Source organism: Alligator mississippiensis, chromosome 2 (assembly GCF_030867095.1).
Source record: "Alligator mississippiensis isolate rAllMis1 chromosome 2, rAllMis1, whole genome shotgun sequence".
Classification (NCBI taxonomy): domain Eukaryota; kingdom Metazoa; phylum Chordata; order Crocodylia; family Alligatoridae; genus Alligator; species Alligator mississippiensis.
In genome coordinates, this window is record NC_081825.1 from 140,472,159 (window position 1) to 140,717,812 (window position 245,654).

The 245,654-nt window shown below is 45.4% G+C and overlaps 8 protein-coding genes and 1 long non-coding RNA gene across 14 annotated transcripts; 5 read left to right on the forward strand and 4 right to left on the reverse strand.

The window, feature by feature from the left end:
- Positions 1 to 13,899: 13,899 nt before the first annotated feature.
- Positions 13,900 to 53,405, forward strand: IGFBP7 (insulin like growth factor binding protein 7). Its single transcript, XM_059722213.1, has 5 exons — positions 13,900 to 14,374; positions 46,585 to 46,694; positions 49,546 to 49,662; positions 51,502 to 51,628; positions 53,218 to 53,405. Exons 1-5 carry the CDS (start codon positions 13,915 to 13,917, stop codon positions 53,235 to 53,237), a joined length of 834 nt encoding a protein of 277 aa, XP_059578196.1. The 5' UTR covers positions 13,900 to 13,914; the 3' UTR covers positions 53,238 to 53,405.
- On the reverse strand, positions 53,402 to 77,563 carry POLR2B (RNA polymerase II subunit B). Its single transcript, XM_006264106.4, has 25 exons — positions 77,433 to 77,563; positions 76,514 to 76,586; positions 75,853 to 76,003; positions 71,079 to 71,191; positions 70,282 to 70,501; positions 68,751 to 68,909; positions 66,999 to 67,163; positions 65,626 to 65,822; positions 64,799 to 64,918; positions 63,717 to 63,903; positions 63,234 to 63,377; positions 61,974 to 62,113; positions 61,778 to 61,889; positions 61,278 to 61,432; positions 60,780 to 60,978; positions 60,441 to 60,609; positions 59,909 to 60,005; positions 57,644 to 57,738; positions 57,056 to 57,306; positions 56,871 to 56,960; positions 56,518 to 56,625; positions 55,841 to 55,954; positions 55,568 to 55,728; positions 54,890 to 55,085; positions 53,402 to 53,685 (listed from the first exon to the last, which is right to left on the reverse strand). Exons 1-25 carry the CDS (start codon positions 77,449 to 77,451, stop codon positions 53,596 to 53,598), a joined length of 3,525 nt encoding a protein of 1,174 aa, XP_006264168.1. The 5' UTR covers positions 77,452 to 77,563; the 3' UTR covers positions 53,402 to 53,595.
- A 336-nt stretch (positions 77,564 to 77,899) lies between these two features.
- Positions 77,900 to 100,925, forward strand: NOA1 (nitric oxide associated 1). The gene is made up of 7 exons (XM_059722212.1): positions 77,900 to 79,332; positions 83,582 to 83,746; positions 84,963 to 85,159; positions 93,641 to 93,772; positions 96,655 to 96,771; positions 98,869 to 98,986; positions 99,441 to 100,925. The coding sequence occupies exons 1-7, from the start codon at positions 78,309 to 78,311 to the stop codon at positions 99,665 to 99,667; spliced, it is 1,980 nt and encodes a 659-aa protein (XP_059578195.1). The 5' UTR covers positions 77,900 to 78,308; the 3' UTR covers positions 99,668 to 100,925.
- A 15,538-nt stretch (positions 100,926 to 116,463) lies between these two features.
- Positions 116,464 to 138,346, reverse strand: REST (RE1 silencing transcription factor). 4 transcript variants are annotated; one of them, XM_059722211.1, is made up of 4 exons: positions 138,256 to 138,346; positions 135,459 to 136,369; positions 129,211 to 129,294; positions 116,464 to 122,061 (listed from the first exon to the last, which is right to left on the reverse strand). In XM_059722211.1, exons 1-4 carry the CDS (start codon positions 138,303 to 138,305, stop codon positions 120,362 to 120,364), a joined length of 2,745 nt encoding a protein of 914 aa, XP_059578194.1. In that variant the 5' UTR covers positions 138,306 to 138,346; the 3' UTR covers positions 116,464 to 120,361. The 4 variants fall into 4 exon arrangements, with proteins under 4 accessions (XP_059578194.1, XP_014458161.1, XP_019353706.1 ...); XM_014602675.3 differs by lacking the exon at positions 138,256 to 138,346 and adding an exon at positions 137,976 to 138,066; XM_019498161.2 differs by lacking the exon at positions 138,256 to 138,346 and adding an exon at positions 137,734 to 137,817.
- A 23,618-nt stretch (positions 138,347 to 161,964) lies between these two features.
- SARAF (store-operated calcium entry associated regulatory factor) lies at positions 161,965 to 175,007 on the reverse strand. The gene is made up of 6 exons (XM_019498185.2): positions 174,838 to 175,007; positions 171,032 to 171,207; positions 168,895 to 169,300; positions 166,954 to 167,062; positions 163,272 to 163,396; positions 161,965 to 162,167 (listed from the first exon to the last, which is right to left on the reverse strand). The coding sequence occupies exons 1-6, from the start codon at positions 174,923 to 174,925 to the stop codon at positions 162,142 to 162,144; spliced, it is 930 nt and encodes a 309-aa protein (XP_019353730.1). The 5' UTR covers positions 174,926 to 175,007; the 3' UTR covers positions 161,965 to 162,141.
- Positions 175,008 to 179,201: 4,194 nt separating this feature from the next.
- On the reverse strand, positions 179,202 to 188,496 carry LOC132248599 (uncharacterized). 2 transcript variants are annotated; one of them, XR_009459883.1, is made up of 2 exons: positions 188,078 to 188,496; positions 179,202 to 181,517 (listed from the first exon to the last, which is right to left on the reverse strand). It is a non-coding gene; the product is annotated as an uncharacterized LOC132248599 (long non-coding RNA). The 2 variants fall into 2 exon arrangements; XR_009459884.1 differs by having other exon boundaries at positions 179,202 to 181,520.
- Positions 181,032 to 191,923, forward strand: LEPROTL1 (leptin receptor overlapping transcript like 1). Its single transcript, XM_006270074.4, has 4 exons — positions 181,032 to 181,116; positions 185,157 to 185,232; positions 188,462 to 188,648; positions 189,524 to 191,923. Exons 1-4 carry the CDS (start codon positions 181,101 to 181,103, stop codon positions 189,638 to 189,640), a joined length of 396 nt encoding a protein of 131 aa, XP_006270136.1. The 5' UTR covers positions 181,032 to 181,100; the 3' UTR covers positions 189,641 to 191,923.
- A 3,397-nt stretch (positions 191,924 to 195,320) lies between these two features.
- Positions 195,321 to 220,465, forward strand: SRP72 (signal recognition particle 72). The gene is made up of 19 exons (XM_006270069.4): positions 195,321 to 195,486; positions 197,276 to 197,396; positions 199,125 to 199,248; positions 200,069 to 200,212; positions 201,522 to 201,633; positions 202,173 to 202,204; positions 202,839 to 202,963; positions 203,049 to 203,106; positions 205,649 to 205,780; positions 207,752 to 207,880; positions 209,045 to 209,117; positions 210,383 to 210,447; positions 211,934 to 212,029; positions 213,626 to 213,729; positions 214,564 to 214,641; positions 215,370 to 215,507; positions 216,165 to 216,202; positions 217,766 to 217,925; positions 219,835 to 220,465. The coding sequence occupies exons 1-19, from the start codon at positions 195,360 to 195,362 to the stop codon at positions 220,013 to 220,015; spliced, it is 2,037 nt and encodes a 678-aa protein (XP_006270131.1). The 5' UTR covers positions 195,321 to 195,359; the 3' UTR covers positions 220,016 to 220,465.
- Positions 220,466 to 225,131: 4,666 nt separating this feature from the next.
- ARL9 (ADP ribosylation factor like GTPase 9) lies at positions 225,132 to 240,267 on the forward strand. Of its 2 annotated transcripts, XM_019498165.2 has the most exons (4): positions 225,152 to 225,350; positions 233,760 to 233,928; positions 237,157 to 237,332; positions 238,801 to 240,267. In XM_019498165.2, the coding sequence occupies exons 1-4, from the start codon at positions 225,198 to 225,200 to the stop codon at positions 238,978 to 238,980; spliced, it is 678 nt and encodes a 225-aa protein (XP_019353710.1). In that variant the 5' UTR covers positions 225,152 to 225,197; the 3' UTR covers positions 238,981 to 240,267. The 2 variants fall into 2 exon arrangements, with proteins under 2 accessions (XP_059578197.1, XP_019353710.1); XM_059722214.1 differs by lacking the exon at positions 233,760 to 233,928 and having other exon boundaries at positions 225,132 to 225,350.
- Positions 240,268 to 245,654: the final 5,387 nt, after the last annotated feature.

A 245,654-nucleotide genomic window follows, 5' to 3' on the forward strand; every position in this document is an offset into this window, starting at 1 on the left:
GCCCATAGAGCCCCTGAAAGGAGCGTGTTGAGTCCAGTGGTGGATTAAGATTTATTGGGGCCCTGGGCAAAAAGAAAATTGGGGGCTCCCCACCAGGCAAGGGCAGGTTCCCTCTGTTCCTGGCAGGGGGCTGCAGCTGGGCCCACCTGGCCTCCTTGGCACATCCAAGGCGAGCCAGGGGATGCGAATTTTGCTGAGGTGAAGGTGGCTCCAGTCCTGGCCTGGTCCCTTTGCCCAGTGGGTGTCATGCAGCTGGGGCTGCAGTCACCCAGCACCATGGGACAAGCCAGGGCTGGGGCCAGCGGGGACGGGGGCTGGCATGGGCTCTGTGCCATCCCCACCTGCCCGCCCGTGCCTCTGCCAGCCCCTGCTAGGAGGGGCTGACCCATCCTGTCGTGTCCCAGCGGTGCTGGTGCCAGCAGCCACCCGCAGACAGTGGGGAGTGGAAGCAGGACCACCCATGAGGCCTCCTGGCAGCAGACAGCCCTGGGAAGCTGCCACCACCCACAGGGAGCCCCACTCTTGCCCCTGGCCTTGGCCTGGCCAGAGGGGAGGAGGCGCACGCTGCCTGCCCTGGATGCCCACAGCTGGGAAGCCCACCTGGGCTGTGCTACCCCTGGTGCCTCAAGGCGCCCCTGAATGGCAGGAACTCCTGGGCCCAGCCCCTGCATTAATCCAGCCCTGGTTGAGTCACTCTGTATGGGCACTGCTTATACATATTCCAGCCGTGTATGGAAGCTGGGGGCAGTGGAGCATGCTCAGTGCATGTGGAGAATTCAGATGCAAGTCCAACAAGTCTTTATTGAGCATGTCCTAACAGAGCACATTTGGAAGTTTTTACTTTGGCCAATTTTGTATGTTCATTGTCTTAAAAGACATCCATGGCATCTGGCAAAACCCTGTTGAATTTTGAGCACTTCCTCCAAAATGCAGTGGTACCAGAATTTCCTAGCAGAATAATTATTTTAAACATAAGCAAAACAGGTTGGGTTTTTATTTTGTGTATGTGTTTTTTTGGTTTGGTTCTCATATCCCTTGGAAATGGCTGTGGTGCTTGAAACGTTCAGAAGTATTCAGTCAGAGATTGACATCTAGCATGGAAAAAATCAACCTAATAGTAAAGGTTTGGTCAAGCTAAAAAGCACAGTGATGTAACAGGGAGCAATTAACAACCAGAGATGGAGGCATTACCACATGTACCATATGTAATCATCAATTCCTGACATGTGCTGGAGGATATAGAAGGAGTTCATCTTCTTCAGAAGCATTGGGTGTTGGCTGCAGCCAAGGCTGAGGATTTTTAGTTGGGTGTGCTGGTGCTTCTGCTGGGACTAAAATCCAGAGGTTTCTAGCTACAGCGTTTTGCCCCTCTGCTCAGGTATCAAGGACTCTTACCAGGCAGACCAACCAGAGCTGAATACTTCGGCAGCCACACCTGCAGCAAGCCTCAGCTAATAAATGCTTCCCCAATTTAGGAACAGTGAGCATCTTGGTTGGCTACTGGGAATGCTGCCTACCCATCCAACACCAGCTGGGGCCCTGGGTTGGCATGCCAATCAACAGTGCTGCTGTGGTAAGCCTTCTCCTGGTTCCTGCACTTTGGTTGCCCCGGTTTTGCCTTATTTCTGGACTTTGGCTTTGGATTTCCCTGTGGATCTGTTTCCTGGGTCCTGACCCTGGTTTGGCTCTGCAGTTGCACCTTGTCCTATGAATTATCATTTGGACTGGTACATGGCATCTGATTTTCTGAGTCCTGACCCTGGGCTGTGTTGCAGACTGTGCCCCTAGATTTCCCTCTGGTTTTGGTAATATGGCTCCCACCCTCTGAGCCAGCCCCAGGCCCCTGCTTTCCGTCAGTGATCTAACCATTAGGCAAGACCATCTATACCCCCAGTCCCTTATATCAGAGTCGCACCAATTTGCTGTATTTGGGGTCAAGAAGGAATTTTACCTCATGGTACAGACTGGGGGGTTTTGCCTTCTTCTGTAGCATGGGGAGTGAGCCTCTTCATTGGATCCTGAGTGTATTTTAACAATCCTTGCAGTGGCAGGATGCTGGCTGTCATTGTCTTCCTGCCTTACATGTGGCAGGTTAGGGCATTATGCCCTGTGCTTGTGTGACATGGTTGACTGTGTAGTTTTAGTAACAGGTTAGACAAGGATTTGTAGACAGCAGTTTGGATAGGGATAAACCCAACTAAGCAGGGGGTTAGTCCAAATCAGTGATTCTAAAACTTCTCTGTACTAGGACTCATTTGTAAACATGAATGGGCAGTCCTGACCCAGTGCCCCTCACTCTTGACCTGCTGCCTCCCACCCACCAGTGTGTGGGGCAGGGGGTGGGGGGGTGGGGCTTAGGGGAGCTCCAAGCAGCCCTCTCAGGCTGGAACTCTGCCAGCCTGCAAAGAAAAGCCACCATTTCCCACATTTTTCTCCTTTTAAAGGAGAATCTATTTTTAAAGTTTGTTCATGACCCTTTCGTGTATTCGTGTGACCCACTTTTGGTTCGCGACCCACAGGTTGAGAAACACTGGTCTAGATAATCTCCAGAGGTCCCTTCCAACCCTACTATTTGATACTTCTCTGATCATCTTGCTACCATGAGATCTTAAATGAGGTCTAGTGGCTATATTTTGTGGAAGCTTCTCTGGGCTGCCTGCAGGCTGCAGACCAGACGGAGTCTACTGTATTTCTTGGCACTGCACTACTGCTCATCTTGTCTCCCGCAGACTTCTATTGGGGACTGCGATAGGCCTGTTCAGCTGCTGCACCATTTTCCCTTGGCCAGTGCAGCTTCTTTACAGAAGGGATAGAATCAACGTGGAATTTCCAAGGTGCAATAGCTTGTGAATATGAAATGTTTAATGATAGTGGCCTGGGGGGGGGGGGTCACTTTCAAATAGGTCAGTAACTATGGAGTACAGTTGTTTCACTTTTAATCCTAGCACCATTTTTACATTAACTCAATGCAATGTTGTGTAGAGTGTGCTGAGCAAGAGCCAAATCCTGCTGCTCTTGCTGCCTGTTTTAGCAATCCTCAGGCAGGCAAGTCAATCCATTGACTTGGGTGGAAATACTGGAGAAAGCACTTTGCTTCCGATGAAAGGCTCACAGGTGGTTTTCAACAGTTATACAAATACTCTGGATTTCTTGTTTGCCCATCACTTTGGACGTACAGTATTCCTTCTAGCAGTATTCCTTCTCATGACAGGTGTACTGCCAGCAGCCTTCCCACACTGACGACAATCAAGCACCACTGGTGCAGAAATAAATTCATAGATTCATAGATGCTAGGGTCAGAAGGGACCTCAACAGATCATCAAGTCCAACCCCCTGCATAGGCAGGAAAAAGTGCTGGGGTCAGATGACCCCAGCCAGATGCCTATCCAGCCTTCTTTTAAAGACCCCCAAGGTAGGGGAGAGCGCCACCTCCCTTGGAAACCCATTCCACGTGTGAGAAAAATCTGACTAAGAGATATGAAACTGAAAACCCGAGGTCAATTAATAGAATCTGAGAAGACACTAGAGGGCCTTCTGTCCAAAGCTATGGTCTGACCTACTGTCCATATGGAAGAGCAGTAACAACAGTCAAGAGAAAAAAATGCCCTCGCTTCCTGTTTTACATGAAACTAAAGAAGGGGGGGAAGCTCAGGAGAAAAAGACAAGCTACTCTTTTGCCTTTCCCCATTTTGAAGCTAGGATTTGAATTGCATTTAACTTCCCCTCCATAACAAACATGGATTTGGTGAGTAAATCACTGTGTTACCCCAACATTGAGTTCCTGTCCGAAGGCTTCATTTTAATAAGCCACAGCAGTTTTATTGAGTGTACTGCTGCGGTCAGTTCTACAGGAAAGGGAAGGAATATTGATATCCTAGCTGAACGGCTGCTGGGAAAATTTAAGAGATGTCATAAACTTAGACAGTGATGCTTGCGTATTGGCATGGAACTGAGAGAGGAAAAAGTGAACTGTGCAAAGTGATTTTTAATAGATAGCTTCAAAAAAATCAAAGGGCTTCTTACACATCAGAATCTGCCCTAGGTGGAAAAGATGCCAAAGCAGCCCTCTCCTCTGCTGCAATAGCAGCACTGATGACTGGTTTCTCCTCTAGAATTTCCACTGAATTGCACAGGAAGGGGAAGTTTGTTCTCATTGTCCTGACAAGAGACTGATGGATAACTGGATGGAACATGGGTTGCCCATATCTTGTCTGGCACCATGAGTAATTTACTCATCCTGATGGCATTATTTTTAATATACTATTTGTTTTCAGAATGTTTCCACACTGTATGATTAAAACGATCCCCATCTTTACTGTCAGCTATAAACAACGCAATGAGTTTAGGGACAGAGACGGGGCAGGGTGTTGCCTGAACTGCTTGCAGACAAGCTACTTCCTGGGCTTAGCATGGGGTACTAGAAATACGGGGATTGGAGGAAGGAGAGGTAGAACCAGTTCCACCTGCTTCCAGAAACACAGTTCCTGCCTGCCCCCAGTTCAGAGGGTCCAGAATATCCCTTCCCCACCATCCCTCCCAAAATGTAATTTAGCCCTTCCTTCCCCAATGCCAGAAGTTTAGGCCCTAGCCTTACACGACTGAGCCAGCTCTTCGTGTTTACATCTACGCCATCTCCCTGTCCCTCAATTCCACACTCCCCTTGGTGTAGTACAGTTCATTTGCCCCCAGCACAATTCAGTGAAGCTAGGTCCAGCCCTGTCTCTCTGAAGGGCAAACGGGGCTCCTGCAGCACTCTTTCCTAGCTCTGAGCTGGCACTGAGTTCCCAGGTGTGGGGTTGGAGGATGCTGGCTGGTATATGCCTTTTGGACGGGGAGGACCAGAGTGTCCCAGGCTGTGAAGAGTTCAGCAACTCAAGGCCTTCTCTGCTCCCCACTGGAAAATTATGCAGAACATCTTTTTTTAAAGGAAAAAAAGGCTAGATGTTTTGCAAAGTCCTAAACCTGTCTCCTCCTCATTTCCAATGAAAGCAAGCAACTCTCCATGATGCTCCTATAACAATGAAAACAAAGAAATACAGTGAAATGCTGGAGCAGCCATATAAAAATCATCAATACTAGCCCTTCTTCTCAACTCCTTTTTGGGTGCCAAAATAACTGCCCACATTACTCCAAAAGCTTCACCTCTTGGAGACTGAACTCAGGAGGGAACTCTAGCTATAAGTGTGACAATGGAGGGCAGAGGCAGCAAGACACTCAGGAGAATCTAAGATTTCTTGGAGAGTTGAGCTCTTTCCTCCTCTCCTTCCCACTATCTACTTCTCCCCTCCCACAGCCATCTTTCTGTTCCTCCCTGATGCCTTTTCTCCCTTCCTTTTCCCACTCAAATTCTCCCTTTGTGGTCCCAACAGTGTGAGAGCAGCAGATTTCTCATACCCAAGACTCCACTTCTCAAGCACTTCTTTATAAACAAGCTCTGCTCTTGCATTGCAACTGTGTCACTTGGTGAGGGCCCACAGATCAGAGGCAGCTGAGAGAGAGCACTGCTGCAGTGGACCTTTGTGATCAGACTCCCACGCTATCAACAGCAGTATCAATGGGATGACCACCCCTGTGGAACCAGCTCTGGAGTCTGGGAAACTTCCTGCATCCCCAGATGGTGCTTAGCCCTATAGAACGGATAGAAAATGATCTTTCTCTGTCTAGACAAAATCCAGTCCAGAAACATTGCTAGACACAATAGCACGTATCAAGGAACATATAAGTTATGTAGATAGATGGACAAACCTAGAGGCAGTTTATGAATTATTTTACACTTAGATTTCATGGGTTATATTGCCACAAAAGGAAGTGAACTTCTAAGGAAAGCTTGAAAAGTGCTGAAAGAATATGTTTGGTGAATCTTAGTTTACCAAACATCTATACTTTATATTGGACCAGCAGGTAAGTTTTAACTTGCAGATTTTCAGATTGAACATTTTCCACTTTCAGGTGTGAGACCATAATATAGAGTACATAACTGACCATATTACATATCATATTACATTACAGTACATACAGAGTACATAAACTATTCATCATGTTTTGCATTGATACAATGCAGAGTTCTGTATTGCATGACAAATCTGAGGAGCATCTCAAAGGAGGTCAGGTAGACCTCGCCTGTAGTAATCTGAGGTATGTAATGATGGTGGAGTGAGGCCACAAAGATGTTTTTCATATTTTATTTTGCATCACCAGCAAGAGGGTGTTTTTGTTTCATAGTTTCATAGTCGGTAGGTTTGGAAGGGACCTGAGCAGATCATCCAGTCTGACCCCTTGCCATGGGCAGGAATGAACGCTGGAATCATATGACCCCAGCTAGGTGATTATCCAGCCTCCTTTTGAAGACCCTCAGGGTAGAAGCAAGCACCACTTCCCTTGGAAGTTGGTTCCAGATCCTAGCCGCCCTGACTGTGAAGTAGTGCCTCCTGATATCTAGCCTGAATCTACTCTCAGTCAACTTATGGCCATTATTCCTTGTTACTCCCGGTAGTGCTCGGGGGAACAGGGACTCTCCCACTATCTGCTGGTCCCCCTTGGCCAGTTTATAGATAGCCACCAGATCCTCTCTCAGCCTTCTCTTGTGGAGGCTGAACAGGTTCAGGTCCCGTAGCCTCCCCTCGTAGGGCCTGCCCTGCTGTCCCTGGATCATGTGGGTGGCCCTCCTCTGGACCCTCTCGATGCTGTCCACATCCCTCCTGAAGTGCGGCACCCAGAACTGGACACAGTACTCCAACTGTGGCCTGACCAGTGTCGCATAGAGGGGCAGGATCACCTCCTTGGACCTGCTTGTGATGCATCTGTGGATGCATGACAAGGTGTGGTTAGCTTTCCTGATTGTGTCCTCACATTGGCAGCCCACATCCATTTTGGAATTGATAATGACTCCAAGATCCTTTTCTGCCTCTGTGCTGATGAGAAGGGAGTTCCCCAGCCTGTAGGTATGCTGCTGGTTCTTCCTCCCCAGGTGCAATACCTTGCACTTGTCAGTGTTGAAACCCATCCTGTTCTCATCCACTCACCCCTGTAACCGGTCCAGATCTAGTTGCAGCCTGTCCCTCTCCTCTAGCATACCCACTTCTCCTCACATCTTAGTGTCATCCGCAAATTTGAGCAAGGTATTTTTCACCCCCTTGTCCAAATCGCTGATGAAGATGTTGAACAGTGAGGGCCCAAGGACCGAGCCCTGGGGGACCCCACTGCCCACATCCCTCCAGGTTGAAAATGACCCGTCCACCACCACTCTCTGGGTGCGGCCCTCCAGCCAATTTGCAACCCATCTGACTGTGTATGCATTGACACCACAGTCACCTAATTTTTTAATGAGAATGGGGTGAGATACAGTGCTGAAAACCCTCCTAAAGTTCAGAAAGACTACATCCACCGTGACACCTGCGTCCAAGGATTTTGTGATCTGGTCATAGAAGGCCACCAGGTTGGTCTGACAGGACCTGTCTTGAGTGAACTCATGTTGGTTGCCCCTAAGCATAATCTCCCCTGCTGGTCCTTCACAGATGTGCTCCTGGATAATTTTTTCAAAAAGCTTCCCCAGAACCCAGGTAAGACTAACGGGCCTATAGTTCCCTGGGTCCTCCTTTCTCCCTTTTTTGAAACTGGTCCACATTGGCCCTTTTCCAGTCCTCTGGCACCTCGCCAGAGCACCACCAGTGCTTGTAAAGCTGTGCCAGGGATCCTGCAATGACCTCTGCTAATTCCCTCAGCACTCTGGGGTGGAGATCATCAGGACCTGCTGATTTGAATACGTCCAGTCCCTTCAGAAATTCCCTGACTAGATCCTCACTGACCCTGGGCCTGGCTGCGCCTCCCCTGGGTCTGTCTGGGATCCTGGTGTGGGGGATAACCCAGTCCCTGCTTAGAAAAATGAAGGCAAAGAAATAGTTAAAGAGATTAGCTTTGACGTCTGGTGCAACCACTAGATTTCCTAGTGAGTCCTGCAGAGGCCCCACCTTGCCCGGTACCTTCTTTTTACCCACTATGTATTTAAAAAAGGACTTCTTGTTATCTTTGATCCGGGTTGCTAGTCCCAGTTCCATCTCCGCCTTAGCCTTCCTAACAGCCCCCCTACAATCTCGGGCAATGGAGCAACAATCCTTTTTGGTGATGGCCCCTCCCTTCCATTGGCTGTACACCTCCTTTTTGGCTTTGAGACATTCCTGGATGCTTTTGGTGAGCCATGGGGGCTTTTGAGCACTCTTGCCCCCTTTGATCCACATTGGGATTGTCACTCTTTGGGCTTGGAGGATCATCTTCTTAAGGAACGAATATCTTCCTGGACTCCCAACTCCCCTCCCCTCCGGGACCTTAGTGCCTCCCTGACTAGTCTCCTTACCTCATTGAAATCAGCCCTCCTAAAGTCCAGGGCTGACCCCTGGATATATTGTAATGTCTGTGACCATTATAGGTCCAAAGACTGTAAGATCAGAAGGGCCATTTTCATTGCACAGTCTGACCCCCGGCCATGGAAATACCCTGAATTAATTCCTGTTTGATTGAGAATGTATCTTATGAAAACATCCCCTCTTGATTAAAAACCACTGCCAGACATTACTCACCCCAACAGAGGCAGCCTCTGCTTATGAGAGGCATTACGAGAGGCTGGAAATCTTTATCCAGTAGTGACCGTATTTCCTCATGCCAAATGCTATTTCACTTTTATGTGCATTGGGCTTCTTCACACACTGAGATCAGGGCTGCAGGGTGAGTCCCACAGATTAGGAGAGAGACGAGGGGTGTGAAAAAAACATTAAAAAGACATGGTAAGATTAAATAAAAACAGTTTTAAGTTATCTAGCAATCTTCCTAAAATTCTTAGACCAGTGGTTCTCAAACTTTTTAAATGCAAGGCACCCCTTATTAGATTCAAGGCACCCCTCAGAAAATGCCAGCTCTTAGCTTTCACTCATTTGTTGACTACAGAAAAATAATAGAGTAATTCTTCTGTTGCAAAGATCTCAGAAAGAGGACAACAAAGCAGAATGTTTTTGATACTATGGATTGCTATTTGAAATCTCTGGCCGTGTCCAGACAAGTGCAGACGTTTGATTCCCTGGGGACAAGTAGCAGCTGTGTACCTTGCACCACAGATACTTGTCCCCGGAGAACACCCGTACCACACATGCTTTAGCATGTGGCAAGTTACCCCAGGGGTGGTAGGGGATGCTGAGGCCAGCACTGTGCTGGCCCCAGCAGCTTTACCTTCCAGGGCTGCAGTAGCAGCGATCCTGCAGAGCAGTCTGGCTGACACAGCACAACTTCAAGTGGCCCAGCTCTGCTTTTCAACAGCACTTGCTGCCCATACATGTGCTGCTCTGTTTTTTTGACAGCATACCTGTGCAGTGTGAAGAACACTTGATTGTGCAGTATGTGGCACTTCAGACATGTCTGCAGCACCACATGCCACACGGCCATGCTCGTCGTCTGGACGCACCCTCTGTGTTTATCTTGTGAATCATGGGTAGCTGCTTTCACACCTACCTCACAGCTACCTAACCACACACCTAACAGTGCTAATATTGTGCAGCTCCCTGGGGCAGCTTTAAAAGGATCTTGTAGCAGCCCAAGGTACCCTACCACCCTGGATGAGTCACTGGCTCAGACCTACAAGACTGGAATAGCGAGAGGAGCATTTACAACTAGACTGAAAAATATACTTGTCAATAACAGCCTTGTCCTTAGTCCAAGAACAGGACTTTTCCATCACTAGTATCTGCTTTTCTGAAGCTCTGACCACTTATCTGTTTCTTTGTTGGTTCATTTTGGGTCAGTTTTCAAAGAGCTTGGTAAAGCATTTATTAAAAGACCTTGTTTCCTCCACAAGCCAGAATGAACACGATATACAGTATATGGAAGAAAAGGCAGATCCTTTTTTTCCTCTCCTGTTTTTACCATATTTTAAAGATGGTTTTTAACTAAAACAAACCAGCTGAAATAGCAAGAAGCCTAGCAGCAGTTCAGGATACGGTGTGAGTTATGCCCCCTCACTGATTAAAAGCACTGTGAGATGTTTCCCCTCAGTTTGCTGTGAAGGGCGATGCCCATTATGAAGCTCTGAGCTGCTAGGCTGGTGCTTCCTACTAGGATATGCACTTAACACAACCTAGCCTCCACTTGGGGAGTTACCTGGTTAAGCAGAACAGCCAGTGACTGATGCTTGGAACTGGGGTGAAAGCAAATGCATTCCCCACCCGATGGCTCTATATAGGATCTGTACAGAAGGATTTGTGTGGCTCTATATAGGGCTGTTTATGAAGTGAACTACAGATGCTCCTTGACATGCCACTGAAACTGTGGGTCTGGGATAGTTTACCAGAGGCTGGGGGGGGGTGCGCAGGGGACAGCAGAGGCTTTGAAGCTGCTGCTTCCCCACTTACCACTTGGAGCCAGTTTCTCCACTTTGAGGCTCCTGAATATGCCAAGAGGCAGCCTAAAAAATATCTAGAGATACAGCATTCAGATTTAAAAATACAAGGGAAGGGTAAAAAACCCTTGAAGTTTATTGACTAAGCAGGGTGTTATTGAAGCACAAAAAGCGACTGCCTTTCCCACATGCGGGTGGTGGCTGCATCCTGTTCCCTCCAGGAGCCCTTGTACACTGCAGCCACCACTTTCTGGGACACCCCTGTGCAGCTTGGACCTGTGTGAGGCCCAGGCTACGGAGTCACCACCGACTGAGGAAGCAAGACTGTGCAATTGCTGTGGCTAGGTGGGAGGCTGGATGAAAGCTGGAGCTCTGGCCAGTTCTACTTCTAACCCAGAAAACCCCCCTTGAGCAGTGAGTCTCAGCCTTTTTAGATTTAAGGGCCCCCTTGGAAAATGCTAGTTCATCTCGCTTATTTTTTGGCTACAGAAATCAGGGCTGTCAAACTCATCTGGCCCTGCAAGCTGGGTGAGTGGTGCAAGGCTAGTCCATTAGCTGGATCAGACCTACAGACCCCTCTTCCCTCTCTGCATGCCAGGTCCAGCACATGCAGCGTGCGCTCCAGGCTCTGTACTGCATGTGGCACCTGCCCTGGCTACTCCAGGATCTGTCACATATGGAGCCTGCCCTCCTGCCTCCCTGCCGCTGGTCTGGGATGTGCTCCAGCTGGTCCAGGACCCACACCACATGCAGCACGCCAGACTGGCTGGTACAGATGCTGTAGGCAGCACACACTCCAAACCAGGCAGAGGGCGGGGGGTGCCATGTGCTGTACAGATCCCAGATGGGCCAGGATGAGGGCTACATGCAGCACAGATCCTGGGCTAGCTGGAGTAGGCACACCATATGCTGCACAACCCAGACTCTGCATGCAGGGCTGGTCCAGTCCCTGCAGTGTGTGGGTCAACTCAGACCATGGGCTGATACAGGGTTTTGAAAAAGGGGTGTGGACGGTAAGGTAAGTCTGCATAAGACTACTGTCAACCCTGATGCAACAGACCTAACACCTTCACCTGCTACAGGTAAAGCAGGGGAACCACAGAAGCATAATACAGCATAAACTGTATATGGGCCTGTTTACACAATAATTTCAGGTGGCTCTTAGCCCCTGCATTGTTCACACATTAACACCTGGAAAGTAGTTTTAAGTGCACTTTAGGCATCTCAAAGTTATGCCATTCCAGGGCAGGCTTATCTCTGATCCGTGTTGCCCAGTTCCTGTTCCATTAATGTGTGGCCACCCTCCACAGATGAGCCACCCAAGCTGCAGTCCTCTTCCCCCATCCCCCTGTTCTGTGTGGAAAAATTTTCCATGCCCTGAACTCTACTGGGAGGGGGGGATGTTTTGGCACCAAGCCATCTCCCTGTCCCGCCCCCAGGATTGCGAACTTCCCACCCCCAGGTGGTCAACCATTGTTGATGTGTAAGTGTTGATGGGCAGGGGGGATGACACATACAACTCCATGCCACTACCCCTGCTGCTGCCAAGTGCTAGCTCTGGCCAGGCTGTAGCCCTGCACCCTGCCAGCAGCGCAGAAATGTGTGGGGAGGCATGTGCCCCCCATGCCCTATGCATGCAAACAGCCTGCGGAGGACATGCCAGCTAGCCAGATCGCAGGGCGCTAATGGGTCTGGAGTGGGATCTAGAGGGGGTGAGGAAAAACAAGGTAGGGGGCCAGATTGGGTCCCCATGAGCTGGGGCTTCCTTTCCTGGGGCAGGCCTGGTTAAGCTGGCCAGATACCTGGCCAGGTAGGAGGCTCTGGTCAGAAAAGTCCCCGGGGACTGTGGGGCTACTTTCCTTGACCTAGTTTGTTCCCATATTTGGGTAGAATATCACTGGGCAGTGTCTGCTGGCTCCTTGGACTCAGATGGCCAGTGGGCGCTGTCCAGTATGCTTTGCTTGGTGTCCCCCGCATTATGAACCTTTGACCAGCACTCCCATCAATGGCCAGTCCTGACTCAGTGCCCCTCACTCCCAATCCATTGCTCCCCACCCCCAGTCCCCCAGTGTGTGTGGGGGAGGACCCAAGCAGACCCTCGCAGGCTGGAACTCTGCCAATGTGCAAGCAAAATGGTTCTCACATTTTTCTTCTTTAAAGCAGAATCCATTTTTAAAGTTGTTTGACCCATGTTAAAAGTTTGTTCATGATCCTCTCACATATTCTTGTGACCCCTCTTTTGGGTCATGGCCCACGGGTTGAGAAATGATGACCCGGAGGACAAGCAAGTGCCCCTCACAACAGGCAGACAAGATTCTTTGGGTAGATGGGATCTCTTTAGACCAACTAAATCTATTTAATAAAAGACATCAACTATTTAGTTGGTCTAAGAAAAGAGATCCCATCTGCCCAAAGAACTTTGTCTGCCCAGGCCTGGATTAACACATAGGCAAACTAGGCACATGCCTAGGGCCCTAAGTGAAGAAGGGGCCCAGTTGTGCTTATTTTGCATATCATAATTATTGAGTGAAAACAACGTAATATAAAAGTTTCATCTTCGGTTGGGGGCTGATGAGTTTGTTTGCTTAGGGCCCACAAAAAGGTTAATCCAGTCCTGTGTCTGCCTGCATCCTTAGCCCAACACAGCTACCACCCCTCACAGCAGACAGATGGGCTCTCGTTTCTTAGACCAACTAAACAGTTGATGTCTTTTATTAAATAGACTGAGCTGGCCTGAGACAGGAGTGCCCTGCTACCTGAAGAGCCTCGCCTGCCCGCGCCCTCCCTGGGCTGCCCTGACCTGTTGTGAGGGGCGTTGGTGGTAGCTGTCTAAGGGCATCGAAAGGCAAGGTTTTTTGGGTGAAGGGCTCTCTTTTCTTAGAGCAACTGAATAGGGTTTTTAAGAGAATTTTTTATGTCCCAATCCAAATGAATTCCAAATGCATGTCAGTCAAGAACCATAACTGGCCCTGCTACTGGCAAGCATCCCCCACCACACCTGTGGTTTCAGGTGTTTCCAAATCCTTTGGCAGCATGGGCGACTGGTGCCTCCTGAGTCTGGGGGGGGCACCCCATCGCTGGCAGGGGGTCTCCCAGTGGCTTCATGGCTGGCGCTTCCAGGGTGTGCACAGCTGATCTCAGGGGATGCACGTGCACCCCTTACGTGTCACCCATGTTTGGCAGGATCCTTGATCTCTTTTATTGTAGATTTAGTTGCTCTGAGAAAAGAGAGCCCTTCTACCTAAAGACCCTCGTCTGCCCGCTATGAGGGGTGTTGGTGGTAGCCGTCTCGGGACATGGAAAGGCAAGGCTGTTTGGGTGACTGGCTCTCTTTTCTTACACCAACTGAATAGTCGATGTCTTTTATGAAACAGACTGAGCTGAGACAGGAGCGCCGCGCTAGCCGCCGGCGCGCGCCCTCCCTGGGCTGCCCTGACCGCGGCGGGACGGCCCTGCCCTGCCCGCGCGGGGTGTGGCCCGGCCGGGAGCCGCTTTAAGGCGGGCGGCGGGCGGCGCGGCGCGGCAGCACCAGCACCATGCTGCTGCGCCTGCTGCTGGCGGCCGCGTGCGCGGGGCTGGCGCCGGGCTGGGCCGAGGCCCCGGCGGGTGCCGCGTGCGGGCGCTGCGAGGCGGGGCAGTGCCCGGCGCTGCCCGCCCGCGGCTGCCCGCTGGGCCGGGTGCGGGACGCGTGCGGCTGCTGCTGGCAGTGCGGGCGCGGCGAGGGCGAGGCGTGCGGCGGCGCCTGGGGCCGCTGCGCCGCGGGGCTGGAGTGCGCCCGCAGCCGCCCGCGCCGCAAGGGCCGCAGCCCGTCCCCCCCGCCGCCCGCAGCCGCCGCCGCCGCCAGCGGCGTGTGCGTGTGCAAGAGCCGCTACCCGGTGTGCGGCAGCGACGGGCTCACCTACGCCAGCGCCTGCCAGCTGCGCGCCGCCAGCCTGCGCGCCCAGAGCCGCGGCCAGCGCGCCCTCGCCCAGCGCAGCAAGGGGCCCTGCGAGCAAGGTGCGCGGCGCGGCGCGGCGCGGCGCGGGGCTGGGCGGGGCGGGCGCGGGGCCTCTGCCTCCGGGGCAGCGCTTCCCAACCCACAGTGGTCGCGAGAAGATGGGCAAGGGTCGGGAGCAAACTTGGACAACGGGTTTTTAAAAGTGGATTCTCCTTGAAGGGTGAAAAGAAGACGGCAGAGTCTTCTTCCCTTGCTGGCGGAAGCCTGCCAGGGGCTGCTCGGGCCCCTCATACCCCCGCCCGCCTCGCACACCCACCCCTTGCCCCACACACTGGGGGCACTGGGTGGGGACTGGCACTCCAAGTTTACAGATGGGTCCTGCTACAAACGAGGGTGGGAAGCACTGCTCCAGGGCTCGCACAAGCTCCTGCCTCCTGGCTCTTAAGAGCTGCTTGTGCTCTAGGGCAGCGGTTCTCAACCCGTAGGTCTGGAACCAAAAGTGCAAGAATATATGGAAGGGTTGCAAACAAACTTTAAAATTGGATTCACCTTTAAAGGAGAAAAATGTGGGAAACAATGGCTTTTCCCTTGCAGGCTGGCAGAGTGCCAGCTTGCTTGGTGCCTCCCATGCCCCACACTCACCCTTTGCCCTGCACACTGTGGGGCCAGGCCTGGGGGCATCAGGTAGGGAGCGAGAGGCACTGGGTAGGGACTGGCCACTGATGTTTACAAATGGGTCCTGGTACAAAAAAGGTTGAGAACTGCTGCTCTACATGTTCCTTAATGCTCAGTAGTTACTGTATCCAGAACTCTTGATAGAGATGATATCTATTATTAGACCAAGTAAATAGTTGCAGAAAAAATTCTTTATTTGTAAGCTTTCAGGCTCATGCACCTTTCCTCAAGCAAAGGAGAATGCACATATTGTAATATTTCTCCCAGGTAGAAATGAAACTTCATATCGTACGGGAGATTAGAAAGATGTTATAGGTTCCCCTGGGTGGAAAAGTTCCTTGTAGTTACTGCATGTTTCACATAGTACTTAACAGGTGTATCTGCATGTGTGCATTTACTTGCACTAACCGGAATTACTGCACTTTGCGGGCACACATCTACACACGCACACCCATACTGTGCAGTAGATATGGCGACTTATGCTGATTTGGGCATAAATTTGATACCTGCATTATGCAGGCATCAAATTTGTGCTTGGGTCGTTATTGCGCACTAATGCATGTGTAGATGCCTTACTGTGCAGTAACACTCTGTGTGTGTTAGTTCCAAGTCAGGCCGCACACAGCATTAATGCACTTTAATACCTACATGTGTAGATGCCAGCCTGTTCCTGTTTACTGTGCAGTAAATTTAAGCTGGCATAAATGCACGTGTAGACATGCCCAATGAAGTACGAACTAAATGTGCAGTAACTCACACTACTGCGCAGTAGCTCCGGTGCATGGGTTTTTTTGTGATGCTAACTGTGCAATAGCCTAATAACACTGCGCAGTAGCATATTAGCATGGTTTTTGACTGGCATGCTGCTACGTAGTGTTATTAGGCTACTGCACAGATAGCATCTTGTGTAGATGTGCTCAGGGGCTCGCAGAAGCTCATGCTGTGTGGCTGGTGGAAGCCCGCATGTCCTGTGGCTTGCTGAAGCCCATTGAAGTTCATGCTTCATGGCCTTACAGAAGCCTGTGCTGTAGGGCAGCATTTCTGTACCCAAAAGTGGGTAGCAAGAAATGGTTGTGATGAAACTTTAAAAATGAAAGGGTTGCAAACAAACTTTAAAAACAGATTCTCCTTTAACAGTGGGAAACCATGGCTTTTCCCTTGCAGGCTGTCAGAGTTCCAGCTTGCAAAGAGCTGCTTGGAGCTCTGCATTCCCCACACGCACCCCACCCCACACACTGAGGGGCTGGGGCCTGGGAACAAGGGGCAGTGGGTCGGGAGTGAGGGGCACTCGGTTGGGACTGGCCATCAATGTTTAAATTGGGTCCTGGTACAACAAAAACTGAAGCTCATACTTCAGGGGCTCACGGAAGCCCGTGCTCTAGGGCTCAAGGACCTCATGACTTGTGGCTCTTGAAAGCCTATGCTACATGGGCGTGGAAGGTCATGATCTGTGCCTTATGGAAGCCCATGCACTAGGTTCATGGGAGCTCCTGCTCACAGTCTATACCTCTTGAAAGCTTGTGCTTTAGTCTAGGGCTCAACAAAGCTTATGGTTCGTGGCTGGTGGGAGCTGTGGCCCGTGAAAGCTCCTGCTCTAGGGCCCACAGGAGCCCATGCACTGTGGTTCATAGAAGCCCATACTCTGCCTTGCAGAAGCTCATGCTCTGTGGTTTGTGGGAACCCATACCCTGTGGTTCAAGGAAGATCATGCTCTGTGGCTCTTGAAAGCTTGTGCTCTGACTAGTGGGAGCCCTTGTGCTGTGGCTTATGGAAGCTCCTGCTCTAGGGCCTTGGAAGCTCATGCTCCATGGCCTGCAGGAGCCTATTTGCTGGGGCCTGCAGGAGCCTGTGCTCTCAGGCTCTGATTCGGGTAGTTGGTAAAGTACAAGTCTTCCCTGCCTCGTACCTGACAGGGAGACAGTAGTTCACCCTGTGAGTGTCAAGTCAAGCAGAAGGCAGGGTAGATTCACATCTCAGACCAGTGGTACCCCATGTTTTGGTCCTGCGGGCTGAGTGAGTGGTGCAGGGCCAGGCCGTGGGCCAGATTGAATGTGTCCCAGAATCCAGCTGGGATCCTGCAGTGGGACAGGTGACACCTGGTGAAGCAGGAGCCACATTGTAATCGAGCACAAGGTTCAAGCTGCATGTCCCAGGACTTGTGTCCTCTCTGGGTGGCTTTCAGTGCAGCATTTTTCAGGCCTGGGGCTAACTCATTGCTAGAACATTGGTAGTGTCTGCAAAGATTCCTGTGTGCCCAATTCACCCCCTGGACAGCTCCACCTGTGGTACCCTAGCCAGGGTCCTTGTCTACAACTACTTGAACCCACCAGAGACCTATCTACAGCATTTCTGATGGCAGAGCACACCAAGGGAGGCCCCTTTTTCTAACAAAACACACTTGCAGCTGAGCAGAGCCATGCAGTACATGGCCCCATGCTGCCCCATGGACCACGGTGATGTGCAGCATCCCCTGGTGGTGTGTAATGGAAACTGCCTTGGAGATGGTGGGGGTGTGCAGGGAGGTTCAGATGAAAAGAAACTGGGGACACAATGTTGAATCAGCCTGTGTTTTGTGCACGTTCTATGTTACCTAGCTGTTCCTCTGGCAAGGGGAAATTGTTCATGAAAGTCATGGTTGGAGGAAGACTGAGATGAAAATATTCCATGTAACACCAGGGTCCAAACAATTTAATTTCAACTATACATTCCTGGACATAAATCTTCATTATTTTTATGTGCCTGAAAATTGATCCCTGTATAATCATTAGTTTAAAAAATGAAGGAGGCATCGATACGCGCATCAGGATGTCTCTCCCCAAGGCAAGCTTGTTGTGGCAGGGTGGAGCACCCTCTCTGCAGTCTTTCAAGAGCGGGCAATTTTTCTTCAGTAACCTCAGTGATTCATGACTGTTCTCTGCCCATGAAGCCAGAGGGAAACACATTTTATTTCTCCTTCACGTTCATTTTTATAACTGTGGGTTATGGAATTTAATAATTTGATTGTCTGCTGCCTAATCTCCTTTTGTACTCAAACTGTCCCCTGACACCTTCTCTGGTGTGCAAATGGCAGGGACAGAGTTACAATTATTCAGCTAGCTCATCTCTCTGATCGTTCTATGTAACGAACTGTCAGTAACAAACGGAATGAAGTATTGCCACCTTAACAGTGGGACCTCCAGATGTCCAGAGAAGAACATAAATAATTAAACTAGGTCAGCTGTACCAACACTGCAAGTGGCATTTTTCTGAACTATTACAATGGCTTTAAGTGGAAAGCTAATCTCAGATCATTCATAGTTGAGGAGCAAAAAAAAAATTTAGCTAAGAGCAGTAAACCTTTTTTGAGGGAATTTATTGCTTTGAAATGTGATGTGTAGTCAACTGTGTAATGTAGCATCAACTGCAAAGTATATGCTAGTGTTCCTGATAAATATTTCAGATGGGGAATTTTTTTAAACAAGTTTGTTCAAAAAATCTGATGTTGCTAATATATCAAGGATTTAATGTCCCCAAATCAAAATCCAGAGATCAGCAGAGAAAATTGAAAAGTATCACATTGTAGCATGAATTATGTACTTTGTGGATGTCATCTAATTTCTCTTACTAACTTTATTAAAACAAATTGTGTGTTACATCCTGAAGTGCTCACAACTTAATCTAAAAAAAGAGAAAGTCATCTTCAAATCTTAGTTGCATATCACAAGAGCTAGAAGGAGAATTACACCTGCAGCTTGAAACCAGTCTCATCCCAAATCAGTGAAGAGAGGACTGTAGCATTGTAGATGTCCATTGATACTTCATATAATTGCATGTTCCTTGGACCCAGCCCAAAGCTCTTAGAAGTTAGATGGTGTCCATAGACTTTGGATCAAATCTAGTTGCTGGCAGAGTGGGATATATTCTCAAATGATAAAGCCTCATGCATTTATTTAACTTACTGAGTTGCTTATACATTAAGACCAAAATGTTTAAAAAAATGACATGATTTTGAGTACATGTATATTTGGAGCGTATAACCTGAGACACCGGAGCCTGATTTCTAGAGGTGCTGGGCACCTACAAATACAATGCGCCTGAAAGCCACTGGAATTCTGATCCAGCTTTATCTACAAACATAAATCCACCTGTTTAAATCTAAATGGGAGTATTTCAGTGAAATTATTTTGTACATTTTAAAAAATCCCTGGGAACAGAGAATGCAGCCCTGCATAACTAGTGTCTTTCTTGAAGTCCTGGAAACATGCCTTGTTTTGCATTTTTCAGTATTCCAAATCAGCCATAATAAGACCAGGGCTGCCCCTATAAAGTGCTTGAAGCTTTTGTTTTGAGGAAATGCTCTGAAAAAGGGATTGTCTTAACCATGCCATTGATAGAAATGCCAGTTACTAAGCTGCCCCCAGCTTCTATGATCAGTGGAGTGTTTCTGATAGGGGAAAAAATGTACCAGTAACACTGTGCAAGGCACGTCCCAAGGTCAGAACTGCAGCTCTAATCCCACAGTGCTGGAAAGATGTTTTTGTAAGCAAAGTGTGTGAGGGTCATCAGCCTCCACTTAGTCCTTCTCCTTCCCACAATCGAGGCCAAGAATCTCTTGCGAAACAGAATGTGTTTTTGGACTTGTGAATCCAGAAGAGAACAGGAAAGCAAGAGTAGCCATATGGTTATGCTGACTACTTTACTGTACTTGTATAGATTAGTAAAATGGTTCTTTGCAAACCATGTAGAAAAGACCAGGTCACTGCCATTGGAGAGCTTGCAGTCTATCCATCTTCCCCGTGATACTGAGCATTAATCCCTCCCTGCATGTCCCATCTCTCACCAACTTGCAGTCTTCATGTGGCCTTTCATAAGCACGCTGCTAAACATACAGATCTCAGGGCATTCAGGGTTGCATTGTGTGTCAAAGCTTTTTTCACTTGGGAGGCAGTGGATATTTGGTCTGCTGACCAGGCACCAAACTGGGGCAGACATGCCATCTTCCATTACAGAGGCAATACATCCTTATGCCACCACAGGGACAACAGCCTGCCCCTCTGCCATCAGGGATGTCCTAAATACATCCCTGCTGCAACCACGTCAGTAGCTGATGGGACAGCCTGCCAGCCTGTACGGGTTTCTTGGATGTTTTGCCATCAGCCCCAAGTAGGAGAGGACAAATCCAGGCAAATTCAACCTCAACCTGTGTCCAGACATTGCCCCCTCGTGTTGATAAAGACCTTTTACTCTTTTGTAGAATCAGAAGCTGGCTGTAGCAATTGGAGAAAACACCCTGCTCTTGTCCAGTGACCTGACAACTTGCATGAAGTGAATAGATGTGTTTGGAAGATGATACTGAGAATACATTTTCTCAGCAATTTGCAACAGGTGGTTACACTCCAGTGTGAAATTATTGTGTTCTTCTTTTTTACACTGGCTGAGCTCCTAAACAACAGATGCTGTTTGGAGCCAAAAAAGCCGGGCTTGCTGAGGTTTTTCTGGCTAGCTAAGTATGTCCAGGAAGTGCTCTGCCTCTGATGGTTCTAGGATGACACCCATCCCCCATGTCTGCAACATTTAAATGTCTTATCTCTGACATACTGACCGTCATGGTAACCTTGTGTGCATTATCCCTCCTTGCAAATCAGCAAGCAGGCAGTATGAAGGGCCTTACCTAGAAAGTCCTTAGACAGCTAAACTGAGTTTAGCCAGAATGTAAATTGCCAAATCACAAATATCAGCCCAGAAAACTCCTGCCCCACTGACCACAAAACCATCTAGATGCCTACATTTGTTCAGCACCTATGTTTTGATCTGTAATGTTCCTTAGATACTGAAATCTAGACTACTACATGTGGCAGGAACCACCCTGGTATGAGCGGCCCACTGCTCACTCCAGCCTAAATATTTCGCTCCTTAAGTTTTTTCAGCCCTGTAGGCATGCTTAGAGCACAGCAACCATGTCATTTTTGTTCAAAAAAGGAGTGGTGATTGGCGTTGCTTCCCAGCTTTATGGCACAGTCCAATGGTTAGACTTGGTATCTAGGCTTTCCTCAGCCTGGGGGGTTTCAAACCTACCTTTTCCATATCAGTTGTCTTGGGAAGAACTGAAAGCTGACCATAGCCTCTCCAGGGTGAAAGCTGTTTTCCTGCTGTCACCTCTGCTGCTGCTGCAGAGACAAAATCAGGAGTTGCCATGGAGAGATGAGCTGGGGAATCAGCTAAGGAGGAATAATGAAAGGCCAAAGATGACCCTTCAGGAAATGGCCCATGTTTGTAGAAAGGCAGACTCAGACATTTTTCTGCTGTTATGGAATGGGTGGCTTAAAAACTACATGGGAGCTTGTAGTGCTAATCAGTGCAACTGCTCTCTACTAGCCAGCTTACAGAAGAGCCTTTTATCTGGCATCCTAACTGCACTCTAAAGGAAGACTGCTAATAACCAAGCATTGTGGATGATGGGAGCAGGGGAGATGGCTGTTTTGCCAGCTGTGGTGCTGCAAGGAACTTTGCTTGGCTGTCCTTCAGCCAGATGAGCTTCCCATGGGATCATCACTCTCGCCAGGGAGTCCAGATGTTCACTTCTTTACAGCTCATGGTGGACGTCTGGCATGCTAGAGTTGGGGTGCATCATACACTTGCAGAACACTGAAGCATCTGCGGGTGTTTTGCCAGCTATTGGGATGGCCTGCATGCTGTCAAACTGGTGATGGGGTGGATAGGCTGCCCACAGCATCTCGGTGATGCAAGCAATGCTGGAGTAGCTAGAAGAGCTACTGTTCTATGATTTTCACATAAGAGACAGCCCTTGTCTATGTTCCTGTGCCCGCAAGGGAAGGAGACTTGTTTTTCCTGATTTTTTGATGGGTTGATGTCAATGGCAAAGGCAAAAGTATGATGAGGAATTGCCACAGCAGAGTTCCTGAGACTCCTATCACAGGTAAACTGGAGCAAACTCTTCCTGTTGAAGCAAGGTGGAAGACTGCATGCTACTGAGGAAACAGGCCAGACAAAACTCCTGCCTGGGATGTGATACAGTGACTTCTCACACCTTCAGGGTGGAGGCAGGCATTGCTGTGTATTTTCCACAGGAAGGGAGCAGTTGAAAAGTTCAGACATCATGATAGCACACTGAACCTCGTTGTGTTGGCTTTGTCCATTTGCTGAGATGTTGTTGCCATGTCACAGAGTTCCCAGAAGTGGGGCATCAACAGGCATCCCCTGAGTCTCAGAGTAGCACTCCAGAAAAGCATGTTTGCAGCAGAAAGGCTGGATTACAGTTATTGCTACATGCACAGTTTGAGATTTATTCTTTCTCTCTTGTTTATGTCAACATAGATAACATTTAAGAGCTAAAATAGGGGAAATAGAAGAGGAAATACAGGCTGTTGTCTTTGAAAAGGAGCTGATGTTGTCATTAAAGGGAACAGGCAGCTCTATAGATGTACTGGCTACACAGCATTGTTGGAGCCCCCAAAGCTTCATGTGTTATCTGGCAGGGGGACTTGCATTCTGAGGGTCTGATTCTTTTAGGGCCACAGTTTCCCTGATTCTCTGTGATTTCAGTGAAAGTTAGGACTGAGTGCAGCAGTTTGCAGGGTTTGTGCCGAGTGAGATTCTGCAGATGGAGAAGCTGTCTGAAAGGAGGAGGGGCTTTGCACGTGTCAGGGACACAAGGCTTTGCCTAGTGTGTTAACCAGTCACTTCCTGAGAGCATGCAGGTTTGTTCAGACCCTCTAATGGTTTAGATGTAGCTCCATGCCTGAACCAGCATTGCTGGGGCACTATCCACAATCACTGCGTTGTATGCATAGTTCGCTCATGGAGGCAAAGTGGGGACATAGGGCTCAGAAATTCCTATCCGGCAGTAAAGGAGAGCACAGAGTTGCTTGCAGGGGAAAGATACAAAGGCAGGATGAAAGTGAAAGACTCTGGTAGAGGGCAGATTGCAAGAGGGTAAGTGGCAAAGGCAAGAAGGGAGATCTAGACTGAGAGTTGTGGAAGCAGAGCCACAGTGGGGAGAAGTCTGTATCTGAGGAGCATGCCAAGGCTTCAGGAGCAGGCAGGAACACAGCTCTTCTGTGATAGTAGTAGAAAGGCTTGGGTTTCCAGAAGGAGCTGTTTATTGCTAAACAGCCAGCATGGGGTGAGATCAGTGGCGCGATGAGAGATGGATGAGAGAAGATGTGCTAGCGTGACTCGCTCCCAGTTGCCTTAGGCACGCATTTCCCATTCCCCCTGCCATTGGGCAGAGCCCACAGAGTTTCACTGAAACAGCCATTGTGTGCCCAAACCTAGCCTCGGGTATGATGTGGAAGGAAGGAGGTTTTCCATCCAGCCTTCCCCCCCTCCCCCCACCTTAAACAGCTTGTCCCCTCCCTCACTGCCTCCTGTCTTCAATTCTGCACCACCTCTGAAATATAGAAATTACCCCTGCAAGCAATCAGTGGCAGGGACCCTGCTTTTGTTTAACTGCAAAGGCATCTTGTGGACCCTCTAAATGCCCACAGGGTTACGTGGGGTGGGATACCCCTTTGCTTGCTGTGCAGGTTGAGGAAGGTTTAGTCTCAGTTGGCTTTACCTTGGGCAGCATGGCACTAACATGATAAGCAAATTAAATTACCTCCCCCACTCATACCACAGCAGGCACCATGTGGGTTGCATCCTCTACATTTTCCTGCTTTGGGGAGATGTTCAGTTCCCTTCTCACCAAAGTAAAAGAGAAAAGTCTTGTATATGTACTTGCATTTTTGCTACGTGGCCAATTTTTTTGGTGATAAAGATCAATTTGCACAGTAGTGTATATCAAAAGTAGTGATTGAAAGGCATAGGCAATGCCACTTGACTACTTATGTTGGATTTCACAAGAGATTATTTTCAGGCCTGGTAAAGCAGCCTGGAAACAAAGAGCTTATTATAGAGGGGGTTACATAAGATTTAACATGCAAAATACTTCTTAAAATCCACATATTTTTCATCGTGGATTTATTTCCAGGAGAATAGAAGTTCATTGAAATGCTATTTGGCAAAATACATGCCCGATTGAACTTTCCATATTCATCACCATGCATATTGCAGCTATAGGTGCACAGTTTTCCAAAGCTTTTGCTTACAAAGATATTGCTTTCCACTTGGGGATGACTTGAGCATCTCTTACTTATTAAACAACAAAACAAAGGAGCCCAGCTCCCAAGTCTGCATAATTTGTCCTGACCTTGTCCTTGGGACTGTCTTTGTGCAGCTGGTTTTCTAAAACCATCTAATCTGGATCTTGTATTCTCTATGCTCAAGTAACTAAACTGTGCAGAAAATGTATTTCCAGAGCAGCTGAAGTTTCCTGTTTTAAACAAAGGAAACTGGAAACTTTTGCGAGAAACAGGAGTGCTGAAGCTGTGCTAAGTCACTCTGGGCCGTATCATTCTTTCCTGGAATAAAACAGGCAAGCACAACACAAAGCTGAGGAATTAGGGTTCATTTTGCTGTGTTTCTACTTTGTTGAAGAGTTTGAGGGAACTGTGGGGGTCATAATTCACTGAATCTTTGGAGTGGGGGTGTGTGTAGAGAATTGTGTTCCTCATTCCAAATCCCCCCTCTGGACTACGTTAGAGCCTCTTGGAGAGGCGCTGTGTAATGATAGGTTAGGGTGGATCATGAAATTCAGAGATACACAAGCCAGTTGGCCTCAACACCCTACCTAGCTGGCACACAGGGACTAGTACAGCCTGGCTGTAGGCAGACACTGGAATTTACCCACATCCTGTCCCAGGGGAGTTGCTGCAAAGGGAGGTTTTATGCTGAGTATGTTCACAAGAGAAGGCTGAGAGGGGATCTGGTGACTGTCTATAAACTTACCAGGGGGGACTAGCGGGGAACAGGAGAGTCCCTGTTCCCCCAGGAACTACCAGGAGTAACTAGGAATAACAGTCACAAGTTGACTGAGAGTAGGTTCAGGCTAGACGTCGGTAAGCACTACTTCACTGTCAGGGTGGCCAGGATCTGGAACCAACTTCCAAGGGAAGTGGTGCTCGCTCCTACCCTGGGGATCTTCAAAAGGAAGCTGGATAATCACCTTGCTGGGTCATTTGACCCCAGCATTCTTTCCTGCCCGTGCTAGGGGGTCAGACTTGATGATCTGCTCAGGTCCCTTCCGACCCTACCAACTATAAAACAGGCACAGACCTGTTATCAGACTGGGAAGGGTGAGGGACCCACGCCCTGCTGCTTCCATTGGCTGTTTCACAGAGAAAGTATTGCTAGCACTAACCAGCATTGCTCTGTGTGGGCCAATCCTGGTCCCTTGTTCATGGGTCTGTCCAGGCCCAATGCTGAGTGTTGGGGTTGCAGGTCATTAGCTTCCCCTTCATGCGGGCAGTTGAGGGTTTGTTGACCTCTCTCTGTGCCATCGCTATGGCTGGATGCCAGAGGGCCTCAGCCTTGAGGACAGATGGGAACTAAGAACATGCACAAATCTGGACCCAATGGTAGGTGCTGAGTTTCGAATTCTGGGCCCGACCTGAGAAGGGCACTGCAAAGAACTAAGAAGTGATGATGAGAGGGGTGAAAGCCCAAGCAGCCAAGGGGTGGGGTGGGGATTTTTTTTCACCACATAGTTTAAATTACACTGCTCCTTCCTCACCTCCCCTTGAGACAGAGGAGATAGTAAAATGTAGTGCTGACTCTGGAAATCTGAGGTAATGTGCACCAATTCTTTTGGTTCATTCGAACAAACACTGTTTTACTGTATCTGAGTCGGTGCCATTTTCTAATAAACTAGGATAACTGGGAGAAAATATGCAAGCTGCGTGGGCCGTTTGGTTAACAGGAGACTTTGCCAGCTTTGCTTGCCAAGCAGTCAGCTGGAAATGTAATCCTTAGGGGTTCTCCTCTTGCTGTCTCTAAAACACTTATCAAATAATGGGCCTTTCTTGGCTGACAGCGCAGTGAACGTTTGCATTTCAGATTGGTGCTGCCCCACTGCTAGTACCCATGTGTCAGAGAACTTGCTTATGATGAGAGGCATGACTCTTGACCAGTGGAAACCCCAGCTCAGTACCTGTGTCCTTTGGCCCTGTGTTAATTGACATATGCCTGCACTTCCAAAAACCATTAAATAGCAAGGGGCTTTGTGAGCCCTCCCCCCCAACCCCATGTATTTCTGCTGATACAGCCATCCTGAGGTGTCTCATTCCCCACTGAAGTCACAAGGGCACTTCAAGGGATCAACCCCTCACTGGAGATACCCAGCACCTTGCAGGATTCTGCCCAGACAGTATTATTAATAAGGATGTGACTAATAGAGAAAATGACTTCAGGGCCTCTGCATTTAAGTTGCTCCTTGTAAATATTTGTACAGTGGTCACATTTGTTTTCTTTTGCAAAGGAGAAATATGCAGGGCCTGTGAAAGGGACACAGGTCAGTAATACAACCAAGCAGATGTTCCTTCCCTAACACAGGACCTGATTCTGACTTCATGGCCAGTAGGTTTACAGCTTTGTACCCACAACCGTCACTCCTGATTGACAGCACTGAGATCAGAATGAGGGCTCTGGTGCTACTTGCTTTCCTGTGCTGAGGCATACTTCTTTCCTCTCCAGAAGCAAGAGCTTTCTGGGAACGGATAGATCTTTGCAGGTGAGAGTTTTGTGTGTACAGCACCTAGTATACTGGGAGACCTACTCAGAGACTAGGAACTTTTCTGCCCTCCCCCAGGGCTGCTAACAAGTGGTACTACTACAGTACTGAAGTGTCCTCTGAAAAGGCAAGAGGATGTTGCAGTGTGTGGATATGGCTTTGTCACCCTATTACAAGTCTAGTCTTTGTGCTAGCAGGGCATGGATGTGTTTCAAACCTGCCTAGTACTAGGTGCTGATCTGAGTAGGAAAACACCTTTCCTCTTGGAAGCCCATGCAGAAGGAAACACTCTCTGTTTAAAAGCACTTCTTACCTCTCTGATATGACTAATCTCTCATTCAAGGTGTTCTAGTCCCAGTTCAGCAATGCACTTGATCAAGAACTGAGTTGTAAAGGTGCTGACATTTGCCTCTGTTAACCTAAAGCACGAGCTAAGTAGGCCTTTGGTGGGACTTAAACACATGCATATGTGCTTTGCCATCCCAGGCTTTTCTGCCAAGTTCATAGATTCTGCAGTGGGATGTGTATATCTATTTGTTCAGTGCCGGACTCACAGCCAGCTCCTAGTGACCAACTAGTGGCTATACTGGTTTGAGGAGAATCTTGTTTCATTGGGCTAATAGTTAGGCACTCCCCTGAATTCCTTCACTTCTGCTCCTGTTGGCAGTTAGGTTTGACTGTCACAAAGTGCTTGTCTCCACATTTCATAAGGCTGGTCCTGGAATGTAAGAAACCATCAGTTCCTATAGGTCAATTGAAAATTGGACATAAATGCATATTTGCCAGTGTATTCTCTCTAAATGCAGACACTGACAGTGCTTTGCCAAGGATTTTTTTTTACCCATCCCTTGTGTGAAACAAAGGCTGAGATTCATAGGCAAAGCCTCTGGTGGAGGCAGGCTTCTGCTAACACTCTTTTATGAGTCTGTGGCAAATATCAATGATGGATCTTTAAAACTCTGGAGGGTTTGGTTCACATCAGACTGAAGCTTGCACTCTCATTCTGAAGCTTGGACTCTCATTCTGGATGCATGTCCTTTTAATTAAAGATGTAGTTTTAAATTCCTTCAGCATTTTTTCTTCTCCCATCTTAATGCAGGAGGTTTAACATTGTCCCTCCCTCCCCCCATCTTAGAAAGTTTCTTTTTCCACTTTTTGCTTAAAAGCAAAGGATTAGGGCCTGCTTCAGTGTGTGGTCAGGAGGAAAGGACTGTATTTCTCCAGAACCTCCTGCCTTAGATCTTTACTTAAAAACAAAGCCAGCCTCACTGAGATCTGTGACAGCTGATGGATGCTCAGCACTTCTGAAAATCAGACTACTTTTTGCCACCTAAATACAGATTTAGCCAATTAAATATCTTGTACTCACAAAAGGGAATGTATATCTCAGGCACAAAGCTAACAATGGATGTACTGCACTGATCAATGTGTGCTTATATTTCCAGTATTAACATTAAATATATGCACTTGCTTGCATGCAGATAAGATTAAGAATCTGACCACCAAATTGAAACATACTGCTAGCCACCTCTTAGAGCCAGACTACTCTATTGCATGTATCTTATTTGTTCTTCTGTATCCATTTGGAGTAAAGACATTTCTTCTTTTGCTTGCCTACAGAATCTTCATGCTAATAATGGCTGTATACTGTGGACTAATCCTTTTGCCACAAAGGGGCATTCTGGTTTAACCGTGTCACCTGTATGTATGAATTCAGAGGCAGTTTGTTTCTTAAAATTGTCAGTTATACATCACTGCATCAATCTGTTATCATTACTCCAGTTCTTCTGTCTTTTACAACATAGGCTAAGGTATAATATCCAAGATCTCTTTCCTAGAAACAATTCCATACTTTTCCAATATATGTCAGGCATAGATAGCTTCAAGACCTGCAGTCATGCACTTGCTGCTTTTTGTTTTTCCACTGTTAAAAACTAGGTTCTTATCTCCCCTCATGGCCATGTAGTTGTTTTGAAACGTTTTGGTTCACTGAAGCTCAGTCTGATTCAGGTTTTTACGGTTACCTTACTAAAATCTCATTAGAGGGGCTGTTTAATGTGTTCCCAGGCATTTCAGAGTCCAGGATGTTTCTAGTTCATTACTCAGCATGGCTCCTCGATCCCAGAGTAATGGCCATTCCTTAGTGTACACTGACTGCTTACAGAGCATTGAGTCATTTCCACTAACAGCATCTCCTTTTTTTGTTTGTAACAATTTTCAGTAAGCCAGCTTTTAAAAAACATTATGGAATAAAAATGACTCTGGATTCAGGTAATTCCCCCAGTGCTTGTTATTCCTACTGCTGGAAAGTGTGTGCTGTGTTCAAGAATGTGTTTAATCCATTGTTGGGTGAAGGTTGGTTGAGGAACATACAAAACACAGATTACTGTGTAATGATTCTAATCAGGATGGACTTCTGAAAGCCACACTCATTTCACCATGAATAAATATGATCAGATCTCATTCCTGGTCTCCATGTTCCAGCCCTCAAACTGCAAGCTTTACAAATTCTTTAAAGGTTTAGGCCTCTTTGACAAAAGGGGTCTTAGAAGGGGGAGAGCTGATTAGCAAATGGCATCTGCCTGCTAGCAAAGCATTGCTATTTCTGCTGCAGTTTGCACAGTGCACAACAGGTGTATCAGCCTCAGAACCAGCAAAACAGAGTTCATTTGTTAGCTGGCTTTCAATGGCAGGCCTCCAGGCACACTCCTCAGCAGTCTTAATACAGACGGGTATTGTGGCTATCTCATCTCCTTCACCTTGCAAAGCCTTTCCGTAGCATCCAAGCTCTGTAAGCTGAAATGGTGTAGACCAGACAGGGTTTGCTTTCAAGTAGAAGCATCATTCCCCCTCAAACCTCACGGGAATTCAGAAGGCACATTAGTGCAACCTTTTCATAACCTTTCCTCCACCTGCCAAAACCCTTGCCCAGAAAAGGAGCAGTCCTAGATGTAGCAGATAGCAGGGAAGTCCTCCCTACCCTTCCAGCACATTTACTGACAGCCAAGGGGGCTTGAGGTGTTATTGGGAGCAACGTATATCGGCCACACTCATTTTGTGGGAGACTAGCAAGTCCTACCTGTGAGGCTAGAAGGAGACAGAAGCTGCTTAGAGCTCAGGCTCAGATGGGAGTAGCTGGTGTGGTGGAAACACACAACCTTTAGTGAGGAGTAAATCTGAGCCAAATGTGACAGGATGGACATGTTCCACCCCCTTCCTACAGCTTCCTGGAATTAGGCCATAGTCTATGATCTGCAGGCATTTCCTGTTCCATTTAAAATGACAATATTGAAGTGATAGATGGAATTAAACAATAGCCAAGACTACTAATGCTTGCAATATTGCAGATCATTTATGCTGAATGAGGCCAGCAGCCCATACCTCAGCCTGCAGATTCTGTGTACTGTGTAGGCAGCAACAGATTCTGGGTTAGAGCCTGCCAAAACTGAGATCCATTGCTGCAAACACTTTGCCAGGAGGCCTCCCTCTAACTTCTCTGAGAGTCCTTGGGTGTGGAAAGCCCAAGGTATCAGCCCTATCCACTGGAAGGCATGATCAAATTATTACCCATAGAACTAGCAGGTGCCCCACCAAGTTTCCCTTTAAGAAAAATTAAATGAAATTATGCCTGTAAATGAAGCGAATTTGAATTTGATTTTTTAATGATTTTCTGGAACCAATAGCCTAGTTACATTGCCCAGACAAGTGTTAACTTCAGCTGTCTGAAGCCTGGTTAACTCAAACTCTTTTACAGGAGTTGATTTTTATCAATAAACGTTGATTTCATGTTACACTCGCAGACTGGTGAAAACATATTTCCATTGTTAATAATCAAAATTTATAGAAAGGGGACATAAGAAAAATGATGGCTGATGGAGTGTGTGTGATGGCAGGAGGAGCAGTCCTACAGAACCGTGCTGACTGTAGTTTGGACTGCAGCTCCCAGAAACCCCAGAGGACTGGGAGCTAAGGGAAAGGAAGTATGCCAGGGTGTCCTTTGATGCTCCCAGAGGAGAGACTGTGGTACCTCCTGTCTCTAGAGGAGAGAAAGGAAGTATTTTTCAAACTTATGTGTTTTTTGACACTTGGCTGAAAGTTTCAACATTTAGATTTCTTTAAACACACATGCACACACAGAGACAGCACAATATTCTGCAGGGAAAAAATAAACTTTCAGTCAGGTCTGATTTCATTTCATCTAGTGCTCAGTCATTTCAGGGCCCCATTTTCCTAGATACTTAAGGTACATGGTACTGTAGGTAGTTGGACACAGCTTCTCATCTGTGCATGCTGCACACCAAAAGGATGCTGCGTACTTTTTGGTGTGCACCATGCAGATGATCGTTTTCAGTGTTTGGGCATGCACTTCTGACTACACACTTCTGCAAGTCGAACATATCTTCACATTGGTGCTCCCAAGCACTGACATGCTGCAGACAGTTGCACCAACAATCAGGAGCTAAGGATCTAAAACCCAGACAGAAGAGAAGGAGGCAAACCAAGGCACAGAAAGGAAAAAGGACTTGCTTATAGTTGCTCAGCAAGTAGTGGAAAATTAGGGCTATCTCTGGAACCCCTACTTTGGTGTAGAGCCTTCCCCAAGAGTTTGCAGGCAAGAGCCAGCTGAGATGCCATACACTGAAAGTGTAGGCTACAATATCATTTGTGAAAGTGCACACAATCAACCCCTGACAGTAAAGGGAATTGCTAGAAGTGCCAGGCATGAAGCTGTAATCTGTGATGCACGAACAACTTTGTACTTTGTTAATTGAAGTAAATTAAATTGATTAATCTTTTCCATCATGTAAAATAGTAACACTCTTCTGATAACTGTCCATTCTCACGTTTGTGGCACTTCACAAACGCTACTCAGCAAGACTGCTACACAGTTAGCCCCTGGCACTAGCCATCAAACCAAGATATATTGGCTGTATCTCTTCTAAACAGAATAATAGTTTAAGTATTGCGATTGTACGTGGAATGTGGTAAATGGAGCCTGATAATGATTCCTATGTATCCTGTGACAGTTTGACCCAGCTTGTCGCTGTGGCAGTTGTTTCCCTAAACACAGCGAAGAACAGAGGCTCAATATGATGTGTATAAAAAGGGCAGGAATCTGATGTTTCTTCAGTAGATGTAGTACATGGGTTGAGCTTTCAGTCTTTGTACAGCAACAGCAGGAGGAGGAATGAGAGATGGAAATAAGGGGTCCACGTTCATTGGCTGCTTAAGCTTTTTGGAGGGGACAAGTTTTGCCACGGTGTAGAGGCCCTGTACCAGGGCCATCTGTGCAATAGCTCAGCCTCACTTTCTCCTTTTAGAAGCCACGAGCAATACAAATGTCTGTTGCTGGCTGGTGACGATCAAGTTTCATTGCAAGATTGCAGTACTCCTGCCGAGCGTGCCCAGTAGATCTGACTGGGTGATTACTTCCAGGAAATTTTAAAACTGGGGTTAACCTGGAGGCCACAGCACCTGCTGTGGGATTCAGCTTGTGGAGCGCGGGCAGGATCACTTTGATGCTAATATTTTGCAATTCACACAAACTGCAGCCATGCATCTCTCCTCCATTAAGTGTTGCAGACACGTTTTGTTAGTTGTTGGGGATTTTGTTTTATTTTATTTTTTGAAACTCCATCTGCTCCTAAACGTAGTTTTGTTGCCCTCCTACAGAGATCCCCGGCTTACAGTTGTAAACAGTTATATCAAGATCTGTAAGCAAGCCCAAACGATTCTAATCAGTTCCAGGACTGCCTGCCAGGCTCATTATCCTCCCATGGAAATCAAAGCTGAAGACATGCAGGGATTGGGAGGGATTTTAGTATGGGGTTTTGTTCTTTGTGCAAAGTACTGGACGTGCTTTAAGCCCTGTTGGCAGCGTGATGTGTGTGTATATGTGTGAGCTGTGTTGCAGGGCAGCGGGAAACACCTGTGTCCTTCCCTTTGTCCAAGGGAGAGAAATAACTGCCCCAGTCTGTGCAGTCAGTCTCACAAGTCATTCTTACCAGGTCTTTTTCCATCTGCCCCCAGTGTCAGCAGACCTCATATTCCCATCTGCAGAATGAAATTGACAGAATGGAGTCTGCCCTCACCATCTCCCTCCAGCCTCACAAAATTAATTGGGATAAAAAGCCCTAAGTGTAAAAACAGATGCCATCAGAAGAAGCAGACCAAGCTGTGTGGGACATGTCCCACTACAACTGATTTGTTTTATTGAGAGAAACACGTCGCCAATTGTCCCACATCAGATAGGGTCTCAGTGCAGGACAACAAGCAATGCATTCCTGTTGCCCGTGAATTCCTTGCGTCCCTCTCTGCCCCACACCTCCTTGCCGGGACCTGGATCCCACACAGACCCGTGCCTATGCAGAGGCACAGGATGGCAAACCCTTGGCACCCCTTGCCTCCACACTGGGACCTGCACTGACTAATTCATCTGTGTGAATGAAGGTCCCAGGGAATTCCCAGTGCCCCATGCCTCCACACTTGTACCTGTGCCAGGTCCTGTGCTGACCCATGCTTCACACAGAAGCACAGGTCAGTGCGGGTCCTGGTGTGGAGGCTTAAGGAACCAGGGCTTCCCCCAGTCCTGTGCCACCCTATGCCTCTACCCCATCCCACACTGACACTTGCACCAACCTTTGCCTCTGTGAAACATAGGTTGGCACAAGTCCCAGTGTGGAGGCGTGAGGCACTGGGGATTCCCTGGGTCCTGTGCCTCCATGCCAGGATCCATGCGGGCTTTCCCCACTTAATGGAGACACACTCCTGGAGATCCTGGGGTGAGTTTCTGAAAGTGGGAAACCCCAATTTTACCCATCTACAGAGGGGCTCCCTGAGATTCCCTGGGACATGTCTCTATAGGAAGGGAAAGTTGGGCAGGTGCTCCTGGGCCTTGAGGGGCCTGATCCTGCATTGGAATTCCCAAGGTGCACATAATTGGCCCCCTCAACCTCACTAGAGACTTTTTGGCTTCCCTGAGCCCCCCCTTTCCCTGCCCCAGATTGGCCCCAGCAGCAGTAGCATCCACCCCAGCTGCTGCACTGTCAGCTCCTGTGCTGCAGACCAGGGTCCCAGCAGGACACAGTTGACTCCAGTGCCCAGTTCACCAGACTTCCCACTTCCCCATGGGAGCAGGTTGTCTGCCCCTCCCAGCCAGCTGCTGAGTGCTCTCTTACTTAAGTCTAGCACCCACCAATGCAATGGGCAGGGCAAGTGAAACAGAGCTGGCCAGATCGGGGCTAATCTTTAAAGGGCCAGGCTGCCCTGTTACAGCTGCCCATGTGATATAAGCCTGGGTGGAGATACACGACTGTGCTCTCTCTCTGTCAGGTACAACCAGGACAAAGGCAGTGCAGCATCTTCTCTAGCACACTGCTCTTTTGGAAAAAGCCTTTTTTGCCAGGCCTTCAGGTGCCTGATACAGCTCACTTATGGCCTGTAGCATCCCCAAATGCCTCCCTATGAATGCTCTTCTGCTTCTCAGCAGTTTGTCCATTGCTGCTGAAGGAAGTCCTGCCAGGGACAAGGTCAAAGCACCTCTCCCTCTATGCAGAGAGAGGATCCCATGTGCTGGCCTGTCATGGTCATGAAGATGCAAGCAAGCCCCCCTGGCAGCTGGCCTCTAGGACAACAGCAAGCTGCAGCTCATGCTTATACCAGGCTCCATTTAGCTGTGAGTGCTGTGCCGAGTGGGGCCAAGGAGCAGGCTGGAAGGCAGAAGGGGCTTGGGGTGCCAAAAGTGAGAGGGGTTCAGGGTCTATTACTGCACTCGGCACAGGACCCTGGGAATCCTACCTTTTTCCATGGCCCTCTTTCCACATGCAAAATCCCTGCTGGGGACAGTGGTGACCAGGCTGACCCTCAGCGTTCCCTCCCATCCCCAGGAGAAAGGTCAGCTATGTCCTATATTATAGACCCAAGGGCAGAGGAAAGCAGACAGGGTCGCCACAAAGGATCGTTGGCCATTTCCACAGTGTTCAATGGATGCAGCCGCCTTGGAAACTGCTGTCCTGTTTGAAGTTCCCAGCAGATGTTATCAGGGACCCCCCCACAGTGTTTGTACCTCAGGCCCCACAATGAGGGTGGCTGCCTGATGGGACTGAGCAGATTCTGCTCGCCTTGCTCCTTCTCCACTATGGGGCAGGAGTAAAGGTAGCCCATGCCTCGCCCTTCCCCAAGTGATGGCCTGTAGCTGCCCTGCTCTGCCATGACTCAAACGTAGCCTGGGTCCAGCCCCTTGCTGTGGGGGGAACAGCCTGCGCTAGTGCCCTTACCAGCAGTGGTGACATCCCCTGTATCCTATTCTCTTCCCTGGTGAGTCAGAGCTGAGCTCTGCACACTGTGTACCCACCCATCCACCTCTGTCAGAAGGGCAGGACAGCTTGGCTTTAGCTTCTCCTCCCTGCTTTCTCTGTAGAGGGAAGAGAGTAGGGGGCCTCCTCATACTACACATCTGCCTTCCAGCCCTCATCCCCCTGTCCTACCCCCAACGTGGTACACTGTAGAGCTTGCAATGCAGCTCAGTCCTGGTTGTGGAGGTCTTACATGGCAATGAGAGAGAGAAAATATCCTTGGAGATAAGGAAATGGGGTGGTAAAGCTTTCAATATAAGCAGGGGGGAGGAGGGCAGATGGACTCCAGGGGCAGGTCTGGAAACTACCTCACCCCACCTTTTTTAAGGCTGCCTGGGTTTGAGCTAATAGTGCTGCACTCCCTTGCTCTGAAGGGAAACAGTTGAATGCACATAAAATTAGCTGCCACTGTTTGCAAAAGATTCTCCTTCTCCATATAAAGTCATTTCCAAGTGAAAACAGCTTCTTGGCAGCTTGAGAAATATGAGAGTCTATTTTCAGATGCAGATTGTTGGGAGTGCACGAGTGCACACACAACCAGAGGAAAACAGAAACTGAATCCAGCCTGAGAACAAAGAAAATTCCCAGATTGCTTTTTTATTCCTTGATTTAATTTTAACTGATGCTGCCTGGAGCTGGGGAAGCTTGACTGGAGAGCAGGCTAAGGTCCCTGTGGCATTCAGTGTGTGGTAAATGATTTCCTCAGTCTCTAGGTGAAGAGTCCAGAGGAGTTATGCTGAACTGCAGATGTGCTCTACTTGCCTGCAGCTCCTGGAGTCCTTTACACACGTGCACAGTGGGTGTTACCAAACACAAATGTAGCATTTTATACCCATTTGGGGCTCACTTTGGAGAGCTAGAGAAGAACCCTTCAAGGTACAAGGCAGGAGACAATTGGGCCTGTTCAACCAGGGCAACCAGGGCTCACTGTTCAGAGTTATGCCATGGATGAATTTAGTCCAGAGGCCCAATTCTTCCCTCAGTTACGTGCTTACAATCCCACTGACTGCAGTAGCAAGCAGATGAATGTAAGATTTGCCTCTTCACATAAACAGATTTGTCTACATAAACAGTATACCTACAATATACAGGTGATGTAAAAATATAGCTTCCAGCTGCATTTTCTGTAGTCAGCTGTTTTCTTGACATGTTGTGTCTTTGCTTTCATCTAGCTTCTAATGGCATTGCTATTGATAGTGTTTTCATTCTTTTCAAACTCTGGGTTTAACCAGATACAGACTCAGCGTAGCAGATGGCATTCTTACTAGCTCACTATCAGGTTCAGAATGAACGGGGGAAAGGCAGGAGAGTTCAAGCAATAAACTCTACTAAGTGACTAAGTTGCATCCAAGTGCTATCCTTAAGGAAGCTAAGTGTCAAGCTGTTCATATCTTAGATGAACGCTAATCTGTGCAATCATCCAGTCTTTCAGGCATTACTTAGTGCTTGTTCAAATACTCTGTGTATTGCCAACTCTCAGGATTTCATCACATGCCTTCAAATACTTGATGAGTGTTTAGGCCCTAGCTCCTAGAGTCCTGTGATGACCTGAGAACCTCCATTTTTGTTTCTGTTGGTGCTTTTGTTTTTTGTTTCTCTTTTAAAGGGAGCTTCTAGCCCCCATTGCTACAGATAAAAAAATTATCCTATTCTTCCTGGTCAGAACCAGGAAGAATGGGATAATTTGGGCAGAAAATCGGGGTGGGGAGGTCCTAGCAACATGGAGAGGAAGTCTGGTTCACTGGATTGGGGAATGCAGGACATTTGAGTTCCATTCCAAGCTCTGCTTCCTGACCTGGGGCAAGTCCATCTCTTTTCTGTGTCCCCTCCCATCTTTGCTTAGGTTGTCAGCCCTTTGGGACAGGATCTCCATGTATGTGCAGTACTCTAATACAGGGATGCCCAACACACAGGGCAGGTCCAGCCCACAGAGCCATGCCATCTAGCCTGCAGGAGTCCCCAGGGGTCTGAAATTTGGTCGGGGGGGGAGTGGTAGCAGCAATTGCCACTTTCCTGATGCCAAATTTCTGGATCTGTGGGAAGCCCCACAGGCCAGTTAGCATACTGGCTCCATAAGCAAAGGTGGCCCAGGGCCTGATCTGGGGACATAGGGGCCAGCCCCAGGAGACAACATGGGGCTGAAGGAGGCAGCGTGGGGCCCTAGGAGGCAGCACAGAGCCTGTCCTGGCTTATGGGGCCTTAGCTGGCCCATGGACCAACTCTGAGCTGCTCATCCCGCCCGTATGAGCAAAACATTGAGCACCCTGCAAGAGGGCTGTAATGTAAATGTGTGGGAAGCACTCCCCCCAGGGTGAGTGGAAGGACCTCTTCTTGAGCTATTAAAAACCAGCACACTAGAGATATCCTGCTTCAGCAGGGGGATGAGCTAGGTGGCCTGTTAAGTGTTTTCCATCTATTACTTCCACCCTAATACAGCGTAGGCAGGTAGCTCTGGAGAAAGCTGAGCTCCAGGTGTCACCCAGGAAAGATGACCTCACCAGTGCCATCTGCTCTTCTCTCCTCACTACCAGCCCCACAAGGAACAAAGCTATCTGCAGTATGAAAAATCCAGTGCTGGTTTTAGAAAGAAATCTTTTCTAGGTGCCACGCTGCACTTTGTTGTGGAGAGCAACAAAAATGATTAGAGGCCCGGGAAACAAGACTTATGAGGAAAGGCTGAAAAAGCTAGGGTTATGTTATTTAGCAAAGAGAAGACAGGTGGGATTTGATACCAGCCTTCAAATACATGAAGGATGATTAGAGAGGATGCAGATGGGGTTTTCTCTGTGGCCATAGGTGACAGGACTAGGATCAATGACCTAGAGCCACTCTGAGAGCCACTAATTAAAGCACCACAGTGTCTCGTGTATCAGTGTCCCCGCACTTTAAAATGATGGTGAGGGCTCTTGAACTAAAGTTTGTTTGACAAGCTTTATTTCAAGCACCGCCATCACCATTTTTTAAGTGTGGAGACGCTGATACACAATATGCGAGAGGCTGCTGGAGCACAGTAATTACCACACTCCAGCGGACTTGTTTAATCATGTCTGCTAATGCGTATTTTCCTAGTATCTCACAATGGAGGTACTAGATTTAATATGCATTAACTAATGCGTGTTAATGTGTGTGTAGACACGTTTAACAGACAAGACAAGGCAACAATGAGGTGTGCTGTGCTCTTCTCTACATTGAACTTGCACTCTGCAGCCAGACCTGTCATTCGTTCTGTATGGCTCTTACACACCCCACGTTTTTGTATACAACACACAAGGCAGATCACCAGGATCCTTTCAATGAGGTCAGAAAGGGAGGGTCTGGGTCTTCTCTGCCCCAGGAATTAGAGTTTCTGAAGCATTGCTGTGCATTGTTAGCAAGCGGCTTGAATGACTCTTTGTCATGGGAGTGGCCTTAGGATCCAGACATTCACTAAGTGTGAGGGCAGGGTTGTGCTCACTGTTGTCCAGGGCCCACAGCCTGCCAGGCCTTGTGTATTGGAGTGACTTGACTCCAGTCCATAGTCATGTTGATGTCAGTGGGGCTTCTTCCCAGAATAGAGTGATTTGTGTACCTAAGTCTTCCCAGGATTGAACCTTCACTGCCAACTCCATTGTGACATGAAGGGATAAATCATAACTTCAGCTGTATCAAGGAGGGGGCTGGAGTAGATGTGGGGAGAAGAAGGGGAAGGGAAGGAGGGACACAAGGGGTATCCATAAGGGGTAGAGGGATGCGAGGGAATGGGGAAAAGGGGAAGAGACGTGATAGTGAGAAGGGTGCTATGAGGGGAAAGGGTATGGCTGTGGAAGGGGGCAGGCAAGGAGAGGAGATGCAGGTGTGTGGAAGCAGGATGCAAAATGGGTGGTAACTGGCTAGAGAGGCCAGCAGAGCTCCTTCTCTCAATGAAGTGGCAGGTGGTGCTTTGTGCGCATGTGCAAGATTGGAGTAAGGTTACCTCAAGGTTTCCTATGCTGGATAAAAATCAAGCCAGACCCAGTGTGACTCACTGTCTTGAACACACGGATTTTCAGGCCAGTCCTCAGTTTTTGGGGTAGGGATCTGACTCCCAAGTTCTGGGTCCCTGGGGCTGGCAGTGCTCTTGGAGCAAGAGACCCTGGGAAGTATAAATTTCTCTGGTGCAGAAGGGCTGATGCTTCTCACGCCATCTGTGAGTCTCCTGGGGATGCCCCCTCCACTCCCAGCTTCAGGACTGAAGTGAGTAACTGAGGATAAAGGGCAGTGACCTGCACAGATCCCATTCCCTAACCAGGCTTCCTAGCCAAGGGCAGATGCCTCCTGAGCACAGGCTTTCCTAGTAGACTAAACTCTGCATCGCAGCCGTAACGCCATTATATAAAACAAAGCGATGAGGGCACCTGCCTGCCGGGGCTGGGGCTGAGCACCTAGGTTTCACCATCAAGATTGTTTTACCCAGGGTGCTGCGGCCATGGGAGGAATGGGACATAGTCAAGGGGATCATGTTTTTCTCTGGGGAGGATTAAAACTGGAATTCTCTCCCACCCTCATTTTGCCAGAGAGTGATATCAAAAGCCCATGCTGGCCTTCTTGCAAAGTGATCATCACAGGCAGGAGTGTGGTGTCCTACTTGGCTGTCTGCCAGCATCAGGCTTGAAGGAGGCGGATGCTACAGGGGCAGGCAAGGCAGGAAGATCTTCCTTGCAAGCTACTGGCCTTCTGCCCCCACTAGGGGAGAGAAACAGGTTCCAGGTCCTCCTGTTTGCAAAGACCTTGGGTCTGTTTTTCTACTCCCTGACCACAGTATGAGTTCTCCACTTGCTGACCACCTTGTCAGCTTAGATTGGCTAGGCTGTCAGCAATGGAGTTACACTGATGTAACCACCAATATTGCCATGCCCGAGCTTTGAAAATCACAGGTTGGGCCCTGGTGAAATCATAATGCTGGCTTAAAAATCATGAGATCTTTATTATTTTCATTTGCCATTTGTATTTGCCTTTGGGTTTTTGACTTGTCAGGGACTCACCTTTGCAAGCTTTTCACCCCCCTCAGGAAAGTCCCTGCTTCAATTTTTTTATGGGCGCTGTAATTCCTAGGAACTGGCACTTTAAGAGGAACACCAAATATCATAAGACTTATGATCAAACTATGAGGAGCAGTGTCTGGGACATGAGAATCCAACAGGCTGTTGGCCTGAATATGAGCCAGGGCAGTGCTGGGATTGCAAAGAAGCTGAAAGACCAGACCGTTTTCACCCCAGTGGCACTCCCACTTTAGGCTGGTGTAAGACCAGTGACTGCCCTGGTGTACAGCTGGAGGAACACTGTGGGGAATCAGAGCTAAGAGCTCTGAAAGCCAAATAGCAACACCCCCACCGCTCCATGCACACACTTTGATCCCAAAAGCCTTGCCTACTCGTGGCTCTGGGTGGGGAGGCAGGACACTAATTTGGTATTTTGTGGAGTGGCAAGGACCGTGCAAGAGAGCTCTCACTGGATCTGGCCCTGCTCAGAGCCAAAGAGCTGGACTCCCACCAGGGAATGTGGGAGGAGGTTTAAGGCTAGGAGCAGGGAGGGGAAGTGGCCATTGCTCTGCTGAGGAAGGGGTCAGGAGTGTCACCTGGCAGGCAAGAGTGAAGATTTGTGCCTTGCAAGTAGGTCCTCTCCCTGAACTTGGAAATGCATGGGGTAAGAGCTGCTTAGACACTTCTGGGTCAGAGGAGGGGAGCTCCTGCAAGCCAGGTCCTCTCTGGTTACAGCCAAACCCATGGTGAAAAGCCCAGCACTTCTCTCTGAGAACAAGCCTTGTACCAAAGGGGAGCAGTGCCAAGAACTGTGTGTGACCAGGGGCCATGACCACGAGAGGGTGGTGACCAGAGATGCTAAACTTAGCACAGATGGAAAATTCCCATTGTGATGAGAGCCAGTTGCTGCAGGAGAGTCCTTCAGGGGACGTGCTGGGTGCCCTGTTGTTTGAGAGACCAAAGAACAATAGGAAATGGCCGTTTTCTGACCAGGAGCAGAACATACCACCCCATGGAGGATTTTCCAACCTCATTGCCCTGGGTCCACTCTGTGCAGCAGGTCAGGTCTGTGGGGGCCCCAAATATTTTTTTCAGCCGCTCTTGGGCAGTGCAGAGCCTTTGAGCAGCAAGCTGGGGGGAGGGGGCACTCTTCCCCCCCAAATAGGGGCTACTGCAAGCCATCTCCTGATTCTCCTCTGCTCTCTTGTGCTGTGTGTGTGTGTGTGTGTGTGTGTGTGTGTGTGTGTGTGTGTGTATGCATGCACACACATGTATGCATACACATGAATGCATGCATGCACTGCAGACTTGGCATTCTGTAGAGACCGATTCCAGCGGTTGCACAGCTACAGATGAGGTCACAAAGGCATGCCCCTCCCATGCTGGTGCTGAATTTGGGGTCCACACCATGCTGAAGTGAGGCAGATTATACTCATTTCACTTGCTGAAATGACTGGCCAGACAGCACATGCCATGTCACTGGTCCTGTCTAGGGTCACTGCTGTGTTTGCTCAGAAGGCAACTTTCACAGGCATCTCTTTTTTGAGACAGTCTGTAGTCAGAGAAAAAGGTGCAAATCCAGTTCAGTTTCTCTAGAGCTGCTCAGAGACACCTGGGGATTACTGGTGGCAAACACTTGCCACTGATGTTAACTATAAGGGAGTTCGAACACTGGAGCTCAGTGACCTGTTATTTAGGTAGGTCAGTGCGCACATACATACATGCCACCCTGCTGTAACTCCTGTTGTAAACCAAAGGTCCAGTCCTCCCTTTCCTACCCTGCAACTTCTGTGAGCATATATCTCTGCACAGAGTTGATACAAAAGAATCCCAGAGCAGAGTGGGGGCAGCTAACACTAATGTTGGAAAGCCACTGTGCTGGGGATCGTAGCAGGGACATTCAGACTGAAAGGACAGGCTGTGACAGCTTGAAGAGAAGCTCTGTACCAAGGACCAGAACAGACTGAAGCCTGCTGTGGATCAGCACAGAGAGAACCTGAGGCACTCCCTGCATCCCCTCATCCCTGCACTTCAGAGAATCAAAACATGTATGTGGACACAGCACCCAGCCCCACCTCATCTCCAGGCCTCTGCTTTGGCCATTCCATTAACATGTCCCGAGGATAAAGGACATCTGTGCCAGATCCTATGGTGGGGAGGAGAGAGGCCAGAGTGTGGGAAGAGAAGGAGAAAGACAAGAGACCCACTGTGGAGAAAGAACAGCTGAAGGGTGTTGGCACCCAGCAAAGCCATTGGAGCAGGAGAACTCCAGGCAGTCTGGTGATGACTTCAACAGCCCTTTCTGGCCCCATCCTTTGGGCATCATCCCAGCAGTGCATGACACACGCAGCCCATCCCTCTGCCACAGGGTAGCATTGTATCCACTGTAAGAGAGAGATGGAAAGATGGTGAAAAGAAACTTAGCCAGAGGCCTGGGTGTGACGCAGAAGACAATTGAGCTCATTGGCATGGGAGAAGAATCTCTGAAGGGAAGCAAGGATGTCTCATTTCTGGAACCATTAAAATGGTTCCAGACAGGAGCAGAGAGCAACCCTGGCCTGGCCTGGGAGGGATGGGCTAGCCCCACTCTGCCACTTCTCCCCACTGAAACAAGGGCCATCTAGGGGCAGCTATCACCAGTCATGGACTTCTGTGGGGCTCTGGCAGATGGCACTAGATGCAGACAGACTCCTGGATATTTAAGAGGGGGAAAAACAGTGAAGAAGTGTCTTCCTTCTTAGTCAGTGTGCATCCCTGATGTGTTCAGCATCCACTATCAGTGGGGAAGAATGGGATCCCAGAGATAATGAGACCTGGAGCTAGGGCTAGAAAAGCAAATGTGAAAAACCCACACAAGTGCTTTAGTGTGTCCCCTTGCTGCAAATGGGTGCAGCTCAGGGGACAGGCCAGTCTGCAGCTGCCAGCTACAACCCTTTCTCCTGAGGAGCATCTTGCACTGGCCACTGACAGGAGCAGGCGACTGGTCCCAGTCTGGCTCCTGCTTTCCTACCAGGAACAACAACATTTTATTTCAAGAAAATAAACATGACATTCTTATTGCTGTGCCTGCCTCTTACCAGGCACAGAAAGAAAAATCCTCTCAAGATGGAGCCTGTTAGTCTTGTCAGTGAACAGGAATGAACATGACACATTCATTTGGATTTCACTTTCTATTTTGAGATACTAATAGCTGGTTCACAGCACAGTCCCTCCTAAAAGGGAATGAGACAGAAAGACCTATTCTTCCCATTTCTGGGCACTGATTGTGCCTAAGACATTTCCAAGCCTGGGGGTAAGCACTGAAAGCCAGATTTTCAAAGCAGCTCAAGACCCACGCACAGGCTCCCAGATAGGCCCAGGGTAACATTTTCCAGAGGGCTCAAGCACCCAGCAGCTTCTACTGAGAGCCAACCGGGCACTTTTCTGCTGCCAACATGGGGGCCAAACTCTCACAGGAAGCCAGCCCTCCGCCCCTGGTCTGCTCTCAGAAGTGCACACTGCTGCCTCTCCCCTCCTCCCTTGCTCATTTACTGGTTTGGACCAAAGCAGCAGAGCAGATGCAGCAGGGCTCTGACCTGCCACAGGTCCTGTAGAGCTGAGAACACATTGTCTTGCAAGAGCCCAAAGACACCTGAAGAGCCAGCTGTGATCTCTAAATGTGCTGACTCAAATTCCCTCTTCCCCTCCAATTGCAGAGCAGAGGCTGTGGAGAAATCAGGCCCCAGTCTGCCTCACTGAGGTAAGCAGACAACCCAAACCCCCCCTGTGTTACCTGCCTGTGTGACTGGCTGGGCTATAACAATTCCACCGGGAGGGGGAACCTGCTTCTCTGGTCTCAGGTTCCCGCCCTTGCAGGTCATGTGGTTAGTCAACTCACCTGCTCAGTCTGATGTCATTTGGAAACACTGGTCAGCAGCCAGTGGCTTTACTTCTGGTGGGAACTTAGTGATGAGGTCACAACAGGTGTATAAAAAGCTCCTCCATGAGGAATGAAACACAGACATGTTTTGGAGCATAGCAGACATCTTTGGGAACAAGCAAATGGCCTCTGGAGCTCTTTTAGACTCTAGATGAAAATGTGAGTAACCTACCCGAGATGTAGCTAGTAACTTAGGATCAAGTGTTCTAGAAGTGTATCAAAAAGCTATCAAGCCACTTCCATTTGCTTAATGGTATTCTTTTGATATTACTCTGACTTATACCCCTCCCCATGCCTACCCTCTCTACCCAATAAAGCCATCCATTATAGCAAGCCTTGTTGTACATGCTTGAGGGGGATTAGGTAGGCCTTTTTGTGCCCTTTGCTCGGCAGACTAAGGGAGGCTACTTTCTATGCTTCTGGCTATAAGAAGCACCCAGATATATCCTAATAGGGCTAAGCAACCCCAAGGTCTGCAGGGCCTGTATACCCCAAGCAGCACAGGGCCCAACAGAGACCGGAGCTTGGGTGGTGGCAATAGTTACCCCAACTTTGTGGGTGTGCTCCAGGAAGAGGGTTGGCCATAAGTTGGCACCCCTGGGGAGGCATCCGCAGCTTGGTTTTGGTCAGATACAGTGAGCTGGGTGGGTTGGCGCAGGAGCACCCCCTACTGGCCTGCCGCAGAGCCCCTATCACATCACTGTAAGCCCAGAGTCCCAGCAGCCAGATCAGTAGCATCACTCCAGATTTACCATCCTAAAGCTAAGAGTCAAATCTGGCCTCAAGGAAGCTATGAGCCAACTGTCCAGCTGCAGTGAGTCAGATCAGCTGCTTTGAAGTCAAGAGAGACGATCTCCAGCTGGTGGTGGGTCTCAACACAGCTGTCTTGCAACTGCAGCTGATCTAGCCCTCCTGAACTCAGTGAGTTTGTGGGGTCTCTCTGGTCACATAAACATTGCACCCTGCAGAACAGAGGGGAGCAGGGCAGCACCCTCTAGGAATCAGCAGGATGGCAAGAAGAGGTGTATCAGGGCAGCTCTGTGGCAGCTATGCAGCTCCTGGGGCAGTGCAGGCTGCTGTGGTATGAATAGTAGCAGCTTAATCAGCTGCCATTGTGGTCACAGCTATTTTCGTGCACCCTTCTCCCCCAACAAAGGTGGCCCCTGAGGCTGCTGCCCCAGTCACCCCCAGTTACGCTACAGATTGTAAGCAAAGTTTTTTGCAAAACAACCAGAGCACCACAGACAAGGGTCAGATTTACTACAGCTTTATTGCACTTGGACATCCCTAGGATTTTGAAAAGGGAATTGCAGGTGGTGTGGTACATCAGCACATAACACAACACACGTTTTTTTTCCTAGTAAAAAAACCAAACTAGAATCTTTACTAACATGCCAGGGGCCTAGGACTGTATTATTCAGTTTAAGATTGAAGCAAAAACAAATGTCACTTTATTGGAACATGCATTAATTTGCTGCATTATATATTCAGTATAATTAAGCAAAAATAATCAGAAGGTTTTGTTTTGTTAATCCTGTAGTCATTAGAATGATATGTGCCTCTCTTATTCAGATTCATTAAAAAAATCTAACCTTCATAAGCATCTTGACAGTGCACCCCATATTTCACTGACAGTTATTACCACACCTGAGTTAATGTTTTTAGCTAGAGCTAAAACAGTCTGAAGGGCTGTGAAATAGGAAAACCTAGCAGACAGCAACATTTCAGAAGAAAGGATAGCTTGATTAGAAGAATGTCAGGGCCATTAAAAAGGAAAGAGAGGGTTGTTAATACTTGTGGAGTATAGAGACCTTAGCAGGAGTCAGGTAGGTTATAATGAACCGTGAAGTTAATTGACTCTCTCAGCACTGTGAATAGAAATGCCACTGCTGCTGGCACGGGGCAGTTGGTTTATACTTTGCGTGGAGCAGGAATCAAAGAAGGGATGCATCCACATAATTCCCCCCTCGCCCAATCCACTCGTGCGCTGTAATTCCATCGAAAACAATGATCGTATGTGAATGTGAAACCGGAGGAACATAGTGATGAATTAGACATATGTATGCAGTGTTACACATACAAAACAGGAAAGGAACATGGTGAAAGTTGCATAGTTGAGCACTCAGAAGCAGAGCTGACCCGAGCAGGGTCTGGGCCCCGGGGCAAATCAGCCCATGTGGGGCCCTGCCCCTGCTCCGATCCCATGGGCCCCAGATCCAAAGAAGCTGCCACCGCAGGGCGTGGGGGGTGGCGAGTGGCTGGATGTAGAACTGCTTCTCCACCCAGCTCCGTGCCTCTGCTGCTCTGCCCCGGTCCACGGGGGCCCCCCCAAACCGCAGGGCCTGGGGCAGTTGCCCCAATTTGCCCCCCACAGGGACGGTCCTGCTCAGAAGTACCAGAATTCATTCCCTGCTCATGCACTGTGACACAGTCTGTAGTTACCCGTCTCTGGTCCTAGGCTTTTTGCTCAGCCAGAGAAATAGCAAGAGGCATGTCCCTGACAGAGGTCACTCTGCTAACAAAGACAAAATGCCTGTTCCAGAGCATGGGGTGGAGGTGCTAGAGTGAAGACAAGTTGCCAGAACCCAAAGAAAGCATGATGCCTGCACTTGTTCCCAGAAAAATCTGCAAAGTTTTGGCTAACATTTTTTCCCTAGAAACAACCGGTTTCCCAGGTGCTAACAAGCATGAGGATATAACAGCTCTCTCCTTTCAGGACCCTCCATTGTGACTCCCCCCAAGGATATCTGGAATGTCACTGGAGCGCAGATTTACCTGAGCTGTGAAGTCCTGGGAATCCCAACCCCGGTGCTCATCTGGAATAAGGTAGAGCACAGTTAATGCCATGGTGACATATTCTAGACACCTTGGGGCAGGGAGGCAAGGAACAGAGAGAGCCAGTCACTAATACAGGAAGGAGTTCCATAAGCTCCTGGAGTGAGGAGGCCTGGCCTGGGAAACATACCTGCTGTGTTACCAAAGCCAGTTCCCTTTGGCCCTCAAGCAGTCCACGTGCAGAGATAAGGCATTCAGAGGCAGGTTGTGAAACAGCAGTTTGCAAGAGAAGATCTTGCAACAAACATTGCCTCTGACAAGCATGCCTTGGAGGAGTGCATTCTACCAGCACAAACACAGGTTGAGAAAAATCTCTTTTCCTCCCCCTCCCGCCCCCAAAACATCTGGCTTTGTTTAATTTTTCCTGCATAAATAATTTTTCTAAAGCTGATTTCCCCCCAGCGTTTTTTATGTTGTTTATTTTGATAAAAGAACTGCCGTTAGGCTGCTTACAGCGTGACAGGCTGGTATTCAGAGCCTCCAAAGAATGTTCCTCGGTTATTTGTTTCAACCTCTGGGCTGCAAGTAGCTTTGGAAACACTGGATGTGACCACACAGGTCACAGTCACGGTAGTCATGTACTGTTCTGTTTTGTCTTAGTAGCTTGGAGGCAGATGTTAGTGCTGCTTCTGAGCTGTGCAGTTAAAGAGTGTTGAAGTCCTGGGATTTTTTTTTGTGGCTCTTACGCTCATAAGAAAAGCACCTTCAGCTGCAGAGCCTTCATGAGAACCCAGCCGTAGTACCTGTGAGGAGCCTGGTACCTTAGCAGGGAGAGGCTGTTCTCTTTGACAGTACTGGGATCATCATCAGCCTTTGGGTGGATGTTCATTTCAGTGCCACTGTCTGCGCCTCATCAGGGCTTCCCAAGGTTTCTCAAGCCCAAGGGTATGTGGAGGTCTCTGAGGGTTTGCCCTCTTTTATGCAAATTCAAAACAGGCCTAAGAAAACAGGTAGCTTACCATAGCAATCCCTCTAAGACAACCTGGGGATTGGACAAGATGGGGATATTTTCCCATGACATACAAAGCCCTGGTGTTCCTCAGATGACTAAGCCTGTGGGTGTTTTATTGGGCAGATCTTCCATGGAACTTGAAAGCCCCAGTGTCACCAACTGCAGCCTGGCATGGAGAAGTGACACTGATTGCTTCCCAGAAGGCAACTGAGTCCCGTTCCGTCCCCCCGCATCTACCAGTACACCCAGACAATTCCCAGAGCCCAGCTTGGGAGCAACATGCAGGAAGGACAGACTCAAGCCTCAGTTTTCAGTAAACAAAATAATCATGATGGTCATAGCATTTATCAATGTAACCCCAGAGACACCAGCTGTGCAGCTGCTTAACACCAGTAGCTTAATGGGGCATCTGACTAATGGGGCAGATCTTCAGTCATCTTCCCCTCTCAGGGCTGGAAGAGCATGGACCACATTTAGTAACAAAAGCCCTTGGCTTTTTGGTCCCCGACACAATGTGCACCTTCTTGTAAGACCCCTGCTAGGCATGTAGGTAAAGGCATGCTGAAACCTGATGCACAATTCATACATTCACACTTCCTGCCATGCTACATGTGCCTGGCAGAAGGCCTGATTGTGGGATTGAGCATCAGATCCTATCATGCCTTACTGCTGGTGCAGGGGGCATCCAGGATCACGATCCCTGCACTGGCAAGTAGCAAGCTCCCATAGCTGGGAGTCCCCTCAGCTGATGGGGCTCCCAGCTCTGGGGGTGCACCATGTGCTTCCATGGCTGGGAGTCCCATCAGCTGAGCTGGGCTTCCAGCTGCAGGAGCACATGGAGTATCCCAGCAGCTAAGAGCCCAGATCAATTGACAGCACCCAGCCAGAGGGCTGCACCTGGCCACACATTCAATTAATGGCATGATAGGAATGGCCACAGAATTATTACTTTTTTTTTTGTAGAATAACTTTGTGGTTTATTCCTTGTTTTACAACTCCATTAATTGCTTCAGTGTGTGGCTGGGCTGTACCCCTGCCTAGAAAAATGCCACATTAGTCTTTGTCAAGGAAGCCCTTCCCTTGCCTACTCAGAGACCACTTTTTGAATGCAGCAGAAGCCCAAACAGCTGGGTTTTACTCTCCTGCTCCTTGCCCTCCCCCACACAGCCCTCTTGTTGGGAATGTCACCAGGCCTGGGCCCTGCTCTTGGAACAGCTTGTGCGCTGCAAGTCTTCTGCTGTTTCAGAGGCAGGTGGTTACATTTCCCAGAGGGCTCAGTACCTAGGGCAGCTCCCATGGAGAACAGTCTGTCCCCACTTTCCCGCTAAACCACCAATAAGGGCAGTGGGAGCTGTCCTGAATGGAAAAACCTGCCTCTTGCCTTTGGAATAGGAAACACTACTGCACTCTGAGCAGCAACAGCTGTGGGAGCCCTGGGGAGACCTTTCCCCTCTGCCCCTGGCACTGCCTCAAGCCTCCGGAGTAGGATTCTTTTTCAAAGTACTCAGCAGTAAACTGAGTCTTCCCATAGGAGTTTATGGGAGTTTTACCTCAGGAGGGAAAGGCTGGGATCACTGTTGAATGCCATGGGAAATCTCACCCTTAGCCTGGTCCACTCAGGAGAGTTGTACTGCTCTATCCCTTCCAGGAGAAAGAAATCAGTACCTCTCCTCAGTGTGGAGGCAGTTTTATCAGGGTGAAGGTGCTCAACAAGGGGCAGATAGTCTGGTAGGGGAAAAAGGATACCCTGTATCTATATATCAGTAGAACCATGTCCAGACTGTAGACAAGGCAGTGGTAGAACTTGCATGGGTAGATTAAATCTTTATGACTACAGTCCTGAAAACAACCCTCTGACCAAGCTGCTATCATTATCTTCTGCTGCCCCAGATAATACAGGGACAATACGGTGTCCAGCGGATGGAGCTCCTGCCTGGGGACCGTGAGAACTTGGCTATCCAGACCCGTGGTGGGCCTGAAAAGCATGAAGTGACTGGCTGGGTGCTGGTGAGTACTTGTGCAGAGATGAACATACGCTTCTGGCAACACAGAGGAAAGGCTTGAGAAATAAGACTGAAAAATCAAAATGGAGGCAAACTCAGTAGTTTTCCTGAAGTTGGAAAAAAAGTGAGCTCTGTGAACTTGAAGTGAAAGCAGTCGAAGTCCTGCATTTTACAGGATTAAATGCCTGCGTCAAGGCCTAGTCCTCAGCTACTATGTGTTTCCTGCAGTTGTATACACCTGCACAAAGTCTGTGGAAGAATAATGCAGAGGATAACCAGGTGCATACAAAGCCCAAGCTGTGAGAAACCCACACTTACATGGGAGACAACTCCTCCTGCATCATCCAAAGAATACTGCAGTCAGCAGGTAGAGCCCAGTCCAGCTGGTATCTCAGTAGGAGCTTGTCAGCCATGGGGACAAGGTGTCCTTAGAAGACAAGAGGACACACAGGAAAAGATCTTTTGAGATCGGGACCATGCTGTCCCACCTTATGAGGAGGCTATTGCAAAGGTGTTAGAAGTAGCTAGGCCTCAAAAGCAGCATTTCCACTTTGCATCTCTCCTGCTGGTTCATTCTCCCCAGCCAGACCAGCATACAGCTCTTAAGAAAGTGCCTCCTAGAACTGAGCCCTACATGACCTGGAGAGATGCTCTCCACCAAGAACTTGGAATTGTTAGTGAAAGTTAACTTCAGAGGAAGGGACCAGAGACCTTTATGTCCGATTAGTTCAGTGTCCCCCAGCTCAAAAACTCAGGACTCCTAGAATTAGAAGAAAGAGGGCTGGCAGGCACTGCAGGAAGTCATCCAGTCCAACCTCTCACTGAAGGCAGGAACATCCCATGCAACCATGCAAGACATCTGTCCTGGGTGTTGCAGAGGGTCTCCACTCTCTTCCTCTGGTGTGCACCTTCAAGAAATGTAATCTTTCAAGAACCATCCCCAAACATTTAGTCATTAAGATTTAAAGAAATCCTTGCCCTTGTTTCTTAAGTGGGAGTACACAAAAAATTTAGTCATCTGTAGAGACAAGAAGAAAGCAGCAGAGAGATCAGAGGAGAGGAGGTTACAACACATCAGGCAAGAAGATCCATTTTGACTTTCACGTAGATGATTTTTGTCAGTAACAGACCACACCAAGTGATTGCTTCAAGCTGCAGAATGAGGTGTGGACTAGGGAATGCAGCTCAAGGGCACTGCATGCCAAAACAGATAGAGACTTTGGAGAGGTGCCAGCAGACTGACAATACACTTTTATGGAAAGGAGCATTAGAACAAATGTGCTTTCTGCCTCCCTCAGTAATGGAAGGTTTTAACACATTCTGAAACCAGGCAAATACTAATGTCTGGCTAGCCAGGATAAAGCAACTTCTTACTGACATGTTGTAAAAGCCCTCATGGGAGGGAATGAGGCCAGGACTAGATTGGATGCACTCCAAGACAGGTGCTAAACAGAATCCTGTCAGTGTACAGGGTGTTTGGATCCAAGCTAAGTTAAGACAACCTACTGCTCACTTAAATCCGGCCAGTTTTGGCTCAGCTGGGATAAATCAGTGTTGTCTGTACTGCTTGCTAATAGCAAATGTGTTTTTTACATTAAAAGTCATTGTTATGCAGAACTTAAAACTGTACTACTCTGCAAGCATGAGCTTTTTTCCATACTGTTGAATATTCTTGATATGTGCTTCTTGACTGGTAGAGGTCAGTTATCACTCAAGTATTCATAATACCATTCCCATTAGGTCTGCTTAACATATAGTTTAATGCTATTACACAGTCCAACAATGATGCATTAACATGAAAAGTCCAAGCTAAACAAAGAATGTATTCTGATTGTTTTGACAGATCTCTCCTTTGAGTAAAGAAGATGCTGGGGAATATGAGTGTCATGCATCAAACTCAAAGGGAGAAGCTACAGCCTCTGCAAAAATCACTGTTGCTGATGCCCTACATGAAATACCTATAACAAAAGGTGGGTGTTGTTTGAAGGTGCAGCATTTCTTTTTGTTCTTATTGGGTATTTCTACACTTTTTTTGTCCTGCAACACACTGGAGATCTGCCACTTCAGAGCAGACTCAGGTTTGCTCCGCACCCGAGCTGGTGCACATTGCACTGCATTATATGCAGTTGTATAAATAGCAAAATGCACATCAGCGTGTAGAAAATAGCAGCAGTGCACTTTTGAACTTAAACAACTTCTGTGTGTTTTAGTTCAAAAGTGCACCACCATTTTCTCAGTGCTGACATGCATTTCACCCGAAGGGGCAGAGCATTTTCCAAGTGGGTTTAGTCCCTTTACAAAGTGAAAAGACACTGAAAAGGCTGCATTTATGTTTTCTGCAGGAATTTAGTATTACAAATAGCAGGAACATCAAATCCGGCCTTGCCCAGTTTCCATATAGGACTTTTTGCAGATCTTAATTGTTTAAGCTCTTATACTAGAGGCTGCAGTGGGGTTGAATCTTTAAGATAAGCGAGAGTGGAGCGGGGAGAGGAATACATTAGGTATTGGAAAGAAAGATTTAGAACGCAACTAAAAATACATTCCCTCCCCCAATAGCTTAATTTTGGGCTTTTTCTAACTAATTCCAGTGGTTCTCCAGTTAGCATGCTATCAGAGAAGACCTATAGTTTTGGGTTTTTTTCCCTTAGAATTGTATGAGAGGGCTTCAAAAACACTTTCAAGAACTGCACAATGCTGTTTTACCAATAGGTTTAATCCCAATAGCCTTGCTCCTCCTCTTTGCCAGGCCTTATCACTGTTGCACACACCAGTTATTCAGAAACTCAATGAAATCTCAGTTCACTCAAATGAAATGGCCCTGAGCAGCTGGAAGATGCATTAAAAAAAAGAGAAGTTCCCAGCAGTGGAACAAGAGCATAAAACAACTCCCAATGTCAATTATGTACTGAAGAGGTTCAAGTCAAATATTAACACAACTTACATACTTTGGCTAAACTTTCTGGTTTTTAGCCACAGTGTGTGTCCCCTGTTGTGAATGTTAAACACAAATGCTAAGGGCACGTGCACTCAATGTTTCACTCTTAAAGAAGTACAGAATTGCAAATACTTATGCAGGTCAAGGATGTGATAAGCATTTACTGCTTTTTGAGGGGAATGCTACTGCTAGATTATGGCATGGAACAGCCTTGATAATATGACCTCAAAGCAGGCACTAGGTATTTTAATTTCTCCTCACATAATATGCCAAAAATACTGCAACTCCTCACCTTGTAAGTAGGAAGAACTTAAAACGGGAGCAAAAATATTTCATTATGTTAGCAATAGGCTATGAGCTGACAATGTCTACAAATATTGGAAAGGAAGTAAATAAGGGCTATTGATTTTGACAGGGTATTTGACAGTTCATGACCAATAACACCCAAGTAGTCTAAATGACCAAATACTTAGCCATTGGGAAATGTTCTAATAATCTCAGCAATGAGTTACTTCCCCATTTAAGTCTATCAGAAAAGGCACTACTATTAATATTGGACTATCTGCAATGTTATTTTCTTGTAATTATGACACAGCATAACTATTGTTTCTCTTTTTGCAGATGATGGTGCAGAGCTGTGACACAGAGGACTATCATTCATGCACAGTTTAAGTTAGCAATTTGGAAAGCTGCAGTCACTAGGCTTTTCCAGCGCAATAATCAGTTCCCTGTCCCCATTCATTCAGCCTTCTAATATTGTTTTGCTTTCACACTTTGCAAACATACAAATAAACAGGATTCACAATGGACTACAAATCTTTTTATTTCTATTTACAAAAAGTAAAGCTCAACATCATTAAACAAGGCATTAGGAAATACAAACTAGGCTCTCACACAAAACATGCACCGTTTTAAAACATTTTGGATGCTGAACGGCAAGTACATTAGAACCACAGCTTCCACGTATGCAATGTCAATTAAAACAAAACCTTCTGAAGGCTAAACACTCATCATACGAGGTGCAATACTCATTGACATTAGCTCTTGGAAGAGGAGTTTACAGGCGTATGGCATTCGCACCAAGGAAATCTGGAAAGAAAATAAATAAGTTTACTATAAAGTAGTCAAGTGAAGACCAACCAACTGGGTAAATCACAATGCAGCGGGAACAATTTACAAATTATTGGTCCAGTGCTTCAAAGTTAAATTTGACCACTCTTCAGTGACAAATCTGAAACCTACAACTCGTCAAACTCCATGGCAAGAAGTAAAACACTCCTTTATTTAAGTGTCTACAGAGATCAGATTAATACAGGAACAGTGTTTGTAATTTATTTTTCAAGAGGTTAAAAATCTATAGAGTAAGAAATCTCCTATCTTACATTCTTGTTTAAGATAGTTTAATTCAGTATATTGACTGTATATTGCTAGAAAATTAAGCTCTGTTTAACAGCTGCAAGAAAACACTGAGGTAAGGTAAACAACTGTCTGAAATTTATGCTTAAGTACAAGATTTCATATTTAAAATTCAAAGCTTGTGATTATTTTTTAAGAACCACCATATTATAAAACTTAATTGTCTCCATAACCATTTAACAAGAAGGAAATATGAGTATACACAAATGTTGCCTTATCAACTGCATTAAAATGTAGTTAAGATTTTCTGCACGCAACTCATTAGTAGCAACAAAAGCAATAGCTTGCATTTCAGAAGTCAGCAGTACATACAAAAATAACTGCCTTCAATAATTTTACTCATCTGTTCCATCACTCCTTTAAGAAAATAGCTCTAAATAATAACAAAGCACATTAATTTAGATTTACAAGAGCAGTATGCAAGTAACTCCAACCAGAAATTAGCACCTTAAATATGACATTTATGTAAGTTATTTCCTTATAACCCAAACTTAATAGACTGCTCTGAATGATTATAGCAGAGTGGCCAACCAATGGAATTGATGTTCTTCCTGAGTTTTACTGTATCAGTTATTTTTTTTCAAGAAGCTGAGATTTAGTTCTCTTTTAGTTAAGTTATATGGAAACAACAACCCTGGCCTAGCGCAACATTGGCTGGAAATTTCATTTAAGGATTTTATAAACAGTCAGAACTCCCTAGGACAGAGGGAAGCATCCAAATCGACTCAAACTCATAGAATGCCCTATCATTATTTAAACAAGCTTGCATTTATTGCACGTTTAACCATTACTGTCTCTTCTACCCCACCAATCACCATTTAAAAAAAAAATATTTGCCTAACTGCTAGCAATCTTAGCAGATGAAATCCATACATACTTGTGTTTTATTACGACATCCCCTGCACTCATACGTATGTGTCCTGGTGTTGGCTATTGCCATTATTCCACAGAGATTGCAAACATGAACTTGGTATGGATCTGAAGCTTCAAACAACCTCTCTCTTAAAAACTGAGCTGCTCCATGAGCAATCTGACAATCACGCTCCATTTCTCCAAAACGAAGGCCACCATCACTGCGGGCGAAAAGTGATAGGATATTTTGCCATGAAGTTAAAAAGCAGAGCTTCCAGTTACAAATACAGCAACCATTCAGTAGATGAACATCTACAGTGTGATAGGCGGGGGGGAATGTACTCAGAAAGCTAGGCATAAATCACTTTCTCTCCAAGACTACTGGGGGGACATCAAGAGGCATTTATAACTGCTGAAGCCCCCAGTCACATGGCTAAAAAAAGCTTAAACAGATGTCAACAGTGCTCAGGCAATCATCAGCCAAAGCATAACTCTATATTGATATTCTGTTACAAATGACTTAAGTCATGCCATACTTGTCCAAACTCAAGTACACCAAAATCTGATTTACACAGACAGTTATTCAATAAGCCAATTAAGTCATAGGTGCACAGCTGATGCAGCCAATTTCTTCCCATCTGAGCAACACAGGCATGTGACTTTGTGGAAGCTAATCAAATCAAAAGCCAATAAATATTCTTACCGTGATCTACCTTCCATGGGCTGTCTGTTAAGGATCTGAATTGGCCCTCTGGCACGAGAATGGATTTTATCATCTACCATGTGTTTCAGCCGCTGGTAGTAAGTAGGACCAATGAAGATTTGTGACGTGATTTTGCGACCAGTGAAACCATTATAAAGAACCTGAAAGTAAGCACAAGCAGAACTAGTGAAGCATCAGTTTAACTATACATACTAAGAAAGAAATTTATCAAAAGGAATGAAAGATGCAGAATTGGCATTTTGAGCATTATACCTCATTTCCTCTCAGATGATAGCCATAATCTGATAACAAATTGGAAATCTTCTGCACATTGACAGCATCATTAAAAGGTGTAGCATCACCAATTTCTCCCTTGTTTGCTGATACCTATGGGAGGAAAAAACAGGAAACTTCACAGAGATCTTTGCTTGCAAGACTCATTTATGTGCACCCAAAGAAGTGATCAAACTAGACTCAAAACTACTTGAAAAGGCAAACTTTTCACTGTTGAAATACAATGACTCAATGCTCAGAACAGTATCTAACTTTAAAATTATGTATCTGTTTTTTTCAAAACTATCTGTAAACCTTTGTTTTTACATACACTCCCATTAACCAAACTGTTACCCATTTTTGTTTCATGGGTAAAGGAACATCTACAGGACTTCTTAGGGTTAGTTATGCTTGTAAAGTGGTTCTGTAAATAAAAGCCACAAAGAACTACTATAAAAAGCACACTGTATTTTCACCCACTGAACTTGTCTTCAGGAAACACCCTTGGTGGCTACTGTATTTTTGGTTTTCTACAGGCTCAGTAACTGGGAACTCAACTGGCATCCTTTATTGTGTTAACAAACAAACAACAAGGACTACAAGCTTTTCCAAGAGATAAAGGAAATTTAGTTGAGGTTCCTCCTATTTTACTTCATGAAGCAAATCATTCTCCTTACCTTCCCTTGAAGGCATTCGATCAAGTGACCAATTGTCATACGAGAAGGAATGGCATGGGGGTTGATGATGATGTCAGGTGTGATACCTTCACATGTGAAAGGCATATCCTAAAGTAAAAGAGAATGGTACTCAGTACCCCTAGTTTTTCAACAAAATGCCGTTTGGACTAAGATGTGTATTTAAGAAATGCATACAGGACTTGAAGGAGCGTGTGTTTGGAAGTGCATAAAATTCAAACTAAATTTTAAAGCTCTATGTTAAGGATAAGTAACCACAAGCAATTCACTCTTGCAAGGAGGTTCCAGTGTAAAATCAAAAATACAAGTACAGGAAGGAAAAAAAAAGTCACTACCTCTTGTCTATACTGGATACCACAGGTTCCTTTCTGACCATGTCTACTAGCAAATTTATCACCAATTTGCGGGATTCTAACAGAACGCACCTAGAGGTGACGAAAGACAGCAGATCAATAACAAAAAAAAAACTCCACAAGGAAAAAAAAAGTGTTAGCCAGAAGACACCCAGACCTGCACTTACCCTAATTTTGCAAAACTTGTATCCTTCCTGATTGAGAGTAACCATGACCTGATCTACAATACCAGTCTCGCTAGTTCGTAGGAAAGTGCTGCAGTCTCTTTTTGTGAAACGTCTGTTAGTGCTTTCCAGTTCATCTTCATTCTCTGGCAGAGTTACTGTTTTGCCTATGATGACATCATCTCCTGACACACGTACACCAGGTGCTATCAAACCATCATCATCTAATTTGTCATAGATGGCATGCCTCATACCTGAAGAAAGACAACTAAATTCAGATTGCAACACCCTTCAAAACAGTTCCACACAAGAGTAAGTATTGTGTTCTCAGACTAGCAGACTTCACATTTGTATTTTGTCCCAGACTCTAGTGTTATGAACTCATACCATGTTATCAACTGTAGACTTCAATATAGATGCTCTGGAGTACTCAAAACATACCAACTGATAGAATAAAATGGATGAAATTTCTCAGCATAGTTTTTTTTTTTCGTGCAATAAAGGGTCAAATAATGTTAACAAACAACTCTGCCTAGTGAAGTCTGAGTACTAATCACAGCCTTTTCTCTCCTATCTGTCAGCATGTCTTACCCTGGCAAGTTTCACGTGTAGGTTTTTCAAAAACTTCTTCTTGGTCAAAGCCTTTCTTGGACTCTTGTTCTTTGTATGACCGATAAAACACAGACCTGAAATAAAGTTTTATAAAGAATCTTGAGTACTGAGACCAGCACTGCTTTTTTAAGTTGTGTAATCTCAACTGCACCAGAACCACATGCAAATCTCACAAGACCATATAACCAAAGTTACCAATAATGATACACAAGCAAGAAAGAATACTTTGGTCCCAAGCATCAACTTGCTATTGATAAACCAGACCTCCCCAGAGATTACTGATAATGCAGAACACTACAATGACTTCTATAGTCTCTTCTCAGGTGGTGCCAAGCTGCCTATGAGTATGTGCTGGCCCCTGGGACCTCAGCATGCCCTATATACCTTTAAAAAAGCCCCTGTTATTCCTATAGATCAGAGATTTTCAACCTGTTATCATTTGCAGACCCCTAAAAAATTTCAAATGAAGGTATGGGCACCTTTGAATTGTAAGTGTGGGTATTCACATATTTGATGGATCGCAGTTATCTTTCGTGGACCCCTTAGTCTGCAGACCCTGAGGGGTCCGCATATCACAGGCTGAAAAACTACTGCAACAGATTACAACCACCTTGATAACAAGTCAAGGTGCATCTCTTTCCTTGCCTTTTACTTGCAAGTGTTCTTAGGGCATGGGCTATGCCTTTATTTGTATATTTCAGAGGCACCAAGCACACAAGTGCTATTGTAACAAGTGTACACTCCCAATCTTATCTTCAAAGATGTCACTCACATTTGGCAGGGGCTGGCAACCCCCAGCACACGTGCCAGAGCATGACACAAAGGCATTTTGCTTGGCATGTGCAGCTCAAGGCTGACAGTAGGGAAGAGGCTCAAGCTGCACTACGACATGGATCAGGCCCATCGCAGCTCTCCCACCATCTTCCTCCTCGCTCCTTCCTCCCTCCTACCTGCCCTATCACATTCCTGTTCCCGCTGGGGCACTGCATGGCTTCCCTTTTCCTCCCCCACTTCCCTGCCAGACTGCATCTGACCTTGGCACTAAACAATAACTAGTGAGATAACCAGTAATCATTGCACTTAAATTAATTTAACCAGGGGTGGTCAAAGTGCAGCCCATGGGCCAGATGTGGCCCACCAGGCCATTCTATCTGGCCCGTGGGGCCCCTAAAACATTTAGAAAATTAATATTTATCTGCCCCTGGCTGCCTGTCATGTGGCCCCCAATGGCTTGCCAAAACTCAGTAAGCGGCCCTCCGCCCAAAATAATTGCCCAACCCTGAGTTAAACGGTTAATTGTTTAATCTTTTACATCCCTAAAAGTTATGTCATTTTTAACCAGGTGGAAGAGTAGCCAGTCAAGAATGTGCATCAGTTATTACGATACAAGATGCATCTTCATGTACCCTTAGCAAAAGTGAGTTAAACAACTAACTTTAATGCTAAATGAAACAACATTAAAGCTACTATGATTTCACTGAAGAAGCATGCAGATGCAAGTTATAGCACAGAAAGCTTATACCCCTATCAATTGTTATATGCCTATAATTGATGTTGCTTGTCTGAAAATTTGGTTTAAACAATCCTCCATACAGGCTAGCGACTGAATTATACCATGAAGTCATAATGCCTAGAATCAAAGCAGTGAAATCCAAATCATCTTACATTTAAATGCACTTATAAGAAGATTCAAATTCAGTGAGTACATCTACACGAAACACTGCACAGTGGCCTAATTAACTGCGTAGTAGAGTGCTGGGCAAAACCAGTGCTAATAAGCTACATTAAGCTACTGCACAGTTACCATCTGAAAAACCCCATGTGCCAGTGCTACTGAACAGTAGTGCACGTTACTGCGCACTGATTTAGCAGCAACTACAGCACATTAATGAATGTGTAGACATACCCACAGAATAAGAGTAGGAAAAAAGCTGGTTGGGAAAGCATGTCATTGAAGAACATCCCTGTTTATTTACTGAAAAGGTTATTTCTGCATCTTGTGGTAGTTTTAACATTGGAAAAATCTTTTTAGGGAAAAAAGGCTTACTGTGCATTTTGAACAGGCTGTCACCCCTTCTTGGCAGTATGTCAAAAAGTACAACTCTGCCCCTTAACAGTAAACATTTGTCCAGAGGCTTTGGAAAGATATGCACGTCTGTTACACAGCTGAATAAAGACGGTGAAAGAACTGTCTTCAATTTAGTAAAATCAAATGAAGTAATTTTCTACAGTTCAAAGCTATACCTGAAAAACCCTCTATCAACAGCTGATCGATTCATAATGACCGAATCTTCTTGATTATATCCAGTATACGAGGCAATAGCCACGATGGAGTTGATACCTGTAAATACATTAGGACAATTAGGACAGGCAGACCATACAGGAATAATTTCTTCACTCAAGATTTACAATGCTCTGCCATTTATTAAGAAAAAGCTTCATGACAAACGCACAAAACAAGATTTGATATTGAATAAATGCAAACTTAAGTACACAGCAAACTAGAGCCTTCATCGATACAACAGTGACCCCTTGTGGATGATTTAGCAAATACCAATATGAAACATCCTTCCCAAGAGCTGATTGCTTCTGGTTTGATTTTGTTCAAGACTGTACACCTGGTCCTCAGCATCTATACTAATAGCTCAGTAGTACTGCCTTCAAGTTGATGGTCACTAAAGACAGTATGAATCACCGGAAGTTATACTGAAGCCTTTAAATAGTGTTATTTTTGTAAATTTTATGTTTTAGGTTTGCCTAACAATATACAACATACCTGCTGGCAGCTCTCTAAATCGCAAGTACTCCATAGAACGTGTAGTCACAAGTGGTTTTTGAGGATAATATAGTACATGGGCTAGCGTATCCATACGAACATGAAAATTTGTGATATAAACTCCCATTGCCTGTTTACCCATAGCAGACTGGTATGTGTTCCTAGGAGACTATAAGGACAAGAAAAGTAGAAGTAAAAACATACCCATTAAACTCTTCATGGACATACATGTCTGTGCACAATAGGTACCTTTAATTTCTATTTCTAGTATATTACACTAATTATATTTATTCTACTTAATTTCAAAACCAAGACAACCAAAAAAGTGGTGTTACTAACCTGGTTGTGATCTGGAAAAGGAATAATGGATGCACATACTCCTAGTATCATGGATGGGTGAATTTCACAGTGGGTGTAAGTTGAACAATATGCAACTCCTTTCTCTTGTAAATCATCCGGAGTCATTGCCAGCATCACAGTTTCTTCTTCTAGAGTATCAATGTATTCTACTACACCACTGGCCACAAGATCCTGCCAACTAAACAACCAAGTTACCTTAATGATCAATACCTTAAATCCCAAATACAGTGTAATACAGATTTCACTAGCACCATCAAAAAACAAGGACTTATTTGAAAACAGTTATTATATAAACCAAAGCAATAGTATAAATCACAGTGCCTTGCAAAAAGCAACATGCTGCAGAATACTTTGCAGAGTCCTCCAGTTTAACTCAAAGGAGGTTACAGCTTCAACTAGTTTCAAACAAACTCTGAGAAGTTTGAAAGCAAACTAGAGCTGCTTACCTCTCTTCTTGTATTTCTGGAGATTTCCTACCTGTAGTTGTTATACTCCCGTTCTTTCAGTTGGTCAATATGCCTCTTCTTCAACAGCAACTTTTGCTTTTCCACAATTAAAAGCGGCCGGCAGATTCTGCCAGCATCAGTATAGATACGAATTTCTCGCTCTCTAATATCCCGAATCATGGAGACCTATGGAAGCAAGATGCAAAACAATGGGTATACACAGTGGAGCCTTTCAATAAACTGTTGCGATGGGTAAGCGTCAAAAGCACATGCAAGTAGGATTTCTTACAAGAAGTTCTCTAAACTGGAAGCCTTTCAGTGTTTGTCAAGCAATGCAGTTTAAGGTCACGGTATCAGAGGTCCAACATGAAAAAGAGCATTTTTTTTAAGCTGATCCCTCCTTAAAATGTGCACTGGCTTCCCAATCACTAAGAATTTCTGATAAAGGTATTTGACACCTTCAAAGGGGTATCATGCCTATTACGCACCATTTTTGCAGCCAGAACTTCAAAATTAATGTGGAAAATTTACCTCTGACACAATGATGTCCATCTGACGACGTAGTTTTCTCAGTGTATTCATAAGCTGTTCTGGATCTTTGTGTATTCCTACCCAGCAGCCATTAACAAATATCTTGGTGGCACTGTGAAACAAAAAAGCCAAAGGATACTTAGAAAAGCTCTTTTTGGATGAAAAGTTTAATTTAGAAACCCAAATTCATACATACTCTGCAATGGCTGCTGGAGAGATTTCTTCCAGATTTTCCATACTCCATTCTTCTAAAAATTCCAGAATTGGGGATGGCTGAGACCCCACGGAAATGTAAGCCATAAGGGCTAAATTCTTCACAAGTCCTACTGCATGGCCCTAAACACAGAGAATGTTTTGTTTGTTTTTCAAACCAACATGTCTTCAAAAAAAGAAAAAGATCAGAGTTTCCAAAAACCTTATACAAGGAAGTTCTAGTGGACTTGTAAGTAGGAGTGCACCATTTTTTTGGCCAATACCAATGGCCAATTATTAACCAGTCATATCGACCAAAACCAATTTGACTGCCTGTATGCAGCTGCACAGCTCTGAGAGCAGCAGCCAGCTGTTAAGTTTTTTTTTTTTTTTGGGGGGGGGGGGGGGGGGGGGCGCAGATTGAGGCCCCCCCCCCCCCCCCACAGTGAGGGAGGGAGTAGGGCTGGGGCAGAGCCATAGGTGGCTCCCACCACTGCACACACCCCTGGGGGATGTGCGTCCCCTGGATCTGTACATGGGGTAAGGGTGGGCTGGCTACATCCACCCCAAAATTCACTGTAGCTCTCTTCCCACTGCTGCTGCCACCCACCCCAAGCACAGCCCCAGCCCAGACCTCCTGCCAAGAAGAGGCCAGCGCAGTCCTGGGCCCCAGCCCGCCCTCACCTCACACACAAATCCAGGGGGCACATGCTCCCCATGCCTCCCCTGGTGGTGTGCGCAGCAGCCAGGGCTTGTCCTCCCCTCTAAGCCCCCCATGCCCCTTGGACAAGCTGCCCGAAGCTCCATCCCACACCCCTGCCCCAGTCTCACTCCCTCCTTCACTGTGGGGGCTTTGATCTGCCCCCTGACCAAGCCCCTTCCCCCCCACAAACTTACTGGCCAGACACTGCTCTCCAAGCTGCCAGGCTACATTCCTGGACATGCACATGCTGCAGCTGCATACATGCATGCAGCATACATCAGTGACATTACTGGCCACATTGGCAATTGACTTGTTTTGGCCAATAATGTCAATTTTCCTTTCACTGGGGCCAATACAATATGAATCAATATATCAGTGCACCTCAACTTGTAACTACTTTATTACAAATTCTTATGACATCACTACAGATTATCGATGATATATGAAATCCTAGAAAACACTAAAAATAACTCAAGTGATCTATTGCAAGAAAACTAGCTATTAAATGACATACACAAATGAAAGCAAATATACTTTATATTAGTTTGAATGAATTGTTACCTCTGGTGTCTCAGCAGGGCAGACCATTCCCCACAGCGTGTTGTGTAGTTGCCTGGGCTTTGCTAATTTACCATCTCTACCAATAGGAGAATTCAAGCGCCGCAAGTGGGAAAGTGTGGATGCAAAGGTCAAGCGATTTAACACCTGCATACAATAGAGAGTTTTTAAATCATACACCCAAGCAATACTCTTCATCCCCAAACTCATTTCTAATCACTCTGCCTTATTTATTACTGAATGGCTATTGAAACGATGGGTTAACTACTATTTAAACTGACAGCCATCTTTATTTTTATGCCTTTCAAAGAAGAAATGAAAGACAGATGGCAAGTCTTTCAGGTCATCACACTCATTTCAGGTCAGTGTTTACACTTTTGCTGGTATTATTGCCTAGAAATCTGAGTTTTTACATTTTCATACCAGCACAAACCCTAGAGTATAGGAGTTACCCCAGCCTAGACAACACCTGCCTAACTACATTACCTGAGATACTCCTGCTCGGGCCTGGTGAGCTTTCTTTTGATCACCCCAATTTCCAGTTGCTAGCGAATACTTCAGACCATCTGAAATTATCCTGGTTTTAATTGCCAGTTCCAAGTTGAAATCTTTTCCTCTGTCAATAAATTTTTGTGCATATATCCGCACCTCTTTCAGTAAATTCTTAAACATTCTGTTAAAGAAACAACCAGAAAATATAATTGTAGCAACCAATACTACAGCAGTTCAATACCATATTTACTCAAATCCAAAACAAAGTTTTTTCCCCCCATTCAACATGGGGAGCCTCCTCTTGGATAAGTACAAGCTGGGGACATGCAGGTACCATGCAGGGGGGAGGGAGCAGGTGTCAGGACACAGGCACCAGGGGGCAAGGAGTAGGAGATTAAGCCACCTATATCCCCTGTTGCCTGCCTGCCTACCCCCTCCCCCAGCCAATCACCTGCCTTGCTGCAGCAGCAAGGGGAACAAATTTAAGATTACCTCCAAAAATTAGATTCTATACATGGAAAAATTTAACAAATTTATGTTTTCCATGTACAGAATCTCATTACTGAGGAGTCTTCTTAAATTCAAAGTCGTCTTGCATTCAAGTAAATACAGTATTATCAAAAAGTCAGTTTAGAAAAATGTTCTGTGGAGAATACCTCGAAATAGAATACAGGAAAACCAAGGCAAATCCCGCTTAGCCAGATTCTTAAAAAGGATTCAAGTTTTTTATATGGATAACAGATGCTGTCTGGTTACCATAGACAACATAAATAGAAATCTCAACCCTAATGTTTCGGGGCATATGGCAATCAAGATGTGCCTTCTGCTGAGATCTTTCTTATGCAAGGTTTACTCTGTAAGTGTCACTCCGAAGAAACATCTTGCACCTTCTGAGGAATTTGTTACCTTGCCTCAGACAATAGTTAGCATCTGCCTTGACAAACCAATGGTTTGCCTTAGTCTGGGCAATTTTTATGCTTCCAATAACTATTATATGAGATTAGAAAAACTCCACAAAAATGCTTTTTCTGTATTAGGATACTCTTAAATACAAAGAAGGAATTTGTTTTGTTTACCCTCTGAACAAAAAAGCTAACAAAGGCCCAGCAAGATCCAGTCTTTTGTTGCCGTAATGATCTCTGTCATCAAGTTCTCTTCTGCCCAGAGCTGCCAGTAATAATCTATGAACCATGTACCTAATAAAAATAAAAGATGTTTTAATTAGTCAGACATTCATCACCAAGAACAGTTGTTTTAATCAACACAAAAAAGACCATATCCTATAACTGTCAATTCCAGATCAAATGACCTACTACAGTTCTAAATTTAATAAACACAAGCCCTAGAAATCCAGTGCTAAGTTAGATGATTACAGCTAAAATTAGAATTAAAAAAAACCCTGCCCCACTTTGGGAGTGCACCTTGACTGAGAGAGCCAGTATACTGGCCCGAATAAACTGAACACAGCTGCACATGGGCACAGAATTAAAGTCTCTTGCGTCAGGGACTCCTCTTCCACATCAATATGCAGGGAACAAGATGGCAGCACCCAAATAGTTTTAAAATATTCAAATATACTACATGGCCTTTTGGCAATCCTCTGCATAGGTAGTACACTGTCAATCCAAAAAAAGTGAAGCATCTACCTCTTATATCACTAATACCACAAGCAGATTTTCACTACTTGTGTCATTTATTTTTTGCTCGCTTATTAGCTTGAAAGTGTAGTTGAACCAAAGGACACTTGGTAAGGATCTACTGCCACAAGTTTGGAACTGCAAATGTACAGGGGAATCTGTCAACTAGTTCTTGTATTTCATAAATAAGTAAACTAAACTTTGAACCAGAGTTGCCCGTGCTCCTTTCAGATGGGTGACAGAACATTTAAGACAAACTGACATACCCCAGAAAATAGGCCTTTTTCGTTTCACAAAAGTCACTGACGCCAACATGTGGAAGCATTTCTTTCTGTAAGACTTCTTTTGCATACTTAATTCTTTTCTCTTTAGTAACACCTGGCTTTGCACCTCTTGAGCCGATGAAGTTTAATGCAACATTCTGTTCCTGGATGACAAATGCTTCGTCCAAGGAAGGTTTGACCTAAAAGTACACAAATCAGCAAAACCATAAAGCATCCATTGATGGTTCAAGGTGTCAATTATGTAAGCACAGTTTGTGAATTCTATTCAGAGATTTCTAGCTCTGAAGCAAACTCAAATACAATTTCTAAATATTTTTCAGTGTTAACTATAGCATTGTGACACCTTTCTTTGGGGAGTGGGGACAGCAAGTTATTCATATATTCAAGAGTAAGACCTCAAAATACATTGGTATGTCCACAGAATAATTTTGGTCACAAGAAAAATTGGTATATTAAACCATCTCCCCTTTACCAGTGTTGTACTGGCTTAAATGAGGGGTGTGAAACTCTGTGGCCCCAGGCCAGATCCAGACTGCAGGATTCCTCATGGGCTGGACCCTGCAGCCACCCTGGGGGAAGTACAGCAGGCATCTTCAGGTCAGTTGGTCACTTGCCATGGCAGGAGCATACAAATAGTGGTGGGCCAGGCACGCACAGGGCAACTCAGGGCTGCTTTACACAGCTTGTGTGTGCTCCCTGCCACCAATTGCCATGTTCACTAGGTCCCCAGGGCTCTGAATTGTGCAGCAGGCCATACCCACCAACAGCCATGCCCCCAAAAGTTTCTGACGTGCCAATAGCTTGGCAAGCCAGATAAAGCAACTTCACAGGCCAGATCCAGCCCATTAGCTACCCTGACAAGAGTCACTACAAACATTAGCCTTTCTTATGATACTTCTAGCACAATCAACGATAGAACTTTAAAAGCCAAGTTTTCATTACTGAATTTAAGTATGGCTTTTCAGTCATCTTCATAACTGAAAGAGGCACATACATTATAGATTTTCACCTGTCACAAAGATCCCTAGACTACTCCATACTTCAAACACACATGGAGCTTGTAACTGTTTCACTGAAAGCAGGAGTTTAGTCACTGATTTCAGATTAAGTGAAGATAAGCCAGGTCTCTTCTAGTCTCCAACAATCGATTTGTTCACTTATATAAGCACCAAAATTGTTTTTGGCAGATAACTGATTTTACTCAATATAATAAAAGAAAAAAAAGTAAGATCCAAACAGTAAAAATCCAGGTGTGAACAAGGCATTGTTACCACAGTAAAAGGAATCACACTTCAGACAAACATACTTTAATGTTGAGTGATCACATATTTATTTCATTATGTAATGTACATTACCATTTCCATCATCTCAGGATCTTCAAAATCATAAATGATGTGCTCTAAAATGTCTCTGTCAGATACAAAACCTAATGCACGGAAAACAATGATAATGGGCACTTCCTGCTTGATATAGGGTAATGTTGCAACAATGCGCTGACCTATAGCACTCTTCTTGGCACCCTAAATGGTAGAAAAAAAAACAGATTAACCTTGAATGCATTTATCATTAAAAACTTGAAACTTTTTCTGTCATTTCAAATGATTCACTTATTCATGCTAGCCACAATTTTGAACCTTAAAATGATGCTGAGAATGCCTTCCCTTATGCCCATTGAACACTGGCTAGGGAACTCATTTGAGGTGAGGAAATTCCAGGCTTGTATCTCTTCTCCACCTGATCTAGTATGCAGGTTTGAACGGAGGTCTCTCCCACCTCCCAGGAACAGTGCCCTAACCACCAAGCTGGAGTATCAAAAGGAATACAGGACTGGAATAACCTCCTGGGTTCAAGTCAAGCTGCTTCTTATCACAGCTCCACCTAAGATCTAGCTTCCTTTTTTTGCCTCCTACTATTGAAAAGAAGTTCCAGAACTTCATTTCTCTGATAAAACCCTTCTAATTTCCAGCCTAAACTAAATTATGGCCTGTTTACACACACACGCACCCAGGCAAACATTTTTCTTTTGCCTCAGCAGCTGTTCTCCTTTATGCTGACCCATTATGCATTTACAAAAAACAATCATGTTTTCCCACCTCAACCTTCCTTTTGCTTCTTATTAGATAGGTTCTCAATTCCCTTGATCATCCTAGAAGAGCTTCTCTCTCCCTGCCCAATTTGTAACATACTTTGGTATTTGTTTGTGGGCGAGAGATACTCTACAGCATACTGATTAGGGCACCTTCCTGTCCTGAATTAGGACTCATCTCAGGTAGGCATGCCATTAACTAAGCTACAGGCACTGGGGCATCATCTCAGTTCTGCAAATGACACCCAAGTCCCCTTAGGAATCTAGTCATTATCTTTTTTTAAAAAAAGAAAGAAAAAAGAAAGCTTCCAAAACCCAAAATGTAGATTTGTTTGTGTACAAGCAAAGTGTCACTAGATTCTCCTGGAAAGAGAGAAAGAAGGGAAACTTACACAACACTTCCCAGAGACGAGCCTATTCCATTTCATCAACCTGCTGGATACTAGAGATCATGGACTAAACATAGACATTGAATTTTTGATACATTATAATCTGCCTGGCAACTGACTCCCCAGCCCAGCCCAGCCCCTGGCTTCTTTACTTTTCATTCCATCCAGGAAGAGCACACACCAGCTGCTGAAACTTCCTTAGCCTGATGAAGGGTTTTTGAACCCGAAAGCTTGCTTAATAACTATTCTCCAACCATTTGGGTTGGTCTAATAAAAGATATCAAATTCACCCAAGGAACCTTGTCTGACGAGATTCTCCACAAATTCCTGTTTCAGGAAACCTGAATTAATTCCCCCTCCAACTCACCATACCCTTCTTCCATCTATTTGGCAACTGAATTCAATATTTTTCCAACTGTTCCTAATGCAAAACCCATTAGTTTGAACATTTAGTAATATGTTCTCAGGTAAGGGTTGGTGGGTGGCAATATGTTACATCCAACACAATTTTTGCAAAAACCCAAATGTAAACAGCATGAGCTATTACACAGCAAAAATAACTCCTAAAAAATGTGAGAAAATATAAGCCCAAGCAACAAAAAAGTTGTTATTAAACTGTTGGTTACGCATACCTGCCCACCTCTGGCCAGCATGCTAACCCATATTGTACTTGTTGGTCGAGAAGAATTCTCTAGACAGGATCTACATTCTCCCGTGTAAGCATATTTTGAGTCTTTCTTTGCAAACACATACACTGTGTTTGTAGCCATTTTCTCTTGAGCAATCAGAACCTATATGGAAAACAAAATGCTAGTAAATAACCAAATAAAAATTATGCTTAATTACCAGCCCTAACGGTCAAATTAGATTATTTTTGTCATCACACCAGAAGAAAAGGTTCTGCAAACCAAAATTATATCCAAGACAACAGCTGTATGGTTTTAGGGTCTTCAGTGGATCTGCACAGGTGCAGAGAAAACAGAATTGACAATAACTGATGGGTGAGACGCAAAAAGGAACAGATCCTCCTGTAAGTCGGTTCTTCAGAACTGGAGCAAAAAACTTTTTCCATCACTAAAACAAATGCATAAAACTAACCAACAAGGAAGTTAGTTGGCCACCTTCCGAAGCAGACCCACCTCCAGTACCAAAAAGGGGGTGGGGAAAAAAAAGCACAAGGCCCGGATCCAGATGTGCAGGCACGTGCAGTATGTGGTGCCACAAGCTGCACGTTGCATGTTAATTGTGTGCAGTGCTGCTAATTTGCAGTGCCGGGGCAAAATTTGCACACCGGGATTTCCTGGTAGCAAAAAAATTTAAAAAAAAACCCCAGAAGAAAAGCGGTGTAAAGCTCGCCAAAGTGGCATGTGCTGGGACAAATGAAGAGATGGAGAAGCAGGTAGCTCATCTCTGCCTGCTGCAGAGCCCCTGTGCTGTGGCACTCTGTTCCCCAGCTGGCTGGGTTGCATTGTGCCTCAAGCCAGGAGATCAGACAGCCCTAGGCTGGCTCCTCTCGTCTTGAGGCACACTGCGCCCCAACCAGCTGTTCTGTGGCTGACTGGGGCGCAGGGTGCCTCAACATGGTGGCTCCACATGCCTCAGTGTGGGGCCTCTGCAGCAGAGCCCCCGTGCTGAGACACGCTGCACCCCAGCCAGCCAGGGAGCAGCCACCTGGAGCACAGGGTGGGACAGCACAGGAGCTCCACAGCATATAGGGACAAGAGAGCAGGCAGTCCTGAGTTGCCTGCTCCCCCATCTCCATATGTCACTCAGTGGCTGGCTGAGGCACAGGGTGCCTCAGCACGGTTGTGCACTGCAGCAAAAAGTAGCGGCATAAATTTGTGCCACTGTAAGCACACACCCCTGCTTGTGTGTGCGTGGCCAAGACATTCAGTAGTATTCCAGGTAAAACAGTTTCAAAACTGATGGCAGAGAGGAACAGGTGTCGTAGCAGACAAAAATGGTGGATCAGCAGGACTTCATGAGAGTCTATAGAAGTAAAATAAGTGCTCAGGGATTTTTACAGGAGAATAAGAACTCCACACTACTGCAGGAAAACACTGAGAGAAAAAATGTTCATGCCTAGAGCAGAAGCCCCTTCAGTGTACAATGCTAATTTTTTTTCCCCCACTCAAATTTTTCATGCAAAATATTATTCTTTACCTTTTCTGATCCATTAATAATGAAGTAGCCACCAGGGTCAAGAGGACATTCATTCAACTCACAAAGATCACGATCAGTCAAGCCATTCAATAAGCAGTATGTTGAACGCAACATAATAGGAATTTTTCCAATAAATGTTTTCTGATGCTGTGTCTGTAACTGGTCCTCTCCTTCTTTAATAACTGTTTTAGTTATGTCCACATACAAGGGGGCAGAATACCTATTGAAAAGAAAATTTTACAGTGTTTCCACACCAAGATTACATACTCTAGAGCAGTGGTTCTCAACCATTTTATACTCAAGGCACCCCTCCATAACTTTTCTGAATTTAGCAGCACACTGTTTCAAAAAAATAATTTCACTCAGGTTTCTGATTGCAGAAAAATAATCCAGCAATTTTTCTGTTGCAACCAACTCAGGAAGGCCACAACAGGACGGATTATATTTGACGCTTTGAACTGCTATTTGAAATTTCTGGTATTATCTCGTGAATTGTCTAGATGTTTACATATCCATCAGTGCTAATATTGCACAGCACTCCACAGCACCCAAGTGCTCTGTCAGCTCAGTTGAGAATGACTGCTCTAAAAAGGATTAAACAAGACACTGATAAAAAGTTATTCCAAATACTGCTAGTGTTATGTACTCTCATGAATTTGAAACATCTTTTGTATTTAAAAATATCTTGGGCTAGATTTTAGGTAAGACAGCAATTCCTAGATTTACAGAATATGCTTAAAATTCAAGAAAATAAGACAGACACAATATCTATCATGTGACTAGTCATTTTCTCTTACGTAAGGTTTCTCAGTCTGGCTTCATTGGGCATCATGGGTGAAGGTGCACCATCTCTTTCCCAGTGCGTAGGTTTGGAGAGGTAAATCTGTTCAAACTTCAGAAGATATCGTGGCTGAAAATAAAACAATCTGAATCAGTATGGTAAGCCACATTACAAGTGTGTGAGCTTAAGAGTTCATTTAATACACATACAATACAGAAGCACTTCACACACGGAAGAACTAGTTCTTCTAAATCACGATACGCGAAATTACAGTTTTAACAACTCCTTGACCTCAGTAACACAAAGATGTAGGGCACACTCATAGTTGGGATTAACGCAGAAGTCTGGACAGGTTTATTTATAGGGAAAGATTCAACACAGTTTGCCTTAAACATGATTCAGTTATTGGGAGGAAGGGAAATCCAGGTAAAAAGACATAACCACCAACAAATAACTGAAGAGTTAAAATAGTAAAAAGGAACCTGGCATGATAAAAGGTTATTTACTCAAACTAATAGAATAACACAGGGAAAGATTAGGAAGCCAAGGAAATGTTTTCTGACAATTTAATATATTTAAACATGCATTAGTGTCAGAACTGATGGGGGCATTAGTGATATTTATGAATGATAAACTGACAAATCACAGGAAAAACAGTGTAGGAAACAATCCTACGCTAGCTTGTGTTGAGAACACTAATGGGAGAAGCAGGCTAGGTGGCCTAAAAGTAGGGATGTGAAAGGTTAAACATTTAAACAAAAAGTATATTTATACCACTAATGCATTACCGGTTAATGTTTAGTGCAGGGTGCAGTCTGGCAGAGAAGGGAAGTGGTGCTTGGTGCCTCAGGAACAGGAAGGTGGCAGGACAGGCAGAGGGGAGGGAAATTAGTACCCAAAGCTAGTCTGCTCCCTCCCTTCCTGCATGCTGGGATAGATCCTGGCTTGCTGCTGCTGCCTGTGACTTCACATAGGCTGTGGTGTCTGGCAGGGATTACCTCCGCCTCCTCCCCTCCCTGTCAAAGGCCCTGGGGAGTGGCTCCCAGCAGCAGTTGTGTCCCTGCGCGACTCTAGACAGATGGCTGCAGCCCGATGGCAAGGTGGGGTGGCACAGGCACTGACCCAGGGCTCTGCACCCCACAGCCAGGACTAGGTATGTTATCGGTTAACCGTTTAAGCTATATCTTTAAAGGAGGTTAAAAAGTTATTTTTTTTAAATCAATATTTACATCCCTACCTTAGAGGTCATCCTCATCTCTAGATTCTGCTTATGGATAAGTATACATTTGCTAAATGATATATTTTACTGCCTGGTACTGTACAATGAAATCACATAATTAATTCTTGGAAACAAAATAATTTCCTAAAGAGTATCCACGTTTATTGGACCAGAAAGGAAACAAAGTTTAAAAATCTGAGCTGCAGCACACAGTATCGTGAATTCTACCACTGCTCGACCAGCTGCAAAAAATTCCAACTCAAAAGCAAAATTCCTGGGATTCCTCAACACCACAAAGCCAGTAATATTCTAATCATACTTGTATTCTTCTTCTAGGGCTTATCACTTCAGCATCTGAGGACACTACATACTGTCGAGTTTGGACAAAAATTTGAAACACCCTAACATCTTGCAGGCAAGGACAGCGACACATTAGGAGTGAGGTCAGAGTGACAAAACTCCAAGGGGTTTCCTCTATGCAGCAGCATCCTCTTCCAATTTCCTCTCCGTATAAAGCTCTCATATGAACTATCCTACCTATTTAATACTAAGATATAGCAGTTTCTTAGGAAGAGAAATAGGGGGGGGGGGGAACAGCTTTCAAAAAGGTGTAAGCTGTTCTTCATGCCTAAAGTAACAACTCTCCTTATTAGTTTGCCCATGCCAAAGTCAGATGTGTATTCAACTGACCTGGGAATACAGACAAGGCAGAAAGACGCTGTTCCAAATATGTTAAGTACTGTATTTAAAATCATGACCTTTCAGGTTTCACATTGTGACCATCCGTTTCAAAAATGATTTGACAGTTTCTAAGTCTGTTAAATGCAAATGTCTATTAAACAACAGAATGTAATGATTCTTTTAAACGTATATCTTGTTCACATTGATTTGCTATAGCTCAACAGTAGCAAATTTATGAATGAAAAAGATTTATATTCCAATTCTTACTAATTGATACAATTTTCCTTTTGGAAAAAGGTATCTGTATAATACACATCCCAATCATATTTAAAGGCTTTGCTTTCCACAGAAGTCTTTACCTGTTACTCTGAATGAAAGTATGAGAAAATACGTCTTTCAGCAATTAAAATTTTTCGAAAATCATTCTACTGTAGTTTTATTTTAAACCTCATAGAAATAAGATCCTGAAGCAATACATTCCTTTTACCTCAACTGAGAGTCATGTTTCTCAAATAAAGCTCCAGTTGTTCAAAGACAATATCATCAACCTCCACATTAAGTTAGGACAATTGTTGCTTGGATTAATTTATCTTTGATTAGTCAACTAATTCTTCGAGATGTTCTGTCTATATAGACCTCACTCATGGTGAACGTACAACTAGCCACAAGAAATTGTTAGATGCGACACATACTGCATGCCCTCAAGATCACCACTCTTCAGACACAAAGATTGGGCCAATAATCGCCACTCAGCTTCTTTCTAGATTAGAATGCAGAAGACAAGCTTTGGAGGATTTTCACGTATAAAACATCCCAAAGAATGAGTTACTGAAGAAAAAGTTGTTTCGTACAAGTGTCCATGTGGCCCCATTGCCAGACACACACTTTATTAATTACGCTAGGGGCAGCAGAAAGGGTTAAGTCAGGGTGCCAAAAACACCCACAACCTGGATTTACAAGATGTTGGCGTGCCGAAGCAGACAGCAGGGGAACCATGAAGGGCCTAATCCTTATTGTGGCAGTGCGGCCCCAGCTGATCTTCCCTGCCACCCATCCCGAGGCATGCATGCACCTGCCGCCTGCAACTAGCTGTGTCTGGCTCCACAGACCCTGATATAGCTGCTTACAGCCTCCAGGCTGCCTGCCAAAGCCAACCCAGGCTCTGGGGAGGCCCTTGCCACCTACCGTAGAGCCCCAGCTGCTTGCAGCAGATGGCAAGGAGGCTGCAAGCAGCTGCACAGGAGTCCACAGAGCCCTAGCCCAGCTTGGTGCTGGCAGTGGATGCATGTGTGCCTTGGGGCTGACAGCAGGGATGGGATTGGGGCTGCACTGCCACAACAAGGATTCGGCCTCTCATGGCTCCCCCACCATCCGCCCAGAGGTGTTCATGCCGACCAAAATGGCTTCACATGCCACACAATGGCACACATGCCAGGGGTTGCCTACCCCTGGTCTAAGTGGAGCATTTTGAAACTCAGTAATGATTTTCAGATGCCAGGAACTGAAGGCTGATGTACTTCCTGTGCAGTGGATTCACTGACATATGAAAATTGGTTATGCAAGTCAAGCATAACCAACACAAAGGATCACTGTGAGGAATCTGGTGAGATATGGTGAGCAATACTGGGCTAAGGTATAATCCCCCTGTCTTTTCTGGTAGCACACCCTAATTCCATTTTTAAAGTGGTATTGTATTTACATATGAATACACCCACTTAACTGTGGGTATTTTTTCCTGAGAAACAAAATTGCACTCCTTGGGTATCACTAGAACTTGCAGGGGGTTGGACCAGATGATCTCCTGAGGTTCCTTCCAACCCTAATTTTCTGATTCTATAACTTTTCTGTAGCAGTACGCAGGGCAAAATGTAAATGCAGAGGAGCCAAGCCACTTGCCTTTGGTAGCAAACCCAAAGGCTGTTTAGCTTCACAGGCTTAAAACTAGGACTGCCCCTCTACATAATATTACAGCTTACTCTGCTACACCAGAAAATGCTTTGGCAGCATTCTATGACAGATTTCCAATAGCTGAACTATTTAAGGCAGTTAACAGTGGCTCAATTTAAACGTCACTAACTAACCTCTGGTGTCAGCTTTCTAGGTCAAACGCTTAGCTTGATTTGCCAGTTCCAAAGTCTTTACTTAAATGAGCTTTTAGCTACCATGAGTGGGATCCACATGTACACATACAAAACCTCTTGCTATCTGTTTTAACATCCTTTGCAACATCTAACTCAAACTGACTTTGGCAATTTGTAATTTATCCCTATAGCACTTAACCTTTAAGAGAAAACCGTCTTTACTAATTAGATCTTGTTTCTGTTCCTCATAGGCTCTCTACTCACAGGGAAATTGAGACACACCTCACCTAAGAGGAAAAGGAAGTTTGATTGGCTTGCTCGATTTAGCAAAACAGCAGTCTGATTCCCATTCAGCCTTCATCTAACAATACTAACCTACAAGAACACACGGGTATAAATTATCCGTAAATAAGTGTAAGCTGTTAATTAGAAGGTTCCTAACCAACAGAATATTGAGATTCTGGACCAGCCTTTCAATCTTACGTTTGATTACTTGCTCATTCTAACTGTCCTCTGTCAATAACATATTTCCTTGCAATTGTATGACATCGCAGTAACTGAGAGCCTGCTGCTACAGCCATTTAACTGTATTCTTGGTCTTCTGATGAAAGAAAAAAAGAAGTAGCAGGACACAGTAACTTTCCAAGTGGCAGGAGACTTTATGCACTGCAGAAATACACAGTTAAAAGATGAAACAGAACTAGCATTTCCATTCTTGTGAAACAAGAGTAATATCAGCTGATTGAGGTAAATACTATTTTAGTCAGTACACCTGAAAAACAATGAGACTCTACAAGGTCTCCTCTTACCGGCTCTTCCACTTCTCCTGTAGCATGCTGAGCTTCAGCTTGTAGATCAATAGGCGGTGCATCTTCAACAATTCTCTGTACAGACATCTGGATGAACTCATCAAAAGAATCCAGCTGCTGTCGGACCAAGCCCTTCTCATCAAAGTAGGAGCTTAGGGGAAAAAACAATGTACATTCAGTTACTGAACAAGAATTTTTATTTTTTTTAAACAAAATATGATACTTTGGAAGCCATGTTTAAAAATCCACAAAATATGTACTGTCTCTTCAAAACCAATCACTGAAATATGAAATGAATTTGTTTATTTTCTTCTCCTAACAGAGTATTCAAATATGGCCCTTCCAAGAGGAATTGCCAGGACACAGAACAGGATCTAACATGTAAACTAAGTGTATCCTAAGGAAAAAAAACTGCACCGAGTTCCCACAACTATCTTCCCCATTAACCAGACACAGAATTGCAAAACAACTAATCTTTGGCAATTTACACATAAAGCAGCTGTGTACCGCTTTTCAGCTGGTCTTGTATTCTTAAAGTGACAGCATTTATGATTCTAGACGCAGTTCTGGAATTTCCATCTAATTCCAGATGAAATGTATCATATCAGAAGGTCAACCTCAACTACTACCAAAATGCCTTATTTAAGTTTCAGAAAGTTACCTAATAACAATCCAGCATGCTTCTTGCCACAAGTCAGGAGTGATTTCATCATCGTCTTCATCATATTGCATATCTGACAAGAACGCAAAACACTGAAATCAGACTAAGAATTATCATGTGTCCATACACTGGATATCCATTAGCAGAAAAAAAAACTTATTTACATACAGCTTTCCAATGAACTTAATACAACAGGCAAGGCTACATTGCCCTGTATTTCAAATTGAATACAGAAGTCTTTATTCGTCCATTGGTCCTTAATAGAAAGGAGGAAAAGGCAATGGTATGGTGAATACCAGTAAAAGGTGAATACCAGCAAGTCAGTCTGAACTCAATGCAAAGACTGAGGGAAGGGGCTGGAGGCTCCCTGCTTCTGATAGCTAGGATGCCCCTTCAGGGGCCCACATCCAAGAAAAACAATGCCCGCCCTGGCAACCCACTCAACATCACCAGCTCTCCACCTTTTGGCATTTCTTTCTTCCGATGCCACAGCCCCTCAGAAAACACTGGCTCCTCGCTGCCACTGATTCTTGACCAGGGGAAAAAACACTAGGCCAGTCCTGTGTGACCCCGACTTGCAGGAGCAACCCCATCCCCAGGCGGCTTTGGATGGTGGGGAGCCCCTATTGCATCTGGCACACTACATGTGGCAGCTCCCTGAAGCGAAGCAGTGTCAGCTCTGCTCTACTCCTGTTTGGCAGGCTGCCCTTTGAAAGCCTTGAAGGTGCACGAGTTCCAACCTCCCCCCAGAAGTCGCTGCGTTCTGCACAGGTTTGCGGGCGCACGATGCGCCAGGGGAGGGGAGGGGGGGCGCAGAGCAAACCCACGTTCTCTTCCCCGCCCCGGAACGGAACAGGCCTCCCCCCGACTGAGGCAAGAGTGGGCCCCGGTGCTCCCCCCGCCCGCGCGGCGCACTCACCCTCGTCCGCGTCGTACATGGCGGCGGTTGGGGCGAGGGGACAGCTCGGAACAAGACAAGCAAAGAAAGCAGCGGCGCGCCACCGGCTCCCCAGACAGCCGAGCAGGGAGTGCGCATGCGCTGGGAGCACTGCGGCTGCGCCAATTCCCCGGTCGCAGTTCCGCGGGCTACGTTACGTCCTTGCGTTACTTCCGGGTCGGTACTACGGCTGAGCAAGAAACCGAGCCTTTGAGCTCCGCCCACCAGAGAGAAACGGGAAGGGGAAAGCTTTGGTATGCGCGCATGCGCTGTGCTCACTTTCCGCGCCGATTAGCGCGTACCACTCTTTATGAAGGAGAAGGGGGGTGTAAATTTGGGCCGAGCCACCCGGAGTCCTGCAGGCAGAGCAGCCTCGGGTGGGGAGCTCCCCGAGGGTGCACTGTTGGGGCTCCTCTTGCCCCGCCTGCTGCTCCACTAGGTACGTCTGTCGGCGGGGGCTCCGCTGTGACTCCCTGCGAGCTCCTTCCGGCGTGTGCATCCCCCTGCATCTCTGGCTGCAGACCTGTGCGCTCTGCCTCTGCCAGCCGGGAGACACTCGGGATTCCCATCTGAAACCTGCGCCTTTGTCCCGAATGTTGGGGACACTCGGGATTCCAACTTGGAACCTCCACCTTTACTGTGTGCCAGGCAGGGCAGGCGGCGGGGAATCAGCGCCCCCAAAGGCGGCTTCAGCCGCTGCGGAACTTTCCCCCCGCGGGAGCTGGGCGCCCAGCCCAGCCCGGGGCACAGAGCCCGTGGCCCGCCCCCAAGCGGCTCCGCCCCGCCTCGCCCCGCCCCGCCCCGCCCCGCGCTGCGTGCTCCGGGCTCCCCACGCGGGTGGCAGCTACCGCCGCGGCCATGCACCGCCTTTGCCTGCGCCGCTTGCTGGTGGCTGGGGCCCAGGCCCGGGCCCGAGCTCTTGGCACCCCGTTCAAACTGCGGCCCGGGCTGCGCTGCCAGCCACTGCCTGCTGGGCTGGCCTCCGTGCCGTGGGACCTCCTGGGGCCTGGCAGCAACGAGGAGGAACTTTTCGTGTTCCCAGAGTACCTGCCGGAGGAACTGGAGAAGCCATGGGGCACTGAGGTGGTGCCGAAAAAGCCCCCCCGGGAGAGGCGGTGCCAGGAGCGGAGGCAGCACAGGCCAAAGGGGCAGCCAGATCCATCCATGCCAACCAGCAGTGTGAGCTGCTCGGGCTGCGGGGCAGAGCTGCACTGCCAGGACCCTGCCATGCCAGGCTACATGCCCAGTGAGAAATACCTCTCCCTGCTGGGGGAGCCTGAGGGCCAGGGAGGGCTGCGGGGTGCCGTGTGCCAGCGCTGCTGGCTCCTGGTACATCACCAGCAGGCACTGCGCCTGGAGGTGTCACGGGACCAGTACCGCAGCCTGGTGAGCACCGCCCTGCGCCAGCTGCCCCGCCACGGCCGTGCCCCACTGGTGCTCTACGTGGCCGATGTGCTGGACCTGCCTGACACGCTGCTGCCCGACCTACCCGAGCTGCTGGGCCCCACCATCAACATAATGGTCCTGGGCAACAAGGTAGACCTGCTGCCTCCAGACTCACATGATTACCTGAAGCGCTTTCGAAAGCAGCTGCTGCTTAACTGTGCCCAGGCGGGCATCCACCCTGTCACCAAAGGCATCAGGGGTTCAGCAGGCAGGCAGCACCTGGTGGACATTCACCTGATCAGCGCCAAGACGGGCTATGGGGTGGAGGAGCTGATCTCCAAGCTGCAGGGCTCCTGGAAGTGCAATGGGGATGTGTATCTTGTGGGTGCCACCAACTCGGGCAAGTCCACCCTCTTCAACACCCTGCTCCAGTCCGACTACTGCAAATCCAGAGCCTCAGAAGTGGTCAACAGAGCCACCGTCTCGCCCTGGCCAGGTCAGAGCTGGGGACTTGTGTCTGTTGTCCCATTGTGCTGCAAGCCCTTCTGGGCCAAGTTGTCTTTGGGTTTTATTTTCTATTTGTTTTGTTGTTACTTGCCTCCCTGAACCAATGGTGGATGTGTTGGAGGGTATGATGGGACAGGTCACTCTAGATATACCCTGTTCAGCTCTCTCCTAAAGCAGGGGTGTCAAACTTGTAGGGCCCCACAGGGTAGATGAGCATACCTGAGCTATTCTATGGGCCAGGCTGGGACCAACCCCCTGTGGAGTGGCTGTAGCACCAGATCCAGCCCCATACAACATGCGCTGGCCACTGGGGCTGAATTGTGGCACATGCTGAAGGAAGCATGGGAGGTTGGTTTGGGGTGCTGCACGCAGCCTGTGTCTCAGGCCCCCTGTGCTGCATGCAGTATTAGGTCCAGCCCACCTGCCATGGGCAGCACACACCCTATGCTAGCCCCAGGGCTGCATGCACAGCAAGCCTCAGGGCTACTATATGCTGCACACAGCACTGGACCAGCCATGAATGCTGTATGTAGCATGGGGTTGGTACAGGGAACACTCTCTATGTGATGTCCTGTTGACTGGCCTTGCATGCTGAGTCCAGGTCTAGAAGGGCGTTGTATGGAGTGCATCTCCCAAGCCGGCCCCCTGTGCCACGTGCAGCCTGCATGGCTGGTCCAACCCGGAGTGCCATATGCAACATGTGTTGGCCCTGGGACTTGTGCACAGGGCCCCCAGGACCAGCACATGGCACACGCTGTCTGCAGAGCACAGGCAGGATCCCAAGGGTCTGAGGCATGGGCTGCATGTAGTGCCATGGACTGACCCCCTGTGCTGCCCCCAGCACACATGGTATGGAGTCTAGCCTGCACACCACATGCAGCCTGCAGGGTTGGGGCCAGCACGTAGGATTGGTCCAGAGACCCAGTTTGTTCGACACAAGTGCTCTAAAGCATCCACTCCTGTCACTGTCAGAGATATGCTACTGGGTTAGATGGACCACTGGTCTGACCCAGTGTGCTAATAACTTATGTTGAAGGCCCAGTCACCTACCAGGACCCCATTGTGCAAGATGCTGCACAAACTCAGAACATAAAGAAAGCCCAATAATATGGCCCAGCTCATGGCCTGTCTTTTATCCTGACTCTCCTTAGGTTTGTCTCCTATTATGTGGTTTGTTTGTTTTTTGCAAATGGACCCCTTCCTTGTACAGTGCACAGGAAGGAAAACAGTGCTGCAAGGGTTGTGTAGTAGTGATGCAGGTGGCTGTGTGATTTCTGGGTCCCTTGTTTTAGAAATTGGAAGGTATCCAGTTAGTGAAACAGAAGAAAAGGAACGGCTTAGTGGTTCTGGCAGTTGAAAACTGGATCCCATCTAAAGACTTCCTCTGTGATACTAGTACTGATACTTAAACCAAAATGTACACTGTTGAACACTAATCATGCATCACTCCTGGTTGAGTTACCAGGACCTTGATATGCAGAACTGTTGGGCACTCACCTTAGTTAGCTATAACTTTGCATGGAAAGTGTTACATAATTCTACAAACTGAAAAAAGCTGGACCCATCTCAAAGTAGACATCCAGAGTATTAGACACTTGGTTACTTGTCCTTCATCTCTGCCTCAGATTCTGATCTGTAAATTGGAAATAATACTACTCTCTTTTTTTTTTTCACAGAGTTGTTGTGAAGATAGATTCACAAATGTTTGCAAACTACCTTTGGAAGTGCCCAAGAGAAAATGTGTAATTCTGTGTTCAGTGCAGGCTTTAGATGCTGTGTAATAAATAAAGGTTACAGCTGCACAAGTAACCAAAGAAACATACAGCTACCCATTCAGTGGGTATCATTTAACATGGACAGTGAATGAGGCAAGGGATCAATGCAAAAAACAGGATGTGATAGATAATTAAAGATTATGATGTACTGCATACACACTGGGGAATGAATTAAGGTTGCACAAGAAACCTTAATTCTGGCACTTCCTAATATTTTAGTGTTCCTGGCCTGTCATTCAGTATTTGATCTCTCCCTGTCCTGTCCCTTTTTACCTGTGTGCGTGTGTCTGACTTACACTGCTGAAGGCAGAGGGTGGAGATGCACCCTATAGACTTAACTAAATCAGAGATGTATAAGCTTTAGTAAGATGCCTGCGACTTATTACAGGAGTTTTTGCTGAAGAGCCTTGTCTGAGATTGGGTTACAGACTTACATGAAATGCTGCCTGCTTATGTGAAGCTTTCAGCTTCTCCAGAAATTCACAAGAAAAGATTCTGTACTTTGCAGCTCCCACGCCGAGCAGTCAGCACCTCCTGCATCTCCAGGAATTCTTCATATGCACTCCTCTCCCAGGCAGTGTCACCGGAGCCCCCATCTCCCTCATTCCAGGACTTCATGGGCAGCAGCACTTGAGGATCCATCACCACCACTTTTTCCTTTCCCAGGCCTGCTGTGGCATGGAAGGGTAGGGAGGGAAGAAGGATGACCTGTAGAGCTTTAGAAATGGAGTATTCTATTTAACTTTTAAGCCTGGTAGTTTTAAGTCAGGATAGAGACCCTTAAATGTATATCTGGTCCTTTAGTGATGTCGATTTGTTGGCATTGGCCTAGACTTGAGCATATTATATATAACTTTGCCAAACACATGATACTAAGTCTACTTGGGGGAAAGCAATATGTTTGCCTGCATTATCCAACAGTAAGCAGTGTGCTTTGAAACGGAGGTCCCCCACTTTTGATTTTGTTACAGAGTGGATTTGGCCCTTGTGAAGAAAAATATTCTGATGTCTTAGGTAGGGTGGGAGCTCAGGCACTTTATATAGGGTAAATGAGAGAGGCACAGACGTGACTCTGCAAACTCAGCAGTTTGTCTCATGTCTACTTATTCCTGGTGAGAAGATAGTTCTGTTCTTAGGCTCATTCAGACCTTTGCCTTCATGCTAAGAGCCTCATCAGTGATTTCAGAGACCAGACCTTGGCAGGGAATACTGTTTTCATTTCAGAGGCTACTGGTTTGCTATCCAACTGTCATATCTTGGTCAGTGTTATTTACCTTCAAAAATGTTGACCTACCCTCCCCCCCAGCTTTTTCCAAAATGTCACTTTGCAATTTTATTTTAATACGTGTTAATATATGTGACTGTCTACGCTGGGATTTTAAAATGTGTTGGCTAATGAATATAAAAAAAAAAAAATCAGTCTCAACAAAACTACAGTGCTTTACAGAAAAAAGTAACTGGAAGCAAAATGCGAGTTTCTTAAGTAATGTCACATTTTACTTTTTATAAACTTGATCCATTACTTATTCAAAAATCTTTATAAGCCATTTTGGAAAAATAAATACCCATAAATAATAATTATGATAATAGCAGGAGAAGTAAGCTTTTAATGGTGAAATAAACATCGTAGAATTCTGCCTTTTTTGGTTTTTTTTTGCATTTGTACCATGGTCCCACACACAGGCAATTCTTCCTGCTAAAATGTCAGGTTCTTGGGTGCTATCTCTGTATGACATGCACCAGAGTGCGAAAGGGTTCAAAACTAATCTGGAGTTCTAGGATTCCCTTTCTTCTAGTCCCACTAACACATTCCTGCACTAATAACAGAAGTCAACACAGAATTTGTTGAAGCCACAGTAGTTGTTGCAGAGAGATGTGTGTGCAACTCTCACCTGTCATTTTTCAATGAGATTTGTTTTATAGCCAGCTCTTCAACAGCTCTTGTCCCTAAAAATCCACAAGAGTTTTGGTTTGACTTAAAGTTTGGTTCGTAGTGGCCTTGTCTACACTACGCAAATTTATTATTTCTGAAGATGGCTTCTAGCAATCACATTAAGTGACTTGGTACTAAATATGTTTTGGCAGCATTTAATCATGGTGAGCTAATATGATGGTAACTGAAGAGCATCATCTGTCTGTGCTGTTTGCTAACAGTCCAACTAATATGATTGCTGAAAACTTCCTTCAAACACAGTGAAATTTCACTGAGCTGATCCTGGCCAGTGTGACTGGTCATTTCTGAGCACAGCTATTAGCTGTTCTGTTAGCTGACTTTAACTTTCTCATTGTATGCCTGTTCCTTTTTGTGCAGAAAATTGAAGCAGTTATATAACCTGCAAACATTTATGGTTAGGAAGCTTTTTTCCCTCTTTTTCAGGCGTAATATCAAAGTGTGTTTTTCTACTGAACTTGCGTTGTGTTAGTGTAGTCATACATTTGGATGGTGTGGATTTTGTTTTTTAGGAACGACCTTAAACCTCCTGAAGTTTCCACTTATCAACCCTACTTCTGACAGAATATTCAGAAGGAAGGAGAGACTGAAAGCAGAAGCAGAAAAAGATGAAGAACAACTTAGTAGAGATGAAAAAAAAACCTTGAATTACTTTAAAAAGCAAGGCTACTTAATAGGTGAGTATTATTTATGGGAAAAGTATTGATACTTGATCTCAGATGCAAATGATGCATTACTTCACTGTATAGTAGATTAGACAGGTGTTCTAATTTCTGGCATATGTAATACCTATGATCATGTTCTGTAACTCCGCTAATATTTGAAAGACTCCTAGTAAGACTGCTTGTGCAAGTAAAGGGAAATAAATGAGGCATAGCCTCAGAATATCATAGCTGCATAGCAGTCCTGAACTACAGACCACTTTTCCATAGAGAGAGTTCAGCGTAGAAAGCAGAATCTTTCTTGAAATCTCTTACAAACACATGTGGAGTTTGTAATAGCTGCAAAAAGAAGGCCTTGTTCTGCAAAGATGCACATCATCAAATACACATGAGCAGCTCTATCAAATACTTGTTTAGAAAGGCTCTAAATATTAAAAACAATCTGGATTACAAGTATTGGTACCATGCTGAGTGTAATGGAACTCGCATTGGCTCCCCTGTAGGTAGCTGTAACATACTGGGCAAATCTACATGAGACCTTTACTGCAGAGCTGACTAATTAGCTCCATAGTAAAATGTCACCATCTACACATGCAGTGCTTTTAGGATGGATTAAACTAATTAATTCCTCTGGAAAGTACTGCCAGATACAAGTACTATCCTACAGCGGAGTTATTTACTCCACCACAACACACATGTAGATACTAATGGAGCTGGCTGGGGCATGAGGGTGCTTCAGTGCAGGGGTTGCCTGCTGGCTAGCCCCACAATGAAGCACCCTTGTGCCCCAGCCAGGCCCACTGCAGCATATTAAGCCAGGCCAGAGCAGCCCTGGGCTGGCAACCTGAGCCCCAGGACTCCCTGCCAACTGGCACACCCGGGAACAATAAACTCAGCGCAAACTGTGCCAAGGTTTAGTCAGGCATGCTAATTGCACATGTAAACGCACTCAATATTGCCATAACTTGATTTTGGCAATAATGCTGTGGCAAAAATAATAATAATGTCTGTCTTTTTTTTTACTGAACAAGAAAAATATTAAAATGCAGAAATATAAAGTAACTTTTAAATATTCTGGCTTGGAAGTATTTAAAATTGTAACCATTAATCACATAATATTGAAATTACTTTCTTACATAGTATATAGTTATTCTGTAGGTCTGTAAGGAAGAAAGAATTTCAAGAATGCAAAGAAAGAAGCTTTTAAAATATATTTCTCCTTTTAATTTAGGAAGGATAGGGCGAACATTTCAACAACAGAAAGCTGAACCTGTCATTGACTTCGACCCCGATACACTCTCTTTTACCATGGAAGAGGAGCCTGTGGTTTCAATTTACAAGCCTAAAGAGAGAGAGGAATTTACATACAATGAAGTGAAAGATGCTCGCTGGTGTTTTGATACGCCAGGGATTGTAAAGGAAAACTGTGTAAGTGCTATGTTAACATTTGGGACGGTCTCTATTTGCAAGAGAGGAGTGCTGTCCTAGCCAACTTGGATTTCAAGAGATTTTTCATACTGTAACGAACTAAAATAGTCTTACTTTCAGATATTCATTTAGGGCATCTTCATACATGCTCCAGGGTGGGGGGGCCTTTTAATTAGAGCAGGTCTCGGGAATTGCTCTAATTCAAACACCCACAGTGTCTCGTGTATTCAGCGTCCCATGCTTCAAAATGGCAGTGGGGGCACTTTAAAAAAAGATTAATTTGCTGAGCTTTAGTTAAAGTACCTCGACTGCCATTTTGAAATGCAGGGTCACTGAATGCACATGACGCGGAGGCTGCTGGAGCATTCTAATTAGAACTCACTGGAGCAAGTGTCAGGCACATGTATTAGATGCCCTTAGTAGTGACAGTGTGTTATAATATGTATTGAAGTAAAGCAATAAGACCTGTTTACAGAAAATAAATAATCATACTGGCCATGCTCTAATAGTAGTGCCCTGAACATTTTACAAGGTTTGTTGTTCCTAATGTACATTTGGACTAGCCAGCATTTATAACCAATGTGTCTCAACTGGGCATAGCCCTGGCTTTCATAGATAAATTATAAATGTTCTCTTTTATTATACAGTTATATTCTAGGCCTGTGCAAAGCAGCTAGTAAGCTAGCTTCGGCCGATTCGGGGGACAGTGATTCGAATAACTATCCTGAATAGATTTGGCCAAATCTGATTTGGAAATTCGGCCGCTGCCAAATTGGCCAAATCGCTGAATTGGACAGGCCCCATCCCCCGCCTGCTGTCCCCCGGCAATGGCTGCCCTGCCTAGCCCCAGCCTCCCAGCTCTTTAAAAAAAAAAAAAGAAAGAAAGAAAAAGAAAGAAAAAAGCCCCCACTCACCAGCTGCTGCTAGATAGGGGGGCAATCCCCGCTGCCCCACGATGTGTGGGGGTCTTTGCCATGAGCCCCCAGAAGTCCTGACAGCCGCTGCAGCAGCCAGTGAGTGCAGGGGTTTTATTTTTAAAGAACCAGGAGCTGGGGCTGGGCGGAGCAGCTACTGACGGGGGGGGGGGCGCTCAATTCAGACCTTTTGATTGGACTCCTGATTCAATTTGGATTCAGAGATTCAGCTGCCAAATCGAGCTGAATCTCCTCCGAATTGAATCAACACCTGAAGCTTCGCACAGCCCTAGTATGTTCCTGTGTGCAGAATGAATGAGTTGGAGGATTGGTCATAGGTAGGGGTCTACCCAACTTAGAGGCAGCCATCCAATTTCACAAACAGATTGCGGGGCCAGCTGCCATTTTCAAGGATTTATAGCCAGGGCCCCCCACACCTCTGATTGGCTGAGAGGCCCCCAGTGGCCCCACCCCTCACAGCTGATTGTTTGAGAGCTCTGTCCATCATGTGGCCTGACCCCTTGCTGCAAAACCAGAAGTGTCGGCAGCTTCTCTGCACCTAGGGTCTTTCAAGGTGCCCCCAGGGGTATGTATACCCTCAGTTGACAACCCCTGAATTAAGCAATTAGCTACTCCTTCACAGATGCTCCATCGCTCCCCGTGCAAGGCTTCACCTGGGCTCTGCAGTCTGGCTGGGCTTGCAATACTTATATCCCTACTCCATGGAGACCCATGCAGGCAGGGTGCACTCAGGCAGATGGGATGGGGCAGCAATCAGGTGGGGAGCAGCATCCAGGAGTGGGATGGGTGGGCAGGGCCAGGACCAGAGCTGGGATCAAAATTGTGGGGCAGCGACAGCACAGGGCCAGGACCCAGGCCTGGCACAGAGGCACGATACACTGCCTGCACGTCTCTGTGACGGGCACTGGGTCTACAGGTAGGAGCGTGTGGAGATTGATTGGATTGCAGCTCTGCCCTGGGCTCTGGCCCTGCACTGTCACTGCCTCCCAGCCCTGGCCCTGCCCATCCCTCCTGCTCCCAGACACTGCTCTCTCCTGCCTGCAGCCCTATCCCATCTGTCTGGCCAAGTGTGCCCTGCCTGCATGGGTCTTGCAGGGCCTCTGGCAGCCATCTGTAGAGGCCATGGGATCACTGGGTTTTGATAGCATGGGACCAGGCCCTGGGCAGAGCCAGTCAGGGAGGTTTGGTGAGCTGTTGAGGGGGGTGCTGACTCAGCCTGCAATAGCTCACCAAAACTCCCTAAGTGGCCCTCTGGCCCAAATAATTGCCCACACCTGGAGTGACAGTTGGATCGGTAATGACAGCGAGTAAAGCTTTTGTATGTTTTAAAAAGCTGTATTGGTTTAACCAAATCACTTTAAAATATGTCTAGTTAAATCAGTGCAGACCCATTATGTAGATGTAGGTAAACCTGTTTAATTGGCTCATAGATTTCATAGACACTAGGGCTCGAAGGAACCTCGCAAGATCATCGGGTCCAGTCCCCTGCCCAAGGGGCAGGAAGTCAGCTAGGGTCAAAGGATCCCAGCAAGATAGGTATCCAACTGTTTCTTGAAAGTGTCCAGAATAGTTGGTTGTACTACATCTGGGGGGAGTCTATTCTAGGCTCTGGGAACTCTGACAGTAAAGAAATTTTTCCTTATGTCCAGCCTAAAATGGTCTTCCTGGAGTTTGTGACCATTGGACCTTGTCTTCTCATGGGGTGCCCTGGTGAACAGTTGTTCTCCCAGTTCCTGGCTCATTTGCATTTGTAAAGCTAATGCTAATTAACATGTCTACATTCAAATTTGCACAGGTCTAATTAGCATTTTTTAAAGATATTTAGGCTTTTAGCTGTGCGGGCCGGGAGCGGTCCGAGGCCCTTTTTTTCCGCGCGGCAGGCTGTGGCCAGCAGCCCGGACACGCTGGGTTGGGGAAGGCAGGCGGCACGCTAGAATTAGGCACGGACGCTTAATGGTTGTTTTAAGATTGTTTACTTACACTGTAGATGGTCGCGGTGCAGGCTGGAAAACTTCCAGGAAAACTTTGCTTAAGTCCCAGTTTAAGGACTCGGACAGAGCTCTGTATTCACTCACACGAAGTTTGCTAGGCTCCGTGGAACTTGTGCGCAGGGAAGGGTACGTCGAGGGATTAGGCGGCGACGGGGAGAGGCAAGAGGCTGATCAGACCCCTATAGCCTTCTTGAAATACATGCTGGGTCCAATAGGCTCTGCAGCACTTAGAGATCTTCACAAGACGTGAAGTCTCCTCCTCCTGATGTTTGTGGAGTCCTCCAACTTGGGCGGAAACCACTCAAGCCTCTTATACGGCTAGCAAGCCAATTGCTAGCCGCCACGTAGGAATAATTTAGAACTGACCAATAGTGGGGCACAAATTTGAATACGAATGGCGGGAACTCCTTGCAACGTGCATTTCTGTGTTGCAACGAAGAAATGCACCCTGCAAAGAAAGCTACAAGTGGCGGGAAATAATTCAGCAGTGCCGAAGCGCACACAAAACAAAAATCACACCCTTGGGTTGTGACATCAGCCACACACAACTTTTTTATTATTAGACAAAGTCTAGAAACTGGAGTATTTAGGATAACATGTTCCCATTTCAATTCAGCTAATCAAATCTCCAATTCAGAGTAGGCCGGGCATTAAAAATCTTGGACTCAATTTTTTAATTAAGACCTCAGGAAATTGTTTTCATGGAATTTATTCTTTCATTTTAATAAAAATGGTTTCCATTTGGAAGCCTATGGTGCCCACCCACAGATTTTGTACTGGCAGAAATGTTTGGCTTATCATTTCTTTTGTTTCCTGAAATAGTTATACCAGTACAGCCTGTTATGCAGATGCACTTGCCAATATTAAAATGCCTTGGGCTTCCTTGTACTACAGAGGATTGAAGCCTACAGAGCTGTGCTGGTAGACCTGTGCCAGAAATCTTCCTAGTGGAGACACCATCTACACCTGTTTGAAAAAAATAAGGACAATTATTATGCCTAGATTGGGCCTTATATAAGGATCACTCTTTCCTCAAAGGCTCAATGTGCTCCAGAAAGCAGCGTGGCTCTTGTTAAGAGAAAAAAAGATCATGTGGCTCTTCGGCAAAGCCCCTAGCATAGGTTCACTTAAGCTAGCAAAAAAGTCTTTAGGGGGTGTTAGCATGTGTCACTGGGGGAGCTGAAGTGAAAGTCTACTGTCAGAAAGTTATTTGACCAGCATAAGGTGCCTCTGCCAGAAGGGATGTAAGTTGCAGGTACACAGGCCCTTCTAAAGTATCTAAGCCTTAAATGTAGGTTAACAAGCTATGCTGCTATAAGTGCCTTTAGGCCAGTACCCCAGAGACCAGTCTAGGAAGTTTGCATGGCTTTAGCTCTACCCATATGGTATAAACACATGGGAGGAAACCCTTCCAAGTAACGTTAGTTGGAACAAACCAGAAACCCTTACAGATGTGGAAATGTGAGCAAGTTACCATGAGATGAAGGAGTGTGGCCCTTTACTACACATCAGCTGCTCTATGATAACTGTCCAGATGTACGCTCTTATGCTTTTGTAAGTGAAGGAATAATGTAAAAGCTATGCTGCCACAGCATAGCTTCCACTTACTATGGGGCAAGTATATACCCATAGGCAGGTGCCATGGAGCAACTAACATATGATTCCCCCTCTCTCCTTCACCCCGTGGTAACTTTTGTGCCTGTGTCCTCAAATAGATGTGAACTGCCACAGTCATGAATTGTTTCACTAACAAGTTATTGTTTCAGTTGGGCTCCAGTTCTACATAATAAGTGGGAATGAATGCCCTGCCACATTCAACTCAACAGGGATGAATAGTTTTGATGCCTCATGTTGACTTTCTATAACTCTCAGTATTAACTGTTTCACAGTTGATTGTGTCAGTCTGTATATGTAGGGGATGAAGACCATTTTGAGGTGGAATAAAAAATCCATAGGAAAGAATTTTGATTAAAAGGGTGAAATAAAAGTTATTGTATATAAGGCTACTAAATGTAATAACTCAGCAGCTCATTAGTGTAGAATGAAACTACTTTCTTTGCAAAAAAAATATGCTTCAGATTTTTTAAAAATTCTCTTAGGCTCTGTTAAGAAAAATTCTGAGCGAATTTTCAGTGGCCTGGGTAATGAGACTTCAAATAACTATTTGTGTCCTGTGTGAAAGGGATCATTGCCTTTGGGCTACCTCATAGTGAATAGCTAATGATTACATTTTGTACTTCTCCACCCCACCCCCCAGAAGTCTGCAGTAAGAGGCCAGGATGTGAATAGGCTTTTTTGTGTGCAGTAACTTTCTACAGCCATTTCTGCGTTTCATTACCCCTGCTATCCCTCTGGGACAGGGCAGGCATGACACATGCCAAGTTTCAGATAACATTGTCTCTTTACATTCACTGTTCCTTTTAGCTGCAGAAGAGGTCTGGTTGTCTGCACACCAGATATTTTTCTTTGGGAGAGGGAGAAATTCTGTTTTTACTACTTATGTACTTTTGTGCGGGGAGGTTTTGGCAGCCATGTTGCCAGCAGATTTCTTCTCAGAATTATTGATGATGATCAGGCTTTTCAAGATAACAAGAGAAAAGAGTTACATTTCTGCAAACTGTAGCAAAGGGTTAATAACTCTCAAATGTTGTACCATATATTGGCAGATACCGCAAAGTATCTGCAGAGCTTGCCTTCGTTAAGCTTTGACTTTTATGGAGGCTGTCAAGATCTTTCAAACTGAAGTTGGTCCCATCTGTACTAAAGAAGGAATACTTGGAAACCAAGCTTCACTCAAATAGTGGCTGGATCAAGTAAAAGATCCTTCAGTTCTTCAATACAGATTTGCAGGAAAACCAGGCATTAACCACATTGCCAAACCATACTGCAAGCGAGGGTCTTAGCAAGGTCGAGGTGCACTTTTAGAACTCATTTAGAAGTTTCATTCTTTCTATACAGCAGCCTCTAAGCCCATATAAGCAAGGGTCACAGCCAGCTTGAAATTCGGTTGGCTCTTTCACACTGGCAGTCACTTGGGGTTGCCCAGCTCAGTTCCTTCCATACAGCGATTTCTACCTTGAGTCATGGCCTGTCCAAGGAGCTCAGTGGGAGTCCATGGCTGCTAATTGTATTGAGCTAGGAATATAGCATGGATCCAAGCACTCTGTTCTGCTACCCCAGGGTGTCACACATATAGCCTGCAGGCTGGATATGACCCACACAGCCCCTCCTTCTGGCCCGTTGTGCAGGCCAAGGAATTTGGGAGCATGGCTAGCAAGGGGCAGAGCATGCAACAGACACCCGGGCCCCATTAGACATGGTACCAACACAGCCCTGCTCACCTTATAGATGCTTGCTGTGCTGTCACCACCAGTTGCCCGACCTCGGCCACAGCAAGTGGCTACTTGGCTACAGTTGCTTGCCCGACAACCTCCATTGCTGACTCCACTGCAATTGCTGACCCTGCTACCACTTCCACTGTGGATCTGGTCCACAGGGAGCACTGTGGTCCTGCTCTGGCCTGGGACACTGGGTGAGTTTGACACCCCTGTGCAAACCCAGCCACTGTACAGCTCAGGCAGTGTTTTGCAGTGCAGTGTGTCAGGAATCAGGATGCTCTGACTCAAGCTGTTTGAGCATCATTGATAATTTGTGGAAAATGGAATAAAGGGCTAGGCTGTACTAGTGAAATAAGTCAGATGTACTGATTGGAGCTCAGCATACACAGTAAGCACAGAATGTTTCTGTCAGTCAAAATCCTCCTTGCTCTTACAAGTAGAGTCAGGCGAAAATATTTGTTGAGAAACAGCAGATTCACACACTAATAAAAGAGTTTTGGGGTAACTTCAACTCCTCAGTAATTCACATTAACTTAGCACATAGTTTTTGCCAAAAAAATAATGGGGCCAACTGTTGAAACTTTGAAAAGTGTGAAGGTTACTTTCAGAAATGTCAATATGCTTCATTTCAAAATTTCCAAAACAGGTTTTGTGGGGTGGTTGTTTTTTTTGCTCCTTTGACTACATTTAAAAGTCTCCTTTAATGTTAAACAAAAGAGGTTAATCAAAAAAGCTAAAATAATCCAAAATTGAAGCAAACCAGTTAATTTTCCAGTCATACAAAATGTTTTAGGTGGACACAGGGTGATTTTTTTTTTTTTTAATTTTGTCAAAAAACAAAATGAAACACAAAGCTAAAGACAAGGATTTTTGTGGGTGATATGTTTGTAATGGATCGATTGCATGGTTGGAAGAGGTTTAGATACAAAACATCCTTCTTCAGGTCTTAGAAAAGGTTTAATTTTGACCTGAACCAATTTTTTTTTTCAATTTTTCAAATTGGACATTAGAATAATTAATCATCATTCATCCCATTCTAGATAATTGTAACAACAGAAAGTAAGCACATCTCTAAATGAGCTATGAGTTTTAAAAAGGAATATTGTCCCATGTGTGGGGGACTAGTGTCCTGAAAACAATCATTCTCTGTAGTTTACAAACACATGCTGATCAACTAGCTACGGTTATCATTTCAGAAAGGTTAATCCCAGGGTATGTTGTGATGAGGAATGGGTCAAGAGGCCCTTCAAGCTTTTAATCAGTTTTAAACTATTTTAAATGTTTGCATTCTGCAGTAGAAAGCCAGTTAGTACCTAAAATACCCTCCTCTAGCCCAGAATCAGCATAAGGCTGTTATCACTACTGATTTTTAATCTGAAATGTTATTTGATATACCTCCAGCTGCAGGCTCATCAAATTAACAAAGTTTGATGTGGTTGAGCAGGAAACATGGCAGATAATATTGGGCTCATCTAAACATGCTTTTTAATGTGCATTAGCCTGTTTTAATGCACATTAAAGCGTCACAAAAAACCCATATGTTTTCGCTAATGCACATTAAAATAAGCTAATGTGCCTTTTTCTGGTACCTCACAATGGAGGTACTAAATTTAATGCAGATTAGCAAAAGTGCATTAATGAATGTGTAGATGTACCCAGTGTCTTCATTATCCAAGAAATTAACAAAGATCCCTGGGAAGAGGCAGTGAGAGCTCTGAGCACTGTAACGTTTTACTCCTGAGATCTAACTGCCACTGCAGATTTTTTTTTTTACCAGCAATGGCATTTGTGTTGAAACATATTGGGGACCTTCCACTGTCCTTGGTATTAGACAAAGTCACAGCAACATGATTCCAGTAGCAGTACATACTTGATCTGAGCCAAAAGGCTGAAAAGCAATACAGTTGGTGCAAGACCAGTCCATTGACTACGAAGTTGTGACTGAACCATATTTTTAGTTTGTGCTGCCCATCTTGCAGACTGGCTATTATATCCTAGAGTGTGGGAATGTTTAAGAAAGATACAAGCTATGTTTTTGCCGTGGGTGAGCGGTATACTTAGTCCCACTTGTCTATAAACTTGTGAGAGATCATTTTGGCTGGACTGTCTGCATTCTGCTGTATTTGGTGTCCCCTCTTATCCATAAAGACAGTCTTGGTTTCATTGTTTTTGTGAAAACATCCAGCATGAGTAATGGCTGTACAATTTGCTTTGCAGGTTTTAAATCTTCTGACAGAGAAAGAAGTAAAGCTTGTTTTGCCATCAAAGGCCATTGTTCCAAGGACCTTTGTGCTTAAGCCTGGAATGGTTTTGTTTTTAGGTGCTTTGGGGCGCATAGATTACCTACAGGTAAGGAAAGAATGGGTTCTTTATGTTCTGTTAATAAGATCCTGTATATACTTTGTTAATATATATATAAAATAGCCTCATCAACAGGCTATTTTTGTAAGGCCTTCCGTGTTTCTTTGGTAATTTCTGCTCTTGGCTGTAAAAAATAAATTAAATTTCTCTCAGGATCCATTGTCCTGTTTTAAGTACCTTTGAAGTATATGAGATGCTATATGCTAACACTTCCTCCAGAGGGCTTCATTAACACTGTGTGTGTCTGTAAGTTAATTGCCAGGCATTCAAGTTAACAGTAAGTCATTCTAGGGAAGGGGTGGGCAATTATTTCTGCTGGCAGGCCGCTTAAGTTTTGGTGAGTTGTCAAGGGTCACACACACAAAATCTTTCAGAAGGTATCATTTTAAAAATTTTAGGTAAAAAAAAAATCAAAAAAAATCATATACTTAAAAAATCAAACCTACAGTAACATATTTTAATTTTTTTTTTTTAATTCTGTCCTGGTTTATGTGTTTTTGAGTAGTGTGTAAGCAATTGCATAATAGCTCAAAATAAAGTCTTACTCCTGTATATTGTGTGGAGTCACAGGGTGTGTATGGGGGGGGCTGCCCATGCACTAGGTCCCAGGATCCAGCCAGGGATGGTGGGAAAGAGGTGGAGGGGAGGGTGAAGCATGGGGTTGCATGCAATACAACTTGCTCAGACAGTGCAATTTGCTTCCTCTCCATGCCCCCCACCCCGGTTTTCAGCTCCCAGCTGCATTCCATCCTCTCTGGAACTGGAGCCCCATGCTCTGGGGCAGGAGCTGCGCAGCTGCAGCTTCCCTCCATGCCTGGCTGGGCATGTAATGGATGGCACGGGTCCCCATGGCTGCCACCTCCACTTCCCCGCATTACCTGCTGCCCGGAGCAGAGCAGCTGGAGGAAGGGGAGGCGGAGGAGCATCTGGAGGCAGGGGGAGCCAAGTACCTGGGCTGCCACAGCCGCACCAGGAGCAGCCCTGTGGGGAAGCTGTGTGTACTGGCTGGGGCCAGAGCTGTCGACAGGCACAGAGCAGGCTGCCTCAGGTAGAAGCAGGCGGGGCTTAGCTCCACCTGGAGTGCCACAAGGGCAGCTCCAGGTCAGATGCAATCAATTGGCAGGCCAAATCTGGCCCACAGGCCATATTTTGCCCACCCCTGTTTTAGGGGTAGCCTGTGAGATTGCATGCTTTTGCTTGCCACCTATTGGCAGAGGAGCAGTTATGTAGCTTGGAAGGGCTCTGTGTGTAGGTGGCTGTCACTCCTTGTCTGATCCAGGTCAAAACCCAGGATAATCAGAATCACCTCAAGTGAGACATCTGTTTGCAGCCCATAAGAGTACTAGCTCACTAGTGAAACATTTTAAAGAAAAGTGCCTTGGAGGAAAAAACGCACAGTAACCCAGAGCTAGGAACGTTGTCACCCCATATAGTACCTTTAATTGGTTTCATTCAGAGTAATCTTGAGTAAAACATCTTATGGAGAAATGTGATTATTATAGGTGGCTTCACTTAATTCTTCCTGGAGGATGGTTTTGTAGTGGCATTAAATATTCATGCTAATTCCCTTGCCACTACAATAATTTGCATCCTTTTGCAAAAAAAGGACCTAAGTATCGTAGAAATAGCAAACAGAAATAAATTTGGTTTAGAATTTCCTCAGATAAAGAAATAACTACTGGTTGGTGGCAACACAGGATGGGGTGGTGGTGTATGTTGCAGGAATACATTCTCCCCAAGTGTCTTAATGAAAATTTTTATTTATTCAGCTTTGTAAAAAAACAGTTGTCAGTGTTCTTATGGCATTGCACACTTATTCCAGAAATTAAACATGGCCATAAAAAGGATTTCCCATAATAAATACTATATTTACGTGCATTTTACATGTACCTTTCGCCAAAAATTAGCCACCCAAAATTGGCTTGTGTGTTTTAAGTGAGGGAACTGATTTCTGTGTTGGAATGGAGGCCTGAGGACTTGCTAATGGCTGCTGGGCGCTGTGCTTCTTGCCTTTTCCTTCCCAGCTACATGGAGGAGGGGCAGTCTGCTGCTCTATTCTCACTCTTCTTGCAAACTCTGCAGACCAAGCTTTAACCCCATCACAGCCACTTCTGGTTTTGGAGAAGTTGGGATCACACCTAGAGTTAAACCAAGTGTGAACTAGGGGGCCAGGAAGGAATTTTTCCCTGGGTCAGTGTGGCATGGACCAGTTTTTTTGCCACTATCTGAGGCACGGAGTAGGATTCGTCTCCTAAGATCATCTGAATATACCTTCACCTAACTCACTTTCTGCCACTGCTACAGTTGGCAAGGCTTGGTGATGCCCTTGACTCTCCTGCTTTTTGCTAGTGGCACACTGTAGGGTTTTTTAGCGGGAGCTTTGTGGCTGTGGTGTGCAAGAAGTGTTGAAATAAACCTTTTTGTTGACCCTTTTGGACAACTGGTTGCCTGCAAATGTGGGGAACTGGTCTCTAGCCCAGAAGCCTCCATTCAGCCCTATATACCTCCAGGTGTGGGAGATTTCTATGGGATCTGGAGATTGGTCTGAGAAAGTCAGCTAAATAAGAGATATGGGTCAGGCAAGCCATTAAATAAGAGTGCTGACTGCAGGAGCTCCAGGCAGAGGGCTCTTTTTAGCACTGAAGGCTCAGCTCCACCCTTTGCAAGGAAGCTGTGGTATGTTATAATAGTGTTACTGATGCATTTTAAAAGTGATGGCTCTGCCTGTGTACGTAGAGAGGAAAACCATGTTAGCATGGCAGGGTTTCAGCACAGTGAAGGAAAAAAGGTGCGGGAGAAGGGGAAAATATCTTGGAACTATCTTTACAGTATTCATTATAGTCAACAAGAGCCCCTCTATTACATTTTAGGGAGAACAATCTTCTTGGTTTTCTGTTATGGCTTCTCACCTGCTGCCAGTTCATGTTACTTTCCTGGAGAAAGCAGATGTCATCTATCAGAAGCATTCCGGTAACGATTTATTGAAGGTAAGAGGACATCTGTGTTGTGTCCAAGTATGCAGAGGGAGGTTTCCTCATGTGGTCTGTTCTGTAGTTTGACAGGCAGGCATTATGGGCTTCCTAGGCCTGGCACAACAGAGGCTTTGCCATGCCTTCCACCCACGTGGTCTATACATAGTCTGTTCAGTGATTCTTCCTATTTAACATTCTTCTGCTTCTGAGGGGGAATGAACTAGCACTTGCCTTATTTCTACTCTGACTCAGGGAGACAGGAGTGAAAACAAGAATCTTATGATTGGTCACAACACAGTATTTTTCCCCTTTAAAATTAAAATAATTCAGAACCTAGGGCTATTTGTGTTTATAGTCCCAGGCATGGCACGAGGAGTTGGGATACCTGGGGAACTTGAGAGTCGGTTCCCTGCTCTGCTGTCCCATGGCAGCCCATTGAAATACATTAGCCAGGTAGTCTTGCAGCTAGGGATTGAACAAATTCTACCGCTGTCATTGAGAAGTTTGCAAATTGTTGGGGAGCAGTGCCCCCCAAACAGAAAAGACATGGCAAATAGGATTTAGCCTACACTTGCCAAGGCATTGTATCACAGCTGAGAGAGTGAGACCCTTTCTCTAAAGCTCTGGTGAAGCACCTTGTGAAACACTGCATCCTGTGCTATGCAAATAGATATCAGAAAGGACTGATGAACTCAGACAGAACATCAGAGGCCAGAAGGAAAAACTGGGCACTCAGAGCTGTCTGTGAAGCACAATGGAAGAGGAATTTGCAGGGTGCAGGAGGGAGAGGGCTATAAATAGGAGCAATGGGATGGAATTGAGAGACAGGAAAAACTGGGGATAATGGCAGTCCCATTGTTTAAGCATTCCAGAACTAAACGGGGAGAGATCAGAAAAGATTGTATAATGCAATCCCATGCTGGTGGGGAGGAGGACTGGATGGCTGCATTGTTGTTTGTAGTTTTCTCTAAGATTTTTAATTAACACTGGATTCCCTACTCTTAACAAGTTTTAGCTGCATGTCTTTTAGAGAGAGAAAATTAACCTTTGATGAATTGCCTTTTAGTTCAGATGTGGAGTTTAAGAGTTGGATTCAGAGTTTGTTTTAATCAGATACGGTCTGGTGTGTGGTGTGAATAGGATTTTTTTTTTAAAGGATAATATCCTCCTGGCTTAGGCTTTCTCTGGAAAAGTATGGAGTTTGTCTGTGTTAGTCTTACCATGCTAATTGACACAATCTAGGCATCTGGCAGAGACAAGGCAGTGTCTGCTTTAGTACAGACATCTGCTCCTCACTTGGGTTTACCAGTTTCTAGAGCATACTACATTATAAAAGGTCCCCTTTCTTCCTCTGTGTATATGTGTTGCTGTTTTTTAGCTCATTTTATTGGTGTGTTACCACTAACGTTATAACAAATGCTCCAGAGAGTGAGTATTCAAGATCCCTTAATTACAACCATTTCTGCTTTCCTGAAAAATAGTTTCAGGTTGTCTTCTTCTAGCATTTAACTTTATTTGTGAATTGAAAGCAGGACTGTTAACTCATGCCAAACTCCTGAATTATCAGCTGGTTTCTGTAGAGAAAGCTTAGTTTTTGTTGCTGACCTCTGAGCTCTTCCAGTTGTCTTTGTGCTGCTGGTATTGACATATCTGACACAGTGCACAATGCCTTTGCCTTACCTCTATGAAAATATATGTCACTGTGGAGAATGACCACTAAACATAAACTTTAGTGCTCTTATAGAAATCAGTAACTTAAAGTATCTTTCTTGAGCTAGGGCAGAACTGAATCTTAACATCCAAATAAGACAGTTGCTGTTATTACTGTAATAACGATTTCTCGGGGTATGTAGGTCACATGTGATTTTGATATCCCACTGATACGTTTATTACTTTGACATCCATTTCTGGAGACTACAACCTTTAACTGTACAAGTGCCATTTTAACAAAAATTTTACTCGGGAGCCCTTATTCGTGTAACTTGTCCATTATGTAAGGAGATTGGAATGGGAAAGGACTAAACTGCTGTATTTTGCCTTGTTTCTGCTCAGAGGTCCTTAAGGAGCCTCTCTTTCCATTTTTAAACCCCTTCTGCTTTGTTTGAATATTAGGTTCCTATGGGAGGTGAAGAACGCATGAAAGAATTCCCACCACTTGTTCCTCAGGACATTATGCTGGAAGGAATTGGTGCTGATGAGGCAGTGGCTGACATAAAGCTTTCCTCTGCTGGTAACTTTACATTTCCTCCATAACATATACCTATACAAAGTATAGCCATGCACATTTGCCTAGAATGAAGACTTCTTTTGGGTGTAACTTGGCAATGGGTGCATCATATGACTTTGCACCTGAGAAAGGTCTTACGCCCCACCTGGCACAGTTGGTCTATTCTCAAAGTACCTGCTGCCTTGTAGTTATAAACGAGGCATTTGGGGGCAAAGATGTTCCAAGGGCCTTGCATTCAGTAGCTCCTATTATTCTTGGTTAGCTTTAATAGAAGCTGCTGGGTGCTTAACTCTCATGGGGGGGAAAAAGCCATCCTTTTACTTGTTTCAGCAAGCAGACATTTTTGGTGGGGATTGAGGATGGGGTGCTTGGGGTTTTTTAAGTTTCCTCTTAGTCAATTATCCCTTTGTTTCTCAGAGATGGTAACTCACTGCTGTTGGTCTCGGTGTCTGTCTAGGTTGGGTTGCAGTAACAGCTCAGTTGGAAGACAAAGTGCACCTGCGAGCTTATGTACCAGAAGGAACGGGGCTGACCGTGCGCAGGCCACCTCTTCTGCCCTATATAGTTCACATCAAAGGAAAACGCATCAAGGGAAGTGTGGCCTATAGAACTAAAAAGCTACCACCCTTAGTGGAAAACTTGAAGAGAACTAACCAGCAGAAGAAAAGGACATCTGATCTCTAAGCACAGAAGACAGGAAGCCCTTGGATGTTTTTGTTGCTCATTCATGTACATGAGCATTCATGTTGCTCATTCATGTACACTATGTATAGACTTTTCAAAAAAAAAAAAAAAAGGTTGGTTTTCAGACTGGCTCCTGAGGCACCTTTTCAAGACCTTGCACACAAGCTTGTAGTTTGCATAGGCCTATGTATAGTCCTACTCATAGTATTGCATGTTTTGCCATCTAAACTTCCCGTTGAGATATCCTGCCTTATTCAGACTGCTTACAGTTCTGTTTTCCACAGACAGGCCTGTGCCACTTGACCCTCCTGCTTGTTTCCCTAACTTGGGTGAAGGAAAGCTGGTGTCAGGATGGGAGGAATGACTATAGTGGCGGCAGCAGCAGGTTATTTGTGTCACTCTTTCCATGCTGTAGACAGATATTTGACTGGGAGATGTGTGGCATGTTAGGACTTGCAGCAAGAAATGAGTGACTAAGATAGATGCCTCATACCTGGAACCAATAACTATAACTGGAAGAAAGACTTTGAGCCTTCAACCAAGTTTCATTGAAAACTCTTTGGTTTTACTGGATCAATGAACCTTCAGGTGCCCTTGTAAAATGCTGTATTGAAATGGCGTCATTCATTCACTGTAGGGTCCTCCCTGCTGTCACATTACGTCCCCTGTAGTGCTACATAGTCAGCCCAAGAAAGGAAGAGAATGTGGCTCCTGTTTAAGAGAAGAAAGAGGCCATGGAAAGCTGTAGTCTGGGATCCTGGAGGACAGAAGGTTCTGTGGCACTTGAGTTGACTGGATGAAGAGGGCATTGTTGGGAAGATGATGTGGATGCCTTGTGGAAGGAGAGGAAGTGCCTGATTTAGACATAACCTCTACCAGATTAAACAGTAAGTCAGTCATCAGCAGTTTACGAAAACTCTAGGTGCTGAGTCAGTCAGGATGTACATGAGGCCTCCAGTCAAGAGAAAGGAACATCAGAAGTCACCAGTTAGTGTGTGATTAAAGTACAAGATGCTAGCCTGGCAGTTTAGTACCCAATGCCTCTGTGGCTACTTCAGCCTCGTGACTCATTAGCACCAGCCGTAGGTAAAAATGCAGTGAAACCACTATGGTGTTAAATAAGAAACAATAATGAAAACATGGTTGCCCTCAAACATGAAGAGTAGGTGCTAACCTTTGTGATTATGAATACTTTGATTCCTTTCCTATGCTTGATTTGTGAAAGTGTGTTCGCATAATAAAAATCTGGTTTCTAGGACTTTATTAGTTTCCTTTTGAAAATTCTGGTAAGAGATCTTATCCGTCTATCAATTAATACAATTACAGTATAAGACATCCCACCTGATAAATATATAAATAGGCCATCAGGTTGTCAGGGTTTGGAAAAATGCATATGGAAATCTTTAAAATACCTCATTCTAGGGTTCTAGTGCAGCTACACATTATGATTTCTAGTCTGCAGAAATATAGACATGCTACTTAGGAACTGACTCCTGGCTTTCACTTAACAGATGAGCTATTAGGCAAGCACACAATATTTTGGTCTTGCACTATAAGAAGAATTGGAATCAAGGTTTTGATAAAGCATTTGATCCACGGAGGGATTAATAAATAAAAGCTCTCAAAATAAGCAGACACTTCATAGTCATAGATGTAGGGTTGGAAGGGACCTAAGTAGATCATCAAGGCTGACCCCCTGCCCTGAGCTGGAGAGAATGCTGGGCTCATATGCCCCCAGCTAGGTAATTGTCAAGCCTCCTTTTGAAGACCCCCAGGGTAGGAGCCAGCACCACTTCCCTTGGAAGTTGGTTCCAGATCCTAGCTGCCCTGACTGTGAAGTAGTGTCTTCTAATGTCCAGCTTGAACCTACTCTCAAACAACTTATGGCCATTATTCCTTGTTACTCCAGGAGGTGCTTGGGTGAACAGGGTCTCTCCCATTCCCCGCTGGTCCCCCCTGGTAAGTTTGTAGACGGCCACCAGCTCCCCCCTCAGCCTTCTTTTGTGAAGGCTGAACAGGTTCAGGTCTCGTAGCCTCTCATAGGGTCTGCCCTGCTGTCCCTGGATCATGCGAGTGGCCCTCCTCTGGACCCTCTCGATGCTGGCCGCATCCCTCCTAAAGTACAGCACCCAGAACTGGACACAGTACTCCAACTATAGCCTGACCAGTGTTGCATAGAAGGGGAGGATCACCTCCTTGGCCCTGCTTGTGATGCATCTGTGGATGCATGACAAGGTGCAGTTGGCCTTACTGACTGCATCCTCACATTGGCAGCCCATGTTCATTTTGGAATCGATAATGACTCCCAAGATCTCCATATGCCACTGTACTTTCGAGAAGGGAGTTCCCCAGCCTATAGGTATGCTGCTGGTTCTTACTGTCCAAGTGCAGTACCCTGCATCCCCAGAAGCATCCACATGGCTGTTATGGCTCAGTAAACTTACCTAATATGGAAAACAGAAAAATGAGGTGGCAAGATCCTTCTGCTAGAACTAGTTTAATAAATGCAAAGCAGGCACCTTTTACATTTCTTAAAGGCCGCAAGTCTAGTAAAAATGTAATGATCCAAAGGGCACCTTCTCCATATGCTGGACTCATCATGGTGAGGCTTGCCTGGAACTTAATGTTGGCATTTGTCCCCACACTGCCCAGGATGTGTTTGCAGGTTTAAGTTGTCTCATATCAGATATGAGACTGTTTTGTGTAGCTGGTTTATTTCCTTCCAAAATACAGCCTTACTTTACAACCACCAGCACTGAAACAACATATTCAAAGGAAAAGAAAAGTCTTTCCATTCAGTAAGAAGGTATTCTACAGATTTTGAGTAACTTTGGTTCCTGGTCACTGAGTCCTGGAAAGGAAGTTACTGGGAGTAAGAAAAAATGAAACCTGATGGGTGTGTCTACACCTTCATTAATGCGCAGTAGTTACTGCACATTTAGTTTAGTACTTGCTTAATGAAGTACTAACTGAATGAGCAGTAACTACAGTTACTGGGCAGTAGTGCTGGCACACTTTTTTTGTGACATTTACTGCACAGTAGCCTAATAGCACTGTGCAGTAGCATATTAGCGTGGTTTTTGACCAGCACGCTACTGAACAGTGTTATTAGGCTACTGTATAGTAAGCATCTTGTGTAGACACGCCCAAATGTTGCTTAGAGTAGGTGGATTTTTCAGAAGCCCTTAAGTGCTACTGACTTTCAATAAGATGTAAGCTCTTCTCTAACTTGAAAAGTGGGACTTTAGGCATGTTAGAAAAATGTTAGCCATTGTGTACTGGCTCTGCAGGGCAAGAAATAATTCTCAGACTAGCTACCAGAATGTATTTTTATAATGCCATAGGATTTTTATTCTGGGTTATATCTGCATTTAAAAGCAGGGATCTTCCTGCTAGCATTGCACTGCAGTGTTCAAATATGTGTTTTATACAAGAAAAGCTATTACATTCCTAAATGTGTAAGTTAAAGGGGTTTACATTTGGCTATAATGGCGAAGCAATTATGCCTGGCAAAAATATGAAAGCATATTTTATGAGTCATGGTTGAATTAAACTAGGCTGGATACCTATTCTGAAATGCTTTTCATAGGATGGGTTTCATGACTGTTTTACCCTTGTGCCAGTAAGGCAAAATAATGTTTAACATCTTGGGAGATAATAGCTAGTTAATGATACTGTAAAAGCCAGCGGCATGCAGATAGGTTGAGGCAGTCTTCAGTAGGTCAAGATATGGGGTTCTGGCTCTCAGTGCCAAGTGCTTTTGAAAATACAGTCATACATATTCCTAGGACTTCTTTTCTTTCTAAGCTGTTGTTTATAGTTGCCCAAAAGACATCATGTGATGGCAGGTGAGAGGAAATGGATGGTTTATTAGATCCTGAGAGAGACCCACTTAAGTTGATAAATGATCTGCAGTATGAAAGAGGGAGAAGCCTTCTTACTGCAGAGCATTTTTCAACTCTAATGGACATCTTGGTTTGGAGAAGTCTTGTTCTAGAGCAGTGAGTCTGAACCTTTTCCAGACTCGAGGCACCCGTCATTAGACTCAGTGCACCCACTGGAAAATGTCAGCTCTTAGTTTTCCCCGTGTTTTTTGATTACAGAAAACCAACAGAAATTTTTCTGTTGCAGAGAACTCAGAAAGATCATAACAGGTTCAGAATGTTTCCCTATTTAAATGGAGTCCCAGCTGACATCTCTAGATTTATCTTATGAATCATTTGTGGGTGTTTGCACACCTAACAGGGCTAATATTGAGCAGCACCTAGTTGAGAATCACTGGTTTAGAGCAGTGGTGTCCAACATACAGCCTGCAGGCCAGATTTGGTCCATGAATCCATATGAACCAGTCTGTGGATCACTGGATTGACCCCCTGTGCTGCATTTCTCACTGCTAGCCACACTTTAATTAGCTTTGCTATTATTTCTTTTCATTCACTTTCATAAGAAAAAGCTTTAAAAAAGTAACCGTATGGGCAGAAAGGCAACTTGAAACATATCAATTGCCTGTCTATTACTCAGGATAGAGGGTAAAACCCAAGGAGTTACAGTTGAAATCCTGAGGTAGAAAAGATTAAAACAGGCCACCAGTGAAAGGCTTTCTCATTTTCGGTGTTACTGGTTCAGGTTACAATTTATCGAGAAAGGACTGTAAGAGAGAGAGCACCCATCAGCTTCTCTCACCCAGCTCCCCAAGGCCAGCAGGAGTTTGTGCAGTGTATTTTCTGTTACTACCTTAAATTGAGGGAAATACTTGCAGACTTCTAACTTTCCAAGTTACATTCTCTTGACCTTGCTCTCTATTCTTGTCTCTTCCTAAATATTACATTGGTAGCTTATTGCCTTGAATGAATGCTTTTCCCCCCTCTCTCCAAGCATAATTTTCAAGGAAATGTACTGCAATTCTATAACGTGTCTTTGCTTTTTATTTCAAATATCTAGATGTCAGTGTGATGAAAAATGACAGGTATTCTCATGGGTAGTTCTTTATGGTCCAAAAATACTTTCTTCTCTCCAGCAGCAGCTAAAGAGGCTAATTAGGAAGGGTGGTCCTGTGCATGAGTTGCATATTTGGAGAAGCTAAATAGCCTTCTCTGCTGTCCAGCAAATCAATGGTAATGGGGACTGTGTTCCACTCTATTTGGACTCTCAGCTTTCAGTGTTGCCAAGCATAAGCTGCACAGACCATGTTCATAAGGCTGGGGATGGGACATTGGCAGGGGAGTGGAACAAGGGCATTCTTTAGGAGAAGACTCAGGGCTTTACTCTGGGAGTCTCCATAGGGGTGCTTCTTAAGAAATCAGTTATTAGGAGCTATTGCAATGGGCTCTTGGGGGAAGTCACAGTAAGTTGCTCTCCTCATCCATATTACTATGTGAAAATCTTAACAAATCTGGCTCTGGCTGATGGGAGAACAAGATTCCATGTAGGCATTAAAGGGTCTAGACCTCACCCACTGGATGTCTTAGCCACCGTGGGCTGAAGTTACTCAGCTACCTTTCCAAAAGAGATGTTCCAAATCTTTGCTTATTGTTGCCCTTTTTGGCCACATCCAGAAGACCACAGCTGTGCGGTATGTAGCGCCGCAAACATGTCTGCGGCACCACATACCGCACATTCAGATGTTCTCCATGCTGAAAGGGAATGCTGCCCGTGTGTGTGCTGCTCCACCTTTTTTTCCCCATGGGTTCTTTTGACCTTTGGATATCCAGGGGTCAAAAAAACCCACGGAAAAAAAGCAGAACAGTGCATACACAGGCAGCGAGTACTGCTCAAAAGCAGAGCCGGGCTGCCCGGAGCCACGCTGCAGCTGCTAGCCAGGCTCTGTGTGGCAGAATCACCGCTGCTGCAGCTCCAGAAGCCACCAGGACCCCAGGAAAGGCAGCTGAGGCCAGCCCAGTGCTGGCTCCCAGCCTCCCCTACCCCACCTGGGGTAACTTGCCACATGCCAAAGCACACGTGGCACAGGCGTTCCCCAGGGGCAAGTAGTGGCTCCCCAGGGAGCCAAACATCCATGCTCATGTGGACATGGCCTTTGAGATTCAAAAATGATAAAAGATGCATGAGAAGCCTCTTGCTGCCAGATTTTCCCAAATGTGCTCAGTACCCACAAGGAGAGACTTGGGCCAGCACACCTACTTCAGAGGTCCCACAGTGGCTGAGGCTGCAGACTGCACTGAACCAGTGACCCAGAACTGAAAGGTTTTGTGTCTCCTGTCGCCATTCCCCTAAGATCACCAGCCCTCAGGCAGCAGAGGTTTTCCTCCGCTTGCAAGAGTGGTGCTTCCTCCGGAGACTGCAAATGGATAAGCAGGAAGCAGAGGGGTGCTCTCAGGCTCTTCCTCTTCCCTCAAAATGGAGTTAGCAGCCAGACCCTGGGAAGCGGGCCCTGCGAGGTGGGGCCAAGAGCCAGAGTGCCTGCGTGCATGCATATGTTTGTGTGTGTTTCAACCGCCCTACAATCAGAGCCCATTGTTTCAGAGGGCAGCCTGGGAATGTTTGCTGTGGAGAGTGTATCCAACTTGGCACTGGCAATCCAGGAGCCCAGGGAACTGGTTCCTGTCACCTTCCTGAGTAGCAGAATCTGCCCCAGCCATGCTAGGCACAGGCTCATTTTTTCAACACTGACTTCTAGGAGAATCCTGGCAAAAGCAAGACTTTTCTGCACAAGATTAAAGCAAATCAGGCTTCCAGCTTGCATTCCCGGTATGCAAGCGGGCAGTGCTGAAATCAGTGGGAGCTGTGAGGAGGAGGCATGTTGCTGATTGACAAGGAATGGTGAATTGACCTGCTTTCTGACAGTCTAGTAGCTGTCTGAGTGATCCCATTCCTGCCATTAATGCATCTTTCTCTCAGTGCCTCTGTGAGGAAAGGAAGAAGATGGGATGCAGAGGGAGGGAAGCAGCAGGGGGAGAACTTTAAAGGCTTATAGACAGCAAGCTCTTCCGAAATCTGGGTCAGATCAATTGAGGAGAGAAAAAGACTAGAGACTAGATTTGAGGGAGAATTTTTCTCCCCCTGTAGATTTGTGGGGGGAAAAAAGACTAGGTTTTTTTCAATGGCATAGTAGCAGGGTTCAGTCAGACCTCCACTTAGACCTAGCACAGATGGAATTTAATCCCTGCCACTCTGGCTGCAGTGGAGTCTAATGGTGGCAAGCTGGGGTGATGGGATGACTGCAGTCTTGAAAATAGGAAATGACACCCTGTTAACTATATACTCATTTTCCTGGCTAAGGAATGAACCAAAGGCAGTTCCCTGGAGTCTTATACCAGTATTGTGTAACAGAAATGTCTGGGCTGGGAACTATATGCAGAACTCTTGGCAGAGGTGATATCTTTTATTAGACCAACTAAATAGTTGCAAAAAACATTATTTATTTGCAAGCTTTCAGGCTCACGCACCCTTCCTCAGACAAAGGAGAATGCACAGATTGTAACCTTTCTCCCAGGTAGAAATAAAGCTGCATATTGCACAAGAGAATAGAAAGCTGCTATAGATTCCCCTGGGGTGGAAAAGTTCATTTCATGCAAATTAGGCTCAAATAAAAGTTCAAGCAGTCTGGGCTAGGAACTCACATACTGAAAATTCAAGTATCCAGTGAATGGATGTTCATGTTTGTGTGTTTCAAGGATGTTACTTATTGGTGAAGGCTTCACTTCCCTGCCTAAACAGTTCTCTCTCTCACATTTTGCACACAAGAAAACATAAAGCCTCTTTCACTAGAACTGAGAATGGAAACCTGGTCTCTCCAAGGGCAACCCCGACCCGTGGGCTGTGGAGAGGGATTTGCTCCAGTGAGCAGCCACACAGCATAGTTTTCTCAGTGTCACAAATAAGGCAGAGGCTGCAAGAATGTAAAGACACAAAGCACTGGGACTTGGGAGGCCTGGGGTCTGGGTGGACCCTGACACAGGTGCTTCCAGCAAAGGTCAAGTCACTTACCCAGAATCTTTGGAAAGATGATAGGTCCCAAATGCCATTCCTCACTCAGGAGTATTCCCCATGTGAGCACAGCCAGATCACTTTGGAGGTCTGTGCCTCGGTTTCCAAACCCTTCCCCCTCCCCAGCCCCATTTTGGCTTGCCTACAACTGAGAAGTTTCTGACTTAATAACCTCCTGAATCACATGCTGTTTGTGAGCCCAGGAACCACATAGCATGAAGGTTAAGGGTATGTCAGTGGGGGGACAAGTGGGGGAGATGCAGAAGTAGGACCCATTGCTGTACTCAGCATAGCTTATTCTTTGATTGTCAGGATGGACTGGACTCCCTCCTAGGAGATGGTAGCTCTGAATTAGGCATACAGCTGAGTTTTACAAGCCCTTTCATAACCCACATAGCAATATCCTCACTGACTGTCCCCTTTCCACTGTAGGAGTGATCTCTCTCCAGAGCCAGAGGAGCAATGAACACAGATATGTACATTCTGATATAAAGAAAAATCACAGTTGGTATTGAGGGAGGGAGTGGTGGGTGCCAACTCTGGGCCCTGACTGCCCAGCCTCAAGGAACAACACAATCTCAACTTCTGGGGAAACAAACACCCTTTGGAAAAATCCTCCTGTCATTTCATGGATCACTGTAACTGGCAACATGTGAACGCTTCTAATAGGCTCTTGTTTGGAACAAGAAATAAGCCCCCAGATCTGGAATGCAGCAAAGCAGACAGAGTTTGGGGCACAGAGGGGGAAAAACGTGAAACACGTGTTAAAAATAGTGCTCCTCCTCCTTCTACAGCAGACGGTCTGCACCTCAGATAATAGGACATGTCACAAATTCTTTGGATTGCAATAAGCCTTTTGATAGCTGTGACATCACATGCAGAAATATGTTCAGTGAGGCAGGCAGGACCCAGAGGATTTAAGAGGAACAGGGATTAAAAAAAGTTAAGTGTCAATATGCTAAGAGCCTAACCCTGTCTTGCCTCAGCTTGCATATGACATAGCTTAACCAGCTAAACTGTTCAGCTCAGAGACCTGGGCTGGTATCAGCTTCCTTTCCTGCTTTCCAATTCATCCATAGAGATTGGGTCTATAAATGAGTACAGCAAGTACCACGGACAGATCATAGAACAAGCAAGTCTGCACTAGACCATGTGGGGAGGGAAAACAAAAACAATGTTAGAAATTAAGTAAATAAATTACTGGGTAGACTGAGAGGGGTTTCAGCATTGCAGCTGTTAGGTGACAGCTGTGTATCTCCCATTAGTGATCACAAAGATCTCTAACAGCTACATTCCCAAACCCTGACACCCACTGTTTTGCAAAAAGGATAGTTGAACTGCCAAAGCTTTTCTTTGCATAGGAATGTTTAGATAGAGGTGCTGATGGTGTCACAATAATCTCCAGACTTGAATAACTATTACCCCAATGGCAGAACTTGTCCTGGAAGCAAAGAACAAATGTTTGGTAGGTTGTGTATACAGCCGTCAGCTTAATCATCTCCCCTGAATAAAGTAAAATGAAAAACAAAACAAACCACAAGTGTGCCTTTTAGCAAAAAATGCGATTCATCAGCAGAGTGATGAGGCCTAGCACCCACCAGAAGCACAGAGCCAGGCCCAATATGGACAACAGAAATTCAGGAAAACAAGCAATCTCAATGCTTGAAAATGCAAAACAGGCCATGTCCTGAGGCTAAAGGAACAGCATGAAGAATCCAAGGAAAGAAAGCAGTCATGTGAAATAACAGACACTCAAGACCAATAATACAGAGAACAGGAGAATTTCAGCATGATTGAATCTGTGCAGTGAGCAGGCAGATAAAACATGCAGATGATATCAGCTTGAAATGCAATGCTAATTCAGATCTGACCCTTCTGATATATGCGACTGTATTGAATGTGCTCATTAGAATCTAAGCTAACTTTTGTTGTGTTGAATCTATTGATGGCAATTAATGGCTAGCTTTACTTGATGTTCCAAATACACTTGGTGCTTGCCAACATGGCAGCACTGTTACCCACACCTTTCGCTCGAGTGACTTTATTTATGGCTACATTCAGACGAACACAAGAATCATGACCAGCACTATAGGGAATCAGGATGCCTTTTTGTTAAGTTAGTTTATGCAGCTTCCCAGGCATCATTCCCCAGCACTCAAAGATACATTTTTTCATTGAAACTTTTCTACGGGGCTTTCAGATTTTTGGTTTCAGCAAGATTTTGTGCGTGTCTGGCAAAGATTTTTCAGTGTTCTGTTACTGAGCCTTCCCTTCCCCCTGCCAAAAAAAAAAAAAAAAGTTTCAAAACCATCCTAAAAACCCTGCTGAGAAACACGCATTCCCTGTTGGAATTTCTTTTTCAACAAAATAGCTGCTTCCCCTCCAAAAAATTTTTTTTAGATTGGCTTCGATGTTCTGGTTCAAGATAGCTCAGACAGCAGTAGGTTCCCTTGTGCTGGGAATTATCTACTGGTGCAGACCTTTGTGGTGGCTCTGCCTCATCCTTTGCTAGCAAAGGTCCTTGAGAGACTTCACACCTGGGGTCTAAGCTAGAATTGTCTATATCTAACTTAACCTTGCGCCAGACCTAGGCAGTTCTGATTTACGGAGCCACAGCCAATTGTCCAGCTAAACCTAAATGGAGCCTGCCCAGGTGGAAAGTAAGGGCCCATTTTTTCCAGCTCCAGGAATGGCTTATTTCTATGCTGCATCTACAAGCAGTCTATCTTTCACCCTCTGGAAATGACATTTCCCATGAACAATCCCATTTGCTTCCTCAGCCAGCATATGTTGTACGCAAGTTAAATGTGCAATTAGGCACACGATGCCAAAATTGGAAAAAAAAATCAGCCATAGAGAATCACAGCTCCTCACCCTTATTTATGCTTATAAATAACTAATCTGATAGGAAGTGCAGAACACCCTTACAGTGCCTTTGCCAGCAGCCAGTCCCACAAAGGGAGGAGTGGAGTCTATCCAACTGTTGTGGAAAGAGACCTGCCTTCCAGCACATGAACTGAAAGTGCTGTCTAATGAGCATACAACCAAGGTTCTGTCTGACATCTCTCCAACATGATGCAAACAAGCAGTCCATGGGTGCAAATTTATTTTGTGGAGGTCCATGTAAATATGTGAAGCAGGTGCTGGAGCCCCCACCTACCCCTTTATGGCATGGACTTGTGGGCAGAAAAGTACCAGGAAAGGCTTCTGTGTCCCACTGACAGTGTCCAGACTTGAGTGGTTTGACATAAATACAGTACTTCACTTTCTATGAGTTTGAAACCATTGTAACCTTCAGCACACAAGCCTGCGCCTGCTATCATCTGGATCTAGATGCTCACTCAGCACATTGGTGTATTACTCACTCATTTCCCAAAAATGCTGTAACATTTTGCATAAGGCCGGTTTAGTCACCAGACTATCAGTTGCAAGTTTTAGTCTGACAGAACAGAGCAGGGCTATGAGGGAAAAAAAGATTGTGAATGGTATGCAGGTGCTAGGGACGAATGCAAAGTTGATTTTTAATCTACTCGAGTTACATCAAGTGAATGTACAATCAACCTGGCCCAGGACCCTGTCAGAGGGAAGACAACACAGATCCATGGTACAAAGGATGCTGCTGCCTCTATTATCAGATGCCTGGGCAGCTTGTGGCAGGGATTATGGCTCTGAGAGCTCCCTCCGGTGGCATTTTATACCCTCTCACACAGGACAATCACAGCATCTGCTGCAATAGAAAAACAGTCTCAAGCCTTCAAATCTTGGAGCTTTTTAACTGCAGGCCCCAGACCTGCCCTCTTGGCTCACTATCCCCATAGACTGCATAAAGGGAAAACAGTCAGCCTCTCCTGGGAAAACTGCTTCTGGACAGTGGCTGAGTTGTCCTGGCCCTGGGAGGCTGTTACTCACAGCATAGCTGAAGTGATCCCAGCCACGCCCCTGTAACAAACCTCAAGCTGGCAATGAGAAAGGAAGATTAATCACTGGTCACACAGGGGCAGGGAAGCTGCCTGCTTCTCTGGTTGGCATGGGTGAAGGTAGCCAGGCAAGGCCTTCACAGTTTAATGTACTCAAAGAGGGGTAGCCTTTCTTTTCCTATGTTCTTCTCTGGTGCTGACCCACCAGTTCCCTGTAATTCCAATAGCTGATTCAAAGCCAGGCCTGATGCTGGGCTTGCCCCATCTGGAACAGCTTCTCGGGCAGTTTCTCCAATGCTCAGCCTCTCTCTCTGGGGGACAACAAAGCTGTGCTCTTCTTCAGCCACTGCTCTCTGTGATGGCTTCCTCTCTTTCATCCTCTGTATCCTCACAAATCTTTTCTGACACCCTGGCAGATCCAGTGATGCTACCCAAGCATTGGCAGTTCTGTGGGTGGCATATTGGCTCATTTGAAGACTCTTACCTTCATCCCAATTCAGCACCTCATTCTGAGCTATTCATTTACTTGAATTGTATTGATTGCGGCCTTCCAGATGCAGTCAGCCAGCAGCTCCACCACCCCAGCTGTGTACTGTATCCTTCACCGGGGCTCACTGAGACAGCAGGACTTCAGAGTCAGCCACTTCCTTGAACAGAGGCTTTCAGAATAGCTTTGCTTAAGCAACACATGGAAATGGTTTGGGAAGGCCCAAATTGCCATAGGCCAGTGATAGCACTGCATTTGAACACTGTATAAAGGACTTCTCCTAGACACTAGATTTGTATCTAAGCGCATGTTCTTTTCCTGGGTGTGTAGGCTATCAGGACTTTGACTAAAACACCATTTGCATCAATACAGCTCCAAGTAAGCATGTTTCAGAATGCATACAGACACATATTAGAGGGATAGTCCATAATGATGGTATTAATGTGTAAAAAAGACATACCTTGAAGGAAAACATTATTTTCAAAGGTTTAAAAAAATAAATACTTTGCACTTTGTTATGCTAGTTTCTCACGTGCATGTGATCCCATTTATATATTGTTCCCCAAAACTTACAATACAGCCATTTTTAGCTTTGAAAAGTCCCAAAACATTGCACATGTAATGCAAATGAATCCCGTTTAGGCTTGTCCTGGTCCCTTCCACTCAGATCCCTTTGTTCTACAGCAGATGCTGACAGAGTGCTTGTTCCCTTCTGAACTTCTGACTCCTTGAAGCTCTCAGCAGGGGGCTTCCCTTCTTCCTTAGGCCTCCCCCCCAGGCACCAGGCTTACAAGAATGTGCATATAACTTCAGGCAATCTTGTATATATCTGATGTCCCATATAGCTCTGTAACAGCAGTACCCTCAGTCAGTGGTACAGAGAGCCTCAGTAGATAATGAACAGTGCTGCTTATGTGAGATTTTTTTTTTTTTTTACTAATCTTAACTTATTTGAAACTAAGCCTTAAATTATTTGAGACTATTGATGCTAGCTGTTTATTGTTAATAATGCCAAAAGGCCAACCTAATCAAAGGGTACTAAAACAGTGAATTGCAAAGGACTCTGACCACATCTAATAAGAAAAATATTTGTTTCTAGTTTCCATATGAGAAAAAATTCTAGATCCAGCAACATACAAAGACTAGCACCCATTTAGCTGCTAAGCAAAGAAAAGGAAAAAGTATACGCTTGTCTTGGCCAAAAGCCTAGTTCTTCAGAGCCTAATAATATCGCTGCTGACCTCTGTAGAGCTACAGCATGCAGCACCAATCCTTAGCACAGACTAAATAAACCATCTTTTTGTGGTTTCTTGGAAAAACACTGCTTAAATCAGCATGTTTCAGATGACCCAACTATAAGGACACACTATCTTGCCATAGTTTAAAATTCTACAGTTGTGGACATTCGTGACAATAGAAGGGAAAGCCATGTAGTGATTGCTGTAGGTGTGACAACAGACAATCTGGCTGTTTATATTAGCCAGTTTGATGACTGGGAAACTCAACTGAACCTAGTAAACCTCCCCTTTCGACATATGAGAATAGCACATTTTACAAATGCCTTTATGCTTAGTGGCTGCATCTACAGGAGATGCTGACTGTACAGTCGTTACTGCACAGTCATTTAGTACTTGTATAAACATTGACGAACCGTTTTATCATGACACTGACTGTGCAGTAGCTCATTACTACTGTGTTGTAGCATTGCATTATGTTTCCTGCCACATGATGCTACTGCGCAGTAGTAACAAGCTACTGCGCAGTCAATGTCTCATGTAGATGCAGCTACCATGGCCTAATTCTGTTGCAAACAATTAAAACAAGTTGCATCTACTTTCATATGCTGCAGCCTACACACTGACAGCAGCAACAGCCCTATTTGCATTCCACCCACACCTACTGCACTTCATGTGTTTGGTGCATGGCCTCAGTCAGGTTACTGAACAAATTGCACTTGAGTTTCCAGCTGTCAGTTCTATCACATCAGGTGTGAAAAAAGGTATTTATAAGGATGCTACTGACAGTTCAGCACTCCAAAGAAGTTCAGCCTGACATGTCCCTAACACCCTAGCCTGTACTGACACATTGGGAAACTTGGCTAATCCAGCCTATTTGACATTCATGATTTTGAGGCTGTAAAAAATGTCTCAGAAGTTCTGAAGCCAGCAAGACAGCCTCTGTCAGTGCTTTCGACAGCCCTATAGGCAGGAGGATCTGGCAATGACCAAGTCATCCTTTTCTGCTCTACTGTAAGCAATCAAGAAACTCAAGATTTGGAGCCCTCTTGATCCACAATTCCCTTGACCAAATTAAGGAGTTTGAAGAAAAACTCAACTCTGCTCTACATGATGTATTCAAGTGGTGTTCAACCTTTTTTTTTATGAAGAGGCTGAACCTTAAAATCAGAAGTGGGCTGAGGGCCAGGGGAGGGGCAAGGGGTCTGCAGCCACACCCCCTTCAGCTGTGCAGCGAGCCCTCTTGAGCTCACCAGCATGTCAGTGCAGGCTCTGGCTAGAGCCACACTTTCATGTGGCTTCAGAGTCCAAGGCGTGAATACTGCCGATGTTCATCCCATCTTATCATCTGTTGCTGAACTCAGCAAGGGGGGACAAGAGGTAGGACCTCCAACAGGAGTCACACTGACATGCTGGGGAACTCATGCTGGCAATGGGCTGTTCACACAGGCTTGATAGGCTGCATCTGACTCGCAGGCCAAAGTTTGAGCACCACTGACGTACATTGATGGCAAGATGCAGAGACTTTTGAAAAAGAAGCCTGGGTAGGAAGCGCTGTTAGCTGGGAACAGTTCCTTGGACAACACTGGTCCAGAACTACCAGAACAAGTACCAGCTGTGCCAGCTTCTGCTGAGAGGTCTTTCTCTGTGTATAAACCCACCCTGACTGAAAAGCACCACAAATTAACACCAAAAAGCTTAGGAAAATGTGAGTTACCTGTTATGAAATCAAGCTATTGGACAAGCAAGTAAAAGAACATAATATACAGCTACTCCTCACTTAACATCATAGTTACATTCTTGAAAAATGCAACTTTAAGCAAAACAATGTTAGGCGAATCCAATTACATCACAGTAGTTACCTAATAGCAGGCAGTGGCCAAATGACGTTATAACTGAACATTGTGCAACTTTAAATGAGTATGTTCTCTAATAGATCAGCAATGTAATAATGAAACAATGTTAACTGGGTCGTACCTGTAAGTGTTTCTTAAAAGGGACATGAATGTGTTTTGGACACAAGTTTTACTTGTTACATGGATGGTTACCCAAGTGAGAACTTTGAAATTTCTATTTTATGGTTTTATTTTCTGTACATTTTGAAGCTAACATAATTAAGTTTAAAGTGCACATTTATAGTATTTTAAGTGCATATTTCACCATTTTAGAGCACAAATGCATGCATATTTGGGGGGGGGGGTGCATCCCAATCCTATATCTACTCCTTACACATGTGTTCAAAGTCCCCAAGGCATATTACAATGATAGTGCTTATCAGAACATATAACACTGTGAAGCTGATAACTGGAATACTTGGGAAGCCCCATCAAACCCCATCTATAATCACAATGATACAAGGACATGGAATACATAGCAAGAATCTAGAGCGTGTTTTCTACCATTAAAATCAAGTTGAAATATAAGAGCAATTGACATAGCTGCATCCCTTTAAACTACCACATTTACTCTCATACAACATGCATCTTTTCCAAAAAAAGAAAATTAGCCCTCCAAAAAAGCTGATTTTCTGCACCAGAACTGAAGCAGGCAACAGTTGCTAAGGAGCTGTTATGGCTACCAGGACTGTTCTTCTTTTCCCAGTGTGAGAGGGAAGGGTAGAGTATATGACAGTTTTAACCCTTTTGTGGCCACTGCCAAATTGGCAGTGCTGTCGTTTTTGGCTCAGCTGCTACCAATTTGGCAGTGACTGTAAAAGGGTTAAATTTTAACTTTTACCTGAGTAGGGAGGTTCAGGAATCAGCCATGGGGTCAGAATTCAGCCATGACTCTGGAAAAATTTTGTTCTACATTCTGCCTTCCCGAAGCAAAGTGTGTGCCGTATCTAGGGGCATGCATATGTGAGAAACACAGTAGTTTGCTCTTCATTTAAGAGTAAATCACAGTCCCTGTGCACAGCCTGAGCAAGTGAGCCCCTATCTCTGGGAATTCTTCAAGGGCATCCTCTGAACTGCTCCCCAACACTAAAGTAACCTTCTGGTCCTGAGCCCTTTATACTTTCTGTAGTGGGGAAGACGAATGAAGGGCAATGGCTGAAGGAACTGGATGGCTGTGTGGAACACTACCAGCCATGCATACAATGAGGCTAACCTCATACAGCTATTGCTAACAACAGCATTAGGGTTATTACAGAAGTTTTCACAGACAGCAAAATTATGTACTAGCCATTAATGAGAGGTAGAGAAAAGCCACAAGTTCCTTAATAAAGTTTATTTAATCATAACTATGCTTAGGAAAATACACTTGTAAGGGTTAATATAATGCAATTTAGTTCAACTTTACACTACATTTTGAACAGAAGACTTGTACATATTTTAAGTAAAAACAGGACTTGTGATCTGGTTTGTTTTACATCTATTACAAATGTATAAAAGGTTGTCATGCACTATAGTAGACAGAGAGCATGAAAAAATTACCTTTGGTTTAATTCAGAAAAAAATACAAGTATTGCACTGTAAAAGCTTCAAACATGGTGCAACAAAACATCATAAAAATGTTTCTGTGCCAGCTTACAAAAGTTTGTTAGCTAATGTAATTTTAGGAAAAAGCATATGTACATGTGAAACAATTCCATTAGCTATCTGGATGAGTTAATATTGTATATAAACTGGGTATCTACAAAACCAACATTCTTGATTTTGGTTAACGTTTTTCAGCTACATTACTCTGTAGAAATAAACATTATTGGGTGCTAAATGACCTGTCAGGGCTTTTTTGCGTATTATTTTTTTTAAAGGATTTAAATTCCAGTCTAGATCATCAAAATCCAGAAACAGCAACTATAGCACAATGGATTAAAAGTTCCCGGTTGTCCACTTTTGAGATTATTTCATGTGGCAGTCAGTCTGAGCATGTATTTTCACAAACATTAAGGCCCTAAACACCATGTTACTCTATATGGGATTGGCAGTGTGGGATACTGCTGTATGGGAAGCCTGCAGCAATCCCTCCAATCTCATCTTAAAGGCTGAATACTGGTATAGGCACTGTTGCCAAGAGAAGGCTTTTGACAGGGAAGAAGCTAGTACTGGCATAACTGTATACAAAATAATTTAAAGTTCTTGGAAAAGAAACACAATGTTGTACATATGTTTAAAGGGAGAGTTGAGAAATACATATTCAGAACACACAAGGTTGGTTAACTATGTCTTACAGCCTATTTCAAATATTCATTAGCAATGTCTAAGCATACTGTTAGATATGAATGACACGTTACATCTTTTTCTGATTTACTTTAACATACTCTCACATTCCTATCTTTATCTCTATTAAAATCAAAACAGAAAAATGGGAATTCCAACATGGTTACATACTGATATCTAAGGTATTTCAGGACAGAAAGATCACATCTCTAATATATGTAATCAACATTTTTTTTTTCATCCTTAAACACATTAATTTTTAGTTTCAAATCTTATGAGAAGGAATACTGCCTAATATAGGCATTATCCTTTTCAAACAGATCTTGTGAAGGTCAAGTATTTATGCTTGCCCATTCTCCAGCAATGTACAGCATTTTAACTTGGAGAAACATACATTAGCTTTTATGTAACAGCAGATCATTTAATTTGCATTGAGGTTACTGCTATGTTTTTACTTTTATCTCAAAAACCAAGCTAGCCCAAAAACTGTATCTGCACATTGCTAAAGTCCTTGACACCTCTCACAAGACAGCAACCACTGTTTTTTAAAAAATATGAAGTGATCTTTTAAAACCACAACACAGCACTGGAATTCCCAGCCTCTGTTCAAATCTCTTACAAAAGATGCCAACAACTTTATATATAAGAAAACATACTGTTAACAAGAAAACTGCATCTAAGACTATTACAACATGTTGTTTAGGAAGACGATTCAACTAGATTTATTTTCTTAATGTTTTAACATAAATATAGTTGCAAATTGATCTTCAGTTGACAATGATTGTCACAGCCAAGGTAAAAATTGAATGCTATCTAATCAAAAACAAACTCACTATACATTATACAATTGATTTCTGCCTGGCGGGATTTTCCCCACCTCAAATCTTTGGCCTCCCAATACCAATCTCCCTCATAAGCAGAAGCAGTGTATTCACTCTGTTCTCTATTCAATCAAGTTACAATACTGCATGCCATGAAATGCAGATCCCAGAACCAACTAAAACAAGAAGCGAACAAAATAAATGCAAACTCTGCAATCCTGTCCCTCCCCACACCCCAAGGTCATATTGAGAATCCTTGCCACAAAATATCCAGGCAGATATCACCACCCAGGGGCTCTACTTGCCTGCATGACATTTTCCCCCACAACTGCTGTACAAAAAGCAGGGCAGCAAGCACTCAGGGTTATAAAGCTTGAGTAGCTGTTGCTTACCCCAAGAGCCAGTTTCCCCTTGGAAATGAACATAAAATGCTCATTCTCTTGCTGCAAAGATGAGGGTTTTTGCTTGTTTGGGTGTTTTTGGCAACTGTCTGGCCCTTAGCCAGTTTAGCGCTTGCGTGCCCCAGGAAAATAATCTGAATCTTAATCTGGATGGATCTCTGCAGTCAGAATTTCTTTATATGACTCTCTTTGCATATGGGAATGAGTTTATAATCCAGCCACCAATTTATTTTCTCTTTAAGCAACCTTAGCAGGTCAGGTGACTTTAGTTAATTAAACCTGAATGAATAAGGAACAGGAATTTCAACAGTTTTTCTAACTCCAGGTTTGTTGCTTACTAGCCTTTTTGATGCATGGGATTATGGATGATCCACATTTATGCCCGTGCTACAATTTGTTCTCTTCAGGAAGACTGAGTTACTCACATTGAAATGAAAAGGAAAAAATGAATCAGGGTTTGCAGAAGTATGCAGGCCATTTCCCCCTACACTGAATATTTCACTTTATGGTAATCAAAAGTTATAAATGAATTAAAATTAATACTCAGTTTACATATTACAATACCAGAAGTGGCAATTCCATGAAAAAATACAATGAAAATGTCATGAGTGTGATTACTGAAAATAGTGTTTTGAACTTGTATCAACATCCTTTTGCCACCAAACTATACAATTTTAAAGCTACTTAAAAATAACCAAACTGTTTATAATTTTAGCAACTTCATGCACAATCAATAATACCCCATGAAAACAAGAAAAACAGCAAAGATTATCACAAAAACTGGCCCAGGGTAAGCAACGAATCTGAAAGTTTTGAAAAAAGGGGGAAAAAAGAGACATGAACAAAACCAAACGTGTGTGTGTGTGTGTGCGTGTGTGTGTATACACACACGCACACACACACACACCGCACAAACTCTATTCCTAAAGAATTAAAAAATGCATAGGTAAGAATCAAAAACAATGTGCAATATATTAAGCCCTTAAAGCACAATCAAAAGAAGAAAAACAATCCCGCAACTTGCTCTCTCACAACAACGCCAATGACACACTACAGTTACTACTTTATATATTTACCAAGATACAAGTTCTCCAATCAAAAACTGGAAATATTCCTTCCAAATTTTGGCTTACTGCTCACGATTAGGGGATCTGAAATGTATGTTCAGAATTATAATTATCTTCAAATGATTACATTTCTCTCTAACCAACTTGGATTTGTTTATCAAAGTGCTCTCTTTATGAAACAGAACCTGTCTGTAAAAAAAAAAAACAAAAAAAACCCGAGTAGCTTAAACACTTAGCATACCACCATATCTTAAGATAATGAAAAACTAAAACTTAAAGAAAATCTGGCTGCACAAATAAAAAGAAACTAATGCCTACTGTTCTAGAAAGATCTGACCTACTTTACTTTGGGGTAGCTATAGTCTGTTTGCTAATACTCCATTTATAAAACAATTGCATGAACTAACAAACTGGAGGCTTACACCGATTTAATACAATACAGCCTTGTACATCCTACTCACCTCTACTCAAGAGATACAACTGTTAATGCATTCATTATTACATAGAAAGTTGGCAAAAATATTTTCAACTTTAAAAACTCATGAAGCCAGATACTAATTAAAGCTGACGGCATGTCAAAAAAGATTCTACAGTAACTGTACATAAGCTGTATAAGATCTTACAGAAAAAGAGGATAAACTTGCTACCCAACTGCAGTTCGGTTATTCCTGCTCCTTTGTTGCCTTCTCAAGGTAATACACGTTCACCAAGTGGCGATTGAGGTGCTTACTGTATTCACCTTCTTTTTTAAACGAACGATCACAGAAAATACACACATAGTTCTCCTTTGCAACTGTGGCTTCCGCAGCTTCCTGTGATGCTTTTCTACTCGTTTCTTCCTGTACAGACCGAGCACCGTTTAACCCAGAATCATCACTCCCTTCAGATATGTTGTCACTTATATCACTGCCGTCGTGACTGTGGATGCCTTCGTCCTCATCAATTTCCTGAGATTCGTTTACTGCTGTGTTATCTGGAGATGATAAAGCCAGGGCTTCTTTAGGACCCTGCTCACACTTTTCTGGTGCTGGCAGTGTTGGGGCTGGCTCTTCTGCAGGCAAGTCTGCCTTTGTCAGATCAGCTGAATCTGGATTTGTCACAGGTTCTGTCTCGCAGGTTTGCTCTGGTTCCAACGGAGGTGGAGGTGTCAAGTCTGGAACTGCATCATTCGGCACATCTAGGGTTTTTTCTAGGTTTTGTTCAGATGTGCTGGGACACTCCGCAGGGCAGGTGGCTTGCTCTTGGTCAGGTTCATTCTCAACTTCCTTCTCATTAACAGATTCTTCGTTCTCCTCCTCTGCAACAGGTGCTTCCTGATCTTTCACCTCTAGCTCCACATTTTCCTCCAGAGGCTGTGGGGGAGGGAATACCTGGTCCTGGACAGACTCTCCATCAGGAATCTGGCTTTTTCCATCAGGGATCTGGCTGTCAGCATCAGCCAGGGTTGAAGCAACAGGGTCTTGCTCTGGCTGCTGGTCATCACTAGTACTGTCAGACTTCCTGTTTCCATCCTCTTCCGTGATGGGAGGCTTTTCAGGGGCTGCTTCATCTGGGATCTTTTCCTGATCAGATTTACTGCTTTTTTTGCTATGCTTATTCTTCATAGCCTTCTTTTTCCTGTTTTTCTTAAGGCAAGAGTTTAGCTTTTTAGGTGCCTCTGATGTGACTTCGCCCTTTTGGGCTTCCTGACTGTTTCGTGATTTATTTTCTACCTTCTTTTTCTTTTTTGCTATTGTTTGTGTGTCATTTGCAGGGTCTTGCTTTAAGGAAACTGATTCAACCTCTGCCTTTCTTTTAGTCTTCTTTGTTTTACATGATTTCTCTGCACTTTTCTCACTTTTAACATCCGCCTCCTTGTTTTCAGCAGCTGATTTACGACTTCTGGTGGTCACCTGACCTACACAAACATTGATGGTTGACTTCTTGTCCTTTGATAAGCTCTCCTTTTTCTCCACTTTTACAGCTTTTTCATTTTTCTTTTCAGCTGACTCGCCTTTTGTTTGTTCTTTTTCTGTCTTGTCCTTGGCACTTTCAGAAAGTTCTGCTTCACTCTTTTTAGTCCGTAGCTTCACTTTGGAAACATCCATTGTGATATCAGAACAATCAGAATGCCTGGATTTTATGTGATACTGCAGGTTGCATTTCTTGGATGCAGCATAATCACAGACAGGACAAAGGAACTGGCGTGGATTGACATGAAGCTCTACGTGCTTTTTGAAGTTACTTCGGTCAGCTGTCTTGTAGTCACAGTGTGGGCAGGTCAGAGGTTTGGGCCCATTGTGAACCTGCCTTGCATGACGAGTTACTTCATGCTGGTTTGAGGCAACATAGCTGCACTGATCACATTTAAATGGCTTCTCACCTGAGGAAGGAAAGGGGGCAGGGTGGTGATTTTGATTAATAAACATGAAAAAACAAACACTTAATGCTATACAGAGATGTGAATTAAAAATAACTTGGCCATGCTTATTTTTGAAAAGCCAATTTAAGAAATTCAAAATCACAATTTTATACTCACAAACACACTCACAAAAACACCAACAACAGTACAAAGAAAAGAGAGAAGGAGAAAAAAAAAAGGCAAAAACAAAAAGGTGGCAAGCAGCAAAAAGATTGCACATTCTGTCCATGGATACATACCCAAAGAGCTCACTCTATAGCAATATTAGCAAATGGAATCCATACCCAACCGGTCCATTGAATGCATAGCAGAAAAATGGAAATTGACAGTTGATGAATAGTAGTTTTGTATAAACATTTTCAAAAACAAAGTCCAACTTTACAAAGATTTAGTAAGCTTCATGTGCATTGAAAGTAAAATGGAAGAAAACACATATTTATCCATGTCTAGCCAAGCAATAAAACACACATTAAAAGACAGTTTTCTGAAAATACCCAAACTATTTAGATGTTGATTAAAAATAGCTTTGCATTGACTACAATGTGCAGCACTGTATTTCATTTAATGTCTTGACCACTCTTCAGAACAGGAGGCCAATTATTTTCACTGTGCATCTATCCTATTACTAGGGTATTTGTATGTTTGTAGCACTTGTATAAAGTTCTAGAAAATACCTTGTCTGCTAAGTCTTATCAGCACAGTTAACTTTACCATTTATATACAGGAGGCAAATGTGTAAAAATATTTAAATGTAACAATTAAAAAGCATTTTGAAAAAAAAACCCCAAATAATTACACTAATAAATAGCTAGGCCTTTGTATTCTGAACTAGCATCCAGAAATGTCTGTGTAATTAAATATATTGGTTACTTACTTCCTACAAGCCTTTCCTACACTATATTTTCACCAGTCATTTGAGGTATCTTGACTTAATGCAAGTCACTCCCAGCTACTGATCCCAACCATAATAAAGGCACAATATCAACAAATCACATGTACATAGTCTGACCTAAGACTCGGCCTCAGGCAGCGGACATGTTAAACACTTGACCCAGAAGGAGTTCCACAAATTAACTGTAGCTCAGAAACACCTTTCTGAGGCATATTTCCCAAAGAAGCCTCCTTTACTGCCTTGCACTGGGGCTGGAGGCCAATGCAATGTCAGTTTTCTATAACAGGGGTGGACAATTATTTCATCTGGAGGGCTGCTTAATGAGTTTTAGTGAGCTGTTGAGGGCTGCATGGGTAGCCCCACCCCCTGACAGTTGTCCCACTCCCTGGATGCCATCTTAGGACCAGAAGTCCCATCTCTAACCCCTGACCTTTACCACCAGAAGTCCCTCCCTTTGCCCCAGAAGTACTCCTTTTGGGAGTGGGGGTTGTCATCTTGAAAGTGGAAAAAAATAAATCGTATACTAAAAAAAAAATAAATCAAACATCTACTATAACTTATTTTAATTTTATTTAAAACATATTTTGTCCTGATTTATGTTGTTTGCATAGTGTATCTAGAGGTAATTGCATAACAGCTCAAAATACATTCTTACTCTTGTATATTGTGTGTGGGGAGGTAAGGGGGTATATGTGGGGGCTGTGTGGTTGGGGAGTGAGTGTTAGGGTGTGGTGGGATGTGGGGGGTGTGTATGTGGGGCATAGGTATGGTGAGTGGGGTATGTGGGGGACAGTGGAGGGTGGGTGTGAAGGGGTGTGGGTATGGTAGGGGTGGATGTGTAGGGGGGGCTGTGGGAGGATGTGTTTTGGGGTACGGTGGGGGGTATCAGTGTGTGTGTGGGTATGGTTCTCTCTCTCACTGGTATCCATTCAACAACACTACCAGAGATGGGGAGCTATAATTCCTCCTACTTTCTGCCCACTTGCTTAATAGCTGATAATAAAGGTCATGGCAGCCCCCACTGCAACCACACCCAGACTTAAGATCCAGGTTGTTCTTAAGGACTGAGCAGGATGGTCTTTATAATTTGTACAGCTACACAAGACCCACAGATAATACAGACAATAAAATGTAGCCATGAGGTACAGTGATAAAAACAGGTAGCCATGTGAGAAGATACAATCCTCCCAATGAAGGCTGTTAAATAAAAGGTAAACTTCAAACAGCTGACTACTGTGGAAAAGCCATTGGGCACAGCAGCAAAGGCAATGGTGGAACATGATTCTAATGATATTCATTTTGGAAATGCTTAGTTTCCTTTCACAGGTGAATGTATAATAAAAATCGCAAAGCTAGCTCCATCTATCTACAGCATCCTGCTGACATGCTTGAAGGCTCCTTAGATTTCTAGGTCATCCCTGGAAATTCACTGACTGATGGAGGGCAAGTCAATGTGAGTCAGTCACTGAGGGGCCAGAACTAAAAAGAAGTCTCCCATCCCCTGGACTCTGACATACAGTAAGAAACAACTCCTTCCTGGTGCCAGGGAAAGTCACGCCTGGCTTCTGCCAGGCACTGCAGCTGGAGGGCTAGGGTTACAGTGCTGAGGGAAAGCAAAATAACAGTAACAGTGAGTGACTAACCACCAGCACACCAGCTGATCAAATGCGAGAGGCAAAGTTTAGAGAAACAATTCTCAAATCCTTGAACAGCTTCTTGGAACTACACAAGAGGGAGTTATTCTCAACTTGGCTCTGGGCAGCAGAAAGAGGTTGGCTCAAGAAGTAACTGTAATCAGACCACTGAGTAAGAGTTACCACAACATTAATTCAGCACCACAGCCTCAGGGGACAGTTTACTTTTGTTACCCTTTTCTTTACTTGATCAATTCAAAGTCATTCCTTTCTAGGCACTTCAACCTCTGGAAGTACCTTGTCTGTAGTATTGGACAAAATGTTTGTTTCTTTCAAACATCTGCGATGAGAAGGATAAGGATATTAGAATTTACCTCAGTTCTCAAAGACTCTATCTGCTTTCTAGTAACTTAGCAGACTCGTGGGATCGCTTCAGAGGCCTACTGCTTCTGAAGTGCTTCAGAGATATTTTTGTCTGTTTATATCTTCGGTGCTCTGTTTTTTAAGAACTGTAGCCTTACTAACATCTATCTTACATTTTACCTACCAGGGTTTCAATTCTGTTCTATTGGCCCACCTGGGTTAAATTTCAGTTTGCAGAAGGATATGGATTTGGCTCTGATAACCTCCAAACAGCTTTATTATTTAATTCATATAATAGTGTGCATCTTGAGAGGAGACTGTTCACATGCTTTGGGTTTTTTGTGCTTTTTAATTTCTGTCTTTAGAGGTCTATATTTTTCCCTGTTATTGTTTCACAGCACTAAATAGATTCCCACCCTGAGGCTAAGAATTCCCCCACTTCCAACTTGAGAATCTTATCATCATCGTCATCCTTATCAGTGGTGCCTTGGGACAGCAACCGTAGGTCAATGCTTTTTTTTTTTTTATATATATATATTTTCGTCATTTTTTTCTCTCCCCTTATCCTTTATCATCCATACAAAATTAATATCACAGTACTAGTACTAGTTCTGGTGACAGAATCCCTATGCTCAGGAAACTGCACGTAATGGTCACTAACTATTCCCAGTGTTTAAGGATCTGAGAGACCGCTTCTTGTGCCATGTCATAGCATGACTTACAACCAGGTATGTGAAAATAATTGAAGCCTATTGCTGGTTTAATACATTTGGTTGTGTTTTATCTCCCTAAACACTGGATGATTAGAACGTTTTTCTCTCATTTGAAGGATGTGGTAACATAATCTTATTCTCATATTTATATTCCTCTGTTTTAGGATTTGGATCCTGCTCTTCTTATGGAGGCTAAAGTCAAAAAGAAACCAATACCAGGTTTGGGCAACATTTTTTTCAACAAATATTTTATGCGCCACAGCATGGATGAACCAATCAAAACAATTCCTGAATGTTCCCCAAGTTCAAATAACTTTGTCCAAAACAGATTAGATTAAGATCATTTTAAGATTAAAATATTTTAAAAATTCAAAACACTTCATTCTGATAATTTCATTTTGAAATGTTAACCATCTTGAAAAGGTTATAAGTGTCCATAAATTACAAAAAAAACCCAACATTTTAGGTCCAACCAAAAGTTTCATTTGACCCAAAAAGCAATCTAAACATTTAGTTTAGAATAGAATGAAATGTTCTGATTTCACTTGAAACCACTTTGTTTTTTTAGTTTTGTCAAGAAAGGAGCAAACCAAAATAAAACATCAGCTAGTTCACAGAACTACAGGAAAGTAGAGCTGGAACAGACCTCGGGAGGTCATTTAGTCCAGGCAGGAATCATCGCTGACTAAACCATCCTAGACAGGGATTTTTCTAACCTGCTCTTAAAAATTTCCAAGATGGAGATTCCACAACCTCTCTGAGTAACCTGTTCCAGTGTTTAACTAGCCTTAAAAAGGAGAAAGTTCTTTCTAATATCCAACCTAAATTTCTCTTGCATCACTCTAGTTAACATAGGTTCTAACAGAATAAGTTGTGTGGGTAAAGCTCCACTGCGGTTTTCTATTATGCTTTTGGCTATTATCTCAATACAACAACAGCCATGTAACAGAGATATTACCACTTAATTCAAGCAGGATTTGAAAGAGAAAGAGACCAGTTCACAAATATAAAAAGTTTCTGAGAATGCAAACATGACTTTGCCAACAAACAGTGGATTGAAATGAATATTAATGAAGATTGCCAACTTGTTTGTTAGTCCTACAAAAAATGTGTGTAATCATTCCAAGGGATTACTGGCTTTTCTTTTTGCAAGACTGTAAATCAGGGGTGTCAAACATCTGGCCCATGGGCTGGATCTGGCCCACAGAACCAGGTCCTCCAGCCCGCAGCTATAATTGAGGACTTTTCCTGGGCAGCAACCAAGTGCCTAGGTAAGACCCACAGTGCTGGAAGGAGCCCCAGAAGCCCTGCAGCATGTTCCCATGGCAGCAACCAAGAGCCCCCAATGCTGGGCTTCTTTGTGCAATGTTGCTGGGGCTCCAGGACTGCTGCTTTCGCCCGGGTGCTTGGCACCTAAGCCAGCAAGAGCTGCAGTGCTGGAGCCCCAGCAATACCACAGGGTGAAACCTGGCATTTCAACTTATTTCTGTGGCTGTAGCCAAGTGCCCAGATGAGACCTACAGACCTGGTGGCCTGGCAGCACCATAGAAAGAAGCCTACCACCGTGGGTGCTTGGTTGCCACCATGGGTAAAATCCTCAGTGTCAAGCTTTTCCCAACAGCACTGATGGGGATCCAGTGCTGGAGATCTTGCATGGGTGCTTGGCTGCAGCCACAGAAACAAGCTGCTGTGTCAGGGTTCCTCCCACAGTACTGTAGGACTCTGGTGGCGTAACTCTCACCTGGGCATTTGGTTGTATTGTGGGAAGAAGCTTCTGGGCTGCTGGGCCTCCAGCACCCCCTGGCTTGGCTGCCATGCACCCAGGCAAGAGCAGCAACACTGGAGTCACAGTAACACTGTGGAAAGCCCAGCATCTCAACTTGTTGCTGCAGCAGCAGCAGCCAAATGCCCAGGATGCCAGGCCTCTTTTCACCAGGTCCTGGACTGGCTGGAGCAGGTGCCATACTTTGGATATGGCATGGGGGGTCCACAGGCATGATCTGACCCGCAGGCCGGCCCCGCACAATTCATCTGACCTACAGACTGGTCCCACACCACTGATCCAGCCCTCAGGGCCAGATGAGTTACACACCCCTGACATACATAAACAGTATCTTCATACAGTAAGTGAGAGCAACTTTGATAGTTTTATGTTAAGCCCTTAAAAAAACAGTTAACTGCTTTCTTTGAATTCCAGAAAGAAAACTACATATTGGACCTCATGGCCTAGATCCTGAGATGCTGTAAACTATCATCGCTTCACTGACTTCAAGATCTGCTCTCACATCCTTCATCATCATGTTCCTGTGCTTACATGTCACTTTGTAAAGTACAACAGACAAAAAGCAGTTTGTCAAACTTTGGATTATATCTTGGAAAGCAAGGGGAAAAAAAGTCTACTCCTCCACTGTGACTTAAGTAGTCATGTTCTGCACTTGCCCAGCCCACTCTGTCTACATCAAATTACTTTACAAATAAGGGATTATGCTTGCCAGCACCTCCTTTAAGCTTGGCATTTTGCTGTCAGCTGTGGTGATGGACAGCTGTAATGCAGTATCTTGTTCTGAAATACCAATTCACTGCAACACAAATACTTGTAACCTTGTTTTCCCCGTCCCAAAGACAGCTTTTTTTATATATGATTTCAATGTAAAAAAAATTGACCTAAACTTCCTTGTCTAACCTAAATGTTTCTACAGAACAAGGCATTAAATAAAAAATAATAACAACAACAGTAATAATTTGTATCTGCGGCCAAATTAGCCAAAACTAATTCCAAATCCAAGTGTCCAGAACCATAAGTGGCCCTACTACCAGCAAACATCCTCTACCTGCACCTGGGGCTTCAGATGTTTCCAAAACCTTTGGTGGGCATCCTAATTGCGGGCCCCAGGCTTGGGGTTCGGATGCCCCCGAGTGTTGCTTGCCCTTAGCCATAAGGCCTTGGGAACAAGCAAGGGAGGAGACTCCCATTTCCATAAACTGGGCTTAAAGCTGCTGTGCCTCGGCAGGTACTGAACCACGTCAGAAGAGTGGTTCTCCCAGGATGCGGTTCAGGAAAACTGCCTTCTTGGACACAGATACATGGTATTTTCCCTGCCAGGTTAAAAAGCCACTACGCTTGTCCTGAGCCTTCAAGAGGCCAAGAAGCGATCTTAGCCCATAAAAGGCATTAATACTCTTTGCATGTCTGAAGTCTGCAATGGAAAGTGGAAAGTGGAATAAGAACAACAGAGAATTTGAGAAAAACTGCTCAGTCACATGACCTAATGCTGCCCACCTCAAATAGAAGACTTTATCTGAGGTGGGAGGTACTTTTTTTGTCAATGCTACCTGTTAGAACCTCACAAGATTAACAAGTGGCTAACTAAAAGGCTAGATAATTTTAATGAGCATAGTCTAAGCTTGGGCAGCAGTAAATACATCTACTAAATATATTACAAGCAAGAAAACCTGAAATATCACTAACTTCCCCATGTTATTATTGTGAGATTGCCTTTTTACCAACCTGAATGAGTACGCATGTGCCTGGTTAAATGGGTCTTCTGAGAACTTGAATAGGGACACATAGCACATTGATAGGGACGCTCCCCTGTAAAAAACAAACAGAGTTAGAAACAAAACATGGCAGAAAATCTTAGGATATCAAATCTTAGCATCTGAAGAAGTTAAGTCTCTAAGGCAGGGGGGTTATCAACCTTTTCAGACACAAGGCACCCCTCCATAACATTTCTAAATTGAGCAGCACCCTATTTCAAAAACTATTTATTACACAGCAATTCTTCTGTTACAAAGAACTCAGAAAAATCACAATTGGTCAGAATGTTTTTGACACTGTAAGAACTTAAGAACTATGGATTCTTATTTGAAATCTCTGGGTTTATCTTGTGAATCATGTATAGGTGTTTGCATGCCTAACACTGCCAATACTTTCCTGCACTCCACAGCACCCTCAGAAGTGTCTCATGATGCCCTTGCTTAGACTCACTGATCAAAAGTGCTTCCCTCCCCTGACTTCTATCAAACTTTGTCTACCACACCAAAAGAAAGCCCTTACTGCACCTAGGCAGCATGTACTAAGACCCAAATTATCATTTGAGGACTGAGGAAACAGTAGGATGTGTGATTTCTGGGCATAAAGTGACTTCTTACCTTATCTGAGTTAACCATGTAATAGCAAAGTAAAGTTTGATGATGGTGGGGTGCAGTACTTATTCTAGAATAAGCCCATGTACAGACAAACTCTAACACAAGGTAAGACAGTAGGTTTGCTCTATACTTAAAAAGATGAGCTGATGTAGTTATATCAGTCAGAAGGGAAAAAAAAAATGCTACCCCTCACCTACATGACTACACAGCCTCCACTAGTGCATTTGCTGATATGGCTTTACCAATACAGTGACCCAACAAATACTTCTAAGCCTAGACAAGTCCCAAGTGAGGAGACAGCAGCTTTTAGTATTCACATGTGCTAGACAGGTTGAGACAAATCCTTTGCTGCCAACTGGTACTTATCCTGACCTCTTATTGCACATGAAATGCCAAGGTAAACTTTCAATGACATTAAAACACACATCTATATTCTTGCTGCAGAAGCACCCAATGGGGAGGAGACTGGAGGGGGGAAGGAGAGGAACTTAACTGCTTAGTATTAGAGTCAAGATTGCTACAGAATCACAAAAGCAAGACCAGTTTTATATGCAGCATGAAAGACCCTGGACTTCCAATCGGGTAGCTACGTCCACATAACCCCCAGTGCAAATGTGACTTATGCTAGTAAAAGAGTCTTTTGTCAATGTACCTCATACTGAACATTAAGCCAGCAACAAAACTTCTTCCACCATGGTCAATTGTGTCTCCATTCTTTGTCAAGAGAGTGACACAAGCAATGCCTTTTGTACTGTCGACTAGCTCTAAATTTCTTCCTCCAACCAACCCAGTTATCCAACCACTGTTCATTAGATCAGCAGCCAAAAGGTAAATTCACGCCTGCAACACTGTAATCCCCCTCCCACTTAAAACAATGGGAGATTGTTGCCAGAGGCATAATGAAATAAAGTCACCTATAAAAAGAGGGGTGGGTCTTAGGTTGTAAAGTGGTGTTTTTAAATGCTTCTTTACAACCTGAAAGTATAGGATCAAAGGTTCTAGCCTGTCTAGGTAACTGTTTAGCAGTGCTTGGCTGTTTCACATTCCTGCTTTTATTACAAATTAACCCCCTCACCCCCCAAAAAACCCCAAAATTTTATGCAGGGTGCAGCAATTTAAAATGATTCAAGTAGGTTATTTTAACATTCATATGAAAAAAACAGCAATTAAATTTTAAATTACATATTGTCATTAACTAGACTTTAAAGGCTCCTTTTATCAACTACTGTTAATCATAGGGCTTCTATTTGACTTGTAAATCCCATTATAAAAATAAAATCCTGAAAATTCAACCCCTGGTCTGCAAACATTTAGGCAGATCCGTGACTTCTTGCACATGAAGAGCCCCACTGCCATCAATAGGACTGCTCATGTGCATAAATGCAGAAAGGGCTACAATCATACTTTTATGTAAAGCTTTTCTTTCAGTGGTACAAAATATTAGTTTCTTCACAGAAACAGTGCTGCTTTGAAAAGTACTTCAGATGTTTAATACAGCAGCACAGTTCTGGAAAATTCTATAAATACAGGTCAATGTTTTCTTTAAATAGTATAGTTTAGTTCCATACCTAAGGACAGGGTTTTCATTAGCACATATGTGACCCAGCAGCCCACGTCACGCTGGACTTCACTGAAGAATTAACTCATTAACTCAAACCCTTTATTGGGTATTGCTCCAGTCTGGCTCTGACCCAAGTGTGGTTGGATGTTGGACTCAAGCTAGCTGAGCCACCTGAAGGTAAAGGCTGAACAGTCAACATGCTACCCACACTCAGGCCACATACAGGCATTATGTTTCTACCAGAAGAAAAACTGCTCTCTTCTGGTAGAAACTAGGAGCCTACAAGTATTCACTCAATTTCTCCTTGAGAAAATGTGTCCCCTTCAGAAGAAAGATCTTCCAGGTTGATGCCTGAAAGATCTCCCCTGAGAGAGATTGTTTCACAAGAATGAATGCCTGTATATTGCTCAACTCCTCTGTGATCTGGAGTAGAACAGGGAGGGGTTGAGCAGTAGTGTTCCCTATTTTGCAGCTTCCCCTGTGCTTTTTCCAGACCAGGGACTCTGGTTTGGGGATGGTGGGCAGCACATTTCCCTGTAGCTTGACTCCTCTTGATCATGGAGGAGTTGAGCTGCTGCTGCTCCCTGTGTCCCAATAAGTTTTCCTGAGAAAACCCCCCATTGCCCCACTCCCCTCCTGGTCCAATCTACAAGAGGGAAGAGGAGTTACAGGAAAAAGACTCCCCGGTCTGGGGGAAGTATGGGGAGTCTTTCCTCAACGCTCCATTCCCACCCTGTCCCCGCTCCCAACCCCAGAACAAAAGGAGTAGAGTAGCCACTTGTCCTCATGCCTTCCCCAGATTGGGATCATACCCTCAGACTGTTCAACCCATGCACTTTACATCTTGGATGATAAAGGTATCCCATCTGAAATGCTGTGAGTTCTCTACTGACTTCCCACAATCTATCCTTCCCACACCCAAGAAGACAAATTGTTTAATAATTCACCGAGAAAAATCAGAGTGGCTTATTCTATGGCAAAGGATATGTCCCAGGCCCTTCTGCCCATGGACAAGTAGCATACTACTGTAAAGACCATACTTCTAGTACAGTTTTAGAGCATGAATGTTAAAACTAAAGTTAGGTAAACCCAGGGCTTACATACCAGATAACTGCAATGAAGACACACCCAGTGCAAACCTAGAGAGATGTCTAATCCAATTAAAATATTTCAAATTTCTAACCGTATGCCGGCTGAATTTATCAGAAGGTTATTCTGGTTCAGTCTATTTTCCATGAGTTTGTATTGCTCTTGCAATAAAGATGCTAATGAATTCCTGCACGTGCCTTTCTCTGTACATGAAGGCATGTTAAGTCTCTGAGAAACTCCTCCACCTAAAATTTTAATTCCTAGTAATCACCAGAAAATGAAAGTACCAACTACAAATCATCCACTCCAGCTACATAAGACAATATATGGGAAGAAATTATAGAATCAATAATGTGCAAATAAAGAAAAATCTGATTAAAATTTTAAGATGGATCCTCTTAAGTTCTTATAGTGTTAATAGAGACAGTAGTCCAAACATACGTAGACTATCATAAGTCAAAGTTAAAAAGAAAATATAAAACAAATACATAGCAATCAGCATAAACTAACCTGGCAGGCAACAAAATCTAGGAATAATTTACTCATTTTTTTAAACTACTTCCTTTAATGTCACACACGCACATGCATGTACATATCTGACATGCTTAAATATCTGAAAAATCCAAAAAGGAACAGTGTGCGCAAAAAGCATAATTCAGGTTTCTTGCTTACATTTTAAGAGTTAAGACCCTTTGAAGAAAGCAACCAGCTAGGTTAGATGTAATTACAAGGTTCAGTTTTAATCAGTAACTAAGAATACTGGCAACTGAACAACTCCACGTGGGGTTTTATTTGATTTTTTTTTTTTAATAATAGTTTCCCTAGTTAATTTATTGATGAACCAAAGGCAAACACGTGTCAGTCCAAAACACAATGACTCATAATTACAACATACTGTTTGTCAGAGGCAGGAACACTGGAAAATGGGGCTTAGCTTGATTAACCTCAGCATGAAAAATGACTGAGGCTTCTTTTTTATTATTTCTTTTTTGTGTTCCTTCTTTCCCCTCCCTGTGTTCTGTTGCTGCTGTAGATTGAGGTGCAGAAAGGCATTTGCTCACTTTTGATTAGAAACCATAAAATTCTTGGTCTCTAACTCAATGAGAGCTTTTGAGAGCTTAGAGCCAAGGCCTACATTAAGTGCAGCCTCAGAATGGGAGTGGGCAAACTTTGAAGGGACATGTATGTAAAATAAAGACAGGTGGGTTCTGTACTCATATTTCCCAATTGCTACAAAGTCCTCTTCTCCTGGTGACCTAGCAAAGATCCACACAAAACAGAGACTTTGATAAAACAAGCAAGCTGAAAGGTGAGTTATTAAAAAAGATTATTTTTTTTAAATAAAAAGGTTATTTTTTTCTTCCTAATCTCTCAGTTGTAATAATTTTAGCTGTGCTCTTTGAAACAGTAAGTGGAATATTTTCAGAGAGAAGTGCAATATGGGAGATGATGGTGTCCTCTAAACCCACCCTCCACCCATTTTAAAATCATGAGCACATTTTAACAAGAAACATAATGGCAGGTCAGCACCGCAAAGCTTCCTCACATAGCTTCACCAGTTCACCTAGCACTGATCCACAGCATTCGGGAGTCCAGTCCCAAACTTCTAAACAAGATTTCTAACCATGATGAACCATGAAGAGGATTAAGATGAAACAAATTAGACCATTTTATTTCATCTGAGTCACCAGCATTGACTTTAAAGGAGAAATTTTCTATGCATTTTGTTCACCCAGCACTGCCCCCAGTAATAGGAACCAGGTAAAAAGAAAAGGTGTCAAGCCAATGGGATATACCAGAGGGCCCCACCCCATGAACCTGGAACTTAAAGCTGCTCTTGGAAAGATTCTCCAGGGCATAATGAGAAGACCACCAACTAGTCTAGCTAGCTGTGAGCCCCCTTCCATGAGAGAGCAGCAAAGAAGGAAGACCTATCCCCAAACTCCCCAGAACTGAATCTGAAACTATTAAGCAACCCTATATTTGAAACCAATGCCAGCAGTGTCCATCTTGCTAAACAGTGTAATAAACAGCATCTACAGTTGGTTAGAGTGTGGTACTAATAATACTACCATTGTAGGTTCGATCCCTGGTTGGACTAGCTGGTCTCTTGAGGTCCCTTCCAGCCTTACTTCTCTAAGATCTATCGGACTGATGTTGCGATCTACCTCAGAGCTAACTGGTACATGGCTGTTGATGCTTAGGAGCCGCTTCTAAAAGTGAAATATTTCAGATCAGCTTCTATTCTGATTTGTGCTGGAAGCCACTCCGTGAAGACCCTGCCTCTCCAGTAACCTGTGGCCTCCTTTTCAAATCAGTGGAATATTATAAACTGGCTCCAAATCTCGTATGTGAGATACCTACTTGACAAAAATATATATATTTTTATATTAATGAGAGTCATGTACAGTGAACTCTGCCCAGACTTGGTACTGGGCATGAGGTATAAGGATAGGGTTTCTTGCATAGGTATGCATCAGTTCACATCTTCCATTAATACACCCTGCTGTGAAAACAGTCAAGCTTTATCTGGTAAAATTTTCCAAAGTATCTAATCAACTTGCACGCATTTGAAAAAATTATTATCAGTTTTGTTTGAAAGAAAAATGGCTTTCACCCAGCAGGCCCAGAAATGTCTACTGCAATAAAACATTTTACTCTTACACCTATTCATCATGAAGTATTACTGAACAAAACAGAAACAGCGCTCTTACTCTCCCCTGGGATTCCTGATACTAGATATGCTTCCCGAGTCTTCCATGATTACAAAGTATGTCATATCAGATACAGGCTTCCAAGTAGATAGAAGCTAACCTGGTAACGTTACAGAAGTGCAATTCAGAACAAAGCTTATTAGGGTGGAGCAAACTTTGCAAACACAAGCCTCGCTTTCCTTCACTCAGCAGGTTCTTTAATACTTGCACTGGGTTTAAACCAAACAGGGGTGAAAGACTTACCTGTATGAGTTCGAATGTGTTGAATATAATTATTCTTCCTGTCTGAAAAATAGGAGCACTGTGAGCATGTGTACACTTTCCTAGGAAAATGATTTCTTAGATGTTTCTTCCAGTGATATTCACTGACTGTCGTATAAGTGCATATGGTGCACTTATAGACTCTCTCGTTTTCACCAGCTTTGTTGTGGTGTTTCAAGTGAGCCAAATAGTGATCATATCTGTTAGTGTTATAGCCACAGCGATCACATCGAATAGGCCCCTTAGAGAAATCTGCCTCTTCTGTGGTACAAGAATCAGACTCTTTCACCTGGGCTTGCTTCTCTGCATTCTCTCCTACGATGAATTTCTTAGCACTGTGAACCCTGATGTGATGCACAAATTCCTCCTCAGACTCAGCCTCATACTGGCATGGCTTGCAACGAAATGGTTTGCTCTTCAAGTTTTTGCATTTGTCCTCTGTGCCCTCTGGAGTACTTGGTGCTTCCAATGACTGGTCCTTGTCTAGGCTGCAAGTCTCAGGAGGTGAGCAAGCTGCTGGATCCTGGGTTTCCACGCTAGGCATTTCAAGAGTTCCTAATTCCATGTTCTCCGGTCCATCAGGGTCACTCTCCATTCCCTGTGCATCTTCCATGCCCTCTCCATCGCTGTCTGAAAAGTTGCTTTCCCCCACTGTCGTCAGTTCAGCCATTTGCCTCTCCTCTCCGACCAGGTAATCACAGCAGCTGCCATTGACTTCTCCTGTCAAGGCCACATTTGCCAACATAATGAGCTGAGGAGCGGCCAGCTCAGCCTTAGAAAGGTCGTGCAAGTCGTACATGTCGTTAGACAATGCCATACCAATGTTAGCATTGCCAGGAAACAAGCCGTTGCCACCAGACTGGCCGAGCACTTGAGTTGCCATAACAGCAATTCTGATAAAAAAGAGAAGAAAAGAAAAAAGAGCACCAATAAAAATCTGACCATTAAAAATACACTTCACCCCATTTTGTAATCAGCAATAAGTACTTCAGGTGACATGCACAAACCAAAATCTGAACCAAATCTTACCACGATTAAGTACAACAGTAAAGTAAAAACTAAAAGATCTACCAGCAGTTATTTCTTTCCTAAATTAAAAATTTCTTATTAACCAACCAAAACAGGTTTCCCATGAGAAATCATCCTTTTCTTTCCCTTAAAACCTGCCTTTCATGTTTTTTTCATCATTTTGTTGATAGTCTAAAGCAACAAGGGGCCTCCTCAGCTTTACAAATTACCCACTGTTGACATAAATTTAGAATGTGCCCAGAGATGCAATTCTGAATCATTTCCCTTGCTCCACACAGTCTATGCTGGAAATCACACATGCTCTCTCCCATGCCTGGCTAAACTTCCCTGTCTTGTCTTTTTGTATCTGTTTTTGTGAAAGAGCAGACAAAACAAAAACTTTGGAGAAGTGTGCTCACTCACTTGGCTCACTGGTTTGCTCTTCTCTCTCCCCCTCTCTCCTTCCCCCCTCCTCTCTATGCAATTTATAAGAAATCAGGACAGAGCTGTCTCCCCGAAGGTCCCAGGGACTGGAAAGCAACAACGCACACAGACCCCTCTCACAGCCCGGAAGAGCAAAAGGCACTAATCAGTCTGCCTGGATTCGCTGCACTCTCAGCACCACTTCCAGGGGACCAGCGCTCCTCGCAATATCACCCACCGCGGTGCTCTCCTCAACCAGAAAAGCCCCCCCAGATCCTCGGTGGAGTGGCGTGGAGGGGAAGGAAAAAAGGAGGAACAGATCCGCCTGATGGGGCGGGGGGGAGACCGGAGGACAACTGAGACTGAGGAAAACACCCTCAGCACAACAAGCCGCCTCCCTGCCGCGAGGCCTACTGGAATCACAGAAGAGGAGGGCTGGAGGGAACCTCAGGAGGTCGGCTAGGCCAGTCCCCTGCTCAAAGCAGCACCGTCCCCCACTACAACAGAGAAAACACAGGGATCACGGGGACCCCGCAGGCCTTTCCCAGCCAGGCTGTGTGCGTGGGGGTGCTGACAGACCCCTCTTAGTGCACACACGCCGCGCCGGGCAGACTGGGCTCCTGCTGCCACTCGCCCTCCCGGGGAAGGGGCTTTCCAGAGCGCCCGGCTCCGGCCTCCCTTCAGAACCAGCGCGGGGACGGCTCTCCGGGCCGCCTGCCAGCCCCCCGCCCCGGAGCCCAACCAGGGGCCGCCGTCCCTCACCACCCCCGCGCGGGACCCCCTCGCCCCAGACAGACCCCGTTTCCCTTGGGAGGAGGGGGAGCACCTCAGCGGGAGGCCCCTCGGGCCCCGCTCCCGCACAGCCGGGGGCACCTCGGGGTGCGGAGGGGCCGCGCCGCATTCCTGCCGCCATCGGCCATTTTCTCCCCTCCCTCCTCCTCCTCCTCGTCCTCCCTCCCCGCCGCGGCGGCACAAAGCCCGGCCCGGCCCGGCCCGCCCGGGGTGGGGGCAGGGGCAGGGGGAGGGGACCCGGCCCAGCCCGGCTCGGCCCGGCCCGGCCGCACTCACGCGGAGCGGCGGGAGCAGGCGGTCGCTGCCCAGGCTCGGCGCAGGCCCGGGGCTCCCGGCGCCTGCTCCGCCCGGCCCCTTCCGGGGGCGCCCCCTCCCCGCGCCGCCGGGGAGGAGCGGGGGGCGCCATGCGCGGCCGCTCCCGGCCCCCGCCCCGCCCCGCCGCGCCGCGCCGCCCGGCCCAGATCAGCCCTGGACAGCGCCCGGCGCGCGGCGGCGGCGGCAGCGCTTCCCTCCCCCCCACCGGCCCGGCCCGGCCCGGCCCGGCCCGGGCACTCACCGGCGCGCCGGGGGCGCAGGGCTGGCGGGCGCCGGGGGGGCGCGGCGCATTCCAGCACTGCCGCCCCGCACGGCCGCCCGCGCCGCTCAGCGCCGGGGGCGGGGCGGGGCGGGCACGGCAGGGGAGGGGGTCAGGACACAATGGGCGCCATGTTGGGGCAGGCCCGGGGGCCTCTGGGCCAGCCTGTGTGGGGAGGGGGGTCCCCTCGGCCTGGCAGCCTGCGAGAGTCAAGGAGGGAGCCGAACTCTAGGCCAACAGGGTGCGAGGGGCAGGGCATGGGGCCCCCCCAGCCCAGTCGGCTGTTAGTGGCCAGGGAGATAACACCTCTAGCCCAGGCAGCTGTCGGTGGGCAGGTGAATGCCACCCCTCGCCCAGCAGGGTGTTGGTGGCCAGGGAGATGCAGCCCCTAGCCCAGCAGGGTGTTGGCGGCAGGGGAGGAGGCTCCCGAGGGATACAGACCACCACCCAAGGGCAGATCCAAGAGGAGTGGTTCCCAACCCGCGGTCCACAGACCCCTGGGGGTCGGCAGCCCGTGTCTAGGGCAGGGGTGGGCAAAATGCGGCATGCCAGGCCATTCTATCCGGCCCGCAGGACCCCTAAAAACCTAGAAAATTAATATTTATCTGCCCCGGGCAACCTGTCACGCGGCCCTTGATGGCTTGCCAAAACTCAGTAAGCGGCCCTCCACCCAGAATAATTGCCTGCCCCTGGTCTAGGGGGTCAGTGAGAGATGGCTGGGATCAGTCAGAAGTAGGTGAGCGCCCACAGTTACAATCCAGAGGGGGCCGCACCTCCATTCAAAATTGGTAAGGGTCCACAAATGAAAAGAAAGATTGAAAACCACTGTACTAGGGTGAGCCAGCCCTTATTCAGTACCCTCTCTGGCATCTGCTCTTTACTGGGTATGTCTGTATGTGCATTAATACATCATAATTGCACCGTGACGCACTAACATGCAGTAGAATTAGTCTGTTGCATTTCTAGTGTCTCACGTAGATGCGCCCACTGAGTTGGAGATGCCTGAGGAAATGTTTCCAACCCTTTGTGTTCAATAGGCAAGAATGGGTCCATCAGCCCTGCATTTAGCCTGTCCCTCCTTGAGCCTGGCCACGTAACCTGCCTCCATCAGCTCCTGTGGCAATGAGTTCCACACATTAACAGTGCCTTGCACATGGGGAGGGGTGGGGGTGATGGGGAGGGGTGGGTAGTGGGGGCTGGGTGTCATGGCAGATGGAGCAATGAAGGTGCAGGTCCTGGTCAGGGACAGGGTGTCATGAGGGTGATGGAGGTGGGGTGCTACGGGGAGGAGGTAGGTGTGATGGGGAGGGGGTGGCTGCAATGGAGAGAGGTGGGTGCAATGGGGAGCTAAGTATGATGGGGAGGGAATGGGTGTGATGCGGAGGGGTTGTTATGCTGGGGTGGGGTGGGGTGGGGTGTATAGTGAGGGGCTGGGTGCCATGGAGGATTGGGTAGTGAAGGTGCAGGTCAAGGACCGGGTATCCTGAGGGTGATGGACGGTCTGTGGGGCTGGGGTGAGGGGTGTGTAGGCATGGTTCAGTAGAGGGGGCAGTGCCCTGTAGAGGGGCTGGCAAGTGGGAGCAAGGCTGGGGAGGGTGTTGCGGGGGCACTGAGGGCAGCTGTGAGGTGGGCTGTAATAAGGAATGCCTGGCCTATTGCATGATTTATAGGGAGTTGGGAAGAGGAAGGCTGTAGGAGGTGATGGCAGGGGGGCATGAGAGGGCAGTGAGGTGCTGGTGACTTGGGGTAAGGGTGTCTTGGGGTGACTGAGGAGTTTGAAGTGGGGAGTGACCAGGGGTGGGGGGGAGGGGACACTGTGGAGCTGATTACATGGCAGAGGGGTGAGTATCATGGGGATTGTCAAATGGAGTGTGAGGTGAAGGGAAGGATGTTGAGAGTTGTGATGAGATGATTTGGTGTGGGTTGGAGGGGTGCAGGGGTGATTGTGAGAAGGGTCTGAGAGTGTGACGGAGATGTGAACGAACACATTGTGAAGTGGGATCTGTTTTGGGGATGCTTCTTGGGGAGATATTAGTTGTGTTTATGAGCTGAGGCAGCTGTGAGATGGTGGGTTGTTGTAGGGTTTGTGAGGGGACAAGTGAATTGGAGGGAACTACAAAGTGGGTTGAAGTCCTGGAAGGTTGTGGTAGGAGGTGGGATGCCACCAGAGATTGGAGATAAGGCACTGACAACTCAAAAGGGTGCTTGCTAGGGTGTTGATGGTGGGAATTGTCAGTTCAGGGAACATCGGTCAGGGGCAACTGTGAGGATGCTGAGGTGGGGGTTGGTAGTCTTGGGGGCAGTTGTGAGGGAGGTGGGGAGCTGTATGTAGGAGTAATTTTTGGGATCCTCAAGTTGGGGAAGGAACTGAAGCATGGAGGATTATGAGAAGGAAACCCTTTTGAGGAGAGGTCTTGTGCTTTCGGGGTGATGATGAAACTGGGCTGTGAAGAGTCTAATATTAGTTTCAGGGATATTGGATGGTTGATGCAAGGGCTGTAAGCTGCAGGTAATTTATGAATGGGCTGCTAGCTGTCATTCTTGTGTCAGCGTGTGATGGGAAACCAAGGGGGAGAAGTCTCATCATGTGCAGTTGTGGAGTAGGGCTGGTAGCGTGGTGCTGTGTTTCTGTGTCTGTGCAGCGAGTGGAGTATCTGTAAAACATAGTTTGTGATGTGCTAGCTAGGCTTCCGCAGGAGCCAAGCCTGTTAGAGAGAGGAAGAGCATAGCATAGGAAGGGTCATGCTAGGGGATTCAGTTATATCATGCTGATCATCAGTGGACCTGCATTGGAACTGGGTCCTCCACCTTGCTGCCCTAATGCAGCAACCCTTTTGCTCACAAATGTGTGTTGTGGGGCTGTTCACATGATTAAGAACAATGCATATGCCAGCAAAAAAGGAATTGAAAACAAAGCAGAAAGCATTGGTACCTTTATACAAAGCCATGGTGTGCCCACATCTTGAATTCTACGTGTAGTTCTGGTGACCCCAGCTCAAACAGGATATAGGAGAACTAGAAAAAGAATGGGGAAGGGCATCATGCAGTATCATGGGTATGGAATGGCTACTGTCTAAGGAGAGGTTGAAAAGACTCAAACTCATCAGGTTGGAAAAAGGACAAGTGAAGGAGTAATGTGAGTGAGGTCAAAATCATAAAGGGGCTGGAAAAAGTGAATAGAGAACTGAATAGGAGAACTATTAAATAGAGAACTTAATAATAGAACTGTTTGGTTCTCTGTTTAGTTTTTCCAGTCCATTTATTATACACTGTCTCATAATACACAAATCAAGGGGCACCAAAATAACCAGGCAGCAGGTTTAAATCAAATCAAAGGAAGGACTTTTTACATAAGACATAACTTGTGAAACACATTGCCACAGGACAATGGAAGCCAAGATTATCACCTGGTTTAAAAAGGAGATGACAGATTTAAGAAGGACAGGTATATCCAGAGCTGTTGAACACACCAGTCAGGGATATCATCTCCGGCTCAGGACATGCCTAACCCTGTGGCTGCTGGTAACTGGGAGTGTCTGGTAGGGAATGGATCACTACACATGCCCTGCTTCTAATACTTTTCCTCTGAAGCAGTGTTTCTCAACCCAGGGATCGTAACCCAAAAGTGGGTCACAAGAATATATGAAAGGGTTGCGGGCAAACTTTAAAAATGGATCAACACACTTTAAAAATAGATTCTCCTTTAAAGGAGAAACGTGGGAAACCGTGGTTTTTCCTTTGCAGGCTGGCAGAGTTCCAGCTTGCAAGGGGCTGCTTGGCCCCCCCCCCCAATGCCCCACACCCACCCTTTGCCCCACACACTTGGGGGGCTGGGGCCTGGGGGCAGTGGGTGGGGATTGATGGGCACTGGGTCAAGGCTGGCCACTGATGTTTACAAATGCATCCTGGTATAAAAAGGCTGAGAACCACTGCTTTAAAGCATCCACTAGACAGGATGCCAGATGGAATGGATATTTGGCCTGACCCAATATGGTGATTGCTGTGTTTACAGAGCTCTTCCCATGTTTCTGCCATGTAGGTGGGTTCTTAATCGGGAGGGAGTCCTGCACCAGTTACCACCACTGTGCTACTGGGGAATGCTGCTAAGATACATACATTGTTGAATTTAAGTCCCATTGACTTATGGGACTTTGCAAAATAAAGTCACCTAAAGGTAATTTTTGAAAAAAATATATAACTTTTTAAAATATAAGTTTTCTTGACCTATTTTTCATTAAATCTGTTGGCAGATAGTTACACCTTTAATGGTAACAGAGTGGTTTTTTAACATTGAATTCTCTTAGTTTTTAAAAGAATTGTTCATTAACAGCGACAGAAGTCCTGGTGGAGCTTATGATCTGTGTAAGGGTTTTTACTGTGCCACACTGCTGTGGATGTGCTCATGTGGGTTCCTTCTTCCTGGTCACAGGGATAAAACATCTTGTCCTACCCCATATGGCTGCCTACTGTCCATTACCCTCATCCAAGTGAGCAGCTCTGTGGGAGAGCAAGTGTCCTGGTTTATGTAGAAAGAGGTTTTTTTCTAATCAACTCTTCCCTGCCACCTTCATGCCTCTTTGTCCTTTCTGCTCACCTTCAAGGTAGTTCCTCTCCATCTTCCCAGGTGACTGTGCCTCCCCCACTGCAGAACCTGGCTCATGTCTGTGTAGTTCTCTCTGAAACACTTGCCCTATTCTGGCTATGAACAAAGGATTTCTCTTTGCTGAAAAGTTTGCTTGAGTTTTAACTCCAGGATCATCTGAACACAAGGCCCTTTCACTCCAGTTTGTGGTGCTTTTAACTTTGCTGGTACAGCAGGGGATAGAAGTTAAAGTTCAAGTTACACAATTCCTTAGCTACTAGCACAGCAGTCATGTATATAGATGCTTCCTAACTCCTCTCCAGTACTATTAGGCCTTGCCAGCTTCTACCACCAGAACTTATGGCTTATGAAAACAGTCACTGCCACAGGAGCGTCCACGTCAGTGCCACTTGGGTATATGGCACAGCTGCCCACATACAAATTTACTCAGTGTGGCTGCTCTTGCTCAAGCTAATATAGCTCAAAATTAGACGTGCACTCTAACAGAGGCAGCATTACAATGAAGGCTGTAACCTGTGAAAGATACTTCTAAATATTAAAAAATGCTCCTAAGAGAAACTTCAAACTAATTTTCAGGTGATTGTTTTCATGTTGGCAAGTTGAGGTGGGTGACTAAAATTAAGTTTGTAATGGGAAGCAAGCTTCACCCTCAACACCCATCTGTAATGAGCTAAATGCATACAATTTTAATTTTAAATGTGAAAGGGTTTCACTACTTAATTTCTGGGAAACTTAGGTTCTTTCCTTTATATATATTAATTCCACAGTTAGATTAGATTTAAGCATCCTTTTAATTCCATTCTATAAAAACTTGTATTTCAATACAGCCTCATTTGATTTTTTAACATGTCTGAATCCCTTAGGTTGCTTTGGAAACCCCAGCCCTAACATGGGCTAAAGAGTGTTTTAATTTGTTTATCACTTCCACACTGAGGTCTTTTTCCCGTTTAGAAACCAGTCTGAACAGATTTCTCAACATTAGTATACAGAAAGTAGATTAATTAGCAGTAACTACACATGCTAATATTTTTAAAAAGTGTTGTTTGTTAAAATACTCTGAATAAGTTGAATATTGTATCACCAACTTTGAAATTAAGTGGGCTGGAAAAATCACCCACTTTTTCAGTAGCTTTAAAAATACTCTTATGTCCTCTGCTGAACTTGTAACAAGCTTCTCAGGGAATTGCAACAGATACATACCTGCACCAAAGTTTTATGTAGTACTCTTTCTTTTTCCCATTACTAGACAAAAAACAACTGTCATAAAAGTGTCCACTTCAGATTTTCTTTTTTCCATTTCTATACCAACATAGTTGCTAAAGTTCAGAGTAAAAGACTAAAGGCCATACTGAAATTGATAAAGTTTTGCTTTTTAGGTCAGAGTTGAGCGTGGTCCCAAACAGGGCAACTAATGGAAACTGATTTAGTAGCAGACATGTTCAAAGGAGATCAGTAATAAGCAGTACTCACTGCGGTTTTGAAAATCTGGTCACCGTTGTGGGTGGTAAACACTTTCAAAAACCTGTTCCTACAAGTTTTAGAATTCACATGTGCTCTGATGATCATAAGCTGATCAGTAATGGCTACCAAGCAGCATACAGTATCAACACAGCTAACCAAGGTACAGGAATAGAAGTCCTTGCAAACGCTTGCTGATTTTCAGATATTGCAAGTATTACTGGTAATTAATGACAGGCAAACTGCTCAATCTCAGGATGAATTTAATGCAGATTCTATTAGCAAGAGGAGAATGAAGTTGAGTTCACAGCTAGTCACGTTTGGCTACCACCCGTTGCCTCTTAAAGAAATATATACAAAAGAAGTTGAACTTGTCATGGAATAGCAACATCCTATGAGATGATTAGGTTCTGGGTGGAGGTGACTTGTGTACAAGCTGCATTTATCACTTCTCGGCCTCTTGAAGGCTCAGATCAAGTGAAGTAACCAAGTTGTTTGAATGGTCATTTCAAGATTTTATTTTCGCTGATGAGCAAAATACTGCATACATGGCACTACATCTATTTTGACTAGCCCTGAGGTACATCATGGGAAATTAATGGTAAGTGGATAGTAAAGGTAACTGAGGATGATATGTTAGCCTCCTTGAACTTGTTGGCAAAACTGTTGATTACAAGGGTCATCATTTCACCAAAAGGGAGATGTAATGCTCAGAAACATAAGGTATGGGGAAAGCTGCTTGCTGGAGGTCACTTTTGTTAGAGAGGCAGTCGTAGTTCTACAGCCTGAAAACGTGTCAGTGTATATCTTATTATGTCCTCTTAAGAGCACCTTTTAGCCACCTGATGCACTGCAATTTGTTACCATTTATTGGGCTTGTCTACACAAGATGCTACAGCACTGTAGTGTCCGTTGGTAAAAACTGTGATGCCACCGCTACATCACTATAGCAACATGCTCCACTGTTTTAGTGCATTGCTAGTGACCTAGCAGCCAAAAATAACTGTGGCCAGCATGGTGCAGTACGGGCTGTTACCACGCCATCTTTTATTACTTCCAAAAGGAAGTACTAAATGACAGTGCAGTAACAAAGACACTATATGGTCACATGTAGATGCTCCCATTGAGACTTCTGTATATTTAGTACACAGGGATACGTGAACTCCTGGGTAGGAAAGTTCCAGTAGCATTAATAGAAGTTATCTTGAATAGGGGACGGAACTTGGCATTAAACAGCCAGTTAATAGCTTGCGGTATTGGAAGCTATTGCCCAGTTTAGGGACATAATAGCAGAGGATGGAGCTGTGCTTTTCTCTGTGAATGACCATAGAGGGCAGTACTAAGAGCAATGACTTCAAGCATCAGCAGGGGAGATTTAGGCTGGAGATTAGAAGGAACTTTTTACCTATGAGGGTGGTCAAGCATTGGAAGAGACTACTTAGAGACATTGTGGAATCTCCATTCTTGGAAGTTTTCAAGGGCAGGTTGGACAGACACTTGGCCAGGATGGTTTAGTCAGAGATGCTTCTGCCTTGATTAAGAGGCTGAACTAAATGACCTTGTGAGGTTCCTTTTAGTCCTACTTGCCGATGATCTTGTGAAAACTATTTAGTGAGGCTCCAATACTAGGGGCTGAACCAACTGCTGGAATTTGATTTGGGGGGTGGAAGTGTGTCATATACCATTGCCACGCATCAAAGTGAAGGAGAATTGGACCCAGTAGGTCACAGCAGTACAAGGCACTGTTAACTCCAACTCAACCCTCTGCGCAGGGTTTTGCACCAGTGCAGCCATACTGAAGCAGAAACCAAAGAAGTACCCAGACAGCGTTTCAGTCTTGTTTCCTTTTTTACACGTCTTCTCTGTTGCATGTTTAATCAGTTGAAGAACTGGCCAAATAGCCTGTAATAATCTTTAGCTGTGGGACTGTAGAACATCTGCATCCAGGCTGATATAAGAAATGAGTATCTTACTGTGTACGTTTCTCTAAGACAGAAGGCCTTGTCCACACCAGGGTTTTAGCTACTGGCCTAGCAAGATAGTGCAAAACACAATGTAGGGTATCCATAGTATGTTGTTGTAGCTTCTCCTAGTTTGTGACCAAGAAAAACACAATCTGTCCTGGGTGCAGCACATGTGCAAGAGGGATTTTCATTCCTGTAGGCCTTATCGACATGACAAAGTTCTAGTGGCTGAGCTATGCCTGGTAAGGGTTTGATCTTTTCGCATCACAGAGCCAGCATATCTCTGCTGGCAGAACCTCAGATATGGGCACGCCTTCTGCCATCAGAGCTGTGTGTGCACCAGAGGGCTCAGGACTCAGTGCGGCATGACCCTTGTATTGACATAGTCACAAACACGCTGACATTCTATCAATAGCACTTCAGGGTAGGTCTAAGATTTAATTAAAAACAATAAAAGATTCTTTGTGTGCTGTATCTAGGGATGATCTTTATTGTAAATTGTGATCTTTCTGAATGGGCAACAGTGAAGAAAATTGCACTGGAAGATATGTGAATTTCCCCCTTTCTTTGAGGGGCAGATGACTTTGAAACCAAGTTTTGAATGTTTCCTTCAATGTTTCTTCCTCTTTTTCTGTTTAGCTAATCTCAACACAGCAAAACTCTACCCACAGGTTGAAGAAAAGAAACAAACCCCGGAGACATTTGCAGCCCATCACAATAATCACCCCTCTGCCTGTGTGTTGCCTTCCCCACCCTGCCTCACTTTTGTCATGTACATAAAAAGTACTATAGGACAGGGACTGCCTTTTATTTTATATATTTAGAATCTAACACAAATTCTGCTCCCCACCCAGCTGATAATGATAATTAAACCTCATAGATGCCAACAAATAGTACTATTTTATTTTTGATCATAAACCATAAATATCCAACTTGCATGTTATACAAAGCCCTTTAGCATCAATAGAAAGATCCCCATGAACTCAGTGGACTTTGGATGAATTTCCTAATCAGTGGGCACATCTACATGTGCACATTTACTGTGCGGTAACTGAAATTACTGCACAGTATGGGCATGTGTCTACATGTGCACACCCATACTGCACAGTAAATGTGGTAACTTATGCCAACTTGAGTGTAAATTTGATACCTGCATCATGCCTTATTGTGCAGAAGCACTGTGTGTGTGAACTGATTTGGGATTAATTTTAGTCCCAAATCAGTCTACACACAGTGTTAATGCACTTTAATGCTTGCACGTGTTAATGCCGGCCTATTCATGCTTACTGTGCAGTAACTTACTGAGCTGTAAATTTAAGCTGTTGTAAATGCACATGTAGATATGCCTGGTATGTCCAAGATGCAATTGTGTACTAAGGTTTTGTCAATTTAGTTCCTCTAAGCTTTGTACTTTGAGGAGTTAATAAGTAATTAATAATTTTGCAAAAGTACAATTCACCTTTTGAAATCCAAGTAATCAAGCACGTATATATTTTAAAATTAGAAATCCAAATCAAAATGGCCCAGTTGTCAAAAGTGCGGAGTACCCATGGGCAGACAAGGTTCCTTGGGTGAATTTGATATCTTTTATTAGACCAACCCAAATAGTTGGAGAATAGTTATTAAGCAAGGTTTCGGGTTCAAAAACCCTTCGTCAGGCTAAGGAAGTTTCAGCAGTTGATGTGTGTTCTTCCTGGATGGAATGAAAAGTAAAGCCAGGGCCTCCCCAGCCCAGCCCAATTTCAAAAAATTGAAATACAAGTCCTAATTGTCATAAAACAAATATCAGGAACCCAGATACATTATTTTCAATCAGAGGTTTAGGGGCTTTCAATTTTTGAGCACTCATGACTGGCAGTACTGACAGCATCATTCTAAATGGAGGAATTGGGCAGTACCATCCTCTCTTCCTTACTATTCTGCCTTCCTTGCTCCCAGGCCTGTCCAGGAGAGGTATGTGAAGAAAAAAGCTTCCCTGCTCAGGAGATAGCAGCCTGCAGGAGGATGTGGCTGTCATCCGTGTTTTCTGCTCTAGGACATGCATCCATGCCATTAGACTCAATTTTACTAGTCCCAGCCCAAATGTTAGTGAGAGTCTAAGGCCTCATGTCACTTCTCAGGAATCAGAGCAGTAGAGCTTGCACTCTACAAAGTGCTCGGAGGAAACTGCTTCTGATGCTGCAGGCATGGTACATTTGCATCTTATAAACTATACAACCGGAGATGTATAGTGTAAGCTTTTGTGAGCGCAAGCTCACTTCAACAGATGATGCCACCCTCTTCCTTCCATGCCTCAATGCAGCAGCAGGAAGGAAAAGAGGCAGGAGAAGCCACCCAAAGATGCTGGAGACTACAGACTACAGATTCGAATTCCATTACCTGAATAAAGGAAGCAAGCTCAGTCTGAATCTTTTGTTATCAAACCTGGCTTGCTGATAAACCCTCTGATTCCTCAAATCTGCACCCAGGCTTTTAGCAGCCAGAAGCCTACTTTCCTGCAGGCTGAAAATATATACTGTCCTTGTATACTGGTGACTCTGCGGGTATGAGTAATTTCCCCAGATTCCCATGATGATTTCTACCACTCCTCTGAGGGTGGATGTTTGCACCCACACAACATCACTGAAGAAGCAGCAGCTCTCTTCCCTAGGGTTCATTGTAGGACTGGAACCTGAGCATATATCTCAGTTGGCATGATGAAGATGGATTTGGAATCTGCTACTTTAGGACCCAATTGAAAGCCCACTGAAGTCAACAGTCACCTTTCCATTTATATTATCTGGCTGTACACCTCTCCTTGCACTGCCCCTCTACAAATGGGCTGCCTATTCAAACCACTCCTAGCCTCATTGGGCACAAAGAGTGCTACAGACAGCATCAGCAGTAAAGTGACAGCATGAAAGGGGGTTCTCTTTTTCTAAAAAAATAAGGAAATGAAGGTTGGAAAAGGGTTTTGGATGGTTTTATTAATAAAAGGGAAAGGGACTTTTAAAAATCACCAGTACATCTTGGCGAAAACTGATTCAAACATTGTTTCTCATTTAGCACTCCTAGTTCACTACTGTGCATATGTACCTAGATACCCCGATTTCAGCCTCCTCACTGCCAAGTTTTGGATTAATTGTGTTCAGAAGGTGAATGTAAAATGAAGCACATTTAAGTTTGCTAATGGGGAAAATACAAAGTGACCTAGTGAGCTTACTGCTCTTGCAATGCTCTTGGAAAAAGAAGATGGAACTTGTCTGCACTAGAAAAATGACTCATCATTCCTGACAGTATGTGTCAGTATCTAGTGCATTTGTATGGAGAAATCAGTGCTGATTATTACGTGCCTGGAAGTGAAAATAAGGACAAACTGTTCAATGCTATTACCTGCAGCCTTGGCTCTGTTTTAACATAAGTTTCTGACAGTTCAGAAGAGTTTGCTCTTGACTACTTTCGCAACTAAACAGTGTCTAGCACTGATTTAAGTGCTCCTGTTGCTGAAGTCCATTGTCAGTCACGGTTTCTTTTTCTAGTGTAGTTAGGTCATATAGAAAGAGCTCCAAAGGGGCTTGATTTTTATCCTATTTGCACTCAGGAGTCCATAGCTATTCTGGGTCCCTCACTATGGTTGAAATAACTGCTGCCCAGAGCACTGGTAGCATTCAAAAGAACCATGAAGCTACAGTCTTCTGGGAGACTGCTCAGTGCTTCTTTTGAAAATGAAGGGTGCCAAGATACTTCACCAAGATAAAGATCAGTGTTACAGCACTCTTCTTATTTAATACAGTTTACGACAGTCTATACATAGCACACATTCCCCTTCTCCCAGTAAGACTAGTGCTCTGCAACACCTTGCAAATGCCACCAACCCTTCCCAGTCTTTAAAGGAACCTTGTGTGGTCAGACCCTTGTCCCTGTGCAGAACCTCACTGTCTGTCCCATGGAGCATGGTACAGTATCAGGGCTACTGCTGGTAAAAGGAGACCCATTGCAAGAGCTTTATTCACAGCTACATAAAGCACCAATTCATGCTCTAGAAGAACTTCAGCTCCTTTCTGCTGACTGAAATATTTTGATTTCAAACTTTTTTCCCCTAACCCACCACATAGAAAAGCCCACTTTTCGTTATTTTCTTTATCAGAGGAAAACCAAACACCAAAAAAGCCCATATTGGTTTTTTAGTAGCTGAAGATTTTCATGCTGCTGTGCATCCTGTTTTTATTTAGCAATCTATCATTGATTAAATATTTAGCACTGCATCACCGATTCCTGCCACTACCTGTAATAGGCAATGATAAATTCAGTGGTGAGAAAGGCAGTGGCTGAAGAGAGACTGTATTAAACCCATGGCTCTTGGCTGCATTGACACTTTTCCCCCAAGCAGCAGGGTCTCCCCATGAGGGGTGGGATTGCATGAGGCTGATAAGGGGACCAGGGCTACTGGGACGCAATCTCCACAAACCTCAGCTGTCCCACTGGCTATGATGGACTTCACCGAGGAGCTGGCACAGACCTTTGCAGGCTGAACTCTTTGCAGGGCAGATCTGGCCTGTGCACTACAGGTTGCCATGCCCTGGCTTAGGGTATAAAGCATGTTGGCATTATCATCTAGAGCCAGATAACAGCACGAAGAGGGAGAAACTGATTGACCTATCCTCTAACTCATGACATACTCCTAGGGATAGGAGGCCTGTGCACCATGGGTGACTGGTTTTGCCTGGGGGGGAATATGCCCCCCCTGCAACCAGTCCCACTGACCGAAGGGGTGCAGGGTCCCCCGTGGGCAATTCAGCGATGGCCGATTGCTGCGGCCGATCATTGCACTCGCTACAGCCACTTCCGGGAGTGACTGTGGCCATTTCTAGGAGCAAGCACCGGCCGATCACTGCAGCTGCTCCCAAAAGTGGCTGCAGCAAGCACAGTGATCAGCCGGCTCTTCAAGGGGGGGGCACCAGCATTCCCGCCTGCCCCCCCCATCCATCGCCTAAGCGGAGAGCACAGTCTTAGGGGGTGCATGTGCACCCCCTACGTGTCGCCACTGACTGTGCTGATGTCTTCTGGACATTACATGCACCCTGAAGAGCATGGAACTGACTGCCAGTCCCTGTTCCCCCGAGCACTACTGGGAGTAACAAGGAATAATGGCCATAAGTTGGTGGAGAGTAGATTCAGGCTAGATATCAGGAGGCACTACTTCACAGTCAGGGCAGCTGGGGATCTGGAACCAACTTCCAAGGGAAGTGGTGCTCGCTCTTACCTTGGGGGTCTTCAAAAGGAGACTAGATAGACACCTTGCCGGGGGCATTTGACCCCAGCATTCTTTCCTGCCATGGCAGGGGGTCGGACTTGATGATCTGCTCGGGTCCCTTCCGACCCTACCAACTATGAAACTATGAGGCTGCCTGCTCCACAAGCAGCCACCATGGAGCCATCACCTGCTACTTGAAGCATTTTTGTGGATGGTGAAGATCGCTGCTGTCCATAATAGCTTCAGGCCTACACCGCCACAGGTCTTCTTGTCGACCGGGCTGGGCCAGGCCGGGCCTCCTTCCTTTCTCTACCTGAGGATGACGAGTGGCCGATCAGTGAGCAAGATTTCTGCTTCTTTTTTCCACCAAACCGGGGCCTCCCTGGTGTCACATATCCTCCTGGCTCTATGCCCAGCATAGTTGGTGTCAGTACTGGGATGGCTCGTCAGCACTGCAAAATTAATGCACCTTAGAGCTCAACTTTTCCTATTAACTTGAATCCTATGCCTGTGCACCTGCATACACACACAAATGCACGAAAACCTTCCACTCCTCTTTGGTAGTGCTGTGACAGGAGTGAGCCACCAAGAGCAGGAAGACAGTTTAAAGCCCAAGTGAGCACAACTTGCTAGCTGTTGGGTGCAGCCCAACGCCATGGCACAGTGTTCAAAGGCCACCAAGTCTTCCAAGGCCTTTCCAAAACTGCCTCAGGCCGTTCAAACTGTGATCTTTTCTTGCCATCTCCGCAGCTCTTGCATTTGCCAAAGTCCTTGAGTTATATCATTTGCAGCTGTTAGAACTTTTAAAAAACTTTGGCTAAGACAGGGGGTGCAAAGGCACATCCAGGAAGCTTCTCAACAGGAACTCTAGATGGGTCAGGGAGATGTCCGGGCAAGGCAAACTTTCCACACTGCGACCCTTAGCTTGCTAGTCTCTGTCGATTGTTAATCCACTCCTCAGTCAGCAATGTCAGGGTGGCCATGGCTTTCTGCCACAGGCTGGGAGCACCTGGTTTCTCTTCAAGACAGTAAGTGAATCTCAGGCTATGCCACCAAAGCCTGAAATAATGTTAAAGCTAGTAGCAATAACGATCTGCTCCACTGGTCTTTCCTCCCACACCCACATCCATAAGCCCTTGCTTCAGTAGCTTCTTGAGCAAAAGACCAGAGCAGCTGTTAAGTCATATGAAAAGTACTTGTCACTCTGGGGGACAGCAAGGGGCAAGGGAGAGGTGTACAAGAGATGGAATGCAAAGGATGGGGTAAAAGTTCAGTTCCTGTTTGGCTTTGCCACACAGAGTTCAAGGGGAAAGCCTTTTTCTTTTTCCTCATGAACACAGCAGTGATGCACTGCACCTTTTGCTTGCAAAGACCTGTGGAGACTCCAGGGGCAAAGAGGCTAAAGCAGCTAGAATTCAACCCATGCTCAGGATTGTGGTGAAGACAGACCCCAAGCAACCCAGCCAAAAAGAAGACTGGGTTCTTCAGGCTGGGAATACAATGGCAGCCAGGCATGGTGCTAACCTCAACATTCACTATTGCACCGCTGGCTGCAGAAACTGGTGTACCTTAACTATGCCAGGCCAGGTGTCTGCTATATTTGAGAGGGTGTTTGATTATGCATGATAGCCCCTTGGAAAACAGGTCTCTCCTCCAGGGACCACCAGTAGTGAGCTAAAGAGTCTTCAATCTGTGCAGAAGAGGAGAAAGGAACTGAGACTGTTTGCTACAGGTCCCACAAAGAGAATTGATCAGGAGTTTGGACCACCTCTATGACCTGGAACTGCAAAGCCAATCTGTAGCAGAAATGATGCTAGAGAAGAGAAAATAGTGCCTTACATTCGGCCTGACAAGAAGGATCAAGATCACCAGCTGTAGAGGGACACATTCAACAGCCTGCCCTGCCAGATGGCTCAGCATGCCCCTGCCCCAAACCCAGTGTTTAAATGCCTGCTCCAACCCTGTCCCCTACCATGTTCTCCAGTCACCTGACAACTTGAGGTTGGGGAGTGAGGGCTCACTCAGACTGTGCATGTGGTAAGTCAGTGAGCTACACCCCTGTGCCTGTCTGGAGGAAAGAGAGCAGTGGCATAGACACTGGGTAATTCCATCACACGTGAGGTTTATGTGCACTGTGGAGTTTCCATTCATCTCGGGTTGGTGCAGGATTGTTTTGTGGTTGCACATGCACTTGATCTGCAGTTTGTGGTAGCTGCATAGCCTGCCTACACAGCCTGCTAGGTGTGCTCTTGTTTTAGAATCCCTTGGTGAGTACAGACTTCATAAACATTAAGAGGAAACAGCTTGTTACTGACAGTGACATTAATGTGATCACAGATTTCAATTGTCTGCAATTGTCACTAAGCCAGCAATGCCCAGAGGTTATGAATCTTGTCCCATGAATGATTATAGATTAACTCATAAATTGATCTAGCCACTAATGCTTGTGCATGTTAAATCATCTCTCCCTCCCAAACCAAAGAGGTGAGATCAAAAGACCTCCATTTGTTCCCTTACTTTGTTTCTAAGATTCACCTTCTGGCTGCCTGTACAGGGGGTCTGTATAGCAACATCACCACACTGATTTTGGCTGAAGGATTTCTGCTTCTTATATAAAAGGTGCTGTGGATGGCATGGTACCTGCTGTAACCCCAGAGAGCATGGAGGTAAACCACCCAGCCTTTGGTCAGTTTCCACAGTAGGGAAGGCTTCAAGAACCAGGGCTGTGGAGACTGGCTCTCAAAAAAGCAATGGGGCCAAACCACCATGTCAATATCCACATTGCAAAGTAGGAATAGAAGTCCAGTCTGGTCATGTTCATCTAGAATGTACATCAAGATCATCTTGATCCAGATCTTTGTGTCATTATGCCCCTGCAGCAGGCCCATTGCAGCTGGGTGACCCCCGCTTCCTGAAAGCTTGCTACTGTCCTAGGTAAATTGTTCTCTCCTTGCTGGATGAACAACAACAGTAATGGTCTGGCAAACCACTATCACTAGAGTCACTAGCTGACTTGCCAAGGCCAAATTAGCAGTAGTTCAGTGTCACTGGCTTCTAGGCAATTGTAACCTGCTTCTGGACTGGTATGGCCTCCGTCATCCTCCTGCCCTGGAGCTCACAGGCCACAGACAGCTTGTCACACAGGTACAGGGATGTAGTGACCATCCCTCAAAAATCCAGTCTGTTACAACCCTGCCTCCCTGCATACTCACTATCAGGAGTCTGGGCAGAAAAGCAGGAACACAAGCCCTCAGCTGGCCCTGGTTGTCTGTGTGGGGACTGTCTGCCTGAGTGCCCTCAGCTGTTCTGTTGTTTGGTTGTAGCTACTACATATAAGCAGTAGTCTGTGCAGTGCTCTGTGGGCTCTTAATGAAGAAGGTACTTCTTTTATTTTGTCAGTGTTCTTCCTTAGTTTAGTCCCTGATCCTTGACACCCTGTTCCCTAACCTGGCTCCCTTTTTCCTGTGTGAGCCTGACTCCTTCACCCCACTCCTGCCTCGACTCAGTGGCCGCATCCAAACGAGTGCAAACACATCTGCGGCACCACATACCACACATTTAGATGTTCTCCGTGATGCAAAGGCACACTGCTTGTGCATGCACTGCTCTGCTTTTTTTCCCCCCAGATATCTAGGGGGGTCAAAAAACCTGTGGGAAAAAAAGCGGAGCAGCACATACATGGGCACACCACTCAAAAGCAGAGCTGGGCTGCCTGGAGCCACACTGTGGCCACCAGCAAGGCTCTGCATGGCAGAATCGCCGCTGCTGCAGCCCCAGGAGTCCCTCAGGTAAGGCTGCTAGGGCCAGCTCAGTGCTGGCCCCAGCCTCCCATAGCCCATCTGGGGTAACTTGGCGAGTGCCAAAGCACGTGTAGCACAGGTGTTCCTTGGGGACAAGCAGCATTTGTCCCTGGGGAACCAAATGTCCATGCTCATCTGGATGCGTACAGTGTGTGGACTCCTGGTATCACTGACCCTTGGCTTCTGGATGCCTAGGCTTGTGCCCTTTACCCTGATCCCACTAGGTCCAGTTTTTTGCCTGTGACACTCTAAAAGCAGAGCTCACCAATGGAACACAAGGCATTTTCACATTTGATTCTAGCTGACTGACACCGAATCAGGGCACTGGCTGCCCTTGTTGATAATTTTTGTGAAGACTCTTTCACTGTCAGAAATTTTTCGCTACTAGCCCTTTTTATTTAATCCTTTTTGGCTTTTTTTTCACTGTACACCGAGCTACCAGGTTTAAACAGAGTTGGGAGAAGTGGCTATACCCTGCCAGGATAGGATTAGGGGAGAAAGACTTCTTTTGCTTGTGCCACTGACTAGTTTAAGGTATCTCAAGGACCTTCTCACTAGGTTGTTGTTTAGGTTGCATGCAAGCTTTCTTTTTCTTCCAGCTTCCTGGCCCAGAAAGTCCAATTCAGCTTCACAAAGGGAATGCTGGCCCCAAATCCTCAAAGATATTTAAGCACCTGACTCCCTTCAATATCACTGGGAATTAGATACCAATTAGTGATGTTCCCTCTGCCTGAAGAAGGGTGTTTGTACCTGAAAGCTTGCAAAAAAGAATTTTTCCAAATATTTTAGCTGATCTAATAAGAGATACCAGATTTACCCAAAAAAACATTGTCTGCAATGAGATACCAAAAAATTTAAGTCTGGGCTTCTGACTAACTCTGCCCACAACAGGTCCAGATAACTGGGTGGTGAAAGTGCTGGCAGCCACCTGTGTCCTGTTTATAGAAACACTCCCAGGTGGAGCAGCGCTAGGGTTAGAACAATGTGAAGTAGAAAAATACCAATGTGAACAAGGCCTCCAGCTTCCCTGACTTATGCACTGCTGTCTCCACTCCTCCTGCAGCCTGTCCTCAAAGCAGCAAGCCCCAATACAAACTGTTTCAAGCTATAGCATAAGTTGGGCAATGCTGGGATGCTGTCCCAGCGGTTCAGGCTGATGTTGAAATTGCTCTGATTTTTGAATACCTGTATCCCTTTTTACTAAGAGTCTTTTAGCACTTGCCTCCCAGTTCAGGGACAATGGTTATCCATTAAATCTTAATGGGAGGCTATTAAGAGGGAAAGCCTGGGAGAACCAGTTCTCTCCCAAGTGCCTTGGAGGGCTTGAAGAGTAAACAAGGAAGCTAAGAGCTTGGTAGGGAAACAAATAAATATTTTTAGCTTGCTCAAAAAAGGCTTTGGGCAAGACAGAGGACACCTTGGCAAGGAAAGGGGAACTGACACAGCAGAGGGACCTGCGGTAGGACTTGGGAACCAGCCATTTTCAGCAATCTGTGGTTCAGAAGCCAGCTGCACAGAAGATACCAAAATCACTCTAAGGGACCTGATCCAAGCCTTAAGGAGCACTTAGTGCAGAGAAAGCTAAAACAAGGAGCCAAATGCTGGATTTATTATTTTGGTTTAGCTCTGTACATTCTCAGCAATGGCAGTAAGACACTCTGTGCAAAGCCCATCAGAGTGGGTTTGTTTGCTTATCCCCATCACATATTGCAGGAGTCTAGGAGAGCTGGCTGTACTTTAAGGAGGCCCTTTTAAGGGCACAGCAGCAAACTATCCTAATGCAACAGGTGAAAGAGAAGTGCAACAGGAGACTAGCCTTGCTAGACAGCAATCTCTTCACTGAAACTCCAAAAGGAATCCTATAAAAAGTGAAAACATGGTCCACTTTTCTCTAGTATGTTTTCTATAAAAAGTGGAAACATACCAGAGACAAGTACGAGTACTGCATGGGCATGCAGTGAGATAATTAGGAAGACCAAGGCATAATTTGTGATGCAACTGCCAAGAGACATCAAAAGGCAAAAAAAGGGACTTTATAAGTATGACAAGAGTAAGAAGAAAACCAAAGAAACCATAGGTCACTTATGGAATCAAACCAAAGGTAATCTAGTTATGCATGATGCAAAGAAGCTTGAAGTATTTAATGCCTTTTTTACTTCAGTGTTCACAAAGAGGCACTAGATGATGGGAGCAGTTGGCAGCAAAAATAGGAACAGTCAAAACAGCCTATAGAAATGGGAGAACAGGTTAGGAATCACTTAAAGAGAAGTTAGATGCTTTCAAGTTGGTAGGGCTGGATGAGATGTACCCAAGGGCCTTGAAAGAATTGGTTGAGGTAGTTTCAGAGTCATTAGCTATCTTCTTTGAGAACCTATGGAGGCTGGGTGAGATCCCAGATGACTGAAAAAAGACATAGTACCCATCTTTAAGAAAGGGAAAAAGAATCCAGAGAATTATAAAGCTAGCCATTCTAATATTGATACCTGGAAAGATCATGGAGCAGGTTCTGAAGGACTATATTGTGAAGCATGTAGAAAACAAGGTGATTAGGAATAGCCAGGAAGCAAACAGCAATAGCAAGTCTTACCTGACCATCCTGATCTCCTTCTATGATGAGGTGACAGGCCCTGTGAATGGGGTGGGGGGGGAGCAGTGGATGTGATATACTTTTGACTTTAGCAAGGCTTTAGACATCGTCTTCCATGGATTCTCATTAACAAGCTAAGGCAAGGGTGCTCAAACGTGGCTTATGGGCCAGATCCAACCCATGGAGCCATTTCATCCTGTCTGCCAAGTAGCCAGGAATTTGGCAATGGGGGAGCAGTGGCAGTGTTAATTGCTTCTCCCCTGCTGCAAATTTCTAGACCTGTAGGGAGCCCTGTAGGCTGGATAGCATGGCCCTACAAGCAATTGCACCAGTATGTAGCTGGATCCAGAAAGCAATTAAATGAAAATTCAGCAAGGATAAGGGCAAAGTCCTGCACCTGTTATGGAATAATTGCACCCACAAATACAGACCAGGTAATGACTGGCTAGGCTGCAGTACTGCAGGGAAGGACCTAAAGGTTACAATAGATAGATCATAAGCGGAATACGAGACAAAAGTGTGCTCTTGTTGCAAAAAAAAAAAAAAAGGCAACAGCATATTGGGTTGTATTAACAGGAGTGTCACTTGCAAATCAAGGGAAGTGATTCTTCCACTCTTCAGCACTAGTGAGGCTTCACTTGGAACACTGTGTCCAGTTTTGGGCCTCAAACTTCAAGATACAAATAAATTGGAAGAGTCCAGTACAGAACAACAAAAATGATTAGAGGCCTGGTAACCATGATTTACGAGGAAAGACTGGAAGAGCTAGGGCTATTTAGCTCGGAGAAGAGAAGACTGAGGTGGGATTTGATACCAGTCTTCTAGTAGATGAAAGGTGATTACAGAGAGGATGGAGCTGGGCTTTTCTTCATGGTCATGCAGAACAGGACTAGAAGCAAAGCATCAGGGAGTAGCATCCTGATTCCAGGCTCCACATGTGCCAGCAAGTTTAAAGGTGCACTGGCCAGCCAGGACTGGATAGTATAGCACTAGGGACATTTAAAGGTCTGGGAGAACAGGGAGCCTGGCACTTGGTAGCCACTCCCCAATTCTGGGCTCCCTATGTGCTGGTAGACATGCAATGGGATCTAAACAAGTTTATTCTGAAGTCATGTATTTAAAATATCATCTGCCAAGGGCCTGTGAAACGCAGAGCAGTGACAGCCAGACAAGAGCAATACAGTGCACTTGTTTAGTTTTGTGACAGTATTGCCTTTTCCACTTTCTTGTAAGACTTGGTTTATCTTTATTAAGCTATCAAAAGGCAGGCCAAAAGCATAGTAGGGGTAGGTTAGCAGGAACATAGAAATACCAGTCAATATTCCAGGTAGTACATCAGAACAAGTAAATGCAAGAAAAAGTACAAAGTGTCATCATGTGGTTCTAAGCCAAACACAGAATTCAAACACATCCCAGTTTTGCAATACCCGTCACTTGCACTGCAAGAAATCAAAGCATTAAATATTATAAATTTCAGTGAGAAAATTACAAGTAAGTTTGATATTTTGTATGTATCAAGCTACCAAAGTGGCCAATTTAAAGCAGGCTACTTCACAGTACAAGGCAAAAAAAAGTTCTATAAACTTTTATCACTTACTAGGATTACTTCCTATGGCATGCAAGGCCCAGATAGTTGCATACATTTGAGCAAGCTAACGATAAGGCTTTAATTCTCTTTAACTGCATCAGTTTATTCTATTTGCTACCTTGCAAGAAAACTAACTTGGTCTTTTCTTCTTCTGCAACAATGTGATCCTCAAATAACTCTGAAGAGCCAAATCCCATTCTGATATCCAGTTCTTTCATAGATAGGAAGTGGAGCCTTCAAACCAAAAAAGACCTTTTTTTCAGAGTGGCAGCTCTAAAAATTAGATTTCTTGGTTAGCTGGATTCATGAAGTTCAGTTCTGTTGACTGAAATGTTGTACCTGGCCTCAGATACAACAGTCAAAATTGGCTTTATCTGTGCTTATAAATAGATGCAATTACCTTTTATTTCTTGAGACAGAGTAGCATTGAATCCAGGTCTGCACCAGGATAGCTTTGCTAGGACAGCTATACCAACAAGCAACCCTGTGGAGATGCAATTTATGCTAGCAAGAATGCTTTTGCTGAGATGGTTATTCCAACTTTCAGAAAGCAAAACAAGCTCCAGTACCAAAATACTTTTCCGACAACATAGGCTGGGCTGGCTCTTGAGTCTTTGCTGTTATAGAGATGTTGGCAGGAGCAGGGGGAAAGGGGAAGGGAAATACAGCCTTCCACATCTAGCTAAAATAAGTATATTGACAAGGCCTGTGTGCAGGTTTGCCCAGAGTGCCCCAAAATTCTCCTTGTACGCCACAAGTCCTGCCTTGTAAGCTGCTCCTCTTCCCTTTCTAGGCCCAACTCATCATGAAGAGGGCTACATGATGCTCCCCATGCCAAGACAACCACATGTAGCCACAGAGCCTTTTCTGGAAGCACATTATGTTTCTTATGGGGGGAGGAGGGGGGAGGAATCTTTGGAAGCTGCCCTTATGACTGCGCTGGGTAAAACCTGGGCTCCCCCCACCAAGTTTGCTCCCAGGACCTGTTGTGCTAAGAGTCAGATGTTTCGAGAATTAGAATAAGGACCTTTTGCTCCTTCTCAATTTATAATGACCACATCAAAACAATTAAATCAGTCCTGGCCACTTCTTGCAGAAAGGATGGCACCAAAGGAAGGGGGGGTTAAGGGCTTTTGCACCACCGGTAAGACCCACATTTGAAATGATTGGAGCCCAATTATAGATAAGTCACCTGTGGCTACCAGCATTTAGCATCCTATCTATCTGCTCTAACAAGGTTCGAATTAAACACAAATGGTGGTCCCTTGTCTTGATTAACATCTTTAAGACAACCTTGACATCACAGGGCCACTGCAGTAAAGGATAAAGCAGGGGTGTCAAGTATGGGCAGGATTTGGCCTGCAAAACCATTCCAGGTGGCCCACTTGTAGTCTGGTGAGCTACCAGAAATTTGGGGCACAGCCTACCACAGAATCCCAAGTCCCTGGGCCTCAATAGTCATGTCCGTCACTGGCAAAGGAGAAAGTGAGGCCTATGCAGATACAGTCCTTGCTTGCCCTGCTGTCACCCAAACCCTGACGTACGCTGCTGACCCAGGACCAGACCCACCACAGCTGCTTCTGGCTCCATGGATCCAGCCTAGGAGGAGCCCCCATGACCCCGACCTGGCCCAGGACCCAGGGTGAGTTTGACCCACCTAACACAAAGGAAAGTCTTCAAACATGCAACTCTTGGGCTCCAACACGGATGTCAAGCACTGCACCAAATGTAGAACTGAGGCAGGAAAAGCCCCAAAACAACAGAGCACCCAGCTAGGCTATACTTTTGTGATCCTAAAACTAACGAAAATGGCTAACTAGTTAAATACCTAAATCCATTGTTAACATAACGCTTGCAACCACTCTAGGGAGGCAAGTGAAAAAGCCTGTATGGATTAAGAATTACAGCCCCAAGGAGAGAATGATTCCTCACACATGCCAATTTTTGCTACATGTGGAAGAATCCTCTTCAAGTTAGAAAATTCCATGGGACAGTCTTGGAGGTGCTGGAGCACTCTGAAACCCAGGGTGAAAGGGATATGCTCCCAGGGCATGGCTAGACTGCTTGGTTTGGAAGACTGAGGCAGCTCTTTTTGCCCTATCCCTCAAACAGAGATTGGAAAGTCACCCCTTTGTCAAGATGGAGGAGTTCACTTCTTTCACAAAGGGAAGATGTCCTTGAGGCATGGGGATATTTTGATACCTGTTAGATCTCTGAATAAGAGGGTGGTCTTCAATTCTTACTTTTGAGCCAGGAAAAAGGTCTTTGCCAATATTATTCCTTTGTTCCTCCACCCCCACCCCAACCAGATTTTAGTCTGAATGCAAAGAACTTCTCTCTGCCAGGGCAGTATATGCTATATGATCTTTCCCTACCTCCGTTCTTTTGAAAACAGATATACAATTCATAGTACCTAAATCCAAGGAGCATCTTAAAAAAAAAAAAAAAAAACCACCAAAAAAATCCCCTCTCTTTTATTTGTGGAACTATTTCAAACTTGACACATCCCACAAATCCTTTGGGAGAAGATTTCAGTAGTTTTTAAACTGAAGTCCCAAAATTAACACAACAGGCTATGTGATGCACAGAGGAAAGTTATATTGAATTGAACCATTGGTGCAGAGAGTCAAAACCTTCACCTCCTTTTCGTTCCCCCATAGCCTGGAAAACAAACAGAAAAAAAAAAGTCTTAAATAGTCTTGGTTCTGCAGGTAGCTTTCCATTTTTACACGCTGGTAACAGAGCGTGGCTAAGCACATTCATAGATCAGTGTAATAACGCACTGACATGGGAAAGACTTCTACCTAGGAAAATCAGACTGACTGTTTTTTGGGAAGCATTTAGTGAGCACACATCATTGCCAAGAGAGGTGTAAGCCCTAACAAAGACAAATGAACTTTGCAGGCTGTCGGGATGTGTACAGTGAAGACAGCCTCATGCTCCCTTTTGGCCCAAGGAGAAGCTCTATACTCAAGCAGACTGTTTACCCTTCAGGGCAGGGGTCATCTCTTGAGCACAAGCATAAACAGATCTCAGGGCTTTGGGCACTAGTTTAATATGTTTCTTAATAAATCATCTCTTGGCCTTGCCCTGATCAGTAGGCAATAACGCAGAAAATAGCTTTAGCAACAGTCAATGCCAAGTCCCAATCAAGGAGGTTTAAAAGAAACACCTACAGTAGTCTGGAATGGAAAAGCTTATCTACAAAGGAGTTAATGGACCTGGCTACATCTTGACTCTGCTTTTCAAAAATGGAATTATAACTTTGGTTATGAAATGCTGAAAACATCCAACCTATGCTACAAACTGCTACTATGTTGTAACTAGCCCAAATTTGTTGCGTAGCTGGGGCTCTAAAAAAGAAAATAACCGTTCTGCAGGCCAGACCATTAGGCATTCCTGCAGAGCCTTGTTTCAGACAATACAGAGGTTGGATAGGAGGGTGCGAATAAAGAAGGGAGTCAGAAACTGACTTCTTTGGACAGTATAGAGTTCAGCAGCCTCATGCACTGATCACCATCTAATGTTTATAGTGAGTGAGTGAAAAAAGGGACAGTATCTATTCACTTAAGCATCAGTCACACAAAGAGCAGAGCAAGAATTACACAATAATGCAGGTAAACTCTGATGACTACTATAGTAGAAGTTCATTAATCTAAAGCCCAATGAAAGCCCACTAAGTCTTCCCATTGATTTAGGTGGGCTTTAGGTCAGCCCCCAATCTCTTGAGCAGCAAGAAGAAAAAAACCTGAAGAAAATACTTACCAGATGCAGTTCTTGTCCCTGAACTACCAGGCTGTGTGGAGTTGCATGAATTCCCCCATGTGGGAGGTGCAGCTGTTGGACCAGTCCATGAACTGAAATGTGGAAAATATGAGTGTGATTGTCCTCTGCCAAAAGAAACACAGGGTAGGAGTTAATTATTTTTTTGAAAGAGAGGTAATTGTTTATGCAGCAAAGTCTCATTAAAAACAAAAAGTTGATTGGGAAGGTGCAAATACACACACTTTATCATTTTAAAGCCAGAAAGCTTAGAAAGATTCAAAGAATATTAATGTCTATTGAATTTTGTGAAAATAAATGTTACCTGCGATAATTCTATATATATTTTTTTTAATCACAATCACACAAAATGTACAAACTACAAGCTTCTGGATTTAAGCCAAATCTCTAAGTCCTGCAAGGGCAAGTTCTCTCTGTTTGAAATATCTTTTTTTTGTGCACTGTCAGAGATGGAAGACTGAACTAGAGACATCACCGCCTGGCTCTCTCCATGCTTTTCCTGTATTATGCAATGCATCTTCAAGCCAATTTCAGAAAATGTGACTGACTGCAATACAGTTGTTATGTGGATTTTATTTAGTGTTTCTGAACTTTTGACCCATCTCAGTTCAATTTACTCTTTATTTATTGGCAGGAAATGCGTACTTTTTGCAAATTCATCACTTGTTAAGTTATACTTGCCACAGGTTTCTTCTTACTTGCTAAGATATATGTAAAAGGTGGCATTGGAACAAAGTTACCATGGCATTTGCTGACATCAGCATTCTTGAACCATATGGTTTCAAAAGCCAAAATCAATTTTAGGCCAAAATTTTCAAATACAGGAAGCTAAAGTCTGTAAGTTCTCATTTAAGATCAGTCTAAATGTTCCAACATTCTGAGCATCAAAGTCCCACTGAGGTGAAACATACACCAAGCAAATTGTTTATAAAACCTATTTAAATCAATTTAAGGTGGTACTGAACTAAAAAAGCTTTTAAAAAAAATTGCACAAGAAACATTTCTATGAAACAATAATACATTTTTAACAGGGTGCCATCTTAGCTATGTTAAAACAAAAGCTCTTCTGAAGTGACTGCAAATATTTCCATATTTCTTCCTACTGATTAAGTCTGTTGACTGGGCATTCAGTCAGACCTGCCACCTTTGCTGCTTTTAACTGTTAGCCCTAGAGAGCCAAGAGAGCAAGCTGGATTCTTTGTCTTCTTGCACAGTAGATGTCAAGGATCCCAAACTAGTTTTTCTTGCAGAACTGCTAGCTTAAAGACGTGTTTTTCCTCAGGTCAATACAGACTGATGTTTCATTACATCCCCACTAGTGTCATAGAACATTTCTGCGTCTCTTATGCTTTCATCTGTTGATAACCTAATTTTTGTTCCTTAAATAGCATGCAAATACAAATCTGCTGTAGGAATGGAGCAATATAATACCTAATTGCAGGTAGTAGAGTAACTTGGTAAATGAAGCACTTCTCTGCAAGAGTAGTTTTAGTGCTTCAAGCTCCCCGAGGAGCTACACAAATCTTCTCTATATGTGCTAAAATGGCAACTGTTGTTACTCTTAGAATCATTTGGAAAGGTTTGCAAAATGTTTATTAAACAAGCATTTTAAATATAAATGGCAAATATTGGCACAGCTCCTTAAATGTTTTTTACTGCAGTACATCTCAGATTCCTGCCTACTCTTACTTTTATAGTTCTTCCAAGACCATGCATCTTGGAAGATACTTAATGGCAGGTGGAGAGGCAAGACTGATCTGTGTATCAGAACCCCATGTTTGGCTTTGCAGAGTGCTTCAAAATGTTGATGTCACAACCAAGAAACAGCTACCTTAAAAGACTTTAAGTGGGGTAAAAATTAAGAAAAAAGGGCTAACAAATCTTTGGATCTTTGAAAACTCTTGGCGCTCTGGTGTAGTGCCCGAAGACTGGAAGAAGGCCAACGTGGTGCCTATCTTCAAGAAAGGGAGGAAAGTGGATCTGGCTAACTATAGGCCCATCAGCCTGACTTCTATCCCGGGGAAGATCTTAGAAAAGTTTATTAAGGAGGCCATCCTTAATTGACTGGCCGACGCCAATATCTTAAGGGATAGCCAGCACGGGTTTGTTGCGGGTAGGTCTTGCTTGATCAATCTCATTTCCTTCTACGACCAGGTGACCTATCACCTGGACAAGGGAGATGAGATTGATGTCATATATCTTGACTTCAAAAAAGCCTTCGATCTGGTGTCCCATGATCGTCTCTTGGAGAAACTGGCCAATTGTCGCCTTGGGTCCCCCACGATCCACTGGCTGGAAAATTGGCTCCAGGGTCAGACCCAGAGGGTAGTAATTGATGGAAGTCACTCATCGTGGTGTCCTGTGACCAGTGGGGTCCCCCAGGGCTCTGTCCTTGGACCCATACTGTTCAACATCTTCATTAACGATGTGGACACTGGAGTCAGAAGCGGACTGGCCAAGTTCGCCGATGACACCAAACTTTGGGGCAAAGCATCCACGCCAGAAGACAGGCGGGTGATCCAGGCTGACCTGGACAGGCTCAGCAAGTGGGCAGATGAGAATCTGATGGTGTTCAATGCCGATAAATGCAAGGTTCTCCACCCTGGGAAGAAAAACCCGCAGCATCCTTATAGGCTCGGCAGTGCTATGTTGGTTAGCACTATGGAAGAAAGAGACTTGGGGGTCATCACTGACCACAAGATGAACATGAGCCTGCAATGCGATGCTGCGGCTAGTAAAGCGACCAAAACGCTGGCTTGCATCCATAGATGCTTCTCAAGCAAATCCCGGGACGTCATTCTCCCCCTGTACTCGGCCTTAGTGAGGCCGCAGCTGGAGTACTGCGTCCAGTTTTGGGCTCCACAATTCAAAAAGGATGTGGAGAAGCTTGAGAGAGTCCAGAGAAGAGCCACGCGCATGATCAGGGGTCAGGGAAGCAGACCCTACGATGACAGGCTGAGAGCCCTGGGGCTCTTTAGCCTGGAAAAGCGCAGGCTCAGGGGTGATCTGATGGCCACCTACAAGTTTATCAGGGGTGATCACCAGTATCTGGGGGAACGTTTGTTCACCAGAGCGCCCCAAGGGATGACGAGGACGAATGGTCACAAACTACTACAAGATCGTTTCAGGCTGGACATAAGGAAGAATTTCTTTACTGTCCGAGCCCCCAAGGTCTGGAACAGCCTGCCGCCGGAGGTTGTTCAAGCGCCTTCATTGAACACCTTCAAGATGAAACTGGATGCTTATCTTGCTGGGATCCTATGACCCCAGCTGACGTCCTGCCCTTTGGGCGGAGGGCTGGACTTGATGATCTTCCGAGGTCCCTTCCAGCCCTAATGTCTATGAAATCTATGAAATATGTAAACACTCTGTGCGCAATGTCTCCACACATGCATAAGGCTATTTTAACTTGTCAATTTGCAACTCATCCATCAGGCTCCAAAGTATGTATTTAATTAAAAATAGAGCAGAGTTGAAAAGAACCCTTTAAAAAAAGCTCCCAGTCTACTGAAGTTGCAAGTGTGTGCAGATTTTACAGCGTGGCTGATGCATAGTCCTGCAAACTCAAATTCAGACACAACATGGCCATTTTATGGCCCTGAAAATTACAAATCAGAAGGAAAGACTGGTGTAGGGAGACTGGGGTTATCAGCGCTGTGCTTACCTCTGATTGCCAGCCAAGTATCCCAGTAGGCCGCCTGTTCCTAATCCAGTCCAAAACCCTGCTCCTGAGTTGGCCTGATAACCGGAACCACCACCTAAGCCACCAGCTCCTTAATTCAAATGGCAAATGAAAAACACATCAGCTTTCAAGTCAGCGACACTTTACCTTTCAAGAAGCCCACACATTACTGAATGATTCTCACGGAGGAAGAATTACAGGCCTGGTTCCTGCTGATATCAGCAAGATCAAACCTTGTTTGAAGGTCTTTGGGCAGGTGTTCCTGCTTTGGAAAGAGACTGCATAAAAAAACAGCATCTAATGTTTGTTGATGTTGCTATTATTGAGGTAGAGGCTACAGAAGTTATGATTTTCCTGCCTCATTGTCCCTGGCAGTTACAGAAGAATGCAACAAAAGAAAATTCCCTTCCCAAAGATCTTTCAGTCAGAACAGGGAAGACAGAGAAAGGGCAGAAGGAGAAATGGCCTTCCCAAGGTCACACAGAGGTCAGTGGTAGAGCCAAATAAAAAAAACAAGAAAAATCCCAGCTCAGTGACCATGCCAGTAAGGCCTACTGCCCTGAGTCATCAGGTGATGTCCTGCCCTGGAGTAACAGGGTATTCCCAGCAGCATTTGCTCACTTTAACAACCACTACTGTTAGTTTTATTTCAGTGAGTGCTATCAACAGAATTGTTAAATAAGATTGTAGAGTCTTATGCATGACTCATCTTACTTGACCTAAATCCTTCACTGAAACTGCAGTGTTATTAAGAAAGCCATTTTTCAAAGAGTGTTTTACATTCAAAAGTTTGTCTAACTTCATCTGAACTACAATTAAAGGTATCACTCTAAGAAATCCTTTCCTCTGGCATAATTGCTTGACCATCACAGCTACAACATCATTCTTACGTTATCATTCAGGAAAGCACTATTTTAAATTCTGGCACTTTTGATCTGGACTTAAGAGATAATATGTGATAAAAATATTATAATGAGGTCCCAAAGTCGCATTCCAGAGTAGAATTGCTCTTTAAAACACCTGGACTCTGGATCATGTAGTTCAAACTCAAAGGAGAGAGAGAGAGATATGAAAGCAAGAACACAAACTTGAACTCTAAAGAAATTTTACAGTCTCTAAAATAAACAGTGATTGGGGTTGGAGTCCCTCGCTCACCTTATGTGTGCCAAATCTAAACTAACCTGGCTGAAACTTCACATGCAGAACATTATGACATGGTAGGAAGCATTTTTGAAAGCATGGGGAAATTAGCCAAGGCATTTGAGGGCAACAGTTAAAAGAGTGCTTCTAGAATAACATCTTTGAAGTGGAATCTGGAGAGGTAAACATCCAATACTTTGTTGAATTTCCTCACCCTGCACAGTCAGATATTCAAGAATTTCCACTCCTACAGACCGGGGGTAAGTTCAGAACGCTAAATGCGTTCCAAGCTTGGCTAAGTATCAGGCAAAGTATTAGCAAGTTAGTGTGACTCCAAAAAGTTACTTTTCTGTCCTCCCCCAATATTTACAAAAGCTTGGGAAGAAGAGCTATGTTCCGTAATGATACTATGAAAACACAGTATAAGCCTCCCCCAAAATATACAGCCTGCCCCATATAACCAAACCTGCTTTTGACCAAGTAAACAAGGACAGTCCCATCCTACAGAGACTGATGCAAAAAGTATGAAGAATGTAAAAAATATAAGAGGAGGTTTTCAAAGACACAAAAGGCATATAGCACACAGTTTCCTTAAGTCAGTGGGTGTTGAGTATCAAGATCCCATTCAGACTTTCCAAAATCTCATCCTGAAGAGTACAGCAGAAGTTGGTTGTAACCTAGCAACGGTGACAGTATTTTGTTTTTCAATCAACTCCCACCCCTTTTTTTATGCAGCCCTCCCCCCCATTGATTTTTAGTACCAGAGCTGGCTTAGGACCACACCTGTGAAACTGGACTTAAAACCAGGAGGAGGCGGGGCCTGGTAATTCTGTCCAGAAGGCCTAGAGTATCCATCGCCATCAGAGAAATCTTGTTGAGGCTGTAGGTTACTGAGGAACAGCTTGTAGACTCCGTAAGCAAGGACCAGTAGTACTATTATAATAATCATTCCAGTACTAGAATCAGAGGAATCCAAAGGCTTAACTTTACTTGAGTGATAATAGTTGGAACTAGAGCTTCCGCCAAAGTTCCTGGTTTTCCTTTCACCTTCCTCTGTTAGCTCTAACCTGTACTCCAAACCACAGGATCCCTTTAAGATGTAGGGGTCATCTGGATAATCATAGCCTTCACAGCTCACTTCAGTTCTTCCAAACCGATAAGAAATGTCCAAGTCTGCCTTACACTCCCACTAAAAGAAGCAAAATAAAACCCAATATAGTAATCATTTCCTGGATGAAAGCAGCTCTTTGTTTGATTTCCTATATATGTAGTAAGATAAAATTAAGTAGCAATAAAGAGCCAGTAAGCTAAGACACCCAAACATTAGTACCTGAAATTTAGCTACTGTTTTACAAACCTTAAACCCAGTGGCTACTGAACATATAAAGAGTAAAGCAGTTTTAACTCTAAAATAATTTATGTAGTAGGTTTTTCCCCCAAACATTCAATGTTTAGAAATGTTTTACCAAAATTGTCAGAAGATATAAAACAGCTGTTATAAATGTTTTTCACCTGAAAGATCTGAAACTTATGACTCATTTTCAGAACAAGTTGCATTCTCACCTCCTGGTGCTCGCCTGCCAAACTGCAACTCTACCCCACCGCTGTGACCTGGCTGCCATGGCTCCCCTCAAGCCACCTGTGCTTCCCTCCATCCCATCTCTCTGGGGTAGAGCCATGGCCTGGCACATAAGAAGCTGGTGGCGGGAGATGAGAGCAGTGTGGCCTCCTGATTACTGGTCCATTACTCCTCACTGCTGGTGGTGCAGCTGTCCTGGGGACAGCAGCAACAGGTCTTGCCACCTAGCTCCACCCTCCCCAACACAGTCCCACCTGCTGGGCCATGGACGCAGCTCCTGCCTGTGCCAGTCTGGCCAATGTGCAGCCCCGTGCCCTGCGCACAAATCTGGGAGTGTGTGATTCCCCAAATCTCCTTGCTCTATCTATGCACCCCCCCCACTACAGACTTACCTGTGGGGAGCTGCAGGAGCTGCTCTCTACCATGTTGCCTAGCTGCCATGTGCATGTGCGCACATACACATGCATGTGGCACCTTCTGCCAGTGATTGCCCTCCTCCTGCTTCCCCCAGCTCCTTGCAAGCTGGAACTCTGCCAGCCTGCAAGGGGAAACCCATGGTTTCCTATGTTTTTCTCCTTTAAAAGAGAAAATCCATGTTTTTTCATGGCAAATAGAAAACCCAAATCCCTGCTTATGAGGAAAGGCTCAAAGAAGTAGGATTATGTAGTCTGGAGAAGAGAAGGCGGGTGGGTGGGGAACTGATAACAGTTTTCAAATACCTGTAGAGTGATTATAAAGCAGATGGAGATATGGAGGTAGACCAGGGATGTCAAACCCACATGGACCTGTGGGCTGGATGAAAATCACTGGGCTCATCTATGGGCTAGATTAGGACCATGCTTCAGAGCCAGTGTGCAGGGCCAGTCTGGCAGGGGTGCTGGATGCAGCACATGCTTTGGATCACCTCACTATGCTGTGAGCATTGCTCATGGTGCCAAATCCAGTTCACACACCAGATTGACTCCATGCGAAGACCCACAGGCCAGATCACAGGGCTCCACAGGCTGGATATGGCCTGCAGGCCATATGTTTGATACCCCAGAGACACACAATTCTCTGTGGCTGCAGGGGACAATACTAAGAGTAATGGTCTCAAGCTGCAGTAAAGGAAGTTTAAGTTGGAGATTAGAAAGATCTTTCATCACCATCATAGTTTAACACTGGAGCAAATTATCCAGAGATGTAGTGAATCTCCATCCCCAGAAATTTTTAAGACCAGGTTAGACAAGCATTTAACTAGGATGGGTTAGTCAGAGATGACCCTGTCTTGAGTAAGGGTTTAGGCTAGATGATCTTCTGATTTCTTCCAGCCCTAGCTATGGTTCTATGCAACTCTGTTACCTGTATATCAAAGCCATCCCAGCCTTTGTTATGGCACTGAACAACTGCAGGGACGTAGGAGCATCCAGCTGAGCCACCAGTGCACTGCAATTGGAGAACTGGAGATGTTCGACGAGAAGTAGTATATTGATCTCTGTAGAGAGTAAGGGCTTGGACCTCCCGCAGTAGAACTCTTCCTGGAAGAAGCAACACAAATTAAATTCAGCCATATAGGCACATTCTGTTTAAAAGCTTCTTATTTTAGAATATGTGAAATGTAGGTAGGTAACACAAGCTGCAGGCTAATATGCTTTCAGAACTGGGAGAACTTAAGAAACCAAAGATGCTCAATCCCAACAACAATATGAACAGGGATGTGTTTATCTGATACCTTGGACTTGGGCAGGTGTTACACCTGAAGTGCTCCAGAAGTGAAGGCATCTGTAAGTGCCTCACTAAGTCAATAAAACACTTCAAAACCGGCCATTCCACCTTAAAAATGACCCCAGAAAAAACAGGAACAACTCACAAACAGCATCATTGTGAAGCACTCTGCGGTGTCTGCATTCTTTAGCTGAGTGTGACAGGGCTGGTGGGAATTCCCACTTCCTGCTGTGCTCTATTTGCCATCCCTGCAGGGCACTGAGGAGTCAACTGTGTGACTTCAGCTGAACTGCAGTGTTCCAGGGTCACAGGACCTGTCTGGCATGTGGCTTCTGCTCTTTGCTGCCAGGCAAAGGGACGTCACACCCTCATTTTGTTGGACACCATCCTAGTTAAGATCTCCACTGTCATTGGACAGTATCAAGGATCTACAGATGCATCACAAGCAGGTCCAGGGATGTGATCCTTCCCCTCTATGCAGTGCTGGTCAGGCCGCAGCTGGAGTACTGCGTCCAGTTCTGGGCGCCACACTTCAAGAGGGATGTGGCTAACCTTGAGAGGGTCCAGAGGAGGGCCACTCACATGGTCGGGGGCAGCAGGACAGGCCCTACAAAGATAGACTAAAGGGCCTGAATCTATTCAGCCTCCACAAGAGAAGACTGAGAGGAGATCTGGTGGCCATCTATAAATTCACCAGCGGAAAATAGGTGAGGCTCCGTTTCCCCGGGCACCACCTGAGATAACAAGGAATAACAGCCACAAATTGATTAAGAGCAGGTTCAGGCTTGATATCAGGAGGCATTACTTTACAGTTAGGGCTGCCAGGCTCTGGATTGGGCTCTCAAGGGAGGTGGTGCTCTCCCCTACCTTGGGGGTCTTCAAGAGGAGGTTGGATAGATATCTGGCTGGGGTATTATGATCCCAGCACTCGTTCCTGCCCAGGCCAAGGGGTCAGACTTGATGATCTTTTCAGGTCCCTCCCGACCCTAGAAACTATGAAACTATGACTGTCCTCTCAAACCTGTGTCAGACAGGCCCACCAACATGCAACGTCAAGCACGACTGTCCTCCCAACTTCACAGCCAACCATCCTCCAGGCATTACCAATGAGCATCCCCAGTCACCTAAAAGCCAGTGCTTTTTCTTCCAGCGCTACACTAGGCAGGACACAAGATGACTATGTGGGTGCCATCCTCTGGATGGCCTGGCACACATCCTGCACAGCTAATCCTACTGTGGATTTACCCAAGAATTGGATGCTGTCACAGGTGACCGGTTTCCAGATGTTCCACATGTTGCTTCTTCAGTGAGGGGTGCTCATACTGGTGGCGTGCTGCTCAAGTGACAAAGCCAATTTAGCACTTATCTCCATGAAAGTGGCATGGCTCATCCAAAAGTCTGCCACCACTACTTGTCACTCCAGGTGCCCAGGACTATTGTGTGCTGCCTTCCCTCCCTGCACCTCCTGCAAGCTATCGCTCATCTTCCTGGCCCAGAATAGCCAGGATACAATTTGCAGGCGTGAGGGTTCACAGAAAGCCAGCCTCCATTGCATCCAGTACAACACTGCCCTCAAGCAGTACATCTCAAGGAGAAGGCCTTCCAGGGCCTCAGCTGTGGTACCCTTTGCTGCCATGTCGTTGCCTGCTAGCTGGCATGAGCTGCAAGAGAATGTAAAGCAGGTAGACCATGACACTGCTAGTGCCCTCATCCCCCTGCTTTGTGAATAATTAGGCTGTTATTAGGTATTTGGAGCAACATGCCTGCTAGTTGTGCAAGAGGCTTGTTTATGCAGTTGTAAGAAGAGGTTAAACAAACACCTGCATGGGATGGCTTACTCAGGCATGATCCTGCCTTGAGCTCCCTGTCCTAGCTCCCAGGGTGACAGCGCAGGTCCTGTAACTAAGGAGCCTTTCCAAAGTGACAGACCAGGCCCACAGTAGCTGTGGACACCCAGCAGCAGCTGGGACAGGCAGGCAAGGCAGCTAAGGGGCTCTTCTCTGTGGCAGCCCTCAGCAGTCTCTAAAGACAGGGGCTCAAAGACATACTGGGATCTCTGCTCTCCACCCCACCGACTGCGGAGCTCAACCAGACCGTGAACATGAAGCATTTCAGCAGGTTCAACTGGGTTTGTCAATCTCTTCAGCACAGTGATTCTCCTCTTGGCTGTTGCAACAACCCTGGGGGAGGGGAGGAGGGGAAGAGGGTGGAGCTGGGAGATCCTTTTAATCTTGCTACAGGGAGGCTGCACAATATTAGCACTGTCAGGGGTGCACGCACCGACACATGATGCACAAGGCAAACCCACAGGTTTAAAATAGGGACGCAGAGCCACAAACACATCCTGCCCTGCTGTGGGCTCACACAGCTCTTTATACCCAAGAACGGCTCTATTACAGTCACAGAGAAGTAGGGCTGGAAGAGACTTCCAGAGATCACCTGGTGCAGTGGTTTTCAACCTTTTTTCATTTGTGGACCCCTAAGAAGTTGTAAATGGAGGTGCGGACCCCTTTGGAAATGTTGAATGGAAGTGCAGACCCCTCTGAATCTTAAGTGTGGGAATTCATGTACTTTTGATTGATGAATCATCTTTTGTGAACCCCTTAGACAGCCTGATCCCCAGGGCTCTGCGGATGATGTAGTCCAACCCCCGCCTGACACAGAATCATCCCTATCCAAACCCTCCCACACAACCCATAATCTAAACTCGACATCCTGTGACCACCAGCCCTGACACAACACAGATCCAACACCCTCACTGGCTACAGGCAAAGCAGGGGGACCATGGCAGCCAGTATGTTGCTTCTATGAAACGCTGTCAACATACTCAAGAGACCTCCGGGTAGAAGGTCACACCCCTGCTATGGGAGGAAGACACCACCCCCTGAAGTCTGAACCAGTCTGATCATGGAGTAAAATTCCTTCCTGCCCCCAAATGTGGTGATGGATGGGTCAGACCCCAAGTGGAGGGGCAAGACCCTCCAGCCACGGTGCTCTTCAGCAGTCAAAGAAAAGAGCAAACAGTACAAAGGGGATCTAGCAAGGTTGAGACCCAGCCCTTGCGGAGCCAGCTCCATCCTGCTCCTTCCTGGGGGAGCTTCTTACACCTCCCACAAAACCCAGAGGCGGGTGGGTGTGCCCTGCCACTTCTGCCTGGGAGAAAGGCCCGCCCCCTGGACGCCTGCGCAAGCCCCTGCCACCAACCCAACCAGGGCACCAGCTACCTAGCTCACAGGCTCCCCTCCCCCACTCCTCTCCCTCCAGTCCATTCGCCCCGCCCACAAGCACGTGACCTCACAGACTACGCCCCAGCCTATTCACGCGCGCATGCGCACAAACTACTGGTCGTGGCCAGGAGGTGTGGCCGTTTCCCGGGTTGGGGCGGGGCTACGCAGCACATCCAGCCCCCTCCCCCCGTTGCGGGGGGAGGGGCAGGCTCTTACCTGGCTGGTCCCAGCCCCGCGCGGGACCTAGCAGCGCCGCCACCGCCAGAAGCGCAAGCGCGAGCGCGGCACGGCCGCCGGCCGCCATGTCGACTGACAAGACGAGAGAGCTCCGGCCCCGCGCAGCGCGCCCGTCACCCAGCCGCCACAGCCTGCGTCAGCGCCTCCCATTGGCCCGGCCTCACCCTCGGGCGGCTCAGCCCCGCCCCTTTCCCGGGCAGGGTCAATAGGGAAAGAGGCGGGGCGAGGCGGGGCGCCCCCCCCACTTCTAGGCCTGTCACTTTTCCGGACCCGAACTACCTCGAATAGGCGCGCGGCAGCTTTCTCTGTCCCGCGTTCTTTTGTCGTATTTCCCCGAGAAAAGGAGCAGCTGCGGGGCTGAGGCGGAGTCAGCCGGGTTTGCTGTCCCGCTGGGCCGGCCCGGGCCTTGTAGGGAACCTGCCCTGGGTGTAATGGGGCAACCGTGTCCTGGGCTGTGTCCCACTGCACTCCCACCCTGAAGCTGCAGGGCCTGAAGGAGGCCCAGCCAACTCTGCCCCAGCCCTTGTTTCCTGACACTGAATGAGACCCACTTTCCCACAACCATAAACAAGCTGGTCTGGAAGGGGCCTCTGGGGGTCAGCTAGGTTGGCCCCGGGCCTGAGGTGGGAGGGAGCCTCCCTCTCCAAACCATCCCGTACAATTCATCATCTAACCTTTTCCTAAAGCTGCTGGCAACCCTGGTGCAACCCAATGTGAAACCCCCAACCCACCACAGGGAAAGATGGGAACCACGGCAGCCAACGTCCTGTGTCTACAAAAGCTTCTTAACATATGCTTGAGGTCCTGGGTAGAGGGCCACGTCCCCCATTGCAGAGGAAGGCCAAAACCCCCACAGTCCACACCAATCTGACCATAGGGTAAAATTCTTTCCTGCCCCCAAAATCAGTGACAGGTCTGACCCTGAGTGTAGGGGCAAGCCCCTTCAGCCAGGACCTTTCAGCTTTGGCCCCAGCAGGAGCACTGGCATAACCCAGTCAAAGGGTGCAGGCAGAAGTGCTGCTCCCAGTTGTAACTCAGAAGGATTACACCATTAACCCGTGAGTTACACCATCACCCCGGACCAAACTGAAGTTTGCTGTTGGCTCCAGGGGGGAGGGGAATCTACCTGGGGCTGCCAGCCTGTGAGGAAGGCTTAAAAACACTTCCAACACATGTAGCAGACAGGGCAGGGGAGGGGCAACTAGCAAAACCCAGAAACCTGGGAAATACCCATAGTAGAACATAGGCATAGCTCAGGGCTGGGCAAAATGCAGCCTTCCAGGCCATTCTATCTGGCCTGCAGGGCCCCTAAAAACTTAGAAAATTAGTATTTATCTGCCCCTGTCTGCCTGTCATGTGGCCCTTGATGGCTTGCCAAAACACAGTAAGTGGCCCTCTGCCAAAAATAATTGCCCGCCTCTGGCAATAGCTACAGCTGGATCATTCCTGACCAGTGCCTGTCCAGCCTCCTCTTGACCTCCAGCAACGGACAGTCCACAGGTTCCCTAGGCAGGCTGTTCCACTACCTTGCTGTTCTAACAGCAAAGAAGTTTTTCTGGATATCCAATCTAACTATAATGACTACACCACTGCTGACTATTTTTGACCTAGTTTGTTGTGTTTTTTTAAATACTGCGGTAGATAGCAAATGAGTACGCATCCCAGCAGTTATATTTGTTTTTGCTTTGATCTAAAACTGAATGATATAGCCCCCTAGCATATGAGTAAAGCTTCTAGTTTCTCTTCAACTGGAAAAAAAAAGTGTTGTGTTACATGTGAGGATGTGCAACACCACCTGCACATCCCTTTCCAAAATCCTAGATCCTCCCATGCCACCCACAATGGTCCTGAAATGATACAAGGCAGGGATTTCTTAGGGCAGTATTTCTTATTGCACCGAATGCCTAGTTTTGAATGCAAGGCATTCTTCTTCAGGTCTTAGACCTGAAGAAGAATGCCTTGCATTTAAAAGCTTGTCTAACTCTATCCAACTACACAGTTGGTCCAATAAAAGATCCCACCCCAAATTTTAATGGTCTATGAGCTGTGGGTAACAATGCTGAGCAAGTAATGCACTGTGGGTAATGTAATGCTTTATTTTTCTTAGGGCCCTGCCACATGTTCAAATTAAAGCTGGATAGAAACCAGCAATAAAGTTATTACACATTTTCAAGCACTAACTTTGTAGCTAGGAGGCTCTTTTTATATCTGGGTGGACTTTGTTATGGTGTGATAATAATTACTTTGCAGCTGTGGCCAGTCTTCATTTATTGCACAATTAACCAGTTAATTGCATAACAAATGTAACATGTGGCAAAAGTATTAGTAATCTGAAGCATCTGGTATCTGCAGAAAGCAAAATTTCTTGTGGTGGCAAACAACTGATGCTGGAGAAGCCTGCCCACCAGTTGCAGGTGGGGGACAATCTACATATTTTTTGAGGTTGTGTGTTTGGAGATAGAGCCCCAGAGGCATTCTTGACTTGCAGTGGAAATCCTCCTGAGAGTAGTTACCCTATCAACAGTAACAGGAGTCCAGATCTGTTGAGGTTTAATCTGCTACTGGTGAACAGTCTGGCTTTCAGTGAAATTTAAGATTCCTGAGTGCTAGAATTGCTTCTAAACATTGAACTCTATATCCCACAATATTTAGGTATCCCTGAAAAATTTACACAGGGTTCTTCCACAAGTGTTGATTTAGTTCAACCAGAAATTATTGGGTTAAATGCTGGAATTAGTTCATGAAATTACGTGGATTATGTTATGCAGGAGGTAAAACTTGATTAGCATAACGATTTCTTCTGGTCTTTACATCAGAAATTGGTATTTCTAACTCATACTCTCTTTCTCTTGCTCTCACTTTTCCCACGTAGTACAGAAAAAAGGGTTCAGTAGTAGGCTTCAAAAGGAATACTGTACCTTTCATCCAGCCCTCAGGAAGGATAGGTGGCTCTTGCTAGCATAAATTGCCCTAATCTGAGAAAGGATGCTGTACATTGATGCAGTATATCCTCTGGAGACTGAACAATTATTGCTTGAAAATTAGTAGCCAGAGTTCACATCCATTCATTATAACTTAGCAGTTGCCCTTCTGATCCAAACACAATTAAGGCAGTGGTTCTCAACCATTTTAGATGCCAGACATCCCTTGATAGGTGAGGCACCTCTCTTAGTTTTCCCCTCATTTCTCGACTACAGGAAAATAATGGAACAATTCTGCTGCTGCAAAGAACTCAACAGGTCCACAACAGATCAGAAGGTTTTTAACACCGTGGGTTCCTATCTGAAATCTCTCTGTATAATTTTGGAATCATGTTTGCACACCTAAGAGTGTTAACATTGAACAGCACCCAATGATACCCTTGAAAGGATCTCAAGGCATCTGAGGGCGTTGCAATGCCCTGGTTGAGAATCACTGGATTAAGCTATTAACAAAAGGCCTAGACTAGAACATTAAGCCATAAATGATCACATGGAAAGCTACCATTTGGTTTCTGATATAAAATACAATGTGTCTGAATGTGGGACCATAGACTTTACATTGATAATGTGTTTTAACCACTTTAAATGTATGACAATTTTGCAAATCACCATGCATGCGTTTAGATGCTAAAATACATTTTGCTGAGTTTTTGGCTAAGACCACCAGGATTACCTTTTGGCTGGAATTAGAACCTTGGTACGTCAGCATCAAAACAAAGGGGTTCCTAACTTGGGTTAAAACAGCAGCTAAAACAAGGAAAGCTGAGTTTTGAGTAAGCAGCTCATACTCAAGTCAATTGCTAACACAAGTCAAAACCCAAATTACTTCATCTTTGCTGCAAGTTTATTCCCTGTTAACTAATACAGATGAGCCAATCTGAGTTAAAACCGTTTTGTTCTTTTTTGCCTTATAAACATACATACATTGCAGCCAAAGTGGGACTGAAGTGTTGTCATTTGCCATGATGATCCAGGGCACATGATGGGTGGGCTCCTGCATTTCAAGCAGACTGTCTTTAGTGGTGCTACCTTAGAGATAGATAGTCATTTCTGTTAATAGTAAGTACCATAACTCTGTTAAGTATTATCTACATAAGGCCATAAGCAGTATGATGAACACAGACATTTGTTATACTGCTTATGCCTTTGTGTAGATAGTAGGTACTCCTCCTCCCTGACAGAAGCAGGGTTTATCTTGGCCTGGGTCCTAAACTGCTGATATGAGACCTTTCTTCTGTATCCAGTTCCCTGGATCCCACTCCAGAGTCTGGCTCCTTTACTGATGCATCTTCCTGTGCTTGGAGAATTATGAAGCCTTACTTTACTGACTGGATGTCACATAAGACTTTACACAGTGACCAATAATGAGCCAACATGTTTATTACAATATAGCTTATACTGTAAATATACTGGTAATTAGTGAAATAAATAATTCATGAAACAATTAATTATTAAATAATTTCCTGTAACATGCCTTGCTCTCTGGTCCTGTTTGCCCTGTTTCTAACCTCCCCAACCCCATCTCAGGATTTGTAGGCACCCTGCTCCTGGTGCATCCTCACACCTCTGCTTTTCCTGCCCTGCTCCACTTTCTTTCCCCTAGGCATCTATGCTGAAGCTCCCTGTGCAGGCAGATGAAGTTGGGGCTCTCAGAGCCTGGTTGGGGAAGCTGTGGTAGAGAGAGTTCTGCCTGCTCTGTGACCTGAGCTTCCTTGTGCCCTGGCTACAAAACCCTAGGGGAGCTTGTGTTGTCATAGTAAGGGAAGACCTCCCACAGTGGGGCCAGATTTGGCTGAAACTGGTGTAGGGGATGGGCAGCTTCACCTGCCAGGTCTCAAGGTACTTTAGTTTTGAACTTTGTGGTTTAGTTGAACTGGGTGCATCTACATATGCATTAATGTACTTTTCCTAATACACATTAAATTTAGTACCTCCAATGTGAGGCACTATATTAATGAGCAAAAGGCTGCCTTAACACACAGTAGCACAAGCGCATGCTTTTTAGGTGACACTTAATGAGCAGTAGCCTATTTTACTGCATATTAGCCTAATAGCATGGTTTTTTATGTGCCATTTCAATGCGCAGTAAAATAGGCTACTGCACATTAAAGAGTGCATGTAAATGTGCCCACTGATTCTTTAAATCTGACACTAAAAGTTTTGGAAGGGATAATGGAGGTGAAGGGATTTCCCTTGGTTGAGGTGGGTGTGGGTGAAGTAGGATACAGGGTCTTTTCTCTGTATGTAGATGGAAGTTGGGAGCCGGTGTTGGGGTTGGTGGCAGGGTTTGCTTTTGCAGAGGTTCATGTAGGAAAGCAGTAGGTGGGGGGATGCAGGGAGTTGGCGTTCTTGTGTTTTGGGGTGTCACTTGGGGAATCTTGTCAGTAGGTTGCTTGTTTGTTGTGAGCTGCTCTGAGCCTTTGAGGAAAGGATGGGCCATGAACCTAGCAAATGCAGACTGTACGGTCTTAACCTGATGCACGTTAGTCATCTAAAGATGTTGTGAAGGCAGAGGGGAATGTTTGCGGAGAAGTGGCCTGCACTTGGTGACTGCTCTTTTTTTGGTAACAAGAGCCCTCTGCTCTCTCTAGCCCGTGCCAGATCTGGAAGCCATGGTGTGGCCCAGTGCCCAGGTTGGGTACCCTCAGGTTTCTCTGGGTCGTGGCTGCAGGTGTTGTACTCAGACACGGCCATTTGAAGATGGCCTACACCCCTGTGGGTCCAGGATGATCCGGCAACGAGACAAGGCTGGTTTGGGGGGTGCGGGGGGAGAGGGACAGGTGATCTCCTGGATTGAACCCACTGCGAGGTTGAGACAGAGGCAGACAAACTTCCAGAAGTCAGACATCACTCCCGGCTGATGTCATTCTTGCCTGACGCCATTCCAACTTGTCTGACGTCACTACGCCCCCCAACAAAGCCTTGCCTCTCCTGTGCCTTTAAATGCGGTGTCCCGCGTGACTACGCTGAAGCCGATCTTAGCCGACGAGCTCCCGTTGGGGCTGGGTGACTCCCCCTGCAGTGTCACTGGCCCTTTAAAACGGTGTCGCACCGCCTCCGCTTACCGTCATCGCTGCTTGGATCACGTGACGAAGGATTGCGGGGCCGCGCCCTCCACTCCCTTCCCCTCCGCCCAATTTCCGGGTACTTGGTCCTGAGACCGGAAGTGGAGGGCGTGGCGTACTTCCGGGGCCTGGTGTCCGGTTGTCTCCCTCCTTCCGGCCTGGGCGGTTCGTGGGGACGGGACCGGGCGGCGGCGCCATGGCCGGCATCAAAGGTGCGGGGGGTGGTGCGGTTCGGGGTCCCGCTGGGCAGTCTCCCTCCCCCTCCTGGGGGCTGCGGGGGCCCCGTGTCACGGACACACACTGGCGCTGGAGCGGATGTGGCGGGAGCGGTCTGTGTAACGCGCGCTGTTTTTCTGGGCAGATAGGAAGCAGGCCGGCCGGTGCTCTACGCTTTGGGTGTCCCTGCACATACACGCGCACGCCTATGCACATACCTTATTTCATTAGCTGGTAAACGCGCACATCTTCTCTGCCTTCAGTATTTGTGCTGCACTTGTCCCTGACTGCTAAACATGAAGACTGTAGCAGAACAAGCAGCATTTCTCAAGGAAGGCATTATTAACCATGCTGCGCAAAGAAGCATATTGTGGGCTTGTAAAATCTGCTTCTCTTCCTGCTAAAAGAAAAAAAAAATCTGAGGAGTTTGTTGATATTGAAAAGCAGGTTAGATATAGTTTCTGAGCTAAGCGTGCTGTTGAGCTTTCCAAGCAGCACTGTTAGTTGTATGGTCATGTTTCTGTCTTCCAGTGCTGCGTGGAGATGGGAGAAACTGAGTAGACAAGGTGTGCAGTGTGCGCCAAGTGTTGGCATGTGCAGTTATGCCAAGATCCACCACAGGACTTGTAGGCTTCAAGCTGCGGGTGTGCAGTTGACAAACCTAAGTTAGGTGCCTTGGAACAGGGTGTGCAAGGTGTGGTATGCAGAAGGGAAAATACCAACACCAGCCACTAGAAGAGGTACGAGAGAGGAGGGGATCCCAAATCCCCATTTTTCTCCTGGGCTTTGTCACATAACTAAGGGCTGCAGTGGGTGCACATACATGCCTTAGGCCAGTGGTTTTCAGTCTTTTTACATCTGAGGCAACCCTCCATAAACTCTTGAATTTGGCAGTGCTCCATTTCAAAACCTAACTTCACTTACATTTTTTACTTCTGAAAATAAAGCAATTCATCTGTTGCAAAAAACTCAGACCATGGCAAGTCAGAGGGCTTGTAGCACTATGGTTACCTGTTTGAAATATCTGAGTTTGTGTTCTGAATCATGTGTAGGTGTTTGCACACCTAAGGATGCTAATATTGCCAAGCGCCCTTAAAAGGATTGTGTGGCACCCTGGTTTTGCTTAGGTACTTAGCTGTCTTTTTCTGGGTACAGGTTCATTCTTCTCTATGGAGATGTGGCTGGAGGAATAGGACCTGGTGATGGTATCTGCCATTAAAGTAATAAACCATTGGTTATGGTGCTTTCTCAGGAAGTGAGAGACCTAAATTGTTAGGTAGTTCTCATCGTAGGGGAGTTGGGACATGGGTTTTAAGACTGGGCCTTAATTGTCAGGCTAGAGGTAAAGCTAGGTTTGGACAGCCTCTGCCTCTCCTCTTGAAGCTGGGCCAGAGAGAATAATCAACGTGGAGCCTGCATGTTTCCCATGGATCAAGGTATTCCCCTTGGCGGGAGACATTCTTTTAGGTTGTGGTGCCTTCAAAAAGTAATGTTGTGCACTTTATCAAAAGTATTGAATATGAAATGTGTATGTGTTCCTAGGAGATGGAACCCAGGACTTTCAGAGACGTGCCTTCAGCAGTGGGGATGCTTTTTGTTTGGCCTTGTGAATCCTTTCATCTTTGCTGTATGGTGACACAGCTCTGGCAGGAAAAATGGAGGCTGCATATCCCAGTCTAGTCTGTAGCCTGATGTTTAGGACACTCTTCTAGGCAAGGCAGGTCTGAAGCCCCTCAGACTGAGGAGGACTTAAAGCTCAGTTCTTCCTACTTGTAAGCCAATGCTGTATCAACTGGACTGTTGCATGAAAAGCACCACTTCTCTTCACCCCAGCTCTAACTGTAGTTTTTGAGTGAAAGTGTCCATGTCTGCTGTGCTTTTGTGCTGAAATGTATGCTCTCAAGCTGTCTTAAGTGTGCTCGGGGCACACAGTGAATTGGACCCTTCAAGAGTCTTGGATAGTGCTGCACCTAATTTGTGAATCCCAGATAGGCTTAGGCTACAGGTAATAACCAAATGCATGCATTTATAGCAAATATATGCACTTTATGCATGCACAATAGCAGAACTTTATTATGCCTAAGTTTTCTGGCGGAAACCAAGGTGCCTAAGTGATTAGACAGGTTTTCATGCCACACGTTAGGCAGCTAAACGTTGTGTTTTTTTAGACTGTTCCAGGTCTCTTTTGGGACCTGATCCAAAACCCTTTGAAGTGAATGAGAATTTTTTTTTATTTTCATGGGCTTCGGATTCATTTATTAAACTGAACGTACATTTTTAGTCCCTCAACCATGGATATATTTTTGTGACATTACGCTGATCTCTTTATGGCATATACTGCATTACTTCACGTGGAGAATGTTGCTCATTCTGAATGTCATGTTAACAGTAAAAGTCAGTTAAATTTTTCCTCAAAACAGGATTAAAAATTATTAAACTTATTTTGAGAGAGCTATTTCCTTCTAGTAGGGGTTCGTTTTGTGCTGTATAAAGTCTCAAGGTGGTTAAGATATTTTCACTTGCAATATTTTCAAATACAAAGATGATGCAAAACAAAAAAGCAGGGACCTTATTTTAAATTACAGTCAGAACTATCTGGTAATGTTGAATCTGGTATTTTTCCATTTGAATGCAAATGTTCATGCAACCCTGTTTTTGTGTGGCATTATATAGTATAAGTTTCTGTAGAGTTTTTAATACTAATGAGCATATCCTTAAATTACATAAATGTGAAACTAATGAGAAATAGAAAACGATGGCTCTGTGGATATGAATTGCCTAGAGACAATTCTCAGGCTGTCTTATATTAGATTGAATACCATTTCATACAAAACATTCAGTGGGCACTGCTTTCAGAGGTCACATTCTGAGGATGACTACAATTGTGAAAGTAGTTTAGTTGGCTGCCTGTCAAGCTAACATCATTTTCCTTGATAAATGACTGAGCAATTTTAAGATGAAAATAACTTGGTTTAACTTTTCATCTTTGCTCTAGATTCATTTGTACTTTCCCAGCAATTCATAGGAGTAGTTTCTCATTTCTGATTTAAATTAATTTTAGTGGATGCTGTTATCAGGCTTTTACCCTGTATTAATTTGGATATGTGGAGATGAAATAAAATGAGCTAAGGCATTTTGTTGCATATGACTGACACTTTTATTTGAGTGCTAATTTTTAACAGCAGTTTGTGGGGGGGTAAATATTCCATGCAAAAAAAATGTTTCAGTACTTCTTAAAATTGAGCATGACTGCTTATGAAGTTATCAATCCCTGACCTAGATTACTAATGCTGCTAGTGTAAGGCAGTGAGTTTGGGATGAATGTTACTTTTTCGGTGAATAATATCCAAATTAATATGCAAATTTTGATAAATACCTTGTCACAAGGGCACAAAAAAGAAAAGGAAACAGTCTAGTACAGTTATTGTGCTGAGCAACAAGCATTTGTTTAGAAATATTCAACTGTGTTTCTTCTAATCTAGATTCTGGGGTATTCCATTCAACAAGTATTACTTCTGTCTGGTTTTAAAATCCAGTCTATTTTGATCTCCATAGAACTCAAATTCAAATAGATTTTTCTCAAACGTAAACATTTTCTCAAAACATTTTTGTTTATTGAACATGCAATCCTTCAACCCAATAAAAATTTTTTTTTGAGTAAATGCAAAACAGGATTATAATTGAATCCATTTTGCAACCTTAATTACAACATGCGTTACAAGCAAATGTCAAGAGAACAAATGAGATCACCCTGCCACAGTCTATCGCAACAATGTCCATTTATCTGTTTTATATATTTGTGTTAGAAATAAAAGTGGTCAAGATAGTGTGATAAATGTTATTAACTTTAAAAGTCTGTTAATGCAGTGCTCCCAGTGACATGCTCTTGTTTTGTATAAGTATCATTCAGCTTTGCCAGTGCAAAAAGGTGGCTAATTCCATATTCTGAGATTTTGTTCAACCTAAAGGACAGGGAGTAGGAGCATTTTGTGTGTCATAACAAACTGACCTTCTTGATTTTGTGTTTTCCTTACAGCTTTGATTAGTCTGTCCTTTGGAGGGGCAATTGGACTAATGTTTCTGATGCTTGGATGTGCCCTTCCTCAGTATAGGTAATGTATATTTTTAATGCTCTTTATAATAACTGCATGCTCTTTGACTGCCAACTAATCTGTTCTCTAGTGTAGTAAGAATCTTATAGTGTGCACATATCTGTGTTTGTAGGTAGTTGTATGATCTTAGGTCAAAAATGCTAGGGAAAAGTAAAATCGCCGTCAAAAATATTATAGAGACCTTTGCTACACCGTTAATGGAAAATAGCTATCTACCTTGATATCAGGGTGGATAAAAATTAGTGATTAAAAAAAAAACAACAAACCAACCCTTGGATTTTTTATTTAAATCAGATTTGATTTAATTATTTTTTGTTAATGTACTTCTAAAAAAAAAGTATAAACCTATATAAAGATAGTTTTAAGATATTTTAGAGCTCAGAGATATCATCATGGAATAGGGAGTATAACTTCTGATTATATACTATTTGAGACAATATATTCATGTAACTTTTTAGAAAAGTTTCATAAATAGGTTACAATAGGCCATAGGCTATATTAGGGGCCCAATCTTATGGGGTTCCTAAAGGCTTCTCTATAGATTAGTAAAGATTAAAGAAAACCACTCTACCCAATGGGACTCAGTGCTCAGTCTAGAAAATCCCATTAAGCATCTCCGTGACGCTTAGTTTCACTTCTCAAACTGTGAATTTGTCTCCAGAGATGATAACCTTGTTAACAGCAGTATATGGAGATGAGAGATAACAACAGATCTGATTACGTACCGATAAATCCACTTGCCTCTCTGCAAGCTTGTGTATGCAGAGCCAAGACCTTACCTCTCTCTAAAAGTGCAACGTTTCAAGAGGTTAAATGAATAGAGGGTTGTTGCGAGTGGAGTAGATCTGGGCAAGAAGGAAGAGTTTGGAGATAAATGCAAGGAGAGGGGCGGTAGAAACAAAAGAGAAACATTTTGTGCAGAATATTTCAGAAGTCTTAAGGGATAAGTTTCTGAGTATAGTCTCTCTATTGATTTGAGATCTAGTGAGAGAATGGTATGGTAGAAGGGAAAACCTATCATGGTAGCAGGCTTGCCAGGCCGTAAAAGAGACCCTGCTTGGGAATATTTTAATGAAGTTTATATCAAGCAACAAAAATAAACTTTTTGTGGAAAACAATTATTAAATCCAGACTTCCTGACTACTGATTTAAATCGCAATTTAAATCAAACCCACCCTGCTTTTTATATATGTGCATTTTAGATGATTGGGTGCATCTTCAAATGTTACATTTGTTATTTGATAAGTTGAATTTAAAAAACTACTATGGAGACGCTAACCCCATCATTATCTATCTGTATAAGTGCCTGCAGAGGACTGTTTTTGCTTCCCATTAATAACTTCTTTTAATGGGCAGCTCTTACATGCTGCAAAGCTTAGCTTTGTTACCTAACCATGAAGCAATACGTTGTTTATGTTTTAATTTTTTTAATGACGCAGTGAGGTTTTCTGTATAACAGTAGAGGACTCCCTTTCTCGTTATGTGCCTAAGCAATTTGCTTTGACTACTAACAATAAAACATAGAAGTGCACTGATATATCAGTGCCATATCGGATCGGCACCGATAAAAGGAAAATTAATATTATCGGCTTTTTTTGGCCAGTGTAGCTGATAATGTCACTAATAAATATAATATGCTTTCTGGCTGGGGCCCTTGGATGCCGCGTGCTTACAGGCAGCCACAGTGTGCACATGGCCAGGAATGCAGCTGAGCAGTTTGGAGAGCAGCTCCCTGCAGATAAGTCCATGGAGGGGAAGGGGCATTAGAGGTGCAGATTGAGGCCCTCATGGTGAGGGAAGGAGTTGGGGTAGGGGCAGGGGCTGGGGGAGCTGCCCAGTCAGGGCAGTGAATGGGACCCTGGGGCTGGAGCGGGGAACAGGACAGAGCTGTGGGCAGCTTTTCCAGAAGGGGTAGGTGGCTCCCCACTTCTGTGTGCACCTGCGAGGGAGGCATGGGGGGGGCAGGTACCCCCCAAGATCTGTGCACAGGGCAGAGGTGGGCTGCCTGCTGTGGGCTCAGGGTTCCCTGCCCTGCTGCCTTTGCCTTGGAGCTGCTCACTGGCTGTGTACCCCCCGCCCACCTGGCAGCAGTGGAGGCAATGAGTTGTGCTTCCTGCTACCGGGTGGGCAGGGGACACGCGGCCAGCATGTGGTTTCTGGGGCAAAGGCAGTAGAGCAGAGTCCCGAACCCACAGCGAGCAACCTGCCTCTGCCCTTGCCCCTCAGCTGCACTCCTAAAAGTGTCCCTGCGCTTAAAAATGGTGGTGGCAGCACTTGACTTAAAAGCTCATTTGACAAGCTTTAGTTCAAGCACCCCCGCCATGATTTTTAAGTGTGGGGCCGCTGATCCCCTGGACGAGCTGCCCATGGCTCTGTCCTGCTCCCTGCCCCAGCCCCGGAGTCCCATTCACCGCCCTGACTGGGCAGCATCCCCAGCCCTTGCACCACTCCCACCCTCACTGTGGAGGCCTGGATCTGCCCCACTACCACTTCCCTTCCCTTCCACAGACTTACCTGCAGGGTGCTGCCCTCCACAGTGCCCGGCTGTGTTCCTGTAAATCAGTTATCAGCTCAGTATCAGCCAATATGCTTGGGGAATAATTGGCTGTCGGTATCAGCCAAGAAAATCTTTATTGGTGCACCCTTAATAAAACCATTATGCTATCTATTTTTTTATTATATTTTACATGATAATGGTTATACTTTGATTGTTAAAATGTCAGAACACTTCACAAGTGATTGCTTTTTTTAGTGTTGGCTGAGAGTTGGGCTTGACCTAAAACAATGCTTGAATGTAAATCCATGAAGTAGAGGTAGAACCAGATAAAAAGCTGTCTGTACGTACGCTTGAGGCCCCCTGGTTAAATTTGAGAAGCTCCTCCCAGCTTGGCTTCAGCATTGCTATTGAAGTCAGTGGAAATGGTTCACATCTGGCATGCTTAGCTAAGTGTTCTCAGTGGTAGAGCCACCTTAACTGTGGAATTCACTGTCCTTGCTGATGATCACCTGTGGTTAAATAAATCTGGTTAGTAATCCACTGGCTTGCTTAATTCAATAAAGTTCTTATTATGCTTTGTAGTGATCAGTGGTAGGTATGTACCTTTGCTAAATAAGGCTGGATGGGGAATAAAGGTATGCTTGTACCTTACAGCTTGTATAATAGGATGTGCGAAAGGAAGTAATTGCTACAGAGAAATTAAAGTTAACTTTCTTTTCCTTTCTTTTTCAGCAAATATTGGCCACTGTTTGTTCTGTTTTTTTACATCCTTTCTCCTATTCCATACTGCATAGCAAGAAGAGTAGTAGATGACACAGATGCTGCAAGTAATGCCTGCAAGGAGCTAGCAATATTTCTTACAACAGGCATTGTTGTCTCAGCATTTGGGCTCCCTATAGTATTTGCCAGAGCAGAATTGGTTAGTAATATTTCCATCTATGAACACATTCTTTGCTAACAGTTTTCACATCGTGTAATACTTTAACTACACTTAGCAATTTTAATGTTCAGCTCAGAGGTTTAAAATGTATGTGGAGTTAAAAAACTGCATCCAAGAACGAAATAACATTTTATACAGAGAAACGTGGCAAAAACCCACTTGCTTTTTACAGTGAGAAAATAAGCCTCCAGAGTTTCATATGCGTTATGAGCAAAATCAGATAGAGACTAGCAACATAAAAACTCACCAGTGCAAATAAAGCTAGAGTAATACTGAGTGATTTCAGGATCATTTATGAAATAGAAAGCAGAGAGAACAATTAATAAGGAAGCCAGTAGTTCTGATTTCCATCAGTCTACAGTTCCCTAGTTCCTCAACTAACTTTCCCTTTCACCCTGCATGGCTTTATTTATACTCTTTAAAAGATTCTTGCCTGCTTTAACTACATTAAGAAAATTGGAAAATTAAGATTAAAACATTTCCTAAATGGAATTCTGAGTTAGCATGAACAGTCAAACGAGCCCAAGGGAATAAGAAACCAAACTAAAATGGAATTTTAATGGGTTTGGAGCACCCAGTTCCCTTAAGCTTTCTGAAAATCCCTCCTTAGCTATCATGACCCAAGATAATGATAGAGGCAGCTTTATTTAAGCAAATCTAGCTACTGCAGAAGTCTTAATGTAGAATAGGGTGCAGATGTGTTTACTGAACCTTGAACAGGCCTAGATGTGATAAAAACACCTGCGTGCTTGAACTGTAGCACTTCCAATATTTAGAAATACTGTTCTTTTTGTCTTATTTGATTGCTTCTCTTTAATTTTCTGTATGTATAACTACATTTTTGTTGTCCACAGATTTTATGGGGTGCATGTGCACTTGTCCTCACAGGGAATACAGTCATTTTTGCCACTATCCTAGGATTTTTCTTGGTCTTTGGCAGCAATGACGACTTCAGCTGGCAACAGTGGTGAAAGGAGTTTATCAGAGAACTGTCATAGACATCTTGTCATTCAGTGGCCATCCATACAAATGAGAGAATGGGCAATAAAGAGAAGTAGCATAGCAAGCCTTTGGGAGTATTTAGATGCTCCTTTTCACCTTGTTTGTTGTAAGTGTACTATTTCTGCTGGTTTGCTAATGGATTTTAAGGTTTTTATTATGTGGAAAGACGCTTTGTTTTTATTTGTCTACAGTATGTTTTTAGTATCTCTTGACTTAAATTTATAATTATTCCTATTCTGTTTTATAGTTATGCAACATTTAAATGCTGGAACCAAGAATGTTTAAATGTGTTTTGGGTTAAAAGTTTATTTTAAAAGCAACAGTGATATCAAGTTAAAGATAACATGTATCTTTTATTATTGACCATGGTGACTAAAATATGATGCATAAAGGATATAAGGCAAGCAATGTTGTAACCAACATGGGACCATTCTCACTTAGCAGAAACATTGGTGGTGGTTGTATTTTGGTGGGATCAGGGAAGGAAAGGAAGGATCACTTGCACACTTTTTTTTTCTGCTGCTCAGACCTTATTAAGGCTGAAGAATGGTGATGCTGTTAAATTGAGGATTGGGTGACTGCTCTGCCTATAAGCAGAGTTATCTTTTGGGATTTCAAAATGTAAACACCTTTGAAAGGAGCACTTTCCCGTCCTGTTCTCTGCTCTTGTGTGGATGTGACCGACAAATAGCCTATGAATTTTATTTAATTTTGATGCTATAAAATGCAAAACCAAATGCATTGTGGGGGAAGGACAACTGACACTTAAATTCCATTTTTAAGACCTCTTTTAATGTTTCTATTTATAAGTATTGTACATTTTTGGTCTGTGTCAACTCTTCACATTTTACCAAAAGGGAGGTAAAATGTTCATTTATGGAACTACTGATGTATGTTAGTTTGCAGCATATATGAAACAATATTTCCCGCTTCCCTTTTTTAATTTATTTTATACATAGTATATATTGAGTAAAATGGCTTTTCAAGTGTAGATTAACACTTAAACCATAGGTATGTAGCTTACCTTAAGAAGATTGATTGCTATACTAATATATAGTATAGTCAAAGCATTAGTTTCTCCAAGTCTGACTGAAATGATGTCAGTGACTTTCTTTCAGTTCATGCATTATCTGTTAACAAGACAATGTTATGTCAATAAGTGTATTTCTTGTTCTGTAAGGTTATATCACATGTAGTTTTCAATATTTAAAGCAAGTTTTCTGCATACCTCTCACCTGTCTGTTTTTTTTAATTGATCGTGGATTTTATTCTGACTTTCCATTGTGGTGCACAGTGAATGAATTTAGATTAGCCAGGTTTGACTGTAATTGATGCAACAGTAAACCTGACCAAAAAGGCTTCTGACTTATTTTTCAAAAGAGTAGCAAGCCAACTATATGCGCATGATAAAAACTGGTGACCTAATTTACCGGTGCAGCAGTATGAAAAGTCCAGATTAAGGAGGTTTGCCTGTATTTTGTTTGAAAAGAGATTAATTGATATGTATAGATGTAAACAAAACATTAAGCTCTATGAAGTCTGATAATCATGGTAGTTACACACACAAGTTCAGGGAATTGATTTCTGTATGGAGACATGAAAGATTGGGTGGCACAAGTGTGTGCCTGTTTGTTAAAACCACACGATATTAAGAATGAGAACTGAACAGTTCTACCCCTAGCACAACATGAATAGAAGAGCATCAGGGTGAAGGTGCAGAGCATTTCAGCCACCTGCAAAGGTTCACCAGAAACCTGTGGAGATTTTGAGACATGCCTGAGGGATTTAGAAGCATAAATGTCATGACTTTCAGTGGGACTTGTCCATCTAAGTAGTTGGGTGCATTTGAAAATCTCTTAAACCAGTGGCTAAATATATAGCCTTAGCCTTCACAAAGAGAGTAGTAGCCTCAGAGTCCTTTAATGACCTGACTAGTTACCAAGGTGGTTTCTAATTTTTTTTGTCTCTGTTCCCATGTAACTTTCTAATTAATGTATTGCCCTGCTACTGTTTCACTCACTTGGCCAAGAAATCTTTTATGTTTAACAGCTATGTATTTTCCTGTGTGTTAATCCTGTTGACAGCATTGTGTTCTTGATCTGGCATACTACTTGGATGTAACGCTGTCTCCTACTTCCAGTGTAGACACTTGAGAGGTATGACTTCTCCATCTAATATGCACTGAAATAGCATTGCCATCCTTCTATAGAAAAAACTTTTGATGATGAAACAATAAAACATTTTAAATACCAGCTTCAGTCATGGGTGTTTTATTGAAAATATTATTAAAAAAGTAACATATGTTTAAAACACGCATTGTTTTCCCCATCATCTTTTCACAGAATTATCTTTGATACTGAAGGAAGTGTATTTTATTCTCCCACCAAATACTTGAGACTTTTATTTCTCTGACCACATGTACTTCATGGGATTGCTAAGGAAGTCTATCCTGAAGTTCTGATACCGTAGGGGTTGGGGTTTTTGGGGGGTGGGAAGATTAAATTGATTTTGTTTTAAGGGCCAAATCAGTCCTGAATTCTATTGGGCAAAGCTCAGTAGTCAAATTCCAAATCTCAACTGAGCAGAGCTCCATCGTTCAAATCTGTGTGGCTCTACCACCAGGGAAGTATCTTTCATTCCAGACCCATCAGTCTGGGGCTTTAGATACTCCCCAAATCCATGGCAGACATCCTGCCTACAAGCCCCAAGCCCAGACACCTTGGGGTTTGGATGCTTCCAGTCTCGCACCTAGCCAAAAGGCTGTGGAGCAAGCCAGGGGGAAAAGAATGAACCTGGCTTCCCATTACCACAAAATTGTGCAGTCAAGTTTCCCATGCTCACAGGAGTCAACCTGTCTGGAGTGTAATAGGCAAACCTCCCGGTATCTCCTCTATCAGATATGTATGAGCATCTAAACTAAGAGAAATCTTGGAGGAAAATACTGAAATAGGTAGTTTGTTAGTAGGCCTGTGTGAAGCAACTAGCATTCGCTTCGGATTCGTCTGATTCAGAGGACAGTGATTCGAATCACTGTCCCGATTCAATTCGGCCAAATCTGATTCGGAGATTCAGCTGCTGCCATGCAGAGCCCCCCCATGCAGTGTGGGGCAGTAGGGATTGCCCCCCTGCCCGGCAGTACCCAGTGAGCCGGGGCTTTTTTTTAAAGTAGCAGGAGCTGAGGTGGGTGGGGGCACCCATTGGGGGCTGGTGGGGGTCCCCCCATGGTACGCTACCCTGCCCCTAGTACTAACCAGCTCAGAATCAGCTGCAGCTCCCTGCTGCAGCTACCAGGGACTGCCTGAATCATCAAAGCTCTATGAATCTTTGCTGAAGATTTGGAGAGCTTTGAATTTATTTGGATCTTTAAATTGGTACCCTGATTCAATTTGGATTCAGATATTCAGCCATCGAATTGGGACAAATCTCCGAATCGAATCACCACCCGAAGCTTCGCATAGCCCTATTTGTCATGGTGGGAACTTGCTTGGTCTTTCTTAAAGACCACTCGTAAAATAGTGAAAACCTGTAAGTCTTGTAGCGAGAGAGAAGATGAAAGTCAAAAGCAGCAACTTCTCATAGGTTAAGTGGGGTATCTTGAAAGCGTATGTAGTGTATGTGGGGACATTGGCAAATGAAATGTCCCTTTGATAAATCATAGAATCATAGAAAGTTAGGGTTAGAAGGGACCTCAGGTGACCATCTAGTCCAACCCCCTGCTCAAAGCAGGACCAGCCCCAACTAGATCATCCTAGCCAAAGCTTGTCTAGCCGGGTTTTGAAAACCTCCAAGGCTGGAGATTTCACCACCACTCTGGGTAACTTATTCCAGTGTTTTACTACCCTCTTAGTGAGAAACTTTCTGAATATCTAACCTAAACTTCCCTTGCTGCAACTTGAGACCTTTGCTCCTTGTTCTGTTATCTGCCAACACTGAAAAGAGTCTAATGCCATCCTCTTCCAACCCCCACTTCAGATAGTTGAAGGCTCCTATTAAGTCCCCTCTCAGTCTGCTTTTCTCTAGACTAAATAAGCCCAGTTCCCTTGGCCTTTCCTTGAAAGTCGTGCCCCAGCCCTCTCACCATTGTTGGTGCGCTCCTCTGGACTGTCTCCAATTTGTCCACATCCTTTCCATAGTGGGGGGCCCAAAACTGAACACAGTACTCCAGATGTGGCCTTGCCAGTGCTGAATAGAGGGGAATAATCACTTCCCTTGACCTGCTGGCAACACTCCTACCAATGCAGCCCAGGATGCTGTAGCCTTCTTTGCAACAAGAGCACACTGCTGACTCCTACTCAGTTTATCATCCACTGTAACTCCCTGGTGCTTTTCTGCAGAGCTTCTGCCCAGCCAGTCAACCCCCAGCTTGTAGTGGTGCATGGGACTGTTCTGTCCTAAGTGCACGACTTTGCACTTGTCCTTGTTGAACCTCATGAGATTTCGCCCAATCCTCCAATTTGTCTAGGTTACTTTGAATCCTAGCCCTATCTTCCAGCGTATCTACTACGCTCCCAGGTTCGTGTCATCTGCAGACTTGCTGAGGGTGCACTCTATGCCATCTTCCAGGTCACTGGTGAGGACATTGAACAAAACTGGCTCCAGGACCTGGGGTGCTCCACTTGATGCCAGCTGTCAGCTAGACATCAAGCCATTGATTCTTACTCTCTGAATGTGATGTTCCAGCCAGTTTTCTATCCGCTTTACAGTCCATTCATCCAGCCCGTACTTCCTTAGCTTGCCTAGGAAAATGTGGTGGGAGACCATATCAAAAGCTTTGCTAAAATCAAGGTACACCACATCCTGTGGATGTGGGGAGACCGGTGGATGTGTGGTGTACCTTAATTTTAGCAAGATTTTTGATATGGTCTCCCACAACATTTTCCTAGGCAAGCTAAGGAAGTATGGGCTGGAAGAATGGATACTTCATATTTCATATCACACAGATACTAATGATACTTCTTGTAAAACTTCATGAACAAAGGGGTTTCAGCATGCTATAGCAAGCCCTGCATTTTGCAAGCTGGAGCTCTAGGGCTGGTTAGATGCACTCTGCAGCACATCTCAGCTTGGTGTGTCTTGGGGTGGGGCAGAAAAATAAAAATGAACCCAGCCACGCCCATAAATTGCAACGTAATATCACCTGCCCACTCACAGACTGGAACTGCTAATCTTTCTGTTACCCCCTTAGGACCCAGGCCCATCAGGCGCAGAAGAGGCCTGCCTATGCTTCTCCACAGAGCCCCAGGGCTCAAACTGCCCCGGCCAGAAACAGGTGCACACACTCCACTGCCATCAGCAGCCCCCGCTCCCTCCAAATGAACGGATAAGAAATCAGCAAAAAGGGGCCACGAGCAGCCCCAACCTGCCCCTTTTATCTGCCAGCCTGACGCTGAGCCTCAGAGACGCTCCGCAAGCCCCCGGGCCCGCTGCCGCCTTGCTGCTGGGGCCTGGACGCGCTCGGCTGCCCCGCCCCCGCCCCCGCCCGAGACACCTCCAAGCGGCGGGTGCGGGCGCCACCGCCAGACGGGCCTCACGAGCCAGCGCGGTAAGGCGCACAGGGAAGATGGGGCGGGGCCAGAGCCCCGCGGTTACCACCCCATTCACAGCTGTCGCTACATCCGCTTCTGGGGCAGGGGTCACCTGCGCTCCTCCCCTTTCCGCGCCGCTGTGTCTCCAGCCCCACGTCCCAAGATGGCGGCAGCCGGTGCTGGCGGCGGGGCGGTGGCTGCGGGAGGAGCAGTGTCCGTGTTGTGGAGCGAAGTGAGCCGCTTTGGGCAGAGCGGCGACTACGCGCGTGCTGCTAAGGCCGTCAGCAAGAGTGAGGCTCCCTCGTGCCCGTGGCCACGTCATCCCGCCCTCTCCCCCCCTCCCGCGGGCCGAATGGCCCCGCCCGCTCTACACTCCGGTTCGAATGGGCCAGCCCGTTACCTCCGCAGGCTGCGTGGGCGGGGGGGGGCGTTCCAGGGGCAGCGCCCTGTGCAGGCCCACGTGTCTTTCAAAAAGGCCTGTAGTGTGGGTGGCCTTGCCCCGCGGCGGGTCGCTTGGGCTCCACAGGAGCTGCCCCCACACTTTTCCTTTGTCAAAAAATAAGGGGGACAGCACAGAGCTAGTGTGGGCCACGTGCAAGAGGGTGACTCGCTCTGAGGGCAGCTGTGAGTCCTCCCCACCCCCATCTTGGGAGGCTGGTAACCGTAGTTAGAAGTTGCAGGAGCCCAGCAGGCTGAGCCCCGCTGCCCTCCATCTGGCAGCAGCGTCTTGGGCATCCATGCAGTCTGTCCTCAGGTCCTTGCTATCCGATTGTAGGATCTTGAGCCTGGCCTAAGTGGAGGAAAAGGCTGCTGGCTGCTGTGAGCACTGTTCCGTGCGCTGGGCTGGCGTCACCCTCATTGTGTATGTGCGCCCCCGCGTCCTTCTCTCATTTCTCATCCTGCTGCCTACAGCATGAGGTTTGTGCTTTGTCTTCGGGATGCAGGTTGTTTCATTCCTTTCAAACCCCATGGGATGGGGCCCTGAGCTACAGGTGCTGCCTTCACACAAGTAATAAAAAGGAATCCACGTGGAACAGCAAGAGGCAGGTTGTGTTATCCAGAGTAGTCATTTCTCGTGGACAGCTCCTGGGCTGGAGCAGAGTTTAGTGTTGGGTTGACCTTGGCAGAGTGAGAAAGGGAAAAGAAAAGTGGAAAAAGCTGATGGAAAGAGAAGCAAGGGTGAGAAGATGGATGTTTTGGTCCCAGGTAGCTCTGCATCAGGGGGTTACTTGGATTGTATTTAGCCCATTAGCCTTGATAAAATTCCTGGGGAGACTGTGAATCTGGGTTACATTGTCTTGTTCTGTCTCCGTGAAATATACGTAGTCCCGATTTTATTAAAGTCTGGTGGAGAGGACTGGCCCAGTGGGAGCAATTGACATGTGGCAAACCAAAACTTGGAATATCAGGGTCGGGCTTTGTGGATGTCTATTTACTGTGCCATGTTTTGATACCAAGACTCTTGAGATCTGAGTCCATTGCAGGGAAAGAGCAGATACTTTTCAGAATGTTTTGGTGAGAGGAGCTGTTCACTTTGGATGATCTATCAGCAGTTGATGTCATGTGGGAAAAGTCTTTCACTTTTTTCACCACTGTTGTCCCCAGGGAACAAAGCACTGGAACCAGTAATTATTTGTTTTATAGGTTTGGAATGGTGCTCTCTTTCTTGTGGTTTGGTTGCTTTTCTTCCCAAGTGGATAATTCAGCATAGATGATGCCCAGTTTTCTTACTTATTACATGGTCTGCAGAATGAAACTTTAGTGTAAGGTGCTGTTTAGTCCTTTGGCAGACAAAGTTCTTTGGGTGAATCTGATATCTTTTACTAAACCAACTTACTTTTTTTAGCAAGTTTTCAGGTTTAAAAACCCTTCATCAGGCTGAGGAAGTCTCTGCAGTTGGTGTGTGCTGTTCCTGGATGGAATGAAGTATAAGCACTTGTGTAACTATATCCACAGATGGGGTTTTTGCAGTGCTAGAGAAATTGTCCAAACTTTCATTTTTACTTGACTTCAGATTGTCTTTTATGGGAGAAATGAATTATGGTCGTGCTTTGTGCTGAAACTATTTGCTTCCCTCAGTATTGCAGATCAACAAGGATGATGTGACTGCTCTTCACTGTAAAGTGGTGTGTCTTATTCACAGTGGAAGCTTCAAGGAAGCCCTCAGTGTAATCAACACACACACAAAAGTGTTAACCAGGTGAGTAACCACAAAGAAAATGCAGAAGCTCTTAGGGCAGGTGCCTAGTTAATTGGCAGTAACTATTACTAGGTTTTTTTGGTATTAGCAGAGATGAGACAAGACTATTGGCCTAATTTAGAGGAATGAACATAGGGCTGGGAATTGAGAACATGCAATTCTGAACCTGGCTGTTCCCCATTCCTGCAAATACTTAGACATCTTTTACTGTCTTTGCTAGGAGCGCTCATGGGCATACAGTGGAGCAGGTGCTCATGTGAGGGATATTCACTATGTAGGCATTTGCAGGATTGAAGCCCATGTCCCTCTGGATCTCAGACTTGCCAGATGTGATGTGGTAACTGAAATGCTTGCTTCCCTGCCTGTCTCCCTGACAAGGCTGTTGGAAAGTGCTAATATTTGAACAGTGATGAATGTGACCAATGCAAAATACAAACTCAATAGCGAGACCTCTGTGGTGCATCCACAGGTTGCTTCCCTGTTGGGAAATGAGACTTACCTGTGGACAGTAGGAGCACAGAATGGAGCATATTGTAGTAGCTGCAGTCATCTCAAAATAATCCAGATATTTTCTTATTTCAACTGCAAATATCAAACCTTCCTGAATCCTTTCATGAATTCCATCCTTCTCTGAATACTTGCAACTTAAATAACAACCCAGTTTCTTTAGCCTTGCAGAAAAATGTATACTGGGGGAGAGTAACTAAGTTCTGTTAACTGAAGCTTTTTCTACATAACACTTTTTGCCCAGCTGCTGGTCTTGTCGCATATATTCTCTGCAAGGAGAGTTCCCTCTGTCACAACTGAGGCGCCTATCATAGCTAATGCTCTGTCTTCTCATTATTAAGAGCATGTGTTACTCCTATGACTCATTCCTTTCTTATATTCCCATCTTTGCTCCAGTATGATTACAGTGTCTAGAAAATTTTTTAAATATGAACTCTGTGCTTGGAAATTGCCAACAGATGAGCCATGGAGTGCATGCTTTCAGTATCTGTTAAATTCACATAGTTTTGCCTTTTTTAGTTTTATGTTTTCATTTAGCTTGAGCAGTCATGTTGGGGTTAGCTGGGGAAATGTGCACCAAGCTCATATAAAATAAGAACTGTTTCCTGTCAGTATGTTTTTAGGCTTATTGGGGTCAGCCCTGCGAAATATCATTTAGCCTAACAACTTTGTTACCAGTTCTGCTATTTTGTTTCTATTACCTAACTTCAGAGTTAGCAGTTTGTAGTTCAGGAGAGATTGCATGCCTCATATTTTCTTTTTTATGTAGAGTTCAACATCTGTGCTTTTAGCTACAGGCATACTTTGATGCATCAACATTTGCCTGCTTTTAAATGGCTTTTTGTGAAGCTTTTCTTTGGTCTGCCTTGGAAATGGATGCTCTTCAAAAACTAAACAGGAAATCTGCACAGCCATGGGAATCTTGCCAACGTGGAGTGGGAATCTGAGCTTCTGACCTGTATCTTCTCAGATTACTCTTTGCACGGGGAGAAAAGGAGGGCTTGCATATTTTTCTCCAGTTTCAAGTCATCATTGCTCAAAAGATAGATGCTTAGTTACTGAATCATTTAGTGCCTGCACGTGTTGTTCGTTTCCTCTTAAAATGTGGCAGCCTTTTATGAATAATTGTGGGTGGTTCAGTAAGGGTTCATGCATCTCCTGAGGGGTGAGGGCTGTAGATAGAATCAGTGCTTTCATGGCCCTGCCTTGTTATCTTTGCAGTGACACCATTGCCTTTGAGAAGGCCTACTGCGAATACAGGCTGAACAGAATTGAAAATGCCCTGAAAACCATTCAGAGCGCCAGCCAGCAGACAGACAAACTGAAGGAGCTTTATGGACAAGTGGTAATTATGGCTTTGAAAACAGTGCATACAGTTCATGATGGTTAGACTGATACATCTGTACTGAGAGGCATTAAGAAACTGTAGATGTGCTTTCCTTCCTTGCAGCTGTAACTTTAAAGGCTGTGCTTTATGTTCTGGCCCTGGTCGGTTCAATGCCAGAGCTCCCTCTGACTTCAGTGGGGATTAAAATGTCAACCCTGCTTTAGTTGGCTTGGAAAGCCTGGCCACCTGGTTGGGCAGCAGGCATTATTCTTGCATAGGTAACCCCATAAATTTTCTTCCTGGTCTTCCATTTTTACTTCAGTTCAAGGATCTGGTTCCTCTGTTTCAGAAGACAGGGTAGCTTCCTGGCCCAAAGTTGACTGTCATTCTTTGCCACCTGACATCACTCAAATCTGGTCTTGGGGAGAAGCAGAGTCCCAGAAGAATCATTTCCTTTTCCCTATGTGAGGCAGATCAGCTTTTCTTTCTTGACCTAGTACTTCATTTGTTTCTACACATATCTCTTGAGATGAGGCATCTCGATGAGGTGCTCAGTGTTGGAACTGAAAGGAAGGAAGGAACTGTTCTTCCTTTTGTTTCCCTGGTAACTCAGAACCATCCAAACCTGAGGAAGCAACAGTTTTTTTTACTAAAAAAACAATGCCTGAAAGTGATAATTTAATTGAATCTACCCCTTGAAGAATCTGACTTTGAATGTTGGGAAAGAATAAAATGGAAGATAAAGCTAGCTTTATTTTTCAAGTGTATACTTTTCAGATCTTCCTTGTGGTACTTGTTCAGGTGTCTGGTACTCAAACCAATTTCCTTCTGTCCTCAGTTGTATAGGTTGGAGCACTATGATGACTGCTCGGCTGTGTATCGGGATCTTATCCGTAACTCCCAAGATGACTATGAGGAAGAAAGGAAAACCAACCTTTCTGCAGTGGTTGCAGCCCAGAGCACCTGGGAGAAAGTAGTGCCAGTAAGTAAGTGTGTGTTTGTACTGGTGTGAGAGTGGTCCCTCTCCCCTCTAGTTGTGTCCCTGATGTAGCCCCTCTGAAGGTGCTTTGCGAGGCTTGTCAGGTTGGCAATATTCTCCCTCTGTAAACCATCCTAGACAAGTGTCTGTCTAACTAATTCTTAAAAGCTTTGGGAACAGACCTCACCTATGACTACCAGGTATAGTGTCCAAAACATTAAAAATACCCTTTAATTTGCCACAGGTAAGGTAGGGTGAGGGGACTGTCAGTGCTAGCTAACTGCACCCTTCCTTCTGGGGCTGTTGTCACTTGTCTTCCACAGTTTTCTTGGCTAAAATCCAGTAAGCATCAGTGGCATCAGCTGACTTCTGTTTGTCCTGGAGACTTTCTATCCCATGACAGCATATTCTAGAGGATGTTGGTGACCTCTGGGTGTGTTGAAGATCAGTCATGAGATCACTTCTTGTGGTTCAGAGGCTGTTGAACAAATTCATGCTGTGTCAAGATTCTAACTCTGCTCACATGACTCAGACTTTACTAGTTACCTTCCTGCCAGCGGCTGTGTTCCACTGGATACTCCCATTCTTATATAATAAAGGGCTTTATCTGTCTGTCTGTAATGCTCTTGAGGCACTCTGGTTAGTGAAACAACCAATCAGAGTGCAGAGTGCTGCCATGACGGCGGGGACAGAGAGGATAGAGTGGGAGGGCGAGGCCAGCATTGCTGGCCTGGCCTCTCCCCCCAGCCCTGCTCCTTGGAGGCAGCACAGCACTGCCATGATGACAGGGACAGAGCAGGGGTGTGGGCGAGGCTAGCAGTGCTGGAGACAGTGGTGGCGTAGGGTGCTGGCGGAGGCTGGCGGGGGGGACACCCCCACCCCTCTCCTCCTGGGAAGCGGCACTCTGTCTCTGCCCATCCCTGTTATTTTTGATGGGCAGTTGACTAGTAACTCTATATCTATGTGGTGTTGTTCCCATTAGCTGTAGCAGGTAAATGGCACTGTTTGGTTTCTGTTTGATTGTATCCATTAAAGCTTGAGCACATGCAACAGGATGTGAATTTACAGTGACTTTCCCAGACAGTGCAGTGACAGAAATTGCCTGTATGTGCGAATTGGCTTAGGGTCATAATCCTGCAAAGTCTACTTATATCCAGGGAAATTTTACTAATCTCTCTATCAAAGGAAAGACCCTTTGCATATTGCTTTTAGGTGTTGGACACATGAAGCCATGTACATTTTTCTAATCTGACTTCTGATGTGAAAAATCTGTTTTTCAAGCATTTAACCACCTACATTTGCTCCATGCTAGGAAGATTTGGGTCTCCAAGAAGTTACCTATGAACTGTGTTACAATGCTGCATGTGCATTGATTGGGCAAGGCAAGCTGAATGAGGCAATGAAAAAACTACAGAAAGCAGAAGGTAAGGACACAGGGAAAGATCTGAGTGTGTTGTCATTTGCTGCATGTGCACACATTTGGAGGGAGAGAACAAGGAATTGAGTCCTGGTCAAAAGTGGAAAACAGAGTTGGCCCTTGTTAGGCCTTCCCACTACAATTCCCTGGAAGTGTTTGTCCAGAATGGTTGAGAGTTGTAACATGCACCATTCCTTTAATACAACCCAGTTTCTTTAGCCAGTTCTTAAGGCTGGACAGATCTAGCTTTAAAGGTAAACAGGGAAAGAATAATAATAGTAAATTCATTAAGTATTGGTTGTCAGGAGGAGTTGTCTTCTGCATACTTGGTATGTTCTCTGACTTGATGTATGTGGGAGAAAGATAAGAATAAAGTCATTCCTTTTTTTCTGGCATTACAAACATAAGCCTAAAAATTGGTAGAAGCCTTATACTTAATATCCACAAGGAGCACATAACAGGCCCTTCTTTCATACTGAAAAAGCAAAAGCCAGGAGGCTAAAGAATGAACTTTGCCTGAACTTGTCTTTTAATTATTTCTTGTAGATCTGTGTCGCCAGTCACTCTCAGAAGACTCTGTAAGTTTGATAATGATCTGAATCATTTGTATTTTCAAAGTGTTTGGTGATTTGCCATGAGATTTTTTTTTTTTAAGTTCCCATATGATATTTTGTCCATCAATAGTCCTCCCTTCTGCCTGTATTGCCCTTCTACTACCACCCTTGGTGTCTGAGTTGTAATTCTGCATAATGCTGAAATGCTCATTCTTGGAGATTAATTTTTTTCTTTGCCTCAATTCTTGTGTGGTCACTTAGACAAGGGCCCTCTGGGTGTGTAGCACATCAAGCTGACACACCTTCTCTGTGCTGGTATGAATGATTGCAAACTGAAAGACAGTGAGGAATTGAGCGCATAAGTCATGATTCAAATTAGCACATCGCAGCAGGTGCCTAGTGCCTAGCAGATTAAGCACTCTGGTTTAAGGGTGATTTGTCTGTTGTTATATCTGGTAAACTTTTTCTTTTTGTATTGTGATTTATACTTTACATTTTTTAAATCATGTTGTGACTGACTTGCAGGTGTTCTGTGTAGTGGTGGGGATTGAAACTAGTGATGCTGCCAAACATCTTTCTGCAAAATGCTGAAACCAGGTAGTGTACGAAAAGAGATTTCATGTGGTTTTGCCTTAATTTTTTTTTCTCCCCCCTTCAGGATGTGACTGAGGAAGACATTAAGGCTGAACTGGCTATTATTCACGGTCAGATGGCCTATATTATGCAACTGCAGGGTCGCACAGAAGATGCTCTACAGCTTTACAATCAAATAATCAAATTAAAGTAAGGGCTTTATTGAAATGAGCTCTCCTTTCACATGGGATGAGGTTACTGCATAACAGCTGTGTGTTTTCTCATTTGTCTGCAGGCCAACAGATGTGGGATTGCTTGCTGTAATTGCAAATAACATCATTACTATTAACAAGGTATAGAACGACCTATCTTATTTCTTTGCAAAAATGCTTCAGAAAGCTGAGTGAACACAATTCTGCAGTCATTCCACCCAGAGTTTCCACTGACATTGTCTGAAGTGGAAGACCTATGCTAGCTTATAAGTAGTGCTAGAGAACTATGCTAGCTTATAAGTAATTCCGTTTACATTACTGGCCTAATCTTTCCATTATTTTTAGTGCCAAATGTCTCAATCCTGTAAAAATTTAACTACATAAATTTGCATATATATGCATCTGAAGTCAGTGTAATGGCTCACATTTGCAGGACTTGAGATTTATAAAATTGGAGTGCACAAGTGTATGCATGTGAGGGTGTGTTTTTCAGTTACATGACTGAGTCAGTTGGAGAAATGTCAGTGGTTGCATTTAGGTTGCATTTAGGTATGGTATGTTTGGATTTCCATAGCTGGCTGTAAGCATTGTGCAGGCACATTGTGGACATGAGGCCTTTGTGCTCCTGTCAAATCCAAGTGAATGACTAAAATGAAAATTACTTGCGCATTTGTGACTTTTATATGAAATCTTATGCAGGTAGCGTTTGTGATTTGCATTCTTGCCAAGTTTCACATTATCTTTTTTTTTAAATGTTTGCCTGGCAATTGTGTCAGAAATCTGCTGGGTTTTTATTTTGAAACTCCTAAAAATCTCTGCAGTGTAACAGTGTACCCAGCAGAGTCAGCTTGGCAGTGCTTTTTCCAGAGGCAGGTGTCACTTGCAGTAGAGGATGCAGGTCTTAGATAATGTTTGTCCCTTCTTTGTACTCTGGTTAGTGATGAAATTTTTAACATTGTTATTAGAGGTGCATCAATATATTGGTTCATATTGGATTGCCGCTGATAAAAGGAAAATTGACGTTATTGGCAGTTGGCTTTTTTTTGCCAGTGTAGGTGATAAATCTCACTGATTAAGTGCTGCATGCATGCATGTGGGGGAGGGAAGGGGTGTGGTTGGGGGCGCAGATTGAGGCCTGCATGGTGAGGGAAAGAGTGGAGGTGGGGCAGTGGCAGATGCTGCCCTGCGGGAGCCCACATCAAGCAGCTCACCCTTACCCCGCAAACGAATCCAGGGGGCACATGCCTCCTCCGTGGGTGCACGCAGTGGTGGGGAGCCACTCACGGTTCTGTCTTGCACCCTGTCTTGGCTGTGCAGTGCCTGCCTCACTCCCTCCCTCGCTGTGGGGGCCTTGATCTGCGGCCCACCGCCGCCCTGCGCGCGCGCCCCCCCCCCATGCCAGGCTGCATAGCGGGTATCGGATTGGTGTTATTGGCCACAAAAATCTTAATTAGTGCATGGGTGTAGGTTGTAGCCATATTGGTCTAAGGACATAGGCAGACAAGGTTCTTTGGGTAAATCTGATATCTTTTATTAGACTAACTCAAATTTATCAGTGCATTGCTTTTACAGAAACTGACATCATTTTTCAATTAAACTCCTTAGAATGAAGAAAATTAGTTTAACTTCCTTGTAGCTGATTAGCTGATATGTTTGGATGCCTACTTACATACATACCACTGTTTCAGTTGGTTCACATTTTGAAGATTTTCAGCACACCTGGAGAGTCAGTTACTCTTTAAATAAAAGCTACGGTGCTGAAGCACAAGGTGTAGGCCTCATGAGAGTTTCAACTTCCTGAGCTGTGAAAAATGCCCCAAATTCAGCCTCTCCCAATGTTTTTCCATTCTGCCTCATGAGATGTTTCTTTTAGATGTCTAAGTTTTATATAGTGTTGCAAAGGCTTATGGGCTGCCTTGCTAACTTTTATTGTAAAGAGAGCAAACCTTTCCCATAACAAGAAAAAAAAGTAAATGCTCTGTAGAGCAAGTCTTGAGAGAAACACTTAAACATTGACTGCTTTACAGGGAGCAGTTACCAAGACCTTATTTTTTCCACACAGAGGAAAGTGATGGGCTCAGACCCTGCTCTAGCCAGCTGTATGTGCTAGTAGCACCATTCTCGTAAGCCTGGGTTTGGCCTTTTTTCATGCCAGTTGGGATTTTTTTTTTTTTTGACAGCAGTAGGGAATGGAGGAGGGACTTGGGCTGTCTGTTTGGATGGGCCAGGTTCAATGCCCTGCTCCACTCTAAGCTTCCTGTATGACCTTGGGCAAGTCACTTAACTGCTTTGTACCTTGTACCTCAGGCTAATAGCACCAATGTGTATGCAGGAGGCCCATGAGAGTGTATGCAATAAAGATTGGGAGGTGTTCAGATAGTATAACGGAAGGGGCTTGATAAGTGGGCATAACATAATCATGTCTTCCCAAGTTGCTGTATCCTCAATGCCCCTCTGTTGTTTTCTCTCTAATGTTCAGAGCTGATGAGCAGTGGTTCAGGTGTGTGCCTATGGGTGTTCATGGCAAAGGATGAGCAGTGCGTGCATATGGGAGAAGGAAGATGGGGATGGGGTTGCGGGGGAGGGCTTTTTTGAGACGAAACTCAAATTGGGATCTTAGGCACCTCCCAGATGAGCAGCATAGTGAAATTGGGCTTTGCTTCTCTGCTTCTGTTTCTCACAGGACCAAAATGTCTTTGACTCGAAAAAGAAAGTGAAGCTGACCAATGCGGAAGGAGTGGAACACAAACTCTCCAAGAAACAGCTCCAGGCGATCGAGTTTAACAAAGCTTTGTTGGCAATGTACACCAACCAGGTAAAAGGGGATGCTTCTGCAGATCTCCCAGCTTTCTGCAGAATGGTCTTTCCCTGTCAAACTTGGTTGCAGTTATGCAGAGCTGAAAGAAAGTGGGACTGCCAGGCTTTTCAAAGGTGCTCAGAATCCAGCAGTGGTTATTGAAATGATTTTCTTGCTAAGCCCTTTTGAGAATCTGGGCACTTCATTTAAGGAAGTTGAGCAATTAAAACAGTATTTCTCAACTTCAGACTCAAGGCACCCCTGGATAGACTCAATGCGCCCCCTCAGAAAATGCCAGCTCTTAGTTTTCATTCTTTTTTTTCTTTTCTGATGTTGTAAAAATAATAGAGCAGTTTCTGTTGCAAAGAACTCAAAGACCACAACTATGGACTTCTGTTTGAAACTATGGGTTTATCTTGTGACTCATGTTTTGTACACCTAACTGTGCTAGTGTAGTATGGCACCCTGACTGAGAATCACTGATTTCAAAGAAACATTCCTTCCTTAAATGTTTCCAGTCTAAAGCACTCATAGTGGGCTCCTTTGTTAGTCAGAACATTGACTAACATGCAGGGTAAATCCTTAATCTAGTTTATCTCAGTTTTTGTTACAGTGATGCTAGTAGCAGTTTTCGAACTGAGCTGCCCTGTCAGTTTCAAGGCTGCTGTTTAAAGCAGGGTTCTGAGTAATAGTGTAACCAGCCTAGGAATTTGCGAACAGCTGTACAGAGGCTAGAGCCTATCCTCTGGGCCATAGTTTCTCAACCCGTGGTATGCGTACCCCTGGGGGTACGTGAGACAGGCAGGGGGTACACGGCACGGAAACCCCCCAAAGCAAGGGGGCACTGCTGCTCCCCCTGCTGCTGCTGGGTTCACGTCCAGTCGTTTGCCCCCACCCCCAAGCTGGCCAAAGGCTGTTGCAGGAGGGGGAGGGCAGGCACACACATACCTGCCTGTCGGTGGGAAGCGTGTGGGTAAGTTTTCTTTCTTCTTTATCCTGCCTGGGCTCTGAGTGGAGAGGGGCAGACCGAGACTCCCAGAGTGCAGGAGAGGCAGGGTGCTGCCCTGCTCCCTCCTGTGCTGTGGGGACTGGCCCCATGACCCGGCCTGCCCGGGACCCAGTTCACTGTGAGAGGGAGGGCTAGCAATGGCACCGGGCTCTTCCAGGTGCTCAGGGCAGGCTGCGGTGATACGAGGGGGGCTGCTGCCTACCCCCCCAGTGCTGCCCCTTCCGAACATGGGGAAAAGCTCTGTGCTGCTGCCAGCCCTGCCTGTAGCCAGCCTGGGCTCTGGGGCAGCTGCAGCAGGCAGCAGTCAGGCTGCAAACAGCTGCACCGGGCTCCACAGCTCCAGCATCAGCTCCATGCTGGCAACTGCATGTGCACCTCAAATCAGAGAGCAGAATATCCCTGCTCTTGCTCTGAGACATCCGTGCAGTTGCTGCCAGCACAGAGCTGATGCTGGGGCTGTGCAACTTCTCCCCATCACCCCAACCCCTGCTGCTCTAGAAACTGACCTAACAACTTTATAGGATTTCATGCTGAACCAGCTTCTAGTAGGGACTGTTGAAGTGAAATTCTGATGGATTTTTGCTAGAAGTAAATATATGCAGCTGCCTGTGCAGGAAATAACAACTTAGCCCTTGGAAAGGCAAGTGTTAGTCAAAAAAGTTGTCAGGAGACTAGGGCAGTTGCACAAGGCTTCCCTTCTTTTTCCAGAAAGCTTAGCAAAAGTCAGCTCCCCATCAGTGCATTTCTTAAACCCCCCCACCCCCCATCCATATGCATGCAGCCTAATGGGATAACCAAGGTGTGGGAAGGATTTGTATTATGGTAACCTGCAGTGCTCCATTGGGCAGATACTTTTCCAGATGTGTTTGTTTAGGCACTAGCACCGTAGGGCCTGCTCCTTAATGTTCTCCCCTGTCCTTTCTGAGGGGGAGTACAGTTGCACTAACTACCCCCTAATCCTGTGCTCTTGTGTCCCTCAGGCAGACCAGTGCCGCAAGCTATCAGCAAGCCTGCAGTCACAAAGCCCTGAACACCTGCTCCCTGTGTTAATCGAGGCAGCCCAGCTGTGTCGTGAGAAACAGCATGCAAAAGCAGTCGAGCTTCTCCAGGTAGGTGACTCAAAGCCTTGTGCTGGCCTCAAGACCACTTCCATTTTTGCCCTGGAAGTGCAGGCCAAGAAGCAGGCTTTTTCTTTGCCTCAAACAGCAGTATTCAGTACATAAAGCAGTCTGTAGCCCTCAAATGTAAGGTACTGCAGGAACCCAGCCCTCTGTCAGTTGTCTTCAGTCATCCCTGAGTTTCCTTGCTGGTGGGTTCAGCATACAGTGGCCAGTCTGGCTTGTTCCTTGTATTTTACATACTTCCTCCTACTCAGCAGTGCTTTTCTCCAACTACAGTGGAAGTGGGAGTAGTTCCAGGGTTGCTTTCCCTCCCTCATAGCAGCATGATAGATGGCAGTGACAGAATGGTGCATGCCTCCTGGAAAGGAGGACTTCGTTCTCCCTACACAGCATGTAGCTGTGCCCATGGTGTGGTGTCCACATCCACTTTCCATTCCTTCTGGCTAGTGGACTATGTGAGAAAGTTGTGCCAATTTAATTTAACTGGAAAGGTTGGTTGAGTAGATGTGAAGATATTTCTTATTAGACCAACTGAGTACTTGGAAATATGTTTTTAGCAAGCTTTCGGCTCCCTATGCCTGAAGAAGGGTGACTGCCCAAAAGCTTGCTAAGAACTTCTTATGTTGTTAGACCAGCACGACTACAACCAAAAACTCAGCTTTAATTTTAACTGGCATTTAAACTTGCTGGGTGGACAATATCTGGTTTGGCTTAAGAGTGTCTTCTTTCAGTTTAGTGTATACTGTCTCCTAATTGATTGTAGCCAATTTTAAATAATGTCCGTGCAGCTTATGGAACATGCACCTTAAATGTGGAAGCTTAAATAAGGTCCTGGCTATTGTGACAGGCATCACCTTGGAGCGCTGTGGTCATCAGTTGCTGAGTGGGTAATAGCATCTATGAGACTCTCATATACTTGAGTGAGAGGACTCCTGAGGCCAGTCAGGACAGTATTTTGCTATGAGTGATGCTCCTTTAACTCAGAGCTTGCTTGGAGATGGTGCTGCCATGAATATTACTCTTTCCCACCCTTCCCACCCCCAACAGTTGCAGTCATGCCTTATTTTGGAGACTAGTTTTAAAATAGGACAAGCTGCAGTTGTTACTTGGTGCCTGTGAACGTGGTCATGCATTCTTTTGTTTCTACCTCAGGATTTTGCAGATCAACATCCTGCCAATGCGGCAGAGATCAAGCTTACAATGGCACAGCTGAAAATTGCTCAAGGTATGAGGCACCTTTTTGTGTTGGGAAATGCTTGCCTTTCTATTTGCCCTGTGTTTGAGGACACACTTTGAAGGTATATCTACACCACAGTGATTGGTAGTGCTCTACAGGGGTATCTAGGCTAGCCAGATGAATCCATGATGCTACAGTGACAGCCCATCCACTACCATAGTGGGATGGAGTCTCCTAGTAAACAGGAGCATGCTGCTAGGTGAGAGCTTGGCATAGATACTCCTAGAATGCTTCCACCCTGAAGCCGGGGTCCTGGGAAGCTAACAGGGCATGGTTTTGGGCACTGCTAGTATTGGTCCTTCAGGATCTTGGAAGATGAACTATTGTGGGTGCTTCAGACTAACAGAAGAAAGTGAGGGCAGGATGCTAGTAATCCAAGGTCTAATTTGGCAGGTCCAATGTGTTCAGGGTGTGTGCTGAGCAAGGGGGTGGTTCTTCCATTCTCCTGCAACTGCTCCAGCAGGCAAAGCAGTAAGATCAGTGTACTGCATGCTGCTGTTGCTGACTGAATATTGCTCAAGTTCCCAGTCCCTTCCTCCTCAGTTATGCACTGTCCCACACAATGTTTGGCATAGGTTTAGTGTCCGTTTGTCCAGAGTGCCAGCCTTATGCTCCCTGGCTGCTTGGCAAAGCTGCCTATAGTGGGTGGGACTCTTTGATGTACACAAGGAGACAGTCTGGCCTAGTATGGCTTGAGGAGGCTTCAGAATTACCCTGTGCTTGTCTGATTTTTACACCCGGTGAAGCAGGTGGTGTAACGCAACTCGGGCCATGGTTGAGGATCCTACCATGCAGGGTTGTTCTGACTTTCTGTAGAAGCCACCCAGCCATTTGTTTTCCTGCCTCTGCTGTGAGCCTGCACATACAGTACTGCCCACAAGCCCCTGTGTTTAGGCTTAAACAGGAAGGAGCCCCTTGGATGGGCCAGTTGCCTGCCATCCCTTGGGCATGTGGAACCCAGAACGCTGTTCTGGTTGATGCCAGAAGAATGAGGCAGTGCTGAGATTTGTCACTTTCCTGCTAATAGCTGGTGATTGGAGTCATCTGAGCAGTTGTGGTGGAGAGCTTCCTCACCAGGTGGGGAACAGGGGGAGGGTGTAGCATGTCATCATTTTCCTTAGCACCTCCCCCACCCTGACCATCATGTACTCAGATGTTTCTAGGCAGAGGTGGGGAAAGCGGGTCCAGGGTGAAGAAGCAGCAGAGCAAGGAAAGCATTGCCGTACAGCTGAAGGTACACTTCTTTCTTTAAGGTAGCGTCACAAAAGCCTGCATCATCCTGAAGAGCTTAGAGGAGTTGCAGCACAAGCCAGGCATGGTGAGTAGCTGTTACTATGTGCTCAGACGTGCACTGTCACAATGTCCTTTTGTCGGGGCCCTTTCTCTGTTCCTGTTGTCCCCTTCCTGCTGGTTCTCAAGGCTCAGTTCTGCCCTTGATGTATGCTGTCTGTCTTGGCTCACTCCTCTGCCTGCAGTGATGCTTGCTTGCAGAGACTTTTCCTGCGTAGCATTATACCTCAGTAGATTTTAGAACTTGGAACCATCTTGTTTATCCTGGACACAGCTGGCCAGCCAGAGGCTAACAGTTTACGTTAATGATTGCCAGAGGCTATGAACTACCATACTTCCTGGTCACAGCTGCTCAGACCCCTCTTGTATTTCAACTGCACTTGGATAATATCCTAGGCCAGCTATTCGCCTGGGAAATAATGTTAAGAATTTATTAAAGAGGAGCTTCAAAATGCCTTCATGTTTAACCAGTAGCTGGAAGCAAGGTGGAGCCAGCCAGTAAAACTTGACTCTTCAGGTCTGTATGATGCTCAAAGCATCCTGTAGGCACCTTGGCCGCCTTAGCTGCTGGGGTTCAATATCTTGTCCCCTTTTCCAAGTTTCTTCCTTACCATGCAGATACAAGCTCCTTTCAAGGGGATTGACTTTAAGATTTTCATATGTTTACAACAAAAGAAAGAAATCTGGCAGGCAACTTACCCAAAGAATAAATACTAAGCAAATGTGTACCCTCATGTTACTCTTCTGCTCATATTTGTAAGCAGTCAAAGCTGCTATTGTGGTTTTAGTAACAGTACAAAAGTCCTTCACAGTACGTGATCTCCTCTTCCATCCTTTGTGCAATAAAGTCATAATCATGCTTTTGTAATATTTGTTGTTTCCATGGTGATAACATAGTTCTTGTATCCTAACCATCAACCTAACTGCTGGAAAAATGGGGCAGTTGTGCTTGGGGGGGAGGGGGCTTTTATTCAGATACTCAGCTGTCCTGACCTTTACAGTGACATCCTGGCTGGGACTTCAGGAGCTGGAGAGTAGAAGTATTGCGAATGGGTTTGTCGCTGCTTTTGGAACTCCCCTATAGCAGTGCTTCACTTGATTTTCTTGTTTTTTAATGATTTTTTTTTTTTTAGCTTCCCCTCTAATTGTGTGTTTCTTACTCCTTACCACATGTGCACATTCTAATTGAAAGGCCAGGGAGACAGTGTTGGAGGGATTGTACTATGGTAACCTCCAGCACTCCTCCTGGGGTGGTACTTCCCAGAAGATGCATCTGTTTGGCACTAGCACCATTGGGCTTGCACATGAATGCTCCCTATCCTTTCTGAGGGGGTAGCACAATTGCATTAACTATCCCTTAATTCTGTGCTCTTGTGTCCCTCAGGCAGACCAGTGCCACAAGCTGTCAGCATCCTAAGGTGACGAGTGCTAAAAATAAATGTAAATAAACTCCATTTGGTTGGCAACAAGATGACTAAAATCCTGGCTTTCAAGCTGCTCTTTGATATTTTCAGGTGTCTGCATTAGTGACAATGTATAGTCATGAAGAAGATATTGACAGTGCGATTGAGGTCTTCACACAAGCTATCCAGTGGTACCAGCAATTCCAGGTAAGCAGAGCAGGAAAGATGGCATGTAAAATTTTGCTTGAGTTGCCTTGCCTTTCTGTCCAGCTGGTTTGGGTCCACCTGTTCCTCACCAGCTCCTACCACCTTCCAGTACACCTCAACAGGAGAAGAACGCTTTGGTTCCAGCTTGTCTTTGCCAAGCGCTAACTCCATCTATTGAGGCTGGGGGATTAGAGAGCTTCTCTGCTCCTCATCCATGTGAAATGCTTCTGGCATTAGGTTTATTACTGAGGCCAGTGGTAGGCCTGCCATAGGGAGGAAATGGCAGACTATTTACCAGCCCTTCTGGTGCCTGCTGACCAGTATGTGTCTTGGAGGAACAGGATGTAGCACTTATTTTGGCAGGTAGTTAATTGCCAGGAGTAATTGGAGAACTTGAGTCCCATAGGAACTGTTCTGCTGCAGCACCAACTGTTGGCTGCATCCCTCTTTCTTGTCTTTCTTCCTGCAAGGACCCTGGGCTTTGCCAAATGCACCTGTCTGCAAATTTGGCCCAAAGGCCAAGTCATCAGGTGCTGAGGAAATGGCTGACGTGCAGAGAGCAGTAAATGAATGTTAGCTTGCTGGGATTATTGAATCCTGCTGAAGCCTGCCATCCCCACCTCTGGTTTTGATGGGCAGCTGTCAAAGGGTATAGGCTGCTGTATTAACAAGGCAGAGGTGTGGGGACCTGCTCCTTTGTAGACGGTGTCTCCAAGCAGAAGGCTGGTTCGCACATCACGGCAACTCTAATGCAAGGGAGTGAAGGGCTGCGGGTGTCCAGAGCTTGTGTCAGAGCCATGGGCACTGTGCTGCCTCTTGTACGCTAGATGTTCAGAGACCAGGGCAATGTGTGTCCCCAGTACTAAGTAGCAAGGAGAAGGCAGAATTGGGCAGGACTCAGTTGCAGGAGGTGCCCTGGCCTTAATTATTGAGTAGCAGTGACTGACCTTTTGCACTGGGTGACCTGACAGTTGTTTCCTGTTCCCAGTTCCAAAACTGCTTTGAGGAGCAACTGGTGAGCGAACGCCGCCCCCCCCCCCCCCCCCCAATGTCCCTGTGCTGTGGGCAGTGGTTTGAACCTCTAGCACATGGGCCAAATGCAGTCTGCCGAGCCATAGGTATCGGGCCTGTTGGACTCGCCACAGATCAGGAAACTTGACAAAAAATACAGCCCCTTTGCCTCGCTGTAGAATCCCAAGTCCTGCACAGCAGATTGGGGCTGTGTGGATGGGTTTGTGCTAGTGGAGTCAGGTTGAATCTAGGCCACAACCTGGCCCCCACCCCCATGGGGATGTCTCCTGTCTTCCATGCAACCAGATGGGGCCCTACTGTGACTGTGTTCTCCTAGATTGGGACTGCCAGCTGATCTGGCTTGAGCACTGCCAATCTAGCTTGTCAGCCAGAAAGGTTGAGTGCTACTGGCTTAAAGCCATGATTGTGCTAGTTCTGGTATCTTCCATGTCACTGGGCAGTAGACATTAAGTGGTCTTGTGGTCTGAGCTGGTCTCTAGTACACCAAAGAGACAAAGCAGCAGGATCATCAGCTTTGCTCAGTGCTGGTGGGCATCTCCTAATTAAAACTATTATTGCTTTCAGCCAAAGTCTCCAGTTCACCTGTCACTCATAAGGGAAGCAGCCAACTTCAAGCTGAAACATGGGAGAAAGAAGGAAGCCATCAGTGACCTGGAGGAGCTGTGGAAGTGAGTGTGTGGTATGGCTGGGGAAAGGGGTGTCCTGCTCTGTTTTTGGATCCAAGCTGTGCAGGTGATGTCTGTGAGGATGGCCTAGGGCTTCTGGTGGTTAGATACTTGCAAAGGGACTTCTGTTCTATGCCATGCTCTCTGCCTGTGTTCTTGGCAACATGATGGAACCAGAGTCTGACAGAGTAACTAACTACAGCCATAGGTTTAGCACTGCAGTCTGTGGGAGCATCTGGTAACACCCAGAAGGACTCACCTGTATCTTGCCCAGAAGGAATTGTCATTCTTAAGGAATACCATAGCCAGCATGGAGGCAAGCAGCTGCTCCCAATGAAGTCTTTGCCACATTGACACTTCTGATTGGTCCAGTGCTGCTTTGGACTGATCCCTTTCCATATGTGAAGGGAGAGCATTTGGGTGACTAGTTTACAGCTGGTTTTCTAGTTCACCCTGGGGAGCAGGGTCATTTTATTTTCTCTATATGGTGTCAAAAGGCTTTCTTAAGAACTATTTTTCTTTTTTAAGAAAAGATACGAATTTAAAAAAATCCATGAGAGAATGCTGTACAGTAGGGATAATTAAACAGGTCCCATATGTCAGGTGCTTTTGTGGAGGCTCACTCCCTGGTGAGAGGCTGGTTGAAGTGCTTGACGTGGAAGTGAAATCCCTGGACATCACACAAGAGGCCTGTTCCTCCCTCCACTCTGTCTGATATTGTGACACTGACAGCATTGGTAGAGTGTAGTTTGTGCAGAGCCAGACCCTTGGCCATAGCAAGCAGAATGCTCCAGATGTTCTATAAACTTCAGAATGGTCCTTTCTTTTTCCTTGTAGGCAGAATCCAAAAGATGTCCACACCCTGGCCCAGCTCATCTCTGCCTACTCCCTTGTCGATCCTGAGAAGGCAAAAGTGTATCCTCTGTGACAGTGGCAAGGTCTGCAGCAGGAGCGGGGTGTTTGCTTTTTCTCTTTAGATTCCTAAAGTTTTTTCAATGGTGCTAGGAACTTTGGATCTGCTTCAGGAGCCCTCTGGTAGGACCATTTGATACCTGCTGCCCCTGGAGAAGTGAGGAGGTTTATTTGCAACTCCATACTAAGGGTGGAGCTTCCTGAAAGCATCCGATTGACTTGGGCACCTAACTGCAGTTTATTTCTCATGGGATTTGGGTCTTTTGAAACTGCCATTCTGAGAGCAACAGTGTTGGTCTAGAATGACCAAAAATAAAGTCAGCAGTTCAATTGCTTTCCCTGTAATATCCTTGTTATCTGTAACAATGTGATGTACTTTCCCACTCATTCTTTTGGCTTAAATTCCCCGAAGGCGATTTTTCTAGCTGAGATTGATATGTAGGGAATTTTTGATCAATAGATTTCAAAGTATTTTTCAAAGGAGGCTGTTATCACCCCCATTTTAAAAATGGGAAAACTGAGGCACAGGATAGTGAAGTGACTTGCCCAAGGTCACCCAGCAGGCCCATTCAGAACCAGGAGTAAAACCCAGGTCTCCAAAGTCCATGTCTGAGGCTGTCTCCACTGATGTGCTCTCTGTAAACATGCAACTAGCCAGTTCCCACCTGCTGGGACGTACTTGATGCTTTCTTCTGTCTGCGTTTGTGCTCCTGAACTCCGCCTCTCACCAGCTTTAGCAAGCACTTGCCCTCGTCGGACACAATGTCTTTGAAAGTAGACGTGGAGGCGCTTGAAAATTCTCCTGGGGCAACGTACATTCGGAAGAAAGGTGGAAAGGTCACAGGCGAGAACCAGCAGAAGGAGCAAGGGTAAAATATCTGGCTGTCAGGATGGGGACATGGTGGGGGAATGTGTTTATTAGGTGCACTGCATTGCACGAATCACTAGCTAAGAAATGTGCCTAAACAGAGCTGCTGGCTGACTCCTGCAGCTGATCTTGCTGCTGAAGAAGCAGGCTGTCCATGAGAGTAGGCTGACAACTTCCTGGAGATCCAGGAAGGGGCAGTAGGGTACACCAGTGATGCAGATGGACCCTGTGAAGAGACATCCCTATGAGAAACATGGTTAGCAGCTGGGGCAGTGTGGTGTCGGAGTAGTGAGCAGCACTCAACAAGGATGAGAATCCAGGCTATAGCATCTGGAAGATGTTCCCTCACTTTAAGGTTCTTGTTGGCAGCTCTGCAGAGCACTTGATGACTGGGCTGAAAAGCAGAGTGTTGAGAGCTGAGGAGGTAGGGGAAGTGGAGTTGGGGCTACAAGAGCCTGGTTCCAGGAGTGGGTTTTTCTGTTCTGCAGAGGAACTAGGTGGAGACACTGTCCTGGGAAATGAAGGCAATTTTTCTCTGACTTGCTGGTGTCCTTTTGCTTCTTCCCTAGAGGTATTCCCATCCCCATTTCAAGTTCTCTTTCCTAACGCATTCCAGGCCACCCCGTTGTGACACTGCTGTTATTTCTCCTCTCTCTAGGCAAGGAGATGTGAAGAAAAAGAAGAAGAAAAAGAAGGGTGAGTGCTTGTTTGTTGTGTTGCTGGACAATGAGTTTGGAGACTTCACTAGCCCTTCCCTTGCTCGTGCTGCTCCTGTTGGCCCTGTGGACAGCTTCTAGACCCCCACTCAGAATGAGTGAGAGATTCCCTTCTCCCAGCCCCTGTTTCCCTTGAAAACAACCTGGGACTATCAAATACATGAAGGAGTAAGTGCTCAGACCCTTCTGATTTCCAGCAGGAGCTGTACAACCTGCCCCTTGCTGAATGTTCCAGCCCCCAGGGCTTAGACATCCTTTTCAAGAAACCAGCATTCAGTTGCTTACTCACATTTGGTCACTGCAGTCCACCTTCCTGTCCTACAACTTTATCTCAGCTGTTCAATATGACAGACCAGGGCTAGTCCTGACCCTTCCTTCCCCATTTTCCCTGGTTGTTAGGAAGAGTTGAAGGCAGTTGGCATTATGTGGAGTTGGGTCTGAATTCCTTGTGATAGTCAAGCCTCTGTGTTCAGTTTGGCTATGAAAGCAGCAGGCCAGGCAAACCCAGTTGTTACTGGACTTTAATGTTAGAATTCAGGTGGTGGCACTGAAGTCATAGAAATGGCTTGGAGAAGAATAGTCCGTTTGCTGAAGTGTTGATTGAGTGCAGCAATTTGCAACTTCAAACATAAGACAAACAACAGAAAAACTTTGCCTAAGCTAAGACCATAACAAAATAAGATAAAGCGACAACATACAACTTAGCTTAAGTCAAGACCCAACAGAAACTTTGCCTATGTCTTGCATAGTCCCAAGGACAGTCTGTGGTGGCAACCAGCGATCCTCCTGGATCATGGTGTATGCAGACCTTTGATGCATATGCCTGGACAGGAATTTTGGGAGGAGTAGAGGCTGCCCAGACTTCCCATCCTCCCTTTAGGCCACTGAGACAGAATCCAAAGACCAGACTGAGTCCAGATGTTTGGTGCCTCCATGGCTGCAGTTGTATAAGTGTCTGGGAATCAAACCCAGGTCTCCTGTGTGGTAGACAAGGATTCTACCACTGAACCCCTGGGGGCTCCTAAGGACAGACTGCAGCCAGGCATTCAGAAGTTCTTCTGGGGCATCTGCAGGTCGACTTAGCTGGGGAGGGCAGGCCCACGGGCTTCATCTTTGCCTGGGCTTTTATGGGCGAGTCACACCTCTCTTCCTCCTTGGTTACCTTGACAACACCATGTCCCTTGCCCCTCTCTCACTTCTAGGGTCTTTTGGTCTTTTCAGGATTTGTCTGTTGATTCCTGGCTTTCTCAGGTCTCACTTTGAAATGTAAATGTAGCCCCCTGCCATCGGCTACAGAATTAGTTAAAGGGCCAAAGACTCTTGTGACTGTGCCATGGTTTGGGCAACACAGTGGTGCCCCCTGCCAGTAAGAATGGAGCTGTACCAGTACTTGTGGACCTGCCTACCACATGGACTGGGTAAAATAAGCAAACCTTGACTTAATGCCTCAGTCCTTACAACTTCCAATCTGTTTAGGAGGGTGTTGGGTCTCTTCCCCCAAATCATGTTGCTTAAGTTTCTTACCATACTGGACATTGCACAGGAAAACTGCCGAAGAACTATGACCCCAAAGTGACCCCGGACCCTGAGCGGTGGCTTCCAATGCGAGAACGTTCCTACTACCGTGGAAGGAAGAAGGGTAAAAAGAAGGATCAGATTGGAAAGGGGACACAGGGAGCAACCACAGCTTCTGCTTCTGAACTGTGAGTAACAGCCATGTGGAAAGGTTCTTGGAGACTCTTCAGCACCTCAGACAGCAGGGAGTGCACAAGGGCTTCACAAGCCATAGCCCCAGTGTTGCCAAAAACCTGCTGAACAGATCAGAGTCAGCCTTCTCTCTCTCTCTCCCCAGTGTAGAGAGTCTGACTTGTCTCCTCTTTAGGTGGTCAGCTGTGTTGGGTAGGGGCTGTATCTCTAAGCACTTGCAGCATGCTTGCTTTGGCAGATACCAAGAGGAGTCTTCCTTGGGGGATTACATTGTAAAGGACAGTGTGTGCATTTGGTATTCTCTTGCTGTTGAAAGGCCTTGAACAAAACATTGGTTTTGGTTGCAGCAGTGTGAGGTAAAGCTCCTCATCCCACAGAAACTACAGTGGGGTGGAGAGGGAATCACAGGGGATATAACTTGTCTTGGAATTGGGCTAAGAGCAGAGTAGCTGTGGTTTCCCCATTATGCTCTCCTTTGAGGCCCATGGGAAGAAGGGAATTCTTTCTGCTTTGTCATAGTTCTTGTTTGTATAACCTGTACCTAGTGTAAAATCTGTAATATACAATTAAGATGCCTAGTAGTGTCATTGATTAACTTGGAAAGGATTGAAACTATTATGGATATAGGCAAGCAAATCGATTAGACTGATTTAAGGGGAGTAGGGAGACTTATGGTTCAGCATAACTCTTGTGTATCTGCTCCATGCCACAGAAAATAGAAGCTAAGCCACATGTCAGCATGACTGATACAACTGTCACATTTATACAGCTCTTTCCTAGGTTTGCTCTAGTGTGAAGTTTTAGTAATTTACCTAGAAGCTAGATGGGATGTGTTGCTTTTAATGCTTTAAATTTCTTTGGGCTCTACTTCTACAAGGAAACTTGGTTGAGAATTCTTCTTCATCCATTGTTTTTGTTTAAAAATCCTGATTATTTTATTTTAAACCAAATCCCCTGTATGACTTCTACAGACATGTTGCTTATCCTTTTATAATGGCCACAAGCTAGCAGAGAGCAGATTTAGATTGGACATTAGGAAGAACTTCTTCACAGTTCGAGTGGCCAAGGTCTGGAACGGGCTCCCAAGGGAGGTGGTGCTCTCCCCTACCCTGGGGGTCTTCAAGAGGAGGTTAGATGAGTATCTAGCTGGGGTCATCTAGACCCAGCACTCTTTCCTGCTTATGCAGGGGGTCGGACTCGATGATCTATTGAGGTCCCTTCCGACCCTAACATCTATGAATCTATGAATTTTCAATGACACTTCTTTGAAGAAAGGCTTCTCTAAGATGGAATGATGGAGTTTCTCATAAGTGCCCTGTCCCAGAATAGCTCAGGGATCTGGGAGATACAGGTCCAAGTCCCTGCTCCCCTTGATTCAGGCCAGGGGTTTTAGCCTGGGCCTGTTGTACCCAGCCCAAGCTATATAGAGGGTTGGGGTGGGGGTTGCTCTATCAGCCTCTCTTCTTGGCATTGGTCAATTCTGCCTACTTGTTCTTTGAAGCAGGGAACTTGGACCTGAGTCTCCTATTTTCCAGATGTGAGCTGACTGCAGGTACTAGTTGACAAGACTCTTGCTGGCCTGGCAGGTGTTTATTCTATGCAGACTGGAACATCTCTGCCAGAAGAGGCTGACACACCCATCCTAGCTCAGGCCATAGCCTGGGGGCTCTAGGCAAGCCCCATGATCTCTTCTATCCCAGTTAATTCCCCCAACTGCCAGGCCGCTGGCTATCTGTGGTGGGTGTCTCAGGGAAAACCAGAAACCCAATCTGCTGTCAGATGTTCACAAACTCAGCATAGTTTTCTGAGACAGTAAAACCATTTCCCATCCAGCTCTTTTCAGAAGCTGCCAGGCTCAGGGAGGCACTTTCAACCCACACTGTGTTGCTTTTTTTCCCTCTTCAGGGATGCCAGCAAGACTGCGACTAGCCCACCTACCTCCCCACGGCCTGGCAGTGCTGTTGCCCCATCCTCTGCAGCCACCAGTAACGTGATCCCTCCCAGGCACCAGAAGCCAGCTGGTGCTGCTGCAACCAAGAAGAAGCAGCAGCAGAAAAAGAAGAAAGGAGGCAAGGGAGGGTGGTGATGAGAGTGACTGCTGGTTGCAGGCTGTGTAATGCTCCCTCCACCTGTGTAAGGCATCCAGAGCAGAATAAAGGTCCAAGAGCAAGGAGCAGCACCGGCTCTTGGCGTGAATCGCGCAGTTCCTGATGCCATGGCTGCCTGTGCCTTGTGTCAATCTCACAGGAGTACAGGAAGCTTTCGGTTCTCTCTCCCCTCACCTAACTCCCTTGTTAGCCCATCATCCATTCTCACTTGTCACTTTCTCCATGTGAGTGCAAAGAGGTATGGAAGCATCATGGTTCCTTTGCTCACAGAGTCAGTTCTGACATCCCAACCCTGTGCTCACAGCTGTTTTTCAGCAGTTGTGCAAATGATGCTTATTTTCCCTGAACCCATTTGTGTTGGAGAATAAACAGAAGCAACTGGTCACAACAAGCACATGGTGTTGTTGGCCTCTGCCTTAGATCCTTGACTTGCCCTCTGTTTACTAGAAAAGGCCATAATCTAGGTGTCAGGAGGACAGAGACTGTTTGTGTCAGGAGGATAGAGACACTGTGTGTGTGTGTGTGTGTGTGTGTGTGTGTGTGGGGGGGGGGGGGGGGGGGATGTAGGGGTGTGTGTGTGGGTATGGTTTTGAGCCACCACCTGGAAGTGGCCAGGTTCAGTGGAAGAGACAGCTACTTCTCTTGCTTTTTTTTTTTTCTTGTCTTGTTTTTTTCAATTGTGGGGAGCCATGTTCTGAGCACTGTAAATATGCAGCAAAGTTAATATGGAGCTTCTAAGACCCGGACACTTAAGCTTTATCTATGCTTCTATTTCCTAACTTAAGGTAGCACACGAGGATGCTGCTTTTCTGGTAGATACTGCTGGCCTGCTAGGGTGCTGTGTGCATGCACACTTTGTACCTGATACATTCCTAGCCTCCAGAAGTGGCACAAATTCTTTGCAGCTGGGCAAGGCAATGATTCAGGAGTGCAGCGTGTTTTCTTTCGGGGAAGATCTGTCCTGGGATGTCCAGGATTTTAATCCTTTTGTGTTCAGGGCTTTTAAAAGATAAAATGGATTATGTGACATCACCAGCAAGCAGGCAATGTTTGGGGTTTTGGGAATCTTCCTCCAGAAAAGATGTGGGTGCAGCAAGATGGCGTGTATGGTGCCCATGCTTATGCCATCTCACCTGGAGAGAACTCATTCTTGTATGCTGCTACATACCCTTGTGCTAGCCAGGAGTCCATTTGCAGGAAAGCAGGAGCTCTGGGATTTCCTTCCTGTACCTTTTAGATATAATGCATAGGAATATTAATATCCACTAAAGTGCGAGTCACATGTGGCTAGTTGGGAAGAAATGAGCATAGAAAGCTGGTTAGGGAGTCTGAGAGTAGGTTGCTTGCCATGCTGAACTACTTTGATGGGTTGTCTTTCAGCACTGCAGTTTCCCTTCCTCCACTCTGCCTGTACCAGTTAATGTTTTACTTCACTGAAACAAATGCAGAAGAAGGCCAGCCCCGTCTGTGCTTCCTATGCACATAGCATATTGTATGGAAGCAGTGCATAAAAGTGCCTCAGAACCCCTGTGCTGCAGTTTTGTTGTACGTGTGTCTTTTGGGTGACTTGTAATGCACGGCACAGGAATGATATGTCTTCGAGGAGAGAGACTTCCTGGGGCCCTTAGGACAGAAAAGTAGAGAGCATTGGTATTTCAGTTTTCAGCTACCAGAGCATCAAACATGCTGCTTTTGTATTCTGACTTTTACAGCTCCAGTATGAGAGGGTGTAATTTTTTTGTTGGACAGCGCAGTAGTTGTGCTGCTTCCGCCCTTGATGAGCAACAATCCTAGTAGCAACAAGAAGGGCAAGGTCAACAGTTGTTTGGCAATAGCTAGCGGGGAACAATGGTGAAGGTAGGAAAGGAGAGATGTGTGTACAGGGAGAGGTGCCCTAGCTCTCAGATGGGGATACAGTCGGAATCATGCTGTGGACGGGGCAGGTCTGTTGGCACCTTACTTCTTTTTGCCACTCTAGAGTGCAATGGCATGGGCCACGGATGCTCATAACTAAGCAGAGAACACAGGATCCTCCCTCTATCCTAAGGGAATCTGAATGACATGTCAGAAATCCCTTCTTGGATCCTAGGTATGTATCCAAGGAGGGCAATGAACAAATCTAAACTTAATAAGCAGTCCTTAGGTTGCCCCCTGTACACATGCTGAAAGGCTGGATTTAGATATTTCTAGGTTGTGCTTGAGAACTGTTTTCTTAACAACATCAACATCGCCAGTGGCATAGAGTAGAGGTTGGGTGTCTGGGTAAGTAAAGATTGATCTTAAGGGGGCAGAACAGCCATGGGCTCTGCTTAATTGGACTATAGGGGTATGACGAGCCTGTCTCAAATTTGGATCAGCTGTTTGACAGTAGGTCTTGATTTGGCTGATTTAAATGTCTGGTGGGACTAGTTAGACAGCAAAGGCAATTGCTCCTCTTAAACTGAATTAGTAATGTTAGAGGCACAAACATGTCATATGTGAAGCTGGGGAATTAATGAGACACTACAGTTGGTGTTGCTGGGAGCAGCTTATGAATACAGCAGTGCAGGAAGCCCAACAGGAAGCATGCAGCATTGTTTGCCACTTTCCCTCTTATGCCAGCCATGTGTATCCCTGTTAGGCTAAAACTAGAGTGAAGCTAAAAATGAATGGCTTGTTTCTGTAGTCAGCTGCAGGATATAGGTATCTGAGTGGGGGCAGACAATTGTACAATGTAAATATATCAGTTTTTGCAGTACCCTACTGGCAACCTTTTTCCCTGTTTTTGCTGTTGCTTTGACTGGCAATTCTCTTTGGTTTTTAAGGGAACTGGGGGCAGGTGCTGCACTGGAACACAAAAGTATTTCACTTAGGCACAAAAACAGTAAGGAGAATTGGGACAATGTGGCCCAACTGTTAGCTTATAAAATGAAGCCTTGCAAATAGATGCAGACCTAGAAATAGCTTTCCATGACTTTTTAAAAATGTGTGTTTTTCATAGAAACATACTGGCCAGCAGAGTCCACACCTTTTCACGTAGTGCATGGAAACCTGAAACCTAGTGAAATAAAATTTCCTAGTCTGTGGTGGTGTCGTAGTGAACATAAATGTGCAAAGTGATCTGCAAACACCAGGATATGTAAATCTGATGTTTCAAAAACCTTCGTTTCAGTTATTTTCTGCTATGTAGAGACCACCGTTGTGTCCCTTTTAAATTCCTATTCCCAGCACAATCTGGAGCTACAAACTTCAAATCAATGCCTAACCTTTTAGAATTTTTTTTTTAGCATCTGGTGCCAGGTTCTCAAAGCGCTCTGCACCTGGCAGCACCCATAGTTCTAAGGGGACAGGTCTCCGTCTTGGTTATGGCTTCCCCTCACCTGCTTCCCCCAAGTTCTTATGGGTGCTTTCTCCTAGGCTTGAACGAGCCCTTTGACTTGTCATCCTATGGGAGGGACTGGATAAGAAGACATTTGGTGCCAGTCAATGTGTCTACAAAGACTTGGCCACTGAGGAGGTTTGGGGAATGGCATGGATGGTGGTTGGGTTGGCCAGTAGATGAATGGGAGCTTTACTGGAGCAGATCAGGAAATAGAATTCCATCCCAGGGGAAAACCTGATGGGTTGGGGGTTTTTTTTGTCCCAAACCAGGATAAAATGTCAAAACATTGGCTTGGTTTGCAGAACAACATGTTTCAAAACAACTTGATTCTGAAACATCCAAAATGGGGAGGTTTGATCTCTGTGCCTGATGGACAACTTTGGGCTTAGCTGTTTTGCATTCAGTGTGGGAGGGTGGGGATAAGAGGGGGCTGGCATGGACTGATTAAAGCCTCCCAAAATGTTTTGGGAGATGAGGGCCAAGGGAGCAGATGCAGCACTCATCCCTCTCCCTTATGCAGGATCTGAAGGAGGGGGCACTCTAATGCCTAGGGCCCCTCTTAAGTGGGTCTGCTAGCCTGAAGAAGGGGAAAAGTGTCCAGGACCATTGCCACCTCCACAGGCCCCTCCCAGAAGTGTGGTGGGGGTGCCAATGGCCACCTCCTGCCTTCTGGAACTGCCCTGAGCTCACTCCTTCCCTGGACTGCAGCAATGCCCTCCTGCCTGGAGTGGTGCAAACAACTGCACTGGTGCCTCAGGTGCGTGCTCCCTGCCTGACTTTTACAGGGCTGTCCAGCTTTCCTTGGTTTCATGGGGTTTGAGGGGCAGCAGGCAGAGCTGGTGGGGCTTCCATGCCAGCTTCTGCACTGTATAAGCCCAGGCCTTGTGAGTGGGCCTCCCTGCTCAATGCTCTGTAGAGCAGCTCCACAGTGGGGGGATGTTGGGTCCCCCAATCAGAAACTGTAGGGGGGATTATAGCAAACTGCAGTGAGAGAAGTGTTTGGGTGTCTGACTATATCACCACATCTTGTTTTGTAGCAGCCACAGGGGACAGGAAGAGCGGGGACTATGCAATACCTGCTTCCTTGCAGCAGAGATGCAGTTTTCTATCTGCAAATTCTATCCTAAGGGCTGCCCTTGGCCGTGAATGCAGGCAGCTGCATGTGCTGGGGCTTTGCTGACCCTGTCCTGTGCCATTCACTGCCCTCCAGTAACAAGACATGTAGGGCAACCTATACCAAGACTGGCTGGAAATGCTTCAGCTTGCCGTATCCTCAGCTTGCTGGAGCTTTTGTGGATTATGGGCCGCGTGGCTGAGGCTGCCCGTTTTACACGGGATAGTGTCAAAGGCCCATGGCAATACAATATGAAAAACCTGCCTGGCTACGTTGTATTGTTCCTTCCAAAACCTTGCAGTGGCACCCGCGCCCCGGCCGGAGGGGCGCGCACCCGGGGCACCCCAGGCTACCTGCTGCTTGGGCCACTCCCCGGCGGGTGCTGAGATCGGGGCATTTGGCTGCATCCGCCAGGCCCAGCAACGGGGCAAAGCTGTCTCACGGGCCTATTCTGCCCTGACGTCACCCGCGGCTTAGCTAAGCCTGATGCGGGGGGGGCGAGGCTGCCCCAGGGCTGCTGCGGCAGGACGGTGGGTGGCGCTGGACTACCCGCCCTTGTTCCACGGGCGGCCTCTGAAATGGGTCCGTTTCCCTGGCACACCCCCCCGCCTCGGAGGCTGGGCGGGGCGGGCTGTGCGAGGACCGGCCCCGCCAGAGTCCCGGGGAGGCGGCCCGCCCCGCAGCCATGGGCAGCAGCAGCCTGCGGCAGGTCGGCCTGCTGGGGGCCGCCGCCGGCCTCGCGGGCGGCCTGGCCTACGCCGCCTGGACCTACTTCTCCGCCCGGCGGCACGAGCAGGCGCAGGCGGGCGCCGGGCTGGGCGCGGCGCACCGGCCCCAGGTACCGCGCGGGTCCTCCCCCCCACACGCCGGAGCCCCCGCTTCCACTCGGCCTCCCTCAGCGCTTCCTCCCGCCAGTACTCCCTGAAGTCCCCTCAGGCCTCTTAGGATCCCCCCGGGGTCAGTGACCCGTGTGCGGCTGCTTCCCCCTGCCTCCAGCCGCCAAAGGGGAAGGGTTGGTCCACCCCCTCCCTCCTTCCCCTGGGAGGGGAGAGCGCACAGTCCTGGGGAATTCAGCCGGGGAGGCACCTAGTGCCGCCCCCTGCGTCCTCGCCCAGCTCATCCCCGCCAAACGAGGTTCTTTGGGTAAATCTGATATCTTTTACTAGCCCAACTAAAATAGTTGGAAACATTCTTCTTTGCAAAGCTTCCGGGTACAAACGCCCTTCTTTCAGCTGAGGAAGTGTCATCCCAGCCAAGGCTTTGTCTCCTCTGGGTTTAAGGATGGAGGCTCCCCAGCCTGCAGCAGGCTCTGAAGAGGGTGGTAGGATTACAAGGCCTCTTGCAAAGGCTTTTTTGGCACGACAGGTACCTGGCCAGGCTCAGTGCTAGCCATCAGAGGTGCAGCTCCACTGGCAGCAAATGAAGCTGAGCTTTCCAATTCCCCAGCTGCACTGTAAAAGCCCGACTCTGTGCACTGCACGTTTGTGGGGCTTGCTCTTCTTTTTTACAAACTTAAGAGCATAATTAGTGCCAGACTGGGTGGGGCCAAGGGTCCTTCTAGGCTAGGATGCTGTTTCTGACACTGGCAGGAAAGGATGCTATAGGAGGAAAGCACTGAACCAGATCTCTCCTCTATCCCCTAGTCCAGCATTTCTCAACCCATGGGTCATGACCCCAAAGTGGGTTGCAAGAATATATGAAAGGGTTGCAAACAAACTTTATAAATGGATTCTCCTTTAAAGGAGAAAAACATGGGAAACAGTGAGTTTTCCCTTGCCAGCTGGCAGAGTGCCAGCCTGACAGGGGCTGCTTGGGGCACCCCATACCCCACCCCCTGCCCCACACACTGGGGGGCTGGGGCCTGGGGGCAGTGGGTTGGGAGTGAAGTGCACTGGGTCAAGACTGGCCATCGATGTTTACAAATGGGTCCTGGTCCAAAAAAGGTTGAGAGCCACTCCCCTAGTCAATACCTTTCCTGGCATTCATCATTATTGGTTTGGAGATGCCCGCAGAAACATTTCCAACTCCTCTGTTCAGTAGCCAGGAATAGATCTGTCATCCGTGAATTTAGCCCATCCCTTTCTGAACCTGATCATGCTATCTGTCTCCACTGCCCCCTGTGGCAATGCATTCCAGAAGTTAACTGCACCTTATGTAAAAATGTGCTGGGCGGTGCCTTCCTCATATTCTAGACTGTACAAAACAATCACTAGAGAGAGCCCTTGTCTGCAAGCACAGACCTGTATGACCATGCTGGAAAGGCTCCTGTTACCTTTGTGGGCCTCTGAATCAGACTCAGGGCCTTTGTGGGTGTCAGGGTCTGCACAAGAAGGTTTCAGAGCCCGCCTGATTGCAGCAATATTCTGTGTTATCATTGGGGGTTCTTTGGGGTGGGTTCTTGGTCTGTAGTGCTGCTGTCTGATCTGTTAGCATTAAATTGAAGGGATCTCATGCTAACAGCCCTTGAGTAAAACAACCCCTGCAATTTTAATTGTAGTGTTAAGCATGACCAACACAGAGAAATCACTGGGTTCTGTTCTTTGTCATTGTATTACAGTTTCATAATCCTACCAGCAGTCCATAGACTCTTCCACAGGAGGCAGTACATGAACTTTTAATGTAGATTTTCCTGCCTTCCCATTTATCTTAAGGCTTCCACAAAGGTCAGAGCCCAGCACGCTCTGCTTTTACCATCTGATCCTCCTCAGCTAGGTTGGCAGGCTGGTGTGTGGGTCAAACTTCATGTCACAAAAGCTGTGCCCATTGATAGAAATGACAGTGTCTTCCAGTGGAGACCCAGGCTTGCAGAAGGCTTTAGGGACTGGTTTGAGGATTCATGCCTAAATAATATCTCTCCAAGTTATGCCTAAGGTCAGGGACAGGGCAGATTAGGGACACCGCTAGCAACTGTCCAAGTATATATTATTATATTATTTCTGGACTTGGTTTTCCATGGGTGTTAGTCACTTTATATCAGGCACTTAAATAAATCAATACTCTCTCTCTCTCATGTACTCCCTCTCCCCCCCCACACAGATTGCTCCTGAGTTTATGACATACCTCTGTATTTCTCTGAGTGGGTGACTAAGGAAATTGAACATAATACAAGCAGACAAAACACCTGTTCCATTTAAATGGGTTTGTGACCTATAATTTTTGCTTCACTGCTTGGGCATATATGATGTAGCTCAGCCATGCAGAAATAGATCTGTTCCCTGTTGAGCCAGAGTAACTCAGTACAGTTTATAGTGTGGGACCTTCTGGAAGTTGTTGGCATTGCTGAAGGCTTCCACTTGTGTAATGAAACTGGCCCATGAACTGTAGTAATGGAAACACAGGCAGATGTATACTATGTACTATGTATGTGCTGAATTTGTTCATGGGGTGTCCATTACGGTGGGCCTGGGTGTCATGCAGAAGTAGTAGGAGGCAACCATCAATCCTTCTGGGTCATGGTGTATGCATCAGAGGTCACCTAGACTGTTGATGCATCCACCTAGGCGGGAGTATGGGAGAGTGGAGGCTGCCCAGACCTTCCATCCCACCCTTAGACCATTGAGATAGAATCCAATGGCCAGGCTGAGCCTGGACTTCTGGTGCCTCAATGGCTGTAGTTATGTGCACATCTGGGAAACAAACCCAGGTCTTCCATGTGGCAGACAAGGGTTTTACCACTGAATCACAACAACAGGTCATGCAGAAGTGAAAGGCAACAATTAAGATGAAATGGGGCCCAGAGGCAAACAGTCCCTGTGGCAAAAGCAGGAAAAACAAGGGAAAGCTGGTGATGAAAGGGGGCCTTGAGTGGCCTAAGATGGACTGACCTAAACAGAGAGGCCTCGTGCTCAGTTGTGGTAGTCTGCCCTGGCATGATGTGGAGGGAGCCTGAGGATTACTGGACAAGGACATCTTAACTCAGGGCACCACAATTCTTACATTTGCTTTAGAAGGTGGACTCTTTCCTTTAGCAACCTTTTTCTGCCCCATTTTGTACTAGCAGGTGACATGAGCATAAGAACATCAAAACTGCCATTTAGTTGATCAGACCATAGGTGCATCTTGCCCAGTATCCTGTGTCTCACAGTAGCAGAGAATGGATGCTGAAAGGGAGAGTGAACAGAGTATAGCCAAGGTTTTTTCCACTGTTCCTCTCTCACTTGCAGCCTCCATGTTTAAAGTCTAGTAAGATCTGATATAGTTCAGTAAATTAATTCTCAGTAAAGCATGCTTTCAAAGAGAAAATCCATTGCAAACATTGTTTGATGTTTACTTCCTCCCTTGAGTTAATTACAGAAGTACAAATAGTATATGGCCCCAATCTATTCACATAACAGACTTCCACGGTAGTTTACATCTTGCAGAAATAGGACCAACCGCAGTCTTAATCTTCTCCTGGTAGTTATTGTGCATCTTCAGTTCTTCGAGAAAAGCACCAATCAGTTCCAATTATGTGTGTATATTGTGCATCTCTAACCGTATCACCCATGCATGTTGGGACAAAGACTTCATCTTACTACCCAGAATAGCAGAGCTTGACTAGGGATCTAACTGGGATGCTTCAGAGAGTCCCATACTGAGCTTGTGCTTTAATTTGTGGCCTTTCTGCCAGTCCCAAACCATGTTGTGGCCCATGGTGGCTACCTGCAAAGTGAGTAGCTGCTGTTTGTTCTTGCAGCGTAAGTGGGGTAGAGATAGGGCATATGGATCGGAAGGATCACTGGAGAGCTGAACAATCTGATTCAACTTCAAATAGCTCCAAAGCCTCCTTCCCCTTCTGCCTGCCTGCCCTTTGACTGAACCTGTAATCCAGTAAGCTTATTATTGTTTGAGTGAGCTGCCTTCTCTAATTTCCACTGTCCTAGAACTTGCTAGCCTGCTGGACATGCTCTGCTGTGATTCTGGATGTCTCTCTGAGCTCACTGACATGTCAGCACTGCTCTTGCCAGAACTTCACAGGTACCATGAGCTTTAAGCTCACCAACTGGTTGGCTCTGGCTCTGGTCAGAGCCCAGCTTGCACACAGCTCCAGAGCCCAGAGAGTGAGCACTGCCCTCACTGATCCCCTCTTTTCCCCTGCTGTTGATTTCAGCAGTGGGGAGGCCTTCCTCAGAGCTGTGCGAAAGTGGGGGCTCCAGCCAGAGCCTGTGCCAATCACCTGGTGAGCTCAGGGCACATGGAGAACTCCAGCAAGAGCTGTGTGGACATGCAGGTGAGCTCAGTGCGTATGTGCCATACAGCCCCAGGGCAGGGTGGTGCAGGGGTCTGCTCCCCTCCCATTAGGGCTGCCCCTGTGTACAGGGATGACTGCAATGCCTTGCCACCTAAACACCATGTTTTCAAGAGGGTGGTTTGTATCTTGGGAAGAGGGATAGGGTGTTTGACAGCACTGAATTGCAGGATGTGGCAACAGCTCATCCAAGCTTAGTCCTGGGCCCTTTTTGGAGATCTATTTCCCTGCAATAAATTCCGCTTTTGTCACCTACTCCTTTGGTCATAGAGAATATAATGTTGCTGGCTACAGCCAAATGGCACCTGCTAGTGTGATGAGCAGCAGAGACTAAGGGGAAGCGGAACTGAGGAACTTCAGCCTGAGGAAAAGAAGGCTGAGAGGGGACCTGGTAGCAGCTTACCACTACACTAAGGGAGTACATCAAGGGCTCATGGAGCAACTGTTCACCAGGGCACCCAAGGGGAAAACCAGGAGTAATGGCCACAAACTCCTGGAAGATCGATTCAGGGTCAACATTAGGAAAAACTTCTTTCCAGTCAGGGTGTCCAGACTGTGGAATAAGCTCCCTCCAGAGGTGGTGCCAAACACCTGCCCTGGAAATCTTCAAGAGGAGACTAGACAGTCACCTTGCTGGGGTCACCTGACCCCCAGTTATGTTTCCTGCTTGGTGCAGGGGGCTGGACCCGATGATCTTCCGAGGTCCCTTCTGGCCTTACAATCTATGAATCTATGAATCCATAGGCAGATGTCCTATTACCTTGCATTAGGAGGGACTGAGAAACAATGGCATCCTTAGGGGAGCACAAGGCCCAGCTGTTCCCACTCAGGGAGCCCAGCTATTCCCACTCAGCCAAAATGAATGGCTGCATTTTCTGAAGACATTGGCATTTCCTGTTCTCATGTGGGCCTGGAGGATCTGGTGTCTCCATGTTCCCTCCATGTCCCAGACATTTGCTCTGTCCCAACAAACCTCTTTAAGTCATACTTGAGACCTCCAGCGACTTCTACAATAAAAGCAACTGCCAATCCTAGAATTTCTAATGCCCAAGTTCTCTTAGACTTTTCTAAAGGGAATCCATCTTTGTTTGAAAGCCCTCTTTTAAGCCCTCCTTCTCCATTACAAATAAGCAGAAAAGGACCCAAACCTATTTCCCCCGCCCTTTGCTAGCCATCTTAAGCTTCCTCAGTGGTAGAATTCAGTATTAATTCCTTGGTGCACGAGCTGCTTTTATATGCCTATGGATGCAAGAAGCTGCCTTTTAAAAATCTTACTGTTGAGGCCTGGGCTCTTTAAGAGGTATTAATGTTAATAGGATGATGGAGATTAAGTGGTTGATGGGTGGTGTTTCTATATTATAAGCAGTTAATTTTTCTTAATTAGTGGAGCTAAACTTAATCCTGCACAAACACTTGAGAATAAACACAGGCTTGTAGTAAGTAGGTGGACTAGCAAGTGCTTGCTATTTGTATGTTGCAGGTCATGAAAGCAAAACATTTTTACAGACAAATCTATCAGATTCCTGCTGACTTCAGCCCCAGGCAGGGGCGTGTTTCATATGTAGGTACTGTGAGATTCATTATTCCCAGCAACATGAGTTAACTTTTCCTGCAGAATATGGATATAACAGACCATCTTTGCAGGCCAGTATTGTTATGTGTATTTTGCAAAGTACCTGTCATGTGGCTTGGAGGGCATTGATTGCCCTCTGGATGAGAGGAGCAAAGCTCTAGGCCTCCCTTTCCTATTTAGAACTTCCTTGATTTTTTTTTTTTTCATTTTTAGCAGATCACAACCATTTTAGCGTGTTGCCTTTCCCAAAATATCCATGGAGCACATAAAACTTTTAAAAGGTTAAAAAACCAGTAGATTATACTCCAGTGACCACTGATCAGCACAGGTGGTGGACTTACCTTTAGAGATTAGTTCAATTATAATATACTGCTGGGACTAGACAGCTGTGTGATCTTATGTTCAGATCAGTTATTTCCTCTAATTCTTATAGCACCTGAGGGCTACAGACTATATTTAGCCCTAGTTCAAGCAGGTGCAAGTCCCACTGAGGGTAACCTCCATTACAGCTGAATGCAGTCATATATTTTTCCGTGCTTTTGTTGATTTGTCAACCAGTTTCCAAGCAAGAGAAGCAGTATGGTCCAATAGGCACTCCCCAGTCTGGGAGTGAGGAGAGGATTTTTCCCTGGGCTTTCCAACAGATCAGCATCAGGGCCTCACGTGAGTCGGCCATCTTTCTAGCCTGTGCAAAGCACAGACAAGAACACGCCTCTTTTATGCACAATGTGTGGAGGGCAGCAAATTAGAAGGGTCAGGTGCTGCTGTTGTTGCATTTTGGGATGCTCCTGTTCTTTTCTGTGGTGTGTGATGAGAGATGCATGCTGACTTCAGTATGTGCCCAAAAGCCAGCTGTCAAGTTTAACAGCTGTGGTCTGCCAGCTGTCCATTGCTTTTAAATAAATAACTAGAGAGAACCTATGTGAGAGGCAAGGGTTTCTTAGGGTGATATCTTTTATTGGACCAACTGCATGCAGGGTTGAGAGAGAACCCAAGACATTCTCCTTCAGGTCACAGAGGACCTACTAACAGAGGTTCCCTGTGGCAAGCAGAAGTCTTGCTATGCATGGGGGTCACTTCAGAGGGCTGAGAGCAGATGTGGCAAGGCGAAACTCCCGTGGGATAGGATATATCATGGAGCTTGCTTCAGGGCAGACATATGCCCAGAGAGACCCTTGCCAAAATTTATCCAGGGGTCTCCTTCTGCAGGTGGCATGTTGTACAAGGAGGGATGTTGTGGCCAAGGTGAGCTTAGCCATGGGATCATTACCACCCTGGGCAATGGGGATACCTTGCTGTGAAGCGTGGCTATGCTGCAGGAAGTGTGAGCACCAGGGTTGTGCCCAGCTCTGGGCTTCATTGGGGGGGAGGGGGGTAGTCACCTGCAGGATTGCCAAGCCAGCCCCTCATGCATGGCTCCTGAAGCGCTGCCTGGAAGTCATGGAGGGCTGTTGGGTCCCCTGCATTTCTTCTGCTAGCCACTGGGGGCTGCTGTGGAGAGGACCTGCCAGTGCCCCTACCACTCTTTCTTAGGTTGTTCACCCCCATGGCTGGGTACAAACCAGCGTGGAGCAACTCAGAGGGGGCTGTAGCTGTCTGCCCCCCTCCTCCCAGACAAGGGAGATGAGTGGCTGGCCAGGACAGGGGGGGCATGGGTGTGCAGTGAGAGGGCACCGAGCAGACGTGGTGGGATGGGTTGGGGAGCATAGGGAGGCTTCCAGGACCCTCCTAGCTCCCTCCTCAGGCTCCCTTCCAGCTTCTCTACCTCTCTCCTGCTCCTGGCCACCTGGGGCATGTTCTCACTGGGCGATCCCCCAAGCAAGCATGTCCAGTCCCAGCATGCTGTGGCCCAACCTGGGCCCTGTGCCACAGCTGCTGGAGTAATGGGTGTGGGGTCTATTCAGATTGGCTGCAAGCTGTGCTGGAGGTCCAAGGATGGACTGTTCAGGGCTGAGCCAGCGCCCATAGCATAAGGCTCCAGCAGGGATCTGGGCGGCCTGGACCTAGCTGTGAAAGCCTGTTCTAGGAGCTGCAGTGTGTGCTGTTTATATGCCTGAAAGAAGGGGGAAAAAGGGGATTTCTTCTCAAAGAGCCAATGAATAGAGTCCCCTGTGAAGTCCTGGCAGTACACCTTGCTCTCCACACTCATATCAGTCCTGTGGCAGTCACCACAGTCTGAAGCTCCTCCTGTGTATAAATACTGCCCTGTTTGCCAAGTTTTAATATGGTCTTGATCCATTTTATTCCCAGTTTGAGGCATGGTCCCTGCTGCTATAATCTCACTACTTCTTTATTGATACTTGGTCTCACTTCTGATGGGTCCATGGCCTTGCTTCTGTGTGGGCCAGGCAAAGCATCATGCCATCGTGATGTTGAGATTTGCACTTGGGATGGTGTGCTCTCCTCTGCTTTCTGCACTAGTAAGGGAGTTTTCTCCTGTTCCACAGGATAAACCACCAAGCAGGCAGATATTAGTCCTGGGCCTGGATGGAGCAGGGAAGACCAGTGTTCTCCACTCCCTAGCAACTAATCATGTGAAGCATAGTGCGGCACCCACAGAGGGATTCAATGCAGTCTGCATCAACACAGAAGAGACCCAGCTGTATTTCCTAGAGAGTAAGTGCATGGATTCTACTCTGGGTAGTGAGGAAAGCTTTTGGATTTCCCAGGAACTTGTCACAAAAACTGTAGGAGTCAGCTCATTGTTTTGACTCCTTCCAGTCCTAGGGAAGTGCACCCTCAGTAGTGCTGGTACCCCATATGCTAGTCCTAGCCACATCACATTGTTTTCTCTCTCAGACCCTGACCCTGGGACTGGGGATGTGCTGTCCTACATGAACGCTAAATCTAAAACTGACCCCACCCTTAAAGAAGTGGTTTCATAGAATCATAGAAAATTAGGGTTGGAAAGGACCTCAGGAGGTCATCTAGTTCAACCCCACCAGCCAAAGCTTTGTCCAGCTGGGTCTTAAAACCACCCAAGGATGTAGCTTCCACCACCTTTCTGGGTAACCTGTTCCAGTGCTTCACTACCCCCCAGGTAAGAAAATTCTTCCTAATATCTAACCTAAACTTCTCTTGCTGCAACTTGAGACCTTTGCTCCTTGTTCTGTCATCTGCCAGCACTGAGAACAGTCTAGTGCCATCCTCTTTGGAACCACCCTTCAGGTAGTTGAAGGCTGCTATTAAATCCCCTCTCAGTCTCCGCTTCTCTAGACTAAATAAGCCTAGTTCCCTCAGCCTCTCCTCAAGTCATGTCCCCCAGCCTCTTCACCATTTTTGTTGCCCTCCACTGGACTGTCCAATTTGTCTACATCCTTTATGTACAGTGTCCAGAACTGAACACTGTACTCCAGATGTGGCCTCACCAGTGCTGAATAGAGGGGAATAATTATTTCCCTTGACCTGTTGGCAACGCTTCTACCAATGCAGCCCAGTATACCATTAGTCTTCTTTGCAACAAGAGGACAATGCTGGCTTATATTCAGTTTATTGTCTGCTGTAACCCCCTGGTCCTTTTCTGCAGAGCTGCAGCACAGCCAGTCAGCCCGCAGCCTGTACTGATGCATGGTATTCTGTCCTAAGTGTAGGACTTTGCACTTGTCCTTATTGAACCTCATGAGATTTCTTTTGGCCCAATCCTCCAATTTGTCTAGGTCACTCTGAATTCTAGCCCTACCCTCCAGCATATCTACTGCTGCCTCCAGCTTGGTGTCATCTGTAAACTTGCTGAGGGCATACTCTATGCCATCTTCTAGGTTGTTGATGAAAACGTTGAACAAAAATGGCTCCAGGACTGACCTCTGGGGCATTCCACTTAGTATTGTCTGCCAACTAGAAATGGAGCCATTGATTACTACTCTCTGAGCCTGATGCTCCAGCCAGTTTTCTGTCCACCTTACAGTCCATTCATCCAGCCGATACTTCCTTAGCTTGCCTGTGAGAATGCTGTGGGAGATCATATCAAAAGCTTTGTTAAAATCAAGGTATATCACGTCCACTGGTCTCCCTGCATCCACAGAGCCAGTCACCTCATCATAGAAGGCAATCAGGTTGGTCAAGCATGACTTGCCCTTGGTGAATCCATGCTGACTGTTCCTAATCACCTTCTTCTCCAAGTGCTTCGAAGATCTGCTCCATGATTTTTTCAGGGACTGAGGTGAGACTGACTGGTCTGTAGTTCTCTGGATGCTCCTTTTTCTCTTTCTTAAATATGGGCGCTGTTTGCCTTTTTCCAATCATCCGGGACCTCTCCTGATCACCATGAGTTTTCAAAGATGATGGCAAATGGCTCTTCAGTCTCATCAGCCAACTCCCTCAGCACCCTCAGTTGCATCCCATCTGGCCCCATGGACTTGTACATGTCCAGCTTTTCTAAATAGTGCCTAACCTGTTCTTTTGCTACTGTTGCCTGCTCACTTCCTCCCCAAACTGTGTTGCCTGGTGCACTAGTCTGGGAGCTGACCTTGGCTGTGAAGACTGAGGTGAAGAAGGCATTGAGCACTTCAGCCTTTTCTGCATCCTCTGTCACAAGGTTGCCTCCCTCATTCAGTAAGGGACCTACACTTTCCCTGATTCTCCTTTTGCTACCAACACACTTGTAGAAACCCTTATTGTTACCCTTCACATCCCTTGCTAGCTGCAACTCCAATTGCGCTTTGGCTTTCCTAATTTCATCCCTGTATACCCAAGCAATGATTCACTCCTTATTGCTCACCCTAGCTCTAGGGGAGTGCTCTCACACTCTATTTGTAATCGTAGGATAGTATTAGCCCTAGCCCTAGGAAGTACTCTTACACCTAACCCTAATCTTCACCCTAGGGAAGTGTTTCCTTATCCAAACCTTGATCTTAACACTAGGGAAGTGTTTGCATACACTCACCCTTTCATGCCATACCTTCTCCTTCCTGACGTATGCTCCCTGCCTGTCTGTTCCATCCCCTCCCCAATCTCCACACACACAGGCTGCCTGTGCCTTGTAAAACTTGTACCACAGTTTGGCCACCCCTCGGCTGGTGGATGGTAAGCTCTCCAGTGGTGGAGGCTGCATTCCCCTGCTAGAAAGCCATTTGGCAGCCCAAATGAAAGCGACACCTAAAGTCCAGCTCAATGAAGAAAGCTGTTGATGCAGTTATAACCTCCCTTTTAGCTTCAAGCAGGATCCTTGGAATGTCCAATAACTAGAGGAGAACATCTTCCCAGACATTTTCAAAACTGCAGAAGGAAAGCTTTAGGATGAGACTCAGACACTTAAGACATTCCCCTGAGTACAGATTTCTGAGAGCCAACCGGGAAGCTCTTCTGAAACACTCCAGGCCATTGACTTGGACTAGAGTTGTGGGTAGTTAGCACTTGTGGAAATTCCAACCCTAGTTGTCCTGAGTCTGATATCCCAAGAGAGATACCTGGAGCTAGAGCACATGTTTGAAAATGTGGTCTTAATACTTTTTCTTACAAACAAAGCAAGCACTCGGAGCTTGCAGCGTGGAGGTATGAGAAAAGAGTAAAGTAAAGAGAGTCTGTAAAGAGTCTCGTGTCCAACAAGTGTGCATGCATGTGTGTGTGTGTGTTCTGGCTTAATTTTGTGCTGTCTATTTCCCTCCACTCAGCTGTCCTCTGGCCCCTTGAATGAGAGACCAAGAAGAGCTTAAAATGAAACATAAGAAGTTTGCTTTTGAACAGGTGTTTGTATATTTAGAAATATATTCAGGGAACATAAAAGTCAATGGAATCAAGGAGCTACTAACCTCAGTATCTAGAGTTGTTGCTACCAACTGCATGTCCTGTAGCTGCCCTGATTGGCTTTACCAATTGCATGTCCTGCCACTCTCTTTTGTCTTCCAGTTGGAGGCAGTGAATCTTTGCGTTCCTATTGGAAAATGTACCTACCCAAGGTTCTGGGGCTGATCTATGTTGTGGATTCAGCAGACCATACACGCTTACCCTTGGCTAAACACCTTCTTCATCAGCTGGTCCAGCATGACTCTACACTGCCAGTGGTGGTCCTAGCCAATAAACAGGTAAAAAAAAAGAGAGCCCAAGAAAATTACAGTATTCAGGGGGATGCTTAGATTGGTGAATTTTAAAGGGAGAAATAGAGCTCTCAAAATAAATTGGAATCATTAAGGGGCAGGTATTTCAAATGCTGTTTTTTTTTATTGTGTACCTGCCAAGTGCAGATGAAAATAATCCACGGTTCAATTCTGTACCTGCAATTTAGGTCAGGGGCTTAGGTATCTATTTGCATGGAGAGTTCAGAAGTGCGTGGTTTTGCAGTTCAGAAGTGCAAAACCAGGACCCAGCTAATCCCAGCTTTGCTTTCAGATCTGAAGTTCAGCAGTGTGTCCCAGGCGTTGTTATTGATTATATATCAATTAGAATAATAAAATCATAGACAATTAGGGTTGGAAGTGACCTCAGGTGGTCATCTAGTCCAACCCCCTGCTCAAGGCAGGACCATCCCCAGCTAGATCATCCCAGCCAAAGCTTTGTCTAACCAGGTCTTAAAAACTTCCAAAGATGGAGATTCCATAACCACTTTGGGTAACTTGTTCCAGTGCTTTACTAGCTTTACTACTCTCTTAGTGAGAGAGTTTTTTTCCTAATGTCTAACCTAAACTTCCCTTGTTGCAACTTGAGATCACTGCTCTGTGTTCTGTCATCTTCCACCACTGAGAACTGTCCAGCTCCATCTTCTTTGTAACCACCCTTCAGGTAGTTGAAGGCTGCTATTAAATCCCCTCCCAGTATTCTCTTCTAAATGATATGTTCATATTTTATTTTAGTTATTAATTTAGGGTGTATAGGGTACTAATCTCTATGTTTTGCTTCATCTACTAGCAGCTGCATAGTGGATAGTAAATTAATTGTCTCCATACTGGGCATTTTGTTTCTCCTTGAGCAGGTTTGTAGCTGAGGAAGAGCAACTTTATAATACCAATTCTCTTCACAGGGTGGCACTGTTTTCTCATAGCATCTGAAGCCTAAATTGAATCTTACCCAAATTGTACCACTATGAGCGAGAAAAATGCCTGTTTGTTCAAAAAACAAAATGTGTGCGTGAGAGAGGGTTTTTGTTCTGGGTTGTTTTTTTTTTTATCTGCTCTTGAATTTTTCTAATAACTGGTTTTACATTTGGGCCTTGTGACTGATGGGAATGCTCTTCTAGCAAATCCTTGGTAGTGCTATCACCATGGGTCCTAAAGCTCAAGGAAGGCTTAGCCTCAGATACACTGGAAGAATATAAAAGGGTTGTGTCTCTAGATGCCTGGAGAAAATGAGATCTAGGCCAGCCAGACTGTCAGAGGGACTGCAGAGATTTTAGAGCAAAAGTCTCACTGAAGGTCAGTGAATTGTTGGAAAATCTGCCTTGTGAAGTACAGACTTTTCTCAATTATCTGAATGGAGTGTCTTGGCCTTGGAGAGCAAACAAGCCAGTTGCTGCTGGTAGAAGATGTAACAGACATGTTTTCTTTTTTTGTTTGTTAGGATATTGAAGGAGCATACTGCATCACGGACATCCACGATGCTCTGGCCTTGTCTGACATTGGAGATGAAAGAAAGATGTTCCTTATTGGAACCCACGTGGCACAGGATGGCTCTGAGATTTCTTCCAGCATGAAGGATGCCAAAGAACTAATTGCACAGCTGGTTTTGGAGACTGCATGATAACTGCTGTCTGACAAATTGCTAAGCTTTGTTGTCACAGTCATGGGATCTAGATGGTGGTTGTATTGCCAGCTTGAAGGCCCGAGAGTTCCACTTTCCAGTCAAGATGTATGGTGTTACTCTCTCTTGTCAGTGTTAAGATCATTTATTTTATTAGGATTTGCAGTTTAAAAGCTCTTTGAAAATCACTATATTTTTCTGAGAATTTGTAAGGGGAGAGGGAGTTTCAACAAGACAAGCATTAATGGGACGTGTAGCTTAGGTATGTTGGTCCACATAATCAGCTGGTGTTGATGATCAGTTAGTACAATGACTTCAGTGAAGCAATGCTGATTTATAGCAGCTCTGGATTTGAGCCTGAAATTTAGTGATGGTTGTTATGGGGCTTTTTTGTTTGCTTTTTAAAAAAAGTCTTTTACAAGATTAAAACAGCAATATACTCTGTTAAAAAAAACACAGAAAAACCAAATCTATTTTTGAAAACTTTAAACATCATGGCAAATATTTTCAAAATGACTGATTCTGGGGGTCAACCCTCAGTTATCTCTGGGCTGTCAGAGGGCGACTGCTACTTGCTTTCTGGAAATTGGGTCTTTTTAAGATGTCAGGCTGTAATAGATGATCTTGGGCGCTCAATTTAAAATCTTGGCTTTACAGACTTTTTAGTGCATGGAAACCAGGAAGTAAAATTTACCATGGAAAAATTATTGAGGGTTCCTTTGCCAACAGGAGAAAGTTACAACAATATAACTCAGATGGAATTTAAACCTGTTTTAGTTGGACTAGTGCAACAGGCTGTGTAGATATTTATTTCTATATAAAGGATGAAATAGTATCATTTCATTTAATTTAGTTAGGAGCAGATTTAACCAACAGACAGAGAAACAAGAGTGACAACAAAGTACTCATATCAGTTTATGGTTTAAAAGACACAATGGTGTTCCAGCAGGGCAGCGTTCTTGTGAACTTGGGCTCTGAACTAAGTCAGCCATCAAAATTAAACAAATGATATTAAAGGTGAAAAATAAATCTGATTTTAAAAATTCTTTCCACTCCAAACACACACATAAGGAAAATGAATTGGTTTGCATAGGGTGGGCCATTTCCATCTTGCTAGCACTCCTGTCTTTATATTTAAAGAAGAAGTTTTGTATTGAATTGTAGGTAGAAAATACCATGAATACTCTGCAAGGGTTTTGTAACAGTGGATCCTGTACCAAGGTTTTCTACTAGCAGCCTTTCTATTTTGCCACTGAAACAGTTACATAAAGCAGAAATGTTATTGTAGTTTCTTGCAGGAGTCTTATTTACCCAAACAGGTGGTGGAACAGGGTGGTCTGGCATGGGGGCCTGGCAGGACTAGAGCTGGCCACAGCATTTAAACCAGAGAACAGGAACCCTCTTCTTGTCTGAGCAAGATGTGAACAGTGATGAGGAGAGGGACCCAGGTCACTGTGGGCATCCAGAAGAGCTCAGCTTCCTGAGGTGAGTGGTCTTTGGCTGTGATCCTCCAAGTCTCTCCTTAAACCCCAGGACCTTGAGAGAGGGGCCCCTTCATACAAATATGTTCCCCCTTCACCTGCTGGTACTGTAGAGTGTTGCATGGAGAAGTGAGTGTTCAGTGCAAGCCCTTCCTGTTTGGGGGCTTGCCTTCTTGTGATCCATTACTATTGTTCATTGTTCTTGTGTTAAAGTCCTTTGCATCTTGTGTTCTTCACAGTCATCTCCTCACATCATATAGGACTGATTTTTTAAAATCACATTGACACCTCAGCTCACATCTATAGCTAATTTCCTGGTATCTCTGTTGGTCTCTGTACTTCTAAATAGCCACATTCCTGGTTTACTACCAGCAGCAGCTGTCTGTGGGATGCTAAATAACTATGTCAAAGAGAGACAAACTTCCTTTTTTGTGTTTTTAAATTCTGTGCAGAAAGATTCTGGATTGATTTACTGACATAGTGGCAAGAACTGCTGTTTGGGAGATTTGAAATTATTATCTGCAGAGAGATCATGATCAGCACAATCTGCTCATTTCTGCACCCTGTGTGCAGTGAACAGGGAGTTCAGGAGTTCAGTGCCTGTGTCTGTTCCATTTTTTCCTGAGTCTAGTTTAGTGTTGAGAGCCACTGACACAACGTCGTACTCAAGCTCTCCGAAGGAAGTGAGGCTTTCCTGCGCTAGCAACAGGACCTGAACAATATGTCACCACTCCAGTGTCCTCTGTCGGGAGAAGGTTGCGGGAAGTCACTGCCAATCTTACAAGAAACCTGGCTGTGCTTTCCCCATGGAATATCTCTACATGTATTCTGTGCTTAGTTTGTAATAAGTTTACATGAGGTTCCTTTTGTTTGTCCTTTGTATTTAAGGCATCTGAACTGTGAACTTTAAGAACTGAAAAGAGACTGTCACGTCAAAGTTGGGCTACCATACTTTATAAGCAGAAGCTTCTAAAAAGAAAAACAACCAAAAACAAACCCTTGAGAGTCAAAAATATTAAATTTTCCATAATTTTTAATTGGGGAATGGATTTATTTTTCTTTTTTTCTTTTCCTTTCCCTTCTCATTTTTCTCTCTTCCTTTTAAACAAGAGCTACACCAATACTTTTGTTTATTGAAATAATGATGGTTAGAGGTAGTCTTACAAGTTCTGTGTAACTGTTTGCATGGGCAGCTGAATTGTTGAAAAATGCTGATTCTTACTTGTGCTATGATTTCTTTTAGAGCCTTTACATCTACAAAAAAGATCTGTTCCCTTATAGTTTCATAGCTGTTAGGGGCTCGAAGGGACCTTACAGATCCGTCTTAGTTTCCAGATAAATTACTTTTCATTGTAACTGCTACCTGTAAAATTATACCTGCTCAGACAATGAAAGGTAATATATTATCATGTGAGAAAGTTACTGCATCTGCTTGTGTACCCCTGTTACAAGCTTGACTTCAGAATCGTAGAAAAGTAGGACTAGCAGGGCCCTCAGGAAGTCATCTACTCTAACTTCTTGCTTAAGATAGGGTCATCCTTGATTAAACCATTTCAATCAAGTGCTTGTCTAACCTGCTCTTAAAAACATCCAAGCATGAACATCCCACAAGCTCTCTGGGTAGCTGGTTCTAATGCTTAACCACCATCAGAGTGAGAAAGCTGTTTTTAATATCCACACAGTACTCCAGGTTAGGCCTCACCAATGCTGAATACAGTAGAATGGGAGCATCACTTACCTTGATTCGCAAGTGGCACTCTTATTAATAAAGTCCAGTATGTTATTACCTTTTTTGCAACACCTTCCTGTTATCCTGGCTTCTGAGAAAGCAAACAAAGCACAGACATACACTCACTGCCTTCACCTTGGACTCTATTAGCTGAATTCAGAGGTGATGTGTTGTCCCTTGCTGTGGAGAGTAGGGCCTGTAGCAATGGCTTAAAGTTGCAGCAGAGTAGCTTTAGGTTGGATATCAGGAAAAAACTTCTTCACTGTTAGAACAGTGAGGCAGTGGAACAGGCTGCCTAGAGAAGCTGGGGAATCTCGATCATTGGAGGTATTCAAGAAGTGCTTGGATAAGCTTTGGTTAGGGATGATCTGTGTCACAGGCCAGCTGGGCACTGTGAGTGTGTCAATTTTATCACAGGCCAACTGGGCTGTTTGATTCAGTTTTGGATTGAGGAGGCAAAGTTGGGAGTGGAATAAAGGCAAATTTATTATAGCTTACACACACATACAACAGTTAACAGAAAGATAAATGCGATAAGCAGATAAGGCAGTATAAAAGAGCTAATAGTAAATAATAACAACAGATAATAATAACAGATAGCTAGATAGATCAATCTGTCACAGGCCAACTGGGCACTGCGAGGGTATTAGCCACACTGGGCTATTCAAAACAACAAATAGATGTGGGTTGGCAACTTATCGATAGTCCCTCAATGCCAGGTGCGCGCCAAGTGATTCCAGCGAAGTCAGGTGTCCCTGATGATCGACGCTGTCAGAGGGATTACCGGGGAAGGTCCCTTGATCAGGATCCAATCCTCACTCACACCGGGAGTCTGGGGTCTGGGCGTGGAACAGAAATGACCGTTCTGTTCCCTCCTTCCTGCTGGTTACCTGTTGCATGTGTTTTTTATACCTAGTCTTATGTTAATCTGTTGGCCTCAGGGCCACCACTCACAATGTTGCCCTATAGTTGTTACCCTATGGGATTGAAAGGTGTTAAAATTATCATAAAAGGTTACTACCCAGACTCAGGTTTATCCAACAAGCAAATTATGATGCAGCACCTTTAGGTTTGAAATTGACATCACTTGGCCTAAATCCCAACCCCTTTTAGGCTTCATTTGAATATGCTTTCTTGGGATATGCTTTCCTGGAATGTGTTGGGTGTGCCAAGCAGTTAGATCCAGTTTTTATCGCTAAGGCTGAACCCTGAGCAAAAAACTGTTAGGCCAGCTAATCTCACAGCCACAGCTTTGTCTATGGGGCCCAGTCAGTTCCATGAACAGTTAATTTATCATTTTGGTTAAACTTATGACAGACAAGTTACATTTGCAGTTTACAAATTTATAAGCTAATATTAACTAATATTACCTGTTTAGGCAAAATACCAAATGCCTCCAAGAAGCACATATTATTGCTTATTAATCCCTCTGGTTCTGGCTGTCACAGATCTGGGAGTAGCAAGGCCTGGAGTCTGCTGTGAAGAGTGATGTTTAGAACTCAGGAGACCCCCACACGTGCATTGCTCCAGAGACCATGAGAAGAACTCAGCAGCCCAGAGCAGGGAGAACTTGGAGAGGGCCGTACTCCACAGAGCCCCACAATTGACTTGGTTATGAAAGAAGATTAGAGGGGAAGTATTTTTGTAAGTATTTTGCCTCCTGAGACTCACTGAGAGCTGTTGAGGCTAGAATGTTATGAATACCAATATATGCAATCTTTTTAGTATTTTTTGAGAAAAAAGGGAGGTGTAAGTATGCTGGCCCTTTAAGAGGCTTGTATAAATGGTAACCATGTTGGCTGGATAGAAGAGGTTGTGGGCAGTGGGTCAGCAGCAGGGACTCTGAGCTGTTGTGTACATGAGAGTTGTTCCTCAGTTATATCCCATCATTTAGTTCACTGCATTAATAAAGTATAATCTGTTGCTGCAAGCTTCACTGCAGCAGAACCCACAAACAGCAGCAGGCTGCATGCTCCATCTCTTGCGATGGATCCTGGGCTGCTGTCAGTGTTCTTTAGGATCTCCCTTTTCCACACTTCCCAGGAACCCTCTAATTCTTAGATTATTTCCTGACTCATGATTTTCTACAGCCCCACGTTTCTCTGCAAGCTCCTTTACTTTTTTCCAACCATCTTGCTTTTATTTTGCAGTTATTTCTGGTTGCAGGTTTTTCTCTATATTTATTTCCAGAGTTCTGACCCTACCCCACTGTCTTCTCTCTCTGCTTTAATCCTAATTGCACTTTGTCTCCAGAGTGGATTTTAGAGGTGTGATTTCTGAGATTAACTCATAAAAGTCCTCTCTGGCTGAAGGGGCTGTTTTGCCTGTCTCCTTTGCTTTGCTAGGTCTGTTTCCCCCTGCAGCAGCCATCATGGGTCTGCTGGCTCTGCGTGCTGTTCTAAGTGAGGCTCTCTCAGCAAGTTTCTTTCAGGGAAGTAGCTTTTCAAATGGATCCTTTATGTGGGGTGTGCATTCCACACCCCAGGGCAGTATTTTTTGGAAGTCAAGAGGATCAAGGATCAGTGATGTTTATGGATTGTGCCCTCTTTTTAGCATCTGCTCTGGAGACAGCCAAAGTCATCTTTGGAAACAGAAACACAACTGAGACCGTACTGCTGGATGCTTGTGAGACTCAGGCCTCAGAAGGCATCCCCTGTCTGCTGGCACAAATGGCTGTTACCTAAGATGTATTCATTGTCAACTGTCAGGCAGAAAGTATGGTAGGGTGGCACCTTAGAGACTAGCTTGTTCAGAAAGGTGTAAGTTTTTGTAGGTGACAGCCTCCTTTATTAGATGCTCTATGAATGGACTTGCAGAGAGCAGGGGTACTGAATAGAAACAAAATACACAGGATAGGGAAAGCAAGAGAAAAGGATAGGAGAGAGGGTACAACTGAGAGAGGCAGAAGTAGGTTGAGATCAAAAGGGATAAACAAAGCAACTAACTCGTTGAGGGAGATAAGAGTATAAGAGCTAGTTCATGTAATGGGATAAGAATCAGTAGTCTCTGCTGAGACTACTTAACATAATCCAATCTGTGGATGATTTCTTGTTCTGCAATGTTGCCTTCAAGTCAAAAAGTTTTGCTGTTTAAGAACAGCTTCTCTGAGGTCGGTAAAGAAATATCTAAGAAGTTTAAAGTGTATCTTTCTGGAATTGATGCCAGATCAGCATTCATTCACTTTTTCACATATGTTTTGCCCATCTGTCCCATGTAGATAGTAGAGGGCACTGTAAACAGGTGATGGTTTATACAACATTGGTAGAGGAGCAGATGAATTAATCCCTCCTGAAAGGTAAATAGGTAACAAACCAAGTAACATGGTCACAGCTATAGGGGTAACTGTAACTGTAATCCACCATTTAGTGGCATTAGGAACCCTCCTTTTTCTGCACCTGTCACAGATCCTGTACTGCACCTATCAGGTGGAGGACTGAGACTCTTGAGTTCAACTGCATTATGAA

What these genes read in the sequence shown, in the direction of transcription:
- SARAF (XM_019498185.2), bottom strand. Translation starts at nt 174,925, where the DNA reads ATGGCGGCCGGCGGCCGTGCCGCGCTCGCGCTTGCGCTTCTGGCGGTG. An exon ending in TTTTAAGTCCAGTTTCACAG is followed by an intron (nt 167,063 to 168,894) that starts GTGTGGTCCTAA and finishes ATTTGAATTAAG; the next exon opens with GAGCTGGTGGCTTAGGTGGT. An exon ending in AGGGACAAGAACTGCATCTG is followed by an intron (nt 162,168 to 163,271) that starts GTAAGTATTTTC and finishes TTTGTTTTCCAG; the next exon opens with GCTATGGGGGAACGAAAAGG.
- ARL9 (XM_019498165.2), top strand. Translation starts at nt 225,198, where the DNA reads ATGGGCAGCAGCAGCCTGCGGCAGGTCGGCCTGCTGGGGGCCGCCGCC. An exon ending in GCGCGGCGCACCGGCCCCAG is followed by an intron (nt 225,351 to 233,759) that starts GTACCGCGCGGG and finishes CCTGTTCCACAG; the next exon opens with GATAAACCACCAAGCAGGCA. An exon ending in CCAGCTGTATTTCCTAGAGA is followed by an intron (nt 233,929 to 237,156) that starts GTAAGTGCATGG and finishes TTTGTCTTCCAG; the next exon opens with TTGGAGGCAGTGAATCTTTG.
- NOA1 (XM_059722212.1), top strand. Translation starts at nt 78,309, where the DNA reads ATGCACCGCCTTTGCCTGCGCCGCTTGCTGGTGGCTGGGGCCCAGGCC. An exon ending in CACCGTCTCGCCCTGGCCAG is followed by an intron (nt 79,333 to 83,581) that starts GTCAGAGCTGGG and finishes TTTGTTTTTTAG; the next exon opens with GAACGACCTTAAACCTCCTG. An exon ending in CCGGTAACGATTTATTGAAG is followed by an intron (nt 96,772 to 98,868) that starts GTAAGAGGACAT and finishes TTTGAATATTAG; the next exon opens with GTTCCTATGGGAGGTGAAGA.
- POLR2B (XM_006264106.4), bottom strand. An exon ending in GCCAGACTGAGAAACCTTAC is followed by an intron (nt 70,502 to 71,078) that starts GTAAGAGAAAAT and finishes TCTTTTCAATAG; the next exon opens with GTATTCTGCCCCCTTGTATG. An exon ending in TCTCCAGCAGCCATTGCAGA is followed by an intron (nt 61,890 to 61,973) that starts GTATGTATGAAT and finishes TTTGTTTCACAG; the next exon opens with TGCCACCAAGATATTTGTTA.
- LEPROTL1 (XM_006270074.4), top strand. An exon ending in TGTGCCCTTCCTCAGTATAG is followed by an intron (nt 185,233 to 188,461) that starts GTAATGTATATT and finishes TTTCTTTTTCAG; the next exon opens with CAAATATTGGCCACTGTTTG. An exon ending in TATTTGCCAGAGCAGAATTG is followed by an intron (nt 188,649 to 189,523) that starts GTTAGTAATATT and finishes TGTTGTCCACAG; the next exon opens with ATTTTATGGGGTGCATGTGC.
- IGFBP7 (XM_059722213.1), top strand. Translation starts at nt 13,915, where the DNA reads ATGCTGCTGCGCCTGCTGCTGGCGGCCGCGTGCGCGGGGCTGGCGCCG. An exon ending in CAAGGGGCCCTGCGAGCAAG is followed by an intron (nt 14,375 to 46,584) that starts GTGCGCGGCGCG and finishes CTCTCCTTTCAG; the next exon opens with GACCCTCCATTGTGACTCCC. An exon ending in CGGTGCTCATCTGGAATAAG is followed by an intron (nt 46,695 to 49,545) that starts GTAGAGCACAGT and finishes CTGCTGCCCCAG; the next exon opens with ATAATACAGGGACAATACGG.
- REST (XM_059722211.1), bottom strand. Translation starts at nt 138,305, where the DNA reads ATGCGCCGCGCCCCCCCGGCGCCCGCCAGCCCTGCGCCCCCGGCGCGC. An exon ending in ACACATTCGAACTCATACAG is followed by an intron (nt 129,295 to 135,458) that starts GTAAGTCTTTCA and finishes TGTTTTTTACAG; the next exon opens with GGGAGCGTCCCTATCAATGT. An exon ending in GCACATGCGTACTCATTCAG is followed by an intron (nt 122,062 to 129,210) that starts GTTGGTAAAAAG and finishes TTCCTTCCTCAG; the next exon opens with GTGAGAAGCCATTTAAATGT.
- SRP72 (XM_006270069.4), top strand. Translation starts at nt 195,360, where the DNA reads ATGGCGGCAGCCGGTGCTGGCGGCGGGGCGGTGGCTGCGGGAGGAGCA. An exon ending in TGCTAAGGCCGTCAGCAAGA is followed by an intron (nt 195,487 to 197,275) that starts GTGAGGCTCCCT and finishes TGCTTCCCTCAG; the next exon opens with TATTGCAGATCAACAAGGAT. An exon ending in TGGCAATGTACACCAACCAG is followed by an intron (nt 205,781 to 207,751) that starts GTAAAAGGGGAT and finishes TGTGTCCCTCAG; the next exon opens with GCAGACCAGTGCCGCAAGCT.